General features: G+C 44.6%; 5 protein-coding genes, 2 long non-coding RNA genes and 1 other non-coding gene across 43 annotated transcripts, besides 1 other annotated feature; 4 read left to right on the plus strand and 4 right to left on the minus strand.

Moving 5' to 3' along the window:
* Window positions 1-6375: 6375 nt before the first annotated feature.
* Ccdc77 (coiled-coil domain containing 77) lies at window positions 6376-46423 on the minus strand. 21 transcript variants are annotated; one of them, XM_006506499.4, is made up of 13 exons: window positions 39381-39730; window positions 36055-36108; window positions 33748-33775; window positions 32261-32498; window positions 30442-30584; window positions 24027-24123; window positions 21189-21252; window positions 20123-20214; window positions 16823-16971; window positions 13866-14085; window positions 11388-11513; window positions 11148-11300; window positions 6376-7547 (listed from the first exon to the last, which is right to left on the minus strand). In XM_006506499.4, the coding sequence occupies exons 4-13, from the start codon at window positions 32432-32434 to the stop codon at window positions 7398-7400; spliced, it is 1368 nt and encodes a 455-aa protein (XP_006506562.1). In that variant the 5' UTR covers window positions 32435-32498; window positions 33748-33775; window positions 36055-36108; window positions 39381-39730; the 3' UTR covers window positions 6376-7397. The 21 variants fall into 21 exon arrangements, 19 of the variants coding, with proteins under 19 accessions (XP_006506562.1, XP_011239737.1, XP_006506558.1 ...); XM_011241435.3 differs by having other exon boundaries at window positions 32261-32444; window positions 33712-33775; XM_006506495.2 differs by lacking the exons at window positions 33748-33775; window positions 39381-39730 and adding an exon at window positions 46140-46222 and having other exon boundaries at window positions 32261-32444.
* Kdm5a (lysine (K)-specific demethylase 5A) lies at window positions 46153-126628 on the plus strand. Of its 4 annotated transcripts, NM_145997.2 has the most exons (28): window positions 46153-46832; window positions 48624-48701; window positions 50986-51108; window positions 56871-57041; window positions 63589-63723; window positions 64971-65076; window positions 67676-67767; window positions 70064-70222; window positions 70984-71103; window positions 71607-71765; window positions 72708-72889; window positions 76141-76303; window positions 80992-81111; window positions 84560-84754; window positions 87019-87200; window positions 87914-88038; window positions 88629-88779; window positions 90299-90413; window positions 94209-94564; window positions 97270-97408; window positions 100613-100792; window positions 101454-101615; window positions 108868-109419; window positions 109783-109926; window positions 110272-110431; window positions 112114-112334; window positions 113867-114277; window positions 121041-126628. In NM_145997.2, the coding sequence occupies exons 1-28, from the start codon at window positions 46668-46670 to the stop codon at window positions 121245-121247; spliced, it is 5073 nt and encodes a 1690-aa protein (NP_666109.2). In that variant the 5' UTR covers window positions 46153-46667; the 3' UTR covers window positions 121248-126628. The 4 variants fall into 4 exon arrangements, 2 of the variants coding, with proteins under 2 accessions (NP_666109.2, XP_011239583.1); XR_003956181.1 differs by lacking the exon at window positions 90299-90413 and having other exon boundaries at window positions 46178-46832; window positions 121041-124305; XR_003956180.1 differs by lacking the exons at window positions 97270-97408; window positions 121041-126628 and having other exon boundaries at window positions 46178-46832; window positions 113867-114082.
* Gm24592 lies at window positions 63088-63193 on the minus strand. The gene has a single exon (XR_003956669.1). It is a non-coding gene; the product is annotated as a U6 spliceosomal RNA (small nuclear RNA).
* An 18606-nt stretch (window positions 126629-145234) lies between the features above and the next one.
* Window positions 145235-165785, plus strand: Il17ra (interleukin 17 receptor A). 2 transcript variants are annotated; one of them, XM_006505618.1, is made up of 13 exons: window positions 145235-145520; window positions 154146-154170; window positions 154980-155126; window positions 155808-155920; window positions 156344-156470; window positions 157283-157330; window positions 157510-157673; window positions 158944-159027; window positions 159450-159534; window positions 160218-160229; window positions 160435-160536; window positions 162057-162098; window positions 163037-165785. In XM_006505618.1, the coding sequence occupies exons 1-13, from the start codon at window positions 145383-145385 to the stop codon at window positions 164536-164538; spliced, it is 2589 nt and encodes an 862-aa protein (XP_006505681.1). In that variant the 5' UTR covers window positions 145235-145382; the 3' UTR covers window positions 164539-165785. The 2 variants fall into 2 exon arrangements, with proteins under 2 accessions (XP_006505681.1, NP_032385.1); NM_008359.2 differs by having other exon boundaries at window positions 145251-145520; window positions 160429-160536; window positions 163037-165781.
* A 5207-nt stretch (window positions 165786-170992) lies between these two features.
* Tmem121b (transmembrane protein 121B) lies at window positions 170993-176000 on the minus strand. Its single transcript, NM_033567.2, has one exon. The coding sequence runs from the start codon at window positions 175806-175808 to the stop codon at window positions 174090-174092; it is 1719 nt and encodes a 572-aa protein (NP_291045.1). The 5' UTR covers window positions 175809-176000; the 3' UTR covers window positions 170993-174089.
* A 6395-nt stretch (window positions 176001-182395) lies between these two features.
* On the plus strand, window positions 182396-185593 carry Gm38888. The gene is made up of 2 exons (XR_001785357.1): window positions 182396-183035; window positions 184328-185593. It is a non-coding gene; the product is annotated as a predicted gene, 38888 (long non-coding RNA).
* A 5952-nt stretch (window positions 185594-191545) lies between these two features.
* On the minus strand, window positions 191546-213417 carry Hdhd5 (haloacid dehalogenase like hydrolase domain containing 5). Of its 12 annotated transcripts, none has more exons than XR_868852.3 (9): window positions 213221-213417; window positions 205460-205663; window positions 203248-203360; window positions 200498-200591; window positions 199104-199134; window positions 196452-196626; window positions 194007-194145; window positions 192685-192873; window positions 191548-192516 (listed from the first exon to the last, which is right to left on the minus strand). XR_868852.3 is itself a non-coding variant. In XM_030255306.1 (9 exons), the coding sequence occupies exons 5-9, from the start codon at window positions 200528-200530 to the stop codon at window positions 192189-192191; spliced, it is 756 nt and encodes a 251-aa protein (XP_030111166.1). In that variant the 5' UTR covers window positions 200531-200591; window positions 202610-202711; window positions 202804-203360; window positions 205460-205663; window positions 212912-213372; the 3' UTR covers window positions 191548-192188. The 12 variants fall into 12 exon arrangements, 9 of the variants coding, with proteins under 9 accessions (XP_030111165.1, XP_017176997.1, XP_030111166.1 ...); XR_003956183.1 differs by having other exon boundaries at window positions 199085-199134; XM_030255306.1 differs by lacking the exon at window positions 194007-194145 and adding an exon at window positions 202610-202711 and having other exon boundaries at window positions 202804-203360; window positions 212912-213372.
* A 23432-nt stretch (window positions 213418-236849) lies between these two features.
* 1700072O05Rik (RIKEN cDNA 1700072O05 gene) lies at window positions 236850-256258 on the plus strand. The gene is made up of 4 exons (NR_045733.1): window positions 236850-237014; window positions 244778-244933; window positions 250625-250662; window positions 255950-256258. It is a non-coding gene; the product is annotated as an RIKEN cDNA 1700072O05 gene (long non-coding RNA).
* Window positions 248658-249832: an enhancer, named in NCBI's record as "nonconserved acetylation island sequence M73 enhancer". NCBI's record gives its function as "enhancer in mouse EL4 T cells and human Jurkat T cells" and the evidence as "EXISTENCE:reporter gene assay evidence [ECO:0000049][PMID:17135569]".
* Window positions 256259-286811: the final 30553 nt, after the last annotated feature.

A 286811-nucleotide genomic window follows, 5' to 3' on the forward strand; every position in this document is an offset into this window, starting at 1 on the left:
GTTCTGCTTTACATCTGGTTGGTGTCCTGTGATTGGAAATCATTAGTATTCAGAAGTATTATTGGAAGGTGTATATTGCTTACTATAATTTGGTAGTGTTTGGTGTTTCCCAAATTCATATTTGTTTAGCTATCATTTGTGGAGAGCTGTACCTCGAGCAATCGCTGTGGAGAGCCGTGCGTGCTGCGAGCAATCGCCATTATAAGATGGCGCTGGCCTCCGCTGTGCCTAACTAGTAAACAAGCCTTGTACGCAGGTGCAAGAGTGGACTCAGGCCTCGTCACTGCCCATCTTGGGGCGTAGTAATGGGATGATGGGCGAGCAACGAATCAGGAGCTGTCACGCCACATCAGGTGCTGAAACGTCACACTGCAGGCTATATAAGCAGCGCCATTTTCTGGGTTCGGGGTCTTCCTGAGAAGTAAGCAATAAAGCTTTTGCCACAGAAGATTCCGGTTGTCCTGAGTGTGTTCTTGCCGGCAGGGACAAAAGCTCGGGCAATAATCATTGTATTATCTAAAGCCTCTTAGTTGTGTTAATCATTTACTTCAGGCCAACCCTTTCAGTATCCACTACAGATCTGGTTTAGTGGCCATCAATCCCTTACTCTGCTTTTATTATAGGATGCTCTTTTTCCATCAACTACAACAGCTAGTTTTCCTGGGTAGACTTATTAAGTTTAAACCAGGCCCCTAAGGTGGCAGTGCTGGTGACAATGTCCTAAACAGAAGGACTCTGACCGGGTAAACAGAAGGATCGTATTGGGTAAACAGAAGCCTAAACTCAGCATTCCTCACGAATCTTGCAAGGAAGGTTTCTGTTTGCCAGGAAAACCACTACCTCCTTTATCTAGGCCCAACTACCTTAATTAATCCTAACAGCCTGCGTCAGCTCAAGGACCCACACCCTCTACCATATAAAATCTGCCTGCCTTCCTGCTAAGCTGCTGTCCTCTATTCTTGGAGACAGATTGGCAGTTTGCTCCCCCGATAAACTTTTCTATCTGGGCGTTGCATGGCCCAGTGCAGGGGTTTCGCTGAATCCTCCCTTACAATACTAATATGGGTGGGCAATTATCGTCCTAACAAACCTGAAATGCAGCCAGGCCATGGTGGTACATGCCTTTAATCCCAACACTCAGGAGGCAGAGGCAGGTGGATGTTTCACGATAGCCAGGGACACACAAAGAAGCCCTGTCTTGAAAAACAAAAATATTTAAAAAAAAAAAACCCTAAAATATATATTTTCTGTGTTCTGACTTTTATTTCATGCTGAGAAATGGGCTTTTATTTGGGTAGGGTGGCTTGCAGGAGTCAGTCCTCTCCTTTATTTACCATGTAGCTCCCAAGATAAGTTCCGGCCGTCGTGCTTGGCAGCAGGCACCCGACTGCGTCATCTCACTTGCCCTATTTATCATTGCTGTGTGCGTATGATGGGGACGGGCACATGCCACAAAACACACGTGGAGTCAGAGGACAACCCTCAGGAATGGGCTCTAGAGACTGAACTCAGGTTGTCAGCTTTCCACAGCAAGTCCTTCTACCTGCTGAGCCCCCTGACACTGCTTACTCAGTGTCGATTTCCAGCATTCGTACAGTATGGGTTTTGTTCAGTGTGTCTAGTTCTCTATTTAATCGCATTTGTACATTCCTACATTGATTCATTTTGTTTAGAGGTTTGTATTTTCTAAAATATTTTGGAATTCATTCAAGTTTATTTATACTCTCATTTCTTAGTATATATACATATATATATATATATACACACAAACACATATATATGTATATATATGTGTGTGTGTGTATGTGTGTGTATACATATATATATTCATATATATATTCTCTCTCTCTCTTTCTACACACACACTCTCTCTCTCTCTTTCTACACACACACACACACACACACACACACACACACACACACACAGAGACAAGATTTCTCTGACCCAGAGTTCTGTGGCTCAGGCTGGCCTTGAACCCATAGAAATCAATCCACCTGCCTCTGCCTCCCAAGTGCTGGGACTAAAGGCGTGTGCCACCACTGCTCAGCTTCTTTGAATGTATTTATAATCATTCTTCTGAATTCTTTGTCTGGAATTTCCCTATCAGTCATTCTCACTGGGGGCCATTACTCTGGGGTTGGTAGATTTTAGAGAGGAACATCCTGGATTTTCATGTTACTCGTGTTTCTGTGTAGGGACTTAAACATCAAGAGTTCATTTTTGTCCTTGGTCCTATGAAGGCTCAATAGATGCCTCAGTGTAGGGGAATCAAGGGTGGTGAGGTGGAAGAGGGTAGTGGGTGGAGGAACACCCTTATAGAAGCAGGGGGAGGGAGGATGGAATAGGGGGTTTTGGGGTGAGGGAGAACGGGGAAAGTGAGTAACATTTGAAATGTAAATAAAGAAAATATCCAATAAAAAAGAGTTAATCTTCTGGCTGACTCGAGATCATCTCCTTTCAGAGTTAGTGTTTGTAATGTTCAGGAATGGATATGTTAAAGCAGGGTTGAAGTGCTGTTTTCCCCTGATAGACTGGTTTCCTGACAACAGCTCTGTGGATCCTCAGCCCTCCCCTGCCAATAGAATGAATCACTATTGAGGGTGGAGCTACTATGGAAATAGAGAGTTAGCGCAGCAAGAGTCCTTTAGGCACTAATGCTTGCAAGGAGCAGAGACAGCCATAGCACTGAACACACTAATCAGTTCTCCTGGGGATTCTCAGTTCCTTTCTGCTGCTGCTATGATACAACACTAACAAAAGCAACCTAGCAGACAAAAGATTTATTTTAGGGTACAACTCCAGGTAACACTCCAGGTTCTTCACTGAGGGAAATCAAGGTAGGAACTTGAAGGCAGGCCTACTTGCTATTCCATATTGTATATAGCATTATTTCCAGCCAAGGAATTCATTCAACAGTCAAAGAAGTGTGGCCAGAACCACGCAAGAGATGGCTTGCAGCAGGGCATGGTGGCGCATGCCTTTAATCCCAGCACGAGGGAGGCAGAGGCAGGCAGATTTCTGAGTTCGAGGCCAGCCTGGTCTACAAAGTGAGTTCCAGGACAGCCAGGGCTATACAGAGAAAACCTGTCTCGAAAAACAAAAACAAAAAAAGAGATGGCTTGCAGGTTCATAGGTGGACTAACTTTTTTATATAGTTTAGGACCAACTTAGGATGGTACCACCCACAGTGGGCTGGGTCTGCCCACATCAGCTAACAGTCTACACAACCCCCACCCCTACGCCACCAGCCATGGCCAAAAGTCAATATGACCTAGCCAATTCTTCATTTGTAACTCTCCTCTCAAAAGAATCTAGTCTAGTGGTTCTATACCTGTAGATTGAAACCCCTACACGGGGTCGCATATCGGCTATCCTGCATATCAGGATACATTTACATTACAATTCATAAAAGTACCAAACTTACAGTTATGAAGTAGCAACGGAGTCATTTTATCATTGGGGGTCACCTCAACATGAGGAACTTTATTAAAAGGATGCAGATTGGGAAGGCTGAGAACCACTGCTCTGGGCTGTGACAGGTCAACCGTTAAAGCTAACCAAGACAGGGACTGTAGAGATAAGTCAGCTGTTAAGAACACTTGCTGCTCAACCAGGAGGACCAGAGTTCAGATCCCAGGACCCATGTCACACAGCTCACAAATGCCTGTAACTCCAGTTCCAAGGGATCTGACATCCTCTTCTGGCCTCTACAGTTCCATACATACACACATGCACATAAAACTCACACAACCACAGACACACAAAGAAAGAAATAGGATCTCACTATGTATCCTTGGCTGGCCTAGAACTCATAATGTTGACCAGGCTAGCCTCAAACTCAGCCACCTGTTTCTCTGGAGTGTTGGATTAATGGCATGCACCACTACATCAATCCCTTGAGTAATCTTACAAACAAACAAACAAACTTAACCAGGATAGCGGGTGTGGATGGAAAGAGAAAAGAAACAGAAGAAACAAAGTAAGACTAGTAATCAGAGTTGGGATCTTTGGAAGTAGAAGAGGGAAGTATAAGTAGAAGTGGGGAACTTTAGGGACACAAAAAAAAAAAGCTGGGGGAGGATTGAGGGAATCTTGCTTAAGGTAGCCTGAAGCGGCAGGTAAAGCGTCCCATCACACAGGCGGATGTCTGAGTTCCTGGTCTACAGAGTGAGTTCCAGGACAGCCAGGGCTACACAGAGAAACCCTGTCTCGAAAACAACAACAAAACAAAGCAAAAGTCCAAGCCAGCCTGCTAAAATTGCGTTGGGTAGTAGTCAAAAGAGGGAGAGAGGTGGGTGGAAATACAGAAAGCAAAATACTCGTGGCAGGAAATATGGAGTCAAAGTGAGGCGTGGAGACTGAAGGAAAGGCCATCCAGAGACTGTCCCCCTGGGGATCCATCCCATATACAGGCACCAAACCCAGACACTATTGCTGATGCCAAGAAGTGCCTGATACAGCTGTCTCCTGAGAGCCTCTGCCAGAGCCTGACAAGTACAGAGGTGGATGCTCGAAGCCAACCATTAGACTGAGCAAGGGGACCCCAATGGAGGAGTTAGAGAAAGGACTGAAGGAGCTGAAGTGGTTTGTAACTCCCCAAGAACAACAACAATATTAACCAACCAGACCCGCCAGAGCTTCCAGGGACTAAATCACCAACCAAGGAGTACACATGGAGGGACCCATGGCTCCAGCCACATATGTAGCAGAGGATGGCCTTGTTGGGCATCAATTGGAGGAGAGGCCCTTGATTCTGTGAAGGGGAATGCCAGGGTAGGGAGGTGGGAGTGAGTGAGTGGGTGGTTGGGTGGGTGGGGACCCTCATAGAAGCAGGGGGCGGGGATGGGATAAGAGGTTTCTGGAGGGGAAATTGGGAAAGGGGATAACATTTGAAATGTAAATAAAGAAAAACATCCAATTTTAAAAAGCAAAAAACAAAAAACTGACTGGCTTCTCACGTCTTCCCTGCTGCTGGGTGGCGCTGTCTTCCTTTGGTTACATGGCCCATGCTGTCCAGTCTGTAGACAGTGCTACACAGGAGGGACCACAGATCTGTTCAAGCCTCTGCTAGCCCCTCAGGGCTCTGTCCCACGAAGCTCTGCAAATGCCCTGCACGCTCTTGCGGCCTGGGTGAGAGTTCTGCAGGTTGGCAGCTTCCTGAACGCTGTGCAGACTGGATGGAGGTTTTGGAGTGTGCTATTCCTCAGGGTGCAGCATAAAGCGTTTTTATTTTACATGTCGTTTTCTGTGAGTGTGACTCATAGAGGGTCTCAGGCTGCTCAACTGTCACAGCACACATCTCTGGAATGGTGTCTGGTGTCTGAGGGTTTCCTAGCTCTTCCTGCTGCTGTCGGCTATCGCTGCAGCTATTGTGGAAAGGGTTCAAAGTTCCCTTTCCAATGTTTAGTGTCTGTTGCACTTCTGATGTGAGGTTTTCATCTCTCCTCAGGTTAGTCCTTAGCAGCTTTGGCCCACCATGCCTGAGAGTGTGATATTTTGGTGGCTTATTTTTGTTGTTGTTGTTATTTAAACTTTATTTTTTATTGCTTGTGTATTTGGGGGTTAGGGGTGGGTGATGCCACACTGTGTGTGGTCACTTGTGGAGTTAGTTCTTTCCTTCCATATGGCTTCTGGAGCCGTCTTGCCATTGGTAGCCCTGGCTGGCCTGGAACCTGTTACACAGACTAGAGTGGCCTCTAACTTGTGATCATTCTGTTTTTGCTACTTGAGTGCTGGGGTTACAGATATGAGCTACCATGCTTTGCTTAAATATAATTTTGAAAGAATTAATGGTATTGCTGTAGGAATCTAACTGAAACCAGACCTCAGATCACAGATCATAGGCTAACTGTAAGGGAACATCCACCATACTCCAGGCTGTTGTCTGTATGTGGAATATGTTCTACTAGCTAGGCTGCCTTGTCTGGCCTCAGTAGGAGAGGAAGTGCCTAGCCTCAAAGAGACTTGAAATGCCAGGATGTGTGGGGATACCCGGGAGGATTCCCACCAGTCCAGAGAAGGGGAGCAGGGAAGGATTATGGGACCAGGAGAGGGGCAGTAAGTGAGGTGTAAAGTGAATGAGTTAAAAAAATATATATATCAAAATTAAAATTTTAAAAATGCTGTAAGCCAGGACTGGTGAGCTGGCCTAGTAAGCAGACATTTGCTGCCAAGCCTGACAACTAGAGAGATCCCCAAGCCCACACAGCAGGAAGAGGGCTGAGCCCCCCAAGTTCCCCTCTGGCCTCCACACATGCTGTAGTGCTCACCAACTCCACCCTAGTTTATAAACTCATGTAGGACACTTTTCAAAGAATGTGAACTGAGATAAATGCTATACGAGGAACAAGCACGAGACTTTGTAGAGCCCTGAGATGTTTTAAACCACCCATTTTATTGAAAATGCTTAATTTGAAATTTAAAACTATGGATAAAATGTCAAACTTTTTCACATAAAATATCATTTTGTACAGTTTGGCCCACTGTACATAAAGTAGCACCCTTTTCTTGATGACCAATTTTACTTGAGAGCAAGGGCTATGCTGCCCCCTGGTGGTCAGTAACTCGGAACGCAGCTAAGTCTGTGACTTTCCATGTGTATGTAATTCCTGAGTGAATGACTTCAGTGAATGACTTTGGTCTCCAGGAAACACATTCTCCCACTGACACTTAGCAAGCTCAGCAAAACGGCTCTTCCTAAGTTATTATTTTCTTTTTTGTATGTTTGTTTGTTTCTTGTTTTCATTTTTAGACGTGGTCTTGTGTAGCCCAGGCTGGCCTGGAACTCACCATATAGCCAAGGGTGAATGTGAACTTAGATTCTCCCACATGGGCTCTCTCCAGTGCTGACTACAGGTGAGCCACCAAACCTGGCTTTAGGGGAGCTAGCAGGACCAGGGCTTTCTGTATGCTCGACAGCACTTCACCAGATAAGCTACATCCCCATCACTGACTTTTTAAAGTCAGAAAAGCCTATCAGTATATAAAAGACAAGGCTAGCAGGATGGTGAGACTGCAGTCAGCCAGGGCAGCTGTGCCAGAGCCAGGTTTGCCACTGTTTTCCTTCTTTCCTCTCTGGTTTTGATGTTTTATTTTTGTTTTTGTTTGTTTGTTTGTTTGTAGACAGGGTTTCATTAAATAGCCTTGGATGGCCTAGAAGTCACTATTGTAGATCAGGCTGGCCATGAATCAGAGAGATCCACCTGCCTGTACCATGGGTTTGTGGCAATCCTCCTGCCTCAGATTCCCAAGCCCTGGGATTATAGGTGTGAGCTATCATGCCCTTAACACCATCTTTATTAAAATTGATGCCACTACTCTGGACAACTCCAGGTCCACTTTGTGGGCACAGGTGACCTTGTCTCAGGTCTCCAGAAGCCAACCCTGAAAGGAGTCATCAGCACAGCCTAAGCGCATTCTCCAGCCCAAACACTTTAGACTTGAGGTTCTTCAGTTCCCCCTGTATCTTATGAGCTCTCCTGTTGCTGTCACGGACTTCACACAGCATGGCCAGGTCCTGATCTCCATGGGTGTTGTTCATGGTTGCCTAGAGAGTTGAAAAAAAGAGAGAGAGAATTAGCTAAGGGTGAAGAGGGGCTACCTTTTTTCCATATGATAAATGTAGTACTAAAATTCTTCAGTGATGCATTGTTAAATAAAAATGTTTAATTAGTCAAAGCATTTGGGAGAAGAAGGCAAGAAGATCAAGAGTTCCGGGCTCTCCTTGGCTACCTATGCAGTTTGAGGACAGCCTGGCTGACAAGAAACCATCTCAAATACACACTCAGAACAAAACAGTGGGCAAAATGACCAATACAGCATCAGTGAGGTCACGGTTGCTCAGCAGTTAGTAAAGGCACTTGCCACCCTGCCTGGGGAACTGAGGTAACTGAAAGGGGTACGCTGACCTCCACACACTCACCATGACAAACGTGTCTGCATTAAAAAAACATTTAAAATAAATAAAACCAATAATAGCATTATTGGTAAATTTGCCAAAAGTGACAGAAAGTGTCATATCTTTCCTATTTGTTCAGAACACAGCAACTACTTAGGACTCACAGTGACTTAAATCTCCAGCAAAGCTCTGAAGGCATCCTAGATACCAAAAGGTCTCTGGGAAAGCACTTCATCACTCAGTTATTTTCCCACTTTAAAAGTAGACAAAGCCGGGCGTGGTGGCACACGCCTTTAATCCCAGCACTCGGGAGGCAGAGGCAGGCGGATTTCTGAGTTCGAGGCCAGCCTGGTCTACAGAGTGAGTTCCAGGACAGCCAGGGCTACACAGAGAAACCCTGTCTCGAAAAACCAAAAAAAAATAAATAAATAAAAAATAAAAGTAGACAATTCTTGGGGCTAGAAAGATGGTTTAAGGTTGTTATCATGTAGAAGAATGCGAATCGATCCATACTTATCTCCTTGTACTAAGGTCAAATCTAAGTGGATCAAGGAACTTCACATAAAACCAGAGACACTGAAACTTATAGAGGAGAAAGCGGGGAAAAGCCTTGAAGATATGGGCACAGGGGAAAAATTCCTGAACAGAACAGCAATGGCTTGTGCTGTAAGATCGAGAATTGACAAATGGGTCCTAATGAAACTCCAAAGTTTCTGCAAGGCAAAAGACACCGTCAATAAGACAAAAAGACCACCAACAGATTGGGAAAGGATCTTTACCTATCCTAAATCAGATAGGGGACTAATATCCAACATATATAAAGAACTCAAGAAGGTGGACTTCAGAAAATCAAATAACCCCATTAAAAAATGGGGCTCAGAACTGAACAAAGAATTCTCACCTGAGGAATACCGAATGGCAGAGAAGCACCTGAAAAAATGTTCAACATCCTTAATCATCAGGGAAATGCGAATCAAAACAACCCTGAGATTTCACCTCACACCAGTCAGAATGGCTAAGATCAAAGATTCAGGTGACAGCAGATGCTGGCGTGGATGTGGAGAAAGAGGAATACTCCTCCATTGTTGGTGGGATTGCAGGCTTGTACAACCACTCTGGAAATCAGTCTGGCGGTTCCTCAGAATATTGGACATAGTACTACCGGAGGATCCAGCAATACCTCTCCTGGGCATATATCCAGAAGATGCCCCAACTGGTAAGAAGGACACATGCTCCACTATGTTCATAGCAGTCTTATTTATAATAGCCAGAAGCTGGAAAGAACCCAGATGCCCCTCAACAGAGGAATGAATACAGAAAATGTGGTACATCTACACAATGGAGTACTACTCAGCTATTAAAAAGAATGAATTTATGAAATTCCTAGCCAAATGGATGGACCTGGAGGGCATCATCCTGAGTGAGGTAACACATTCACAAAGGAACTCACACAATATGTACTCACTGATAAGTGGATATTAGCCCAAAACCTAGGATACCCAAGATATAAGATACAATTTCCTAAACACATGAAACTCAAGAAAAATGAAGACTGAAGTGTGGATACTATGCCCCTCCTTAGAAGTGGGAACAAAACACCCTTGGAAGGAGTTACAGAGACAAAGTTTGGAGCTGAGATGAAAGGATGGACCATGTAGAGACTGCCTTATCCAGGGATCCACCCCATAATCAGCATCCAAACGCTGACACCATTGCATACACTAGCAAGATTTTATCGAAAGGACCCATGTAGCTGTCTCTTGTGAGACTATGCCGGGGCCTAGCAAACACAGAAATGGATGCTCACAGTCAGCTAATGGATGGATCACAGGGCTCCCAATGGAGGAGCTAGAGAAAGTACCCAAGGAGCTAAAGGGATCTGCAACCCTATAGGTGGAACAACATTATGAACTAACCAGTACCCTGGAGCTCTTGACTCTAGCTGCATATGTATCAAAAGATGGCCTAGTCGGCCATCACTGGAAAAAGAGGCCCATTGGACACGCAAACTTTATATGCCCCAGTACAGGGGAACGCCAGGGCCAAAAAGGGGGAGTGGGTGGGTAGGAGAGTGGGGGTGGGTGGCTATGGGGGACTTTTGGTATAGCATTGGAAATGTAAATGAGCTAAATACCTAATAAAAAATGGAAAAGAAAAAAATTAAAAAAAAAGAAAAGTATGTAATTCCCTAAATTTATACCTTGAACAAGGTTGAGTTATTTGAGATAATAGATTGGAATTATCATACCATGTAGTAGAAACTTCGTGTACTCACAACACCATTATTTGAAAACACTGGATTTCATAAAGTTTATACATTATGCATAGGAAAATGTATCAAAGAAAGACATTTTGAAATGAGATAAAATGTCTATTTGCAAGTGTACTATGTAATAAAATTGGAGAAACCCTTAAAAAAAAAAAAAAAGAAAGATGGTTTAGTGGTTAAGAGCACTGACTGCTCTTCTAGAGGATCTGGGAGGATCAATTCCCGGCAACCACGCGGTGGCTCACAGTTGTCTGCAACTCCAGTTCCAGGGGATCTCATACCCTCACACAGACATATATGCAAACAAATAAAATAAAAATGAACAAAATCATTACAACAACCCCCCCCACATACAAACACAGAGAGAGAAATGCTTTTTTGAAAAATCTGAGAGAGAGGAAAAAAAAAAGAGAGAGAAACCCCAAATAAGACCCACGCAGTTCTTCTGAGAGTGTGCACTCAGCCATGCGCGTGATGAAGGGCTATACTACGGCCCAGCACATCCCTGGGCTCTCCTGTCTTTCCTCAGCCCTGGGTTGCAGATGTACATCTGTTCTCGGTTTTCATATGTGTCCCGGGGACTCGGGTCATCACGCTTCACAACCAGCAACTTTTACGCACAGAGCCATCTGCCCAGCCCCCACTTCCTGGATACACCTAATTCTTTTCATTTAGTTGAATTGTGAGGGGTGATAATTTGTAAGTTATGTCTGTTTTTGTTTTTCCAACAAAGTGTTCCTGTTGAACTAATGTTCAGAGAGGATTCAAGGATACTTACTAATCTGTTGTTGTTCAAGTAAGGACAAAGCACGGCCTATTGGTTTTTGTAATGCTGGAGATCAAGCCAGTGCTCTGTTACTCTTACACACACCCTACTGAAATCTACATCTCATCTGTGGCCATCCCTCTGAGGTACCACGCTGACCATCTCTCTACAGTCCCAGCCTGGTTCCCCTGTCCTAACTCAGGAGCAACAGTACCTTGTAGAGCATTTGCTCCAGGTCTCGCAGCTTCTGTCGGAGAGACTTAATGTCCGTCTTGAAGCCTTCTACTTCTAGGGCTCGTCGATGCTCCAAGGCCTGATAGCGCTTTGTCATTATCTGTAAGCGCTTGCCCATCTTGTTGGAGCGATCCTAAAAATGAATGATGAAGAGTTTATGAAGAGGAGACTCTCCTCAGCAGCCTGCGTTCTACTCAGCCCAATGTGAAACACCACACACCTTGAAGATCTCTCTCCTCACTCCTTCTTCCTCCCGAATTCGAGCAAGTTCCTCTTCTAGGGAAATGCACTGTTCTTGGTACATGTTGGACAGCTTTTTCTCTTGTATTAGCTTATCCTTAAGAGACTGTAGGCCAAAAGGATGAAAAGTTTTAATGCTCAGCCCTATAGTCAAATTTGTAATTCAAAATAGCACTGTGGTAAAGAAGGGACGAAAAGGTTTTCAGAGCAAATCTGTAAAAACAGATGTGAGGAGAGACCCAGAGTCCTGCTACATCTGTGCTTTCCTGTCTATCCTTCTCTCAAGTGTCCCGAAGTAGAGATCTTTACGATGAGGTAATCCAGGCGTCCTGATCAGGATTACCACTGCTGTGATGAGACATCACACCCATAGCAACCTGGGAAGGAGAGGGTTGGTTTGGCTTACGTGCCCACGACCTCATCTATCAATGGAGGAAGTCAGAACAGGGCACTATGTGTTTTAGCTCTTCAAAAAGAAGAAACATCAACAACATGGATTATAAGTGTTCTATGAAAGAGCCAGAAAAGCAATCCTTTAAAACCTTAAACCAGGAGAGCCACAAGATGGCTCAGCAACTAAGGCACTTGTCCCAAAGCCCAGCATCCCGCCCACATGATGGAAGGAGAAAGTCCTGACTCCTGAATGTTCTCTGACATTTGTGTCATGATATGTTCACGCACCATTCCTCCTGCTTTGCCCCCCATCCCACATAAATAAATGCAATTTTAAAAATAAAAATAAATAAATAAATCCATATACACAAGTGTACGCAGCACCTGTAAGGCAGGCAGAGGATTACTGGAGCCCAGGAGTCTAAGCCCTGCCTAGGAAACAATGAGCCTCCTGCTTCAAAATACTAAGCTGGTGTGGTAGCACATGCTCAGAAGACCAGCACTCAGGAGGCAGAAGCAAGATGCTATCGTCAGCCACACAGTGACTTGGAAGCCAGCTAAACCCAGGCTGAGCTTCCCATCAGATTATGCTACTTTCTTATACAGCCCTTCCCAGACATAATCCCTAGAGCTGTTTATATTCCTCACAGTGCCTGCGGGGCCATCTACAATTGGCTTCTGCCAACTTCCCTGGGGCTCACATGTCAGTTCCTCCTTGTTTTCTTCTCTTGTGGCACCAAGGATTAAACGTAGGGCCTTGTGTTCCTTGAGCTACATTGCCAGCCCCCAATTCCTTGTTATTTTACAGTCATGATAGCATCCTTCCTTTCCCTGAAACATGGAACTTCTTTCCCCCTCTGCCAGGAATGCCCTTCCCCTAATCTATATTACAGGCCTCAGCAAAGCACCAGTCTTATGGGGATGTCCCTAGGTCCTGTTCTGAAGCAGAGTTCCAACAAGTAATACAATCCTTACATAAGTCTCTTATTAACATAAAATCACATGATTTTCCTTCTTCACTAAAATATGAAAACAATGAAAAAAAGACTGTCTAATTTACACAGGGATATACCCAGAGTCTAGTCCATATGTTGAATCAGGAAATGAATGAATGAATGTGATATTTTTGTCTTTTTTTTGTTTGTTTTGTTTTGTTTGTTTTTGAGACAAGGTTTCTCTGTGTAGCCCCAGCTGTCCTGGAACTCACTCTGTAGACCAGGCTGGCCTCAAACTCAGAAATCCACCTGCCTCTGCCTCCCGAGTGCTGGGATTAAAGGTGTGCGCCACCACGCCCGGCTTTGTCTTCTTTTTGAGACAGAGTCTACTTCACAATTTGGTCTTGAATTCTGTCTAGCTTAGTATACTCAATTCTCAGTTACCATCATGATCAGCTACTCTTGGTTATGGATTTCATGACATTATTGCTATTTAGCTTCATGAACTGAATGAATCATATATAATAATTTATAGGCTCTTAGAAATTCTCTGTCACTTGGGAGGCAGAGGCAGGCAGATTTCTGAGTTCAAGTCCACCCTGGTCTACAGAGTGAGTTCCAGGACAGCCAAGACTACACAGAGAATCCCTGTCTTGAACCTCCCCCACACCTGCACCCCACAAAAAGAAAGAAATTCTCTGAGTCTCTGACAGGCTCTCCAACTCAACATGGGGCCAAAGGAGGCCCTTTCGATCACTGTCTCTAATCTCTCAAATGCTAGGATGACAGGCACACCTGGTTTTACGCAGTGCTAGGATGACAGGCACACCTGGTTTTATGCAGTGCTAGGATGATAGGCACACCTGGTTTTATGCAGTGCTAGGATGACAGGCACACCTGGTTTTATGCAGTGCTAGGATGATAGGCACACCTGGTTTTATGCAGTGCTAGGATGACAGGCACACCTGGTTTTACGCAGTGCTAGGATGACAGGCACACCTGGTTTTACGCAGTGCTGAGGATCAAACCCAGGTGCTCAGCAGGCTATGCAAGCATTCTATCAACTGAGCTTCACCTCAACCCCAAGGAATTCTGAGTTTCTCAACTGTTCCAGGAAAGAACGACATTACCTTAATATATTCATTTTGAGTATGATGACTCTCGTGTAAAATGGGAACAACTTTTCCAAGTTTGTCCTCTTTCTTCTTACACTGCGCTCTATACTGCGTAATCTTTGACATCAGGTGATCTTTCTCAAGCATCCATACCTTCTCTTTATTTTGGTTTTCAAATTTTAGTTGTAGAAAGTCCTTGGTGCTCTCGTAGAGCAGTTCTTGGGTATGATGGAGACTACGAAAGAGAGAAGAGCTGTGAGCATGGAGATGCTCGCTGCACGGCTCAATCACAGGGCCATTCCAAAGAGGATGACAAGGTCTTTAAAAGTTGTACTTTTTTTTTTTGGAGACAGGGTTTCTCTATGTAGCCCTGGATGTCCTGGAACTCACTCTGTAGACCAGGCTGAGCTCAAATTCAGAGCTCTGCTTGCCTCCACCTCCCAAGTGCTGGGATTAAAGGTGTGTACCTCCACCACCTGGCAAAACTGTACAATATGAATTTTGAAATATTAGCAGTTTTAAAAACACACACAGTCTGATCACTGACAGTTTTACATGCTTGATTTGGGGAACTGCCTTGCATCTATCATGCTCCTTGGCTTAGATTTGTCTTTATAGAAACGTTCCTGAGTGTACATTTGAGAATTCAGGTTAAAAAGATGGTTATTACATACTGGAAAACTAATATAAAATATAAAAAGTTTGGGCTCGAGAGATGGCTCATCAGTGGCTGACAGTACATACTGCTCTGACCTCTTGTGGAGTCTATGGGCAATTGCATTCATAAATACACAGACTCCTAGATATACATATAGTTAAAAGCTAAAATATTTTTTTTTAATTTTTAAATCACATATTAGGAGCTGAGAGTATAGCTTTGTGGTACAGTGCTTGCTCTGCATGTGTGAAGCCCCATTTAATACCCAATATGCTCCCAAAACTAAATAAACAGCCAGGCTCAGTGGTGTCTTTAATCCCAGCATCTAGGAGGCAGGACAGATCTCTGAGTTCAAGGCCATCCAAATCTAAATAGTGAGACCCTGCCTCAAAAATACCCCAAAACCAAAATTGAATAAATTTAGGGCTGGGAATGTTAACTCAATTGGTGAAGTGTTTGCCCAGCATGTACAAAGTCCTGAGTTCAAGTCTCAGCACTTCATAACTGGGCTATAGAGGAATATTCCTGCAGACCTGGCACTTGGAAGGTAGAGACAGGACTCTAAGTTGTTCAAGGTAATCCTTGGTTACATGGGGATTCTGAGACCAGCCTGCCTAGAGACCCCGTCTCAAAAATAAATAAATTTGGGGCTGGAGAGATAGTTCAATGGTTAAAAACATTTGCTGTTCTTCTAGAGGACCCAGCTTCAATTCCCAGCACCGCAGTTCCATGGAATGCGACATTCTCTTCTGGCTTCCTCAGAGACCAGGCATGGAAAGTGGTGTACAGACAAACATGCAGCCAAAACATGCATACACAAAAAAATAAATCATAAATATTAAAAAAACAAAAAACGCTCAGATGGTGAAGCCTTTGCTGAGTGAGCATGAAGACCTCAACTCTCCTCCAAGTAAGAAACCTAAAATCCTCAACGCAGGGGAGGAAGACGAGCAAACCCCTGGCCTTCCTGACCGTAGCTGAGCTTAGTCACTGTTTTCCATGTCAATGAACACCAGGCCTGGCTGTGTTCCATGTCAAAAAACAAGAAACAGCACCCAAGGGTGACCTGTGGCCTCCATCTAACACACACATCTATCCCTACACACTTAAACACACAGCCACGTGCTAAACAGGAGACCGGCGTGGTGATGGGCAGGCAGGCACCCGTACTTCCAGTACTTGAGAATGCAGAAGCAGGGGGACCCCTGTGTTTTCAAGGCCAACCTCCTCCACTACACAGAGTTTTCTAGGCCAGGCAGAGAAACATAGTGAGAACCTATCTGGAAAGTTAAAATTAAATAAAAATGCATTAAGCATGTTTAATGGAGAAAAGAGATGGTTAGGTACAACATAACAAAAATCATCAAGCTAGGGGATGGCAAATGCCTGTCTCTGATCCCAGCACTCAGGAGGCAGAGGCAGGCGGGTCAATGAGTTCTAGACCATGGTCTACAAAGCAAATTCCAGGACAGTCAAGGCTACAGAGGGAAACTATCTCAAAAAAACAAAAAAACAAACCCCAAACCATATCTTGTGGCTACTCTGCACACAGGGTAGGACTGAGGTCAACAGAAAGAAGCCAGGGAACAAAGATGTAAGAACGCCACATGGTGTGTGCATGTGCATACACGCGTGTGTGTATGAGTGTGTGCGTGTGTATGGAGGGGGGGTCCATCATAAAGCCACACTAGCCATTACGGAGATGTGGATTTGGTCTGAGTAAGTCTTCAGCTCAAGGCTTGCTGTGCCTAGTGATGCCCTTGCTAAAAACAACTGTTCCTAAATTATTAACCTCACCGAAGCACAAACTAAACTAAAGCACCACTGGAGAGGCGGGGGCTGCAGGTGCCAAGACTTGAACTGGGTTCTTGCACAAAAGCAGGGAGTGCGCTTAACAACTGAGCCATCTCTCTATCCCCATAACCATTAATCTTTATTTTTTATTCCTGGTGAACTCAGGGCTCAATACACCCTAGGCTAGGCCACTACTACTGAACTCACTCTGAAGACCAGGTTGGCACTGAACTCAGAGATCCACCAGCCTCTGCCTCCCAAATGCTGGGATTAAAGGTGTGCGCTACCATCACCTGGCTTAGATTTTTTTTAATGTGTACCTGTGTGAGTTCATCTGTGGAGGTCAGAGGTGGCAGATGCCCCAGGAACTGGACTTACAGATGGTGTGAGCCACCTGATGTGCATGCTGGGAACTGAACCTGGGTCCTCTGTAAGAGCAGTGCTCACAACAGCTGAGCCATCTCTTAAGCCATTCAGAAAAACAGGACGCCCGTTAGGACGGTATTTCTTGAGTCCGCACCTCTTGGTTAGCTCCATGATTTTCTCTTGGTTTCTCTGGTGCTGAACTTGGATCTCCTCGACTCGGATCCGTCTGTCCTCCATGAGCCCCTCCACTTGCTCTCTCGAAAGCTTTGTCTGCTCTCCCAGCTGCGCCTGAAGTGCTTCCACCTACATGGGCCGAGAGGACTGAGTTACCATTCCTGCTTCTAGGACTTCAGAGAGCCCTTCCTAGACACAAAGGAAACCCAGGGGGCTGAGGAGGCGCAGAACAACAGGAGGAAGGGGCACCAAAAGACAAATCTCAGTTCTGATCTACTGTGTACGTATGTTGTACATGCCTGTGTTCTGTTCATACCTGTGTGTGTACATGAGAATGAACGTGTCTCTTCCAATCGCCCTCCACCTTATTTCTTAAAGCGTGGTTTCTCTCGGACTGGCCAGTGAGCTAAGGACCTGCCTTTCTTCACTCCCCGGTAACTCCCTGGTCAAAGACATGTGCTGCAGCCCAGATTTTCTTTCTTTCTTTTTATTTAAAATATATAAATAAATGAATGTTTTGCCTACACATACGGTTTGCTTTATGTGTGCCATGGAGGTCAGAAGAGGACATCAGAATTACAGAAAGTTGTCAGTTGTCATGTAGGTGCTGGGAATCGAACCTGGGACCTGTGTTCCTAACTGCTAAGCCACCGCACCAGTCCCCACCTCAGCTTTCTGCTGTGGGTGCTAGGGATGTGGGCTCCGGCCCTCACACTTCCTGACACGCACGTCAGCAGCTCAGGCATCCCACTAACTCCCAGTTGCCTTTTTTATCTAATGCCTTATAAATGGTACTGGGCTGTACAAGCACCAACTATTTGTTCACACCCAGCCGTTCATCTCCATTGCACACAGTAAAAGCTGTAGCCTACTTCTTCCCACCCCGTTACCCTTACTTCATTGTCTCCTTCTGAACTTAGAGGACTGTCTTCCTTTTAAGATGCCCTAGTTAGCTGGGCAGTGGTGGCCCATGCTTCTAATCCAGCACTTGGGAGGCAGAGGCAGGTGGATCTCTGTGAGTTTGAGGTCAGCCTGGTCTATAGAGTGAGTTCCAGGACACCCAGGGCCACACAGAGAAGCCCTGTCTCAAAATAAGACAAGACAAGATGCCCTAGTTACACGAACACACAGTGACAAAATGTGTGTGATGTAATTTCCTTCTTGGGGTCTGGCTTTTTTGACGTTTGAGAATTGGCCAAAGGCAGAAATAATTTTAAGTCAATGGATTGCTCCCCCGAGTAGGGATTGGAAATTTCCTAATGACATACATGACCTAGTAGTAAGATAATGGTTTATTATTTTCCTAGATTTTAGAACACATGCACTAAATAAATGAACATAACCCCAGTGCTGATGTCAAATGTCCTTGTGCTACTCTCTCTATAGTCTCCTCAGGCCGATCACAAAGTAAACCCTAGCCAGGCACGGTGGCCTCAGTGCTCGGGAGGCAGAAGCAGGAGGATCTCTATAAGCTTCAGAGCAGCCTGGTACCTGACCAGCCAGGGCTACGTGATGAGACCTTGTTGCAAAACAAAAGACAAACAAATGGGAATTCTTACTTTGGAATGGTTTTGTTAGATAGAACTTAGCATATGATCTAAAAAGGATGCCAGAAGCACTCTAGAATGTTCAAATAGAAAATACTGATTTTAGGGACTGGAGCGAGCAGGGTCAAGCAAGCAGAGGTCCAGAGTTCAACTCCCAGCAACCACATGATGGCTCACAACTATCTGTACAGCTACAGTGTATATATATAAAATAAATCTCTAAAAGAGAAAGAAAGAAAATAATGATTTTAAAGTGTAAGTGCAAGAGGGTATTTATTCTCTCTGAGAAACTCAAGGCTTGCAGTACTGTTTTCCCCTTGCCTCCTTCCAACTATACAACCATATACAACATACCATACAGTCCATCACGCACGCACGCGCGCACACACACGCACGCACACACACACACACACACACACACACACACACACACACAGTAACAACAACAAAACCCTGCACTAAACAAATTTCATTCCCTGTATAGTTCCAGATTTGTACAGCCATAGGCTGCCTGTGGCAGTGTAATTAATGGACTACTGAACTATAGTTATACAGTATTGTGAAGATATTCCTAAGAATACTTTAAGTGATAAATCCATCTTGGAAACACTGGTCTCTGCTCACTCAGATAACCATAAATTCACCATAAATTCCTAGTAAACTGTCTCTAGACCAGGCATAAGCTCTATACACTGAGTCTGTGACCTAATGGCTATGGGGACTTCCTGACCACTTAATTGCTCTTTCTGCTTCTGTGAACAAGGCCTTCATTTCCACACTGCCTTTCTGTATGCATGCACAGATGCCTTTAAAAACTCTAACAAAGCCGGGCGTGGTGGCGCATGCCTTTAATCCCAGCACTTGGGAGGCAGAGGCAGGAGGATTTCTGAGTTCGAGGCCAGCCTGGTCTACAGAGTGAGTTCCAGGACAGCCAGGGCTATACAGAGAAACCCTGTCTCGAAAAACAAAAACAAACAAACAAAAAAACTCTAACAAACTGGAAGCAGTGAATAAAGCTTCCACATGACTTAGTCAGGCATCTCGGGAGTCTTTCTCTTCACGTACCACATAACAGCAGAACCCTCACTTCCATCTCATATCTCTTAGAGGGGAGAAGATATATAGAAGAAGCATTTTGCTAGGTAGCCATACTTGATCTACTGTTCCCTACATAGAGCCCAGCAGATCTCAAATGTATATTTTCCTGCCACAGGTTCCTAAGTGTGCCACTATGTAGGACTTTCTCTCCTACATTAGTGCTCATATTTAATCTGTATTAAAACTACTTCTAAACCAGGTGTGGTGGCACATGCCTTCAATCCCAGAGGCAGGTGGATCTCAGAGTTGGAGGCTAGCCTGGTCTACACAATGAGATCCAGGTTAACCAGCCAGGGCTGTGTAGAGAGACATTGTCTCAAAACAAAACAAAGCAAAACTCAAAACAAAAACAACAAAATATATTTCTAACTTTGCTAGACAAAAAGAGTGCTTAAATATTAAGAATAATCTCAATATTCTTGGCCCCAGTGATGCCTGAATATAATCCAGGTGCAAAGAGATAGTTCTCATATAATAGCAAGGGTACATTACACACGGCTCATTGTGTGGAGAGAAACGAAATGGTCTGTCAAGGTTATTGTGCCATCTGCAGGGTGAGTGTCTCTATTTCCCTCTGGACGAGTGTGTCACCTGCAGGAGCAGTGTCTCTATGTCCCTCAGGACGAGTGTATCACCTGCAGGAGCAGCATCTCTGTGTCCCTCTGGTGGCGCTCAGAAATGCCCTCCTTGTCCTTTATTCTTACTTGTCTTTTGCTTACTCCAGGATCTAAAATAGAAAACAAAAGTTCATCAAAAACTCTGCTCAGCTCTTCTTTCTACTTCTGCTACTCAAGCACCAGCACTGACCCTGAAGGAGTTTAGTTTCCTTTACCTGCAAGAGAAGGAAAAGAACACACTAGAGACCTACGGTGCTCGATTCCCAGACAGAAGACTTTATGGTAATTCTGCGGCATTTCATCTGGGTAATCACATCCATCTTTTGGCAGAACATTCCTCTGCAGTTGTGAATGTTTCCTCAGTTAAAAACTCAAATTTAAACACTTTGGTTTTGACATGCTACACGATTTTCAAAAGGAAGAGTAACAAGCAACAAAAAATGAATGAGTTTGCTAGAGCCTGGGCAGGGCATGGAGGAGGAGCAGTGGGGAGGATGGGTGATGGTGCAGGGGTGCAGCTAGAGCCTGGGCAGGGCATGGAGGAGGAGCAGTGGGGAGGATGGGTGATGGTGCAGCTAGAGCCTGGGAAGGGCATGGAGAGGAGCAGTGGGGAGGATGGGTGATGGTACAGGGGTGTAGCTAACTAGCTGGAATAATGTCTGATGGTTTCTAGCACAGTAGCATAACTATGGCCGACAACAATTGAATATATGAAAATAACTAAAAGTAGACAAGGCTACACAGTGCTTATAAAAGGTGATGGCTATCTACCAGTTACCCTGTCACTAACACAATGTCTCTGTCTCAACAAGGTGAAACATAGACCTCTGGCACTGACACAAATGCACACCCATACACACATGCTTCCATATGAACACACACACACACACACAAAACAACAAAACCCCTTGCATTAAACAATAGTTCACTCCTTTCATAGTTGTCTAAGTGTATGGTGGTAGACTGCCAGAGACATTGTTACAAATGCCAGCCACTCTGTCTGTCTAGTAGGGACATTTTTTCTAATTGCCTGCAGTGGGATTTTCAAGTCCACATCAGAGAGAACTTCTAGTACGGTGGCTACCTGCTTTGGAAGCAGAAGGCTCACATGCGACTGCAGCCTGCAGAGTCTTCTGGAGAATGCTGACCTAAAGAACAAGAGGAATAGAAGTGGGCTCCGTATGTGTGAGGATGCAGCTTTTAGCCTTTAGCCTTAACTTTACAAATCTAACGTTTATAAGTTAAATAGGTCAAAACTGATAGACAATCACGGAAACTCTTACATGGGCAAAGTAACCTTTTTTTTTTTTTTGCTAAAATCCAATGTTAAATACAAACTAATTAATGATCAGTAACTTCACATCACGACTTAACAAAATATATTTTAAAACATGCTCTTTGAGCAGGCTGTGGTGGTGTATACTTCTAATCCCTGCATATGGGAGTCAGACACAGGCAAATCTCTATGAATTTGAGGCCAGCCTGGTCTATATAACAACTTCTAGGCCAGTCAAGGGTACAAAGGGAGTTCTTGTCTCAAAATGCAGCCCCTCCTCACAAAAGTAAGGTGTTCTTTGACAAGGACATTAAGAAAATAGTTAAAATATGCAAATTAGGAATATCTGATCATGCTACAGAGAAATACTTTACAAGAGTGAGAAGCAGCCAAGCAAGGTGGTATGTCCCTCAGATGACAAGTGCGAGGCCAAACTGGGTTACCTGCTGGGCAGATTTGCTGGGTCTAATTACATATTTAGACCTTGGGGTTTGTGTATGTGTGTGTGTGTGTGTGTGTGTGTGTGTGTAGTTGTGTTTGTTTGTTTGTTTGTTTGTTTTAACACACAAAGTAAAAATTTGACCCACATCTTTATTTTATCTGTGATTTGCCTTCATACATTATGTGTACCATGTTCATGGCTGGTGTCCTCAGATCTTTTGGAATTAGAGTTTCAGATGGCTGTGAGCCAGCATGTGGGTGCTGGAAACTTAACCTAGGTCCTCTTCAAGAGTAAGTACTTTTAACCACTGAGCCCCATGGCCCACATCTTTAATCCCAGTACTTAGGAGGCTGAGGCAGGTGGATGTCTGTGAGTCTGAGGCCAGCCCCGTCTATAAAGAGAGTTCCAGGACAGCCAGGGTTACACAGTGAGACTGTCTCAAAAACTAGAGCCACAAAACTAAACTAAAATTAAAAAAAAGAAAAAGAAATAGAAATAGGGGGTTGAAGAGATGCCCCAGTGGTTAAAAGCATTGATTGCTCTTCCAGAGGCCCTGGGTTCAATTCCCAGCACCCACATGGCAGCTCAAAACTGTCGATAACGCCAAGATCTGACACTCTCATGCAGAAATACATGCAGGTAAACACCAATGCACATAAAATAAACACAAATTATTTTTTAAAATTGGAATATAGGGGCTGAAGAGACGGCTCATTGGTTAAGAGCACTGACTGCTCTTTCAGAGGTCCTGAGTTCAATTCCCAGCAACCACATGGTGGCTCACAACCATCTGTAATGGGATCCGATGCCCTCTTCTGCTGTGTCTGAAAAGCAAAACAACAACAACAACAACACCAGCTACACATTACTTACACATTATAAATAAGTAAATCTTTAAAAAGAATGGACTTCTATGTGGAGTTTTGTTGTTGTTGTTTTGGTTGAGACCAGATCTCGTATAATGCAGGCTAGCCATGAACTCCTGATACTCCTGTATCCACCACCCAAGTGCTGGGATTAAAGTGTGTCTCACTATCTGTGTGTTTTTGATAAAGACCACTATTAATTTGTAATAAGTATAAAAAGATTTGAAAAGAAATTAAGTATTGAAATGTCACCTTCACAAAGACTAGCTTTGCTTTCTTCTCTAATCTCAGCAGAGACATCTGCCTGTCCAAGCATGAGTTTGCTCTCTGTTCTCTCTGGCCTAGTGCTGGGGACAAACAAGAACCTCACGCTGGCTTAGCAGGAACTCTGCCGGTGAGCTATGGCCGAACGCTAGGCTTTAGGTTTCTTTTCTTCCTTATCAAAAAACCCAAAGTACCCTTACTCACCAACAGTGGTATAATTTGGAATTAAAACATACGATGAAAACAAATCAACACTTTTCTCAGTGTCTTCAAACTCCCAGCAAGTTACTCTCAAGAGTTAGGGACTAATCTGTATCTATAGAGAGTCTGAGATTTCAGAATTATGACACTTTAAATTTACTTCTAATAATCTTTACAATCCATTATTTTCAATAGCAAAAAATCATGTTTAAAGAAGAAAATGTACTAAGCTTAGTAGCGTTCACAAAGAACTACACATAAAAGCCTAATTTAAAATTAAGGTCTGCCTCCCAGTAACGGGGCAGCCCCCTCCCCTGCAAATGACACGCAGGACTAACTATTGAAGACTTTCTTCACACTGAAAATGTGTTATACCTTGAGAGAGCATTCAGAGATTTAAAAAATTTTTATGTGTAGGTGTTTCACCTGTGTACATGTCGAAGAGTGTATCTGCTTCCCTGGAACTGGAGTTACAGACGGTTGTGAGCTGCCATGTGGGTGCTTAGAATCAGTATGCGTTAACTGCTAAGCCATTTCTCTAGTTCTTTGTCAGTTTTTAAAAAAAGATTTATTATTATATATGAGTACACTGTAGCTGTCTTCAGACGCACCAGAAGAGGGTGTCAGATCTCATTACGGATGGTTGTTGGGATTTGAACTCAGGACCACTGGAAGAACAGTCAGTGCTCTTACCTGCTGAGCCATCTCTCCAGCCCCCTTGTCAGTTTCTTAATATTGAAAAAATAATCTTCAAAAGGTTTTTGCAGAGAAGAGGTTTAAACCTTCACTAGATGCTGGCTGGCTCAAGTCGAGATGTCCTGATTATGGGCCGTCACCTGTGTCATCATATATGCCATAGCAGAAATTACTTACTCTGTGGGGAGGCTCCTTATGAAAATAGGTCACTTCACCAGCATCTGGGCCCACCAGAGCTAACAGATTCTGAATCTTTTTCTTGTCTTCCAGTTCTCTGCAATTCTCATAAAAAAAAAAAACCATTATATACCCCCACGTAAGTAACCGTTTCTATTTAAAATATTTCCCTTCTGGCCAGCTGTGGTAGAGCACACCTTTAGTGTCAGCACAAAGGAGGCAGAGGCAGTAAGATCTCTGGGAGTTCAATGCCAGCCTAGTCTACACAGTGAGTTCTTTTTTTTTTTTTTCTCGAGACAGGGTTTTCTCTGTGTAGCCTTGGATGTCCTGGAACTCACTTTGTAGACCAGGCTGGCCTTGAACTCAGAAATCCGCCTGCCTCTGCCTCCAAAGTGCTGGGATTAAAGGCGTGTGCCACCACGCCCGGTTTACACAGTGAGTTCTAAACTAGTCAGGACTACATAGTACTCTAAAACAAAACAAAAACAAAAACAACAGAATAGGATTCAAGATTTCTTGATTTTATATTTTCTTGAGACAGCCTCACATACCCCAGGTCACACTTGAGCATGTTGTAGAGCCAAGGATAACCCCGATCCTTGACCCTGCCTATGCCACCACACCCAGTTTATGAAGTGCTAAGGACAAACCAAGAGCTCTGTGCACTCGATGCAGACATTCTACAACTGAGCTGTATCCCCAGCTTCTGGTGTTTTAAAAATGACTATACCCACAAGTTAAAAATTTAAGAGATCTATACCTCAGCTCTAGCTATTAGAAGATTAAGTATTTCAATTCAGGAATTCAAAGAAGGGGCCAGGGAATAATTTCTTAGCTGTTTCTAGGAGATTACAGTAGTTGGTCTTCCTCGTGGCTCACACTCCACTCTCCCTTCAGAACTGCTCAAGAGAAAGGACACTTGCTTTCCTGCTTATGCCTCCCATCCTCAGGGACAGCCTGCCTGCAGTGCCCTCTCAGTGAGGCTGGGATGGGGAATAAACATCCATTCTCTTTGCCTCAGTGCAGATGGCTCAGTGTCAGGGCCCCCATGGTATTGACTGGGACCTGCTATAACCAAATTACAGTCAAGGTTCTCCATCTGCCCAGCCAGACTCCCCTTGTTTCCTCAGAGGCAGACTTTTCCCAGCAAACATCCTGGAAGAAAATCCCATAGTGCAGTTTGTTTCCCAAGGCACCCAACCTAACACAGCTAATGTCAGGAACAATCCAAGGAAGCAAGCTCAACAGGGATTTCTCAGAGCTAAGGACAGATGATTTACAGAGCATCCTGTTCCTAAGAGCAGGACAGGGGAGGAATTAACGGGTCTTTGGTTAAACAATTACAATAATCAAAAAGGAAAAGAGGTGGCCACTCTCCTCTAAAACAAACAAACAAAAACTGTAAAGACGACCCCACAGTCTGTGCCAGCAAGAGGACTCAGTGAATTAATGTGTACACTGAACAAACTTGGGACCAGTTCATTCCCAGAAACCCATGGTAGAAGAAAAAAATTGATTCCTAAAAGTTGTCTTCTGACTTCATAATACACCATGGCACAAATGTCCCTGCTTGCATGTTCTCTTACTCTCTCTCATACACACGCATACACACATGCACACCACAGTAATAAGCAAGATTAAAATTAAAAAAAAAAAAAAATCACACTGGGCATGGTAGTTCATGCTTTTAATCCCAGTCCTTGGGAGGCAGATTTCTCTCTTTGAGTTGGAAGCCTGATCTACATTGGAAGTTTTAGGCCAGTCAGGCCTACATAAAACAAACAAACAAACAAAACAAACTATACCCTCTTTCTAATTTTCCAGGCGATAATCTGAAGAAGAGCCTTATCTCCCAGGACAAGACCCTGTTTTTCCACAAGTATTTCAAGGCCTGCAGGGTACAGGGCCTCAGGAGATGCTGTTACCTAGTAACCTGAAGCAACATCATGGCACCAGGTGTATGGGGACCATCCTAGTAATCAAATTTTGGCCCAGATCTAATTCACAGTGAGTCTACTAGATTTTCAGACTCATTTCCCCAGTTTCCAATGTCTAATTAGGAGGTACACACTTGGTAATTGGCACAACTTCCAAATTAGGAAATTGGGGTTTTTGGTTGGTTGGTTTTGTTTTGTTTTGTTTTTCTTTGGAGGCAAGCCAATGGGAAACGTCTCAAACTAGCTTTCCCTACTTGGTCAAGACAGACAAAGGATAAAAGATCCTGGAGGAAGTGCACACCAATTCTTTCTTTCATTCATTACTCTGACCTAAACAAAAGCAAGTGGATTCTGGACAAGTCCAAAGAAGGCTTCAATGCCAGATGAGTCTTTGCTAGAGCAGATTAACTGGGTCTCAGGTACATGGACTAATGAGGCAAATGCCTTAGTTTCCATCCCCCCAAAGAAGAAAGCAGTTCATGTGCACATGAGTAGACATGAGCAAGCTTCAAAAGTCCTTCCCTAGGTGGTGGCAATTCTGTTTTGTTTTGTTTTGTTTTGTTTTTCGAGACAGGGTTTCTCTGTATAGCCCTGGCTATCCTGGAACTTTGTAGACCAGGCTGGCCTCAAACTCAGAAATCCGCCTGCCTCTGCCTCCCGAGTGCTGGGATTAAAGGTGTGCGCCACCACGCCCGGCGTTGGTGGCAATTCTTTAACTTTTGAGCAGATAGTAAATTTGCTATCCACGATATACTCGATTGTTTCACATGGACAGAACACAGGAAATATTTTAGGGCATGCTAGCACATTCTCTCCAAGGCACAAGACAACCAGACATAATGGCACACTTGTGATCCCAGCACTGGGTAACTGAGAAAAGAAGATGAAGAATTGTAGAGCAGCCTTGGCTAAACCCTGCAAGCAAGCAAGCAAACAAACAAACAAAACAAAACAAAAACCAGCCAGAAAATGCCTCAGTGGGATAAGAAAAGGTGACTTCGGCTGTGCTGAGGAGGTAGCAACGGAAGGACACTGGATAGCTTGTTTAGCAGAACTCGGGTGCTTCAGGCTCAGTGAGAAACCCTGCCTCAAAAGCAAGAGGAGGCTGGAGAAAGGGCTCCGTGGTTACGAGCACTGTTTCTGCATTCACCCCAGGTTTGACTCTTTGCACCCATTCAGCAGCTCACAACCACCTGTGACTCTAGACCCAGGGGATCCAATGCCCTCTTCTGACTTCTGCTGTGTGTGTGTGTGTGTGTGTGTGTGTGTATGTGTGTCCCCGCACACACTCGCACGTGCATATCTGTACATGGAGACAATCAGGCAAAACATTCATTCACATAAAATTAGTATTGTGCTGGGTGTGATTCTTTTTCTGTTTTGTTTTGTTCTGAGACATGGTTTCTATGTGTGGCCCTAGATGTCTTAGAACTCACTTTGTAGTCCAGGCTGGTCTTGAACTACCTTCCAAGAGTTGGAATTAAAGGTGTGTGCCACCATTTTTTTAATTAATTAATTTATTTTGGTTTTAAAATAAATATATAGCTTTAAATATGATGGAGGACACCTGATGTCAGCCACTGACATGCAGACTCATACATGCATGTGTGTGCTGAACACAGTGGAGCATATATTTAGTCCTAGTGACTGGGAGACAAAGGCTGGCAGGACAGTCACAGGCACGTGATTGAAGGGGGAAGAGTCCTCCTGCATCTGCTTCCTGCATGCTGGGATGTATGTTTGTGCACATGGCCACTGAAGCGGCAATAAGGAAACATTTAAAAGCATCAAAAATAAAACAAGGGTCTGGAGAGATGGCTCAGAGGTTAAGAGCATTGACAGTGCTCCCAGAGGTTCTGAGTTCAATTCCCAGCAACCACATGGAAGCTCACAACCATCTGTAATGGGATTTGATGCCTTCTTCTGGTATGTCTGAAGAGAGTGACAGTGTACTCACATATATTAAATAAATAAATAAATAAATAAATAAAAAATAATAATAAAATTAAAAATAAAAAAACAAAAAACAAAACTAAACCAACAGAAGGGCCAGGCATGGTGGCTCACGACTGTAATCCTAGCATTCAGAAGGCTGAGGCACAAGGAGTACAAGGTAGAGGATAGCCTAAACCACACAGTGAGCTCCAGGTTAGCCTGGGTCATAGAACAAGATCTTGCTTCAGTAAGCAAACAAAATGAACAAAACTACACCAAAAGAAAAAAAATAGCAAAGAACTTGAATTTACATTTGCAACATCATATAAACGGGTAAAAAATAGTGGAAAAGGTGCTTAAGCCATGTTGTGGGGCATGGTTTTAATCCCAGCTCCTCAGAGGCAGAGATAGGTGGATCTTTGAGTTCCACGACAGACTGAGTCTACAGAGTGAGTTCCAGAAAACAGGGCATAGGACACAGGACACAGAGAAACACTGTCACAAACAACAACAACAAAAATAATACAAACACAAACAAGCCAAGACCTGAGAGGGAACACAGAAGGTACTGTTTAATGGTCAGCATTTCAGTGTGGGGATAGGAAAACGTTGCAGAGGTTGTACCACAATGTGAATGTATTTACTTCTACCAAGCACTTAGAAATAGTTCAGATGGGCTAGGCTGATGGAGGTAAGCCTATAAACTCTGAAGGATGAGGCAGGAGGCTTCCAAGGTGCAAGTCTGGGCTATACAGAGTTCAAAGATATTCTATACAACTTGGTGAGGCATTGGCCCAAAATTTTAAAAAATGATCTATGGATATAGCTCCTTAGTAGAGAACTTGTCTAGTGTGCACGAGGCCCCAGGCTCAATTCCAAATATTAAAACAAAACACACAACAACCACCAAAGAAAACAAACAAAAAGGCTAAAATAGTGAGGTGTCTCTCGGCTCCAAAAGTACATTTCGCCCAAATATCCATCTGTTCATGACCTTCTCTCCCACTAGCCAATCCCTTCATCAAGAACTACTGGGAGCTGGTGAGGTGTCAGGAGGGAGAAAACCAAGTGCACAGCTGTCCTCTGACCTCCACATGCTGCTGCTGCAAGTGTGCACCCCCACAGACGTCACACACACACACACACACACACACACTGACAAAGAAAATAAGGGTTTTGAAAAAACTCCAAGTTTATGACTTCTTCAGGAGAACAAACTACACCCAACAATTGTTCAATATCAAGACACAAAAGTCAGAATCCTTTGCCTGTAAAAGACCACCCTAAACTGAGTGGAGGTGACACACCTTTAACCCCAGCACCACAGAAGCAGAGGCAGAAGCAGAGGCAGAGGCAGGCAGATCTCTATGAGTTCAAGGCCATCCTGGTCTACAGAGCTACTTCCAGGATAGCCAAGACTACATAGTGAAACCTTGTTTTGAAAAAAGACAAAAAGCAAAAAAACCAAACAAAACACAAAAAGGAATGACCACTCTAATCCTACAGCTTGGTATGGGGCTGGCCTTTAACCATTCTACCATAGTTCTAACATTCTCCGCGGTAATATCTGCCAAAAACATCTGCTCAGAGATGTTTTTTAGTGAGAACCTCCCTAGCAACTGTCTTACAGGTAATCTCTATCCAAGTTTGTTTCCTGAGGACACAACCAAAGAGAATGACTGTATTGGCTAGTTTTGGGTCAACTTGACACAGCTGGAGTTATCACAGAGAAAGGAGCTTCAGTTGAGGAAATGCCTCCATGAGATCCAACTGTAAGGCATTTTCTCAATTAGTGATCAAGGGGGAAAGGCCCCTTGTGGGTGGTGCCATCTCTAGGCTGGTAGTCTTGGGTTCTATAAGAGAGCAGGCTGAGCAAGCCAGGGGAAGCAAGCCAATAAAAAACATCCCTCCATGGCCTCTGCATCAGCTCCTGCTTCTTGACCTGCTTGAGTTCCAGTCCTGACTTCTTTGGTGATGAACAGCAGCATGGAAGTGTAAGCCAAATAAACCCTTTCCTCCCCAACTTGCTTCTTGGTCATGATGTTTGTGCAGGAATAGAAACCCTGACTAAGACAATAACTGTAGTTATATTTCATCATTTAAGTGTGACTCAAGAGTTTTCATACTGGGCCGGAGAGATGGCTCGGTGGTAAGAACACTGACTGCTCTTCTAGAGGTCCTGAGTTCAATTCCTAGCAACCACATGGTGGCTCACAAACATCTGTAATAAGATCTGATGCCCTCTTCTGGTGTGTCTGAAGGCAGTTACAGTGAACTCATATAAATAAATTAAAAAGAAAAAGAAAAGAAAAAGTTTTCATTCTAACATTTCCTGTTTGTTCAGTACCTGCCTCTTTTCTTTTAATATTTTTATAATTCTTGTATACATGTGTGACTCTGTGTGCATATTTACATTGTCCTCAGAAGCTAGAACATGACACTGGATTCCCTGGAGCTGGAGTTGAAGGAGGGTATGAGCTGCGCAACATGGGTGCTGGGAACCGGACCCTTGCAGTACTCACTCTTAACCACTGAGCCAGTACCTGATTCTTAGTCGGTCATTTTCTGAGTAGAGTCGTAAAACATGTTCCCTTTCCTGGAAGAGGCAGACCTGCATATCACTCAGAGCTTTCTGCAATTCTGCAATCTCTTCCTCCCTCTGCTGCAAGTTCCACTCAAGTTTATGCTGGGAAAAAAAAAAAAGAGTAGTTGAAAACATATTAGGTCTCAAAGGAAACCTCTTAGTGGATATGGAGGAGTCAGTTCATGTTGAAGAATATTTGATCATGCTGTGAATCCCAAGATTGTGTTACTGATAACAAAAACAAAAATAAAAACAAAACTGTTCCTAGTTGTGGTGTGGGTCAGCCCTTAGCACACACTTTTATTCCCAAAAAGTGAAGGTAAAGTTAGTTTGTAGAAGGAAGCAGCCAGGGGGCTGGCAAGATGACTCAGCAGGTAAGAGCACTGACTGCTCTTCCAAAAGTCCTGAGTTCAAATCCCAGCAACCACATGGTGGCTCACAACCACCTGTAATGAAATCTGACGCCCTCTTCTGGTGCATCTGAAGTCAGCTACAGTGTATTTATGTATAATAATGAAGAAGAAGGAGGAGAAGGAGAAGAAGGAAGAAGAAGGAAGAAGAAAGAAGAAGAAAGAAGAAAGAAGAAGAAAGAAGAAGAAAGAAGAAGCAGCAGCAGCCGTATAATAATGAAGAAGGAGAAGGAGGAGAAGGAGAAGAAAGAAGAAGAAAGAAGAAGCAGCAGCAGCCGTGTTTGAAAAGTGATATCTGATTGAATGGCAGACAAAGTAACAGATCAGAGATGAATCAGAAAAATATGTGACAGAACAGGATGTGCTGAAATCTCATGAGGAGAAAGGGGGAAGGGAAGCCGTTTAAGGAGCAGTGAAGCACAGGAGAGGAAGCAGCAGTTTTACTGGAGAATTTTACAGAGACAGGCTGCAGAGATAACAAGCTAGACACAGATGAAGACAGAATGAGCCAGAGAATGAGAAGGAGCTAGAAAATTAGAACAGAGTGCCAGAGTTGGTCTGAGGTCAAGCAGAGCAATTAAGGAGAGGCAGAGAGAGAAAAGACAGATTGAATCAGTCAGCTTGGAGCGGAGTTTCAGATAGAACAGCTGAGTTGAATCAGCCAACTGGAGATCAGAAAGAACTAGAAAAGGTGAGCTTATTCAGCAGCAAGTCTCAGAGGCTGGAAACATTCTAGGCCTAGATTAGATTGTACAGAGGCTAGCCACTTCCAGGCCTGGCCTAAGTTAGCAGAAGGAAGCAGTAAGCCTCCAAGACGACAAGTAATACAGGAGACTAAATGATACTTTTACCGGCTCGTGTAGGAACATACCTAACTGATAGTTTCACCAACAGAGAATTCAAGTGACAGTATTAGGTGTGCACACATTTGAGCTAAAAAGCAAAAGGATGAGATGGGGGTGTGGCTCAGCGATAGAGCATCAGGTAAGCAGGCTTCACACTAGGTTCGCTATCTACCACTAAAAGAAAGGAAGAAGGGAGGAAAGGAAGGCAAATGGAAAGACAAGCTACAGGACTCGTGTGATTGGTAATTCTGAACATTAATGACTAAACCCTTAAGTTTCCTTTCACAGTCAACAGCATCAGCATCGAGAATGCCACATGCCGCCCCTGTTCTCTTTCTCTGTGTGTGTGCGTGCCCACAGGTGCATGTGTGACCCAGAAGTTAATTCTGGGTGTCTTCCTCCATTGCTTCTCCAACTTTTTGTTTGAGACGGGTCTCTCCTTAGACTGAGAGCTCAGCATCAGCATCCATTGAGGCCTGGGCAGTGAGCACCAGGACCCATGGGAATTCTCTCTCTCTCTCACCTGCTCTTCGCAAGCTTCTCTGTAGAGCTCTAGCTTCTTCAGCAGATCTTCATTCTCTGACTCACAGTTAGCCATCTTCTTCTGATAATACTCCAGAAGCTCCTGAGAAGGGCAAAGGACAGCCAGACGATCCTCGACTGAAGGCAGGGGTGTTGACTCCATTGAGTCTGCCATTTTCTTCCACCTGTTGGTATCACCAAAGCCAGAGCCAGCACCACGTTTAGAGGCAAACGATATTCTATGTGAAATTAGACAGCATATATTAAATCCTCTGAACACTTGTAAAACATAACTTTTTGAATAAAAGGGGTGTTATGGGTGTTTTGTTTTGATATAGAGTCTTTCTATGTAGCCCTGGCTGGTCTAGACCTGGATGTATAGACCAGGTTGGCTTTGAACTCACAAAGATGGACCTGTCTCTATCTTCCAAATGCTGGGATCACAGCCATCAGTCACCACATCTAGTGGTGTTAAGAGTTCATATGCAGCCGGGCATGGTGGCGCACGCCTTTAATCCCAGCACTCAGGAGGCAGAGGCAGACGGATTTCTGAGTTTGAGGCCAGCCTGGTCTACAAAGTGAGTTCCAGGACAGCCAGGGCTATACAGAGAAACCCTGTCTCGAAAAACAAAAAACAAAACAAAACAAAACAAAAAAGAGTTCATATGCATTGAAAGTTTGAGCCAACTAGTTAGTAAAAATTTTTATGAATTGTTTTCTAAGTATTAATGACAAAACCATATCTAAAGTAAACACCAGAGGTTAAAAATAACATTTAAAAACAATATATATGGATACTACACAGTACTGTTGCAGGATCTTTAATCACACTGTGAACCCTGAGACTATGCTATTTACTGGAAAAACCTGTTTTTAGTTGTGGTATGGCTCAGCCTTATCATACCTTTAATCCAAGAGCCTTTTGCTTCAATATTGTACACAGGATTAAATAAAGTCAACCATAGGGCAAGAGGCAGAGCACGCAACCAGTAGACAGAGACAGATAGTGAATTTAGGATTGTTAAGAAAAATCCAGAGGGCTGGTGAGATAGCTCAGTGGGTAAGAGCACCCGACTGCTCTTCCAAAGGTCCAAAGTTCAAATCCCAGCAACCACATGGTGGCTCACAACCACCCTTAATGAGATCTGACTCCCGTAATGAGATCTGACTCCCTCTTCTGGAGTGTCTGAAGACAGCTACAGTGTACTTATATATAATAAAAATAAATAAATCTTTAAAAAAAAAAAAAGAAAAGAAAAATCCAGAGCCGGGCAGTGGTGGCAAATGTCTTTAATTCCAGCACTTGGGAGGCAGAGGCAGGCAGATTTCTGAGTTCAAGGCCAGCCTGGTCTACAAAGTGAGTTCCAGGACAGCCAGGGCTATACAGAGAAACCCTATCTCGAAAAACCAAAAAAAAAAAAAAAAAAAAAAAAAAAAAAATTATCCCAGTACTCAGGAGGTGAAGGAGAGTAAGAAATCCAAGGTCACCCTTTGCTACACTGAGTTCCAGGCCAACCTAGAACACAAAAGAAAAAGAGGAATGAGTGGAAATGTTTAGTTTCTTTGTTCTTAATAGTCAAGAGACTTGGGGGCTGGAGAGATGGCTCAGTGGTAAGACCTCTGCTCTTCCAGAGGTCCTGAGTTCAATTCCAACCAACCACATGGTGGCTCACAACCATCTATGGTAGGATCTGATGCCTTCTTCTGGCATACAAGTGTCCTCCAATAATACATCATTAAAAAGTAATAAATAATAAGCAAGAGACTTAAGCTAACACAGTAAGAGCTAGAAAACCAACAGTGAGCTGTGGTGGTAGTGCACACCTTTATCTCAAAGGCAGAGGCAGGTATATCTGAGTTCAAGGCTAACCTGGTCTATGTTTAGCAAGTTCTAGGCAAGCCAGGGCTACATATAATCATATAATGTGACTGCCTTTTTTTTTTTTTTTTTTTTCTTTTTGGTTTTCCGAGACAGGATTTCTCTGTGTAGCCCTGGCTGTCCTGGAGCTCACTCTGTAGACCAGGCTGGCCTTGAACTCAGAAACCCCCCTGCCTCCCAAGTGCTAGGATTAAAGGTGTGTGCCACCACTGCCTGGCTTTAATGTGACTGCCTGAAACACCAAGTACCACCCCCCTTAAAAAAGAACCAATCAAATAAAAAATTTTACAAAAAGAAACAGTGCAGAAGTCCTCCTATGAAAACCAATCCATCTTGGCATTCTAGATTTTACAATATATGGGGCTAGAGAAATGGCTCAGCAATTAAGAGCACTGGCTGTTCTTCCAGAGGACCCAGGTTTAATTCCCAGCACCCACATGGCACTTCATAACCAACATCTGTAATTCCAGTTCCAGGGGATCCAATCAATTGTGCGAAAGGTGCACAAACACATATGCAGGCAAAATATCTGTGCACATAAATAAATTATACCATAGCAAAATAGACATTAGAGTGCAGAAACTTTGCACAAGATTGCCAGTTACAGCTAATGAATGTGGATAATATACATGTCCCTCTCTAAGTAAGCCAAGTGCATGCAGTAAGCTACCAGCTGGAGTGTAGCGCATCAGTAGAGCAGAAACCTAACACTTCCTCAGTTACTGACAGCTCTTAGGGACTGGACCTGCAGCTCGAGAGCAGAACACATGCTTGGCACACATAAGGCCAACACCCCAGCACAGCACATCCCTAGCACCGGACACAAAAGCCCATGACAGAAATAAGATCTTATCTTCAAAGAGTGAAAAAGAGGCCAACAAATACGAGAGCAACTTGAACTCAAGAGCTGTCTTGGTGGTTGGGAGCACTGCTGCTCTTCCAGAGGACCTGGGCTCTCTATTCTCATCACTTCATGGCAGCTCACAAGTGTCTATAACTCCAGTTTCAAAGGATCCAATACTCTCAAACACACATACATGCAAGCAAAACATCAAAATAAATAAGTTATTAAAAAATAAGAGTAAGCCGGGCATGGTGGCACGTGCCTTTAATCCCAGCACTCGGGAGGCAGAGGCAGGCGGATTTCTGAGTTCAAGGCCAGCCTGGTCTACAGAGTGAGTTCCAGGACAGCCAGGGCTACACAGAGAAACCCTGTCTCGAAAAACCAAAACCAACCAACCAACCAAACAAAAGAGTAGTTCTTACACTCTGCAAGAGGGGAGCTATGGCTGGGAGGGATGAAGGCTGTGTGGCAAATCCATCTCTTATCTACATATTGGTTACTCCCTATGACCCAAGACCTACCATCACTGGGACTCCTCCATTCACACTGAAAGAGTTCTGGTAGTTCCAAAAAGAGGTTATGTTTGTTTGTTTGTTTTGTTTTGTTTGAGACAGAGTCTCTCTATGTAGCTCTTGCCGTCCTAGAATTCAATACGCTGACCAGACTGGCCTCAAACTTAGAGATCCACCTGCCTCTGCCTCCTGGGATTAAGGATGCTTGCCATCACCATTGGGAAGCTGTTTTAAGATCGAGATTCTGAGCCAGGTGGTGGTGGCAAAAACCTTTAATTCCAGCACTCAGGGGGCAGAGGCAGGTAGATGGATCTCTTGAGGCCATCCTGGTCTATAGAGTGAGTTCCAGAACTGTCAGGGCTGCACAGAGAAAATGTCTTAAAAAAAACAAAACTAAAACACACACCTACCCCACTCTCACAAAAACTAGATTCTGAATAAAAGCAGAGAATTGAGATTTAGAAAAGTATGCTGCCCCCTTCCTTATCTCCTATACCGACTGGATAAAACCTACAGAAGTATTGATTAATTAACAACTCATACGTAAGCAAATATCTTACTTTCTGCAGATGGGTGTCCGTGTCGGAGTGAAGTTCATGCTGTCTTCTCCACACCTATCAGTCAGATACACAAAATCACAATGAGGGCCAGGAAGAGGTGAGATCAGTAAATATAGGCTATAGAGCACAGTTCCCTCTGTTACCATATTTGACTTCTGTGGAGAGTGTGGCATTCAGACCAACACTGGGTGTTTTCACAACTGCTTATCCAACTTGTAGTACAGAAAAAAAAAAAAAAACAATTGGGGGGAATTTATCTTATTTTTATGCATATGAAGCAAATATTTACCACTAAGCTATAGCCCTAAATATGTTTTTTTTGTTTTTTTGTTTTTTTTGGTTTTGTGTTTTTCTGAGACTGGGTTTCTCTATGTAGCCTTGACTGTCCTGGAACTCACTCTGTAAACCAGGCTGGCCTCAGAACCACCACATCCCAGCTGTTTGTTTGTTCGTTTGTTTTTGACAAGGTTTCGTGTAACTTACGGCCTTAAACACCCTATGTATCTAAGAATGACCTGAACCTGTGATCCTTCTGCCTCCAACTCCAGAATGCATTTGCCACCATACATAATATATGTAGTTCTTCGGATCAACTTCAGTGTTTTGTGTATACTGAGCAAAAAATTACGCTATACCCCCACCCATACCTTAACAGGACGTAGTCTACACTGGCACTGAACTTCCCATCTTCTTTCCTCCAACTTCAAGGCACCATGCATAGAGGTACGTACTAGTACCACACCTAGTACACTCAAGCTCACTCAAACTGTTTGTTACAGGATCTTGCTATGTAGTCTGGGCTTGCCTGGAACCGGCCAGTCTCAGCCTGCCTACACCTGAACTCACATCACTTAGGTTGACATTACTATACCCAGCCAGATTCTAATCAGCCAAACAGGGGCTGCAGAGACAGCTTAGCCAACCTGAGTACAATCCCGGGTTGGGGGGGGGGGGAAGAGGTTGGGGTGGGGGAACCTAGCCGGGCGTGGTGGCGCACACCTTTAATCCCAGAATTTGGGAGGCAGAGGCAGGCAGATTTCTGAGTTTGAGGCCAGCCTGGTCTACAAAGTGAGTTCCAGGACAGCCAGGGCTATACAGAGAAACCCTGTCTCGAAAAAACAAAACAAAACAAACAAACAAAACCCCCACAAAGTTGTCCTCCGACCTCTACATACTCACACATAAACACAATAATAAATTTAAAAAAACTTTTAAAAATAAGCAATATAGTCCATGGAAATTAAGGAGACTGTCATGCCAAATTTAGAATGAACAGAGAGCCAAAAGTACTTTGTTTGACTTGCTTTTTCTACTTTTTATCTTTGACAAAGATTACCCAGGATATGTGAGGCCCAGGGTTCTAATCCTCTAGCACCAGGAAAACAAAACAAAAATTAAAAAACAGCAGAAAAAAAATCTGTATGATTATAATTTCCATCTTAACTGACAACAAGTAACTGAGGAGGAAAGATCATCTTGGTTTTTTAAGAGTGTGTGTGTGTATTTGAGTGTGTGTGTGTGTGTATGTGGGCATGTATGTACATCTAAAGAGTCAGCTTTCTCTCCCTACTCCCTGGTATCTCTAGGAGGGTCAGCCTCAAGTTGTCACCTCAACCTGCTGAGTCCTCTTATACCATTTTTATACTGTTGGCTCTAATAATTTTAAAAATATGATTATTTTATGTGTATGGGTGTTTTCCCTGCATGTGTGTCTGTGCACTAGATGCATGTTTACTGTGAGCTGCCATGTGGGTGCTGGGAATCAAACCCAGGTCCCTTGGAAGAGCTGCCTGTGTTCTCAAACACTTGAACCGTCCCTCTAGCCCCTGTCTAATGATTTAAGGGAAAGGTTAGGCCATACTTTTCTAGATTCTCATATCCAGCCTGAGTTCCAGGACAACCAGCATTATATAGTGATAGATACCTTGTTCCAAAAAAAACAAAACAAACAAACAAACAAAACAAAACAAAAAAATCACAAGCTGACAAGTGGCTACTTACAGACACGAACATTAAATAAAGCCTAGAATTCAGAACTTTCTATTTTAGAGCCTAACCTCTCTTCCCTGACTTATTTTTATCTCTTTCCCCAGATATACCCTGTTTTTATAAAATGTTTTTTTTGTTTGTTTTTTTGGACAGGATCTCACTACGGCTGGCTTGGAACTATGTAAACCAGGCTGGTCTAAAACTTACAGAGATTGCCTGCCTCTGGCTCCCGAGCACTGGGATTAAAAGCTTATACACCACGCCAGAGGCACATAATGTTCTTGGTTCTATGCCTTTGCTCATGAGCTTCCTGGCAGTTCAATTATAACTCCTTCCACAACTCTAGTAAATTCACTTAATCAAGTGTATTCTGCATGTAAAATTCATCTTAAATACTATTTCTTCCATCTCTTTCTTGAGTTTTTCCATTCAAGACGATCTAGAAAGCCAATTGTAGTGGCATCTGTCATTAAAAGCTAGCACTGGGAAGATCACCCAACATTGAGGGCAGCCTAGGGTACAGAGTTGAATTCCAGGCAAGCCCGGAACAGAGCAAGGTCTTGTCTCAAATAAACAACAGAAAAACCATAAACTGATTGTGTACTTGTACTCCCAACACTCAGAAGACCGAGACAAGAGTATAATGCCAAGAGTTTGAGACCAGTCTGGTACATATAGTGAACTGCAAGCCCACGTGGGCTGCAGAGTAAGATTCCCGAATCAAAAAACAAAAACGAATAATTAAAAAAATTTAAAAGCTTTTTTTCCCCCCTCACTGATAAATGCCTGTATTTGCAGTTTTACTATGATAACCTATCTTCCAGGCAGACAGAAGCCATCTTAATCCTACCTTGCAAGGCAGGAATGCCTCTATTTATATAAAAGGTGATGGGTTTCTGTTTTGTAGGTGTAAGAGATCGAATTGAGGGCACAGGCGTGCTAAGCAAACACTCTACATATTGGCCACAACCCCGTCCCTAAAAAGTCGTATTTACCCGCATAACCACTTTCTGAAGTATTTTTATTATCCCTTATTTTTCAAACGAGGAAATCGAAGCTTAAGCAAGTGGGAGGAAGACGGAGACGGAACTCCGTCCATCTCAGGACGTCTGGATCCTGTTCTCTGGCAAGTTCATACAGTTCTTGAGCAGATCTTTGCTCAGTCATTCTTAAAGCTCTCCGCGTCCCGGAAACTTCTCTTTTTACAGACAATCTTTCCTTGACTGGCCCTAGGTTTAGTCTCCTGTAGCTCCCTTCCGCACTGATTACTAAGGCTTTTATCCCACCATATTTACTCCCCAAAAAACTTTCACCCTTTCCCTGAAATCCACACTCACCAAGTGCTAACCCCTGGCGTCCAACAACGCAACCGAAAAACAACTCAAATCAGCGAGCATCTACAAAATCCTACCAATCGCTCACGAGCTCAGGCGGCCTTTTAGGTTGCACACCAATAGGACGGTTGTTCACCCAGCAGTACTTCCCATCTTGCCTTGCGCCTCACCGGCAGAGGTTCCTGGGAAGTGTAGTTTCTCTTCTGCACACAGCATTGCGCAAAGACAGAATGCGTGTGGAGGGGGGAGGTAAGTATCCCTTGGCTGTTAGAACTCGTTTTGACAACTCAGTCTAAACTCACTTAACTATTTTCCTTTAATGAAACCTGTTGCATAAATGACATACATAATCACGAGAACTCCTCGGAGAGTTTAGTACACATTATCATTTGTTTCGAGTGAGCCTTTAGTTTGTTTCAAGTGAGCCTAAGAAACGTTCTACAAATCCTACGGAGTTGTAAAAGCCTGTAATCCCAATTCCTGAGAAGGGACATAAAAAGGATCAGGAGTTTGAGGGGAGGGGAGGGGAGGGGAGGGGAGGGGAGGGGAGGGGAGGGGAGGGGAGGGGAGGAGAGGAGAGGAGAGGAGAGGAGGAGACAGAGTTTTCTATGCCTTAGCTTAGATGTAATTAAAGAGGGATGGTTGTGAGCCACCATATGGGTGTGAGGAACCAAACCAGGACTCACTATGTATCCAGTTTAGCTTGGATCTTGCTGTGTAGAAGCCTCAGAGATCCTCCTGCATCTACCCTCAAATTCTGGGACTCAGGCATAAGCCCAGTGTATGGGAGGCAGGGGCAGCCAGCTGGGTCTACACAGCAAGTTCTAGGGCAGAACTACACCCTTAAACAAACAACAAACAAAACAAACACACAGAGAGGTATTATAGCTCATCACCTCTGACTCCAAACACATTTTAATGGCTCTTTGCTTGTTTGCTCAGTCATTGGATTCACCCTGCGACTGAACTAAGGCTTCAGGAATCATGGTCCTGCCGGGCGTGGTGGCACATGCCTTTAATCCCAGCACTCGGGAGGCAGAGGCAGGCCTCAGATTTCTGAGTTCGAGGCCAGCCTGGTCTACAAAGTGAGTTCCAGGATAGCCAGGGCTATACAGAGAAACCCTGTCTCAACAAAACAAAACAAAACAAAACAAAACAAAACAAAACAAAACCAAAAAAGGAATCATGGTTACTTAATGGTAAACAAGTATTCTACCACTGAACTATACTTCTCACCCAAGCCTGACTCCAAGAATTTCCCAGGGACTAACCAAAATAGAATAACAAAGAAGGAAAAACTATAAACTTTCTCTTTATCCTTTCCTATGACATGAATAGGAAAACCAATGATATTTGAAATATCATATTGAAAAAATTGTGTACACTTATCAGTGAGCCACTGAAGTTGACATAGGCATAAAAGCTTCAATTTTCAAGCTTTCCAAATTTTAAAGTAATGCTACTATGCATTGCAGAATTGATCCTTTCTTGTGTAACTTCCTTTTATATATCCTCTTTTGTTGCTGAGACAGGGTTCCCCAACTAGTGTTGGGTTTAGAGGCATGAGCCACCACCCTCAGCTCTTCATATATCCTCCTGATGTTTAAATGAGACTGACTAGACATAACATTTGAATATGTAATCCCTTGACTGGAGACAAGTCCCAGTCTTTTGACCTCCTATTGTGGGCAGTAGGCACATACATACCTGCAGACAAAACACTCATGAAGTAAATCTAAAATTTTAATATTATGGTATAAATTATAGCATAAATACTATTTTTAAAAGCATGGTTCAGCCGGGTGTGGTGGCGCACGCCTTTGATCCCAGCACTCGGGAGGCAGAGGCAGGCGGATTTCTGAGTTCAAGGCCAGCCTGGTCTACAGTGTGAGTTCCAGGACAGCCAGGGCTACACAGAGAAACCCTGTCTCGAAAAAACCAAAAAAAAAAAAAAAAAAAAAAAAAAAAAAGCATGGTTCATTCCTTCCTATATATTTCCAATTTTTAGAGGAATCTATTATATATATATACACACACACACACACATACACACATTGTTGCTGACTTCAGACACACCAGAAGAGTGCATTGGATCCCATTACAGATGGTTGTGAGTCACCATGTGGTTGCTGGGAATTGGACCTCTGGAAGAACAGCCAGTGCTCTTAACCACTGAGCCATCTCTCCAGCCCCACATTTCCAATTTTTAAAAAGAGTGCTGCAGACCCTCTGGGTCCCTTTGTCTGTGTGGAACGAGTCTCTAGTTGCAGATGGACAAGGAGTCGGCAAATGAATGACAGACAGACACAACACCAGAATCTGAATGTCATCTGTCAAATTGAGCATCAAACTTTTTTTTTTATAAATCTTTTATTATTATTTATTTATTATATGTAAGTACACTGTAGTGTGTCTTCAGACACTCCAGAAGAGAGCATCAGATTTCGTTACGGATGGTTGTGAGCCACCATGTGGTTGCTGGGATTTTAACTCAGGACCTTTGGAAGAGCAGTTGGCGCTCTTAACCACTGAGCCAGCTCACCAGCCCGAGCATCAAACTTTTTATACAGAAGAAAATAGGGAAGTTAGGTGACACATCAGCAAGGTACAAATGAGGTTACCGAATGCTTACTGACTCTTACACTAAACAGAGGAATGTAAACACAAAGACTGGCAGGAACTGGGCAATAAAACAACTGAGACAATGTCAGCCCTATCTAAGGTCAGCTATAGTCTTAGGAGCCAGGTGTGAGGTCTTTACACTCCTAGGGCAAGGGCTTTCACACCCAAGCCATGGCTCTAATTTGGGAGTTCTGCTCTAGCTAACCATCTCATGAATAATGCAATACTCTAAAACCACCGCCTGATCTACTTCCTAAACCATTGTAAATTCCTGTATATGGGAGCGACTTACTTGGCTTTTATTCTAAGTGATAGTGTAATACCAGAGGCAATTCTGAATGTCACTGAATAGGCAACATTGAATTCCAAGCCCATGGTCAGCTCAAGGACTTTCTAGGACGTTGGAACACTGGCGAAGGCTTAGCTATGTCAGAATTCAATCTTAAAAGGCACTTATAATAATACTAAAAGAGAGCACATAGATCCATACACCAGACTAACGCGGGAATAGGGTATGAGTATACGGGTTAATGAGAACACCAAAGCTCCAGGAGGTGAGTTTCTGTGAAACTCTTTGCCTTGTGAGCGCTTCCAGGCCTCTCGGCCTGCCAAGAAGACTTCACTGGGGTGTGCGTGGCTGAGGAGGAAGAGGAGGAGGAGGAATCTTAAACTTACTATGTATTCCAGGCTGGATTAAACCCTTGATTCTTATGTCTTGTTGTTCTGCTGGAATTATGGGATATCTGCCATGCTAAGTTTGTTAGCTTTAATTATTATTATATGAAAAATATAAATATACAAATACATAATCTATGTAAGTAAAAGTTTTTTGGCTCTTTCAGTACTTTTAAAATGTATACATGTTATTTTGACTTGAGACAAGATTTCATGTAGCCCAAGCTGATCTTGAACTTAGTAAGTAGCAGAGGATGACCTTGAATGCCAGACTACCAGGTATGGCTAAACTACAGTGAGGTCATACTACCAGCTATAGCTATCCTACAGTGAGATCTTTAAAAATATATACATGAGGGGGGTTAGTGAGATGGCTCAGTGGGTAAGAGCACTGACTGTTCCCTTGAAGATCCTGAGTTCAAATCCCAGCACCCATATGATGGCCCACAACCATCCGTAATGAGATCTGATGCCCTCTTCTGGTGTGTCTAAAGACAGCTAGAGTATACTTACATACAATAATAAATAAACCTTTAAAAATGTATACATGTGTGTATATGCTGCACATGTATGTGCCCTCATAAGTTTAAAGAGAGCATTAGATCTCCTGGAGCTCTGGTTATAGACAGATGCAAACCACTCATCGTGGCTGATGTGATCTGAACTCAGGTCTTCTGCAAGAGCAGCAAATGCTACTGTCTGGTGAGGGGATAGAGCCATTTCTCTATCCCCTATAAGGGTCTTTTTGTTACCATGTTTTCCTATGTAGCCTGCTGTCCTGGAACTCACTCTGTAGACTAGGCTGTCAATGAACTCGGACATCTGCCTGCCTCTGCCAAGTGTTAATATATTAAAGACCTCCACCAGCCAGCCACAATGGGCTGTTGACAAAATGTTTGAGGACTAACCAGGTATAGAAACTAAGGAAGGAGAATTCAGTTCAAAGATAGCACACCAGGCAACTTAGTGAGACCCTGTATCAAAATTCAGTTTAAAACAATGGATAAGGGGCCGCTGAGATGGTTTAGCCAACGAAGGCACTTGCTGACAAGTCTGATGGCTTCGGTCAGCTCCTGGAACCCACACGGTGGAGGTGAGAACTCACCATGTGGGTTCCAGCAGGTTGCCCTGTGATTTCCACATGTGCTCTGGGCCATGTAGACACGATATTTTTAGCTGCTTCGTGGCAGAGGACCTACCTGTGAAGCCCTGGCTTCAATCCTTAGTACTGCAAAATCAAACAACCCCACTACCCCACTACCCCACTACCCCACCGTGGGAATTAAAAGCCATTTCCTTAGAAATTCTGTGGGTTTTCTTTTTTTTTTAACATTTTTCACTCAATGAGATTTGCCCACTCCTGTCACTCTGATGTGAGGCTTTAAACAATAAACTGTATATACTTGCAGTTCCAGATACTGGGGAGGCTGATACAGGAAGATCATTAGCATCCAGTACAATAATAGCCTGGATGAAACAGAGAGACCCTGGCTCAAAAGTAAAATGAAATACATCAGAGGCCGTAATTCACAGTCTTGCCAAATACTTACCAGACTTAGATACTAATTTCATTCTACTCTAACACTGGTAACTTACAGATGAATATGTGGTGCTTGGAATGTATTTTCCTCAGTTTACTTGAGATGAATTCATTTTTCTTTAAAAGTTGCTTCTTTTGTTGCCTTTTTTTTTTTTTTTTTTTTTTTTTTTTTTAAATCCCAGGGCAGCCTTGACACAGACAGCTGAGGATGATCTTGGAGTTGTGATCCTTCAGGCTCCATCCCCAGCCAAATAACAATATATTTTGATTGCGTATGTAATGAAAGAACTTTTGATGAGTTTTAAATTTTCAAGTATACCAGGTACAGTTGTGCACACCTTTGCTCCTCCCAGCACTTGGGAGGTAGAGGCAGGGGTATCTCTGGGAGTCAGAGGCCAGTCTGGTCTACAGAGAGGTCCAGGACAACCAAGGCTCTACAGAGAAACCTTGTCTTGAAAAACAAACACAAAAATTTAAAACAGTCTTTTGAATTTTACTATTTCTCTTTTGATGTGCATAGTTCTTTTTTTTTCAGATTAAATGCTAAATGACCTAAGTCTTGTTATAAAATATTTTAGTAATTGTATATAATTCATCATACCTTCCTATGTCCATTTTTTCTCTGTATATCACTTTTTCCCTTTTTTCTTTAAGCAAGAAATGGAGACTATACTGGAGTTACAGCTCAGGACACATTTACCTAATATGTTCAAGGACTTGGGTTCAATTTCTAGTACAGAAAGTAATTGAACAAACTAGCCTGAGTCCATTTCCTTGCATTCCTGATCCTGACTAGCAGAATAGAACCTTTATTTATGAGTCAGCGTTTTACCTGATAGCCACCCCCCCACTCCAACCCCCCCAGCCTTTGATTACTTAATGTGTGAATTTGTAGATGAATGTATGTGGACCTGGCGTGAAGGTGAGGTCAGCTTTCAGTTCTCTCCTTTAACCATGGGGTTCCAGGAATCAAACTTAGGATTTCAAGCTTGGTGGCAAGTGCCCTTCACAGCTGAGCCACTGTTCTGGCCCTTACCCCGTATTCTTGACCATTCTGGAACTCGATAAGTGTACCATGTGGCCTTATGGTGCTCTTTCTACATCTCCTTCCCCAGAATTGAGTTTATAGTCCTGAGCCACCACACAGGGATTTTCCTTACTTACAAGGTCTCCCGTAGCCTAATCAGGCCTCAAATTCATATGCAGCTCGAACTGCCCCTAAAGCATCTACCTTCATCACCATAAAGGTATATGGATGTGGAGGGCACAGGATAACTTTGGAGCCGGTTCTTGCCTTCAACCTTGTAGAGTCAGGCTTAGACGCATAAAGGAACTGTAGGACCGTATACCAGAAACGTGGCTTTTTTTTTTTTTAAACCAGCCATTGCTGATCGGAACTCTATGCGTGTGCAACTATGCCCGGCCTTCCAAGTAGAGGTTTCTGACAAGGTGACCAGTTTCATACCAAACTGAAATGGGTTGGTTACAAAGCAAGCGTTTTCAGGCCCTGCTTACTACTCAAATACGGTTTCGGGATGGCTGCCAACAGCTAGACTAGCAAGGCCAGGCCCTCTATGGGTAGGTTCCCAGTGTCGTGAGAAAAAGCAAGTCGCAGCTGGTGGTGAAGGCCGGCCCATGTAATGACGGAATTGGGCTGAAACCTATTGGTCACGGAGAAGCGAGAAACCCGTACGAAGGCGACCGAGCGAAACGAGTTGTACAAGACTAGCATTCGAAAGAAGGAAACGGAGACGCGGAAACTCGGCCAAGAGTTCGTCACTTGTCCAAACCTAGACAACGATGTTAAAAACAGGTCTCGGAGAACGAACAAACCCGGCCGACTAGCCACGGAGGGGCCCACCTTGCGTTCGTGTCCCCACCCCCGACACAAAGAGGAACCGGAAGCCCCTTACCGGAAGCAGTACCTCTGCTCTCCGAGGCATTACACATTCCTCCGCGCGCCGGAAGCGCGCGTTCCACCTTGCGGGGTAGCTTTTCCCTCGCCTCTCCTCGAGAGAGGTCGCGGCGCCTTGAGGGGCCGCGCACCCGGGGTGGACGGAGGGCGCAGAACTTTGACAGGCAAGCTGTGAGAAAACAAAAAACCAAAATAAAACAAAAAAGCTCCGCCGGCCGTCATGGAAGGGAGCGAGGAGAGAAGACCCGACTAGACGTGGCGGCGGTGGGATTTTGTTTCCTGCGGTGGCGGACTGATTTAGCAGCACGTTAACTTCCGGGAGCGTCCTGCCCCTGAGAGGAAAAGCCCTGAAGGAAACAATAACAAACGAGCGGAGGGAGAGCGGCTGGCGCTCCTGTGAGGACTCGTTCTCGTCCTAAGAAGATGCGCTGCGGCCCCAGTGCGGGGACGTGAGAGGGCTTTGGTGGCCGTCAGCCAAGCCTTTCCTCGCTTGTGCACCTCAGGCCCCCCTGGCTTTTTATTTTATTTTTTGGTGACCATGGCGTCCGTGGGCCCGGGGGGCTACGCGGCGGAGTTCGTGCCACCGCCCGAGTGCCCGGTCTTTGAGCCCAGTTGGGAGGAGTTCACAGACCCGCTGAGTTTTATCGGGCGCATCCGGCCCTTTGCGGAGAAAACGGGCATCTGCAAAATCCGGCCACCCAAGGTAGCGTCGCCTGAGGGCGGGGACGGGGGGCGTGCTGGGGCGGCGGGACGGTCCTCCTCCTCCCCGTGGCTTTCCTCTTTGGGGGTCTTCCGTGCTCTCCGGGGGCCCCTCCCTCCTCTCTTGGTGTCCCGAGGCCACTTTTGAGGATGTTTTTTGCCCTGGTTTCTGAACGCAGTTTCACGTCCACTTTGACATTTTATTTGATCGCGTGTGAGTGTGTGTGTGTGTGTGTGTGTGTGTGTGTGAGAGAGAGAGAGAGAGAGAGAGAGAGAGAGAGACAGACAGACAGAGAGACAGACAGACAGAGAGAGGGAGAGAGGGGAGGAGAGCGAGAGAGCGCTCGCGGAGGGGTCAGAGGACATTTTGTAGGAGTCGATTCTCTTCCTGCGTTGTGGGGGTTGTGGGTCTCCGGGCTCGAACTCAAGATTGTCAGGCTTTGGCCTGACGACTGGGCCATCGCATCGCTTCTCAGGTCCCCCTTCAAAAGACAGAAAGAGGTGTCTCTGGGACCTTTTCCTTCCCAGAACTTATTGGGCACGGATATTGTAGTGTGGATTGGAGGTAAGGATAACAAAAGGCTTCAGGCCCTTCCTAGGGAAAGGCGTTTGAAGTGTCCTGTCATCAGCTCACGCACCATCTTTCTGTTTGCGTGTTAAAAAAAACCCCACTAATGTCGACCGTTTTTGTGTCCAAGCCTACTGATGTTCAGTTTATCAAACCTTTGCAGGCCACTACTCGGGTTTCTTAAATTTAGTAATCCGAACTCAGGTTGTCTACAGGGTGATGTCACTAGACTAGAACCCCCACGCTAATTATTACTGCAACAAGGAGGCATCCTTGAGAAAGATAAAGAGCATTAATTTTTTGTTTTTGTTTTTGTTTTTTTAATGTAGAGGTTTAGAAAGAATTGGCCAATGAATGGTGATGGAAGAAAACGTTGAAATCTCTATATGTAAGAAATAAGAAAGTAAGGGACAAAGATTCCCAAACTGTACTATAAATAATCAAGTTTGCCTATAAATTGGTTAATTAACCTCACTTTCTAAGGTTAGGAAAGCAAATGATACCCGGTAATGAGTGGAATTAATTCCCTCGGAGGTTAAGTTATATGCTCAAGGTCAAAGGGTGGTTTTGTTTTTTTAAAAAAAAAAAATATTAGGTGTTTTCCAAATAATGTTGTTGGTGTGGGAGAATGCTGCAAGGCCCAGGCTTCCATCCTCACTAACATGGGAGAAAAACCTTGTCCAAATGTTGCTGAAAAATGAGCACCAGCGTCAACTGGATGTTGTTTAGAAGAGATCCCTGTGCCTTATTAAAGTAGAACCAAAGTGTGGCTGCAGATGTCATTTATTTGGTTCTACGGTTCTCTTCCCTAGCAGGCACCCAGATGACTTTTGTCCTTGTTGTTAAGATGGTCAGGCTCTGTAACCTAGGCTGATTTGGAACTTTTAAGCCTCCTGCCTCTACTTCAGAGTACTAGAATTATGGCCATGTGCCATACCCGAGTCAGTGGATTTTTTTCTTTCTTTTTAAGTTTTACTTGGTAAACTTGTGTGTTTATTGGACACTGTTTTTGCATTTGACAAGCTCATTGTATTCTTCCTGAATAACCTTGGAGAGTGTAACTGTATATTGTGGAATGAGAATTGCTTTTCCAAGTAATATTAAAATGTAAATTATAAGAACATTGCTTGCTTTTTTTTTTTTTTTTGTCTCTATAGTGAAGACTTAGATATGCTATGATTTGTGGCAGCTCCATGCTAAATGACCAGAATAATTCTTTCTATTTAGGATTGGCAACCTCCATTTGCCTGTGAAGTAAAAACCTTCCGTTTCACTCCTAGAGTCCAGCGCCTGAATGAACTTGAGGTGAGTATTAGACCAGTATTTCTGCTTTCTCTTTTTTCTTTCCTTAGTGGTGGTGGTGTTTGGGACTCAGGGCTTCACACAGACTAAGCAAAAGCTCTGTCATGACTTTATATAGCTCCATCCTCCTGATGGCTTATCTTAGGATTTTATTTTATTTTTTGCCAAAACTTAATTTACTTTTATTAATTACTTTAGGATTTTAGATAGAGAACTTTGAAAAGCTTGTACCAGGACCCAGAATTTGTGCTAACTGGAATTTAATGAATAATAGTTACTTGAGGGCTGGTGAGATGGCTCTTAACAGCTGAGCCATCTCACCAGCCCTGCTCTTCCAACTGCTCTTCCAAAGGTCCTGAGTTCAAATCCCAGCAACCACATGGTGGTTTATAACCACCCGTAATGAAATCTGATGCTCTCTTTCAGAGTGTCTGAAGACAGCTACAGTGCACTTACATATAATAAATAAATAAATAAATAAATAAATAATCATTTGATACTTAAGAGTGTTTCAAGTAGTTACTACTTTTTTTTCTTTGTTTCTTCACTCAATGGGATAACAGAAAACTTTTTTAAACATATTTTCTTAGTGGAAATTCTAATGCTTAGCTTTAAAAAAGTGGAAATCTCTTGCTCCCTCTCTTTCTTTTTTCCTTCTTTGAGTCTCATGTGGTCCAAGGTGTCAGTTAGCTTTATGTATAATCCATGACTCCCTGGATCTCCTGTGTGTTGGAATCACAGGTGTGCACCATCATGCCCAGTTTATATGATGCTCGGAATAGAATTCTGGGCTTCAAGAAACTAGGCAAGTGCTCCACCAGTTAATTGAGCTACTTCCCCAACCCTCTTTTCAACCCTCCCCCTCCCCCCAGGGTTTCTCTGTATAGCCCTGGCTGTCCTGGAACTCACTCTGTAGACCAAGCTAGCCTTGAACTCAGAAATCCGCCTGCCTCTGCCCCCCAAGTGCTAGGATTAAAGGCATGAATCATTACTGCCCAGCCCCCACCTTCTTGAGTCAGTCTTTCTTTTTTTAAGACCGGGTTTTCTCTTTATAGCTCTGGCTGTCCTGGAACTCACTTTGTAGACCAGGCTGGCCTCGAACTCAGAAATCCGCCTGCCTCCGCCTCCCGAGTGCTGGGATTAAAGGCACGTGCCACCATGCCCGGCTGAGTCAGTCTTTTTTTTGTAGCTAATATGTGGTCTGGTCTGGAGTTAACGTAGCCTAGGCTAGCTTTGAACTCATGGCAGTCCTCCTGTCTCAGCCTCCTGGGTGTGCTGGGGTTAACAAAAGACTCTTGCTATGGTGCCCCAGCTCCAAACTTGGAATTTTTCCCCTAATTAATATGTATGTTAGATAATATACAAACTAACGGATTTCATTATGATATTTTCATATTGTTAGATTAAAAAATGGAGTCAACAGTGGTTGGTTCAGTAGAGAAGCTGACAAATAATTACTCTTTGGAAATGAAGTTTATTAGGAGAAAGGGCCCATAGAATTGTGCCTTCTAGTAGGAGATCATTGGAAAGAAACAGAATTAAATTTAAGATAGTATAACAGTGGCTGGAAAGATTACTCAACAGTTCTTTCAGAGGCCCTGGGTTGGAATCCCAGCATCCACCTGTTTGACCACCCTCTGAAACTCCAGTTCTAGGGGGATCAGGTGCCCTCTTCTGGTATCTGTAGGCATACTACACCTGTACAGATTGAAAATCCACAAACAACCAAGAAGAACATAGCAGACCTTAAATGGAAAGAGAAACTTTTTTTTTCTTTTGAGACAGGGTTTAAACCAGGTTGGACTTGAACCCAGAGATCTACCTGCCTCTGCTTCCAGAGTGCTGGGATTAAAAGTGTGCTCTCACTGCCCAGCTGAGGCTTTCTTTTAACATCTAGCAAAGAACTTTATTAAAAAGCATAACTTCATAGGCAGGGCGATGGGGAAGAAGGTGGAGTTAAGGTAGGGGTAATTTAGGCATAGGTACTTTTCTCTGGGTTGGAAGCAAAGATAGCAAAATGGTTTTGGGCTTTTGTTGGTCAGTAAGGTATTGAAACGTTATGACTTGATATACTCTACCATTATTCACAGTTATGATTGTGCTTACATAGTAGAAACTCATTTCTTTTGCTGTTTTTTGTTTTTAAGCCTGCTAAGACTCAGTTTATTAAATCTTTTCAGACAGCCTAACACTCAGCCAGCAGAGTTCAACACTCAGAACCATCTGTTACCCCCTGCTTTATCTCTAGCCCTATGTTTTTTTGATTTCTGTATTTTAATGATTTTAGGCAATGACTAGAGTAAGATTGGACTTCTTGGATCAACTGGCAAAATTTTGGGAACTTCAAGGATCTACATTGAAGATCCCTGTGGTGGAGAGAAAAATCCTGGATTTGTATGCTTTAAGCAAGGTGAGGCCAAGACTTGTCTTAGAAGTTGAGCAGAGTCTTGAGATATAGCCCAGTGGTAGGTAGTAGTTCTTGGTTTGTACCAGGTCCTCTCATGAAGAAATTGAACAGAGGTTCGTGATTCATGGAATTAAGAATTTTAAATAATCTTTTCTGTGCTGGACTATCCTAGTACTTGCTTTGTAGACCAGACAGGCTGGCCTCGAACTCAAAGATCTGCCAGCCTCTGCCTCTTAGTGCTTGCATCAGAGGCCTGAGCTACCATGCCCAGCAGATATTTCAATATAGTCGAAAAAATATTTTAATTTTTTTGCACTCCTAGGCAAGCCCTTTGCTATTGCGCCATATCCCTGGTTCATATTTTTATTTACTTGATTTTTAAGAAAGATTTATCTTTATTTTATATGCACTGGTGTTTTGTCTACATGTGTGTCTGTATACTATATTGTGCTGTCCATGGAAATCAGAAGAAAGTGTCAGATGCTTTCAGTAACAGATGTAACTAGAGTTACACCATGTGTGTGCTGGCCATTTGAAACTAATAAAACTGAAAATTCAAAAATAATAAAAGTGTCTTAACTCAAAAGTCACAGCAGCCACAGATTTTTACTGTGTTAGAAAACATGTAGCTCAGTGTGCTGTCCATACTTTAGTCCCAGCACACGAGAGGCAGAAGCAGATGGGTTTCTGTGATTCTGGGCCAACTTAGGACTACATAGTGAGACACCCTGTCTCAAACCAGACAAACAAACAGAAAAGTGGGCACCCTCGACAAAAAACCAGTGCATTTAACTGCTAAGGCCTCTCTCTAGCTTATTAACTTTTTTTTTTTTTTAACAATCTTGGTATGTCTATTGATACTTTTTGTTTGTTTGTTTTTTGAGACAGGGTTTCTCTGTGTAGCTCTGGCTGTCCTGGAACTCACTCCCGAGTGCGGGGAATAAAGGTGTGCGCCACCACGCCCGGCTGATACTTTATTTTTTATATGTGTGTGTGGAGGCCAAGGCCTGGGGTTCACTGGTCATCTGTCTCCTTGGGTCTTTTATTATCCACCACCTGGAATTACAAGGACAGGCTTCTGTATCCAGCTTTTTTTTTTTTTTTAAAGATTTATTTATTTATTTATTTATTATATGTAAGTACACTGCAGCCGTCCTCAGACACTCCAGAAGAGGGAGTCAGATCTCATTACGGATGGTTGTGAGCCACCATGTGGTTGCTGGGATTTGAACTCCTGACCTTCGGAAGAGCAGTCGGGTGCTCTTACCCACTGAGCCATCTCACCAGCCCTGTATCCAGCTTTTAAAGTGGGTGCTAGGGATTGAGCACAGGTCTTTATGTTTTTGATAGCCACTTTAACAATGGAACCATCTCCCCAGGGCCCACCATCACCACCATCCCCCTTTTTGTTTGATTTTTGGGTTTTTTGAGACAAGATTTTGCTTTATGTCCCTGGATACCCTGGACCATAATGTGATCCTCCTGCTATTGCTTCCTTGAGTGTTTCAGTTACAGGTGTGTGCCACCATACTAACTCCATTTATCTATTAATCAATCTGTTTATAGATTAATCAACTTTTTAAGGCAGAGTCTTGTTTTATGGCTGGTCTCAGATTCCCTATTTAGATCAAGCTGGCCTTAGACTTAGTGTTTGAACATAACATGAAACGTGTGTATAAGGAGGTCAGAGGACAACCTTGGGTGTTGATCTTCATCTTCCACCTTGAAGGATCTACCTCTTAATGTTCTCTACTGTGTATACCAGGCTAGCCAGTCAAATTTCTTTGTCTTCTCATTATACCATAGGAACATTGAAATTATAGACTCAATACCTTGCTCAGTTTTGCATGAGTTCTGAGGATTTGAATTTAGGTTCTTACACTTGATTTACTTTGGCAAAGCAACTTCAAGGATAGAGGACTTATACTGGCCCATAATTCTAGATTAGAGTGTTGTTATAGTGGGGAAGTCACAATTAAGGAACATGAGGGAAGCTTAATGGAACTGTATCAGCAATCAAGAGAGTGCAATAAATGCTCGTTCCCAATTCCCCTTTTGCATTTTATATAGTGCAGGTTCCCTACCCAGGAAAGGCTTTTCCCATATTAGTTAACTTTAATGAGAGTCCATCATGGGCACAGCCACACCCATCTTCCAAGTGATTCTAGATCGTGTTGACAATGAATACTAATTGTCACATGTGGCAAACCTATTTACCCACTGAACTATGTCCTTAGCCATCAGACTTACATAGGCATTCAAAAGTATGCCTGGCCGCTAAAATTTCTAGTGCGTGCATGTGTGTACCCTTGTACATTTGGAATCCTAAGGTGGGCATTAAGTATCCCTATCTATCACTCTCTGCCTTACTCCAATAGTTTTCAACCTTGTGAGTCTCATCCCCACAGGGATTGCATTTCAGATATTCTATATACCATATTTACATTACAGCTTACATAATAGTAGAAAAATTAGTTATGAGTTAGCAATGAAATAATTTTATGGTTGGGAGTCACACAACATAAGGAACTGTATTAAAGGATTGCAGTATTAAGAAGGTTGAGAACTACTTCTTTGAGGAAGAGTCTTGAAAACTTAAGTTCTTGAACCTGAACTTAGTTTTTTCCCCTAGACTGGAAGCCAGCAAGCCCTAGCAATCCTTCTGTCTGTACTCCCCACAGCATCAGGATTATAGGTACACATGAGAGCCTGCCTAGCTTGTTACTTGGGTTAGGAGCAAACTTAGATCCTTATGGTCGCATGGCAATTGATCATAATCATTGAGCTATCTCTAGCCCTTAAAAATTTTCCCAGGGCTACCCAGAAATCCTGTTTCAAAGGAAGAAAAATAAAAAAGAATTCTCTTTTGGGTGGGTGTGATGGTCCATACTTTAATCCTGCCACTTGGGAGGTAGAGGCAGATCTACCTCAATATGAGGCCAGTTACATAGTGAGACTCTGTCTTTAAAAAGAGAGAGAGAGACAGACAGATAGACAGACAGACATCCCCCCCCAACACATTCACCCATGCACACACAAACTCTTTTAACCAGGTACAGTATTGCACATTTGTAAGCTCAGCACTCAAAAGGCTTAGGTAAGAGTATTGTTACAAATTCAAGGCCAGCCTGAGTTATACTTGGTTTAGGCTATAAAATAGTAACACTATTTCTGAAACAAACCGGCTGCTTAGGCTCAAAGGTTAAAAGTGCTTATTACTCTTGCAGAAGACATGAGTTTGGTTCCCAGCACCTACAACTCTAGCTCCAAGGGATCTGATACCCTCTTCTGGATTCTGTAGGCACCTGCACTTGCATACATATACTCCTACACAGATACACATATACACATGACTAAAAACCCCAAAAATAATTTTTTTATGAACAGCAACAACAACAACACACACACACACAAAACCTAAAACTCCTAAACACTCATCAAAAATGTAAACTTTCTGTGATTTTCTTTTCCCCTAATTAGAAAGCCATTACTAGTTTTAATTTGAGTTTAGATTGCATTTCTGTTTTGGAGGTAAACTAACCAGAATGCCAGGGTCACATTTGCCGGCCATATTGTTTAGCTACATCTTGAGAAATCTAATTCCTTTTGTAGGGAAAAGATTTTTTTTTTTTTTGAAATATTTGGGTTGGCCCTAAATAATGGGCTTTTACAAAATAAATAAGACTTTAAATGAAAATGATTCTTTTTGTCCACATCCATTCCTATTTCTCATTCTAGTCGCTTGCAATGCTTTTGGCTGTTACTGATTTTGAATTTTTATGTTGTTTCCAAACAAAGGATTTATGGTACTTTTCCCTTTTTGGTTTTGTGTTTTTGTTTTTGTTTTGTTTTGTTTTGGTTTGGTTTGGTTTTTTGAGACAGGGTTTGTCTGTGTAGCCCTGGCTGTCCTGGAACTCACTCTGTAGACCAGGCTGGCCTCAAACTTAGAAATCCACCTGTCTGCCTCCCAAGTTCTGGGATTAAAGGCAAGCGCCACCACCGCCTGGCTAGTTTTGTGTATTATATGTGACCTTTTTACTGTGAGTTATAGGTCTTATGCCTAATGAAATGGCTCATTGAGTAAAGTGTGCCACTTCATGACCTGACTTTGATGCCTGGAACCCAAGTAAAGGAAGGAAGGGTAAACTCCACAAAGTTGTTCTCTGACCTTTATGTGAGTGCTGTGGTACACATGCACCCCCTTAGTACAAACACCCAATAAATAAAAAGATCTTTTTGTTTGTTTGGTTGGCTTATGGCTTTCCCAGACAGGGTTTATCTATGTAGCCCTGGCTATCCTGGAATTCCCTCTGTAGACCATGCTGGCCTTAAACTAAGAGATTCATCTGCCTCTGCCTCCTGAGTGCTGCTGGGATTAAAAGCCATATACAACATGAAATGATCTTAAATTTAGAACACCTTATGCCACCCCCCACCCCCCAGCTCTCATTTATCTCCACCTTGATGAGTTAGCCAAGGTGGACCTTGAATTTCTTAATCTTACTATCTCCACTGATACTTGAGCCATCTTTCCAGCCCTTGGTTTTAGGATTTTTGTTTGCTACATAAATATATTTATACCCAAACCAAATCCAATGTGACTCAAAACTACCTATGTATTCACTATATTTCAGAGGTTGGCCTTAACTCTAATCCTCTAACCTGAGTGGTGGGATACACATAACTGGTATCCTCAAGGTTTGCGCATTCTCTATTCTACACTCCACACCTCATGTGTGTCTGTATATAAATCTACATATGTATACACACGTACATGTATATGCATGCAGGTGCCTGTGGAGTCCTAAAGAGGAGGACATTGGATCCCTGGAATACCTGGAATTAACAGGTGTTGTTTCCCAGTATGGGTGTTAGGAACCAAAATCAGGTCCTTTGCTAGAGAAACGAGCTCTCTTAATCACAGAAATGTGTCCAGCCTTGCAGCTTGATTCAAAAAGATCTTTTTTGGTTTTGATTAGAGTTTTGTTTTGTTTTGTTTTTGTGGGGATGGTAAGTTTTTTTGTTTAGTGTACATTTTTTAATACTGCATAATGAACAAAGTTTAAATTTATTAAATACTTTTTAATATCTTGAGTGTGGAACCCAGTAACATTGAACTTTAAAGTTTGATATTTGTAAAAATTGTTTCCGTTCCTTTGTTAAGGTATCAGTTTAATTAAAGGTAATTTACATCTTAAGTCAAAAATAATGTTTATATTTACAGACAACATATAGAGTTAGGATGCTGGAATTTTACTTACCTGGTGAAACTTTTATTTTAAAACATTAATTTTGTGTGTATGCGCATACACGATCTTGGACATAAAGTGTTTGTGGAGGTCAGAGGACAACCTGTAGAAACTGGTTCTCCTATCATGTTGGTTCTACGGATGGAACTCAGATCATCAGACTTGTGAGCAATAGCCTACCTGAGGAACCATCTTCCTGGCCTACTGTTTTTATTTTTAAAGTCAGATCTCATGTATCCCAGTCTGCCCTCCAACTTACTGTGTATTGAAAAATGACCTTGAATGTCAAGTCCTGTCTTTATGCCCCAGCCCCCCACCCTGAGAGCTTAAATTACTGGTGTGCACCACCACACCTAGGTTTTATGGTATAGGGGTCAAAATCAGTGCTTTTGTGCATACTAGGCAAGCACTCTACTGGTTGCTTTGGGGAAAAGCTTTTATCTTTTGGGATTATATAAGTTAGGATGCTTGACATTAATCTCTTTCCCTAATGAATTCCTACTTTTCTTTTTCCAGATTGTTGCCAGCAAAGGAGGTTTTGAAATAGTCACCAAAGAGAAGAAATGGTCTAAAGTGGGTAGCCGCTTGGGATATCTGCCAGGAAAAGGAACTGGGTCTCTTTTGAAGTCACACTATGAAAGAATTCTCTACCCATATGAACTTTTCCAATCTGGTGTCAGCCTTATGGTGAGATGCATCACAGTTCTTTTTTTTTTTTTTTTTGGTTTTTCGAGACAGGGTTTCTCTGTATGGCCTTAGCTGTCCTGGAACTCACTTTGTAGACCAGGCTGGCCTCGAACTCAGAAATCTGCCTGCCTCTGCCTCCCAAGTACTGGGATTAAAGGCGTGTGCTACCACCACCACCCGGCGCATCATAGTTCTTTGAGTGGAAAATTTAATTTGCCATGTACAAACTTCAAGTGATACTCACTATAAGTGATAATGCTTATGCATAGCCAACTGGAATCGCTGTTTCTAGGCACCAAAAGAAGAAACAGTGTGTTAAAGTTTAAAAATTAGAATTATTTCTAGTGGTTTGCAGAGTAAAGGATAATGGAAATGAAGGGTGTTTCCAAATTTAATATAAATCTTCATGATTTCTGGAAAAAGAGCTTTGTTTTGTTCCATTTTGGATTTTTGAGACAGGGTCTCACTGTGTAGTCTGGAATTCACTATGTAGATAAGATTGGCCTCAGTTTATAGATACCTATCTGCTTCTGCCTCCTGAGTGCTATAATTAAAAATGTGAGCTGTCACACCCAGCCCCAACCCCACTTCTTAATGTTGGCTAAACCTTAAAGTGGGCATTTCAGAGGTTTCTGTTTTAAATCAGCCTTAAATAGCCTCTTATTCTCACACTTTAACCAGTTATGAGTCTTGGTATTATCCACCACACACTGTAGAAAGAAGCTTTTCTGGTCAAAGAGGATAACAGCACTATTATATGATCATAAATACTTAAAATCCAGTTTGACAGGCATATCTTGACTATTTAGCAAAATAGCAGTAAATTTCTCACCAGGGACTATCACTTTTCCAGTCACTGACTTTTTGATTATGTGTATAGTATCAAAGATGACTTCCCTTCTGTGAAATAGACCTCAAATCCAAGAAGTGACTGGTTAGCTGCCAGTATATACTAGTGGACCCATTGTGTCTGTCAAGTTAGTAGTGCACCATTCAGGTTAGCTTAAACTTTTTTGTGAATCTTGAATGTTTTTTTTTTCCCCCTCACTGACTGTCTTAGGGTTTACTGCTGTGAGCACACACTATGACCAAGGCAACTCCTATAAGGACAACATATAATTGGGGATGGCTTATAGGTTCAGAGGTTCAGTTCATTATCACCAAGGCAGAAACATGGCAGCATCCAGGCAGGCATGGTACAGGCAGAGCTGAGAGTTCTACATCTTCATCTGAAGGCTGCTAGCAGAATACTTGACTAACATGCAGCTAGGATAAGGGTCTTAAAGCCCACGCTCATGGTGGCACAACTACTCCAACAAGGCCACACCTCCTAATAGTGTTACTTCCTGGGCCAAACATATACAAACCCAACACATTCCACTCCCTGGCCCCCATAGGCTGAGTCTATGGGGGCCATATCTAGCAGTAGCAATATAAAAGGACATTTAGTCCAACTTCAGAAGTCCTCATAGTCTATAGCAGTCTCAACACTGTTAAAAGTTCAAAGTCTTTTCTGAGATCCATCCATTCACTTAGCTATAATCCCCAAATCAAGACAGGAAACCAGCTGGGCAAACTCTAAACTCTGTATCTCCATTTCTGATGTCAAAAGGATCTCCAACTCCTTTGTTGACTGAAACAAATTTATAATCCTGGGCTGGTTCCACTCCCTGTTAGCAGCATTCCTCAGCAGATATCCTATGGCTTTGGCATCTCGAAAATTTTGGAAACACAGCTTCTTTGTGCTCTCAACAAACATTTCCCAGAAGATTTCACCTCAGTGATACTGGTCTCTTCTTAATCCTTGCTAATTTCTTAGCTCTAGCTAACCAGTGTCAATTGTCCCAGTAGTCCCTTTTATTTTTCACTCTAAAGCCAGAGCCACATTGCCAAAGCTGCTGAGTTCCGCTGTTTACAGGAGCTGGACTATGACCCCCTTGTTCTATTATATTATCACTAGCTTCCTGTTTTCCAACTCCTTCACTGCCTAAGCTTGTATCCTGGATCTTGGTCTATAATTGACCTTGAACTCAGAGATCTGTATGCCTGTCTCCAGGGATTAAAGGTGCCTCCCACCGTGCTTGGATCTAAATTTTAGTTGGGTAGGATCTTGTCCTGTAGTCCCATTCCCTTAATTTGTTATCTCCTAGAACACAGGATTCAGCTCCATTTCACTTCCTGGTGCCACATTAATACTCAAACCATATATTTTATATTTTTCCTTTCTAAGCTTGCTACACTTGTTCAAGATGCTCTTCATGAGAACAAAGTCTCTGCTGGGCTATTTTGAGACTTCCTTTGTCAGTGCAATTAATACAAATCTCTTTACTTTAAGGCTGGGTGTGATAGCACACACCTTTGATCCCAGCACTTGGGAGGCAGAGGCAGGTGAATTTCTGAGTTTGAGGCCAGCCTGGTCTACAGAGTGAGTTCCACAGAAACCCTGCCTCCAAAATAAACAAAACACAAAACAAAACAAAAAATCTCTTTACTTTAACCTCATGTAGACTTTTCAGACAAGGGCAGAAAGCAGTCACCAAAATACCACAAAAATAGTCTGTACGCCACATACTGGAATTTTTCTCCACTGAAACCTCTTGGGCTTGGTCTGCACAGTTCACATCACTCTCAGCAACAAAACAAAGTCTTCCATATTCCTACTAGGATAACCCATTGAGCTCCACTTAAACATTATACTGCTGTCTAAATCCAAAGTTCCCAAATCCACATTCTTTTTTTTTTTTTTAAGATTTATTTATTATTATATGTAAGTACACTGTAGCTGTCTTCAGACAATCCAGAAGAGGGAGTCAGATCTTGTTACGGATGGTTGTGAGCCACCATGTGGTTGCTTGGATTTGAACCCTGGACCTTCGGAAGAGCAGTCGGGTGCTCTTACCCACTGAGCCATCTCACCAGCCCCCAAATCCACATTCTTAAGACAAAAGCATGGTCAGGCCTATCACAGCAATACCCTAGTACCAACTTCTTTCTTAGGGTTTTACTGCTGTGAACAGACACCATGACCAAGGCAACTTCTATAAAGACAACACATAATTGGGACTGGCTTACAGGTTCAGAGGTTCAGTTCATTATCAAGGCAGGAACATGGCGCCATCCAGGCAGGCATGATGCAGGAGTAGCTGAGAGTTCTACATCTTCATCTGAAGGCTGCTAGCTGAATGCTTCCAGGCAGCTAATTGTAAGGATCTTAAAGCCCACATCCACAGTAATACACTACTCCAACAAGGCCACACCTCCTAATAGTGCCATTTCCTGGGCCAAGCATATACAAATCATCACACATACCTTCTGGAACTGGAATTACAGAGAGTTGTGGCTGCCATGTAGGTGCTGGGAACTGAATGCATGTCCTCTGTGAAGAGTAGTACGTGCGTCAACCACTGAACTATCTCTAGCTTCCCCCCATTTTTGTGATCTTCCTGAAGTGTCTTCTTATATCTTTTTTTTTTTTTCATTAAAATTGAGCTGTTTGCTTTATACTTCTAAGGGCTTGGTATTTATTCTGAATATGACTTTTTTCAGGTTTCTTTGTTTGTTTGTTTTTTTAAGATTCAGTGATAAATGTTGTTTGACATTTTTATAGTGATGTCTGTTTGAAGATTTACCGTCCTGTTGACTTTTTGTTGTTTTTTTTTTTGTTTTGTTTTTGAGACAGGGTTTCTCTGTGTAGACCTGGCTGTCCTTGAACTCAGAAATCCGCCTGCCTCTGCCTTCCAAGTGCTAGGATTAAGGTGTATGCCACCACTACCCAGCCTATTGACTTCTTTTATAAATTGTTTTTTTTTTTTTTTTTTTTTTTTTTTTTGGTTTTTCGAGACAGGGTTTCTCTGTATAGTCTTGGCTGTCCCGGAACTCGCTTTGTAGACCAGGCTGGCCTCGAACTCAGAAATCCGCCTGTCTCTGCCTCCCAAGTGCTGGGATTAAAGGCGTGCGCCACCACGCCCGGCTTATAAATTGTTTTTGATGTAGATTTATTTTATGAGTCTTGCTCTGGAGCTCAAAGAAACATAGAGTTATTGCAATTAATTTCTTTCTTTCTTTCTTTCTTTCTTTCTTTCTTTCTTTCTTTCTTTCTTTCTTTCTTTCGAGAGACAGGTCTTACTCTGTCTTACTATTTAGCCCTGGCTAGCTTCTAACAATTAACTTGGATATCTTTGTATATTTGTGCTGCCCTGTTCTCCCAAAGTTAGCAGGCCTTTTCTTCTCTCTCTTTCTCTTTTTTTCTACTTTTTTCTTTTTTATTCTGTTTTTTAAAGTTTTTATGTATTATTTATTATAAATAAGTACACTGTCACTGTCTTCGGGCACAACAGAAGAGGGCATGAGATCTCATTATGGGTGGTTGTGAACCACTATGTGGTTTCTGGGATTTGAACTCAGGACCTTTTGAAGAGCCATCTCGCCAGCTCCTTTTTTCTTTTTCTTTTTAGTAAATTAATTTTCTATTGAGACAGTGTTGCTATGTAGTTCCAGCAGGCCAGGACTCCATATGCAGACCAAGCCAGCTTTGAACACCAGTGATCATAGATGTGCCACCATACCTGGTTCTACCCCTTTCAAAAGATAGCTTTTCTGATTGATTTGTTTGTCATCTTTATTGACCAATAGTTGATCTCAAAACTACATGCTTATTTTTGTAGTGTTCCACAGTAGTCTCTTCCTTATATGTGGTTTCATTTTCTCTCATTTCAGTTTACCTAGTTAGCTATGGTATGAACATAACTAATTTCATACCACAAGTCCAGATTAAGTCCAGAAATGTATAATCTATGTTTCACTTTACATTTCATTTTGAATAGTGTGGTTAAATCTTGTCCCTTCTTGCTCTAGCAATGGATTATCTATTTATCTCTGCCTTGTAGGTAGTTAGGAGACATTTTATATATTACATTTTCTGTTGGAATTATGGTACTTGTGTGTAAGCCATTTTTATTTTAGTTGATAATGGTCCAGAAAGGTAAAGTTGGCAGTTTACACCAAAGGAAAACTCCAAATTTACAGATGAATTTAGGTAAAAAGATGAAAGTACAGTAAGGAACTTTCAGTGCTATAGGCCACATTAATATAACTTCATATTACTATAGTTCTGTTTTTATAGTCAGTTTGTTTGTTGGTTGGTTGGTTGGTTGGTTGGTTTTCTTTCTGTGACAGGGTATCTCTGTGTAGCCTGGAACTTCCTCTGTAGACCAGGCTAGCCTTGAACTCAGAGATGCAACAGTCTCTGCCACCACCACCCAGCCATAGTCAGTATCTTACATGGTCTAATTTAAAAGTTGAAGTTTTGGGGTCACAGAGATGGTTCAGCAGCAGAAAGACTTGATGCTTCTGCAAAGAACTCAGCTTCAGTTCTTAGCCACCTACATAGCAGCTTACAGCCATCTGAAACTCCAGTTTCCGGGTATCTGATGTCCTTTCTGACTTCACAGATAGTAGAAACTTAGATGTATGCAGGCAAAACATTCAACACAGAATTAAAAAAATAAAAAATCATTGTAAGTTAAAGTTTATTCTAACTATAAATATACAGAAAGGGTATGTAGGGTTCAGGACTATGCACAATTTCAAATATCTGTATTTATCAGACATTTATATGTATCTATATTTATCAGACTATATTTCTACCCTATTACCAGTACTACACTGTCTTTTTGTTTTAAAGTTCTTTTATGATTATGCATTTGTGATTAGGGTTGTGAACCTACCCTTTAATGGCCAAGCCTTCTCTCCAGTTGTGTATGTTTGTATGTGGCTATGTGCAGATGAGTGTAGGCACCCTCAGAGGTCAGAGGCGTTTTCTCCTCCAGGAGCTGGAGTCATCGGCAGTTGAGAGCTGGCTAATGTGGGTGCTGGGAACCATACTTGAGTCCTCTATAAGAGCAATAGATAGTATTTATCTGCTGAGCCATCTCCAACCCCTACTGCACGATCTTCAGTGTTGTATTATAGTAACTTTTGAACCTCATATGTTCTCTAGTTTGGTTCCTTTTCAGTATTTTCTTTTCTTTTCTTTTCTTTTCTTTTTTTTTTTTTTAAACGCTTCACGAATTTGCATGTCATCCTTGCGCAGGGGCCATGCTAATCTCTGTATCGTTCCAATTTTTTAGTATATGTGCTGCTGAAGCGAGCACCCTTTTCAGTATTTTCAAACTATGCATTTTCACACAAATGTTAGTGCTTTAATTTTCCATGGAAAGAAATCCTGGGCATGCTGAAAAATATAAACAAATCCCATTGGGAGCATGGTTTGGTGGTGCATGCCTCTAATTCTAGAGGATCAGAACTTCAGAACTCTCCATAAGAGTTCCAGGCCAGTTCCAATGTCTTATGGATTTCATAAGATACTCTGAAGAACAGAGTAGAATTTGCTTTGTCAGGGATTGCTTTGAGCTTATAGATGACTGTGAAGTCAGGATTACCACCTGGATGTGGTGTTAGGGACTTATCTGGAAACTTGCTAATTTTTCTACTCATTTTCAAACTTGTTTTATTAGTGAATTTTCTCTCTTTTTGTGTCCTCTTTTAGGGTGTACAAATGCCTGATTTAGATCTTAAAGAAAAAGTTGAGGCTGAGGTTCTCAGCACTGACATCCAGCCTTCCCCAGAGCGGGGAACAAGAATGAATATTCCACCAAAGAGAACAAGACGAGTTAAGTCTCAGGTAGCTGTCAGTGTCCATTTAAAAATTTAGTGTGCATTTATGTCCATATCATAGTGTGTATGTGGAAGTCAGAGGACAATTTTTGGAAGTTCTTTCCTACCATGGGGTCCCAGGACACAACTTTGGCTGTCATGCTTGGTGGGAAGTGCCTTTACTTGGTGAGTCATCTTCAGTGGCCTGTGGGATACCACTCCCTCGACCCCCATAGACAGGGCAGGGTTTCTCTGTCTGTACTGGAGCTCACTCTGTAGACCAGGCTGTTCTTTGCCTCCTGAATGCTTGATCAAAGACATTTGCCACCACCACCTGGCTCCCATGGACTATTTTTAATAGAATTTATCTGGGGTTTGGTTTTTTTTTTTTTTTTTTTAGAGACAGGATCTCATGAACTTAATCATTTGGGGTAGTAGTATCAGTGTGTTTGTTTGTGTAACCCTGGCTGTCCTGAAATTAGCTCTATAGACTGTGGGGCAATGGGCTACGCGCAGACAGCCTGGTTTCCCGGTTAAGGCAAGATCTTGAACCCTGGGACCCAGTATTGATAATTCATGAATTACATGGGACAGGTGTTCTCTCATGTTTCCTGGACCCTGGCTCCTGTCAGAGTTACTGCCCCCCCCCCCCAACAACCCCCACAGGAGAGGCCTGGCTATCAGCCACTTAGGAACAGCACCAAGCCCTCTAACATGCAAATAAGGTTTCCCCCAAACTCTCAGCCCAAGCCAATGAGAGGGGCTTGCTGTCAAACTCTAAATAACTGCCAGAACTGTATATAGGGAGAGCCATGCAGGGAATTAAAGGAATGGGAGAACTATTCCTTTGTCTGATCCTTTTGTTCCAAGAGTTGTAACACTTGGGAAGAGATCTTCTCTCCCGAAGAGCCATGAAGAGCCACGCAATTCCTCACTGGATTGTCTGCTTTTCACCTACCCAGGCTCAGAGTTACCTAGCAACCTGGAAGGCATGGCAGAGGCTTCTACTCCCTGCCTGCACTCACTTCCTTCGCTGGGGCCTTCCCACCAGGCCTGGATAAAGGTCTCCATGGAAAACTTCTGGTACCTAGGCCCACAATAGACCAGACTGGTCTCAAACTAAGAGATCTGCTTTCCTGTGCCTCTCAAGTACTGGGATTACCACTGCTCACTAAGACCCTACCTCTTAATTGTATGATCCCGAGTAATTAATATTATGCTAATATTAATTCTATTTATTTATTTATCTATATCTATTTATTTATTTATTTTTAGTCAGACTCTGGAGAAGTAAATAGAAACACAGAACTGAAGAAACTTCAGATTTTTGGGGCTGGACCCAAAGTTGTGGGCCTGGCAGTAGGAGCAAAAGATAAAGAAGGTAAAATCTGTTATTCTTATAAAATGAAGTGTAATGACAAGGTTGTTACAAGGCTCAAGTGATGTTTGAATTTCACTCTATGCTGGGAATTCTTTGTGGTTTAGCCTAATGAAGAATGTTTTAATCATGTATAGCAAGCTTTCAATCTTTGAAAGTACAAAATTTATGGTTTAAATGATAAAAGGGCACCAAGAAGTAGAATGGAACTGAATTCCATGTTCAAGGAGATAAATAAACAGATTATGAGAGTTGTAACATTGGACAAGATCCATGCTGGGAATTCTCTCTTTTTTTTTTTTTTGAGTTTTTTGAGACAAGGTTTCTCTGTATAGCTCTGGCTGTCCTGTTACTCACTTTGTAGATCAGGCAGGCCTCGAACTCAGAAATCCGCCTGCCTCTGCCTCCCAAGTGCTGGGATTAAAGGCGTGTACCACCACGCCTGGCATTCGGGGAATTCTTAACATTTGTACCTTGCTACCTTGGTTCATAGACAGACTGGCTTTTTTTTTTTTTAATATTTATTTATTTATTATATGTAAGTACACTGTAGCTGTCTTCAGACACACCAGAAGAGGGAGTCAGATCTTGTTAGGGATGGTTGTGAGCCACCATGTGGTTGCTGGGATTTGAACTCTGGACCTTCGGAAGAGCAGTCGGGTGCTCTTACCCACTGAGCCATCTCACCAGCCCCAGACTGACTTTTTAAATGGTAGAAGTATTAAATGTAATGTGTAAGGAAAAAATATTACACTGTATTTTTTGACTTTTAGAAGAATTGTCTGCCCTCCATGTCTAGTATACAGCATGGAACCTTAATTTAATGTCTAAAGGCTAGTTTAGTTTCACTAATGTTTAAGTTATTGGTTGCCATGCAGTCTTCTAAAACTTACTACTTTTAAATTAAAGTGATTCTCGGACTTTTAGTAGGGAAATACACTGAGGAGAGGTTAGAACTTTATACTATGACCACCATTTTAATTTTTTAAATATTTGTCCTCTATATGTTATACCATTGAAATAAATTTTCTTTAAAGTGCCTAGTTTAGCATTTTATTAGAAACTTATGGGAGTAGAGTTCCTGATGCAAAAACTATATTGCACTATTTTTATATAGCATGTTAACTTAATGTGTATTTTAACCAAGAATAAGCTGGAACATTTGAATTAATAATTTAATGAACTATTTCAAGTCATATATTGCTCTGCCTTTATGAGAGGAATAACCAGTATAATGTGGATTATGGGCTGAACTGTAAGGGATCAGATAATATTGTACCACTCTCAAGGCTTTGGGAATGTCCAGGCCTGGTAATGAAGATTTATTGTAAGTCCAGCTACTCAGTAGGCTGAGACAGAATATAGGTTGAGACTTGCCTGGACTACACAGTGAGTTTCTGGCCAATCCAGGCCATTTGGAGAGACAAAATAGCATTAAAGATAGATGAAAGATAAAAGGCTAGAGATGTAGCTCAGTGGTAAAAATATTTACCTACATAAACAAAATCAATCTAGTAACACAAAATACAAAAGAACAGCATCAGTCAGGCGGGAGAGTTAAGAGCACTGACTGTTCTTTCGTAGTTAAATTCCTGGAAACCACACGGTGGCTCAGAACCATCTGTAATGGGGTCCGATGCACTCTACTGGCGTTAAATATTTAAAAAAAAAAAAGAATAGCATCAGTCAGGCTCATAATAATTACCACCACTACTTCAGACATTATAAGACTTAGTTTTTTTGTTTGTTTGTTTTTTTGTTTTAAACCTTCATCTTTTGTTTTTGTGGGTTTCTTTTATTATTTTGAGAATTCTCATGTTTAGCCTCACAAGCCTGGGATTGCAGATATGAACCATCATGCCTGGCTCTGTTCTTTTGTTTGTGGCAGGGTTTCACTGTGTATCTGTAGCTGTCCTAGAATTTGTTTTGCTATGTAGACTAGTCCGGCCTTAAACTTAATAAATCTGCCTGCCTTTGCCTCCTGAGTACTGGGACTAAAGCTGTGCACAACCATTCCTGATGCCGTTCTTTTGTTGTTGTTGTTGTTTTTTGGGGGGTTTTTTGGTTTTGGTTTTGGTTTTGGTTTTTTTTGTTTTTTGTTTTTTTTTTTTGGTTTTTCAAGACAGGGTTTCTCACTTTGTAGACCAGGCTGGCCTTGAACTCAGAAATCCACCTGCCTCTGCCTCCTGAGTGCTGGGATTAAAGGTGTGCGCCACCACACCCGGCACCTGATGCCATTCTTATAATTACTGTGTTGCCTGACAATAATCTTAAAGAAAAAGCCTTGACTAACTTGAGACCCCACTCTAAAGTATACATATACACAGTATGTAATAAATATGGCATGCAGGCAGTCATTGAAGGTTTTAACTCTCTGGATTTGTGTAGATTAGGATCCCAAATCTGCTATACACTGGCTATATGATTTTAAAGAAGTTATCCAATTTTGCTATACCTTAGGTTCTTTATCTTCAGCTGCTAACAGTGACTAAGTCTAGCTCATATTGTTGTAAGACTTTATCTAATTTAAATAATTTTAAATAATGTGTGATTCATAATGAGAGTTCAACATCAGTTTACTTATATAACTTTTCTTTTCAAGATGAAGTCACCCGAAGAAGAAAAGTTACCAACAGGTCAGATGCATTTAACATGCAAATGAGACAACGGAAAGGAACTCTCTCTGTTAACTTTGTAAGTGTTTTGGGATTTGTCAGGAATGAAAGGATTTATTTTTGTCTTGCTGTATATTGATATATAGTGTTCAATTAGCTTATTTGGCAACTGGAGAGATGGCTTAGTGGTTAAGAGCACCAACTGCTCTTCCAAAGGTCCTGAGTTCAATTCCCAGCAACCACACAGTGGCTCACAACCATCTGTAATGAGATCTGATGCCCTCTTCTGGTGTGTCTGAAGAGAGCAATGTGTACTCATATACATAAAAATTAAAAAAATTAGCTTATTGATTAAAAGACATGGTGGAAAATCTCAAATTGCAGCTTTGGTTTGTAATATTAACTTTGCTTTGTCTTATGTACATTACCCTAAATCATATGCCTGTGGGTACTGAGTTAGGGAAGAGAATATAAATCTATGCATAATTAGCCCTCGTGTCTTCAGCTTCTCTCTGCTTTGGTTTAACTAAATATAGATCAAAGACTTTTTAAAACTTGTTCTTGGAGCTGGAGATGTGTTCAGTGGCCATACTCACTAGACACTCTTCCAGAAGACCTGGGTCCGACACCAAGCACATATCTGGCAGCTCACAACTATCTGTAATTCCAGTTGCAGGGAATCTGATGCCGTCTTCTGGCCTCTGGCTTCTGAGAGCACTAGGCATGTACATGGTACACAGCAAAAAACAAAACCAGCAACAACAACAGAAATACCCATACGTATTTTTAAAATTATAACAAATTGCTTTTATACAGAGCAATGCAGAGCTCTTTTCTTTCCTTCTTTTGTCTTTTTTAAGAAAACATGAGACAGGTTCTGGCTACATAGGCCAGGCTGGCTTAGAACTTAGGGTAATGCCTAAGTGGCCTTAGATAGGAGATGATTCTGGCTTAGCCTCTTGTGCTGGGATTACAGGTGTGCATCAGCAAGCCCACCATAAAATAATCCCTTTCCCTTGGCATTATTTACTATATATATATAAAACAGTTTAGTGTGGCAATTTCTAAAGCATTTACATAATGTTAGTATAAATAATCTAGAGATGACTTACTCTGAGGGATGATACGTATAGAATATAGACAAATATTAAGCCATTTTATTTTATGTAAGGAATTTAATCACATGTATGTTTTGATATCTACTGGAATGGGTATGCATGATTGGAGCCTGGGCTAAACTCTGACAAAATTCCAAGGATTGAAAATTTAAATTTATTGATTTTTTTTATTTCATGTACATTGGTGTTTTGCCTGCATGTATGTCTGTATGAGATGTCAGAGCCCCTGGAACTGGAGTTAGAGACAGTTGCGAGCTGTCATGTGGGTGCTGAGAGTTGAAACTGGGGCCTCTGGAAGAGAAGCCAGTGCTTTTTTTTTTTTAAATTAGATATTTTCTTCATTTACATTTCCAATGCTATCCCAAGAGTCCCCCATGCCCCCCCCCCCACACACACACACACACACTTCTTGGCCCTGGTGTTCCCCTGTACCGAGGCATATAAAGTTTGCAAGACCAAGGGGCCTCTTTTTCCACTGATGGCTGACTAGGCCATCTTCTAATACATATGCAGCTATAGACAAGAGCTCTGGGGCTACTGGTTAGTTCATATTGTTGTTCCACCTATAGGGTTGCAGTTCCCTTTAGCTCCTTGGGTACTTTCTCTAGCTCCTCCATTGGGGGCCCTGTGATCCATCCAATAGCTGACTGTGAGCATCCACTTCTGTGGAAGCCAGTGCTTTTAACCACTGGGCCATCACTCTAGTCCTCTCCAAGGATTCTTAAATCACTGAGGTGTGGGATACTCAGTAGCAGTTTTTCAGAATTCATTCTGTAGTATAGTATTTGTATGTTGGAATGAGTGATGGTTTTGAAGTATGAATTTACTTTCCCATTTCCCTAGATTATACTGTTTCTTTATTCTGACACCTTATATCTTTATTAATTTGCCTATAGAAGTTCTGAGGAGAATTGTTTGAAATAGATTTCTTTAGGATTAAGCTATGTTTAAATTTTTGTTGTTTGTTTTTTCTTTTTGGGTTTTTTTTTGTTTTTTGTTTTTTGTTTTTTTTTGAGACTGGGTTTCTCTGTGTAGCTCGGCTGTCTTTGAACTCACTCTGTTCAGGCTGGCCTTGAACTCAGAAATTTGCCTGCCTCTGCCTCCCAAGTGCTGGGATTAAAGGCGTGTGCCACCACTGCCTGGCTTATGTTTTAATTTTTAGTGTACATTGATTTATTTGTTTTATGGAGTAGTTCATGAGAAAAATACAATACTCTATACTATAGAAAATATAATTATTTTTATTTATCTTCATAGGTTGATCTCTATGTTTGCATGTTTTGTGGTCGAGGAAATAATGAGGATAAACTGCTTTTGTGTGATGGGTGCGATGACAGCTATCATACATTTTGTCTACTTCCACCACTACCTGATGTCCCCAAAGGAGACTGGAGGTGTCCTAAATGTGTTGCTGAGGTACAAACTTAACCTTATGGATCCATTTAAAACTAATGACAGGAATCCATGTGTGTAATAGAAAGACATTTCCAATGGATGTGTAACAACTGTATTTCAGCAGTTTGTCTTAACTTTTTTTCTTCTCTATTATTTATAATTTTATTGTTTTAGTTGAATGAGACTTTGTACTTATTTTAACAAAATATCATAATAGATCTCTGAAGAAGAGGGATGTTCGAGATATCTAGATGCTGTCAGAGGCTTTTATGGCCTTTTAATTGCTACTTAAAAGACTTAGAGATATTTGAGTTTCTGAGACTAGTAGTGTGAAGAAACCATTCCCCTAGCCTAACAGTCCAGTGGATGTCCTATAACACGCGCCTTTCTTTCCTTTGCATTTATTTACTTCATGGATGCTAATGTTAATATCCTAGTGTTTGATTCCTAGTTAGTCTTCCTTTTGAGGCTTATTTTGATAGCAGAATATTACCTTAGAAGAGTGAACATTCAGTTGAGATTCTAGTTTCAAGTAACTAATCTGTTGCAAATAACTGATAACTTGTTTTGCTGTGTAAGGGTGATTAGATTGTTTCAGCTAAAGGAATGATCAAGAAATGCTATATTTGATACATTTATTTGCTGTATGTCTGGATATCAGACTTAAGGCTGAGAGCTTTTTCCACTGAGTTACTATCCATATCTCTTAGTATTGGCAGGTTTTAATGCTTTCTTTTTCATTTTTCAGTGAGTTTACCTCAGGCATCTTTTTTCCCCCACAGGAATGTAACAAACCTCGAGAAGCCTTTGGATTTGAGCAAGCTGTAAGAGAATATACACTTCAAAGCTTTGGAGAGATGGCAGATAATTTTAAATCTGATTATTTCAATATGCCAGTCCATGTGAGTAGCTATCAATTTGGTTGGCTTAGAGAGAAACAACGATATTTTTCCTGTCAAGTTTTGTAGAAATCGGGAACAATATGAAAAAGGTTAGAGACTACCAAATCTTAAAATTAGAGACCTAATAATCTGTTTTGTTAGTTTCACTCTTTTTTGTTTTGTTTTTTGTTGTTTATGAAATGAGGTCTCACTATGTATGTAGCATTGGCAGGCAGGCCTGGACCTTAATCTGTAGACCAGGCTGGCCTGGAACTCAGAGAGATCCTCTTTCTCCTGGTGCTGGGATCAAAGGTATGTACCACCACAACTCCTAAGAAAAGCATTTTGATGTTTAAATTTTAATTATCTTTAGCTTTTCCCTCTTCTCAGTGGAGAGATAATAGGAGTTAATTCTGCTCTGAGAAATGGGTAATTTCTTTGTTTTTATCATGTTTTTGTTCAGTTTGTGTATTATGTTTCAGGAGATTATAATGAGTTAATTATCGTCTTTGGTTTTATTATAGATGGTTCCTACAGAGCTAGTAGAAAAAGAATTCTGGCGGCTAGTAAGTAGCATTGAAGAAGATGTTATTGTAGAGTATGGAGCTGATATCTCTTCAAAAGATTTTGGAAGTGGATTTCCTAAAAAGGATGGTCAAAGAAAGATGTTGCCAGAAGAAGAGGTGTGGCTACTGTTCTGTAAACTTCTTACTCTGAAGCTGATGTTGCATTTTCATAGAAAACTTTCTTTCTCTAATCCTAAGGGACCTTGCCGGTATCAAATATGAAATATGTAGAATTTAGACAATATAAATAAAATTTAGTTTTATAAACAGTGATTTTGAACTAACCATAGGTGTGCATGTGTATAGTCCCAATGCTTTGGAATGAGATTTATGAATAGTTCAGCTTGAGCTGCACACGGAAACTGTCATAAACAAAGCATATGCAAATTATCTTTAAGAATTATTTTATCTCTAAATTTTAAAGTTAATTTAGATCAAATTTTAATCCAGTTTAAAAGTTGATTTTTAAAAATTGTATTATGATTGGGAGACAGAGGTGGGCAGATCTTTCTGAGGTCAGCATGTTTACATATGAAGTTCCAGGAAAAACAACCATCTCTTTGTTGTATTAGTGTTGTGTCACGTGCTGGAGTATTGTTTCGGGTAGACAGAGGACAATGTATGAGAGTCACTTATCTCTCTCTATAGAGTGTCTCAAGGATCTGACTGAAGTTATCAGGTTTAGCAGCAGGTGCCTTTAATCACTCAGCCTTCTCACTGGCCCTCATTTATAGTTTTTGCCTAGTTCTTTCTGTTCCACAATCTAAAAGTGGGCTGGAGATATGGCTCAGTGCTTAAGAATCCTTGTTCGAGAGATCCAACATGTTCTCTGGCTTCTGAAGATATATACCTAAAATAAAGGGGAATGTCAGTAGAACCTAGGAAAGTTTAAATATTTAGATATCAAACTTTTATTTAGATTAAGTTGTAGGTACCTAAATTAGTAGATTAGTTGTAGATTAGCTGTGGGTTACAAAATTCTCTTTAAGATTTTTGTTTAGTACTTGTAAACTCTTTTTTTTTGTTGTTGTTGTTGTTTAACTTTTTTTTCTTTTATAGGAATATGCACTTTCTGGTTGGAATTTGAATAACATGCCTGTTCTGGAGCAGTCCGTTCTTGCACATATTAATGTGGACATTTCTGGTATGAAGGTGCCATGGCTCTATGTGGGAATGTGCTTTTCTTCTTTTTGCTGGCATATTGAAGATCACTGGAGTTATTCCATTAACTACTTGCATTGGTATGTTCAATCTTGTTACAGCATATGTACTTAGCGACTTTGGCTTTTTGTAATGGGGAGTTAGGGGTCATGGAGTGGTATTAGGAATTAAATCCAGGGACTCATGTTGAAGTTAGGCATGGTTCTACCTCCCAGGCCTATGCTCCCAGAAATAAGACTCAGACTCAAAGCACATTTACAAATATCTTGGCCATTATAGATAGGGCTCCTCTCTGACTAAATTATATCTCAACCATTTTAACCCACATTCTGCCACATATCTGGTTACCTGTGTGTCCATCTCCTCACATATTTCTGGGTGGATCTTCCTATGCCTGGCTCTATTCCAGAATTCTTTCTTCTTTTGGGTGTCCCACCTTCCGTTTCCTGTCTAAGCCATAGGCCATAGGCTTCTTAATTGACAAAATATTCTCTCTACACATATATGCCAAGTACTTGAACTATCTATGAGCCATACTCTCAGCCCTGACTGTTTTTTTTGGGGGGGGGGTGTTTTATTATTTTTTTTTTTTTTTTTTTGAGACAAACTAACCTCAAACTTGTGTGTAGCTCAACTTGAGCTGCTGTATCTTCTGACTCTTACTACTTCCAGAGTGCTAGGATTATAGGCATATATCACCATATTAGGCCTGGTCTTTTATTTTTAAGATATAATATTAGCTGATGTTTTAGGGAGAACTGACTTCAAAAGTATTTTTTACATAAAAGCAAAATAGTATACTGAGGAGGGGAGGGGAGTTGTCTCAGACTACCTACTCTTTGGAATTAAGTGTAATTACCAGAACCTAGAACAGGTTTTTTTGGTTTGTATTATTTATGTGTGGGGGTGTTCTGACTGCATGTATGTGTATGGACCATGGGTGTGCTGTGCCACAAGGGCCAGAAGAGAGTATCAGATCTTCTGGAATTTGAGTTACAGACAGCTTTGAGGTGGTACACAAATACTCTAAAAGAGCAGCCAGTTTTCTTAACCACTGAATTATCTTTCCAGCCCCCAAGTTTTAAATTAAATGTTTCTTCTGTAGTATATGATTAACGAATTAATGATGACTTATTTTGTATATTAGGGATTAAAAGACCTTGTTCCTGATTTTAGTGTTACCACTAAAGTTCTGAGCTATTATACATAGCCATATTTTTAAATTATTTATATTTTATTTTATGTGTATACATGTGTATGTCTGAGTGTATGTGTGTGTACACATGTGTATATAAGCCTTTGAAGGTCAAGAGAGGGCATCAGATCATCTGGAACTGGAGTTTGGGTGTTTGTGAGCTGCCATGGGGATGCTAAAACTGAACTAGGGTCCTCTGAAAGAGGACCACCTGGCCATCTCCATTCCCCCACTTTTGAAATATCTTGACAGGTAAAATGAGATACTTAAACTTCATAGCTGAAAGATTTGATTTGGTATTTGAAACTTAAAGCGGTTTTTCATTTTTGTAACATTTCCTCTAAAATGCCTAAAATACATACGCAGTAAATTCATTTACTGATTTTTTTTTTGTTGTTTTTCACTTAAAAGACTTTCATTCACGTAGTTCCTTACTTTTTTTTTAAAAGATTTATTTATTTATTATATCTAAGTACACTGTAGCTATCTTCAGTCACACCAGAAGAGGGCATCAGATCTCATTACAGATGGCTGTGAGCCACCATGTAGTTGCTGGGATTTGAACTCAGTACCTTCGGAAGAGCAGTCAGTGCTCTTAACCGCAGAGCCATCTCTCCAGCCCAGTTCCTTACCTTTTATTAGTAACTGGCTGCCTCCCCTCCCCCCCCCGCTGCCTTTTTTATCTTCATTTTAAATACTAGTTAAGAGTAAGTAAAATTGAAAATTTACTACTTCCGTTAAAGTAGTCGCATTTCAAGTGTTTTATGATTATATATGATTAGGAGCTATTTGATTTACTAGCACAAACAAAATAATACTTTTTAAAATATTACTTTATAATTTAATAAAAGATTTATTAAATTTTATGTGTATGTATGTGAAGTGTTTGTGTGTGTGTGTGTGTGTATACACATGAGTACAGGTGCCTCTAAAGACCAGAAGATGGCATTAGATTCCCTGAAACTGGAGTTATAGACAGTTGTAAGATGCCTTATATAGGTGATGGGAACTGAACCTGGGTAATCTTACAGGAGCAGCAAACGCTATTAACTGCTGAGTCATCTATCTAGCCCCAAATATTGCTACAGTAAATCCTATAGGGAATGGAATAGCTTTCATCTGTGGTCTTCTGAATTATGAAAATTAGGAAATGCAAATAGTTTTTAAATAGCTTGACTAATAAATTCATTTCTATTTTAGCCGTTTTATTACTGTGATAAAACACCATAATCAAAAGCAACTTGGGGAGGAAAGGATTTATTTTATCTTAGAGCTTGTATCAGTCATCCAGAGAAGTCAGGGCAGAATTCTCGAGGTAGGAATTGACTCATAGAGGAGTAGAGTACTTATTACTGGGTTACTCCTCATGGCTTGTTCAGCCTGCTTTCTTACAGCACTTAATACCTCCAGCCTAGGATTAGACCACCCATGGTGTGTTGGGCCCTCCTACATTAATCATAAATCAAGAAAATGTACCACAAGCTTGTCCACTCATCAGTCTGGTGGGGACATCTTCCAGTTTCCCTCTTCAAAAATGACTAGCTTGTGCCAGGTTTACATCCAACTACCAGTACTATTTCCTGAGTATTCTAAATGAGCTCTAATAATAATAGATTAATGATGCCTAATTTTTGGTTTTATCTTTTTGAAGATAGCCATATTTAAAGTTAGAGTAGTTTGTAATACTAGGTTATTTCCATGGAGACGAAATTGAACTGAATGGAGTTATTTATATGGACCCTGGAGATCATTGACTCTTTGCTTTAACCATTTGATCAGAATAGAAAAGACTCCTGTTCTGAGGTTCTAGAGAGTTATGTCCATATCCTTTTGAACAATGGTTTCCATGTAATCTATTTTCTGTTCCAAAAATTACTTTTACTGATCCCCTATTTATGTACTTTGGGTTATTTGCCCAGTGGCAATGAGTGTGTATTTTACCTGTCCATATATCCTTGCCTTATTTACCATATTAGTAGTAGCATTGATTGATGGGATGGATGTCAAGTTTCTGGGCATATAACCTATGGCCAGGAATACGGCATGGTTAATTATAATTTAGTGGATTTGAATGAAAGACCCTGGCTTTATTTGGTACCATGTTCTACCTAGCTAAACAGTTATTTCTTTTGCTAGGGGCGAGCCAAAGACATGGTATGGTGTACCATCTCATGCTGCAGAACAACTGGAGGAGGTGATGAGGGAGCTGGCCCCTGAGTTATTTGAATCCCAGCCTGATCTCCTACATCAGTTAGTAACCATCATGAACCCAAATGTGCTCATGGAGCATGGTGTGCCTGTGAGTCTTCTTGTGTCTTCCTTCGGCATTTTTAAAGATTTTCTAGTATAGCCAAATTAGAGTTTATACTTTGAATAGAACTTTAATATTAAGAAGGGATCCTTAAAGTATGAGTCATATTTTATGTCTTAAAGCTACCTATTTGAGTAACCTATTTTTCACTAAAAACTGTTAATTTTATTTTCTTTTTAAACTTTTGTTGTTTGGTTTTTAGTTTGTTTTTCGAGACAGGGTTTCTCTGTGTAGCCCTGGCTGTCCTGGAACTCATTCTGTAGATCAGGCTGGCCTTGAACTCAGAAATCTACCTGCCTCTGCCTCCCAAGTGCTGGTATTAAAGTCCTGCACCACCACTGCCCGGCCTTTTTTTTTTTTTTTTTTTTTTTAAAGTAGAGTATTACTTGGTAACTCTTCTGTGGACCACACACCAAGTGTGGACCAAGCTGACTGGATTTAAATACATAGAGATCTATTTCCTTCTGCTTCCCAAGTGCTGGCATTAAAGTGTATACCGCCATGCCCAACTTGTTTTTGACTTTAAGAATTATTTTTTCAAAATATTTTGTGTGGTCATTTTCACAATTTAAAATATACTTTTGATTTTAATATGTACTTTGATTTTATTAAGACATTCAATTTCACCAGGCAGTGGTGGCAGAAGCCCTTATTATTCTCAGCACTTGAAAAGCAGGGGCAGGGGGCTGACGAGATGGCTCAGCAGGTAAGAGCACTGACTGCTCTTCTAAAGGTCTTGAGTTCAAATCCCAGCAACCACATGGTGGCTCACAACCATCTGTAATGAGATCTGACACCCTCTTCTGGTGCGTCTGAAGACAGCTACAATACACTTATTTACAATAATAAATAAATCTTATTAAAAAAAAAAGAAAAGAAAAGCAGGGGCAGGTGGATTTCTTCACTCAAACTCTGTCTCAAAAAACCAAAATTAAATATGTATTTGATTTCACACGTTACTTAAATGTGTGAAGTATCATTTCCAAATGTTTGGGGTTTTTTTTTTTTTAAGAGTTATTTAATGTGTATGAATGTTTTGCCTGCAAGTATATATGTACATCATGTCCATGCCTGTTACCTGAGGCAGTCAGAAGGGGGCTTTGATTCCTTAGAACTAGAGATGAGGATGGTTATGAACCACCATGTGGGTGGAATCAAACCTGGGTCTTGTGCAGGCAGTAAGTGCTCTTAATGGATGAGCCATTTCTCCAGTTTATTTTATGTGTATGAGTGTTTTGCTTGCATGTATGTGTGTGTGCTATATGTATTCCTGGTTCCTTCAGGGGCGAAAAGGAGACACTGGATCCCTAAAAAAGGCATTATAGCTTGTTGTTAGCTGCCATGTGAGTGATAGAAATTGACCTAGATTCTTTTGTGGTTTTGTTTGTGTGCCCAGCCTTTGCCCTGTTCTGCCATGATGCATGTGTTGTAGTTTGTAGGATTCTTTCCTCTAATTATACCATGTGGATCCTGGAGATTGAATTCAGGTCATCAGGCATGGTAGTGTTATGGTCTGACTCCCCCAGAATAGCGGTAGCCGTTTGGTTCTATGCCTGTCAGCTATTTCATATTGTTGCTGTAACAGGCCTGGCAGTCATTGACACAGAGAAGTGACTTGGCTCAAGGACATACCCTGTTTTGTTCTGTATTTTCTGATTGAGGTTTGCTAATCTTAAGAAATTCCACAAACCTTTACATAGGATCCATCAAGTCAAAGGTCAATATGAACTGTTCTGTCTAAAATGGCTTGAGTCAGAGATGTTCCCCGGGCAGCCCTTTCTGAACCTGTGTATGAGCTCACTGTGGTTTTTCTCGCTGACACTGAAGAATGCTACTAATAAGTCAAAAAGTTATGATTATAATACTCATGCTCTGTTATCTCACTGTTCTGAAATTTCCCTGCTCACCGCCTATCCCCACCCTTAGCTTACTCAGGACCAATCAGCTTAAAGGTTGGCTGATAGACTTTGCCCAATGAGCCAATTGCTCTGCTCCTTGCCCCTTTAAACTCCTGAATCTGTTTTTTCCTATATATAAAAAAGCCTGCCCTATGGCAGACTAGTACCATTAGGTTTTCTGGACCTTTTTGCAGTCCTGGATGTTCAGTTAAGGTGTGTGTTCAGTAAATTATTTTTGCTTAGCTGAGATCAGTGTTAATGTGGTTTGAGTGGCAATTCCTGAACCCCAGCAGTAGCAAGAGCCTGTACCCACTGAACTATCTCAGTGATTCCCAAATCTACTGTTCTATATTCTTCCTACTCAACTAGAATAATCAAGTTCTTAAAATGGTAGCTGTTCTAGTTTTGTTCTGTTGCTGTAATAAAACCACTTAAGGAATGTTTATTTCAGCTTACAGTTCCAGATCATGCATAGTTCATCATTGAGGGAAATCAAGGCAGGAAGTTGAAGAGAAGCCCCCATGACTGTTCCAAACACAGCATTCGTTATCTCTGGCCAAAGAATTCAAAGCTAAAAGATACTGTGGAAACGTTGGAAGATGCCTGTTGCTGGCTAAGACAGGCTGATGCTTAGCTGTCTTTTTAGTATAGTGTATAGTGCAGGGCCATCTTGCCATTCCACATGGTGGAGCTGGGGTGGTCGTAGACTAGCCAGCCTACATTAATCAAGATAGTCCCCTTTCATTGGCAGGCCAGTCTAATCTAGGAAATTTTTCAATTGATGTACTCCTCTCAGGTGAGTTTAGGCTGTGCCAAGTTAACAAAGCTAATGAGAAAAAGATTTTTTCATGGCCAGCCTGGTCTACAAAGTGAGTTCCAGGCCAGCCAGGCCTATACATCGAAACCCTGCCTCAAAAAGCCAAAAGAAAAAAAAATGTACTATGGAATCACCACTTAGCTTAGATATTGGTGGGTGGGTTTTTTTCTTCTTTTGAGAGTGAGTTGTTTTTTGTTTTTTCCTTTTCTATTTCTCAGGTAGCAGCTGGCCTTGAATTTGCTGTATAAGTTTGCAACATACATTTGGCACTCATTAAAACTTTTTGTTTTGTTTTATTTTTGTTTGTTTATTTGAACTGCTGAGGCTGGAAATCAAGGCCTTGTACACTTTATGGTTTTTCGAGACAGGGTTTCTCTGGGTAGCCCTGCATGTCCTGGAACTCACTTTGTAGACCAGGCTGGCCTCGAACTCAGAAATCTGCCTGCCTCTGCCTCCTGACTACTGGGATTAAAGGCGTGGGCCACCACGCCTGGTCCCCTTGTACACTTTATAAATTTACTTTACCACTAAGCTACATTCCCTCAGAGCTTATTTGTCTGGGTTTGGCACTGAATTCGTGATCCTTCTGTTTCTGGCTCCCGGGTTCTGGGTTTATAAGTATGTGCTACTGCATTCCCTTCGTATAATGGTGATTCAAATGTAGATAAATTATGTTACCTTTGTCTTCAAACGGTGGATTTATGCTAGGACCCAGAGGATTAAGGTTAAACCTACTTAAAGCAGTTGTTGCCACTGTCTTGAAATATCTTCCATGTTTACATGCTAATTCTGTTTGATTTAACAACTGACGTGTATCAAGATACACTTTCAGAATATATTTTTGTAGGTTGTAATTAAAACACCTAAAGCATGATGGTGCACATCTTTAATCCCAGCACTCGAGGGCAGAGGCAGATGGATCTCTGATTTTTGAGGTCAGTCTGGTCTACAGAGTTCCAGGACAGACAGGGCTCTTACATACACAGAGAAACTGTTTTGGAAAACCCAAAATGATAAAATAAAAAAATAAATAACTGTTTTTTAAACTAATTTTAAAAAGCATTCATAATATTATCACAAAACAAAGTTATATTTGGTAAAATGGATTGGTGGTATTTCATGACATTAACCGATCAATTTACTTCTAAATATTATCTAATGATTGAAGGAAATCTAATCTTTTATCTTTATTTATAACAAAGGAACAAAACTCAGTTTTCTTACTTTTTAAAGAAAAAGGTTTGTTTGTTTGTTTGTTTGTTTGTTTTTTAAAAAGGAGGGTTCTCATTTAGCTCATGCTTGTAGCAATGACCTTGAGCTCCTGACCCTTCTGCTTCTACTCTTTGAGTGCTAGAATTACAGACATTCATCATTACTTACAGGACTTAACTTAGGAAGTGAGTACAGTTTTCTCTTTGAGAGTTTCTTTTGGCTGTTCATTCTTGTCATATATTTTATCATTTTAAGAAAGCAGAGTTTGGCCGGGCAATGGTAGTGGTGCACGCCTCTAATCCCAGCACTTGGGAGGCAGAGGCAGTGGCAGAGGCAGGTGGATTTCTGAGTTCAAGGCCAGCCTGGTCTATAGAGTGAGTTCCAGGATAGCCAGGGCTACACAGAGGAACCCTGTCTCAAGAAAGCAGAGTTTGCCAGACAGTGATGGCAGAAGCCTTTAATCCCAGCACTCAGAAGCAGAGACAGGTGGAACTCTATTGAGTTTGAGACCAACCTGGTCTACAGAGAGTTCAGGGACAGCCAGGGCTTCACAGAGAATTCCTGTCTTGTGAGGTCAAGGGTGAGGGGTTGGAGGGAGGCATAGTTGTAGCTGTTTCTTAAATCCTAAAATTATTTCTGATATTTATAAGGTAATCTGTTATTTTCAATTTTAGAAAGTATTTTTGAAATGATCTGAGTTGGCTTGTCTTTCCCCCCCATTTTAATCTCTGTTCCTAATTTGCCTTTAGGTGTACAGGACTAATCAGTGTGCTGGAGAGTTTGTGGTGACGTTTCCTCGTGCCTATCACTCTGGATTTAACCAGGGATACAACTTTGCCGAAGCGGTGAACTTCTGTACTGCTGACTGGGTCTGTTCTATAGCACGTGGCTGTTGTACGTCTACTAACACCCCTATAAAATTTTTGCTTAGCTGGGTGTGGGGTAGTGCCCATGAATATTTCAGGGTATACTCGAGTAGCTATTATACTTTAGATTTTTCATTGCGTTCCTTATTCATTATTTTCCCTGGTAAGTTTGCAATTAAATGGGCAGTTACTTGTTTGTCTCTCCTGAGGGAATAGATAGTTTCTTCTAGTCTTCATTCTCTCTGAGCTCTTTTAGATCTTAAAATGTATAAATGATGGGACTAAAGAGATGGCTCAGTGGTTGAGGGGCAGTAGCTGCTCTTCCAGAGGACCCAGGTTCAATTTCTAGCACCCACGTGGCAGCTCACAACTCCAATTCCAGGGGATCTGTCATGATCACATAGACATATATGTAGGCAAGACACCCAATGCACATAAAATAAAAATAAATAAATCTTTTAAAAACATGTATAATTAAAACACAACAATGACTATATCAAACCACAGTTAGTTGTGACTACATCATGTTGAATGAGAAATGACTGGCAAAGTCTGAATGAATGCTTAATACACATTGAATTTATTTTCCACCCCCAGTAACACTTTTGGTGTGGAGAACACTCTAGTTAAACACTGATCTTACGTTTTGTTTTTTTTTTTTTTTGGATAATTTAATTTGTTACATTTCATGACTAGTCCATCATACAAAAAATATATAATAATAAAATAGATAGTATTTTGTATTTGGCATGGAACTTTGCTGTGTTTCCTAGCCTGCCCTTGAACTAGGCTGGGAATGAAGTATGAGCTGTCTTGTTTTGGTTTAGTGTTTTAAAACTTCCATATTTGGCTGTGGAAACACATAATACAGTGTAATTAAAACTCAGTTAAGGATTTTTTTTTTGGGGCCTGATCTCTTTTGAAAAATACCTAACATTAATTAGGATTTACACGATACTGGATAGATATAGGGCAGGATACAGAATGATTCAGGTAAGAGTCGGAGATGATTTTTAATGTCTTTAATATGATCACTAATACGGGTTTTCATCCATCCATCCATTCATTTATTCATCCATCTATCTGTCTGAGGTAAGGTCTTAATTAACTATGTAGCTATAACTTACCTGAAACTCATTATGTAGACTAGGCTGACCTCAAAGTCACAATTCCTCTGTCTCCTGAGTGCTGGCCACCATACCCAGTAAACACTGATATTTAATCTTGAGAATCTCTGAATTTGAGTGGTCTTAAATTTTTTAATTTTGTTGTGTTTTCTACATCTATTTAGTGTGTGTGCTGCAGTATGCATGTGGAAGTCAGAAGAAAACTGGTAGGAGCTGGTTGTTGTTCTACCATGTGGGTCCCAGGGCTTGAATTCAGATTATCAAACTTATTTTAAAGTGCCTTTACCTGCTGAACCATCTCATCAGCCCAAAGGCCTAAGTTTTTTTCACCTTGTGTGTCAAGAGACTAATACCTTGACTTACCCAACCCTAAACAACTTAAATGTTAATAGTTGAGAGCTATTGGGTTTTTTAAGGTGAAGTTTGTGATGTGAATGAAAATTTAACAGCTTTTCTAAGTTGCAATGACTATCAATTCTGACTTCCTCACATGTTATAATAATTAAGGACTGCAAAAAAAAAAAAAAACCAAAAACAGACCAGCTTAGTGGTTCTATTTTTTTTTTTATTGTAGCTATTTAAGAAATGCTTAAAGAGTTAAGTTTAAGAATAAAATGTGAATGAGGCCTGGTGGTTCATCCTATCACTTGGTAGGTTGAGGCACAAGGATTGCTGTGAGTTTGTGGTTAGACTGGACTCCGGTGTATAAGACCCTGTGTCAGAATCCCTGAAAGGGTATAGGGTAAGATACAGAGGAGTTGTGTGCCATTAGTAGACAGTTATAGCCACAAGTTCAAAATATCTTTTCGTGGATTCATTTAATGAATACAGCACTGCTTGGTTCAGATAACTCTCCTACATACACTCTGAGTCTGATTCCTCTCTGATTCCTTTTTTTGTCCCTTTGTGTTACAGGTTTTAAATTTAAATATGAGCTCTAACCACCATAATTTGGTTTACAAACTGGCTATAGAAATTTTCAAACACTGTCTTAAGACTATATTTGGGCTTTTTATTTTTTGGTGATGTGGGTCTAACTCAGAGCCTTGTGCTTGCTAAGGCATGCTGTACCAGTGAACTACATATCCAACAACAGAGTATATCTGTTGATTTTTGAAAAGTAGTCGTTTATAGTCTGTATAGATTTTATTTTTAGAGAAAACAAAGTGTATTATTCAGTGATTTCACAGTTTCTTAAAGATTTATGTATTTTATGTATATGAGTACACTGTAGCTGTACAGATGGTTGTGAGCCTTCATGCGGTTGTTGGGAATTGAATTTTTAGGGCCTCTGTTTACTCCACTTGCTCTGGTCAACCCCGCTTGCTCAGGCCTAAGGATTTATTTATTATTATACATAAGTACACTGTAGCTGTTTTCAGATGCACCAGAAGAGGGTGTCAGATCTCATTCATGATGGTTGGGACCTTTGGAAGAGCAATCAGTGCTCTTTCCCACTGAGCCATCTTGCCAGCCCGATTTCACAGTTTTGAACTCTCTTCAAGGCTGATTGTTACTGAAAGAGTTTCTAGAATCTAAATCATCCATTGCTTTGGTTCTTATTTTTAAAAAAATGACAAGTCAGATTATGTACATTTCTTAAGTAATATCCTTTTTTTTTCTTTTTTCTTTTGTTCCAATTCTGGTAATATTTTTTCTTTTTGTTCTATGGAATCTTAAGTTTTGAATACTTCCACTTAATACTTTAGCCTGAGCTTTAAAATTTTTTGCAATATTTTTTCTTTGTCACTTAAGGATAGTCCTGTGTTAGATTGGTTTCAGAGTTTGCTACCTCATATCACTCCAAGACCCTTCACTTAATTAATTATAGTCTTGTCTACCCTGAGCTGAACTCAAATGAGCAAAGGATGGTCTTGAACTCCTGATCTTCATACTTTGACTTTCCAAATGATAGAATTGTAACTTTGTTCCACCCTGTTCTACTCTTTAGTTCCTTTTTAGTTTGGTTTGTTCCCCTCCACCCCCCAAACAGAATGGTCTCTCTATGTAGGAGAGGCTGGCATCAAACTCAGAGATCTTCCTGCCCTTACCCCCTGAGTGCCGGGATTAAAGACCTGCATTAATAGGCCTGAGTCTCTTTAGTTTCTTCCTGTACACAGTGAGTTAGAAAGGTTTATGGACATTGTCTGGGAAAGAACTGAAATTTTGGCTGGTTTACATAGAATTACAATTAATGTTATATCTTTTGTTCAGATGGAATTTATTTTATCTTCTTTATAATAAAAATGAGTATCTGAAAGTAAATTAAGGTCTGTGTTAGGACATATCATAAATAATTTAATTCTGAAATCTGTTGTTTTCAGTTGCCCATTGGACGTCAGTGTGTAAATCACTATCGACGGCTCAGGCGCCATTGTGTCTTTTCACATGAGGAACTCATTTTCAAGATGGCAGCAGATCCAGAATGCTTAGATGTGGGGCTGGCTGCCATGGTATGCAAAGAGTTGACTCTCATGACTGAAGAAGAAACACGATTGAGAGAATCAGTTGTTCAAATGGTGAGTATGCTGAATAGATTTCTTTTTTCCCCTCTTTTAAATAGCAGTTGCATTTGTTTTGTTTTTCCTTAGGAATTTTATATATGGGAACTGTATTTCCTTTATTACCTGTTTCTCCTTTGTTTTTCATGTCTAGTACTGGGTTTCTTATTAGATATGATGTGGCATTATGGGGAGCATTATCACTCCCAAGTGTCATGTAACTTTATTTAAACTGTGTGTGTGTGTCTGTGTGTGTGTGTGTCTGTGTCTGTGTCTGTGTGTATACACATGTACATTTATGTATATTATAATCACCTTAATGTTGCTTACCCCTCTTCTGCCTAGTACTGCCTCTGCTTTTTCCCCATTTTGCCCTTCATGGCACCTGTACTGCTATTCTCCTTTAGCGTTGTTCCCACATTATCCACCTCCTGTGATCCACTTGTACTTGCCTAGTTCTGTGGTTACTTCAAGTTATATACTTATGTTTGAGGATTCAGAGCCAGGGACCACATATAAGAGAGATCTTGTAGTGTTTGTCTTTCTGGGTCTGCGTTACCTCACTCAATGTAATGCTTTCTAGTTCTTTTCATTTATCTGCGAATTTTATGATTCTATTTTTCTTATAGCTGAATTGTATTCCATTGTATATATGGACATTTTCATTATCCATTCATCAGTTGAAGGATATTTAAATTGTTGCTATTTCCTAGGTATTGTAAATAGAGCAGTGACGAAAATGGGTGAGCAAATTACTACAGAAAAGAATGTTAAGTCCTTGGGCATATGCCAAATAATGGTACAACTGGGTCATAAGGAAGACTTATTTTCAGCTTTTTAAGAATTTTCCAGCTGATTTCCACAATGTCTGAATGAATGAACTGAGCGTTGTCCTCTTCCCATATCCTTGTCAGTGTTTGTGGTTAGTTGTTTTTTGTTTCTGATATGTATGAGTGTTTGCCTGTGTGCATGTATATGCACCACATATGCAATACTCTTGGAGGACAAAAGTCTTTGATCCCTTGGAACCAGAGTTACAAATAGCTGTGACCAATATAGGTGCTGGAAACTGAATCTGGATCCTCTGGAAGAACAGTCAGTGTGCTCTTAACCACTGGGCCATCTCTCCAGCCCCAGTTGGTTTTTTTGTTTTGTTTTGTTTTTTTGTTTTTTTTTAATCTTAGCCATTCTGACTAGGGTAAAATTTGATTTAATTTTGGAAGGGGACAGTGTACATCTCTGTGTGTGTATTTAGCCTGTGCACCACATGCTTGCCTGACAGCCGCAGAGGCCAAAGACATTTGTGAGCCACCATGTGGATGATAGGAATTGAACCTAGGTCCTCTTTGAGAGCAGTAAGTGCTCTTGATCACAGGGCTATGTCTCCATAGACATATTCTTACTCTGTAGCTCAGACTGGCCTAGAACTAATTATGAATCCCAGAGTGGCCTTGAAGTTGTGACAATCCTGGCAATCCTCTTGCCTTGGCCTTTCAAGTTCTCAGATTACAGATGTGAATCACTGGCTCTAATATTAATGAATTTTTACTTATTTTTTTTTTACATGTATGTGAATGTAATCATCTATTTCCATGGTGCATGTTGAAGTCAGAGAACTCTTAGAAGTTGGTCTTCTTGAAATCTGGACATTAAATTCAATGAGTCAAGCCTTCATGCAAGCAACTCTACCTACTGAGCCATCTAGCTGGCCCTCTAATATTAATTATTTTAAATAAGAAAATTAAATCCACTTTCTTTTGTTTTTCATCCAAGTTATGTGATTCTGGACTGTCAGATTGGACTACTCTGTCTTCTCTCTTATTTCTTCAAATGCTAGTTGTTTTTAGGGTATAACTTTTGATCTTTCTTTCTTTCTTTCTTTTTTTTTTTTTTTTCGAGACAGGGTTTCGCTGCGTAGCCCTGGCTGTCCTGGAACTCACTCTGTAGACCAGGCTGGCTTCGAACTCAGAAATCCGCCTGCTTCGGCCTCCCGAGTGCTGGGATTAAAGGCGTGCGCCACCATGCCCGGCACTTTTGACCTTTCTAAATCTTTTGAGTAGTTTCTGTTGATAGAATTGTATATTTTGGGTTGTTTTGTTATGTTTTTAAGACACAGTCTCACTGTGTAATTCTTGTACCCTGAAATTCAGAGAGCTCCACCTGCTTCTCTCTTCTGAGTGCTGAGATTAAGAGTGCTTCACCATGCCTAAATTTGAGTTTTTTTTAAGCTACTGTTTTATTTTCAGTTGAGACCTGATCTGATAATATAAATTATATTCTAGGGTGTCGTGATGTCAGAAGAAGAAGTCTTTGAACTTGTTCCTGATGATGAGCGGCAGTGTTCAGCATGCAGAACTACATGTTTTCTCTCAGCTCTCACATGCTCCTGTAATCCGGAGCGACTTGTATGTCTGTATCATCCAACTGATTTGTGCTCTTGCCCCATGCAGAACAAATGTCTTAGGTATTTAAAAGTTACTGCACCTTTTTTGTTTTGTGTGTGTGTGTGGTTTTTTTTTGTTTTTTTTTTTTTTTTTTTAAGGATAGGATTTCTTTTTGTAATCCTGGCTAGCCTAGAGCTCACTATGTAGATCAGGCTGGCCTTGAACTGACAGAGATCCTCTTGCCTTTGCTTCCCAAGTATTGGTATAAAAGCAGTCTCGAAGTATCTGTCAAGAAAACCACCTTAATTGTTCTTTGCTTTCTTTCCTGTTCCTAAACAGATATCTATCTACTTCTCATATTTGAAATTTCCTATAAAATTAGCCATACCCAATTCATGACCAGTTAATGTCATGAATTTCTTCGAATTCTCTCTCTCTCTCTTGCTCTCCCTTCCTCCCCCTTTCCCCCTCCCCTCCTCCCTCCCCCCTCTCCCCCTCTCCCTCTCCCCCCCTCTCTCCCTTCCCTTTCCCTTTCCCTTTCCCTTTCCCTTTCCCTTTCCCTTTCCCTTTCCCTTTCCCTTTCCCTTTCCCTTTCCCTTTCCCTTTCCCTTTCCCTTTCCCTTTCCCTTTCCCTTTCCCTTTCTCTTTTTCTTTCTCTTTCTCTTTCTCCATTGAAATTGGGAGTTTCTCTGATATTTTTCCCCCCGCTATTTTTCAGGTTGTTGTATTTTGAAGCTTTTACTTCTGTTTTTTAAACTTTTTTTTTACTTTTTTTTTTTTTTTTTTTTGGTAGGTACCGCTATCCACTAGAAGACCTTCCATCTCTGCTTTATGGTGTCAAAGTGAGAGCACAATCCTATGACACTTGGGTCAATCGTGTTACAGAAGCATTGTCAGCTAGCTTCAACCATAAGAAAGGTTATGTTTCCTTCATTTTTTAATTATATGTTTTTTTCTCCATTAACAAATGGAAGTTCTAGCTTATAATGACAGAGTTGAATATACATTTAGTTTTCTCTTGTCCATGTACTTAGCAGACCTGATATAACTCAGCTTCTGAGATCAGATAGCAGGTATGGTCATTTGCTATGGCTGTAGGCTTTTAAGATTATCTACTGTGCTTTGTTGCCTCAGTCTCATGACCTTTCTACCCTTGGTGTCATTGCTATCACACCTATTGAGAATCTGTTTTAAATGAAAAAGCTGGCTTAAAATAGACAAGTTTGTAGTCGACATGTATTTTAGAGAACCAGATTTAGTTTAATGATACTGAAAGACTTTTGATTGTTTTCAAGAGAGACAAATTGGGATACGGGAAAAGGAGACAGGTCAAATATACCTTATTTGAGTGAAGTCATCTGTTGGGAATAAACATCTGATCAGAAGGTTTTATACTAGAGACTTTCAAAGCCACATTGTTTTACTAGTATGTTAGTGACTCTTAAGTGATCTTTATGACCATTGTAGAATGGCTGTTTTGTGTCTATTAATAATATTTGTCTTTACAGATTTGATTGAATTGAGAGTAATGCTGGAAGATGCTGAGGATAGGAAATACCCAGAGAATGATCTCTTTCGAAAGCTCAGGGACGCGGTGAAAGAAGCTGAGACCTGTGGTTCTGTGGCTCAGCTGCTTCTGAGCAAAAAGCAAAAACACAGGTAAACCAAGAACAGAATTCTGTGGATTCCTAGTCTTTCCACTTTAATTGGCCTATGAGGCCCTATTTTATATTTTGCTCCAGTGGCCATGTTTCTTCCATCCCTAGTAACTCCCATTCTTCCTCTCCAATCCTTCCTTCTCCATGATCATAAATTGTCAGAAGTTCTTTAAATTTAAGCTAGTTGTAAACTACACTAAGAAAACAGCAAAAGACCTGCTAGTTTCAATGCTGAAAATAATACTGAAGTTTATGCAGTATCCTTGTGACAAAGACCTAGCTGTATATTCAACTTTATCTGAAGTAACAAAAATCTTAGACACATAGGTTCAAGTTCCCCGAGATCCACTTGCCCGTTGTGGGGAGGTTAAGGGTATGCACCACAACATCCAGAAAATAGAGGTTTCTTAGCAGCATGGCTCAGGATGCTTAATCACAAAAGATTTGAATATGAATAAACTATTTTGAGTTCAGACAATTAGCTTTATTTTCTACCTTTTGTTAGAACTGATTGACTTTTTAGAAGAAGTTACCTTTCTAATTTTACATTTTTCTTTTCTTCAATAAACTTATTCCATTCTGCAACACTCTTTGACTTGCTGTTATTCGTACATACCAAGTATGCTCTTGTTTAGGGTTCCCGATTGTTTTTCATTCAGCTTGGGGTTTTCCTGCCATATCTGAGGCAGCTTGTTCACTTCTTTCTTCTTCTGACTTTCCTTCCTATTTTATAAACAATTTCTGTGGTATTATTTTATAGTTATTCAATATATTTCTTCTATCTGTGTGGCTATTTCTATAGTACTTTACATTCGATTTTAAGTTTTTATTTTTTTAAATCTAATCAGAGAACCTTTGCTAGAGACATTTTCCAGTGGATATTAACTTGCTTTTAGGAAAACTTGACCATATTTTTCTATGTCTCAGTATTATTTCGTATCAGGCAGAGCTCAGACCTGTTTCAAAATAAGTGTACGTGTAAAAGATTTTGGGGGACTGAAGAGTTGGCTCCATGGTTAAGAGCACTGACTGTTCTTGCAGAGGTCCCAGGTTCAGTTCCCAGTACTCACATGGCTTCAGTTCAAGAGATCTATGTATGCCCTTGCTCCTCCTTGAGCACCACACTCATGTGACACACAGACATATGTGCAAGCAAAACATCCATACACAGAAAATAGAAAGAGCTATAGTAAAACAAAACAGAATTTGGGATGTATTTAGGGGGTTCAGTAGTCTAAAGCAGATCAAAACCCTATGTTCCCAGTGTGAGCCTCTTTAAGATACAAGGATTTCATTTTCTCAGTGGTCTTCATGTTCTACCATGGGAATTTATTTAATGGTCAAATGTATAGTAGTTATAGATTAGAAGGACTGTTACTATTTCTTGATAATTATCTGGGGGGAATTATTCAACACTAGAATTCTAGGATTTCTAAGGCTTTAATTCATAGGAGAGTAGGAGCCCCATTTGATATCAGATTGACTGTATTTTTCTATGTCTCAATATTATTTCATATCAGGCAGAGCTCAGATAGTGGGAAGACTCGGACCAAACTGACAGTAGAAGAATTGAAGGCCTTTGTCCAACAACTTGTTAGTCTTCCGTGTGTCATCAGCCAAACTCGACAAGTAAAGGTGAAATATTCTTTTTGTTTTATTTACGAGCTTCTGTTCCAAATTAGAATTGTATGTATAGACTAGTGTTAGGGTCTGTGTATTCCTCCCTATATATGCTATCTTAAGAAATCTTAGATAGTATACATATGAGATACAAAATTTAGAGAGTTGAGATTTAGATAGACTACCTTTAGAAAGACTGGGCAGACTCTTGGCTTTTTTTTTTCAAGTTGTTTTGCCTCCGTGTATATCTGTGCACCATGTGTGTACAGTACTCATGGAGGCTAGGAGAGAGAGCATCAGATCCCCTGGAACTGCAGTTACAGGCCATTTTCTTTACCATGTAGGTACTAGGAATCACACTTGGGTCCTCTGGAGCAGCAGCCAGTGCTAGTGCTGTTAACCACTAAATCATCATTTCTCTGATCCCTTGGCCTTTATTCCATTTAAAAATCCTGAACTATGAGTACTTTAGAATTATTCTTCTCTATGCTAATTTTGAGTCAAAGTTCCATCTAACACAAATGTATTTTAAGTGCAGTGTACATAAAAAGAACAGAGAGTATAGTGATAAATCATTAATAATGCATGACACTTAAAAATCAGGGCTCTGACATTTCTAGGACTATTATTATTTAATGATCATAGAAAAATCTTAAAGGTGGCCAGATAGTGGAAGCACCTGCCTTTATAAGATCTTAGTTTGTAATATCTTAGTATCAGTTACATTCTTGTTTTATTGCATCTTGTTAGCTGTCTATTTTAGGAACAGTTTTCTTCTAAGGCTGCTTATGACACAATTTGTATCTTTTCTTCATTTTCTCCCCTTTTAAAAAAGTTTATTAATTTATTATTGTTCTTAGCTTGACTAATAAGTGTTAGACTATATCAACGAATATAGCCCTTTCTTTAGGTGTGCCCTCTTCTGATACCTTCTTATTTGTCTGGTTTCAATGAGTATCACCTATATCATGTTGATTTTCAAATCTCTAGCTCTAAGATTTTTTCCTTTCCTTTTTTTTTCCTTCCACAGACCCTATGTTCTGATGATACTCTTTATTTCTGTAGGCAGACTAAAAAGAATGGTAAAAGACTTCTGATGAATCGATATACTTGTTTCCTTGTTTCCAGTAAACACCTTATTTCTGTTACTTAAAGTTTGCTGTGTGTGTGGGGGGGGGTATGTGTATGGTGTCTGTTTATTTGTCTGTAGAACACTTGCATGCATAGTGCCCAAGGATTCTAATAAAAGAGGACATCTGATTCTCTGAAACTGAAGTTAGAGATGATTGTAAGTTTCCCTATGTATGTTGGGATACAAATCTTCCTCTGGAAGAACAGCTTGTCAGTGCCCTGAGCAGCTGAACCATCTCTCTGGTCCCTGTAATACCTCTTACTAACTGTTTTTCTCTTTCCCTTTTTACTGTTAATGGCCATCTTATAAATCAAATTAGACTCCTTTCCTATGATTAAAATTTTCTTGTGGATCTCCAGAGTTACAGATGGAATCATTTTTTTGTTTTCTTTTGTTTTATTTTCAAAACAGGGTTTTTCTGTATAGTCCCAGGGGTTCAGGAACTTGCTCTGTAGATCAGGCTGGCCTCTAACTCAGAGATCTGTCTGCTACCTGAGTGCTGGGTTTATTTAAAGGTATGTGTCACCACTGCCTGGCTTCAAATGAAATCTTAACTTGCTGTAGTCTGTAAGAGTTATCTCATCTGTCTTCTGCCTACTTAGTTTTGTTGCTTGTACTTCACTCACTTGTAGCAACATACTGAGCTCAGGCAACTCTAAAAATCATGTGTTTAGTGGCTCTGGGGCTGTGTGTAGTTCATTTAGTAGAATGCGTTTCAGAAACCCTGATCTACAATATCAGATTAATGAAAAACAAAAATCAGTATGGCAATAAACATCTATAATTCCAGTGCTGAAGGAGGACTAGAAGTTCAAGGTCATATTTAGCTACATAGTGAGTTTGAGGTCAGCCTAAAATACATGAAAACCTGCCTCAAAACAAAGAGTGGGGCGGTGATTAATGTTTGTCAGACTTGAACATTTTCTACTACACTCCCATCCCACCTCTCCACCTCTTCATTTAATCTTTACTTTTCCTCTTCTTTTCTCTCTCCCTTCCTTCTTCCCTCCCTCCCTCCATCGCCCTCTCCCTTCCATCTTTCCTTCCTTCCTCCCACATGTATGGTATACATGCACTTACATATGTATGTTCATATGTAAACACATTAATACAGGTGTATGTGTATGTGAAGGCCAGTGGTGTCTTTTTCAACCATTCTCTATTTAATGAGGTGGGGTCTCTTTCAACTTTATTTACTGAGCAAGGGTTCTTGCTGAACCTGGAGCTCACCTATTCAGCTAGTCCAGCCAGCCAGCTTGTTCTGGAACTTCTCTTTCTGTGGCTACAAGTCCTAGGATTACAAGCAGGCCACTATTCCTGCCCCATCTCTGTCTGGATCCTCACATTTATACAGCAAGCATTTTATCTACTGAGCCATCTCCCTAATCTTTTGTTTAGTTCTGGTTCACTCTTGTATATGGTTACTACTACTAACTAATAGACCTTTTTTCACCTTGGGCTATTCTGTTAGGTTGTTCTGGTTTATATTTAGTATGTGTAACACTAATTGACACAGTTTTATTTAGATATTTACTACTATCTATTTAAATTAGAATGTATGGGGGTCTATCAAGATGACTCAGTGGGTAGAGGTGCTCGTCACCAGACCGAATGAGTACCATTCCTGATACCTACATAACTTATGGTGAGAACCACCTCCCACAAGTTGTCTTTTGACTTTGGCCTCTCCCCTCATCTTCAAGAAAGAAAAATGGGAAGAACAAAGGAAATGCTATAGAAATGCCTGTGTCTACATTAGTCAGCATTTAATATTTATTGAATATATCAGTTGTACTTTCCTTGTCATAAGAAGACATGTTTTGTTGACTTAGCCATTTTTTTTTCCTGAAACAGGGTTTTTCTGTATAGCCCTGGCTGTCCTGGAACTCACTCCGTAGACCAGGCTGGCCTTGAACTCAGAAATCCACCTGTCTCTGCCTCCCAAGTGCTGGGATTAAAGGCATGCGCCACCACTGCCCGGCTAACCATATATATATTTTTAATATATGAGTACACTATTACTGTCTTTAGATACACCAGAAGAGGGCATCAGATCTCATTACAGATGGTTGTGAGCCACCATGTGGTTGCTGGGAATTGAACTCAGGTCCTCTGGTAGAGTAGTCAGTGCTCTTAACCGCTGAGCCATCTCTCTAGCCCAATTTAACCATATTTTAATTGAAGAGGTGGAAGCTATAGAGGTGGCTCAACAGTAAAGAGTACTGCTTGCTCTCCCTGAGGACCCAGATATGGCTCCCAGCACCTACATGGTTGCTTATGACCATTCTTAACTCCATCTCCAGGGGGTCTGAAAAACTCTTTTGCCCTCTCAGAACACAAGGCACCCACACATACCTGTGGTACACATATACACGTGTAGATAGAACACTCATGTATGTAAATAATAAATCCTTTTAAAGGGGACTATAGAAAGAAATTAGTTAGCAGGTAACATGCTAAGATTTTCAGATGTCTGAATATCTTGTGCTATTCTGGTGAGACTGTAGGAGAATAGAATTGACACTATACCTGAGCTATTTCTAGCACTTCCTCTTTTAGTTTTTTAGTAGTAACACTGGGGATCAAACCCAAGGCCTTGTACATACTAGGCAAATACTACATTGTCAAACAAAATCTGCTGCTTATTTATGTTTCATTTTTTTTTTTTACATTTTCAGAATCTGCTGGATGATGTAGAAGAATTTCATGAACGTGCCCAGGAGGCCATGATGGATGAAACCCCAGATTCTTCCAAACTCCAAATGTTAATAGACATGGGCTCTAGTCTCTATGTGGAGCTACCTGAATTGCCCCGACTAAAGCAAGAGCTCCAGCAGGCTCGATGGCTGGATGAAGTAAGGCTAACTCTATCAGATCCACAACAAGTCACTTTGGATGTCATGAAGAAATTGATTGACTCTGGCGTAGGCTTGGCACCTCACCATGCTGTAGAAAAAGCAATGGCCGAACTACAGGAACTCCTTACAGTCTCTGAACGATGGGAAGAGAAGGCTAAGGTCTGCCTGCAAGCAAGGTAAACATATTTTTCCCTTTAATAACTTAAGTGAAGGGGTAGGTAGAGAGATGGCTCAATGTTTAGAGCACTGCTAGTTCTTCCAGGTACTAAGGTTCAAGTTTCAGCACAAGTGGCACATAACTATTTGTAACTTCAATCCTAGAGGATCTGATACCCTCTTTTAGCCTCTATCACTCCGGGCACACACATGGTACATAGACAAATATACAAGAGAAAGCACCCATCCTGAGTAAAAGAGTAGATGAGGTGGAGGAACATAAAGCCCATTTCATTAACTTTCATTATTTGTCTTGTGCCTTTTGACCAATGACTAGTAATCAAATGTGGCTACATGTAGAGAGTTTCAGATATGTCCAGACTGTTGTGTAGAGGATGTTGTTAAGTAATTCCCTGAAATGATGGGAAATAGTATTGTTTCAAGTCCATGCTATCAATACAATTGCAAAATCAGAGTTACAAAATGCTCATTAAAGGGGAAGACTGCCAGTTCAGCAGCTAAGAACAATGGCTCCATATCAGAGGATCCCTGGTTTGATTCTTAGCACCCATGTGGTGGCTGACAACTGGCTGTAACTTCAGTTCCAGAGGATCCAAACGTGCACATAGGCAGAACGCCCTTGGAAGCATTTGATAGGGAAAACTTTAGGTGACTTCATACAGTTTTGCTTAGTTAAAAGGGGCCTCTGTGTAGCCTGGATATTTTGCTTTGTAAATGCTGTGTAGAATACATACCAATATTTATTTATAACTTCTGATATCCTAAATACTCAAAGAACTATGTATCATCTCTTTGTGTTCATGGAGATTGGAACATTTTAAATGGGGAAAGGGAAATAACTTTGGAATAAGAAACTAGTAATTTTTGAAGCTTCTCAATTTTTGATTAAGTCACTAAACTCTGTAATGATTTTGACTCAATATGATTTTATCTGTCTTTTAACTATGTTGCCACTAGCTTAACTATAATAATCATTATATATTTCCCTTGAGTGTTGTAGTGCGGTGTTTGCAGAGTATCTGCTCCGTATCACACTATTTCTACATTTCTGTGAGGATAGTAGTAAACAAGACCCAGAAGGTCCCAATTTCTATAGTGCTAAGATTTCAGTGAGGAAAAAATGGTAGATAAATGAATTTTAGATACTTAATATCTTGAAGAAAATAAAATAAAAAGTGCTGGTGTCTGGCCAGGTGATGGTGGCACATGCCTTTAATCCCAGCAATCGAGAGGCAGAGGCAAGCAGATCTCTGTGAATTCTAGGACAGCCTGGTCTACAAAAGAAGTTTCAGGATATCCAGGGCTACACAAACTCTATATCAAAAAGTCAAAAAAAAAAAAGAGGAAAAAAAGGTGGTAGTGTAATTTTCTATTTCTGACTGACTGAGCTTTCAAGCCTTCTGAACCATATCTTAGTACATTTGATCTCTTAGCATTGATTACTGTATCTTCCATTTGCCTTTTCTTTGCTGCTTAAATGATGGCTTTTTTATGGAAATAACAGCCTCTTCTTTTTACTCTATATAAAGTTTCCTTGGAAATTTCATGGCTTTATTTACCATCTTTGTATATATTTATATAGCAAAACTTTTTTTAAGATGTGGGGGGGGGGTCTTGCCATGTAGCTCTGACTGTCCTAGAACTTTTTTTTTTTTAAAGATTTATTTATTTTATGTATGTCCATTACAGATGGTTGTAAGCAACCATGTGGGTGCTGGGAATTGAACTCAGGACCTCTGGAAGAGCAGTCGGTGCTCTTAAATGCTGAGCCATCTCTCTAGCCCGACCTGGAACTTTCTATGTAGACTAGGCCTTGAACTCACAGAGATCCATCAGGTGCTGGCATTAAAGGCATACATCACCACAGTATCCTAACTCATAATATTTTAATCAATAACAAGTTTCTTTGGTAAATGCCTTCTGGTTTTTGTTTGTTTGTTTTGTTTTGTTGTTTTAGCTAATGCCATTGAATTTTCCCATGTCTCCTAACATGGAATTCAATTCATGATGATAAGACTGAAGCTTCCCACTGCTTTACATAGTGGATGTGTGGGGCTCAGAATCCTTTATGTGTCACTGCCCACACTCTCCTAGTTCACACTCACTCACACTCCATCATTCCTGCACCTACCGTAAAGTCTTCAGTCTCAAGATGAAACTGACTGCTTAAAAACAAATTTTGTCCATACTTTTTTTTTTTTCACTTTCTTTCATTAGGTAATGTACTTTTTTAGAGCCTTCGTTAAAGCACTTTTAAGTCTCTAGGCAGAATTACTTACTATTGCCTGTGGCTATGAGCCCAAAATAATTTGTTCCAATACCAGTGTGATTCTTGGATTTTGATGAATGAGAATAAGATCATCATAAATGTGTTGCTAGCCATGCCCACCTCTGATCATTGCATGTATTTTAGAGAGGTAGAGTAGAGGTAGTCTAGGACTAAGTAGTAAGTAGTAAAAGGAACCTGGAGTGAAGACTCATTCTGAGTCAGTACATCAGGTTTGTCAATTAGTTTATGAGAAATAAGATAGTTTTCTTGTCTGTAAAATAGAAATAAAGATGGCAGCTGCTTTGTTTGCCTTGTGGGAGTGTGAAAAGAAGTGAGCTCATGAATATGAGTTTCTTACACACTGGAAAATGCTATTTTAATTCTTTTAGTAATTGGACTTTTACATAGTATCTTACTGTTTTATTGTTCATTTAGACCTCGGCACAGTATGGCAAATTTAGAAAATATTGTGAATGAAGCCAAGAACATTCCAGCCTTTCTACCCAATGTGTTGTCCTTAAAAGAAGCCTTACAAAAGGCTCGTGAATGGACAGCTAAAGTGGAAGCTATTCAGGTAAAGAAACGTTCAGATTAGCCTACCTGTCAGGTATTACGTTCTTATAAATAAATTAATAAGCCTTACTTCATTAGAATATGCATAATAAAGTAATAGTTCATCTATTCTTTCCTATGATCTTAAAATTCAGAATATTTAAAGGTAAATATTTAAAGGTAACTAGTTTTGATTAGGAAAGCTGTAGAGTTAGATAATCAACTTTTCAGAGAAAGGGGCAGGTATAAATTTTATGACTACAAATTATTTCACAGTTTTTACTCTTTTTGGGGGGAGGGGTGTTGTTTTTTTGAGACAGGGTCTCACTGTGTAGCTCTGATTGGTCTGAAACTCAGAATAGAGTTGTACTACATTCAGTTACTTTTTTGAGAAATAAAATAGTTTTCTTGTCTGTAAAATAGAAATAAAGATGGCAGCTGCTTTGTTTGCCTTGTGAGAGTGTGAAAAGAATTAAGTGAGCTCATGAATATGAGTTTCTTACACATTGGAAACTGGCCTGGACTTAACTGCATAGAGCTGCCTGGCCTCCAATTCACAGAGATCTGCCTGCTTCTGCTGTCTCAGGACTGGGCTTAAAGTCATGTACCACTACTTCTAACTTACCTTCTTGATGATTTTTAAGAACTGTCTGTCCGTCCTTCCCTTTGGTAAAATACTGGCTTGAAGGCTCTGAGTGAGTAGATTCTTTTACTAGGACAGCTCTTCAGGTCACATGACTTATAGTTTTACCCAGAAGATAATCCGTGGTCAAAGGACCATAGTTGGACACCAGAAGGAGTAAGAATGAGTATATTATTTCTTGGCCCTTTTTGATATCTGAGCGTTTTTATTTGTTTCTTTAAGCTAACTCTTCTTATCCTGCTACCTTAGTGATTTTTGCCATTAGTGTTTCATAATAACACAATATATTATTATTTAAAAGCATTGTTTAATTGTATTTGTGCCTGAATGTATGTTTATGTACCACATTCATACACAAGCCCAGAAAAACTAACAGAGGGTTTTGGATTTCCTGGAACTGGAGTTCCATGCTGTAGTGAGATGTAATGTGGGTGTTGGGAACTGAGCCTGGGTCTTATACATGAGCAGAAAATTCTTAGCCACCAAGCCATTTCTCTTGTCCCCTGTCTCTATATTATTATTGTAAAGAATTGATAGAGTTAGTTGGCTATTTTTTTTAAAACACTGTTTCATATAGCCTAAAACTGCCTTCAAGCTGTGTAGCTAAAGTGGGCCTTGAACTCTGAGTTTACCTCCTATCTTCTGAGTGCTGGGATTATATGCATACACCAGCAAAAATTCATAGATTTGTCTTTATTTTCCAAGACATGTCAGTGTATCTTTCAAAATGAAATTTCAAGCAACCATATCAGTTACTACATGGGAAATAACATTTTCCTAGAATGTAGTAGAATGGTTCTGAAAACAGAAGTGATTTCACAGCATGGAAATACTGAAGCCACATGTCTTTTGGAGGGAAGTAATCATTCATAGCTTTCATTCTGTAACTGCCCAGGAGTGACTATGCGGTCTAAGGAACTGCTTTTAATCTTATATCCATAGAAATTAAATTTGGGGTTGTAATGGTAAAATAGATTTCTACACTGCAAAAAAGATTCTTCTGTTGTCCTCTGTGATTCTTTATGAAGGCTGAAGCAATGGCTTAGAGGTTAAGAGGACTAACTGCTTTTGTGAAGGACTTGGGTTCAGTTCCCAGCACTCACATGGCGACTCACAATATCTGTAACTCCAGTTCCAGGGAATCTAACACCTCTGACCTCTGTAGGCGCTGTACATGCTACACATACATATTGGCAAGTCAGTCTCATAAAATCTTTAAAAAATATTTACTTGTTTTAGTAGCAAATTCATTCTTTTTTTTTTTTTTTTTTTTTAAATGGTTTTTCGAGACAGGGTTTCTCTGTGTAGCTCTGACTGTCCTGGAACTCATTCTGTAGACCAGGCTGGCCTCGAACTCAGAAATCCGCCTGCCTCTGCCTCCCGAGTGCTGGGTCATTCTTCATTTCTAATTTCATTTTTATATTTCTGTTCTTTAGCTTGTCCTTTGAAGTATTTTTATCTTACTGGTTCTCTTATTTATTATTAAAAGAAAAATTTTGGTAATTTGTTCATTAAAAAATGAATTACTTGGGCTGGAGAGATGACTTAGCAGTTAAGAGCACTGGCTGCTCTTCTGAAGGTCTGGAGTTCAAATCCCAGCAACCACATGGTGGCTCACAACCATCCGTAACAAAATCTGACGCCCTCTTCTGGAGTGTCTGAAGACAGCTACAGTGTACTTACATATAATAAATAAATCTTTTTAAAAAAATGAATTTCTTGCTGGGTAATAGTGGCACACATCCTTAGTCCCAGCACTTCGGAGGCAGAAGCAGGTGAATCCCTGAGTTCAAGGCCAGCATGGTCTACAGAGCTAATTCCAGGACCATCAAGGCTATGCAAAGAAACCATGTCTTTAAAAAGAAAACACGGGACTGGAGAGATGCCTCAGTGGTTAAGAGCACTGACTGCTCTTTTAAAGGTTCTGAGTTACCAGCAACCACATGTTTTTAGCTCACAGCCATCTGAAATGGAATCTGATGCCTACTTCTGGTGTGCAGGCATATATACAGGAAGAACATTGCATACATAATAAATTAATAGATAGATAGATCTTTAAAAAACAAAACAAGCTGGGCATGGTGGCGCACGCCTTTAATCCCAGCACTTGGGAGGCAGAGGCAGGCAGATTTCTGAGTTCAAGGCCAGCCTGGTCTACAAAGTGAGTTCCAGGACAGGCAGCAGGGCTATACAGAGAAACCCTGTCTCGAAAAAACAAAACAAAACAAAAAAGTTAATTCCTTTGGCGGCAGAGGCAAGTGGATATATGTGAGTATGAGGCCAACCTCACCTACACTGTCTCAAAAATAAACTACATTAAATTAATTTTTACTAACCTTTTCTGTAAAAAATTTGAAGTTTAAATTTATTAAAAAGACCTAATTACTTTAAGACAGAAATTAACATGAATACTGAGGGTGTCCCTTGGTGGAACTCCTACCTGCCTAGTCTACAAAGGATAGGTTCCATTCCCTTTTTTGAATTTAAAAAAAAAGAAACAAAAGCATTAACTAAGTTCCTCCAAATATTTTGCCAGACTCCATGAAAGAATTAAAATTGTATGGATCTACTTTTTTTTTCCAGAGTGGCAACAACTATGCTTACTTGGAACAGCTTGAGAGCCTATCTGCTAAAGGACGCCCTATCCCTGTGCGTCTTGATGCCTTGCCTCAAGTGGAGTCACAGGTAGCAGCAGCACGGGCCTGGAGAGAACGTACTGGGCGGACCTTCCTTAAAAAGAATTCCAGCCATACATTGTTACAGGTGAGGAATAATTCATGTGTGTGCTTTGGCACTCTCACAGCAGTTGATAAACCACTCCTGGTAGAGGTATTAGTGAAGTGGTCTTTTCAGTTAACTTAGCCTTCATTATAATTTATTTCTGTTAGCTTGTATCAGATGTGAAATTCAAACTTGGAGTCTTAGGCAAACTCTTATTTCATTAATCTATGCTGTATCCATGAAAAGCAACCAGCATATATTTAAACTTCTGTCAACAGACTCTGCTAAAGAATTTTATCCCTCAGAGACAAATTTAATTCTTTTTTATCTTGAACAGTTGAACATCTTTAACAGTAGTCAAAGAGGATAGATACACTTTGGAATTTCAGTTTTTGTCCTTTGACAAGTTGTCCCTTGTCTGAGTCCATTTTTCTTATCAATAAAATCTGGGAATTCGTAACTGCTGTGTACAGTTGTGAAATTTTAATTAGATAACATACCTGTGATGTGGTGGGTGAGGGAGAAGGAGCACCATAAATTATAGGACAGACAGGGCTACAGAGTAGGATCTTGCCTCTTAAACATTAAAGTTAAGTGAATAGGAACCGTGGACATGGAGAGTGTTCCAGTAATGGTTATTTTTACTCTCAAGGGTTTTAATTTTTGAACTAGTTTATTTTTTAATATTTTTAAAATTTTGCAGGTGCTAAGTCCACGAACTGACATTGGTGTATATGGGAGTGGTAAAAACAGGAGGAAAAAGGTAAAAGAAATAATAGAAAAAGAAAAGGAGAAGGACCTCGACCTTGAGCCTTTGAGTGACTTAGAGGAAGGACTGGAGGAGTCAAGAGATACAGCCATGGTGGTAAGGATCCAAGGGACAGACCTTGAGTTTGCTCTCTGAATGCAAAATTTTATGAAGATGTTAGCAGGTTCTTAACTATTTGTTTACCTATCTTGTGTGTATGTGTGTGCAGACGCACCTGCACACACGTCATAGTGTAAGAAGTTTGCTCTTCTTTTTCCAAAGATTTTCCCCCACTTTTTCCTCCTTCCTTCCTCCCTCTCTCCCTCTCTCTCTCTTCCTCATGTATGGTTGGGTGCTATCGCACTGAGTTATATTCCCAACCTCCACATTTATTCCTTATTGTTCTTATAATGCAAAATATTTCATCAAAGCAGTCCATACTTTTCTGTTTTTGTGCTTTGGATTAAGTGTGGATCTCTGGACTGAGCGCTAGTGTGTTCTGCTGCTGAACTATATCCTCCCTTCAGTTTTAAATATTTTACGTGTTACTAATCTGAAATATTTATCATTTTTTTTGTGGTAAGAATATCCAAAGGTTTTTTTATGTTTTTAGTTTTTTGGGAGGTGATCTTGAAGTAATATCTTATATTATTACTATATTGGTAGAAACTACTCTTAAATGAACTTTTTAAAAAAGATTTATTTATTAATTTTATGTATATGAATACGGTGTAGCTGTCTTGAGACACACCAGAAGAGGGCATTACAGATCCCATTACAGATGGTTGTGAGCCACCATGTAATTGTTCAGAATTGAATTCAGGACCTCTGGAAGAGCAGTCAGTGGTCTTAATCACTGAACCATCTCTCCATCCCTTTAAATGTACTTTTTAAAATTAGACACCCCATCCCCCCCCCCCAAAGAACAGCTTTAATTTCTAGAAAACTGAATGAAAGGCACAGGTATTCTCCATGAATTCTTTGCCCATTTCTTTTTTTGAAACTATTTTTTCTAGTCTTGACTTGTGGGAATAAAATTGCTGAGTTATGAGTAATAGCATTTTTATGTGTTTTTTTTTTGTTTGTTTTTTGGGTTTTTTGTTTTGTTTTTTAGATATTTTCTTCATTAACATTTCAAATGCTATCCCCAAAATCCCCTATGCCCTCCCCCCCCCCCCACCTCCCGATCCCCAACCCACCCACTCCCACTTCCTGGCCCTGGCATTTCCCTGTACTGGGGCATATGATCTTCACAAGACCAAGGGCCTCTCCTCCCATTGATGGCCAACTAGGCCATCCTCTGCTGCATATGCAACTAGAGACACAGCTCTGAGTGTTACTGGTTAGTTCATATTGTTGATCCTCCTATAGGGTTGCAGACCCCTTTAGCTCCTTGGATACTTTCTCTAGCTACTTCATTAGGGACCCTGTGTTCTATCTTATAGATGACTGTGAGCATCCACTTCTGTATTTGCCAGGCACTGGCATAGCCTCAAAAGAGATAGCTATATCAGGGTCCTGTTAGCAAAATTTTGCTGGCATATGCAATAGTGTCTGGGTTTGGTGGTTGTATATGGGATGGATCCCCGGGTGGGGCAGTCTCTGAATAGTTCTTTCTTCTGTCTCAACTCCGAACTTTGTCTCTGTAACTCCTTCTATAGGGTATTTTGTTCCCCATTCTAAGAAGGAAAAAGTATCCATTCATTGGTCTTCCTTCTTCTTGAGTTTCATTTGTTTTGCAAGTTGTATCTTGGTAGTCTTAAGTTTCTGGGCTAATATCCGCTTATCAGTGAGTGCATATCATGTGTGTTCTTTTGTGTTTGGGTTACCTCACTCAGAATGATAACCTCCAGATCCATCCACTTGCCTAAGAATTTCATAAATTCATTGTTTTTAATTGCTGAGTACTAATCCATTGTGTAAAAGTACTACATTTTCTGTATCCATTCCTATGTTGAGGGACATCTGGGTTCTTTCCAGCTTCTGGCAATTATAGATAATGCTGCTATGAACATAGTGGAGCATGTGTCCTTATTACAAGTTGGAACATTTTCTGGCCCAGGACAGGTATTGCTGGATCTTCTTGTCGTACTATGTCCAGTTTTCTGAGGAACCACTAGACTGATTTCCAGAGTGGTTGTACCACCTTGCAATCCCACCAACAATGGAGGAGTGTTCCTCTTTCTCCACATCCTCACCAGCATCTGCTGTCACCTGAATTTTTAATCTTAGCCATTCTGACTGGTGTGAGGTGGAATCTCAGGGTTGTTCTGATTTGCATTTCCCTGATGATTAAGGATGTTGAACATTTTTTCAGGTGCTTCTTTCTCAGCCATTCCGTATTCCTCAGGTGAGAATTCTTTGTTTAGCTCTGTACCCCATTTTTTAATAGGGTTATTTGATTTTCTGGAGTCCATCTTTATATATATTGGATATTTGTCCCCTATCTGATTTAGGATTGCTAAAGAAAGATCCTTTCCCAATCTCTTGGTGGCCTTTTGTCTTATTGACAGTGTCTTTTGCCTTACAGAAACTTTGCAATTTTATGAGGTCCCATTTGTCGATTCTCAATCTTACAGCACAAGCCATTGTTGTTCTGTTCAGGAATTTTCCCCCTGTGCCCATATCTTCAAGGCTTTTCCCCACTTTCTCCTCTATAAGTACTATATTGAATAGGTAGGGAGAAAGTGGGCAGCCTTGTCTAGTCCTGGATTTTAGTGGGATTGTGTCTTAGTCAGGGTTTCTATTCCTGCACAAACAATCATGACCAAGAAGCAAATTGGGGAGGAAAGGGTTTATTTGGCTTACACTTCCATACTGCTGTTCATCACCAAGGAAGTCAGGACTGGAACTCAAGCAGGTCAGGAAGCAGGAGCTGATGCATAGATGGAGGGGTGTTCTTTACTGGCTTGCCTCCCCTGGACCCACAAGGGGCCTTTCCTCCTTGATCACTAATTGAGAAAATGCCTTACAGCTGGATCTCATGGAGGCATTTCCTCAACTGAAGCTACTTTCTCTGTGATAACTCCAGCTGGGTCAAGTTGACACCCAAAACCAGCCAGTACAGATTGCTTCAAGTTTCTCTCCATTTAGTTTGATGTTGGCTACTGGTTTGCTGTATATTGCTTTTATTATGTTTAGGTATGGGCCTTGAATTCCTGATCTTTCCAAGACTTTTATCATGAAGGAGTGTTGGATTTTGTCAAATGCTTTCTCAGCATCTTAAAGAGATGATCATGTGGTTTTTGTCTTTGAGTTTGCTTATATAGTGGATTACGTTGATGGATTTCCATATATTAAACCATCCCTACATCCCTAGAATGAATCCTACTTGAGCATAATGGATGATAGTTTTGATGTGTTCTTAGATTAAGTTAGTGAGAATTTTATTGAGTATTTTTGCATTGATATTCATGAGGGAAATTGGTCTGAAGTTCTCTTTTTTTGTTGGGTCTTTATTTGGTTTTGGTATCAGAGTAATTGTGGCTTCATAGAATGAATTGGGTAGAGTACCTTCTGTTTCTATTTTGTGAAATAGTTTGAGGAGAATTGGAATTACATGTTTTTTGAAGAACTCTACACTAAACCCATCTGGTCCTGGGCTTTTTTTTGTTGGGAGACTATTAATGACTACTTCTATTTCTTTAGGGGATATGGGACTGTTTAGATCATTAATCTGATCCTGATTTAACTTTGGTGCTTGATATCTGTCTAGAAATTTGTCCATTTCATCCAGGTTCTCCAGTTTTGTTGAGTATAGCCTTTTGTAGTAGGATCTGATGATGTTTTGGATTTCCTCGTGTTCTGTTATGTCTCCCTTTTCATTTCTGATTTTGTTAATTAGGATACTCTCCATGTGCCTGATAGTTAGTCTGGCTAAGGGTTTGTCTATCTTGTTGATTTTTCTCAAAGAACCAGCTCCTGGTTTGGTTGTAGAGATCTGTTAAATCCATTTCTTTCATAACTTCTGTTAGTTTCAATGTGTCTCTGTTTAGTTTCTGTTTCCAGGATCTGTCCATTGATGAGAGTGGGTGTTGAAGTCTCCCACTATTGTTGTGTGAGGTGCAATATGTGCTTTGAGCTTTACTAAAGTTTCTTTAATGAATGTGGCTACTCTTGCATTTGGAGTATAGATATTCAGAATTGAGAGTTCATCTTGGAAGATTTTACCTTTGATGAGTATGAAGTGCCCCTCCTTGTCTTTTTTGATAACTTTGGGTTGGAAATCAATTTTATTCGATATTAGAATGGCTACTCCAGCTTGTTTCTTCGGACCATTTGCTTGGAAAATTGTTTTCCAGCCTTTCACTCTCAGGTAGTAGGTCTGTCTTTTTCCCTGAGGTGGGTTTCCTGTAAGCAGCAAAATGTTGGATCCTGTTTGTGTAGCCAGTCTGTTAGTCTATGTCTTTTTATTGGAGAATTGAGTCCATTGATATTAAGAGATTAAAGAAAAGTAATCGTTGTTTCCTGTTATTTTTGTTGTTAGAGTTGGGATTCTGTTCTTGTTGCTGTCTTCTTTTAGGTTTGTTGAAGGATTACTTCCTTGCTTTTTCTAGGGCATAGTTTCTGTCCTTGTATTGGTGTTTTTCCTTTATTATCCTTTATAAAGGGCTGGATTCATGGAAAGATATTGTGTGAATTTGGTTTTGTCAAGAATACTTTGGTTTCTCCATCTATGGTAATAGAGTTTTGCAGGGTATAGTGGCCTGGGCTGGCATTTGTGTTCTCTTAGGGTCTATATAATATCTGTCTAGGATCTTCTGTCTTTCATAGTCTCTGGTGAAAGTCTGGTGTAATTCTGATAGGCCTGCCTTTATATGTTATTTGATATTTTTCCTTTACTTCTTTTAATATTCTATCCTTATTTAGTGCATTTGTTTGTTCTGATTATTATGTGTCGGGAGGAATTTCTTTTCTGGTCCCGTCTATTTGGAGTTCTGTAGGCTTCTTGTATGTTCATGGGCATCTCTTTCTTTAGGTTAGGGAAGTTCTTTTCTATAATTTTGTTGAAGATATTTGCTGGCCCTTTAAGTAGAAAATCTTCATTCTCACCTAGTACTATTATCTGTAGGTTTAGTCTTCTCATTGTGTCCTGGATTTCCTGAATGTTTTGAGTTAGGATCTTTTTGCATTTTGCATTTTCTTTGACTGTTGTGTCGATGTTCTCTATGGAATCTTCTGCACCTGAGATTCTCTCTTCCATCTCTTGTATTCTGTTGCTGATGCTCGCATCTATGGTTCCTTATTTCTTTCCTAGGATTTCTATCTCCAGAGATGTCTCCTTTTGGGGTTTCTTTATTGTTTCTACTTCCATTTTTAGATCTTGGATGGTTTTGTTCTATCACCTGTTTGGTTGTGTTTTCCTGTAATTCTTTAAGGGATTTTTGTGTTTCTTCTTTAAGGACTTCTACCTGTTTAGCAGTGTTTCCTGTAGTTCTTTAAGGGATTTTTGTGCTTCCTCTTTAAGACTTTCTACCTGTTTAGCCGTGTTCTCCTGTAGTTCTTTAAGTGAGTTATTAACGTCCTTCTTAAAATCCTCTACCAGCATCATGAGATATGATTTTTAAATCCAAATCTTGCTTTTTGGGTGTGTCAGGGGTATCCAGGACTCACTGTGGTGGGAGTGCTGGGTTATGATGATGGTGAGTGGCCTTGGTTTCTGTAAGATTCTTACATTTGCCTTTCACCATCTGGTAATCTCTGATGTTAGTTGTTATAGCTGTCTCTGGCTGGAGCTTGTTCCTCCTGTGATTCTGTTACCCTCTGTCAGCACTCCTTGGAGTCCAACTCTCTCCTGAGTCTCAGTGGTCAGAGCACTCTCTGCAGGCAAGCTCTCCTCTTGCAGGGAAGGTGCACAGAGGTCTGGAGCTCAGCTCTGCCCCCTGGCTGAAGATGAAGTTCCGAAAGGGACCCTGTCCCAGAAGCTATGTTGCTTCTGCAGCCTGTGCGCTCTCCTGCCCATTTTATGGTTCTTAATACATTGTCATGGTTTTCAAAGAAACTACCAGCTTATTGATAAGTTATTTTAAAAACTGTCACTGGGTAGTGGTAGCTCATACCTTTCATCCCAATACTCAGGAGGCAGAGGCAGGTGAATGTCTGAATTCAAGTCCAGCCTGGTCTACAGAGTAAGTTCCAGAACGACCAGGGCTACATGGAGAATCCCTGTCTCAAGCCAACAAGGACAAACCTCTCAAAGTTCCCTTCTAGTATCCAGCAGTAGAGTGTGTGCAGGAAAGCACTGGCAGTGACAAGATCTGTGCTTCTTCTGGACTTACAGACTAACAAGAATGGAATTATTAGAAGCCTAAGAAGTAGAGAAAATAAGATTAGTTTATGAAATACATAATTGAAGGGTTTTAGATACACTAAATTACTTGATAAGATTCTTTCTGTCTGGGGCTGAAGAGATGACTCAGAGGTTAAGAGCACTGGCTATTCTTCCTGAGGTCCTGAGTTCAATTTCCAGCAACTACATGGCGGCTCATAACCATCTTTAATGAAATCTGGTGCCCTCTTCCGGTCTTCAGGCATACACGTAGGAGACTGCTGTATACATACATACATACATATTTATACATGTATAAATAAATCCTTTTTTTAAAAAAAATTCTGTCTTATAAATAATCCAAATTTGAGGCCAAAGAAAACGATCTTCCATTAAAAAGCTTGCTTAGTCAGTCTTGTCAGCAAATAGAACTGGAAATTATTTTAAAATTGTTTGCAACCAGTGGCTTAGAAAGAAAATATGCTGATGGTACATATGATCTTTAAATTCTAGTTGTTCTTGTTTTCTGGGTTAAAATGAATTTTACAAGATATTATTGTAGTTGATCATGGGCTTTCTTCTGCTTCTGAATGAAATGGAGACGTCTTCCAGAGGGAAGTGAGAGTGTTTATCTGAACAGAACTTGCCCTTGAGGAATGGGAGACCATTAGTTACTGTTTATGTTGTGCTGGGCACTAGATTAGGCACTTTGGTGTATAATTGTATTTAATCCTTAAAACAATAAAGTGTGGTTGGTGGTGTGCCTGCACTTTTCAGAAAAACTGAAATCTGGAAAATTTGTACCACTGATCAGTGGTCTGTAAGTCCAATAGCCGGGCTTGGTACCTAGGGTACTTGATCTCAAGAAATACACTCTTTATACTGTACCTTATGTAAAGTACTATGGTATAATGTCCATTTCATACGTGAGAAATGTTTGTGTGCTAACACACGTTTTAGGAAATTGCCACTGTACTTTAAAAGGGCAGTATTTGGTTACGGTGATGCTGGAACATGGAGAAACACTCCTCAGCTTAAGCATTTACTATTTTGTGGGTGATTTAGAATGATTTCTTTTAATTAAATGCTTGTTGTGTACAGGTGGCAGTTTTCAAAGAACGAGAGCAAAAGGAGATTGAAGCCATGCATTCCCTCAGAGCAGCCAACCTAGCCAAGATGACAATTGTGGAGCGCATAGAAGAAGTGAAATTTTGTATTTGCCGCAAGACAGCCAGTGGGTTTATGCTACAGTGTGAGCTCTGCAAAGACTGGTTCCATAACAGCTGTGTTCCCCTTCCTAAATCAAGTTCCCAGAAAAAGGGATCCAGCTGGCAGGCTAAAGATGTAAAATTCCTTTGCCCTCTTTGCATGAGATCTCGGAGGCCAAGGCTAGAGACTATTCTGTCACTCCTGGTATCCCTTCAGAAGTTGCCTGTACGGTTGCCGGAAGGAGAAGCACTGCAGTGTTTGACAGAACGTGCCATGAGTTGGCAAGATAAAGCACGCCAAGCTTTAGCCACAGATGAACTGTCCTCTGCCCTGGCCAAGCTCTCTGTGCTAAGCCAGCGTATGGTGGAACAAGCAGCTAGAGAAAAAACTGAAAAGATTATCAGTGCAGAACTCCAAAAAGCAGCTGCCAATCCAGATTTACAGGTCAGCTTCTAATTTACCTTCTTATGTTTCATGTGGTAGCATCTGTTAGTATGTAACTCATAAATTAAATGTATTTAACCTGTTGACTTGGGTAGGAAAGCAACTATCATTTGCCAGCAGTTCTATGGTCCATAGCATCTTTTTCCTTCTGCATACACAGCTTTGCTTTTCTTCTCACTAAAAAGTCAAGTAATTTTAGTGAAATACTACCTGAAAATATTTAGGTAGACTGTAGTATATTTATTTTCTTCTCTGTTGAAGAAGTCTGTTAGCTGCTTTTTAAGTAAAATGCTTACATTTTGTTCATGTTAAGCATACATCAATTGCCTATGTTTTAGTCTGTCTGTTCATCTTATTGTTTAGGGACACTTACCTAGTTTCCAGCAGTCTGCTTTTAACCGGGTGGTGAGCAGTGTATCATCTTCCCCCCACCAAACAATGGACTATGATGATGAAGAAACAGATTCTGATGAAGATATTCGGGAGACATACGGCTATGACATGAAGGTAATTATAGGGACAGGCTAAGGATTTGTATTTGGTAAGTTCTGTTTTTAAAACTGCTGCTATTGATACTTAAGGACTGAGGGTGGAAGAGAAATAGTCATATATTTGTCTCAAGTATGTGGTAATGGCAGTTTTTCAAAACTTAAATTAAAAAAAAAAAACAAAAGTGAAACTTTAAATAATATGTTTGTGGTGAGGTGCCCCTGCCATGGCGATTATGTGTTATATAATATTATAGTCAATTTTAATGTCGTGTTTTTAGTATCTTAGGTCAGAAAAGCTTTCATTTTTAGCTTTTTGTAAATTAACTGGTTACAATTCTGATAACTTCTCTTTGTTCTTTAGGATACAGCCAGCGTGAAGTCCTCTAGTAGTCTGGAACCCAATCTCTTTTGTGATGAAGAGATTCCCATCAAGTCTGAGGAAGTGGTGACTCACATGTGGACGGCACCGTCATTCTGTGCAGAGCATGCATATTCTTCTGCTTCAAAGAGTTGTTCTCAAGGTATTAATTACCTCTTGAAAAGGTACAATCTGGGCAAGGTGGTACATGCTTGTCATCTAAGTAAGCACTTGGAGATGTAGGCCGGAGAGCCTGGGAGTTCCTGACTATCAGATAGCAAGTTGGAGGCCAACCTAGGCTACCTGAGATCCTGTCTTCATGAAAACAGAAGTGGGCTTGGGAGATGGTTCAACACCAGCCATGTAAATCTGACAACCTAAGTTTTATTTCCAGAACCCTTATAAAAACGTTAGATGCAGTGTCATGTGTATGTAGTTCTGGTGCTGGTACAAGAGGTAGGAAGTGGAGACAGATTTGGCTGGGAATTCTCAGACTAGCCTGTGTGCAGTAAGTAGCACAACAGGAGAAACAACAGGTCCCTCAACAAACTCTCGAAACATTGTCATCTGACCTCTACATGCTGTGGCACACATGTGCCTGTACTCACTTGCACGTAACACACACATAACATAAATAAAAAGCAAACAAAACAGAAAACAAGGTTTGGAGATTGAGTTCTGTGGTAATGTTTGCCTAGCAAGTGAAAGGCGTGAGTTTGGTCCTAAATCCTGAGAAAAACAAAATAATATATATTTAGAAAGTAAATTGAAACATATAGAAAAGACATCATATTAACCCAGACTGTCAAGCTCTCTTGAATACATGACCTGGTTGCCACCTAGTGAGAGAACTTGAAAACACTATTGTGGTTGGTAAAAGCCAAAATTTGTTTTCATTTTCTATCATTAGATGATGACCTGAAAAGATAATAGAAGTATAGAGTCCCAACTAGGGCTATTTTGGGGGTCACATGATTGCATGTCATAATTTGTACCAGCTGTCAAGGAACTCACTGATGCTTAATATCCATACGGGACTCGGATATTCTTTTATTTTGTGGAGTTTATTGGTTTGTTTGGGGTTTTGCGCACACGTGCGGGTATGGAGACAGTCTCATTCTGTAGCTTTAGTAGGCCTGATGCTCTTGGTGTAGACTCTGTTGGCTTCACACTTACAACAAGCCTCTTGGATCAGCTTCCTAAGTGCTAGGATTTCAAGTGTGCCACTCTACCTGGTTAGACTTTAACACTTGAGTTTTTTGTTGTTTTTGTCTTGTGATTTGTTTTTTTAGTGCGTATGAGTGTTTGGTATTTTTAACTGTGAGGAACTTCTTTCTTTTGGTGAATTCTTCCTCACTGATGTTTACTTTTCTTCTACCCAGAGAAATAAGTAATAACTTTATTTCACATCCCTAGAAAATGGAGATTATTTTCTCTATCATAAACTTTTAGAAATTTTATGGATCATTATATTATCCATTTAGTACAATTTTAAAAACCTTTTTTGTATTAGAATAATAATTCAGTTATCTAAATTTCCTATAAAGGGGAGAGGTACATTTCTTTCTTTTTTTTTTTTTAAAGATTTATTTATTTATATGTAAGTACACTGTAGCTGTCTTCAGACACACCAGAAGAGGGCGTCAGATCTTGTTAGGGATGGTTGTGAGCCACCATGTGGTTGCTGGGATTTGAACTCTGGACCTTCAGAAGAGCAGTCGGGTGCTCTTACCCACTGAGCCATCTCACCAGCCCCCGGTACATTTCTTTCTAAACATTTACTATCATAATATGTGTACACCACTTTCAGTTCTCTGCTTTGTTTCTTGATGTCTTGGGGGAAAGGTTCTAGCACTCCAAGAAAGCAGCCTCGGAAGAGCCCTTTGGTTCCCAGAAGTTTGGAGCCTCCAGTATTGGAATTGTCTCCTGGAGCAAAAGCCCAGTTGGAAGAACTCATGATGGTTGGAGACCTCCTAGAAGTGTCTCTGGATGAGACACAACACATTTGGCGGATTTTGCAGGCCACACATCCACCCTCAGAGGACAGATTCTTACATATCATGGAGGTATGGACTTCATACTGACTTTATTAGTGATTTTAACCTGTCCATGTTCCTTAGTAGTGCTATGATACTGGCAATGGGATGGCTGAGTGGGTAGTAGTTTGGCAGTCATGTTCTCTCATTTAAGCAAAAATATTTGTTTCCTTATTTCTTCATTGAAATTTTATATAATAATTCTATTTCTGCTAGAGAGAAGGAAGGATTAAAAAACAGTTTAGCCAAGTATCATGCATGGTTCAGGCTTATAATCCTAAAATGGGAAGTGGAGGCAAGAAGATCAGGCATTCAAAACCATCCTTGGCTACTTTGAGGCTAGCCTCCACTACACAAGCTCTTTTCTCAGAAATACATAAACAAACAAAACAAGAAAGCAGCTTAGGGGTTGAGAAATGTTAAGATTATCCATATGCTCTAGGTCAGTTCCCAGCACCCACATTAGGTGGCTCACAACCACCTATAACTTCAGTTTCTGGGGATCTGAAGTCCCCCTCTACTTCAAAAGCCCCTCCACTCACATGCATATACCCACACAGAAACACACACACATATACACACATCATTTAAAATGCCTCCTTTTTTTATAAAAAGAATCAGTTTTATAACAGTTGACTTAAATAACTAGATAAATGTTGAAAAATTTAAAAGGCTGGGCTGGGGAATTGCCTACTGTGCAAATATGAGGACCAGAGTTTGGCACATACATTTTTTTTTTAAAGTAGATGCCCCCCCCTCCAAAAAAAAAAAAAAGGCGTGGTGGCGCATGCCTTTAATCCCAGCACTCGGGAGGCAGAGGCAGGCGAATTTCTGAGTTCAAGGCCAACCTGGTCTACAAAGTGAGTTCCAGGACACCCAGAGTTATACAGAGAAACCCTATCTCAGGGAAAGAAAAAAAAAAGTAGATGCTCTTGGTAGCCTGCCTGTAATCCCAGTGGGTGGAAGACAGAGACAGGGAATCTCTGGAGCAAACTGGCTAGCCACACTAGCCAAAATGGTGAGGTCCATGTCCATTAAGAGACTGTACCTCAATTTCTAGAGTGGAGAGTTGAAGACACCTGACATCAACACATGTATACACACACCACTGGCACTTCCAAACATGCCCACAGATAAAGAAAGGCAAGGAGGTGATAAAGTAGAACTGGATGAATTAGGATACTTTACAGTCATATACCACATTTGCATCAGCAGTGTGCATATCATATTGGTGTTACAGTTCAGTTCTATTATGTACATCATACTGTATGCAAATACCACCACAATACATTTCTAGAACTCATTCACTCTCACTATATAGACCAGGCAACCCTTGAACTTGAAGCCATCCCATTGCAACTGCCTCCCAAGTAAGTACTGGGATTACAGATGTGTACCACCAATGCCTAGCTTCCCGCAACTCTGTAATCATCCCAAACAGGAAATCGCCACCATTAAAAAAATAATTATCTGCTAATTTTCTTGTTTTAAATACCTCACATAGGAGAGTGACACTATTTTTAAGTTTTGCATTAAGACTTGATTAATTTCATATTTTGAAGGATGATAGCATAGAAGAGAAACCATTAAAAATGAAAGGAAAGGACTCTTCAGAGAAGAAACGGAAACGGAAGCTAGAAAAGGTAGAACAGCTTTTTGGAGAAGGAAAACAGAAGACCAAGGAGCTAAAGAAAATAGATAAACCTAAAAAGAAGAAATTAAAATTAAATGTGGACAAATCAAAAGAGCTGAATAAATTGGCCAAGAAGTTAGCTAAAGAAGAAGAGCGAAAGAAAAAGAAAGAAAAGGCTGCTGCCGCCAAAGTGGAGCTTGTGAAAGAGAGCACGGAGAAGAAACGGGAGAGGAAGGTGTTGGATATCCCCTCAAAGTATGACTGGTCGGGGGCAGAGGAGTCTGATGATGAGAATGCTGTGTGTGCAGCCCAAAACTGCCAAAGGCCGTGTAAGGACAAGGTGAGGTGCAAGGGTTCACTGCCTGCTGTGAAGGGCCAGAGCTAGTGGTCGTAGACGTGTGTATGATGTGATAATATTATAGTTGTGATAACAGAATTTGGACTTCAAACTTATTTTTTATACAATTTTTATAAACTACTGTTATTAAGCTCCTTAAGTATGCGTTAACGGAAAAAGTTTTTAAGTCATTTACTAGAAACATACAGAAGCATGGAAAACTTAGCTGGCGCCCCGGCAGGCGCTGTACTTCTCATGCAGTGTGCATGCAGGCCAGTCCTCAACACACTCTCCCAACCTGAATAGCTCATCCTGAGCCTAGCCACACTCAGATAAAAGATACTCTCTTAATGCACACTTAAACAGATACTCTCTTAAATAGAAAGTGATTTTTTAAGCAAATAATTCAGACTCATAATGTTATTGTTAAAATTTTTCAGCCTAAGCTAGTAGATGGCTTAGTTGTTAAAGGTACTTTTCACAGTTTTCACAAGTTTGACAACCTGAGTCCAGTCCCAGGACCACATGATTTAAGTAGAAAGCTAGTTTCCTCAAGTTGTTTTCTGACCCCTACATATGGACTGTTAAGTGACTGCAAATACGTGTAGTAACTTGTTTATTTGGTTGGTTGGTTGGTTGGTTGGTTGGTTGGTTGGTTGGTTGAGCTTTTATGTTTTGTATAGCCCTGACTGTCTTAGAACTCACTCTGTAGATCAGGCTGGCCTCAAATTGAGAACTCCACCTGCCTCTCACTCCTGAGTGTTGGGATTAAAGGCATGCACCACCACCGGCTCATGTAGTAACTTTTTAACCCTAAATTTTAAGAACAGTAATTCAGTGTTGGCTAGTTTCTGGGAGAAATGGACAGACTTTACCTCAATTCTTTAATGATTGAAGACATCTTTTATTCTTCTTGTCAAGAATACTAGAAAGGAGCCATTGTGATACAAAACAATTCAGCTCCTAGGAGGCAGAGAAAATGAGGATTTCAAGTTAGACACCAACTTGACCTACCTAAATTTTAAGACCAATACAGATAATTTTAAAGTGCTAGGGAAACAGCTCAGTTGTTGAAGCTTGCATGTAAGATCCTGAGTATTAGAACCTATGTAACAGCTGGGCATAACAGCACTGAGCTGTAACAGCGTTGAGGTGAAAGAGAGGGAGGACAGGTGTGAGACAGGAGCGGCCCTAACTTGCTGGCCACAGTCCAGCCACTTGAGCTCCAGGTTCAGTGAGAGACCCTCTCGAAAACTAGGGTGCAGGGCATTAGAGGAAGACATCTGATGCCAGTCGACCTCCTGCTGCTACACACAATTTGTGATTTTAAATTTATTTTCATACCATGTGATATTTTAGAATCTTACTAGCTCCTCAGTTTGAAAATAAAGAATAAATAGAACTGCACCACCATTTCTTGAAAGTAGTGCCCCACGTATTTTCTGAATTACAAACTTAACACACTTTTAGAGCCTGAAAGGAACCAAAAAGTCTCTTGTCCCAACTTCTCACATTCACAGATGGTAATGTGAGCAGTTACAGAGCTAACTAGTAGCAGAGCCACAGAACCAAAAGCCAGCCCTGGTGTCCGACTGTTCCAGATTCAGGTTCTCTACTAAGTCCCTGACTCGTGGGTCGTTCTTCATTCATTAATAAACAGGCTGATGGGAAGTTAGCTTTTCCTCTTTGGCTGTGAAGACAGCAGCTCAGTGCTCTTAGATCTTCCTTCTATCTTCTTTCCTCTTTAGCTGATTTTCAGTAATTTCAGTACTAGCAACGTGTCCCTGTCTTCTTCCTTCGGCATGCAAACACTGCAGGCACCACCACCCCACTCACTATACAATTAAATATAAATTAACTCATGAAAAAAAGAAGACACAGTCTGTGAGAACACTTGGTAAAAGGAAAAGTGTAAAGAGGTGATATTTGCTCCTACCGTAATTGATAATTATATGGGTATATTTTGATAGAACATAGATTTAGCTACATCTTTTGGGAAAAATGTTTAAAGGTGAACACTGGTTTTCCCTGACATTAACTTACATAAAATAAAATTAATATTATATTTCTTTGTTTAATTCTATGCAAATTATTTCAGATTATAAGTATTTCATCTCCAGTGCTATTTTGCAGGGTTTTGTTTTGTTTATTTTGTTTTGTTTTGTTTTGTTTCTGGCACTAGTTTACTAAATTAAATTTTTTCATTGGGCTGTGGTGGCACACACCTTTCCAGCATCTGTGAAGCAGAGGCTGTGAATCTGTGAGTTCAAGGCCAGTCTTGTCTACAGAGGAATTTCAAGACAGCCAGAGCTACACAGAGAAACTAACTGTCTTTTTTATTTTTTATTTTTTTTTATTTTTTAAATATTTATTTATTATATGTAAGTACACTGTAGCTGTCTTCAGACACTCCAGAAGAGGGCGTCAGATCTTGTTACAGATGGTTGTGAGCCACCATGTGTTTGCTGGGATTTGAACTCCAGACCTTTGGAAGAGCAGTCGGGTGCTCTTACCCACTGAGCCATCTCATCAGCCCTATTTTATTTTTTTTAAGTTTTTTTCAACTTTCTTAATTTGTAAATTAAGTATCTAACAGACGTCTGATATACAACTTCAGGATAAGGAAAACTTTTTTTTTCTCAGCCTGGAGAATTGGCTCAGTGGTTAAGAGCACTGACTGCTCTTCCAGAGGTCCTGAGTTCAATTCCCAGCAACCACATGGTGGCTCCCAACCATCTGTAATGGGATCTGATGCCCTCTTCTGGTGTGTCTGAGGACAGCTACAGTGTATTCATGTACATGAAATAAAGAAAAAAAAAACACTTTTTTAGGAAAATATCCTGTTCTTTAAAAATCATGCTGAATATCCCTTCATCATTTCTCCTATCAATAATGGATATGATTTCTTTCTAAAAATAGATTGAAACAATTTTTAAAATTGTTTACTTGAATGGACCTAACTTCAGTTTCAAAATAGCTAACAAATAGTAAAGAAAGATAGCATCCGAGGAAGGTGAAGGTTTCTGAAAGTCTATTTCTTCCATTGGCTATGACATTTGAGCTGAAATTACCTTTTAAAACAAGATAGAAGTATGTTTGGAAATGTTTTAATCTAGAAGCTTTTTCTCCCTGAGGTCTGCTCCTGTATCCTGGTAAGCCCCTAAGAAAACTGGAATGGTTAGTCATAATGCTTAGAGTACATAAATTGATTAAAACTAGTAAGCTAAGACTATCACTAAATATTAGTTTTCTTCAGTTCTTCCAACAGTATTACACTGTAAGGCATACAACAAAATACAAGTTGCCAGGAACTTAAGTCTGAGTATGAAATGATAAAACTAAAGAAGGCCAGGCTATTACTGTTTCTGCTCCCCTCTGTTTCCCTCCCATTTCCATTCCTTTTCTTCTCTGTCTTGATTGTGCTGGAGATAAAACCTAGATCCTTTAAGATGCTAGGCAAGCATTCTTAGCACTGAGATTATAGACACCTAACCTCAATATATTAATGTGTTTGTTTGTGGAGGAGGGTGTACATGTCAGCAATAGTTAGTTCTCTCCTTCCACCATGTGTAGTCTATCCTAGGGGTCAGCTCAGGTTGTTAGACTTGGCAGCAGTGTTCTTACCAACAGAAGATATCTGTGGCCCTATTCCTCTTTTGAACAGACATTTCTCTTACACCTGAACACAGTAACCCACTTGTTCTATTTTAGTAGTTTTTTACCAGTTAATCTATCACCTCATAGTTATTGAGACACTTGCCATCATGCTTGCATTTTGGGGAAATTTATTCTTATTCTTGTAATTTCTTAAACAATAAAGTCCTTTTCCCTAATCAATGGTGGGGAGGGGCAGGGCGGGAGGTGACTATTAGAATGTAGTATTCAGTTAGCCAGATTCTATGCTTTTGAACTTTCAGGTTACCATATAGGTCACTGCCTCCCTCTCAGAATTGTCTGTAGATTCAGTTGACATTTTGAATAGTTTGATTTGTGCTCCGATGAGGCTGTTCATACAGAAGTAGAATTCAGGTTGATTGTTAATAAAGAAATTGGTGCATGAATGATATAATTTCCTTACTTGAATTATCAGGGTAAGTTGTCATATAACCAGAAGGCTGAAGTAGAATCTGTACAAATGAATACCCACCTCAAGAAAAATGTAAAAATTTATTTATTTATTTATTTATTTATTTATTTATTTAGAGACAGTGGAAGAGCTAGGTTAGGAAGGTACTTCTAATCAAGATCACAAGAGAAAAGAGAAAAGAAATACTGTCTTTTGGTTTTTTGAGACAGGGTTTCTCTGTGTAGCCCTGGCTCTCCTGGAACTCACTCTGTGGACCAGGCTGGCGTCAAACTCAGAAATCCGCCTGCCTCTGCCTCCCAAGAGCTGGGATTAAATGCGCCACTACTGCCCGGCTAATACCGCCTTTCTTATTTGAAAGAAAATAATAGTTTTAGTTTTTAGAAACTTGAAACCAGTGTATACATTGAAAAAAATAGATTTAAAAACCATAGAATTTTCTTTTTGGTAGGTAGCAGATACATCTGACTTAGTAACTTTTTTTTTTAAGATTTATTTATTATATGTAAGTACACTGTAGCTGTCTTCAGACACACCAGAAGAGGGCATCAGATCTCATTACAGATGGTTGTGAGCTACCATGTGGTTGCTGGGATTCGAACTAAGAACCTTCAGAAGAGTAGTCAGTGCTCTTAACCGCTGTCATTCTCCTGGTAACATTTTTTTTACTATTGACTAGTATAAATGAAGACTTGATTCATTTAATAGGCTGTCATTATAAAACAGCATAGGATTTCAAATCCCATACAAAGCTGGTCATTTTTCTAATTCGCTTACAGACTCCAAATACCCAAAACACTCCTCTTCAGCTCCCTTGCAATAGTTGGCATTTATAAGTGCTGACTTTCCTTTATTCTACAGCCTGTTACATCCTAGTTTTTCTCTGGTTACAGCAGGATCTTTTCTTTATTTCTTTGAGCGGGATGGGGGATGTTCTATTTTGTTTGAGACAGGGTTTTCCTATATAGCCCTGGGTGTCCTGGAACTCACCCTGTAGACCAGGCTGGCCTTGAACTCAGAGATCTGCCTGCCTCTGCCTCCTGAGTGCTGAGACTAAAGGTGAGCACTACTAACTACTGCCTGGCTGTTATCAGTTTCATAACTATACTTTTGCTTTCTTCTGAGGCAAAACATGGAATTGAGTTTAGTTGGGAATAATTAAGTTGCTCTGAATTTACAGGAAGCAATATCACAGACAGCAGTGGTCTGAAATACATAGGAATCATCTAGAATGTCTTAAAGTCCACACTTAGTTCTTGGAATATGTACTTTCCTTTGCTTAATAAACTTAAAATTTTGCCACAGTGATCCCAACACTCTGGAGGCTGAGACAAGAGGATCTCAAGTCTGAGCCTGGCAGAGTGCTGTACTGAAAGATGAAGATGAGGCTAACCTAGGCTACATAGTAAGACTGTATGCTTAGGAGGGAACACCTAAAGAATTTAATTACAGGAGGGGAAATGAACAGATATTTAAGAACAATACAAATATTTAAGAATGCTTAGAACAGAAATGATAAAAGATAATAAAAGCCAAATCGCAATATTTTATAATTTTTCCATCCTTTATTATAAACCCAAAACTTACTGACATGACTTGTTTTACAAGCTATGGAAGCATTTTAAAACCACTCACTTTCCCTAAATAAAACGTATTTACCTAGCCAAGGCCTCCTTTGTCCTCTGGCTGTGTTAAGGGACTTCTTTGATCCCTTCATAATTCTTTGCTCCAAGGTCTAATAAAACTTATGATTTTAAGTGCCTTCCTGTATTGCCACCACAGTAACCAGCCTTTGTATTGTGAAGGGGGATGCCCGTAGCCCTATTGTAATGATAGATCTTGTCTGATAGGACATTAAGTATAAGGTTGCCTTCTGAACAGAAAAGCCTGAAGTTGCACTACTTTCCTACTTTACTATTAGCGCCAAGGTTTTAAGTCACCAAACTAAAGCCCTTTTGTGCCCCTCCTAGTCACTGTAGGGTCTGAAGGATCAGTGTTTGCCTGGCATCTGCCGCTGACACCTGTCACTTTCTCAGACTAATTTTAAACCCCAGAGTTAATCTATTGACCTGTGTCTTTGACTGTTGTAATTGGTTAACTTGTAAGATTTGACCTCTGATATTTGCTAACTTTTTATAGGGAGTTGTATTTGTAACGGAAGAAGAGAAGAATAAAAAATAGTAGTTTTAAAAGTGGCCTATGTGACTGCTTTTCTAAAAAGGTATTTAATGCTCTTAGTACTTTGGCTTATCTCTTTGAAATAAAGCTAATCCACAGGATTGCCTCACATTGTTGTCCTCTTCCTTTCTTGATTGTTAATTGCATTATTTTAGAGCCTAGAAATTGTTAATATTAGCTAAAACTACTTGGCTGCTCTATTAGAAATTTCTTTTTTGTTAAGTATTCCCCAATCATGTTTCTGCCTCACAAGGAACCCCAGGTATTCATGAGGGAATGGAGTACCTAAGAGGCCTAATTTTGTGGACACACTATGGTAAAATATAATTTGGGGGTATTAACTTCTCAGCTTCTTTCTTTGAAAAATAACCCCATAAGAAGTCATATCTATCTCTGGATATCCCAGTTGTTTGCTCTTCTAATTCCAAGAAAGTTCTCTGGTTTGCTTTTATTCTGGCCTTACTGTTATGATGCTAAACATCTCCCAATCTTTATCTCCTACAGGTAGACTGGGTACAGTGTGATGGTGGCTGTGATGAGTGGTTTCATCAAGTTTGTGTTGGTGTATCCGCAGAAATGGCTGAAAATGAAGATTACATCTGTATAAACTGTGCAAAGAAGCAGGGGCCAGATAGCCCAGGCCAAGCACCACCTCCTCCCTTCCTAATGAGCTACAAACTACCAATGGAGGATCTTAAAGAGACCAGTTAGCAGATGTCTGGTTAGCTTGCAACATGGGGGGAAGTGGACCACATTGAGACCTTACTCATCAAGCAGAGTGGTTCCGACCACTCAGAATGTTGTTTCCAAAGATGAATGGACTTCAGAAAAAGTCCTCTTAGTGCTGGCTTCCTCTCTGCATGGATTGTGTGGGCTCCATTCTCTTATCATCTGTGCAGAGGATGTCTTCTTTGGTGCAGCAGCCAAGTATTTCAACTCTTGATTCGTTGAGTGTGGTTTGCTGAATTAAGGTCAGGTTCTAATGGAACTCTCAGGAGGCTGTTTGGCATTAATACATTGATGTGCTTAGTGGGGCATATAAGAAGTGGCTTTCGACCAACTGATACTTGTTGTAGACGGTTACAACCTACAGGTGGTGCCATTGGAAGGCCCTGACCGTTTAAATATCCTTAGTTAGGATAATTGGACAGGAGTCAGAGCACAACTTTGTAATTACTGACATTTATGCCCTACTGATCCAGTTAAGAGAAGCAGGCCAAAGTTATCCCTTCTAGAAGTCTTGGAGTGGCAGTGCAGTCTATGACCTCAGCTGCTTGTGTTTATTTAGACCAATAAGAAAATCCTCCAAAAGATCCCCTCACTTTCCTCAGGAGGATGTCAAGCAGGTTAGAATATCTGATTAGACTGGATTCTGGGAAGAAGGGGTTTTTTTTTTGTTTGTTTGTTTGGTTTGGTTTGGTTTTTTCTTACTTCAAGGCAAGTAGGCCATTGGTTTGAGAAGTCCATCTGGGTCTGTGTTTTAGAAAAGAAAGGTAGGTACACAGATCCAGGTTTCTGGAGGGAGTAGGGATGACTAATGAGAATGTTTTACTGAGCCTCGGTGATGCATGCTTATCTGGGAAACCCTCATTCACAAGTATTCCAGACTCCACCATGCTTCACGCATGGCCATGAGCAAGACTGGCAGATAACAGCTTTTGCCTTGCAGCCCTAACCCCAATGCCTGTAGTTTCCAACATGGCCTCAGCAGATATTTGTGAATAACACCATGGCTTCATCAGAGGATGTGGGGCTGTAGGTCCTCTGGGTGTGAAGCTGTTCTAGTAAACCCATTTTTAAAAAGAAAGACTTGTTTTTACTTTTTTCTAAATGTCTCTGACTACTGACTGTTCTATAGATTATTTTTCCTTTTTTGATATACATATATGAATATAGATATATATATATATATTTACTGTTACCAGCAGCGTATGATAGAGTTTGAGCATCAGAAATCCATTTGGAAGCTTGCATTTTCTTTCTGCTTTTTGATAAAGAAATCCCATTCCTTCCTTGTAGTACAAGGAGTTAGCACTTCCTTCTTCATTCTCACCTAAACATATCTTCCACTTTTCTTCTATTCAAATAGATAATATATTTCCTCCATGTTGGGACTTGTCCCTGTCTGTTGGGCAGCTTGGTCTTATTCTAGTCAGTGCTGAATGTTTTGTATGTCTGAAACTATGGTGCTGTGCCCCCCCCCCCTGCCCCTATTGGGTTCTGTGTTCTTACAAAGGTCTTAGGTGGACTCTGTAAACTCCTGCTAGAAGGAGAATAATATATTTTAAAGGACAAAAAGGTTTTCTAAAAATGGTGTTTATCTTCACTATCCTTTGTTCTTTATTTTGGTTTAAGAATCTGCAATTTAACTTAAACTCATCACTTGTCCTGTTAAAGGGGCATTGAGCAAACCTAGGAAGTTTGTAGCCTCTGTTCCCCTTTACTCCAGTCTCTTAAATAAATGTCTTCTAGTAACTAGAAGTGAGATGTACTGTCCAGTTACAGACTGTGTGGGTATGAGGGCTACCTCAAAAGGCATCTTAGGAAAAGAAAAGGTTTTCTTACAAAACCCTTTATCCCAAGTGCTAACCAGGCTTGGCCCTGCTTAGCTTCCAAGGTCAGAGGAGACATACACGTGCAGGTGGTACGGCTATAGGTACAACATCCAATTTCTGAAAATACTTTCTCTGGTTTATACTACCTACTTTTTGGTCTCTTCACTTAATGTTAAGTAACATATCTTGACCAGTTATGTTGTTTGAATGTGTTGCTGTGCTTGTATCTTGAATTTCCATCTCAATGTGAGTGTGAGCTAAGATTTCAGTAATGGTTACAAGGTTAATTAAGTAAATAGTTAATTTCACACATTTTCATTTTGCCAAACATGAAGATTATCACGTAAGAATTTTATTTGGTTATTGTTATAATGAAAAAAAGCACAATATTTCTTAACTTTTAGTCTTTGTAAAAGACTTGAGATACTTGTGGTTTAAAATTGAGTGTACACCAACCCTTCAGAAATTTACAATGTAAGTGATAGAATCCCAGAATACATTTTACAATTTTGATTTTCCTTCCAGTTAACTACTTTTCATTAACTGTGTTATCAATAGTAAGGAGTCATGAGGATACTGAAAGGTGACTGTTTTGAGTAATTTGTGTTCTTTGTACAGTGTTTGTCTGTTGGAGACCTCAGACATAGGCAGTCTGTACCTGTGAATAGCTGCCTGTCATCTTCTGATGTTTTGAAACTTTTAAATATATAATTTAATTGATTCATTCGGCTCTTCTGTACTTATTTGAAGACTTTGATATCTTAACCATAGATTTAGACAAAAACTCAAAAGACCATAAGGGAGGGGGTGGAAAGATGACTCAACGGTTAAGAATCCTGGCTGCTCTTCCAGAGGACCCAGGTTCAGTTCTCAGCACTACATGGTGGCTCACAGCCATCTGTAATGTCCTCTTCTGGACGTTACTGCACTGTACACATGTGGCATACAGACATCTATTCTGGAAAATACTCAAAACACAAATACAAGTAATTAAAATCTTTTTTTAAAAAATTAAGGATATAAGAGAAACTAGCACTCTACCCACAAATTAAAAACCCTATAGTTTGTGAGTTAATGAAATAAAGAGTCATCTATTTAAGGAAAAGTAGATGTTCTAATGTAAAGCTTTGTTTCACAAGAATTGCAAGTAACTCCATTCTTCTGTACTGTTTGTTTACATTTTGTATTAAAACTTGATTTATGTTTCTTTCTGACTCCTCAAAGTTGCACTTCTTCGTTATTAAGTGTTTAATATTTTTTAAGCTATTTCTCACTGCCTTCATTATACTTTAACAAAGGTAACGGAATGAAAAAAGTTGGAAGTCTGCCTGGTGTTTTGGCACACACACTAAGTCCTAGCACTTGGGAGTCAGAGGCAGAAGATTTAAGTCCAGTGAGTTCTACACTAGCCAGGGCTACATAATAAGAAAGAAAAGAAAAGGTAGTAGGTCATTTAGAACTCTACAGAAATACAAGGTAGCAGTCGTTACAGGTCCCTAGTTGTTGGAGAAGAGGCAGATGTTTGTTTCACCTCCTGTTATTGCTGCAGAAACCATGAGCAGTGGCTGCTGTGAACCAGCTCTGCCTGGCTGACTCTGACTTGAGCCGCAGTGAGATTATGAATTACAGTGTGGCATACTTAGAAGAACTGGGAGGCAAACATTCAATCTGTGATTGCCCATGACCTGAGGAACATGGCAGACACTGCCAGATCTGAGAGATGGATGTGATTTCACAAGTCCTTCCCTTCCTTTCCAGCTCCGCCTTTGGTCCTCAACAGGGTCCAAGAAATGTCAATTTGTTTTTCTTAGTTTGCTGGACACAGTTCAGTGAATATAAAGAAACTGCTTGTCAGCTGGGCATGGTAGTATATACTTAATCCTGGCACTCGGGAGACATAGGCAGATTGGTCTATATAGTGTGTTCTAAGACAGCCAGAGCTGCATAATAGAACTTGTCACCAAAAAAAAAAAAAAAAAAGGAAAAGAAACTGCCTGTCAGCCATTAAAATAGAAATAATGGAAAAATAAAGCCTGCCTTTTGCCAAGCAGTTATGAAGCACACCTTTATTTCCAGCACTCAGGAGCCAGAGGCAGGAGGATCTTTCTTGAGTTCGAGGCCTGTCTGGTATACAGAACTTGTTCAAGAGCAGCCAAAGCTACAGAGAGACCCTGCCTTTCAAAAGGTTACATCAGAATACTTTTGGGAGAAAGTAACAATTTGGAGTGGGTTTTGAAAATTGCAAGGTGTAAAGATTTTAAGTTGTTTAAGTCCCAAATAACCCTAAACCAAGTCCAATGAAGTTTCATTTATGAAGTTTCAAATGTGAATTCGCTTTATGTGTGTAGAATGTTGCTTTTAGCGTAGGTCCTTGAGCACAGTACCTTTCAGACATCCTGTCCCTTTAAATCAAACCACACCGTTACTTTGAATATGGATTTACTACGTGGTATTTATAGCACAAGAGGGAAAGAATGGACTTTGATGTCTGAGACTGGAGTATTCTCTTGGCCGGGATCCACTCACCGCTGTGCGGCATAGGATGTGCACCGGGAAGGGACACAACATCTTATACAATGATATGTCTGTCTAAACAGGAATATATTTTAAGAACTTGAACCTCCCCCGGTTGATGATTCCCTTACATGTTCATTAAATTTTACCAGGGTTTTTGGTTGTGTGTAAGAGTAACTTTTAGTCGTCTGGCTTAATTGTTCTCAGGCTTACTGCCTCCCTCTGCTAACCTAAGCTTAGAATATATTCACCTCCGAGACTTTGTGCTTGCCCTTTCTAGCTCTTTGTGAACTCTGGCTTTACTCTCTGCTCTGCTTGAATTGCTCTGCTAACTCTAGCAATCTGTTCCAAACTTCTGGCTCCTTTTCATTCTCTGGCTCATTCTGTCTTCACCTGTCTCTGTAAAATTAACTCTCCCAGTAAACTGCCTCTGAATTCCACGAACTCAGCTCCACTGCCTGCCTTTGAACTGACTCAACCGAAATGACTAAAGAGAACTAACTAGCACTGAGAAATCTGCATGCCTCTCTCTCCTGAGGGCTGGGATTAAGAGTGTGTACCCCCACGTCTGGACTTGAGCTTCTTGTTACCTGAAGTTTGCTGTGTACCAGGCTGGCCTTGAATCCAGAGATCTGTTTGTCTATGTCTCTGGGATTAAAGGCATGTCTGTATTCCAGCCAGATCACAGAGACCTAGAAGGTCTTTGGATGTGATCTCTTGGCAGAGCAGCCATGTTCTGAATTAAAATTACTCCACAGTTGTGCCTTACAGAAATTGTAACTTGATTTCATGATGTTTGAGCATCTGGTTTTTTGTTTTTTGTTTTTGTCTGAACTGTAGCTAATTTTACTACATTGTTTGCCATTATGTCTGTGCTCAAGATTCCCCACCCAACTCTCAGCCAATCCCATTATTTGTATTGGTGGTGATTTCAAATGGTTACCAAGTAAATGTAAATTCTAGAATGAGTACTGAAAATCCTGAGGAAAAATAGCCAATAAACAGGAGCCACTTTTAACCAGGGCCAAAGCTGTTTTTTTACTTGCTGTCTATAAAATGAAGAGCTAGGCTGAAAGAATGATTTGATTATTGGTGTGGTTATCCTGTTAGCACTGCTTAGAAAGGGTATGTGTGTGTGTTGTAAATAGAGAGAAGTAACTCTCTTCTTTTTTTTCCAAGACAGGGTTTCTCTGTGTAGCCCTGGCTGTCCTGGAACTCTGTGAACCAGGCTGGTCTCAAACTCAGAAATCCGCCTGCCTCTGCTTCCCAAGTGCTGGGATTAAAAGCGTGCGCCATCACCGCCTGGCTGAACATCTATTTTCAAGCTTATATGCTTAAAGATGCTATTTAACTCCTTGTGGGTCATTTACTTTTGAGCTACAATAACTAAAAATAATTTTCCACACAAAAGGACCACTAGCAAGATTTAATGTTTTTATTGTAATTGTTTTGTTACAATACAAACAATTGGTAGATTGGTTGATCATTGGTTTTGGTTTTTCGAGACAGGGTTTCTCAGTGTTAGCTCCAGCTGTCCTGGAACTTACGCTGTAGACCAGGCTGGCCTCGAACTCCTGAGCACTGGTATTAAAAGCTTGTGCCACCACTGCCTGGCTTAACTATTTTGAGGCCACTCATTATATTTATCTAAGCAAATATGTACATCTTTATTAAGGAATCTCACTCACTGTACTGCCTTGTACCTTGCCTTTTAGTTTATTGAGAACATTGGTATGTAACCATAAATACTGATTTTATCGCTTTTTAAAGGCTGTATCATTTGCATTATGTGAATTCTTGATTATTTATTTATTTTGGATTTTTAAGACAAGGTTTCTCTGTGTAGCCCTGGCTGTCCTGGAACTCACTCTGTAGACCAGGTTGGCCTCGAACTCAGAAATCCGCCTGCCTCTGCCTCCCAAGTGCTGGGATTAAAGGTGTGTGCCACCACTGCCTGCCTGAATTCTTGATTTTTAAGAGCTATGCATGTTGTAAGCATTCTTTATTTTGTGTTTCAAATTTTGAGCCCCTTTTTATTAGTCTTTCAACCTTATTTATAATGTCTGCTTTAACTTTTATGATAACCAACTTTTTAAATTTTATGGATCCTGAGTTTTGTTTTGATTTATTTTTTTGACATGCTTACAATGAGCTTTGGCATTACATGATATAAAAGGACTTCCCCAATGGCTTAATACTTTGATAGCTTTATTCTTTATATTACATCTCTGTTCGGTCCTGAGTTAACCACTGTGAGATATGGCAGCTTTCTCTAGATTATTCCCCTCTTGACTACATTTCTTAAGTACATATGGTGTGTTGTTTACTCTCTGACTATTGGCCTGTGCTTGCAACTCCCTGCATCTCTACATACAGTCATTTCAAAACTTGTAGTGCAAACACAACCTCTCAAGTGTGTGTGTTCAGTATGCTTGCCGTATTGCCTATCAGTTATGTGTAACAGTATCAACATAGAGTTGTATGTTATATTATACTATACTATACTATACTATATTATATTATATTATAACGTGTGCACTTATGATGCCAGTACTCAAGAGGGAATGGCAGGAAAAACAAGCATTTAAGACCGCAACCCCCCCCTCCCCAGCTACATATTTAAGGCAAAGCCTTATCCCAAGAAAACATGCAGTGGAGCCAAATAGATGGACCAGTGGCTAAAAGGCCACAAAAGTCTGAAGAGCTTCCTTTGAGCCCTGGAACCTACAGGAGAGAACCAATTCTAAAGAGTTATTCTGTGACTTCTCCATGTACATTTTCTCTCTCTCCCTCCCCACTTTCTTCTCTCTCCCTATCTCTCACTCTTCCTACTCTATATCACTCTCTTCCCTACTCTTTAAAAAGATTTACTAAGTTTATGTATATGAGTTTACTGTAGTTGCTGGGAATTGAACTCATGACCTTGACCTCTTGGAAGAGCAGTCAGTGCTCTTAACTACTGAGCCATCTCTTCAGCTTAACATTTCTTAAACTGCAATTCTTTTTAGTTTGTTTTAAAGATTTATTTATTTATTAAATGTATATGAATTGTCTTCAGACACATCTGAAGAGGGCTTTGGATCACATTACACATGAGTATAAACCAGCAACCACATGGTTGCTGGAAATTGAACTCGTGACCTTTGGAAGAGCAGTCAGTGCTCTTAACTGAGGAGCCATCTGTCCAGCCCTTATGTTTAGATTCATAAGTATTTAAGATTTTATTATATTATTAGCGGAGCTTTCCTTTTCCTTTCTTCTGATTATTGTCTTGGAAATAAGAGTTATATTTCATTTTTTTAAATGTCTAGATCTTATTATTATGTATGTGTAAGTGACAGGAGACAGAGAGGAAGGAAGAAGAGGGGGAGAGAGAAAGAAAAGGGAGAATAGTATAAAGAGTAGGTAAGAGGGGGCTGGTGAGATGGCTCAGCGGGTATGAGCACCCGACTGCTCTTCTGAAGGTCCTGAGTTCAAGTCCCAGCAACCACATGGTGGCTCACAACCATCCTTAAGGAGATCTGACTGGTGTGTCTGAAGACAGCTGCAGTGTACTTACATATAATAAATAAATATTTAAAAAAAAAAAAAAGAGTAGGTAAGAGATGGCTCAGTGGTTAAGAGCACTGACTGCTCTTCCAGAGGTCCTGAGTTCAATTCCCAGCAACCACATGGTGGCTCACAACCATCTATAACGGGATCAGATGCCCTCTTCTGGTGTGTCTGAAGACAGTGACAGTGTGCTTAGTACTCACATACATACAATAAATAAATAAATCATAGAAAGAAAGGAAGAAAGGGAGGGAGAGAGAAGAGAAAAGAAAAAAAACAGCCAAAAAAAAAAAAAGTTAAAGCCTTATGGGAAAAACTAAACTCAAAGATTCAGATATACACCTTTAATCCCACTACTCAGAAGGTAGAAGAAGGGGGATCTCTGAGTTTGAGGCCAGCCTGGTTTATAGACTTTATAGAGGCCACGAAAACTAAAAATGCACTATTGAGGCTGAAGAGATGGCTCAGTGGCTAAGAGCACTGGCTGCTCTTTCAGAGGATCCAAGTCAGTTCCCAGCCAGCATCCAGGTTAGGTGGCTCACAGCTAACTGAAACTCCAGTTCTAGGAGATTTGAAACCTTTTGGGCTCTGTAGGCACCTACACATGTACACATATAGCATACATATACATTGATACACACAATACACATAAATAAAAAAAAATGAACCTTACACAAAGGCACAGAGTTAAGAAGTATAGACCCGGAGGCTGGAGAGACAGCTCAGCAGTTAAGAGCGCTGACTGCTGTTCCAAAGGTCTTGAGTTCAAATCCCAGCAACCAAGTGGGTGGCTCACAACCATCCGTAACTAGATCTGATGCCCTATTCTGGTGTGTCTGAAGACAGCTACAGTGTACTCACATATAATAAAACTTAAAAAAAAAAAAAAAGGAAGAAGGAAGTATAGACCCAATTCCTCCAGTGATTACATACAATATAAAAACCAAGAAAGCAATGCAGGTATGTGTGTGCGCCTTTGACACACGCCATTACACATGTGTTTTTGTGTAACCACTGCACCAATCAAGACAAGAAACTCAATTACCATAAAGATATCTCTTCTTTCATCCATAAATAGTCACACCAGCACCTGTGGCTAACTGGATGTACTGGCTGGTTTTGTGTGTCAACGACATGAGTAAGAATCATCGGAGGAAAGAGACTTAGTTGAGAAAAATGTCTCCATGAAATCCAGCTCTAAGGCATTTTAGTGATCAATGGTTGAGGGCTAGCTCACTGTGGGTGGTGCCAACCCTGAGGAAAACAGTCCAGGATTCTATAAGAAAGCAGGCTGAGCAAGCCATGTGGAACAAGCCAGTAAGCAGCATCCCTTCATGGCCTCCACCATCAGTGCCTCTGTCCAATTCCTGCTTGTTTGGGTTTTTATCCTGACTTCCTTCGATGAAGAGCAGCAATATGGAAGTATAAATCAGATAGATCTTCTCCATCCCAAGTTGCTCCTGTCATGCTGTTTCACCAGAGAACTAGTGACCCCCACTAAGACAGACCAAGGACACGGCAGGGTGGTCCCTCTCTGCATGGAAGACCCAGAAAGACTACTGTGGGACTCTGTGAAAGAGAAGCTTGAATTGTGTTGGAGATTCCAAGATGTTAGAGATGAAGAGCCGGAATACCTGTCAAGGAGAGCTGCTTGTAGGAAATGGAAGTAGTCCAAAAAAGAGTATGTTGAGAGACCTCTAAGCTCTTAGACTTCAGACAGGGAGTGACAGGGTTTGAAGTCTTCCCTACTGGTTTTTAGTCTTTCTTTGGTGTCATGTATTCTTTCTATTGGAATAGTAATCAATATGTGTGCCAGTATTAGTTGGAAGTATGTAATTTGCTTTTGTTTTTTTTTGTTTTTTTGTTTTTCGAGACAGGGTTTTTCTGTATAGCCCTGGCTGTCCTGGAACTCACTTTGTAGACCAGGTTGGCCTCGAACTCAGAAATCTGCCTGCCTCTGCCTCCCAAGTGCTGGGACTAAAGGCGTGTGCCACCATGCCCGGATGTAATTTGCTTTTTGATTTTACAAGGGGTCACAAGAGAGATTAATTAAGAGATATTGCTTTGAGTCTTAAAAGAGATTTTGAACTTTGAGCTTGCTTTATTTTGAGACAGGGTTTTTTTTTTAACTTTTTTTTTAAATTTTTTTACATTTCAAATGCTATCCCGAAAGTTCCCTATACCCTCCTCCCACCCTGCTCCCCTACCCACCCACTCCCACTTCTTGGCCCTGGTGTTCCTCTGTACTGGGGCATATAAAGTTTACAAGACCTAGGGGCCTCTCCTCCCAATGATGGCCAACTAGGCCATCTTCTGCTACACATGCAGCTAGAGACACAAGCTCTGGGGGTACTGGTTGGTTCATATTGTTGTTCCACCCATAGGGTTGCAGACCTCTTCAGCTCCTTGGGTACTTTCTCTAGATCCTCCGCTGGGGGTGAGACAGGGTTTTTCTATGTAGCCCTGGCTGTCCTGGATCTCACTCTGTAGACCAGGCTGGCCTCAGACTCAGAGATCCTCCTGCCTCTGCTTCCTGAGTGCTGGGATAAACCATAGATTATTAAACCCAAATAAAGGACACTAGAGAACAAAGCTGAACACTATTTCTAGAATTTCTCTTTGTCCTTTAAATAACTATCCCTCTTTTGGCCTCTATGGCACTAGGTCTGCATGTGGTGCACAGATACACATGTAGGCAAAATGCCCATACACAGAAAATGAAATATCTTAGTTAGATTCTTTCTAGTAAGAGTTTCCATACAACACACCGAAAGTTAAGTAGCTAAATAGAGCCTGGGGGGCTGGTCCCTAATGGGCATCTTGGTGCTCCACCTTCCAAGCAAAGCATTATAGTTGCTCCCTTAAGATTTAAATTACCAGCCGGGCGTGGTGGCACACACCTTTAATCCCAGCACTCGGGAGGCAGAGGCAGGCGGATTTCTGAGTTTGAGGCCAGCCTGGTCTACAAAGTGAGTTCCAGGACAGCCAGGGCTACACAGAGAAACCCTGTCTTGAAAAAACAAAAAACAAAACAAAACAAAAAAAGATTTAAATTACCATATACAGGGTAGAAATTTCAAGGATTTGCTGAGGCCCATCAAGTAAAAGCTTCCTTCTAGTTAAAATAATGAATTCTGGGTTCTACCCCTGGCCCTGGATAGAGACGGGACCTTCTGATATGCGCAGAATTCATATACTATTGTTTCTTCACTTAAGAGTTAATCCAGATAGGCCTGTCAGTCAGCTACTCAGGAAGAAGCCATGCTAAGGAGATGGGAGGAGTAATTCTCCCCTTTGTGAGATAATGGATTTATCTTCTCCACAGTCTCTCCTCATGCAATGCTTACAGAATTTCTCCCATACCCCACTGCTAAGCTTGCTCGCCTTTCTGAGTTTTTCTGGCTATATACTGACTGTCAGTAAATATGCAGGGCTGGTGAGCTAGCTCAGCCAATAAGAGCACTGGCTGCTCTTCCAGAAGACACAGATTCAATTCCCAGAACCCACATGGTGGTTCACAACTGTACCTCCAGTTCTGAGGGATGTGATACCCTCTTCTGGCTTCTGGGCACTAGGCACAAACACACACATTTTAGTATATTAATTTAAAAGTTAAAAAAGATTATCTATACAGCCATGCAGTGATCGGTAACTCTGAAGATGTGGAGAACTTTCTGCCATGAACTTTGTGTTATCTTGTACCAGCCATAAAGTTAGGTGTGCACTTCAATGACCTGTCATCAAGTGGAGAGGTTATTTACACTCTGAGCTCAAAAAAACATAGAGCAGGAAAGTTATGAGCCAATCTCCTTTGACACTGAGACTTCCATATTAACTCCTTCAGTCTAGGCCGCATCACGAGTTACATCAGATCAGTTGCCTGAAGGAGAAAGGACTAGAGGCTGGCTTATAGAGGGTTCTTCATGATACATGGACCACACAGAAGTAGGGACTGTAGCATAAGGGCTCGGTAAGTGTGTGCCTGGAAATGAGGGCTCTCGAATTCAGACGCCCAGATCCATGTAAAGTCTGTGCACCGTATCATGAGTCTGTAGCTATTAGCACCAGGGCAATGAAAACAGGTCGCTTGCTGAAGCCCACTGGCCAGCCAGACAAATCACTGAGCTCATGCTCAGTGGGAGATTCTATCTGGAGCCATTGGCAGAGATGGATGGTTCAGTCGTTAAGTGTTTTCTCTGCAATCTTGAGGACGAGCGTTTAGATCCCAGACTCACAAAATAAGCCTTGTGTTCCATAAAAACCTATAACTCAGCTCTGAGTGATTCAACACCTTCTTCTGGTCTCTGTACAGTCACAGGTATGCACACATGCACACACATACTCATACAGTCACACAGATGCTGTGTTTGTTCCATACACTACCTTTGTTCATTTTCTATCACTGTAATAAACACCAGGACCAAACCCAACTTAAGGAAGAAAAGTTCATTTGGCTTCAGCTTACAGTCAATCATCAAGGATGGCAAGGCAGGAACCCAAGGCAGGAGTGTGGAGGCAGGAACTAAAGCAGCAACCAAGGGGGAAATCCAGCTTGCTGGCTTGCTCAGAATGCATTCTTACATAACCCAGGTCCACGTGTCCAGCAGTGGTACCTCTCACAATAGGCTGGGTAGTGAGAATGTTGGTTTCCTTAAAACCCCACTTAGGCTACATAAACATGCCTTTATTTTAATCCAAGGTTTGGAATATGGGGTTGCTTCAGATTGTCCATAGCAGCAGACTATGTGCCTCGTGCATGCTCTGGCAGGGGCCTGATTCTGCCAGCTGCAGAGAGTTTATTTCTGGAATCTGGAGAGGGTATAAATGCCAAAACCCTGAGAGGGGTGCACTCAAGGGGGTGGGAGTGGGAAGAAGAAGAGAAAGAAGAAGGAGGAGGAGAAAAGAACAAGAAGAACAAGAACAAGAAGAACAAGAACAAGAAGAACAAAAGAACAAGAAGAAGAAGAACAAGAACAAGAAGAACAAGAACAAGAAGAACAAAAGAAGAAGAAGAAGAAGAAGAAGAAGAAGAAGAAGAAGAAGAAGAAGAAGAAGAAGAAGAAGAAGAAGGTGGTGGTACAGCTGTTCCTCCTGCTGGTTACTGCTGCTTCTGCTGTTGCTGTTGCTGGTGGTCTAGAGAAAAGAGACTAGAAGAAGAAGTTGCAGATATCCTGACTATGAATATTGGGCTTGCCCAAGGAACTCAATGCCCCTATTCATCAGCAGGAAGTAGTTTAAAGAAACCTACACCCTTTCCCCCCTCTAACCTTCTTTCTCTCCTACCTGGCGATGGGTTGTTGGAAGGAATGACTCTGGGGCAAGAGGGGAATAGAGAATTCAAGTGTCCTGGTTGACAACTGGTCGTCCACTTCGATAGACTGACAGATGCAGAAAGATAACCACAAACCGTGAGTGGTTAGCCATCAGACAGTGTGGTCAGGGTAGTCAGGGACCTAAGAGGAACAGAAAAGTGGAAGCACCTCCCAGAATAGCCACAGGGAGGTGTCTCCCCCCCCATGCTTGGTAATAAAGTGGACAAAATAATACACTCTGACAGCCAGGCTAGGTGGCGCACACCTTTAAACCCAACACTCGGGAAGCAGAGGCAGGCAGATTTCTGAGTTCGAATCCAGCTTGGTCTACAAAGTGAGTTCCAGGATAACAAGGGCTACACAGAGGATACTCTGTCATGAAAAACCAACCAATCAATCAACCAATCAAACACTGTCAGGTTCTTTACCCCAGCTGCCACATTGATTTATCAATGGATTCGTGAGCAAAAGTGACCTTGGTGGCAGAGATGGAAGGTACTCAAGAACAGATAGAGGCCTCCCCACTGAAGTGAAAGCTGCTTTAGAGGAGTCTTCACCAACAGCGAGGCCCGGGTGGAGTGGTTTCCCTAGGGCACCAGCCAGACATTAATAGCAAGCTGGTGACCTCTCCCACTGTAAGAGGAGGGAGTCGTCCTCCCTAGAGTAGATATATTTTTCCAGACATGAACTTTCTTTCCTGCACAGTGCTTCTGCTAACATGCCCATCTGCAGACCGGTGGGCTGTCTCATTCAACTGTCCTGCCCACAGATCACATCTGATCAGAGAACCAATCTCACAGCAAGGGAAGACGAGCAATAGGCTTGTGCCTGAGCACTCTCGCCACAATCACCCAGAAGCCAGTGGGTGACTTCCTAGACACTTAGTCACCGTGTCAACTGTGAGATGACACCCTAAAGATATGGCACATGTCTCAAGGGTAGCAGTGGGTGGTGTGAGGCAGAGACCTTGTGCTGGGAACCACAGGGAGACAGTGAGACAAGTTCCTCTCATCATTACTCATTATTACGACCACATCGAGAAGCCTCAATCTTTCCTGGATTGGAGGCCTCTGTGGGAATTAAAGGATACAACACTGGCTTCCCCTTTATAGAGATGTCTACTGCTCAGACAGTGGGGCTCCACTAATGAGCTGGCACAGCAGATCCCAAATACCAGTGGGAAAGTGAGCTGCTGTCCCACAGGAGGGAATGAGGAACCCACCTTAGGCTCCTCAGCCAACAGTAAAGGCCAATAAAAAACTGGAGCAAAAAACAGAAGGGGAAAAAAAAAAATCAAGATTCTCAGTGATGCTTTGGGTCATCTCACCCACATGCACACCCCCATCGAGGTATGGTTTTAGTTGAGGACAGAAAAAATGTGTTCTGTTTTTCTTTTCTTTCTTTCTTTTTTTTTTTTTTTTTTTTTTTTTTTTTTGAGACAGGCAGGTTTTTTCTGTGTAGCCCTGGCTGTCCTGGAACTCAATTTGTAAACCAGGCTGGCCTCGAACTCAGAAATCTGCCTGCCTCTGCCTCCCAAGCGCTGGGATTAAAGCTACCACCAAAGAGGGGACACACATTTTAAAGAGAGCAGAGAACGATGTAGAGACTATGAACTTGTAGTTAATCACAAGGACCGTAATGAAAGTTTGGTTACTGGGTAAGAGGACTGTCAAGGGGCTTCCACTAAGTGCAGACTTCAAGCACCCAGGATAATGGATGTGATGACTGTGGGGGCAATTCGCTCCTTTAGGAGGGGAGAATGAGGACATCTTCCCTTGTGGGAAGGGCAGTTACAGCTTGTGGGGCAGAAACGGAAGGCTGTTTCCTTGTGTGGATGTTCAGATGTAGGACACGTTGTGGACGCTGAGTGACCAACCGCGTTGTTGTCGGGTCTGGCCTCTCGGCTCCTCCCTCCCTTTCTCCCCAGGCGTTCATACTAGAGATGCACACGGTGCACCTTCTGCCTTGCCAGATGCCTTAATGGTGGGATTGTGGAGAGGGCATCTGGGAGAGACGCTGGAGGAGATAAGGAAGGAAGGGAGTTTGTTGCACGGTGCTTGTTTCTGGATGGTTCTGGGCTGGCTTGAACTCGGCACCATTCACCATGTAGCCTGTTTGGGCTGGCTCTCATAGCACCCGCTGATGGCCCTGTGGACAAGCTGTGACTTTGTCCTTCACCGTCACCTATTTGTGGCAGCTACCTTCCCTCCCTTACTTCAGTCCCAACCTCGGGAGCTGCTGCTTTCTGCGCTCTTGCTCCTGGAACCCTTAGTCAGCGCTTCCTTGCTCACGAGCCTTTGCGTTCAGATTACCACGTGTTTGCCTAGAGTCTCAGAGGAGACTTTGGACTTTTGGACAGGGTTGAGACTGTGAAACATCATGGGGACTTTCGAAATCAGACTAAATCTGTTTTGCATTATGACATAGCCACGAGCCTAGGGTCAAACAGGGGGGTTTGAATGAGAAATGTCCATCACAAACACGTAGTTTCCCACTGGAGGGAAAGCTGTTCAGGGAAGTTATGAAACCGTTACGAGATCCTTGCCAGGGGCCCCTACTTCTGGCTCTCTCTCTCTCTCTCTCTCTCTCTCTCTCTCTCTCTCTCTCTCTCTCAACTTCCTGTGTGTGGTTGAGATGTTGATTGCTCAGCTCCTGCTCCTGCCTCCCCTGCCATCAGCCTTTGGTCCCCAGACTGAAAAGGATAGGCTGGAAGTTTGAGTGGAGGATTTTGGGCAAGAAGGCTAAAAGAGAATGATGCAGAGGAGGCTCCCAGCACGTAATTTCTGAGAAGCCAATTTTTACTTTCTATGGTGGGAAGCTCTGTGGATCACTAAGACACATAAGGCCATACATATAACTGTGGGAGCAGGCGCACACCACTTCCTAGAGCTATTTTAATTCTAGGCAAACCTAAGGGAGACTCTTTTAAGTATACATTTTAAAACCATTTCCCTATGTGTTACCAGATTTAAGAGACTCTACCACGAGGTATGATCTCAGTTAATGTCTGTTGCCTTCATGGGGTCTTTTAAAATAGAGACAGCAAGATGGCTTCTATTGTTTGAGTCTCTATTTTTCACAAAGCCAAATCTTTTTTTTTTTTAAATTTTTGTTTTTGTTTTGTTTTTTTGTTTAAAGATTTATTTATTATTATATGTAAGTAGCTGACTTCAGACACATCAGAAGAGGGCATCAGGTCTCATTAAGGGTGGTTGTGAGCCACCATGTGGTTGCTAGAATTTGAACTTAGGACCTTCAGAAGAGCTGTCAGTGCTCTTACCCACTGAGCCCATCTCACCAGCCCCCAACAAGGCCAAACCTTATTCTAAAATAATCTTAACCACATTATCAACTGCAGCAATTGGGAGGGAGAAGGCCTCTATCCACCTATAGAGGCAGTCCATTCATTGTCCTCAGTCAGTGTTTTCTTATTTCTACCTTGGGCATGTCTGTGACTCCAGCTGCTAACTCTGAAGGGGTCTGGACTCAGGAGGCCTCCCTCCCCACACATACACGGGTTCTGTTTTCTCATCCTTTGCTTGTCTTCTGCAACTTCTACATCCCTCACACACCTGTTGAGCTATGGTATAGAGAAAGCTTCATGCAATTATAACTTTTATACTGGATCCCGCAGAGCTGGAGGCCCCAGGACTCGTAGAAGGTGTGTACTGGTGAGAGCCCAGTCTCGGCGGATTTGTGACTTCCTCTAGGGTCCTGACTGGATGACTTTGCTCCTCTGTCCCCACTGCTGCAGGCTTCCAAGCTTTGAGGAACACAGAGCAGCTCCACCAATCTTGTCCCTTTAATGTCTATGTAACATTTAGGTAAAGTTTAGACAAAATAATCCAAATTTTTAAATCTTGGATTTGCTATGACTCAATTTCCCCAGGTGGTTAAAGTCTAAAAACGTGAGCAAAGGCACGGGTAGTTAGCGTAATTAGACATATGTTAGTGTTCTTTGACCAGCTCCTATAAATGTTGCCACAAGTAGATCAGTGTAGCCTTAGGAATTCTCATAAACTTTAACCATCATCCACAAACCTTATATAATTTACTCAAAACTTTGGTGCTTGGTTTTAAGTTTCTCCCTTCATTCTTAGAACAAAAATCTTATTTTACCATATAACATTTGCCCTCATCTAAAATATCCTCTCTTCTTTTTTTAAAGATGTATTTATTTATGTATATGAGTATGCTATAACTGGACAAATGGCTATGAGCCATCATGTGGTTGCTGGGAATGAAGGTCGCTCGCTCCAGGCAGCTCTGCCCTGCTCGCTCCAGACAACCCTGCAGGTCAGCCCCACTCACTCTGGTCAGCCCTGCTCACTCTGGCCTAAAGATTGTTTTTTATCATTATACTAAATACACTGTAGCTGTCACCAGAAGAAGGCATCAGATCTCATTACAGATGGTGGTGAGCCACCATGTAGTTGCTGGGATTTGAACTCAGGACCTTCAGAAGAGCAGTCAGTGCTCTTAACCGCTGAGCCATCTCACCAGCCCTTCTCTTTTCTTTTGAACTCCTTAACTTCACACTTCCATCCTTCTCAACAATTCTTTCTCATAATTGTTTATCATTTTCCTTGCTAAGTATAAATTAAATCTAAATTACATACATGGCATATCAGAAAATTAAGAATACATCTATTTTTAATTATCATACTGTTTCTCATTATTGCAAGAAAAACCTCCTCTCCACTTGGACCTTCACCACCACTCTCTCTTCACCCTGTGGCCTGAGACTTAGAAAAAAATGACACTCTCGGGGCTTGAGAGATGGCTGTTCTCTTAAGAAAAGGGTCTTCCTCTTGACGAGGGCCCCACTTGCTCACAGCCATCTGAAACTCTAATTCCAGGGGATCTGATGCCCTCTTCTGGCCTCCTGCAGAATTACACTCACAGGCACATGAATCAATAATAAAATACTTTTTTTTTTTTTTTTTTAATGTAAGTACACTGTAGCTGTCCTCAGATACTCCAGAAGAGGGCATCAGATTTCGTTACAGACGGGGTTGCTGGGATTTGAACTCGGGACCTTCGGGAGAGCAGTTGGCGCTCTTAACCACTGAACCATCTCGCCAGCCCAATGAAATATTTTTTAAAAGTCACTCTATCAAGATAATTATTGGGCTGGAGAGATGGCTCAGCAGTTAAGAGCACTGATTCCTCTTCCAGAACACCTGAGTTCAATTCCCAGCAACCACATGGTGGCTCCCAACCATCTGTAATGAAATGAAATCCAACGCCCTCTTCTGGTGTGTCTGAAGACAGCAACAGTGTACTTATATACATTAAATAAATAAAAATCTTTTAAAAAGAAAAAAAAGCAAAACCTTTAATGGGCTGGCTCATTAAGAGCATTGACTGCCTTTCCAAAGGTCCTGAGTTCAAATCCCAACAACCATATGGTGGTTCACAACCATCTGTAAGGAGATCTGACGCCCTCTTCTGGAGTGTCTGAAGACAGCTACAAGGTACTTACATATAATAATAAATAAATCTTTGGGCCGTAGTGAGCAGGGGTGGAGCAACCACATGATGACTCACAACCATCTGTCCAGCTACAGTGTACTCATATACCTAAAATTAATAAATAAATCTTTTTTAAAAAAGATAATGGGAGAGATGGCTCAGCAGTTAAGAGCACTGACTGCTCTTCAGGAGGTCCTAAGTTCAAATCCCAGCAAACCACATGGTGGCTCACACCGGAGCAAGTGGGGGCGCAGCGAGTGGGAAGGGGGGAAAAAAGGAAAGAAAAAAAGATAATTATTATCTGAAGAATCAAATGAGAAAATAGAATAGACACAGAAGAGTTTCTGGGATAAGGGATGCTAAAAAATAGGATATCAGATAAAATAAGAATTTTGTCCTAAGAGGATGAAACCATGGTTCACAGTTGTGACCTTAGAGGGGATGTTGTTGTTGTTGTTGTTAACGAGAAAAGACAAAAAAAAAAAATACACAGGAAGCCAAAAATCTTTACATATTGGTCCTATAGTTGCAATTTTAGATGATATTAACTACTACTATCTTTTAATCTTCATCCAAAGTCGGGAATAGTGTTGTTTGCTGTTCTTTCTAAAACAGGGCACGCCCTCTGTGGGCACACCCTCTGTGAGTTTCCTTTCCCCTACATTCTCAGCACCTCCCACCCTCTCTGGAGGTTTCTTTCAGTCCATCTAAACTTCAATCTTCTACCTTTTTCAGTGTCAGTGCAGCTGTTAGATATAAAGTGTAACTTCAGCATCCTTTGACAAGGGGCTCCTCTGTGTCTAACCTGAGTACTTTCTCACCCGATTGTCAGCCTTCCTAGGAACCCACAGCCTTTTCATGTTTCCAGACTCACATACTGAGGTTCCCACTTAGGACCAACCTCTGAAGACCCTGGCCAGTCACCTCCTTGGACTCATTATTATTATCCTGTGTGGGGTGTTGGGTGTGTGTGTATGTGTGTGTGTGTTTTCTCAATTTGTTGTCATTAGTGGTGACAGAGATGGCTCAATAGTTAAGAGCATTGGCTGCTCTTCCAAAAGACTAGGGTTCCAATTCCCAGCATCCACGTGGCAGCTCACAACTGACTGCAACTCCAGTCCTAGAGGCTCCTACACCCTCATACGTGCATACAGGCAAAACACCAATGCACATAAAAAAAAATACAATTTACCAAAAAAAAAAAAAATGTTATCATTATACAGTGTTGGGTTGATGTTTCCTTCTAAGCAGCACCAGAGGAGAGAACATTGAATATTGACACCAACTTCGGCAAGATATGGAGTTGAGGCCTAAGGAACTGATCCAGCCGATCAGCCAGACCACATGGATCCTCTGCCAGGGGCAGCAGTCTTCAGAACTGAAAAGGTGGACAGAGTTCATCCCCACAGCAGGGGAATGTCCTAAAACAGAACATGGATGGGTGGGTTGTGATGGGCGGGTTTGTGGTGTTTAGAAGGGAACATTTTGGATCATCCTTCTGGACATCCTTAAGTTTTTCTTTCCTTCTTTCTTAAACTGAAGAGTGAGGTATAAAAATAAGGAGGAAGGCCTGGGGAAGGGGAGAGTTAGGAGGGGGAAGGGCTGGGTAGAAGAGAGGACGGAGGAGGGAGAGCGCAGCCTGGGAAGAGGGGAGCATGGGGCTGGAGCCTGCATTGCCAGTTCAGACATTGAGGGTCCCAGCTCAAGAGCCAAAAGCTGAAGGTGGCTAAGGGGATCCCACCCAAAAGGCAGGCTTCCCTTCTGTTTGCTTTGTTGCTGCTGTGTTTCAAAGAAAAGAGGGTCACAGATCCCTTTGCTAATCTGTTTCTTTCCCTTGCTAACATAGTCTGTAAGAGTTTACATACAAATCTTCCCCTGCTGGTTTTGTTGACTTTTGTATGAGGTTTATCTCCTCAATTACAGAACTACATGTCCCAGATGAAACATATAATATATAATTGTAATATATATTATACATTGTTTCATTATACATTATATTTGTTATATATAATATATTTATAATATATAATATAGCATTCTGTATATATTATGCAATATAATATATAATATAGTATATAGTATATTGTATAATATATATTACATAATTATAATGTATAGTATATGGCATATAGTATTTAGTATATGATCTATGATAAATGACATATGACTTGATATAATGAATTATATACAATATATAATACTTATTATATTGTACATTAAGTAATATAGTGTCTATAACATATGTTATATTATACATTATGTTATAAATATTATAAGGGAATTTTTTGTTTTTTGTTTTGGTTTTTCGAGACAGGGTTTCTCTGTATAGCCCTGGCTGTCCTGGAACTCACTCTGTAGACCAGGCTGGCCTCGAACTCAGAAATCCGCTTGCCTCTGCCTCCCAAGTGCTGGGATTAAAGGAGTGCACCACCACGCCGGCTGGGAAACATTTTTTTAAGTTTAGTTTATGTGTATATATGTCTTCCCTGTATGAATGTCTGTGCACCACTTGTGTGCCTGGTGCACTAGAAGGTCAGAAAAGGTTGTTGGGCCGGGCAGTGGTGGTGCACGCCTTCAATCCCAGCACTTGGGAGGCAGAGGCAGGTGGATTTCTGAGTTCGAGGCCAGCCTGGTCTACAGAGTGAGTTCCAGGACAGCCAGGGCTACACAGAGAAACCCTGTCTCGAAAATACAAAAGAAAGAAAGAAAGAGAGAGAGAGAGAGAGAGAGAGAGAGAGAGAGAGAGAGAAAGGAAGAAAGGAAGGAAGAAAGAAAAGAAGAGGATGTTGGATCCCCTGGAACTGAAGTTATATATGGTCGTGGGCCACTATATTGGTGCTTTATTGAATCCAGGTCCTGAAGAAGAGTGGTCAATGCCCTTTACCGCTGAACCATCTCTCCAGCCCTGAGAATTGTATTCTTACTGGTCTCAGATATTTTATTCTTCTCCTTTCCACAAAATGAAACCTGGCAAATATCATATGGCTACTAAACCATACGCCATTATTAGCTCGAAACCCAGGATATTTCCAGGTGATACAATTCTGGAGACCGGAGAAGTAATTCCACCAATGAGAGGTTTTCCTGATCAGCATCATTGAAGAGTACATAAAAACTTAACAGACTTGTGTAACAGCACAAGTATGTTCCTAAAGTGCTGTATTTACTGAATCTGTTTCCTGGAAAAGTAGTTAATAAAGCTTATTCTCAGAGTGTTTAAAAAAAAAAAAAAAAAAAAGAAACCTGCCTTTCCATCCCTAGCTTGCCGCTGTGATGTCCGGATCAGAGGCTTCATCCTCCCCTTTCCTTTGTGAAAATCCCAGAGAGCGTCACCGAGGTCCTTCGTGGCTGCTGGTGGGGGTCCGTGTAAAATTCCTGCCGAGGTCACTCCCGAAGTGAGTCTGTGCTGACCACCTTATGCCACATGAAGGGATCCTCCAGAGCGGGCTCCTTAGGGCTACATGGAGGTTTCCTGCGCCTGCCCAAATCACTCCCCCTGTCTCTGGTCCCTCTTGGGAGACAGGAACCTCAGATGAGAGTCTGCACATGCTTCCAGCCTGTCTCACACAACCTCAGGGATGTCGCAGCCACCAAAGCAGGCAGTGTTCTATAGTGCGGTTCTCCTGCCGGGCTTCGCGTGGTGCTTCATGCCGTGGTGCTAACTTGAGCTTTGCGGTCCTGGTTTACTTCTGGTTTGGGGTTTCTGTCAGTCTAGAAATTAGAGTGTGGGTCCTCATCCAAGCCCACAAGACAACAGGGTGTACCTCCCTGTGCCCTCCCTCCACAGCCTTGGGCGGGCTGAATTAGACCTTGTTTTGCTGCAGTAGGCTAGCCCACCTAGGGTGGAGTCTTCTGACCTAGGTAAAGTCTATTGTCCTGCCACTTCTGCAGCTTCCCACGAGATCCTGGCATAGTGGGGGATGGGGCCCCCCCTTTAAATTTCAAGGATTAAACATTGGGCCTTGATCAGAATCTTTGTCTTGGTCTCATTCTTCTCTAGTCATCATTCCTATCCAACCCCAGCTTTCCTTTCGGGAACCCAGTTCTCCGTGGCCGCTGGCGACTACACCTCCCGAGATGGGAATCAGCTCCCAAGAACCTTGGTAATAAAGAGAGAGCCCCTTGTTGGGTCTGAGAAAATAGCCAAAGGGTTTCAGTAAGACAAAAGTTTCCTTCTGCAAAACGGTGTACAGCCGTGTCTTACTGAGCGCATAAGCGCATCCAGTGAGAGTCGCGCTTGGTTTTATTCCCAACGTTAAGGGGTCCTGTGCCTTACTCCAGGTGGTCAGATCGTGGCCTCACATTCTTAGATGTTGCGGTTGATACCCAGAATGCAGTTTTTAGCAGCGGTGCAACCATGAGCACATATTTTCATTACAAGAAGTGTTAGTCTTGGAGAAATTTGAATTCCTAGTGGCTTCTTTGAATTTTTTTTTTCTCTCCAGGGGGTTCTAGAGGGCATCCCCAGGCCTTGTCAGAGACTCTGTCCGTTGTACTGCTCAGTCCCCCATCCTTCCACGCCTCTGCCCTCAGCCTGGCCTCAAACCTTCCTATGCTGTGTACCTTACCCAGCCAAACTGCACTCGGCGAGGCCACAGTGAGGCTCCTTGAAAGAGCTGGCTGTCTACACAGGCTGTCTCCGTTTCCCTCCTCTGATCCACTTTTAACCCTTCATACTTAGCAATGCTACCCCCCCCCCCCCACACACACACATCTCTGTTACAGAATGCCGTGTTTGCTTTAGTCCAGCCATGAGGTGACTAATTCACTGTCCAGGGTTTTGTTTTGTTTTGTTGGGTTTTTGTTTTGTTTTGTTTTGTTTTGTTTTTGAGTGTGCAAATGTATGATTCAACGCTGAAAGGGAAAAAATATAGTTTCATGGACTTGCTATATGAGACTTAAGCTACATGATCTGGCCATCAAAAACTAGAACTTTGTAGAAAAAACAAAAAAAACAAAAACGAGAAATAAGCATTACGACGATGCGATGGGCTTGTTTCTCCATAAAAACTGAAAGGGAGATTGAGCAAACAAACTCCTTGGAGTCCCGAGTCGGAAATTAGACTAAAATGATGAAACAGATCAGTGTAAACCGGGAGGGTACGATGGCGAGGACAGTCATAGCTCCACAGCAAGTTGACAGCGGGGCTCGGCTCCTTAAAACGGGTTCCTGGGCTCCTATCTTACTTAGCTGAGCAACATCCAAGGAGAGCCAAAGAGGCCAGGAGCACACCTGGGCCAAGGCGGAGGCGGGGCCAGAGGAAGGACAGCCCCCACCCAAGCCCCGCCCCGAGCGGCCCGCCCTCGGGGGAGCCGGAAGCGGGACAGAGGAGGCCGTGTGAAGCCGACGAGCGCCAGTCCTCGGCCGGGAAAGCCATCGCGGGCCCTCGCTGTCGCGCGGAGCCAGCTGCGAGCGCTCCGCGACCGGGCCGAGGGCTATGGCGATTCGGCGCTGCTGGCCACGGGTCGTCCCCGGGCCCGCGCTGGGATGGCTGCTTCTGCTGCTGAACGTTCTGGCCCCGGGCCGCGCCTCCCCGCGCCTCCTCGACTTCCCGGCTCCGGTCTGCGCGCAGGAGGTGAGAGAAGCCGGGCGGAGCGGGGATGCCCGGGCCGTCGGGGGTGGTGGAGAGGACGGCGGAGGGTGGTGAAGAGGTGTCAGAGGGGCGGGCGTCGGGAGGGCCGTCGGGAGTGCGGAGGGCTGTCAAAGGTGCTGAGAGCCGTCGCGAGTGCGAAGGGGCGGACGGCCCAGGCTCTGGCGGGCCCGGGGAGGCTGAAAGTCCGCCCTAGGGGCTCGGAGGACGGTCCCGGGCATGGGCGCAGCGTGGAGGCGCGCTGGCAGCGACTCCGGGAGTGGAGTCGCGGTGAGGGGGAGTTCTAGGGAAACTACGCGGGCGGCGGAGTCACTGGTAGCGCGAGGCGGGGTGACAATTCCGTCTGGGCCTCGGAATTGGAAGATGGAGGCACCAGAGGCTGGCAGCTCGGGATGGACATGGACCTAACCTTGGCAGGAGCTGAAATAATCTGGACTGGCCCCTAACTCCTTGCTTCCTGAGCAGTCAATCCTCCAGCTCTCCCATGCTCAGGTGCCCCAGCCTGGCCTCGGGGGTCCCCACAGGTTGGGTAGTGCGGGCGAGCCCAGTGCCCAGGGGAATCAAACAGGATGTGGGTTGAAAGATGCCGTCCATCCCATCTTTTTTTCACCACCACGTGTGTCCCAGAACCGAGCCTGCCAAAATTGAGTTAACATGTGTGGAAGTCTGCCAGTTTGTTACTGCCAGGGAGGACCACCCCACCCCCACGCCCCGCTGCGCTCTTAGGAAACTGACACACCCCTGGCGGTTGAACCTTACTTACTGTCAAAACAAAGCATAACAAAAAAACAGCGAACCTGTGCAAAACCTAGTGTCTGTTCCACGCATAAACTTTCCTCCCTGTCTCCCTTCAAGCCTTCTCTTCCTCCACTGGTTTTTCCAGCCCCTTCCCCTCCACTTCCACAGCTGACCCCAGGAACTGTGTCCAGTCGCTGAGTCGGAGGATATGAAACAAAAGGATAGTTCTTATCTAATTTTGTAGATTTACCAAAAGAGGGTGGGGAGAGGGTGACTATTTTTACTGGAAAAACTGTGTTTTTTAAAAAAGTCTGAGGGCTGCTGGGAAATGTCATAGTGCTCCCCGTACTGGGAAAGTCAGAGTGACATCTTCAGACAGGGCCAAAGTGTCAAAACATAGAGGATTGCTGTTTGTGTCTGGCTAGTCCTTTGCCAAGGGCCTCACGATACAAGTAAACTGAAAGTAGAGAAAGATGATTCCTGGGACTGCAGTGTCCAGGATGAAGTTGTCTTGGATGTAGGAACGTCTTGCAAGAGTGCTTTGCACAATCGGTGTGTGCAGAATCCAGGGAGGAGAAAATGACCCCCAGCTGGGCTGTTTCTCACTGAAAAGACATTTGAGCAGTTCTGTTCCAAACCAGGAGCCTCAGAAACATTTCGCTTAAAGCGTTCAAAAATCTCACTGGTGGAACGGTACCTGAAACAAGCAGGGTCAAGTGGAAGATGGGGGCATCTGTGGAACAGCAGAGAGAGATGGGTGGGAGCTGAGCCAAAATTTTAGGCTGTGAGGTCTGTGGAAGTTCACCCAGACCCTCAGCTACAGTCCCTGCCATAAATCTTGGGGGTCTTAGTTTTTTTAGTTTTTATTTATTTATTTTGAGTTGAGTTTTAGTTTAGTTTTAGTTTTTATTTATTTATTTTGAGTTTTTGTTTGTTTGTTTTTGTTTTGTTTTCCAGACAGGGTTTCTCTGTGTGGCCCTGGCTGTCCTGGATCTCACTCTAGACTAGGCTGGCCTCAAACTCCACCTGCCTCTGCCTCCCAAGTACCATGACCCAGTCACAGTTTTTATTTTTAACTTAGATTTTGGTTTTTGGTTTTTTGGGCTTTTTTGCTTGTTTGTTTGTTTTATGTGTGTTTTGCCTTCATATATGTAAGTGCGCCACATGTATGCCTGGTGTTCATGGAATTAAGAGGACATGGATCTTCTGGAACTAGAATTACAGGAGGTTGTGAGCCACCATATGGGTGCTGGGTCTCTCTGTAGGACAAGTGCTCTTCACTGCTGAGCCTTTCATCTTTCCAGCCTCCTTTACTTGGGAAGCTGCTGGCGGCTACATTTCTCTGCAGCCTCCCTTCTGTCTTCTCCTCTATTGCCTCACAGACAACTGGGCTCCACAGGCCGACGGCTTCCATTTCTGTTGGCTTTGAAGTCCTTTTTAAAAGACGCTAGAGCTGTGGGTGTGGCTCAGTGGTCTCTGAGTTCCATTCCCAGAACTGCACAGAGGAGAAACACTGCCCCCCCACCCCCACATACACACATACACCATCTATACTCACACACACACATACACACACGTACACACACACACACACACACACACACGCACAGATATCACATACACCATACACACTCACTCTCACACACACACACACACCACATACACCATACACACCATTTACACCATATGTACCACATATACCATACACACCACATACACCATACACACTCACACATACATACATACATACACACTCATATACCATATATATATATATATATATATATATATATACACAAACACACTCATACACACATATACACACCACACATATACCATACACATACACACATATACACTCACATACAAAAACACACTCACACCATATACATATACACACAAACACACATCATTCATACATATAGACACACATCACACACTCACACACAAATATACACACCATACACACATACTCATACACACCATATATATACACAAACACATAACACATATTAACACACTAAACACACACACATGCGCACACACACCGTTTTAGTGGACAAAGTATGCTTTATTTCCATCATGAGAGGACTGGATGAGACAGCTCAAAGGGAACGGGCCACTTTCACTTGAAAACTGACTTAGAAGTCAGTGACTCCCTCCTGTGACTGGAAGGAAGGAGGCTTCAGCTTACCTGCTGTGTTCCTTGGTCCCTGCTGCAAGCACTCGGGACTTGGTGAGTGTGTGTGGCATAAAGTACAAAAACTAGAAGAAGATGGAAGGGCCCTCTGTTTTCCAAGCAGTGGTAAACTGAGGACATTGCACATGTTTGGGTTGGCTGGAATTCGCACCTCAAAACCTGGATGACTGTAATGTCCCCACAGAAACCAACCCTGAAGACACCAGAAGTGATTGTAGTTCCCGGAATGTTTTTTTGTTGGCCTGCCTAGGTAGGCCTCTTAGTTCCCCATTTACTGCCATTCTTGAGGAAGAAGCCCTGTAAGCAGCACCCGGGAGTTCACCAGCGTGAATGCTCACACTGCTCACAGACAGGATATCTGTTACCATTGCCAGTTCGTTTTCCTGAGTGCTTGTGGTTTTGACTTGTGGTAGAATGACTGTTTGGCATCGCCCCTGTGTCTTGTGGTCGCCGGAAGCTGTGCTCAGCCCTTCTACTCTTCCCTAAGTTAAAAAGTTGTGTTCTGCGGGTGCTCCCCTGGTGGACTTTAGCATCAATTACCAACGAGCAAACCAAAGCCTGGTGTTCAGTCAGAGAAGACCTGGACCTAGGCAAGCCTCCCCATCCCCTGTTCCTAAGTCCTGTGTCCTCACCTTGAAGGGTGTAGGGAGGGGCCTCCTCATGGCTCTGTCTGTGAAGGCCTCAGGCTGCGTACACTGGGTGCTCTGCCAGCCTGTATCAGGCAGTTGGCAATGCATGCTCAATGCCCAGAGCTAAACACTTCTTCTTTTAATCATCCTGCTCTGAGTACAGAGGAGAAGTCTGTGTGTTGTAAACATCCCTTTACTGGAGGCAGGGTAGCAGTGCTGGCCATGGTTCTGGAGCAAAGCAGGCTCACTGTAGCTCTTCAACCTGGAGCCACCTGGCTACTCTCCGTAACAGGGAGACATGTTCTGAGATGTGTCTTGGTAGGTGATCTAATCCTGGTGTGAACTTCACAGAGTACACATACGTGCATAGACCTGGAGGGTACCATCAGCGCAGCCTCTTGATGTAGCCAAAGACGTGGTAAGCAGATTATGTAAGACTGCTGCCAGCATTACAGTTTACAGTGAACTTTTAAAGTATATGCTTAAAATAATGATAAAAAGCGCAGTTCAGTATTAGCTGCTGTCATAATCTCTTCATCATTCTGAATATTCTGTGATTTCTCCAAGATGGCTAACAATGCCATTCAATGGTATTCGTCTTGTTTGATTGCTTGGTTGGTAGGTTGGTTGGTTTGGTTTTGTTTTTTAAGAGGGTTTCTCTCTTGTAGACCAGGCTGGCCTTGAACAGAGGGCCACTAGAGAGACACTGAGGTTTTTGTTTTAAAGAGCATATTTTGTACTCACCTTCAACCCCAGGACTCAGTCCCTGAGTTTGAGGCCAGCGTGGTCTACAGAGCGAGTGTACAGCAGGGCTGTATAAAGAATGAGTATCCTTCATAGAGTATGAGTGTCCTTCTGTTTGGGGGAAGGAGTGGTTGGTTGGTGTTGGTGCCTGGGGCCGTACAGGGCGAGCATGCGTGCATTTATGCTGTTGGGATTGAACCTAGGTCGTACATGTCCTTAAACATTTCCTAGTGACTTACCCCTTAGTCCCAGGAATAGGGCTTCTGAAAGGATTAAGGAGACAGCTGGGGAGCAAATCACGGGCAGAACAAGATCTATATTAGTAGTGTCCAACGATGATACCAAATGCATTTTATATTAAGAAGATTTACAGGGGCTGTTGGTGGTTCACTGGGTAAAGGTGCTGGCCACCATACCTCACAACCTGAGTTCAATCCCTGGGACCAACAAAGTGAAAGGAAAGAACCAACTCCTGAAAGTTATCTCCCGGCCTCTCTGTATGTGTGCCTGTGTGCATCACACACACAATAAATAAAAATGAAAAAAAAAAGTTGTAGGGACTGAGAGACTTAGTGGGTAAGCTCTTGCTAAGCAAGCATGAAAGCCTGTGTTCAGATTTCTACCGACCACAAGCCAGGTGTAGCAGCTGTGCCTATAACCCCAGTGTCAGAGGACAGAAACAAGTGGATCCTGAGGGCTCACTGGCCATCTTAGAACACTGAGTTCCAAATTCACTGAGAGGCCTTGTCTCAAAAGAATAAGGTAGAGAAAGACCCTGTCTCAGAACAAGACAAGGTAGAGAAACTACAGGGGAGGCGCCTTGACCTCAACCTCCGGCTCCCACACACCTGCACACAAGTACATGTGCATACCTCAACATCAGTGCAAATTCTATATTGAAATTAAATTATAAATAAAAATAAATAGAGGTGGAATAGATGGCTCAGTGGTTAAGGATACTGTCTGGTCTTCCAGAGGACCAGCGTTCAATTCCCAGCCACCATATCGTGGCTCACAACTACTTATAATTCCAACTTCAAGGGATCCTGCTTCCATTTCTAACTTCTTCTGGCATGCAAATGGTACACAGATACACATGCAGGCAAAACACCAGGCACATAGAATATATATTTTTTAATTTTAAAGAAGCATATGTCTCTTCCCCAAATAATATTCTCATTTGCTCACCTCTTTTTTTTTTTTTTTTTTTTTGGTTTTTCGAGACAGGGTTTCTCTGTGTAGCCCTGGCTGTCCTGGTACTCACTTTGTAGACCAGGCTGGCCTCAAACTCAGAAATCCGCCTGCCTCTGCCTCCCTAGTGCTGGGATTAAAGGCGTGCGCCACCAAGCTCGGCGCTTATCTCATTTTTAAATCTTTTGTTTAGATTAATATCATAAACTTTCATCTTTAAATTCATTTTTAAATTTTATTTATTTACATCCTAAATGTTGCCCCTCAAAGATTTTTTTAAATATTTATTTACTTAATGTATATGGGTGCACTGTCGCTGTCTTCAGACACACCAGGAGAGGGCATTGAATCCCATTACAGATGGTTTTCAGCCACCATGTGGTTGCTGCCCCTCAAAGATTTATTAATTAATTTTACATATATGAGTGCTCTACCTGCTTGTACGCCTGCAAACCAGAAGAGGGCATCACATCCCAATATAGATGGTTGTGAGCCAACATGTGGTAGCTGGGAGTTGAACTCAGGACCTCTGGTAGAGCAGACAGTGCTCTTAACTGCTGAGCCATCTCTCCAGCTCTTTAAATTCGTTTTTATTAAGTAATGTAGGGATTCCTTTTTTAAAATTGTACTGGGATATTTAAAACAGCTCCCTAAGTCACACTCAAGCCTGCTCCCCAAAGGCAGGCACTTATAATGGACTTGTTTGTTTCTTTTGACACCTATGTTTTCGCAGTGTGCCTTTTTACTCACCCCGGGTAATAGAGGAAACATCACTTGCTCCAGATCTCTGCTTTCCCATTACATTTGTATCATGGTTTGATTTTCAGCTTCCTGTTGTTACAGCAAGGCAGCTGTTGTCTCTAGTGAGGCAAGAGATGCACTTTGATAAACATTTTTCTGGTAGTTACTCCCCTCTCCCCTTCACAGATGATCACACATCCAACTATTAACAAGCAAGACTGAAACTGTAGGGCTTGAAGTATCAAGCTATTTCTGTCAGTTGTAGCAAGCTAGTCAGCCAAGTGTTTCCAAACCCCTCCCACTTCCTCCTCTTGTCAGGATAGGTAGCATCTTGCCCTGGATTTTAAGTAGCTTCTGATGGGTAAGAAAGAGGGAGTCCCCCAAATGCAGTATAGCTGCTGTTGTTTCTGTAAGAGTCCCAGTCCCAGGAGCAGTTTCTGTCCTGTGTCCCAGTTCACAGGAGTGCTGGATGGGAAGAGAGGAGCAGGCTTGTAGGACTTAATCTCAGAACATGGTATGCTGTGTGTCTGTGGGAACGAGCAGAGACATCGAGATAGGTCTTGTTTTACACCTGCAAGGACCATTTGGCAGGCTGTGATGTTAGCCCAGGGCAGTGAAGGACAGTTAGTCACAAAGAACTGGGAGACGTACGTGAAGTCTGGACCCCAAGAGCATGTGAACTGGTGCCCCAAACAGGTAGGAAGGACACAGATGAAATAGTAGGCTCAGAATGGATCCTGGCATGATATCATCCTGTGGCCTATTTTATGAATGAACCCTGAGGCATCACATCGCCGAGTCCTGCACTCTGCTCCCTCTGGAGAGACAGCTGTCAATCAGTGTCCATCCTAGACACAGTGCGGTACTGTGCACCCGTCATCCAGGCCTTGCCTCTGCTGCACATCAGCTTCATGGGATGGTGTGGGCCAATCTGGGTAGTTCAGGCCTGGAAGTCACAGAACTTGAATTCCAGAGCTTCCTTGCTATCTTGCCAGCAGTGACAGTCACTCCTTAGAGTCCCAGATTCCAGCTCTAGAGGATGTCCCCTATCACTTGTGACAGAGATTGGCAGTGTTGCCAGTGAACTATGCATAATGAGTCAGGGTTTCATGACTAAGTCAGAGTTCTGTGGCATTTCCTAAACTGATGGCCAGTCTGAGAACACCAGCCCAGTGTTTACAGTGTTTGTGAAGCAGAAGTGAGAAGTGAAGGTCTGTTTCATCATCTCCCATATCCACTTCCTGCCCTGCGTCTTTACTCCTGTGGTTAGTTTAATTTCCAGCAATAGTGTGAAGTTGGTGTTAGAGTATTCTGATTTTTTAAAAAAGATTTATTTATTTTATGTATGTATGAGTACACTGTTAGCTGTACTGATGGTTGTGAGCTATCATGTGGTTGCTGGGAATTTGAATTCAGGACCTCTGCTCGCTCTGGTTGACCCCACTTGCTCTGGTCGGCTCTGCTCTCTCCGGCCTAAAGATTTATTTATTTTTATATCTATATCACTGTCTTCAGACACACCAGAAGAGGGTGTCAAATCTCATTACAGATGGTTGTGGGCCTCTATGTGGTTGCTGGGATTTGAGCTCAGGACCTTCAGAAGAGCAGTCAGTGCTCTTAACCACTGGGCCATCTTTCTAGCCCAACTACTCTGATTTTATGTTGAAGAAATTGAGGCTTTGAGTAAGGTGGTGATTCAACCAGGGCTCTGTGTGTGTGTGTGTGTGTGTGTGTGTGTGTGTGTGTGTGGCGCATATGTGTGGTGTTGTGGTGTGTGTGTGGTATATGGTGTGTGTGTGGGGGGGCAGAACAGTTATTTAAACTTTTCCTAACAAGTTTATAAATTTGATGCTTCACCTCTGAGGAAAATTAGAAACCTTGGAATTTTAAGACCTTCTTTTCCAGACACCCTCTCTGTTTTGTAGTTTGTTTTTGTTTTTATTATTATTTCTTTTTATTGTTTCAATTCCCAGCCCATAACAGTTATTCAGAAAGCCTCCAAGTCTAGCTTTGCTTGGCAGCTCATGCCTTTAGTTCCGGCAATCAGGGTAGTGGAGACAAGCTGTTCTCTGTGAATTCAAGGTCAGCCAAGTCTAGGATATTCTGTCCCCCAAAGATGCGCCCTCTCCCAAAGATAAAACGCCTCCAGTTCTGTTTGCTGTCTGCCCACCACTCACCTCCTCTGCTGGACAAAGAGGAACAAAAGTGCAGAAGACTTTTGACTACTTGGCAGCAGAGCAGCTCCCAAAAGTGAGCTGGGAGGGAGACAGGGACTGTGTGAACCGCTCTCAGGGGCCTGCCAGGCAGCGGGGCCACTGGGAGCCTGGCCCTTCTCATCGGTAATCAACACTTCCTTTCTTCCCACAGGGGCTGAGCTGCAGAGTCAAGAATAGTAAGTCCTCTTTTTTGTTTCACTTATTGCCTCAGTTAATACAGTGAGGGCCTCCCACTGACTTCACAGGGCAGCCTCCTGTGGGCTGAGCTCTGGATGGGGGTTGCCACCGTCAGCTGGGCCATCTTCGTTATAGGCATCTGTGCTCCATGAGGAAAACCTTCATTCATTATGCAAAATGCAGTCATTCCCCCTCTGCCATCTGGGTTTTGGATGTTGCCAGGGGTGGTACCCTAGTGCATCTAACTATGCCTGTCCCTTTCAGCTTGTCACAGCATCAGTGGTGCTGGCTTGGCTTGGGGTTTTTGTTGTTGTTGGTGGTGGTTTATTTGTTTGTTTGCCTGTTTGGCTTTTGTCTCTGGGAAGATTTTCCCTATGCTGGATATAGAACCCATTCTCTCAGTCTGAGCAGACAAGCTCTCACCTCTGAGCCACAATCCCAGCCCCTGCCTTTGTTTTAAGGCTGAGGCACATACTTCAAATGTCAGTGCTAATTAGGAGCCGTGACAAATAAAAAGGCGGAAGCTCTCACTGCGCCCCTCCCTCCTGTGCCCCCATTTCCAATGGCTGCCTCTTTTCAAAACCCTTCTCCCCAAACATTCCTTGGTTCTTTGTCCGCAGAGCTCTGGGAGCATCCCAGACCAGCATTAGAAAAGAGCAGGCTGGCTGAGAGATTGCCACGGCCACAGCTGGAAGGTTGAGAACAGCTGCAGCCCTTGAACCAAGTTGAAACTCATAGCAGGTCTCTGGACCCTCTAAGCAGATCTTAGGGTCTTGACTGCAGGTCTGATAGTTGTTCTCCTCAACAGGTACTTGTCTGGATGACAGCTGGATCCACCCCAAAAACCTGACCCCGTCTTCCCCAAAAAACATCTATATCAATCTTAGTGTTTCCTCTACCCAGCACGGAGAATTAGTCCCTGTGTTGCATGTTGAGTGGACCCTGCAGACAGATGGTGAGTGGCCACATCTGCCAGCGCCTGGGTTTGCCCTTGGGAGGAGACCACTGCTGCTTCTGTTTGGTACTGGAAGGCTCCATTGTTTATCCAAGGAGAACTTTTCCAGTGTTAGATGTGTGCCCACAGAGTGTCTTCTGTTCACACTGTCTTTATGAAAGGCCTTCCCTTGCATCAACTTTTTATTACACAGGAAGAAAAAGGCAAGTGGTTAATTTTACAAATAATTCCAAATATTTGGTAGAAAAAATGATAGCGGTTTTCTCTCTGATTTTCTCTTAGCTTAGGAGCCAGAACTTTTCAAAACACATTCCGGACCTCCTTAGGGGTGATTAGCTGCAGAATTTCTGAACACAGCCAGCCCCAGATCTGTGAAGGGGCAACAGCAGGTGCTCTCTGTGGGTCCCTAGCTGGTGCTCTCGATGACTCCAGCAGCCTCCCACTGGGAGGGTGAGCGTAGCTGCTGTTAGCACTTTGCCCTGTGGCCAGGGCTCTGACCACATGGTTGCAGAATCTTTGCTGCTTCCTGCTATAGACTGTCTCTTGTCCCACTAGGAGGTACTTTCTGCAAGGCCTAGGAGGGGGGAAGTGGGGAGTTAGGTAACAGGGCAGATGGGGAAGAGACACACCCTGGCAGGGGGTTGGTCTGCATCTGTGTCCCCTTTCCTTCCTGGCCTGCAGCCAGCATCCTGTACCTCGAGGGTGCAGAGCTGTCCGTCCTGCAGCTGAACACCAATGAGCGGCTGTGTGTCAAGTTCCAGTTTCTGTCCATGCTGCAGCATCACCGTAAGCGGGTAAGATGACAGCCTCACTGCACTGTGTTCCTAAGTGACACCAGTACAGGCTTCTTGTCCCAAAGGCACACCTAACTGAAAGGGTGAGTTCAAGATGTGAGCCATAGTGAGGGGCAGAGCCCGGCACACCTGCTTCCTATTATTCCTCCCACTTGACCAAAGCTCTCAATGAGGCTGGTTCATTCTCGAGAGTGTGTGCGTACGTGCGTGTGTGCGTGCGTGCACGCATATGTGAATGGCATGGCCATCTACTGGTAGAATTTTTAAACAGACAGAAAGGACAAAGATAGTGTGCCTCTAATGTAGGACTCTGTGGTTGTCCTTTTGTTTGTCTGCTTGTTGGCTGATAGAGGTGTGACATTGGGACTTGGTACACAGTGGCGGAGGGCGTTGTATGACCATCCCATTGCCTCTCTTCCTCAGTGGCGGTTTTCCTTCAGCCACTTTGTGGTAGATCCTGGCCAGGAGTATGAAGTGACTGTTCACCACCTGCCGAAGCCCATCCCTGATGGGGACCCAAACCACAAATCCAAGATCATCTTTGTGCCTGGTAAGTGCCCTTCCAAGCAGCCACTTGGTACTGGGCTCTGGGTGAAGCAGCAGGGGCTCAAACAGCAGAGGCTAACTCTGCTTCACAGTGGCTGCAGACCCAGGGGCTGCTGTGCCTCCAGCCGAGGCCTTTATGTCTCGAAGGCTATTTGTCCTCTGTTGTATGGAGAGACCCCAGAGTGTGTTGGCAAGAAGATTCTCTCCATCTGTGCAGAAAAGTAGCTTCCATCTCAAGTGCTCAGTGGCAAGGTGCTTGTCTGGGTTTGATCCACAGTTTTACAGAAAAAAGGAAAAGAAAACAAGAATAAAAGAAAATATATATATGGGAGAAAACTGGAGTAAACCAGGAATCTCTGGTTACATGAAGCAAGCTCTGAACTCAGGAGGAATATGCTTGAGTCAGGAGGGACTCCTAAAAGAAGAGGCTGTCACTGCCAGCCAGGTTGCCCCAATTTGATGGGATCTCTGGCCAGGGGCAGGTAGCTAGCCCTGGAACAGGCTGTGAAGGTGTGTCTTGGAACAGCCTCCCCAGATGCATAACAGTCTTGCTCTGCCCCCCTCCCCTACTGTGTAAAAAGTCTGTAAGAACAGGCTGGGTGTGATGGCTCACACCTTTAATCCCAGCGTTTAGGAGGCAGAAGCAGGTGAATCCTTGTGAGTTTGAGGACAGCCTGGTCTATAGTGAGCTCCAGGACAGCCAGGGCTATGTAGAGTGACCCTGTCTCAAAAACCAAAACAAAAGCACCAAAATCTGTACGAACAAATTTCCTAAAGGCAGAGACTTACCAATTTCTCTCTTATTGGGGTCGGCAGACTGTGAGGACAGCAAGATGAAGATGACTACCTCATGCGTGAGCTCAGGTAACTGGCTGACCTAGGAGACCTTGACCTGGGCACTACTGTAACTCGCACTCAGTAACTTTAACTTGCACTTAGTAAAGTTGGGTATGTGTACAATTGTGTACTGGCCCATACACACATGCCCACGTAGGCACACGTACCTCCCCTCACTTCCAACCTGCACTGTGCGCCCTTGGCAGGCAGCCTTTGGGATCCCAACATCACTGTGGAGACCTTGGACACACAGCATCTGCGAGTGGACTTCACCCTGTGGAATGAATCCACCCCCTACCAGGTCCTGCTGGAAAGTTTCTCCGACTCAGAGAACCACAGCTGCTTTGATGTCGTTAAACAAATATTTGCGGTACTTGTATTTCATACCCTTTCAGACATAGATTAAAATACCTCTCAAATCCTTCACCTTCCTCCATACTGGTCCTAGCTAATCCTGTTGCTAGAGCCCAGCCTGGACTCAGGCACACTTGGTAGCTCTCTTTCCTCTCAGGAGGTAGAGCGCGCTGGTGAGAAGAGTAGTTTATGAACATAGGTAACATGGCTGAGGAATCGTCAGACTATAAATCTAAATACAGAAGTCTAAATCTCGAAGTGAAGCTCATATTGAACTGCAGAACGGAAGAGGCAGAATCAAAGTCTCTGCAGAGCCAGGAGGGAGAAGCAGATTTAAGCTGGTCGTAAGATACGTAGTTGTTAACTAAAATTTTATTTTATCCCATCAATTTAGTGGGAACTTGGTTTAATAAACTCAGTTGATTTGCATTCAGTAGATGCAAGGTAAAGTTTTGCAGTCCTTAAATAACATAAATTAAACTTAAAGTCTGCTTATACCTTTGAAGGCCTTGGGCAAATTGCATCGTAAACTTGAGGTTAAGGGAACTAAATACTGGAGTAGTGGGAGGGTTAAGTGGCAAGAATCCTTCAGTGGCAAGCTCAGGTACTTTGTTTTTGGAGGCAGAGTTTCTCTGTGTAGTCCTGGCTCTCATAGAACTCCCTCTGTAAAACAGGCTGGCCTCTAACTCAAAGGGATCCATCTGCCTCTGCCTCCTGAGAGCTGTGTGCGCGCCCCACCAGAGCGCAGCTATGTTTTGTTACTTTCTATGTTTTCTTGATAGTTCTCTGTTTTGAGGTCATCTCATCTATTACTGACTCCTCAGTTAGTATTCCCCCTTCACTGTCCCACCCACATTCTCCTCACCCCATTCAGTCCATGGTCTCTACATCTCCACAGTCTTGCCTGGTCTCTCTTTATTTGGCTGTGTTTATTGAATTTTATTTTGAATTTTAAAAATAAGTGAAGGCATTTATTTAAGGAATAGATGAGGCCAGGTGAGAGCAGAGAGAGTGCTGTGCACCCTATATCCCTGCTGTATATACATAGGTTGGAGCCCTAGGCCCCAGCAGCCAGAGCAAAGAGAGGACTGCCCATTACTAAATATGCATATAAGTTCACGTCAGGCTAGTCACTCTGCTGAAATATTAACTTTTCTGGACTAGACATCAGGAAACCATTTCTCCCTCTGGCAGTTATAAGGGAGGCACTGGTCCACAGAGGGCCACTTTCCCAGCAGACACCACCAGGGTCTTACTCAGCTAGCTTCTTCCACCCCTCTCTCCAGCCCAGGCAAGAAGAATTCCATCAGCGAGCTAATGTCACATTCACTCTAAGCAAGTTTCACTGGTGCTGCCATCACCACGTGCAGGTGAGTCGGGAGAGCGGTGGGAGAGCATGGGCAGGTGGCCTTCCTTCCTTCAGAGGGAACAGAAACAAGGCAGGCATTGGGGAGCTCCAGCCACTCCTGCTAGGAGCCTCTGCTCGCAGCACCATTCTGCCTTTCTCCTGCTGGTCCTCCCAGCCTGGTAGGGGCTTTACCCTTTGGTATGGGTAGGAGACCTTATTGAAAACTAAGTAGGGAAGACGGGTTGAGTCTTACTGTATTTCTCAGGCTGGCCTGAGGAGGCTACCTTGGCTTGCCAGCAGCTGGATGTAGGTGCACACCCCCATATGCTGTTCAACAGTGGTGTGGAGATCTGAGCCTGGCCAAGCAGGGTCTCTCGCTCACAGATTGCTTCTTTTGCCATGAGGGTATGGGTTGGCATCTTCTTCACCTTTCTGCTCCCCCAGGTCCAGCCCTTCTTCAGCAGCTGCCTAAATGACTGTTTGAGACACGCTGTGACTGTGCCCTGCCCAGTAATCTCAAATACCACAGGTAGGAGAGAAAGAGTGGTTCTTGGTGTGTGTGGGGTAAGGCACTGTCCACTGGAGAGGAGTTCTGACTGTGGGGAGAGGGGGGTTAGCTTAGAGCTGCTGGTACCTATGGTGGAGTGCAGATGACAACCCCGGGTTCCCTCCTCAGTGCCTTTCACTAGCTCTGCACCCGAAGGCAGAGGACTTAACCTTTCTTATCAACTGTTTCCTTGGCCAAAAAATTAGATAGCTATTCTCGGAGAGTTAGGACTATGTACCATGGAAGCACTTTAACATGCCAAGTTCTAATATGAGAAAAATTGAGGTGCAGATATTAATTTGCCCATATTCACATACCAAAGCCATAACCCCAGGTTCTTACTTGAGCTTATAGGGATTTGTAGAGGTTGGCAGCCACATGTCCCTGGCTCTCTGCTTCTGCCACATGCAGATCAGACAGGGGCCAGTGTGACACTGTGGTGGACGGAGCCCTGGCCCCTTGGGAAGAGGCTCCATGGAGAAGGCTACACCAAGTGTAGCTATGCCTGTCTGCAGAGTTAAGGTTGTCATCCCTATCTAATGGGTGGAGGTCATCAGTGGGCATCTCTGATAGGTTAAGGCCATTGCTGGGCATTTGTGACTGGCTTAGATGATTGCTCATCATTAAGACTAACCCTGTCCCTGTTTCCTTTTGTTCTATTACAGTTCCCAAGCCAGGTAAGTCCTTTCTTCAGTCAAGGTCATTCCCAAGGGACCACATGAGGTCCCAGCTGATCCCTGGGCCATCCCAGAAGGCATACTGCATCCACAGCTAGCCAGAGGGTGACATCATCAGTGTAGCCTGGTACAAGCCATAGCTGACAGGGCCTGGGCTGGGGGTGTGGGGCCCCTGCCCAGACTCACTGTGCTCTGTTAGTTGCAGACTACATTCCCCTGTGGGTGTATGGCCTCATCACACTCATCGCCATTCTGCTGGTGGGATCTGTCATCGTGCTGATCATCTGTATGACCTGGAGGCTTTCTGGTAAGGACTACGCCGTTGCTTCCCCGTTCCCTCAGGCTTCTCTCTGGCAAAGTGGCAGTCATCATGATACAGGCACCATAAGGCTGTGGTGAGGATTGAAGGGGGTGATGAATGAGGGGTCTTTCCTCAGAGCCAGGCGCATGGCATTTGCTCAAGGCTGTCCACTACAGTGAAATTTTGTAAAAGTTAGTATTTCTAAAGTCAGCAGGTTGGAAGGACCTAGTGTGGAATTTCCCTGCATCAGCCATGATCAGTCAAACAGCAGCCTACACAACTTCATCCCCAAGTCCCCAGCCTTTGCCTCTGAGGTCAGAGAGGAATCTGAGGGACAGCAGGGTGTGGCTGAAAGGAGCAGACCCTGAACTCACAAGGGAAGACCCTCACTCTCCACCAGCTTTGTAGTCACAGGAGACCTAATCTTAGATTCCATTTCCTCTTCTGTAAAAGAGGACACTCGGACCTCCACGAGTCTAGAGTAACCCTGCTCATTCCCTGTCTACTCCTGCCCTGGCTGAGTTTTAACAGGGAGAAGGTGTGTTGCCTAGGCTGACCCTGTCCTGTGCTAGAATGGATCTTTGGTCCTCTGGGAAACCTGCCTCCACACTTGCTGATGTTCATCCATATCATGGTTTATCTTGAATTGTGGGGTCCACAGATTCTGGGAAGGGTCACATGACATTCCGTGTGATGTCGAAGTGTGTCCAGCTGCTATTACATTTTCTACGGCTTCCTCGAGTGTCCCCACCACAGGGAAGAGAAAAGGAGAAAACTCACTCACTAGTCATTGGAGTATCTTTGACAATCCTGAGCAAAGGCCCAAAGAACAGGGACTGAAATTAAGAGTCTAAATCACTTCTTTAGGAACTGAGATGTAACTCAGGGGTAGAGCCCTTGCCCAATATGCCCAAGGCCCTGGTTTCCCTCCCGGTCACTGTCATCCAAGGAGAGCAATTACTTAAGAGTCTAGTTCCCTTTCTTTACTTCAAGGACACCAGGAGGAGGAAATGTCGAAAGGACCATGGGGGCTGCTGCTGTCAGGAAGTGTTGTAAGATGTCTGCTTCCTGCATGGACTGCCCTTCCCTCCAGTGGAGTCTGCTCATAGAGGCTTGAGTGGCAGGACTGCAGAAAGGGGCCAGGGAGTCCACCCCAGCTCAGGTCTGTGGCTCCCAGCCTGGAGAAGCCACAGAAGAATCCAGACCCTAGCTGACTGAAGGGCCCAGCACTTCGCACATAACCTTGAGAATGTCCCTCCATAGCCCCACTCCTCAGAAACAATGGGGTGTCAGAGGCATCAGTCCCTGTTCACCTAGCTTACTGGAGCAGCTGACCCAGGGCTCACACCTACACAGCCACAAGACCTGTTCTCTGCAGAGGCCCAGAAATGTCTAGTGGTCACTGGCTGGTGTTGCTCCCCTTGTCCACCTGTATCATTAAGCAGCCGTCCATCAGACATCTGTGAGCCCTTCAGTTGTTGTTTCTCTTTGGAATAAGCCGCTCCATAGATTTCTTTTCCTTGCAGGCGCCGATCAAGAGAAACATGGTGATGACTCCAAAATCAATGGTCAGTAGCGCATGCTCTGTGGGGTCTGCCTGCTTTCTGAAGCCTGCTGGGTTCCTGGGGTAGATAGATCTGTTGTGTCTCTGGTCAAACTCCTGAGTCCTTTCAGAAGGCCCTATCCTTACGTAGGACACAAGTCTCCACCTCATACAGAGAGGGCTTTGGGATGCTCCAAACATCCTTCTTAATTTAATTGCTTAGACAAAGAAGAGAAGGTGAACATTTTTCAGGGAAAACCCTTCCTGAATGGGCGTTTCTCTTCCATGGGCATTGTACCTTTAATTCTTCTGATTTATTTTGATTTATGAGGTCCCACTATGCAGCCTTGGCTGGCCTGCAACTTTCTATGTAGATCAGGCATAGAGAACTCCTGCCTCTGCCTCCCGAGTGCTGGGATTAAAGGGGTGCACCACTATGTCTGGCTTTCTACCCCTTTTTCATTTAAAATGATGAAAATATCAGCCAAAGACCAGCTGGCGCTATGTGGAGGAGACTGGAGGCAGCGAGGAGGGAGGGAGACTGGTTCCTGCTCACACAGGGCCCACACTGCTTCCTCATATATCACAAGGCAACATAGCAGCATCTGGTCTACCAGAAGGCTGTTTGCCGAAGGTAGAAAGTCAGACTCTGCCTTCAGTGCAGGTAGTTCACAGGCTGACTCTGGAGCCGTGGTCCTCAACCTTCCTAATGCTGTGACCCTTTAATACAGTTCCTCATATTGTGGTGACCCCAACCATAAAATTATGTTTGTTGTTACTTCATAATTATAACTCTGCTACTGTAATTCATGACATAAATATCTGATATGCAGGCTATCTGATATACAATCCTGTGAAAGGGCCGTTCAACCCCCGAAGGGTTAAGAACCGCTACTCTAGAGAGCAATGCCCAGGTCCAGTCCTTGGCATGAGGATCAGCACACGTTTCTTTGTCTCTTCCAGGCATCTTGCCCGTAGCAGACCTGACTCCCCCACCCCTGAGGCCCAGGAAGGTCTGGATCGTCTACTCGGCCGACCACCCCCTCTATGTGGAGGTGGTCCTAAAGTTCGCCCAGTTCCTGATCACTGCCTGTGGCACTGAAGTAGCCCTTGACCTCCTGGAAGAGCAGGTTATCTCTGAGGTGGGGGTCATGACCTGGGTGAGCCGACAGAAGCAGGAGATGGTGGAGAGCAACTCCAAAATCATCATCCTGTGTTCCCGAGGCACCCAAGCAAAGTGGAAAGCTATCTTGGGTTGGGCTGAGCCTGCTGTCCAGCTACGGTGTGACCACTGGAAGCCTGCTGGGGACCTTTTCACTGCAGCCATGAACATGATCCTGCCAGACTTCAAGAGGCCAGCCTGCTTCGGCACCTACGTTGTTTGCTACTTCAGTGGCATCTGTAGTGAGAGGGATGTCCCCGACCTCTTCAACATCACCTCCAGGTACCCACTCATGGACAGATTTGAGGAGGTTTACTTCCGGATCCAGGACCTGGAGATGTTTGAACCCGGCCGGATGCACCATGTCAGAGAGCTCACAGGGGACAATTACCTGCAGAGCCCTAGTGGCCGGCAGCTCAAGGAGGCTGTGCTTAGGTTCCAGGAGTGGCAAACCCAGTGCCCCGACTGGTTCGAGCGTGAGAACCTCTGCTTAGCTGATGGCCAAGATCTTCCCTCCCTGGATGAAGAAGTGTTTGAAGACCCACTGCTGCCACCAGGGGGAGGAATTGTCAAACAGCAGCCCCTGGTGCGGGAACTCCCATCTGACGGCTGCCTTGTGGTAGATGTCTGTGTCAGTGAGGAAGAAAGTAGAATGGCAAAGCTGGACCCTCAGCTATGGCCACAGAGAGAGCTAGTGGCTCACACCCTCCAAAGCATGGTGCTGCCAGCAGAGCAGGTCCCTGCAGCTCATGTGGTGGAGCCTCTCCATCTCCCAGACGGCAGTGGAGCAGCTGCCCAGCTGCCCATGACAGAGGACAGCGAGGCTTGCCCGCTGCTGGGGGTCCAGAGGAACAGCATCCTTTGCCTCCCCGTGGACTCAGATGACTTGCCACTCTGTAGCACCCCAATGATGTCACCTGACCACCTCCAAGGCGATGCAAGAGAGCAGCTAGAAAGCCTAATGCTCTCGGTGCTGCAGCAGAGCCTGAGTGGACAGCCCCTGGAGAGCTGGCCGAGGCCAGAGGTGGTCCTCGAGGGCTGCACACCCTCTGAGGAGGAGCAGCGGCAGTCGGTGCAGTCGGACCAGGGCTACATCTCCAGGAGCTCCCCGCAGCCCCCCGAGTGGCTCACGGAGGAGGAAGAGCTAGAACTGGGTGAGCCCGTTGAGTCTCTCTCTCCTGAGGAACTACGGAGCCTGAGGAAGCTCCAGAGGCAGCTTTTCTTCTGGGAGCTCGAGAAGAACCCTGGCTGGAACAGCTTGGAGCCACGGAGACCCACCCCAGAAGAGCAGAATCCCTCCTAGGCCTCCTGAGCCTGCTACTTAAGAGGGTGTATATTGTACTCTGTGTGTGCGTGCGTGTGTGTGTGTGTGTGTGTGTGTGTGTGCGTGTGTGTGTGTGTGTGTGTGTGTGTGTGTGTGTAGTGCCCGGCTTAGAAATGTGAACATCTGAATCTGACATAGTGTTGTATACCTGAAGTCCCAGCACTTGGGAACTGAGACTTGATGATCTCCTGAAGCCAGGTGTTCAGGGCCAGTGTGAAAACATAGCAAGACCTCAGAGAAATCAATGCAGACATCTTGGTACTGATCCCTAAACACACCCCTTTCCCTGATAACCCGACATGAGCATCTGGTCATCATTGCACAAGAATCCACAGCCCGTTCCCAGAGCTCATAGCCAAGTGTGTTGCTCATTCCTTGAATATTTATTCTGTACCTACTATTCATCAGACATTTGGAATTCAAAAACAAGTTACATGACACAGCCTTAGCCACTAAGAAGCTTAAAATTCGGTAAGGATGTAAAATTAGCCAGGATGAATAGAGGGCTGCTGCCCTGGCTGCAGAAGAACCCGAGAGAGCCTGCGGGTGGCGTCTGGGCAAGAGGGGAGTGGCCTGTGGATTGAGTATTAGGAAGGAGCCAGAGCTCAGGGTGGAGAGAGCTCTGTGGGGCTAGGGTGGGAGCAGCTGGGGACTCCTCTCATGAGTGGATCTGTTGCCCTACGGGGGAGGAAACTTCATGCCAAATATACCCAGAAGTCTTCTCAGATCAGTTCTTTAGAAAGAGCTGGTATAGAAATGGGTGATGTAAAACTTGAGAAGCAGGAAGAGGCGTGTGAAATCCTGTGCTCTCTCAAGTGCTGGCTGCCAGTCCGTGGGAGGGCTGCGGCATGTGATTCTTCATGGGCTGCAGCCACCAGATCCCTGGAGAGCTCTACCTCGGGGTACAGTGAGGGAGTTGAGAAAGATGTGAGGGTAGTGGGCATGGGGGCGTGGCATAACAGGAGAACTCGGGAGGCCCTCAAGGTCAGAGGAAAGTATGTCACTGTATAACTACAGTAAGAGAGGTTGTTTAAAGTAGCTCCAGGGCGCCCTCATGGGGCAGACAGCAGCCTTGTGGCGTAGGTTCTAGAGAATGCACAGGTCTTCCTAGACTTAGGTGAGAAAAGGACCATGAAATGCTGTGGGAAGCACGAATTCAGTGATTGTGTGTGTGCATATGTGTGTGCAGTAATGAAGACTTAATAAAGTTGCTGTATTGGTAAGAACTCATAGTTGTTATTGAATCACCTCTTACCATAGGTCAGACACGTCTTGCCTAGCATTAGCAAGCCCTGAGGTTCCAAGTCTCACTGTGTGGCCTGTATTCAACCCTGCAGCAGCCAAGTGAGAAAGAGAAAGCCCCTCCCACCCATCAGCCTTTCCCAGCTCTATTTCTTCAGAAATTCAGGCAGCAAGGGCCCTTGGATCTAGACACCAGTCAAGCCTATGGCATCTGCCACCCTAGTTTCAGATACGAACTTAAACGTAAGTTCTCCCAGCAGCAAATCAGCCCCACATCAGCCCAGAACTGCTCTCTACCATGTCTGACTCCACGTAGGGCTCCCAGCCCTCAGCTTCTAGCTGCTGTCATTAGATCATATCAGTACATTAGTTCTTCTGCTCGATTTCTTTCTCCTGAGATCTTATAGAGACATCCATACATCATACAGTTCACAACTGTCCCTTTGCAGCTGAGTGGCTTGGCATATTCAGAGTTCAGTGACAAACAGTGTAATCAGCTTTAGAACACTCGTATACCCCAGAAAGAAGCCTGGTGTGCCTCCCCCCGCACCCCCACCTCCTCAGCCCCAGGTAGCACCAGGTCTGCTTTCTTTCATTTTCTAGACATGTCTGTTCTAGATTTTCCATATACTAGGATCAGAATTCTCAGGGGCTTCTTGGCTCATGTTCTTCATACCACTTCCTCCTTAGAGGTCTTTGCTCATCATGAATGTTAGAAATTCTAGAAACTGGTGCCTGCTGTCAGACAAACACCAAGATCACCAAGAACATCAAAACCATTCCTTTATGCTTGTATTATTCTGAACCGTGCCTAATGAAACTGTTTTGGCCTGGCATGGTGCCACATTTGAGTCTCAACAGGAGTTCCACGCCAACCTTGGTAATAGTAAGACCCTCTCTCAAGACAGGAAACAAGGTGGCTCCACAGGTAAAGGGGCTTGCACCCCCACCCCCACCCCCACCCCCCACCACAGCTTTGATGTCCTAAGTTCAATCCCCAGGGCCTGCCTGGAAGGAGAGAGTCTGATCTCAACACAGATTTCATGGCTGGCACACACACATGACACTGAGTATGTAGGCACACATGCCAGTAACTAGGAATGAGAGGACCCCTGTTTGGGAGACTAGGTGTGGCTCAGCAATAGAGTACTTGTCTAGCACACATGTGCCTCAGGAAAAAACAGAAAAAGATGGCGGAAGAGCACTTGCTGCTTTCTCAGAGGACCCAGGCTCAGTATTCAGCACCCACATGGCAGCTCACAACCGCCTCTAACTCCAATTCCAGGGGATCCAGTGTGCTCTTTTGGCCTCTTCAGGCACCAGGCATACCCATGCACACAGTGCACATACATACATGAAGGCAAACCACTCACACACACAAGTCGTTTAAGATCTTATTTACACACACACACCCCCCACCACCACCACCAGAAGCCAGCCGCTGCCACCATGTGCTGCTTTCTTGGCTCTTTGCCTATCTCCTAGAAAGTTGCAGGGTGAGGCTTAGTAGAACACATCAGTCAGCACGTGACCAGGGGGCATGGGACCTGTACTCCTGACAGGCATTTCCCTGCATCTCTAGGCAAACTCCTGAGTGCACTCTCCTGTCTTGAGCCTAATTGAGAAATGAGGTGTGTGTGTGTGTGTGTGTGTGTGTGTGTGTGGTGGTGGGGATGAACAAGGAAAGAGTAAGGGACAATTAGAGGTGACCTGGGTGTCACTTGATAGAGTGTTTCAGTCCAGATCTAGTTTCTTGGCACTGCTTCGGAAGGCTCACACGCAAGTCCCTTAGCCAGGCTTCCAGCTGCATTGGAGCTGACATCTGTGATGGGAGAGGAAGGTGGGTTTGGTTAGTTTTTATTTACCTGTGAAAATGAAACAGGTAAGGTCTGCGGCTCAGTGACAGATGGCTCGCTCAGCCTGAGACCCTGGGTTGCATCCCCAGTCCCGGAAGTAAGACAAGAAAACTTGAAAATAAAGTAGGGACTCAGGAGGAGGGTGGTATCCTGGAGACGCAATGGGCAGTTAGATTCCCATTCTAAATAAGTGAAAGAGCAGGCTTTGCCCTACCCTGGCGCCTCCAGAGGAGACCTGCTCACCAAGGGCCACCAGGCGATACTGTAGGCTCCAGCCTGTGTAAGAGAGCAACATCCCAAGAGCTCTTTGGCACAGTCAGTGCAAGGCTGGCACTGAAATTCAGGACTTGCGTCTCACAAGTCAGACGTGTTAGACAGAAAGTTCCTTACAAAGAGCATCCCGGCCCTGTTCAGAAGCTGAGCAGCTTTAGATCAACAACTTTCCCAGGCTCCAGGTTGCTCTCTCTAAAAAGGGCACCACATTAGTTCCTACCTCATAGCTGTCTGTAAGGGACGGGTGAAGTTCACATGAGAGGAGCTGACTTCTCCACACCCAGGAAGTGCTGGAACATTTTAACCACAACCGGGTCCCTCTGTGGCTCCTCCATCACACTGCTGCCTCTCCCCACAGGCCCAGCGGCTTCCTCCCTCAGTCGGAGCCTCTGACCTGGTTCTGGGCTTGAGCAGCTTGTGTGTCCTCAGGCACTGCTCAGCCTCTTCTTCTGCTGCTTCCTGCCCTCTCCCTCTAGTGTTTGCTTTCTGAGATTATCAAAGCTATCTCTGCGCAGGATTGGCTCACACCAAGTGAATATATCATTGTGGGAACGTAGCCACAGGGCAGCACACTAGAGCGTGTTACGGAAGATTCTATTCTGGAGGCTAACACAAGGAGCTGGCAGGGTAGCATGCTCCTGGCTGTCACATCACCCCATCCCCAAGTGGCTCCCAGGGCCATCTACTTGGTCCTGCTCTTCCTCCAGCTCTCTCAATTGTGGCCTCTGCTGGCACCAGGTCCCCATGCCAGCCCTGTCCATTTTGAACAGTGAAGGTGGGTGGTCACTGCATGGAGAGAGCCTTTGTCTGTTACTGGAACTTGGCATCCTCTGTTTCTTTGCTTACGGATGAGTTAAGGTCTTGTCGAGCCTGCCCTGTCCACTCCTCACCTGGATACTTTTCCTATAGGATCACCCTTGGGTTATGGGCACCTTAGTAGGAGGTGGATCCTTCATCTCAGACTGGAGAAAGTGATGTAACCGTGGTCTGAGAAGGGCGTGACCACACCTTGGCAAGATGCTTCCATTGGTTAACCTTTTCTTCCACGAAACCAGCTTAGAAAGTGAAAGTCAGTTTTGCTTTCAGCTACAATTGAGCTTAAACACAGGGAATGTTGACCCCACTGAGCAGCTGACATCTGAAGGCTCCTGTGAAGTGAAGCTCTAAGAGGTGACAGAAGGTGGCTTAGAGTGGCTGCAGGTGGCTTCAGTAGCTTCTTATCCCCCAGTGCTTCAGGAAAAGGAGCTGCAGCCACCGACAGGTGACTGTTGAGGAATGAGCCAGCGGCTCTGCACCTTGGTCTGGTGCCCCAGGGTGTGATTTTGTCCTCTTCCTTGTCAGCAGTACTGCACCACCACCATTTACCCCGGGGCAGCCTCCCTGTCCCTACACTAAACCAGTCCTCCAGAGATCTCCTCCAGTTTTCTCGGGTGTCTCTGAGGAACTCCAGCTGACCAGAGCCAACAGGCACTGCTGGCTTACCTGGAAGATGTGTCTAAATATGTATAACAGGCCTGGACAGACTTAGGAAGAAATGAAAGCGTGCTGCTACATTGTCCTGGAGTTGTTTTCTGTATATATACATTTTGGCTTGTGAGATTTATCACACGGGCTTGAGAAAAAACAAACCAAAACATTTTGGTATATACACCTCATTTAATTAAAAAAGTGTTCTTACCTTTATTTATTTGTGTATTTATTTTATGTGTGGTGTGAGGAAGGGCACGTGCACGCACCAGGGTGGTCGTAAACATCCATGGGACACAGCTCCTTCCATCCCGAGGGGGCCCAGCTCAGTGGCAAGCGCCTTTACTCTCAGAACCATCTTGTTTGCCCACTGCATTCCATTCTTTGTTTTGGTTTTTGAAACAGGGTTTCTCTGTGTAACTCTGACTGTCCTGGAACTTGATCTGTAGACCAAGCTAGCCTTGAACTCAGAGAAATCCACCTGCCTCTTTGCTCCTGAGTGCTGGGATCAAAGGTGTGCACCCCTCCTTTATCTTCCCCTTCTTTTCATTCTCTTTTCTGTGTGCGTGCATTGCTCTCTCTCTCTCTCAAAACATTTATTTATTTATTTATTTATTTATTTATTTAATGTATGTAAGTACGCTGTTGCTTTTTTCAGAGACACCAGAAGAAGGAGTCAGATCTCATTACGGATGGTTGTGAGTCACCATGTGGTTGCTGGGAATTGAACTCATGACCTCTGGAAGAACAGTCAGTGTTCTTAACCTCTGAGCCATCTCTCCAGCCCCCCCCCCCCCTTTTCATTTTTAACATGTCCCTTCAAGCTACCATGGTACCTGATTTTTGTTTTGTTTTGTGTGTACGTGTTTAAATGTATTTATTTGTTTGATCTATATATCTGTACACCATCTATGTCCGGTGATTAGCGAAGCCAGAAGAGAGCATCAGATCCCCTGGGACTGGAGTTGTCCCTTGAGACTGGTGGTTGCTGGGAGTTGAACCTGCATCTTTTGGAAGAGCAGCCAGTGCTCTTGACTTTTGAGCCACCTCTCCAGACCCTACAACTTTGGTTCTACTGGTTTGCCTGAAACTCTCTCGTCTCCTTCCTGTGTTTCTGTTTGTTGGTGTTTTGTGCTGTTTTGAAGCAATGGCCTTATTTATACCCTACACTTCTACTTGAGTGCAGAGCCACACAGTAAGAGCAGATGGTTTCTTGCTAGGCATGTTGCTGTAGTCCCAGCCAACTGTGCAGACTGAGGCAGGAGGATTCCTTGAACCTAGGTGTTTGAAACCTGTCTGAGCAGTATAGTGAGAACCTGTCTCATACAAGCAGATTATCTCTCCTGCTTTCCATCCTGGTAAGCTACTCATGGAGTAAAAGGAAAACGGAAACAACTGGGAAATTCCTCTGTAAACAACAGAAGGTCTGAGATGGCCCAGGCCCCAGTCTCTGCCTCCCCGAATCACATGCCAAATGCTTCTCTAAGGTGCCACAACACCAACACCAACCTACAAAAATAATGACAAATGTCACAGTGACATTTAAGAATTCAGTGAGGAAATCAGGACAGGAATGGTCTTAAACCACACAGGAAGCTTGTCACAAGTCTCAAGTTTTTATTTTCAGAACAGAGTCTGGTTTTATTTTTAAAAGGGGGGGGGGAATGTGATGAATGCTAGCGAGGTGCCACTTCTCTGCCTCTTCCGGGCTTGCTGTCCCAGCTCTGGGCCCCCACATCGGCCGGCTTCCCAGAGCATGGTTAACAGGCACAGTCTTGGTTGGATGACACAGGGCACTCCTGTTTCCTTGAGAGGCTAAAGAGGGTCTCCTAAACCCCCAAATTCTAAGCCAGCCCTGGGAACACAGTGAGACACCCACTAAAAGAAATGTTTAAAAGATGGGATGCAAGTCTTTAGAGAGAGCACAGACTGAATAAGACTTGGTGTTGGGGATGTTGAGCGGCAGGCTGACAAGCATTCGTCAAGCGTGCCTGAGGCCCTAGGTTTAAACCTCAGTACTACAAAGTAATTAACTTGTTTTTAAAACTCAGGTACCAGGCCCTCAGCCTCTATGCTCAGAGGCTAGGAGCCCACGAGGCTAAATTCTGAGCCTAGCCTTCCTTCCATAGTCCATTCTTCGGGACTCAGGACAGTGTACTATTCTGGTCATGACACTTTGGGGACATCTCAAGTCTGATCCCTGTCTACAGATACCCTAGAAAGCAAGAGATGAAACAAAGAGGCCTTCCTAGTAGGTCATGTGTGAATGGAACAGGGGAATGACTGAAAAGAGCCAAAATAAATAGCCCAGAGGAAGGAACCAGCCCTGAGTCAGACACTCACAGAAGACTTGTAGATGATGTACAGGACCTGTGCTGGGCCCTCACTAGGCCCTCAGCAACCCTGGCCTCACTCACACGTGGCCATGTGACCATGTCTCTTGATGTACCAAGGAAATGTCAGCCTTCCTGTCCTAAATCCAGTGGCAGTCTCTCAGCAGCAGACAGCATTTCCACAGCAGAGGGACAGCTATCCAAACAGTAGAAAGAGGGTGGGTTGGGGGCCAGCCAGAGCCGGCCATGGCTCAGAGATCATTTCTTTTCACAGTCATTGAAATTAGGTAGCAAGAAACACAGCGAAGCTGGGGGACACAGTCAGAGCACTGGGAGCAGCTGCAGCCCCCGCCCGGGCCTTAGGCCCAGGACCATGAGTCCAGTCAGAAGGACAGTCAGCCAGGTTGAGGAGAAAAGGCAGGCTTACTGTGAAAAGCAGCTAGTCGGCCGAAGTCGAGAGAGCAGGAGTATAGAGCGCAGACTGTAAACACCCTCCACACGGCCCACATTAGCTGGGCAGGCCCACGAGTGTTCCAGCTCAGCCGTCCACACTTCTGTCCACATAGATACCCTCAGCCCATAGCCCTGGGCAGCTGAATAAGAGGGGCCCCATACAGCCCTTGGTTCTCAGAAGGTCCTAACAGAGGCAAAGGGAATGAGGGACATGGGCCTGGCTGCTAAGTTACTAGTCAGTGACTTGGCACTCTGGGCCTTCCCCTGTGCTTGGCTTTAGAGGACCCTGCGATGCCTGTCCCCCACCCTAGCTGGCAAACCTCCCTCAGTTCTCCCAGCCTAAGGCCAGACATGGTACAGAAGCAGAGCCCTCCTCAAGTCCACCTGGACAGTTCCTCTCTGACTACCTTTACGGCAGCGTTATGACCAGACTCTTCAAGCCCCAACTCAAAGAACACTACCCCAGAGGCCTAAACAGTAAAATGGTACGGTGTTCAAACCTAGCAGGTAACAGACAGAACTACAGATCATTTTTTTCTGGTCTCTTGTCTAGGTTCATTACGCCACATAAAACTCCCAAAATAGAAGGAGAGGAACCCTCCCGCCCCCAACCCCATTGTCGGGGAGAGTATACCCCAGCCTGGCTCCTTGTTGGGGTGAGTATACCCCAGCCTGGCTCCTTGTTGGGGTGAGTATACCCCAGCCTGGCTCCTTGTTGGGGTGAGTATACCCCAGCCTGGCTCCTTGTGCCTTCTGAACCTTGATTGCCCTCAGAATACATATCCTGCCTTAAAGACCCCAAGGATGACATCCCTCATGAAGCCTGCAGGAGCCAACCCTGACTTCCCTTGAAGGACAATCCTAAGGACAGCCTCTCCAGGGAACCCTGCTGGGGAAGGCTAGGCAGGAGGGCTCTGCAGTGTGCCTTCTCCCTGAAGAGATCTGAAGCAGAGGAGAGGTGAAAGGTCACACACCCTCTCTGCTCTGTGCCAAGTTTTCTAAAGGCACCGGTGCTACTGCCCGGGTCCCTAAGAGGCCTGACCTCACATACATTTGAACACGCTAAAGCAGTTGCTCTGAACCCAATTCCAACCCGGCTGGCACCAACACAGGAAGGATAATTATTCTGGTGCAGAGGGAGGAACAAAGGGAGAGCAAGCCAATGGCTGGTACTCCACAGACCCTGTAATATCTGGCACCGAATCCCAAGGGGATCCAGTGGCCCTGTTGAATGCAACTTCTGAGTGTTTGATTTTTTTTTTCAAGCAGCATCAGTGTGTGATGCACTGGAAATCGAAGCACAGAGGTAGAGTGCGTGCTCACCCAAGAAAGGGTGGGTGTTTGGTCCTTCCATAGAGACCTGCTCCTCCCCAGGCTGAGCAGAGAGGGGCAGGAGGGAGGAAGACCCTGGGCGAGCTTCTCCCTTGGAGTACAGCAACCGAGCAACAACTCCATCGAGGGGACGGTGGTCATCAGTCCAGGTAGGAAAGCATGGTGGTAGGTGTGTTGTGAAGCAAGGCCTCTCTAGATCTCCTTCCCACTGCAAGGGGCATGGGACTGACACCCAGAAAATACACTACACACACACACACACCCCAATGCTCACTATCCCTGCCTGAACCCCTTTCCTCCATTCTCCCCTACAGGAATAGGAATCAGGATGAAGGCGAGAAAAGCCGGTGGCACGTGTATCCAATCCCTTGTATGTCAGGACAGGGAAGAAGACCGCGGTGAACATGGGCCCTTCTTCCTCACGGTATATTGCTGGTCTCCCTCCAAGCAGTCTCTACCCACGGGGTGCAGAAGAATCCACTGGCCTTCTGCCTTATCAACACTTACCTCCAAACACAGCCAAGGGGGGGCGGAAACCCTAAAGCCAAGAACAGGGCCCCTGCCCTTCACTGCTTCAATTCTGAGAGGCAACAGCTAGAGTGTTGACATAGCCATGAGGGCCCCCTTCATTTTCCAAGTGGCCCCGCTGGGAGCCTCCCTGAGGTGGTGGTGGTGGAGGTGGGGGAGGGGCAGAGGGAGGAGCACCATAGCTGCTTCTGGCCCGACTTGGGGATACCCAACTCCCCCGGTCCCAGCAGCCCTCCAAGGCCTCCAGGCCACGGCAGCCAAGGAAAAAGAGATTCTTGAGCATAAAGATGGACAGCGGCTGTTGGTAGCTCACGACCAGGAGGCTGCGCAGCGCCAGCAAGGGCACGTCCACCAGGCAGCCGCCCAGCAAACGTAAAAGGCGGCTGCAGCTTCCGGGCCCGGAGGTCTGACCCCAGGACGGAGCTGCTGTGGCAGTGTTCAGCTCGTACAGCCAGAGCACTGGGGAGGCAAGAGTGAGGAAGTAGACGGCGATGAGCAGGTAGCGCAGGTGCGCCGGAAGCGGCACGCGGCCGTCCAGCATCAGCTCCACCAGTGTAAAGCTGTCCAGCAGGTCCAGACACGTGCCCAGGAAGCAGCCCGCGGCGCGATGCTGCTGTGGCTGCAGGAGCAGGGGACCCGCCGAGCCCGGGGGCGCGCCCGCCTCGCTAATGGCACGCACTAGGCTGTAGAGCAGCGGCACGGACAGCGCCATGGTAAGGCGAAAGCCCGTGGTGCCAAAGGGCGCGCGCAGCTCGATGAGGTCCAGGATGGATGTGCCCAGGATGAGCACCACCTTAGGGGTGAAAGCGATGGAGTAGATGAGCCAGGCCAGGTACGCAAAAGCGAACTCGCCCGCTGCCCCAGTCGTCCCCGGCCCGGCTCCGGAGCCTCCAGAACCTCCTCGGCCCCCGCGAGCCTTGGCCCCGGCCCCCGCCGACGCCGCTGCGGATAGGTGCAGAGGCGGAGCCGAGTGGTGGTGGAGCTGGTGGTGGTTGTGCATGCTGTTCGCTGGGCCGCCCCGACGGCCCCGGCTGTTCTTGGCGAAGAAGATGGCCCAGCCCACCACCACCACGAGGTCGGTGGCGATCCAAGAGCACCAGTACAGGTCAGTGACTGCAATGAGGTACAGGTCCAGCAGACCGCCCTGCGCCAGCAGCAGCACCACAGACAGCGCCTGGTAGCCCCAGCGGCAGCCGGGGCTTGGCGAGCAGCCCCGGCGCCGACCCCTACGGCCGGAGCGAGTGGGGCGGCCGCAGCAGCAACAGCAGCACGAGCAGCAGGAGGCGGCGCCGCCGGTCCCGGTGCCGCCTGCGCCCACCGCCGAGCGGCTCCCGGGGCCCCCGACGGTGCCGGCCGCGGCGCCCGCGCCGAAGTCCGCGGCGGTCATGCTGCAGGAAGAGGTGGGCGTGGAAGTGGAGGAGGCGGCGGCGGGCGCGGTGGCGGAGACTGGGACGCCCCCCTGAGCTGGGGGCCCGGGGAGCGCGGCGGCGGCGGGCACCAGTGGCTTGCTGATGCTAATGCTCTCGTCGTCGTCCTCTCGCTCCGCGCCTGTGCTGCTGCTCGGGGAGCCGCCGCCTCCGCCGCGTCTGCCGCCGCACCCCCCGCGGCTGGTGCTGGTGCTGGTGCTGCTGTCGCCCGAGCCTCTCCGGCCGCGGGAGGAGCCCCCCCGGAGGAAGAGGGGCTGTAGCCGGGCTGCGGCGGGGGGCGGCGGAAAGGAGGCGGGCGCGGACGAGAGCGCGCGAGGGTGGCCCAGCGCCGGGTGCATTGTCCTCGGAGGGGCTCCAGGGGCTGCCCGGCCGCTCTCTCCCCGTCAACCTCGGGCTGACGAGGCGGCAGAGGGGAACCCGGGCCAGCCGCTGCCGCCTCCTCGCCAGCTGCTGGAACTCGCACCCGGGTCGGGAGGCAGAGAGATCCGGACTGGAGCGGCCGGACTGGGCGAGTGAAGCCGCGGGTGGCTGAGCTGGGGGAGCGCGGGGGAGCCGAGCAGACCGCCGGGACCGGAGAGGCGGGGGCGGAGGAGGGGAGCGAGCCCAGCAGGCAGCAGAAGGAGCTGGCAGCGGGGAAACCAGGACTGGATTCGAGGGAGAGAGGAGGCGAGAATAGAGGAGGAGAAAGCCTGGCTGGCTGGATCAGCAGGAAGGAAAGGAGGGAGAACTGAGGTGCCGGAGTAGAGTTGAAAGCGTATCAGGCCAGGCGGGATAGGAACATGAAGTCTCTAGCTCCACAGCCCTAAGGGCTGAACCTGAACTGCTGGGTGGCCTTGGTCTCAGTGTAGACCACAACTTCGTGCTTCCAAGCACCACTGTCCTTTCTTGCCTATCAGGAGGAAGCGCAAGCCAACTTCTCCTCTGTGCGCCAACGACCATTCTGCCATCTCCTTCCGTAAAGGCCCTGAGAACTCAATGGAAGTGATTAAAAAGTTAAATAAAAAAAGAACCAGAAAGAGCTCGGGGATGGTGTATCTCAATTGGTAGAATGACCCGCCTTGTATGCATCCAGTCCTGGGTTCCAACCCACCACCAGAAACCAAACCAAACAAACACCACCCCCAATTCTATTATTCAGAAGGAGCACTCCCAACCAAGTACTGCATTTTCACACATCCAAAGCTGTCCTCCCCTCGGAGATCTTCAGTTTCCAGTTAATGAAAAGGCTCCCTGAATATAATTGCTGAGAAGAGGGCTTAGGAAGAGGGTGGGGTGCAAATACCACTGTCTAGTCCTGGGGTAGGGGAGGCCAGGGCCAGGGCAGGAAGCCACTCTGGAGACCTGGGGTGGGGCAGTTGCTTGCTTAGCCAGGCTCATCTTTGGTATTCTGAAAGGTTTGTACCTAGCTTGCATGCAGCGCGGAGGGGTTCCTCCCCATCACCCCACATCTGATTCCAGGTCTGAGGAGGTCGAGCAGAAGGCTCAGAAATCCAAAGTCACCATTGACTACATAGCAAGTTTGAGGCCAGCTTTGGGTTATGTGAGACCCTGTCATCAAAAAAAAAAAAAAAAAGCTAAAGCAGGAGATGAAATAACAGGAAAATATGTCTGACCAAGAAAGGGGGTGGGGGGATCTTTAGAGGTATGGAAGCATGCAAAAGAATAAACTCCAGCAGAGCCTGGTGTCACAAGCCAGCTCCTCTGTAACCCCAGGTACTCAGGAACCTGAAACAGGAGCTTTGAAGGTTCAAGGCCAGCCTTGCCCATTCCGGTCCATGGGCTGAGTCTGCCTAGGGGCTGCCCTCCCCCTTCCAACCCCACTGGTAGGAGTCCTGAAGGGCAGGAGGTAAAGTCCTGCTTTTAGAGGTAGAGGAGAAGAAAACTACAATAGCATTTGGGGCTCGAGAAGGTTCTGGGGCTTCTGTGTAATTCACTCCCAGTCCATAGGAACAAGTTAGGAGCTTGCCCTCGTCTTCCTCCTCCTCCTGCAGACTCTCTGTCCCCTGCCTTGATTTCACTGCCTCAAAGCTGCTGCCACAGTTGCCTGCCACGGTGGGATCACCATGCTGCTGCCCAAAGCCTTAGCCTTATCTGCGTGTTTTGTTGTTGTTGGGTTAGTTGGTTTTCACTTTTTTTTAAAAAATACACTTCTTTTTTCTTTTTAAGATTTATTTATTTATTTATTATATGTAAGTACACTGTAGCTGTTCTCAGACACTCCAGAAGAGGGAGTCAGATCTCCTTACGGATGGTTGGATGGTTGTGAGCCACCATGTGGTTGCTGGGACTTGAACTCCTGACCTTCAGAAGAGCAGTCGGGTGCTCTTACCCACTGAGCCATCTCACCAGCCCTGGTTTTCACTTTTTGAGACAGGATTTCTCTGTGTAGCCCTGTGTGTCTTGGAAGTCAATCTCTCTCTCTCTCTCTCTCTCTCTCTCTCTCTCTCTCTCTCTCTCTTCTCTCTCTGTCTCTCTCTCTGTCTCTCTCTCTGTCACACACACACACACACACACACACACACACACACACACACACACACTCACACTAGACCTGTCTTCAAACTCACAGAGATCCTCCTGCCTCTGCCTTCTGAGTGCTGGGATTAAAGGCATGGACCACCACATCCAGCAAAGAGAAAATTTTCAACCAAACTTGTTGTTTTTTAGCTGCCTGGGGATATATCTGGACAAATCCGTGGCACACATAACATGTAGAATTTATGACTTGTATAATCTTCCTATCCCCTGTCCTGGTACAGACCGCCTTTGAAAGGTCCTATGACCAATTGTCCAGAAGGCAGAGCAGGTGTAAGGATGGGAACCCATGGCCCCAGGTCCACCACACAGCCTGCGGGAGCTGAGGCCAGTTAGTTCACCTCTCTGAGCTTCACACTGATCTGTACAAAGGGACCAGCATCTCCTTTAAGGAAATACTGTGTTGAGAGACCATGTGTGTAAGCAGCTTAGCCCAGGGCTGGCACAGTGTAGACTCAGTTACAGAAGCTGGTGTTCAACGACTCAACCTCCCAGGGGGCCACTTATTCACAGCATCTGAGCCAGGTTCCCTGTCAAGCCTGCAGTCAGAGGTCTCCTCTAAAGCTTTATACTGCAGCTAGTACCGGGGAGCAAAAGTGTTACTTAAAATCTGATCTTGCCAGGCCTCACGGTATGAGAGCTTCAGCCATGCCAGCTGGTGCCAAGTCCACCCTCTTAAGACAGGGTGGAAATGACAGCTTTGAAGATGTAGCCTCTGCTTGTGCATACCCCACTAAGTCCAGCAGATGTCTGGGTTGAGCCAGTCCAGGTAGAAACCGGGCTTGGGGAGCTGCCAGCTTCTAATGTGAGTGATTATAGACCAGCTTCCTAGTCTCCCCCCAGGGAAAATGCCAGCCAGAAGTGAACACGGAAGCTGGCCTGAGATTCCTTGTTAAGTCAATGAAGTGGATGAAGAGGCAAAGGCAGCTGGAAAAGGCTTAAGTCAATGAAAAAGCATCCAGACTCCTGAGAACATGGAAGAACCAGTGTCCCCGCCCCCGGTGCCCATGCCTCAGACCCACCCATCCGGCTGAACCCTCTCATTCACCAGGACCAGAGAGATGATTTTACTTTAAGTGTCCGTTGAAATGTGCTATCAGCCAGTGGGCTTACCTTTCTTTTTACTTCATTATTATTAACTTACTTTATGTATGTGGGTGTTTTGTTTGCATGAATCTCTGTTTACCATATACGTGCTTGGAACCTGCAAAGCTCAAAAGAAAGTATTGGAGCCTGTGGGGCTGGAGTTACAGATGGGTGTGAGCCATCACTTGGATGCTGGGAGTCAAATCTGAGTCCCCTGGGGGGAAGGAGCTATTAACCAATGAGCTATATCATCTCTCCAGCCCCTACAGAGCTGATTTTCTGTAAGAGGTTCCTTAGCTGAATTTCCTGTAGATAGAGCCCAGGCTCTGAGTAACAAGCACACCAATAATCAGGATAAGTCAGGGCAACCATGGAACAAGTTGGTGACCAGAGCACTGGTACCAGGGGGGGCATCTCTCCTCTCTTTAGATTGGATACTTTTCAGGCGTCTTCTTCTTCTTCTTCTTCTTTTTTTTTAAAGATTTATTTATTTATTTTATGTAGATGAGTACACTGTAGCTGTACAGATGGTTGTGAGCCATCATGTGGTTGTTGGGAATTGAATTTAGGACCTCTGCTCGCTCTGGTCAGCCCTGCTTGCTCAGGCCCAAAGATTTATTATTATAAATAAGTACACTGTAGCTGTCTTCAGAGGCACCAGAAGAGGGCATCAGATCTCATTAGGGGTGGTTGTGAGCCACCATGTAGCTGGTGGGATTTGAACTCAGGACCTTCGGAAGAACAGTCAGTGCTCTTACCTTCTAAGCCATCTTGCCAGCCCAATTTTAGGGCTTCTTTACACACACACACACACACACACACACACACACACACACACACACACACACGGGGTGAGGGGTGTGGATTTAACTGTAAATCCAGGATCTAGAAAAGGAAAGAAAATCGTCACAGTGCCCCTTATAAGCACTCAGGGGTCTATGCTGGATGCCTTCCATACAAGACTTGGAGAAAATGACCCCAACCTATCCAGGCCACATTACCAGTGAAGAAGAGAGCAGATTACCTAGACCTCTGCTTGTCAGCCTGGCTGCCAGCTCGCCTCACAAACCCAGCTGTGAGAAGCTCATAGAAGCTGGAGGAAGGGGTCAGTCAGAGCCGGTTCCCCAAGCACTCCTCGCGTCCTAGACGCTGGATAAAATTCCTCTGGTGACATGACACCGTGTGCTTCTGACCTACAAAGCCAATGGCTCATGGCCTTCCCTAAGAACCAGAGACAAACCAGGAGGAAGAAGCTGACTTGCCCAGCTCAGTGGCGGGGGGGAAGGTTCAGTGGGGCAGGGTAGCCTTTCCTTGCACTGACCACGACCCTGTTCCCTGATTCTTTCTCTGCTTGGAATCACTGCCTCTCACCCTTAGAGCAAGAATAAAGGCTGGGTTCAAAGGGAGCAGGCGAGGAGCCCGCAGAGGCCTCTCGTGTGAACCTGAGAACTGACAAGTCACCGGTTCTCAGTCACAATCAGCATGCACAGCACTCAAAGAGCAAACCTGGCAGGAGATAGAGACCAAAGCAGGAGACTCAGCTCACTGAGGACTTGACACTGCTCGGCACTCTCAGAGAACAGGTGCTGCATCTCCGCAGATACAGAGAGCTCTTATAGAGCCCAGGGTGTGCCCTGAGCTGCCCAGTGAGTCTCATGGTGATGCTGCCATCGACGGTGCTTTCAGCCTGAGCTAGGTGCTGGGGCTCCATGGATTTTCTCTGAAAGGGGGAGCAAGTTCCTTTCAGGATTCGGGAAGCCAGCAAGCACTGAGTGGTGTGGATAGTAGACTAAGTTCCGTGTCTCCATCACCTAAGCCTGAGTCAGGAGCCAGGCAGTAAGGCCTACCTAAGATGAGAGCCATTCTGAAGGAAAGGATGTTGGCAGGAAGCTGGGCTTGGGATGGGGTAGAGTATCCCAGAAGCAGGATGGAGAGCCAGGTCTCTGAGGATGGGTGCTGGCTGGGGAACTACATATTAGGGAAATGTCCACCTTACCAAAGAGCTAAGCAAAACATAGCAACCTTGTAGTGTATAGTTCAACTAAAGAGAATGCAAGGGACAATTTTGGTTTTGAGACAGGGCCTCACTTGTAGCCCTGGCTGTCCTGGAACTCATCATGCAGACCCTTTACCTCACAGAGATCCGCCTGCCTCTGTGTCCCAGGTGCTGGGGTTAAAGGTGTGTGCCAGCATACCTGGCTCCTCCTGTTGTGGCTCTGTGGTGCAGGAGACAGAGCCCCTGGAGCCTCACACACGTAAGCACTCCACCACTGAGTATCTCCAGCATGTCTGTGTACTGTGCACATGGGTGTACCTCCACAGGCCAGAGGGCATCTGATCCCCGGGACAGGAGTTACAGCCACTGAGCGGCTGTGTGCAGAGGAGCCCCGTATTCTGCACTGGCTCCTTCTCACTGCTGTGATACTATAATTTATTCTTGTTTGTTGTTGTTGTTGTTTTTATAATGCATATGAGTACACTGTTGCTTTCTTCAGACACACCAGAAGTGGGCATTGGATCTCATTACAGATGGTTGTGAGCCATCCTGTGGTTGCTGGGAATTGAACTCAGGACCTCTGGAAGGGCAGTCAGTGCTCTTAACCACTGAGATCTCTCCAGCCCCTTGTTTTTTCTTTTTGTTTTTGTTTGAGACAAGACTTCTCTATGTGTAGCCCTGCCTGTCCTGGAACTCATTCTGTAGACCAGGCTGGCCTTGAATTTACAGTGACAGTGAGAAGTAACTGTCACACCAGGACAAAAGAAATCAGCAATAACAACAAACGTGGGCAGGGAAAACCTAAATTTCAGCATTTCTGTATTATATGTAAAAGGTGTGCTTTTTCGGGAGACATGCAATCTCATGGTGTCAACCTTGACTCAAACTTCTGATCCTCCTGTCTCTACCTTCCTAGTGCTGGGATTACAGGCAGGTGCTGGAGATTGATGCTTTCTGTATCCAAGGCAACCATTATGCCAACTGAGCCCCATACATAGACCTGGAGTGTCTAATTTTCCTTCCCTTCTTCCCTTCCCTTCCCTTCCCTTCCCTTCCCTTCCCTTCCCTTCCCTTCCCTTCCCTTCCCTTCCCTTCCCTTCCCTTCCCTTCCCTTCCCTTCCCTTCCCTTCCCTTCCCTTCCCTCCCCTTCCCCTCCCCTCCCCTCCCCTCCCCTCCCCTCCCCTCCCCTCCCCTCCCCTTCTTTTACTTATTTATTTATTTTGGTTTTCTTTGTGTAGCTCTGGCTATCCTGGAACTTACTCTGAGGACCAGACTGGCCTCAAACTCACACAGATCCACCTGCCTCTGCCTCCCCAGTAATGGATTAAAGGTGTGCTCCACCACTGCCCGACTTTGAAATGTCTAGTTTTCAACAAAGAGTATGAAATTAAAGGAAAGCATGCGAACAAATTTTCCACCAGTGGAACTGTTTGGGAAGAACTGGAAGGCGTGGCCTTGTTGGAGGAGGTGTGTCATGGGGTGGGCTTTGAGGTTTTGTGACTTGAGCCATTCCCAGTGCACCTCCCACTCTGCTTCCTGCTTGTGGGTCAGGCCATGAGCTCTCCTGTTGCCATTCCTTTGCTATGCCATGGACTCTGACCCTCTGAAACAATAAGCCCCATTAAACACTTTCTCTAATAAGGTGCCTTTGGTCATGCATGGTGTGTCCTCACAGCCAAGGAAAAGTAACTAAGACACCTACCCACTTTGGGTGGCGCCATTCCCTGGGCTGTATAACAATGGGTGGCGCCATTCCCTGGCGCTGTACAACAATGAGAATGTAGGCTGAGCATAAGCTTCTTTCCTCTCTTTCCTAACTGCAGATGCAGTGTGAGCAGATGCCTTAAGCTCCTGATGCAAGCTGCATCCCCACCACGATGGACTGTAGCTGCAAACTGTGAGGCACAATAAATCTCCTCTAAGCTGCTTTTGTTGGGGTATTTTAGTGGTGAGTATATTCTAAAGGCAGATTATCTAGGTTCAAATCCTGCCAGAGAGAAGCTTGTTGTAGAATTTATTTAATCTCAATCTGGAATTTCTACCCTACCTTGATCATTTAGTTCCCAGATAAAGGACATACGACTTTATTATTTATATTAGTAAGCCTTAAGCAGCACAAGAGCTGGGAAGACACCTACCCTCTATGCTATTAGAATCTACTTTCCTACCGATAACCCTGAGTTATTACTTACTATGTTTTTTTAAGATTTATTTATTTATTACATATGAGTGCACTGTAACTGTCTTCAGACACATTAGAAGAGGGCATCAGATCTCATTACAGATGGTTGTGAGCCACCATGTGGTTGCTGGGATTTGAACTCAGGACCTCTGGAAGAGCAGTCAGTGCGCTTAACCACTGAGCCATCTCTTCAGCCCTACTTACTATGTTTCATCTGTGCTGCTCTTAACGCCAATTGACCAGCACCCAGGGCAGGGTAGAAACCCTGGTTTAGGATTAAATAAATTCAACAACAGAAGCTGATTAGCTACAGTTCTCTGGAGACCAGAATCAATAGAATGAATACATATCAAAAGGAGACTAATTAGACTGGCTTGCATTGTACAGTCTGGATGTCCAACAGTGACCGTCTTCAAACCGAGAAGCTGAGAACTTCTGTCTGCTCAGTCCAGGGGGATGGAAGCCTCAGCACTCGGTCTGGAATTGATGACTGAGGGGTTCCTGGAGAGCCACTTGGTCTTCAGTTCACGCAGGATGGCAGCAGGAAAGGCTTGGGTCTGTTATTGGTAAAATGTGGTGGCGGCAGCAGGCCTGGTGAGACTCACCACCAGACACGAAGATAAGCAGGCAAAAAGCAAATGTTCACCTTGGACTGCCCACTTTGACTGGCAGGTGCCACTTACATTCAGGGTGAGTTTTCCAACTGTAAATAATCTAATCCAGAAAATCCCTCCCAGACAAGCCAAGAGGGCTCCGTGTCTTGTCAAGCTGACAATATTAGCCACTACAGAAGCCAAGTGTGACTGATGGTCTTAGCTGTCAACTTCACTGAAATTAGAGCTATTTAGAATCTCTAGATATGGCTGTGGTGGCACCTCCAGGCAGTACTGACATGTTGGACAGTGGCTGGGGAGGGACAGGGGAGGCTGCCTCTGATGTGAATTACACCATCCAATAGGCTGGGGTTGTGGATGCAAAAGTTGTCAGAGAAAGCCAGCAGGTGCATGGGAGCTGTACTTCCTGTGCAAGTGTGTCTAATGCTGCCCCATGGCCCACAGCGTCAATGAGAGCCTCTGGGTTTCACAGCACGAACTAATTCCACTGACTCTCCAGCGGCTTCCAGAACCCGCCTTTCCTTTGCTCTAAGAAAGTGAGTCCACTTTTATTTGTTCATTTCTTGCATCTGAAGTATCCTCCAATGACATTGTTGGCCTGAGATTCTCACCATAGTCATTAACCACTGCACAACTATAACCAGCCACTTTACAGGGCTGGCTATACATTCTCCACCAACTTAGCAGAGCTTATTCACTACCCCTGTTTCCTGCCATCTGTTAGGTTGATTTGGGGCTCAGCACATAGGGTCTCCACTAACTTGACAAGCATAGTGTGTTAGTCAGGGTTCTCTAGAGGAACAGAACTGATTAAATAAACGTGTGTGTGTGTGTGTGTGTGTGTGTGTGTGTGTGTGTGTGCATGTGTGTGGGTGCATTTGTGTGTGCGCGCACATGCATGTGCATGTGGGGGTGTGTGATGGGACTGCTAGATCGGCTTATAGGCTCTGGTCCAGGTAGTCCACCAATGGCTAAGACCTTTCCGACAGAAAGTCCAACAATCAATAGCTGCTGGGCATCTCAGCTAGTCTTCGGTATATACCAGAATCCCAAAGAAGCAGGCCAAGAGCAAAAGCTTCCTTCTTCCCTGTCCTTTATAGGCTGCCGCTCGGTGTGGGCCAGGTTAAAGGTAAGTCTTACCCCCTCAAAAGATCCAGATCAAAGATGGGTCTTCCCTCTTTAATGATTTTTTGTTTTTTGTTTTTCAAGACAGGGTTTCTTTGGCTGTCTGGGAACTCACCTCTGTAAACCAGGCTAGCCTCAAATTCAGAGATCCACCTGCTTCTGCCTTCCAAAAGCTGGGATTAAAGGCGTGCGCCGCGTCTGCCTCCACCACCACCACCAGCAGGCATCCACTTCAATGATTTAACTAAGAAAAATTCCCCACAGCTTGTGGTGGTTTGAGTAGGTACAGCTTCTATAGACTCAAGCTTGGCCCATAAGGAGTGGCACTATAAGGAGATGTGGCCCCATTGGAGTAGGTGTGGCTTTGTCGGAGGAAGTGTTACTGGGGGTGGGCTTTGAGGTCCCCTGTACTCAAGCTAGGCCCAGTGTGGCACTTTCTCTTCCTGTTGCCTGCCAATCCAGATGTAGAACTCTCAGCACCTTCTCCAGCATATCTGTGTGCACGCGTGTTTCATACCATGATGATAATGGACTGGGCCTCTGTAACTGTAAGCCAGCCCCATTTAAATGTTTCCCTTTACATGAGTCGCTGTGGTCATGGTGTCTATGCACAGCAATAGAATACTAAGACACAAGTGTACCCAGCTGATTGGATTTTAGTTAATTGCAGATACAGTCAAGTTCACAACCAAGAATAGCCACCACACATAGGCTCATCACAACCGAATGCAAGGACATAAGGATGGGCTTGGCGCAACGTTCATCTAAAACCAGATGCTTCACAACAAATATAGACCAAATAGAGACTTATGATCCAGTTTAACATAAAGCTTGATTTGCTAGCTGGCTACAGAGCCTCCGTCTATCTGCCACACAACCTGCTCGTGGGTGCCCTGCAGCATTTGCTGGGTGAATAGAAGAAGAAGAAAAGAAGAAAAGAAGAAAAGAAGAAAAGAAGAAAAGAAGGAAGAAGGAAGAAGGAAGAAGAAGGAGAAGAAGAAGGAGAAGAAGAAGAAGAAGAAGAAGAAGAAGAAAGAAGGAGAAGAAGGAGCAAAGAAAGAAACAGACCAAGAGAAGAAAGAATGTGCCTTGCCCTCCAAAGAGAGTGCCCAAGGAACACCATGGCAATGCAAGAAATGTTGGGAGTCAGAGAGGGGGCGGTGGAAGAGTGTCTATTCTCCAAAGAGAAAATGGCACAGGCTTTGCAAGCAAGAGTTGGAGGAACCTGGAAGCAAATGCTTGCCAAAGTTCTGTCAACTTCCTAGCAAGTCACACTCTGAGACATCTTCCCACCTCCAGGTCCCAGAAGCTGCCAAGAGCCCCAGGCAGAGAAAGAGGCACCTTAGCATGACCCACCTCAGCCTAACAGGAAGTGCTGTCAAATGGCAGAATGTCTGAAACACACACACACACACACACACACACACACACAAAATTATTTTAGTCGAGGTATTTTAAAATTCCTCCCTCAAGGCAGCCTCCGGTTGCCACAGCAACCCCAGCTCTGTAGGGTGTCCTGATTACCAACATGCTCCCTGCACCAGTCCGGAGGTGTTCCTCAACAACCCTGGAGTCTGCCATCAGTGGACCACTCAAAGTGCCTCAGTGACTATATCTGTTCACTGCCATGCCTCACAGATGCTTGGTCCCAGATTGATAACTTTAAGCCTGTAGTCCTAGCACTGGGGAGGTAGAGACTTGAGTCCAAGTGTTCAAGACCAGCCTAGACAACATAGTGAAACCTATCTCCTCAAAATGAAATCAAGCAAACTACGGGTTCATTGCCTACCATATATCATTCCCTGAGTCTGATCCCAAGAAAGGATTAAATTGAAGTGGGAAAGGGTGGTGGAGGCCAGGCGTGGTGGTATATACTTGTCGTCTCTGCACTTGCAAGTCAAGGGCAGCCCAGAAATTCAAGGTCACCCTGCCTTATAAAGCAAGTTTGAAGCCAGTCTGGGCTATAAGACCCTGTCTTAACACAAAACGGAAGTGCTGGAATCTTGCCTACGATGCTTTACCAGCTGAGTCCCACTACTAGTATGTAAAAATGGGGTTTTTTTGGATGATTTTCTTTTTCAAGAAAGGGTTTCTCTGTGTAGCCCTGGCTGTTCTAGAACTCTCTCTGTGGACCAGGCTGGCTTCGAACTCAGAAATCCGACTGCCCCTGCTTCTCAAGTGCTAGGATTAAAGGTGTGAGCCACCACACCAAAAATAGTTTTTTAAGGGCTTACATATTATTCAAATTGATATCCGGCCTTCTACTTGTGGATTTTTTGATTGTTTTTTAAAGATTTAATTAATTAATTTATTTAATATCTGCAGCTGTCTTCAGACACAGTAGAAGAAGGCATCAGATCCCATTACAGATGGTTGTGAGCCACCATGTGTGTTAGTGAGAACTGAACTCATACCTCTGGAAGAGCAGTTGGGGTTCTTAACTGCTGAGCCATCTCTCCAGCCCCTATTTGTTTGGCTTTGGGACAGTTATTCTATACAGCCCAGTTGTAGACCAGGCTGGCCTTGAACTCACAAAGATACACCTGCTTCTGACTCCAGAGTGCTGGGATTAAAGGCGTGTGCCAATGTTGCCCAGCTCAGCTGTTTTTGTTTGTCTGAAGCAGGGTCTATACAGCCCTGGCCGTCCTGGCAGCCTTTGTTGCTCCATCAAAACTTGTATAGGTCACCTTTTCACTCTGTTTGTAATTGAGCAAATGAAGGCAGTTGGTTATGCGTTGTTTCCACTTCTCATTTAGCTCAATTAGCCCCTTAGGGACAGGACTAGACCTGCTGGCGGGGAGCCAGGAATCCTGCATGATGTCTTTAAGAACACAAGCAAGAGAATGACCAGTGCTACAGCAGTCCCTAGGACCTTGCCAAAGGACCCATGCTACAGTCCTGGTGCCCTCACATAGCCACACTTGGCTTTGCCCTCCTGTTCTCTTGAATACACAGCTGCACTCCATATAAGCTGAACATGTTGGACCCAAGGAGATGCTCCCGGACTGTGGTTCCACTGGGCAGTGCTTGGAGAAAGACAGAAGAAGCCCACAGCCTGGGGAGGTCTCGGGAGCACACAAGACCCAGCTAGAAGACTGACTACAGGCCTAGTCCCTCTTAAAAACAAATTCTCTTTGTCTGCATCTCAGTTTCTGCACCAAGTTTGTGCTGTGCCTGCAGAGGCCAGGGAAAGGGGATTGAATTCCCTGAGACTGTAGTTGCAGGTGGTTTTGAGTCACCAAGTGCTCCTGGAAATAGAACCCAGGTCCTGTGGACGAGCAGCCCCCGCCCCAGCCCACCCCCACTTCTCGTTTGATTTCGGTTGGTTTCCACTCAAGAATGGTATTGCTGCCAATGTTCGGTCATTACCATGATGCTGAGTGCTACCGGCCAAACAACATGCCTTTATGTTTCTGACAGGAGTAACTGAATGACTTCTGCCTTTGGACCTTACTTGTAAGAAATGGAATAGGTTAACTGCCTCTGAGTAGTGGGGCTTGTGAGGCTCCAAACTCTATTAACTCCTGATACTCATTTAAAACCTCTAGGCTGTGGAGATGGCTCAGCGGGTAAATTAAACTTGCTTCCCACACAAGCCTGGCCACCTGATCTCAACTTCCAGAATCCACACAAAGGTGAGAGAACCACGCTGACAAAGTTGGCTCCTGACCTGCATCCACTTGCCACGGCACACGCACACCACATACACACAGTAAATAAAGCTTTACAAAATTTGGAGCCAGATGTGGTGGCTTCTTCAGATTATAGCAGTAGTGGGAAGGTGGAGACGGGAGGACTACAGGGCTCACGGGCCAGCCAGACTAGCCAAATCCGTGAGCTCCAGGTTCAGGAAGAGACCTTGTATTACAAAGTATGGTGGCTCAGAGGTTACAAGCACTCACTGCTCTTCCAGGTGATCCACAAGAAGATTAACATCTGTGATTCCAGTTGCAGGGGATCTGATATCCTCTTCTGAGCTCCACGGGCACCGATCACAAATATGGTACGTGGTACACTGATATGCACGCGGGCAAAACAACCATACACATAAATAAAAATGTAGACATTAAACAAAAATAAAATTAGGTGGAGAGTAATTGCGGAAGACCCTAGCACTGACCTCTGACCTCCAAACGAACATAGGTATGCATGTATACTCAACCCCCTCCCACGCATGCGCATGCACGCGCACACAGGGGTATAGTTGATAGAGCCTTGCCTGGAATGCACAAAGGCCTGTGCAATGCTCAGAACTGAGTGAACCACATGTGTAGCACAGGAGGTGGCGGGAGGAGGGTCAGAGTCACCCAGACGTCCCGGCAAGCTTGGAACTAGCCTAGGGTACATGAAACCATGTTTTTAAAAAAGTAAAGTAAAAGCTAGGCAGTGGTGGTGCATATCTTTAATCCCAATTCATGGGAGGCAGAAGCAGGTGGATCTCTGAGTTCGAGGCTAGCCTGGTCTACACAGTGAGTTCCAGGACTGCCAGGGCTACACAGTGAAACCCTGTCTCGAAAACAAACAAAAAGTAAATTAAAAAACTAAAACAAACCAAGCAGCACAGCAAGGGGCACTGTTCAGTGGAGGAGCACATCCTTGCCTAGCACACTCAGAGCCCTGAGCTCCATCCCCCGGCAAGATGAACAACAGTAACAACAGTTCGGTGCCTCTTGGTCCAGGCTGAGGTTGCATTCCTTGGTTCTGGTCCAGCACGCACCCAAATATCAATCCTGTTATGTACAGCCTAACTCATTTTACATTTGAAAAATTACTGCAACTATTTTCTTCCAGGAGGAGGGGCACATGTCCCACAGTGTCCACGGGGAAGGCAGGATAGCGCGCAGGAGTCAGCTCTCTCCTTCCATCATGTGGCTCCCAGGCAGGGATAGAATCCAACTTGTCAGGCTTTGCAGCAAGTACCTTTACCCACTGAGCCTCTCTCTGGCGCCAGAACCTGAATTTTGTTAAGTATCACTGTACCCTGTCCCTGTCCCTTGAAGTTAGTGGTGCCTGGGAGACCACACTGTAGTCAAACAAACTGATCTAGAAGTCCTGGAAATGTTCTGGAACATTCCAGGCAAGGCTCTATCAACTATACCCATGTGTGCGCGTGCATGCGTGGGAGGGGGTTGAGTATACATGCATACCTATGTTCGTTTGGAGGTCAGAGGTCAGTGCTAGGGTCTTCCGCAATTACTCTCCACCTAATTTTATTTTTGTTTAATGTCTACATTTTTATTTATGTGTATGGTTCTTCAAAGGGAAGGGAACTAACTCTTTGCCCCTTTCTCCCCTCATGGAATGCACAGAACCAAGGATGGTGGGGACAAATTCCCAAATCCTCAAGGGCAGCCCTGAGACTTTTTTTGTAGTCAGAAAATGCTAAGCCTGGACTTCCTACTGCCCAGGAAAGTGGTTCTCCAGGAGAACTTCTGTACTTCAAAAAACTTATGGGGCTCGAAAGATGGTTCAGCCGTTAAGACCACTGACTGGTGGTCCAGAGGTCCTGAGTTCAATTCCTGGCAACCACAAGGTGGCTCACAACCATCTGTAATGGGATCTGACAATGAGAAGGGAGCCCCTGGGAGACAGGAGAAACTGAGGTATTTGTGAGGTGCTAGACAGAAGTGGGTGTGCTTGGCTCTGGGCGTGGCTGAGCTGTGGTCCTCAGGGAGGGCCTGGAGCAATTTCCTCACTAAGCTTCTCCTATTTCATGAGCTGCCCCCTCAGTCTCCTTTGCTCCTCACCTCTAAACAACCAAGCATCCAGAGGTGTTAGTCAGAGGTAGCCAACCAACAGTATTTCAAGAAAAAAAAGGAAAGCTGGGCGTGGTGGTGTACTCTATAATCTCAGCACCTGGGAGGTGAACGCAGGAAGATGACGTGTTCAAGGCAGACAGATGAGAAGGGAAGGGGAGGGGAGGGGAAAGGAAGGAAGGGAGGCAGAGGGTGTCTAGTTCATGTCCTATCAAGTGATTGCCAAAGTAAGACAAGGGCAGGAACCCTGAGTCTGTTAGCCAGGGTTTAATTTTTTTTTAATTTTTTAATTTAATTTCTTGAGACAGTATTCTGCTGTGTCGTGGGTAGGCCTCAAACTCAAAATCCTTCTGTCTCAGCCTCCAGAATGCTGAGATTAGGGCCATGTGCCAAGTCTAAATCTTGGGCCCTACCTAGTAAAAGGTCCTCCAACATTGGGGGCGGGGGTGGAGTGGGTGGGCGAGCGTTTAACACATGGGCCTCTGAAAGGCAGTCAACATCTAAACTATAGCAGCAGGAAATTTGACAAATGCCAAGGCTGGGGAAGAGCCAAGGGGAAGCTGGAGTAGGACTCCTCTTTAGGGACGCAATGTAAATAGTGCTGACAGAGCCCCACCTGGGAATGGGAGGACGGACAGCAGGAGGAGGTGATGCCCGCCATATTTAGGGAATGAAATGCCACAAACCCTTCAACTCACGAAGAGTACCCTATGTACCACTCTCCCAAACCTCCCCTCACAGGGCTTCTAGCACATTCCACACAAATCCTCACAAGACACAATGTAACAAATATTAGGATAGTTTTTAATTAAAAAAAAAAAAAAAAGCCCCCAAGTCTCTGGGCAGCACTCTAAAATACAGTAAACACTATGGAGAGTGCCAGCCACACCCCTCCCTGGCATGGCACAGCGCTTCCTTCAGTGTGACCAAAGGCTCTCCCTCCACAAGTTTCCACATAACGTTGCACTGTGCGGTTTTTAAAGTCCTGACTGAGGCAGGTGTGATGGCACCCACCTTTGATGCCAGCACTGGGGAGGCAGAGGCAGGCAGATCTGAGTTTCAGGACAACCTGGGCTACATAGTGAGTTCCAGGACAGCGGGAACTACAATAGTGAGACGCTGTCTGGAAAAAGAAGGTCCTCACTGAGAGGACCTGACACTGAGGCACAGAGGTAAAGGGACCAGCATGAGGTCAGACTGCAAGAGACGCACAGGAAGGGCCCAGAAATCCATCCCTTCTCCTGAGATGCTGCCCCAAGGGCTTTCTGTAGCTACTGAAGCTACAGTCTTCTCTGTCCCAGGAAGTAATGGCAAGAAGCCAGGCTTGGACTTGATGCCTGTGACCCAGACCACAGCCGGGCACACAGGATTCCCTGAGCGCATGCTCCAACAGCCCCCTCTGCCTCTGCTACATCTCCGTCCCCTCAAGCCCAACCCTCCTGGTGGAAAACCAGCTGCACAGCTTCGTTTACATCATGAACAATGTGGGAGGCTTCTAGGAGCCCTGGACTGAAGCTGAAGTCTCGGTGTCCGTGGAATGGAAGCTCTCTCCTTCCAGGAGGAGGCACTTGGGAGCCTGGGTCCTGAGAACTGTATATGCCAGTGCATACCAGGATGGAAGCACAACTCTGGGTTGCTGAAGGCCGCTGCTTCTGTTGCCCACCAGTCTGCTGTTCCTCCTCTCCACGATTGGCCATTTGCAGGTACTGATGGAATAGGTTGGCACCGTAGACATCAGACATAGGGTTATCACTGGCAGGGCAGCAATACCAGAGGGCAAAGAAGAAAAAAACCTTAGTTTAGTGTTTCGAAGCTATCAGAACAGCCTGGAGGTGGTGTGACTCAGCTTCGGGGAAGCCTGGGTGGTGTGGGCAGAGGGAAAGAAAAGCAGCTATGATAATGGAGAGGCAATGGACTTACCCTATAGCATACAGCTTCCTGATGGGGGCGGCCCAGCCCCGCCTCTCAGCCTGCTGCCTGATCACGTCCTCTGCATACTGGTAAGTAAGGATGCTGGGTTTGCCCATCAGACCCTCGTATTTCAGCTCATTGCCTGTTATTTTCCGGTAGATGGTTTCCAGGCAAAGCAGAAAGGTGCCATGACCAAACCTGCCCAAGAAGAGATCTCAGCAACTTAGCCTTGAGGCCATCTGCCACTCTCTAAGCTGTCTCCAAGCAACCGACCTGTATCCCTCCCCTAGAGTCATTCACATGAAGAAACTGAGGCAAGAGCAGGCAGTTTCCCCAGGGTAGCAAAACTAGGGTGAAAACCCTGAAAGGCTCACTCCCAAAACATTGTATTTTGGGTTTTAAAAAATTAATTTTATGTACCCACATGTGCCACAGTGAGCATATGGTGGTCAGAGGACAACTTTCTGGAGTCAGTCTCTCATTCCAACTTTATATGGGTCCCAAGGCTCAAACTCAGGTGGTCAGCTTGATAGCAGGCATTTACCCACGATGCCATCGTACCTGGCCCCCAAACCCTAACACTGGTGCTCCACAACTGTTGGCTGCCAGAGTGTGCTCACTGCCTCCCCTGCAGCTAGGTGTGGCCACCTAGTACACGCGTGAGCCCCACTGAACAGTCGCAGAAGCAGAGGTGCTGGCCTGGCTGTGACAAGAGGTCACAAGGAGGCACGCTCTTCCTGACCTTACACAGCCCCACAGCTCAAGGCGTGGTCCCAGCTGAGGATCCCTTGGCTGGCGCTAGAGTCTTCAGCCAGCTGAAACTGGAAACACATCCCTGGAGGCTCCCTCCTGTCTACCTCACTGCCTCCTAGCTATCAAAAGGGAACAGTTTTGCTCCACAACTTGCTTCCTATCACAATATTAGGGTCACCACAAGCACCAAATCAATAGAGCAGAAATTAACCTTCCTCCTTTTAGGTTGTTTATTCAAGTATTTGGTCAGTGTTGCAAGCTAACAGCCCACTCGACTGCTTCCTGCCCTCTGAAATGCTAATGTGATGGCTAACACTCAGGCAGCCATTTAGAATTATACAGGCATAGCCTAAGGAGTGTGCTGCAGAAAGGAGTAAGTGTCCTGAATAAAGACTGCCCGTAGCCTGATTGCTACCTTCTTTAATAAGAAAGCCAGTATGCCACCTTGTGTAAAGTGTGTCTGTGTTCTGTCCTCAGCGCTGACCCAATCCTAACAGACACTGCGCTTGGCATGTAATATTCAATGTCCCCCGTTTACATACAAATTTCATTTCCTGGCTGGGGGTGGTGATGCACACCTTTGAACTCAGCACTTGGGAGGTCAAGAAGCAAACAGGTCTCTTCAAGTTCAAGTTCAGCCGTCTTATATAGGGGATTCTAGGCCAACTGTCAGAACTCAGTCAAAAGACTGACCATGGTGAACAATATCTTGGGGAACTGTGAGAGAGGCGACAGGAAAAAAAGAGGTACGTTTTGTTGCTGGATGTGAGTTTTGTGCCTCCGATGCAAACATTTGCATTCAACTTATAAGGCATGCTTATTCTTTTTTTTTTTTTTTTTTAAAGTTTTTTTCGAGACAGGGTTTCTCTGTGTAGCCCTGGCTGTCCTGGAACTCACTTTGTAGACCAGGCTGGCCTCGAACTCAGAAATTCTCCTGCCTCTGCCTCCCGAGTGCTGGGATTAAAGGCATGTGCCACCACGCCTGGCGGCATGCTTATTCTTGTTGGATGTCAGAACACAGCTATAGAACCCACTCTGGTCAGTGTGCCCTGCATCTGGACATGGCCTCCTGCCTCGCTTTCATGCTTTCCCAGATATCATCTATAGTACGCACCAGGCAATTGTGTTTAAGTTGGTCTGTCCTGAGGAAGCTCTGAGAAAGGGCTGTGCTGTTAGGTTAATATTTAGTATGCACTCACTGGTGTTCATTTCCATGTTCATCTGAACCACACGACCTTCCCTGGGTCACTGCTTTCTTTGTCACAGTTGTGTATAAAAGTGAGTGCACTGAAGCTGAAGTAAGGCTGTCCACGGCATTAGACTACAGTCCGCCCTGTTCTTTCAAGTCCTCATGAGGATCCCAGGTCTCCAGAGAATCAGATTTCCTCATTGGCCAAAGTCAACACCAATCAGGTGGGCTAAACAGGGAGACCCCATCTCAAACAACACAGCATTACAACAACAACAAAAGAATTTCATTTCCTTTTTGTTTCTTTGTTTTTATTTTGTGAAGCAGGATTTTGCTGTATCCCAGGCTGGCCTAGAACTACACATGAAGTCCACATAGTGTCACACATGTGGTTCTCCTGCCTCTGTCTTCTCTTGTGTACCACAACAACCAGCTAACTTCGGGATCACGGAGTAAACAGAGGCAGACATGGTGACACACGCCTGCAATCCCAGCACTCAGGAGGCTGGTGGAGGAAATTATGATTTAAGGCTAGCCTGTACTCCACTGTGAGTCACAGACAAATCAAAGCTAACGAGTGAGACTCTGTCTCAAAACGATACAAAAATAATTGTGTGGGGGAAAAAAATCTCAAATATGGCTTCTTTGAATAAAAACAAAAGTTACCTCAAATCTGGCCCATGCCCTGTTCTCCTTGTGCTTCTCACCTGGCAGCTACAGGCCCTGAATCGCATGTCACAACTGTGGTGGCTTGAGCAGGTAGTGTGTGAATGCTTGGCCCACGGGGACTGGCACTATTAGGAGGTGTGGCCTTGTTGGAAGAACACTGTCACTGTGAAGTCCTATGTTCCAGCTCCACCCAGTCCCTTCCTGCTGCCTGCCAGTCAGGATCAGACCTCTCAGCGCCTCCAGCACCATGTCTTCTGCACACTGCCATGTTTCCCACCATGATGATAACTAAACTTCTGAAACTGTAAGCCAGCCCCAATGACATGTTGTCCTATATAAGAATTCCCTTAGTCATGATGTCTCTTCATAGAAATAAAACCCAAACCAAGGCACTAACTCAGAGACAGTATCTAACCTCAGGCTACAGAATACACTTAAATGTGACACAAACTACAGGGGAATTGAGGCAGGAAGGTAATGAGCTGAAGTCAAGTTGGGCTGTATGGTACAGTATCACCCTAGCTCACAGAAAGAGAAAGAAAAGGAGGGAGAGAGGGAGAGTCACAGGGAGGAAGTCCTGCCTCTTTGAGGCCAAGTCTTGGGTCTAAACCACCCTCTGCTGACTATACACAGCCTCTGGAAGTCCATGACAGAGTGAGAAGATACTATATGCTGTCATCAGCTGGCTTCAGTCAGGATCCCTGAGGGCCACAAAAGAGGTCCTGACACTGATGTCGCACAGCTGAGCTCAGCTCTCGCCTCGGCAGCACAGGCACAATCCTGGTTTACCGTCCCAGCTTCCCATCTCTAGCATGCATATGAAAGCAAACGAGGAAGAAGCTTGACTGCGTACCCACTGGCTGACCGCGTACCCACTGGCTGACCGCGTACCCACTGGCTGACCGCGTACCCACTGGCTGACCGCGTACCCACTGGCTGCATACCCACTGGTATCCCTTACAGTCGCCCATTTGGTGGTGTGTTGAGGTCATCAGGGATGGGCACATACTAAAAACCACTCAACACATCTCCATGCTCAGCAGTCTGCAGTTTTAGTTTAATAATTGATATGAAGAAACTTTTGAAAGCTTTTACTCTCAGAGGCCAGGTTATGGTGGCACCTCCAAGGCTCACAAGGTAAAGATCAGGGACACCGTGTTCTCACCTGGGCATCTTGGCTTCAGCCATCCACAGGAGGTCCATGTTGCTAGCCAGAACAGGCAGGTGGGGATACGGAGCTGTTGCCAGGCCAGTTCCGGGGTGGCCGTTACTAAGAAGGACATCCATAATCAGCTGCAGGTTTGTCTCCCAGCGGACTGGCTCCCCAAGAAGGAGGACCCCTAAAAATCAGAGGCACAGGGATGAGGGAGCAGGGTGCTTGCCCTGCCCTTTGTGGTGGGTAGGTTGAAGCTCCTTCAGAGACTACAGAGGCCAGTGAGCAATACCTACCCAGAGCCAGAGGTCTTTACTAAGGTCACATCTGAGCAGCTGTGGCCAAGCCATGTCCCAGTGTACCCTGGGTGAACGGAGCCCAGGGTCTAGCAAGGAACACCCTAAGGGTGTCCTTTGTGTCCCCTGCCTTCTCACAGAAGCAGCAGATCTCATGCTCTATGAGATGCTCTACCCACCATACCTCACCCACAAGCACCACTGCACTCTACAGGGGCCGGCCTCCCTCAGTCACACCTCTGAGCCATGCATGAGAACTTGGAACAAAGGAGCCCTGAGCTCTGATCCTAACAGCCAAGACTCCTGTGGAACTGGGGTAGTTACTCACTCACTGCTAAACTTCAGCTACCTCAACTATATCTGAAATAAAAAGAAACAGGGGCCCTGGAAGTATGTCTCAGTAATCAAGTGCTAGCCTAGCATGAATAAGGCCTTAAATCCCAACCCTAGCAATACAAAATAAACAAATAAAAACTAAGGCCTGGCACGATAGCATGCACCTACGTGATAGCATGACCACTTGAGAGGTGAGACGGGATGCTAGATAGCTCAGAGTCACCTCGGCTACTGATCTAGCCACAAATCAGAAGTCAGTGATTACTACATGAGATCTTTTTCCCAAAAAAGATCAAGGCTAGTCCAGGCTACAGAGTGAGGCCTCTGCCTCAAAATAAAGCAAAGTAAGGGGGTACAGAGAGAACTCAGTGGTTGAAAACATTTGCTGTTCCTGCAAAGGACTCGAGTTCAACGCCCAGCACCCACGCCAGTCACAAACACCTGCAACTCCAGCTCCAAAGGATCCAATGCCCTCTTTTGGCCTCAGCAGGTCCCTGAATACATGTGGCATGTACACAGACATATATACATACCTAAATAAAAGTAAAAAGTAAAAAATAAAGTGTGAGCCGGGCCCAGCCCTTTACTCCCAGCACTCGGGAGACAGAAGGAGTTGGCTCTCTGTGAGTCATAGGCCAGCCTGGTCTACACAGTGAGTCTAGGACAGCCAGGGCTATATAGAGGCCCTGTATCAAAAACAAATATTTAAAAAATAAAGTTAAAATTAAAAGAGGGAGGACCTATTTTGATTGTCATGACTGAACACTCAGCAGAGAACTCTACAAAGGCAAAAACTGTCCTACCCTAGTGGTACCTGAGGTCCCACCCCAATACTTACACAGAACTGTCGGAGCACTCCATCTTATAGCTAACCACCAAGTACTCTAATTGCTTATTTATTTATTTTATGTGTATGAGTGTTTTGCCAGCATGTATGCATGTGCATACCTGATACAAGCTTGTGGATGCCTAAAGAAGGCACTTGATTTATCAGGAATTGAATTTACAGATGGGTGTGAGCTACCATGTGGATGCTGGGACTCAAACCTAGGTCTGTAAGAGTATCAGCTGTTCTTAACTGCGAAGCCATCTCTCCAGCCATCCAAAGTATTTTGTACAGTTTTAACAATCTTAAGTGATCATACAATCAACCAAGAAACTACTAACATTTCTTAAAAATTTACCACAAATTAGCTGGGCAGTGGTGGCACACAACTTTAATCTAGCACTCGGGAGGCAGAGGCAAGCAGATCTGTGAGTTCAAGGCCAGCCTAGTTTACAGAGCAAGTTCTAGGATAGCCAGGGCTACACGGAGAAATCCTGTCTCCAAAACCAAACAAACAAAACCAAAAAAATGACCAAGAATAGTTCTCCACTTTAGAAATCCCTTCACCAGTGGCGATTCTGTCCACGTACCTGTATTAGAGCTATAAACAGCCTTGTCTGCTGCTGGGACATTCCTGGTCACTTTGTTCAGAACAATCATTTTACTTCTCAGATAATTATAATAGTAATGTCTCGCCAAGACATTTTCCTTCACTCCCTGGTCCAGTGAGGGCGCAATACTGTACTGCTTTGTTTGGTTTTGAGATAAGAGTCACTGTGAAGCCCAGATAGCCTTGAACTCAAATTTTTTCACCTCAGCCCTACAAGTGGGAAGCTACAGATATGCACCACTACAACTGGCCACTGACTACTTTCTGATATGAGTTATGGGAAAGTTATTTTACTTCAGGATGGCAACAAGAAGTTACAATGTCTTTATTGTCCACGGGAGAGCTAAGTGACACTGTACTAGACTGTCCATACCTATGCTCTCTTGAGAGTCACTGTGCTTACAATTCAAGTAAGCTAAGCACTGTTGAGAAGGAGCAACCCTCACCACACGTCTCAGAGGACCGAGTGGACAGCCAGGGTGATACCTCAGGTGACCCAGGCCCTGATGTGCACTGCTAGGCACCATCTGCTTAAGAGTCTGAAAGGAGAGAGGGAAGACAAAGACCCCACACCTACCCAGGCACAGGGCCTTTACCTTCAATGGCAGGGAAGTCACTCCTCAGGCGCTGCCAAAAGACAAACAAGAGGCCTATCAATGCTAAGCACGCTCCACTCCGGAGCATCGAGTCTCCAGAGCTGAGTAGCAGGAAAGGCAGGTCCCCCACAGGTCAGAGACCACCCCCAAGGACCAGCTCAAGCCAAGAAGGCAGAACTTAGGAAGAAGATGCACAAGGGAAAGAAAGCCAAGGCCCAGACTGGACTCAATACAGGCTGAGAGATGCCATGTGGAAAGTTGGCCAAGAGGGGCGGTGGTCAGCTGTGCTTCTCCAGCCAGGACAAAAACCAAGGCCCTGGCTGAGCAAGGGGCTCTCGAGTCAGGGAGCTAGGGAGGGGGTAGTCTGTAAGAGAGGCTCTCTCTGTGCACGAGCACTCTTGTCCTTACGCCAGCTCTAGAGGTTTTCTCTTTACCGGCCTTGGGCTCACTCTTCCCTGAACCACTGCAGTCTTGGCTGATGTGAGTCACCTCTCCTGGGCCAGGCTCAGCCTTGGAGCTATTCTGAGATGTGTTCCCACTCCATATTCTGGTTCATCTCAGAATTTTAGAGACTCAAGAGAAAGCTCTCAAAGGACAGGATCAGCTCTACAGCTAGAAAGTCCTGGTAGGAGAACTTATAACCTATTTTCTATTAAATTAACGCCTGTCTACAAATGTATTTCATCAAATCCTAAATTGTTAACATAAGCTATTATATGTATAGAAAATCTTATGCAGAATGGGCCAAATGGGCCAAGACGTGCCTTAGGAGACAGGCAGTTATATTCCAAAGGACCAGAGGGCCTGGAACTGATGGTCCCAAGAAATAAGAAATCACGGGCGGAGGTGGAGCTCAGATGGCAGAGACTTCCCAACCTGTACAACTCTGGGTTTGGCCACCAGAACTGTAAAAAGACATGAAGCCTCTTTCTTCAACAGTCACTCTCTTCAACTATGGGCCAGACAGCGGGCAGGGGAGGACAGAGTCCTCGGTATTTCTCTCCTCACAGGCAGCCCGGCTCTGCTTCAGGATAAAGGAGCAGCGCTGAGTGACTTACAGAGGAAAACCCGAGGAAGCCACTGAAGTGCACTGTGGACTGAAGCAAATGCCAAGACTCTGAACGGAGTCGCTAGGTAATTCCAACAAAGCAGAAGGCTAGTGTGTGGAGCCCACTGCGTCTCTCAGCCATCCCTATCTATCCAGGGAACACAGTCCCCGGCCAGATGCACCTCTGCAAGAAGAACAGTGTAGAGCTCCATAAAAACAATATGCAGCTCCTTGCAGGAGCGTGGCGAGATCTACACAGGACCCAACACTGAGAAGAAACACAAAGACGACCACAAGAGCCCAGGAGTACCATGAAGGGTGAAGTAACCCACCCTGTCCGTATTACCATGGTCTTCGGCCGCCGCTGAAGGTCCACCATGTCCAGCTCTGGGAAGGCTAACCGCAGCTCATCTATTGTCACCACATTCTGGAAGCCTAGTCTGCAGCAAGATCAGGGAAGCAAAGCTACACAGTTCTGGGATGATGCTTTTATAGAGATATCAGGTGACAAGAGGGCAGAACCAAGCCCAGTCCAGACCATGGCAGGCAGGCACCAAGTGCAGGCTGGGACTGCATAGACAGGGCAGACGCAAGCAACACCAGTGCGACCCCCTGGTACCAACTCTATCTACACCAGCAAGACCCAGAGAAGAAGAGGCCAACCCCCCCACTGTGTACTCAGGGAGCTTATGCCATGCACAGGGCCGTTCAAACTGGTGCTCGTGAGTAACATGACCTCAGTACTGGGCTGCAAGGAGCTAGGCAAAATCAAGTAACTGGTGAATAGCTATTTCCTCTGGATTGAAACATTCCCTCCTGGAGGGAGGTGGGGACCCTGAAAGTTACCAGAGCCACAACCTCCCTCCTGTGCTGCTTAAAGTCCCCTCCCCCTATATGGTTATACAAGGTTCTGGGGGAAGAGACACTCCCATGGCCAAGCTGCCTGCAAGCTGTGCGGGGGCTCCCCAGTCACCATTCAGCCTCCATGGCACTTTCTGAAGTGTGCCTTTCACCCTAGCTAACTGCCTGGCTCATTAAGCCAATGGGTCGGTCCTTCTTTCCCTATCTGGGTTACATAATGGTTGTTCGCATCTCCCCAGGACAAGTCACACAACAGTCACAAATACTCAGAGGAAACTACAACACTGACAGTCAAACCCCACTCAGCAAGGAAGGGGCCGTCACACAGAAGACCATGACGACTCCAGCCTGCTCTCCTCTAAGAGCTGCCTCCATCTTCCTGTCCCTAACTCCGTCCCATCTTAACCAGTCTCAGATGATACTCAAAACCAGTATCCCCCAAATCTAACAGATTTGCCCGGCAGTCGTAAGGCCTGCACCAGCTCTCCACTGCTCTGAGTTTAGGACGAGACTGTCCACGCCCAGCCTGCCTTTCTGTCCTCTAATGCCCAATTCCGCTCCTTCTGACTGACACCTTGTCTTCCCACCTCCCAGGGGACCACCCAACCCTCTAAAGCTAAAGGCTGCTGCAGCAGCTGCTGCTCCAGGTGTCCCCTCTACACTCCAATGCTCAAACCTGGAGCCAATCTCAATCCCCCAGCCCATCTTTTCACCTTCTAAGATGCATTTATTTAGCTGGGGAAGGGGCACAGTGGCTGAAAGGGCGCAACTTCGGAATCCATTCTCTCCCCCCACTGTGTGGAACCTGGGGATCTAACTCAGGTGGCTAAGCTTAGAAGCCAGTGCTCTACCTGCAGAACCTGCCCTGGCCCCGTGCCATCTTCTCTTCTTCCTGGCACTTGAGATGCAAACCAGGGCCTCAAGCACGACACACAACTCTCCACCTGAGGCTCATTCCCAGCCCCTGTGCTGGGACAGCTCATCTTTTGTTTGTTTGTTTTTAATTACATTTATTTGTGGGGATTATGGACGTCAAAGAACAACCTGTGGGAGTCAGTTCTCTCCTTTCACCTCACACACAGGTGGTCAGACCCAGTCACACACAGGTGGTCAGACCTGGTCACACACAGGTGGTCAGACCCGGTCACAGTGCCCTCACAGATGAGCTTGCTTCCCCCCACCCTGTGATGACTGTCATCTTGACTGGACCCACATTCACCTAAGAAACATGAATCAGAGAGGGTTAACTGAGGGGGAAGGCTCTCCCCACTTTCTGAAGATATAAGAAATCTGAGGGATTCCAACAAGTACTGAAGCTCTCTCCAGGAACGCGTGGGCTTTCAGGGCCAGGCTGGGATGCTGAGGCTCAGTGTGGACTGAGCAGCTACAGAGTTTCTAGGCGCTCTACCAGCAGACGGTCACTGTTCAACTACCCGGCTCCAACTGTGTACGGAAAGTGACTAAATCTCATTGATGATGTATGTTTATCCTATCAGTTCCATTCCTCTATAACACCTGCTCTCTTACACACTCCTTTGCTGTTTGTGGGTGTTTCCCTCCCAAGTACGACTCTCCTGAGTAAGTCACATGTTCTTACCTGGGTCCCAGCCTGCCTTGGAGCACAGTCTACATGGGGTCCAGGATGCATCGAGGGCACATGAACAAGCTGTCTGAAGACAGGGACCATGTCCTTTGCTTTCTGTGTACACATGACCAACAATGCGCTATTCCAAGCAGGGGCTGACAAGCAAGGATAGAGGCTAGAGGGAGGCTCCCACACTTAGGGCATACCTGCTCAGAGCAGTGGCTCTCAGTTTCCTATCGCTGTGACCCTTTAATACAGGTTCCACATGTCCTGGTGACCCCCAAACATAAAATTATTGTTGTTGCTATTTCATGACTGTAATTTTGCTACTGTTATAAATCATAGTGTAAAATCTAATGTTATCTGATATGTAGCCCCTGTGAAATGGTCATTCGGCCTCCAGAGGGGTCATTGGCCTGGAGATTCTAGAGTTTTTACTGGAGACACAGAGATCAAGATTGCTCAAGGTTAAGACAGGGGTCTCTGTACATTAATCTGGGCACACGGTTCTGATGTGGGCTGTTACCACTAGTCTCAAGGACCGACCATACAAAGCATTCATTTATCCCTGTTTCCCAACATCCCGCCCCAACTGTGGCACGCCAAGCCTTCACCCTCCTCTCCACCGGAACAGCAAACTGAAAGGATACGCTCTGGCGTTCTCCACCAGGGGCCCCTGCCCCGACACTAGCATCTGTTTGCTGTGGTACTGCAGGAAGAGCTTCATGGGGCTGTGAGAGAGAATGACTTGGTCTGGATCCACCTGCGGAGACAACCAAGGAACAGGAAAGCAGGGGAAGGTAGGGGTGAGAGAACATGATAGGGTGACAGCCACTGGGGTATGTCACGGGGGGGGGGGGCAGGAGGGGTCTAAAAATAAAACATTGTAAACAATCTGGCACTTGCTAAGACTTAGCCACATAGCAACAAGAACTTACCTAAGGCTGGGAATGTAGCTCAGTGACTAACTAGCCCAGCATGTAAGACACCATGACTGCCACATTCAGTTCTCAACATACAAAATAAGAGAAGCATTACCAGACTTAAGATCCTGCTGCGCTTAGCTCAAAGACCCCTCTGAGATTGCCTCATAACTCTGTTGGAAACCACAGACTTTACAAGCATGGCTGGGGCTGGAGAGATGGCTCAGCGGTTAAGAGCACTGACTGCTCTTCCAAAGGTCCTGAGTGCAATTCCCAGGAACCACATGGTGGCTCACAACCATCCGTAATGAGATGGGATGCCCTCTGTGGGGCATCTGAAGACAGTGACGTGTACTTACTGCCATTATCCATCCGTCTCGGACCTCAGCATTGTGTTTTCACTTCTACGTAAAAACTGAACTTCCCTCACCTCTGCAGTGCTGGGCACTGAACCATGGCCTTGCAATCGAGAAGGACTGGCTCACGCCCCAGCCCAAGATCTAGTTTGTGTTGTACGCATGTGTGTGCACATGTATGTGAGAAGATACACGTGTGGAGAACCTGATGTCAACACTGGTATCTTTCTCAGTTTCTCTCCACCTTATTTTTCAAGCTTCCCACTCAACCTGGCGCTCCCTGCTTTGCCAGACTGGCTGACAGGCTATGTTGGTTGGCCAGCGAGCCTCAGGGATACAACTGTCTCCAACCCTGGGATTACAGATGTGCCGCCGAGCCTGGTTCTTCAGCTGGGTGCTGGACTCAAGCACTTTACCATCTCCCCAGCTCCCAAGATTTAGCTTTTCAACATCTACACTAACTTCAAGAGTGTAGTCTTTATTGTTATTATGAGATGAAGGTCTCACTACACAGCTCTGGCTGGCCCCAAACTTGTGTTATCCTCTTTCCTGGTCTCCTCTGTGTAAACAGAAACACCAGGTTCCTCTGAATGCTTTTAGGGCCCTTTATGGAAAGGGTTTCGATGTACTGGATTCAGCCTCCACCATCAGCCTTTATCGACTTTCTTGGTTACAAAGAACCCCTTCTCAAAACTGAGTTCACCCTTACCGAGCAGGTGCCCATCTTGGATACAGTGAGGAGCTAACTTCAAAGGGGAGATGCTAGGCTTTCAGAGGACAGCACCCACGGAGAGGCACATCTGCAGGCCGTGTGCATGGTTTAGGAATTTTGTTATTTTCTTGACCCAAAGTCTCACTATGCCACCTATAAGTCATAATCCTGCTGCTTCAGCCTCTCACTCAGGTACCTGCCACTCTTTCTATTATATTGTTAATGAGCTATTATTGCACAGGCCCGTCTGCACTGTGGAATGCTGAACACAAGTGACCTCTGCAGCTCGCTGGCAGAGTGCTTGCCTAGTACACACCAAGGCCTGAGTTTAATCCCCAGCACATAAAGCAGGTGTGGTAGTGCACAGCTGCGATCCCAGAATTAGTGAAGTGAGGCCGGACATCCAGAGTCATTGCCACCTACTACAGATACATGAGTCCTTGTCTCAAAAACAAACACTAAAATACAAGGACAGAATCCTGTCACCTTCCCACCTCCCCCCAAGTAGGGTGTCCTATAGCCCAGCCTAGTTTTGAACAAGGCCCATGATGAGTGTGCCCCACTATAGCTAGTAATTACTGCCATGCTGAGATCAGCTCACGACTTCACACGTGCCAGGCACAAATTCTATCAACTGAACGACATCCTCAGCCCCACAAGTCAGATTTCTGTGCTCCCTCAACCATGTGTGTACACATGTATGAAGTATCATGTATGTGTATGAAGACTCACTCTGTTGATGTCATCACAAGTCTAGACCCTAAGGACACTGCCCCAACTGTACCTCAAGCTAACGGAGAGGGATGTAGGGCTGCAGTGGAGGCTTCCATAGGAATGGTTTTGGGTTTCTGTGCCTCTGGTTGCCTCTTACCTTGCACCTCAGCAGGTCTGACAGTTCCTGGGCTTTGTTATGCTGCAAGATGTTCCCAGCATTTGTGACAAAAACCACAGGTACCCTCAGCTGCCCCTGGGAGTTTACCAGCTTGCTGAATGCTTCCAGAGCAGCTGGGATCACTCTGTGGCCTCGAACCAGCACTCCATCAATGTCGAACAGTAAGCCAAAGGTGGGAGAACGCTACGAGGGGAAGGAGAGAGAACCGCACTGCATCAATCAAGAGACAGAAGAAACTCGGGAAAAGAAACAACCTCATAGAAGAAGGTTCCTCTTCAGCCACTGTTGGAACATGACATCAGAAAGAACAAAAGCACAGCCTGCTTTCTTTCCTGTCCTCTTTTGGCAGAGCTAGAGACCAAACTTTGTACATGATAGGCAAGAACTCTACCACTGAACTATATCAAGGCATGGGACTTCTGACTAGCCAAACCCACCTGTAGCAGAATAAGTTTACCAAGTTTATCAAACACAGAACCACCTCACTGAAATTGACTGCACAAGGCACAGTGGCACACACCTATATTCCCAGCGCTCAGCAAGCAGAGGCAGCCACGTCCAGCTTGGGCTACACAGTGAATCTGAAGCAAGCACTGGCTACATAGCAAGGCCCAGTCTTGGAAAAGCAAAAGAAATATAAGCAATTTAAAATTGGAAATAGGACTGGAGAGATGGCTCATTGGTTAAGAGCACTGATTGCTCTTCCAGAGGTCCTGAGTTCAATTCCCAGAAATCACATAGTGGCTCACAACCATCTGTAATGGGATCTGATGCCCTCATCTTCTAGCATGTCTGAAGATCAGCAACAGTGTATTCACATATGTAAAATAAATAAATCTTTAAAATTGGAAAGAGAGGAATCCAAAGAAAACATGAGCCCAGCACTTTAATACAACCAGTTTATATTTTCTCTTTTACTCCTTTCTACCCCATAGCTATGACTATTAAAACATAATTCTGTGCCTGGTTCTCTTTGGAAGACAAACAATTTAACCAAAACCAATGGCTTTCATAGCCATCTTGTAAAAACTTTTTATGCATATGAGTGTTTTGCCTGGCTGTACACACTGCGCACCATGTGTGTGTCTGACACCTGAAGAGGTCAGAGAGGGTGTTGGATCCCTTGGAACTGGAGTTATGCGTTGTTGTGAGCCACCACGTGGATGTTGGTAATGGCACCCAGTGCTCGTAACTGCTGAGCCACCTATCTGGCCCCACCTTTTCTTTTTCCTTTCCCTCCCTGCTCCCCACCACCTCCTACCTCTCTCGGGGGGTTTTAGATAGAGCCTCATTTTGTGGTCCTGGCAAGCCTGGAACTCACTATTCAGACTAGGCTAGCTTGGAGTCTCTGAGATCCACCGGCTGCAGACTTCCAGTTGCTGGAATTGTATGTCACTATGTTGTGTGTCACTATGTTGTGTGTCACTATGTTGCGTGTCACCATGCCCAGCCATACACCTTTTAGTTCTAGTGTTCACTTTACCAGCACACACACTACAATTGAAACAGACAGAGATTAGCACGGCCCCCACACAAGGACAGCACACAAATTCCTAATCGTTCCCAATTTTTGCTGGCATCAGCATTCCTGTCAGGACATTGGTCCTAGCCATGATATATTCGGGAGAACTTCAATTTGAGAAGAGAGCATGCTCAGCTCAGACGGAAGGTGGTGGCCACAGCTTCCACTTGTATGATGAGCCACTTTTCTGAAGATGGATCCAGTATATACTTTGAATTTTTTTTAACTAAAGTTTGGGGGCAGGGGAAGGATCTTGTTTTAGAGGGTGGAACTATACCTTAGTGGGAAGTGTACCTCCCTTGTATGCTTGAGGACATATGTTCAATTTCTAGCATCATTTTTCAAAAGAAAAAAATCATTTTATAATCATGTTCAGTGGCGTACCCATAATCCTAGCACCTAAGAGGCCAACCTCAGTTGCATAGTACATTCAGGCAGCCTGGGCTACATAATCGTGTCTTAAAAAAAAAAAGCATTCATTTTATTCTAACAACATATACCAAGTTTTAAACAAATGAAGCACCTCAATTGCTACCAACAGCATTAAATATTTTAAGAGATTCTCAACTCTCCCAGGTGTCTTACTCTCTTTTGTATGTATTCTGGAAATGTGGGCACCTACTACATACACTTTAACTATCTCCTGCCTACATGCACACATATGCAAATGCAATCATGTTATTCTTTATTTCCATCTTACTATTTTTGCTTGTTTTGGTTTTTCAAGACAGGCTTTCTCTGTGTGGCCCTGGCTGTCCTGGAACTCACTCTGTAGACTGAGCTGACCCCAAACTCAGAGATCCACCTGCATCTGCCTCCCAAGTACTGGGACTAAGACATGGCACACCATGCCCAGCAGCCCATCTGACACATTTTAGTTGGTGTCTATTTGGTGACTTGCCAATCTGTAGACATAGTCTACTCCCTAAACATCATTTCTAGGTCCATAACATTCCGAGCGAATAAACCAATAACACTCTTTCATCTAACGTTTAAATCAGGCCACTAGCCATTCCTGAGGAGGAGGAGGAGGAGGAGGAAAGCATCTCTGTGACTTCAGGGCTGGCCTCATCTACACAGCAAGCTCCAGACCAGCCAGGGCTGTACAGTGAGTCCCTAACTCAACCAAAACAAGTTGGTTTGTCCAGTGAAGTGGGCTCGGCAGGTACAGGCACTTGCCACCACACCTGACACCGTGAGCTTCATCCCCAAACCACACATGCTAGAAGGAGAGAATTAACTCCCACAGTTTGTCCTTTTGAAAAGCACATGTCAGCCTACAGGGCCACTGGCACTGTATCATCCTTGCAATATACATAATTATTTTTTTAAAAAAATATTCAAGGCTGAAGACATAGCTCAGTGGTAGTGTTTTTACCTATCATGTGTGAGGCCTAAGGTTCTGCCTCCTTAACAAAAATCTCAATTTCCAGCCCCCCCCCCCTTTTTTTTTTTTTTTTTGAGACAGCGTCTCTTTGTGTAGCCCTTGCTGTCCTGGGACTCAGAGGTCTGCCTGCCTCAGCCTCCCAAGTGCTGGGATTAGAGGTGTGTACCACCACTTCTAGGTTCTATTTCCCAACTTCTAAACATCCCATTTCTTAGTTTATAAACTGCCTGTTAATATAAAAGCTATTTCTCAATTATCAAAACAAATGAACTAGCCCAACTTGTCTGCCATTTCTCTTTTGTTGGTGCCAACTAGGTCAAGCCATTCTTAGAAAACATATAGTCTATGCACAGAGCTCTATCTGTGGTGAGCAAGCCAAACCACGGGTAAGAAAGGGCATGGTGTGTCACAGGCCTTTAGTCCTAGCACTCGGAGGTTGGGGCCAGCCAGAGCTTTACAATGAGAACCTGTCTTAATAAACAAAAACCAACACAGGGCTCCAGTCCCTCGTTTCTTAGTAAACAGGACAGAAGGAGCAGCTAGCCTAGAAGACAAATGGCTCAACAGCAGCATTTTCACAAATAGGAATCCATTTCAAGTTTTCAACTTCTCAGAATAAAGAGAGAGCGAGCCTTGGACCTTATACATGCTGGGCAAGAGTTGTATCCCTAACTCTGCTGTAAGTCTGACAATTGCATGTATTGTAAACAGGCTGAGTTTCTTGGAAGAGAATTTTGAGCTATCAATGAAAGCATTAAATATTAAATTCGCCTATCAAAACTCTGTTAAACTAAGTATGATGGTGCATGCCTGCAGTCCCAGCGCTTGGAAGACTTAGAGGATTCTGGATTCAAAGCCAGCCTAGGTTACTTAGGGAAACAGCATTTCAAAAACACCAGGCCATCAGGTGGCCCAGTGGGTAGTGCACTTGCCCAAGAAGCCAGACAAGTCCAGTTAAATCCACAGAATCCTTGAGGTAGCTGAGGACCTGTTCCTTCAAGCTGCCTCTGATAATAAATAAATGCAAATCAAAACAAAACATCACCTCTGCCAAGAGCCCAGCCAGTAGAGAAGGAGAGGAACAGCCCCTGACTACAGATGAGGATAAGACACTTGGAAACACAGCTCCAAGAGAGCCTGTGCTGGGCCCTACCCCGAGAGCAGAGGCACACGGGCAGTGAGGAAGGCCTGGACTGGTGCGCCTCACCTACGGGATGGAGCACTAACCACAAGGCTCCTATGTCTTGAAATCTAAAACAGGAGAATGGCATCCTCAGGCCTGACTACAGAGGAATTTTGTCTTCCACAGACGGAAGAACAGATTGACTGAAGGGAATCCAGGTGAGAGAAGAGGGGACCTTCTGCAACCAAGATGGCAGTGCTGATTTTATTTCAGGTAACAGCAACAAGAATGGGGAAGCCAGAAAATGGATGAACTGATCTTCCTGTCCATACATAAACCAGGCACAGGGAGAGGAGCATCCCAGCTTTCCCTCATATATGCAACTTTTAAAAAGATGAGACAGGCAAGCAGGAGGACTACGGAGAGGTTTCCATTGTATCTACCCGTAATCTACATCCCAACTGCATTACCTGTAATGCATGCCTTTAATCCCAGCACTTGGGAGGCAGAGGCAGGTGGATTTCTGAGTTCGAGGCCAGCCTGGTCTACAGAGTGAGTTCCAGGACAGCCAGGACTACACAGAGAAACCCTGTCTCGAAAAACCAAACAAACAAAAAAAAGAAACATGACATACCGAAACTCACTGTTTTATATAATTCACATACACAAACAAAATACAAAAATGAAACATTACCCAACCACAGAGAAAAGGGCACATTATTACTAGGAAAGAAGAATCACTAGAATTGGAACTACTTAGGTGCAGGGGTAGAGAAAAGAGCAGCAGGAATCACCGTGAGTTTTATTTTGGGGACTGGGGACCATGAAAGAAAGACTGATGCAGATGTGCATCAGTGAACAAAGGGGAGCAGCGGGTGGGCAGTCGGGAAGGAGCTGTGGGGCAGCTGTGGAGGGGCCAGCACTACAGATGCAAGTGTCACGCTGAAGCCGCTGAAGTCCTGCTCAGCTCAGAGGTTAGGAGCACTTGCCGCTCTGCCAGAGGACCCAAGCTTGGTTCCCAGCACCTACATCAGGCAGCTCACAGCTGGCCACAACTTCAGCTCTAGGGGATGCGATGCCTTCGGCCGCCAAAGGTATGTGCACTTGGGTGTAGACACACACACCCACATGCAGACACACATACATGCAGACACACATACCTACATGCAGACACACATAACTGCATGCAGACACACAGCTGCACATGACTGTTTGCTGTTGTTGAAAAGGGTTTCTCTATGTAGCTGTGGCTACATAGAGAAACAAGTCTCTGTTCTCAGGGAAATTGGAAGAACAGCACCACTGAAGGGTGGAACACATGAGAACCTCAGAGAGACAGCAGTCCAGATAAGATGAGAAACCACCAAGGAAATGAAGTTATAACTCTGTGTCAGTAAGCTAAGAAGGAGACTGACTAAGTAAAGGCTCCATTTTCCTTCCACTAAGCAGGTAAGAGCTGCAGGGGAGTGGCCTCTTCCCACTCCCCTTATACACAGTCTCCCAGGCTTAGCCCATGGGCCAAGTTGAAGGTGGGCAGGAAAACTGGAAAAAAGGAGATACCAACTCAAATCAGTATGGCTGTCACTTCTAGCTGGGCGGCGGTGGTGCACACCTTTAGTCCCAGCACTTGGGAGGCAGAGGCAGGCGGATTTCTGAGTTTAAGGCCAGCCTGGTCTACAAAGTGAGTTCCAAGACAGCCAGGGCCATACAGAGAAACCCTGTCTTGAAAACAAAACAAAACAAAAAAAAAAAAAAAAAAAAAAAAACCACCTGTCGCTTCTAACCACCAGGAAATAGCAGCCAGCGACACTTAGCAAGTCTCTCACGCTTACAGGAAATACAGAGTCAAAAGTCTCCAAGGCTGATCCCACTGCACCTCAGCTCAGGAGAGTACACTGGGCTCCAGGCCAAGCGCAGAACAAATGTATCTTTCTTTATTCTACCAAACTTTGAGGAGGGATCTCTCTCCAAATGTCCTGTTATCTAGCAAAACTGTATCCCTCCCCACCAAAAAAATCAGCTACAAAGAAGTGACCAGTTATTTACCTAACTTGTATGATGCCTGGGTTCTTTTCTCAGCTCCTTCCCCCCATCAAAGAACCAACTCCTGAGAGAGTAATGAGTCAAAGGCTTCTTTCTCTGCTGCTTTTACAAGCGCTGGGTCCAGAATTCCAATTCAAACTGAGCTAGCAGCCAAGCTGGGGCCCTTTTCATCACTCCTTGGGCTGTTCTGGAATTAAGTGAGGATTCTGGGAGGGGCTGAGGTCTCCATCTGGCCACACCGCTCACATCCCCTGCTTCAGCTTCTGGCGAGTTCAGGTCCACCCCTTGTAATCAGTCTATTTCCTCTAATCGGCATATCTCATTCATACTCAGTGCTCTCTCAGGATTCCTGCAGCCCTTCCCTCAAAAACTCAAAAAATTCCTAGGACTCATGGGTAAATTTCAGAGGGCCCATAGAAGCCCTTACTTTTTTTTTCAGAGTTTTGGTCTGATTTTCTCATCTTACTCTTCCCACAGAGAATCAGCATACAGGTCTGAAAAGCTAAGAGGGTAGGATTTCTCTATAAACACCATGCTTAGACCCCTCTAGGGGTTCAGTAATGGCTGTTGTGTGACCCCAAGGATAGCTGGGACGCACTTCCCTTGAGATAGCAGTTCAATTTCATTTCTGTCCCATTGTGAATCCAAGCAACACTGCTCTGGATCCCTGAAAGCGGGCCTAGTGGCACATGCCTGAAAACCAGCACCTAGGAAGCAGAGGCAGGTGGATGGGTCAGCAAGGACTTTTGGCTAGCCTGGTCTACAGGTCAGTTAGGGAACGTATTGTGGCTTCTCACACAAACACACAACAAATCTATTCACTTATAATTTCAAAATAAGTCGAGAGAAGTGTGTTAGGCATGGTAATAGCACTGTGGTTCAGTGTAAAACGCCTCTTTTAAAGCTTCCCACACAGTTTAGGGTTTAAATAATAAAAACTCCAGGATTTAAAGTATTACAGCCATAAAGCGGGAGAGAGAAGCAGGTGCGCCAAAACGAAGTGATTAGTTGTTTGAAAAATAAAAATATGGAATTCATACTCTCTCATAATTTTTGGAAACTCACATTAAAAAAAAAAAAAATCAAAGCCCAGCAAGAAGGCTAAGCTGTTAAAAGTTTGTTGAACAAGGCTGAAGATGAGTTCCACATAACACACACTGGAAGGTGAGAACCCCAAAGTTGTTCTCTAACCTGCCTACTACTCCTTTCTCTCTCCCTCTCCCTCTGTCTCACATACACACAACACATGATGATGATGATGATGATGATGATGATGATGATGATGATAACAGTTCCTTTGCCTTGATGGCTGCACACCTGAGCCGTACAGTTTACTGGCCATATTCAAACAGTTACCTTTTTAGAAATAAGAATCCGCGAACCCTTACTTCGAGCAGAAGTGGAAACGAATTAACTGCTGAGGCACATTCCTGACGCGCGGGAAGGAGCTGCGAACCCACCCGAGGCTGACCTGGGGTTGGTTTTTCTCCGGACAAGGACTCTTCCAGCGGGTGGAAGGTGCGCACCCGGACACCGCTTCGGGAAGGACGAAGGGTTCCGCGGCTCCACGGTCTCCGGGAGGGCGGCCCCAGGCCAGGATGCTCAGTGGCCCGCACGGCCCTCCCGCCCGCAGGCCCTGCGAGTGCAGACCCCATGCGTCCTCACCTCAGCGCTGCCCGCGATGTAGCCCCTCCGGGGCCCGCAGCCCTGGAGCCCCGCAGACAGGCGCACAGGCAGTTTCCACAGATGGCGCCCGGCGCCGAGAACCCCTAACCCGGCGAGCGCAGCCATCGCGCCCGTCGCGCGCACGCGCAGACTGTGTGTCTCTCCCACTCTCGAGCCCGGTGCCCCCTTCCCACGCACAGCCGAGCAACCAATCAGCGGCCGCCCGCGCAGGGCCTCTCGGGGGTTGTAGTCCGACCGTGGAGCTCGGGCTCGGGTTGCGAGTTCGGAGCGGAGAGCGCGTTCCTGACACTGAATGGCGAGGCTCTGGGTCCCTCGCTTCCCCGAGAGGAGACTTGGGGTCAGCGAGTATCGACTCGCGGCCACCCGTGCTGGGAGGACAGACACCTGACCAATCAGTGCACCTGCTGACTTCCGGGAGCGTGTTCCTCGGCACTTTTTGGAGCTGGGGTGACCGTGTGGAACAAGGCAGCCTAACCTTGAATTGGGGAAGAAGACCATTGTTTTGAGACCTAAATCCTCTGAGCCTCATCCAAAGAATGTTGAATGGCGTGCTGCTTCTTACTCTTTAAAATCTTTTACTCAGTAAACATGCGCGGCAGTCCTACTTCCTGCGGGCTCTGACCCAAAATCCGGGAAGGAAAGATCTCCTTGATTCACACTTGGTAGGGAGGCTGGGATCAGTGTACGAAACAAGGTAAAAAAAAAAAAAAAGAGCACTGTCCCGAGAAGTCAGATAATGGATTCAACAAACATGTAATGTGTACAGCTAAGCACTCTGAGGAGAGAATACGCTTAGGTCAGTGAGCAAGGACAGTGGAAGTCAGTCTGGTCATCCTGACATAGGAGCCTGCTGCAGAAAGAACTCTCTCTTCGCTTTGTTTGAAAGGTGTGAGATGCTCTCTTCCTTAGTCTTTGACCTGTTCCTGGATATAATCATGCCAAAAAAAGTAGTGAGTCGAAGAGAATGGGTTGGAGGGTCAGGAATGCACAAGGACTCCGCGCTAACTCACTTCCGTTGTGTCCATTGCTTCTCAGCTTTGAGGACTAAGATCATAAATCAGAGTAACTGCTGTTGATGAAAAATTGGAAGATGTATTGCCGTTAGTCAAACCCACCATAGCACACAGCACCTAAGCCCAGTCAGGGGATACCCTGTCCAGGTTTGGTTTTTGTTTTGTTTTGTTTTGTTTTGTTTTAACCTCTTCCCGCTTTTCAAATAAGAAACTAATTTAGGAATAGGTGAGGTGGTGGCTCATACCTATTATCCTAGCGCTCCAGAGGCTTGCAGAAGGATCACCCCAAGACATTATCTAGATGATGATGATGATGATGATATAAAGAAACCAATTTAGCAGCCTGAGGGTTTTAAATGTACCCACACTTGTTCTAGTGACAGCCTCCCCTGTGAAAACACATATTTTACCCCTCACCAGATCTTCAGAGCTCAGTCTTCACTCCATCCTGCACTAAGTCTGGATACAACTGGTAATAGGGAGGGTCCCTCTGAAAGCAACAGGATACGTGCATAAAAACATATCTGAGAGAGACAGTGTAAAACACCACAGCTTCTGTCCTGAATGGAAGTTCATTGAATTGTGTAGTCTGGCTCTGTGACTTTTTTTTCCCCAATGCTTTTTTTTTTTTTTTTTTTTTTTTTTTTGTAAAGACTTATTTCTTATATGTAAGTACACTGCAGACACTTCTGTCTTCAGACACTCCAGAAGAGGGAGTCAGATCTTGTTATGGATGGTTATGAGCCACCATGTGGTTGCTGGAATTTGAACTCAGGACCTTCAGAAGAGCAGTCGGTGCTCTTAACTGCTGAGCCATCTCTCCACCCCTTCCCAATGCTTTTCATAAGAAAGTTTTTAAAACAAACAAACAAATAAACAGACAGAAAAACAAACCGGGGACCTTGGGGCAGTGGTGGCACTTGCCTTTAATCCCAGCACTCTCAAGGCAGAGGCAGGTGAATCTCTGAGTTGGAGGTCAATCTGCTTTCCAGAGGGAGTTCCAGAAGAGCCAGGGCCACACAGAGAAACCCTGGCTCACTCTCCTCCTTCCTCTGCCCCCCCTCCCCCGCCAAAAAAATCAATGACTAAAATACTAATGATCCTTTAAATCCTAAAAAAATGATCACTTCAAAACTTACTTAACCAGACCAAAACCTTGCAAAAGTATCTTATGACTTACAGATAAATCATAACGCCCTAATTTCTTTTTTAAAAGATTTTATTTACTTTATGTATATGAGTACACTGTAGCTGTACAGATGGTTGTAAGCCTTCATGTGGTTTGTTGGGAATTGAATTTTTAGGACCTTTGCTTGCTCCAGTCAACCCTGCTCACTCCGGTCAGCCCCGCTCGTTCAGTCCCTGCTTGCTCCAGCTCAAAGATTTATTTATTATTATACATACACTGTAGCTGTGTTCAGACACAACAGAAAAGAGCGTCAGATCTCATTATGGATGGTTGTGAGCCACCATGTGGTTGTGGGATTTGAACTCAGGACCTTCAAAAGAGCAGTCAGTGCCTTTACTCACTGAGCCATCTGGCCAGCCCCCCTAATTTCTTTTTTTAGATTTATTTTACTTTGTGTATATGAAGGGTTGCCTGTATGAATGTTTGAGAACAATGTGTATGTTTCTCTAAGGTGGGATTTGGATAGTTTTAAGTCATCATGTAGATGATGGGAATCATACCTGGTTCCTCTGCAAGGCAACAAATGCTCTTAGCCTTAACCAGTGAGCCCCCTATCCAACCCTCATCCTTTCTTTTAAAAATCGATTTTCATGTGTAATTGCTATTCTTTTCTTTGTTCCAAGGCAAGGATTCTCTATACAGCACTAGCTGTACTGAAACTAGCTCTGTGCTAGGATTAAAAGCATATGTCACCACCACTGCCTGGCCTTTGTTTTTCTCTTAAGACAAGTTTTCAACATGTGATTCTCAGTCTGGAACTCACTAGGTAATGAAGGTTAGCCAGGAATTCACAGAGATCCACCTGCCTCTGTCTGTCAAGTGCGGGGTAATCCACTATGGCCAGCATCCCTAAGTTCCTGTAGCTTGTGTCAAGATTCAGTTAAAAACACATCCCTTGCTGCGTTAGATTGTCTTATAAGCTCAAAGAAAAAGATCTTTTTAAACAAAGTCCATGTAGGGGCTGCTCTTTCAGAAGACCTGGCTTAATTCCCAGGACCCACATGTCAGCTCACACCTGTCTGTTACTCTAGTTCCAGGGCTCCTGACATCTGACACAGACATCCATGCAGTCAAAACACCAGTGAACATAAAATAAAAAAATAAAATAAAACAAACACAGTTTCTAAGTGCCTGTCAGAACAAGGCTTTAAACTTTAATGAATAGTTTGGTAATCGTTTCATGAAATTTGTAGGTAAGGAAATGTCTGCAGACTTGTAACATGTTTTAGCTGTATTTATGCCTGTTAGATAGTTAAGGTATACTCTGCACGCTATGAAGACGCATGGCATCACTGGACATCACAGAAGCAAGCCCCTGGTCCAGTCTGTGTCACTGAATTCTCTTTCTTTGTTCCTCCAGAAATAAAAGGAACCATTCATTACCTCTTCTTCCTCCTCCTTTTCCTCCTCCTCTTCTTCCTCTTCCTTCTCCTCTTCTTTTTCTTCTTCCTCAGGGAGAAGCAAATACCTTTTGTATCCAAAACTTCAGTGATAGGGTTGACATGTGAGATTTTTGGCTCTCTGATAACCTGAGTCTCACCTCTGGGACTAACGTGGTAGAAGGAAGAAACTGACTCCTGCAAGTTGTCCTCTGACCTCCACACATGTGTCATAACATGCACACACACACACACACACACACACACACACACACACCATTTTTTAATTTAAAACCTTGGAGGTGGTGAGCTAGAGAGTTGGCTCAGGGGTTAAGAACAGTTGTTGTTTCAAAGGACCCAGGTTCCGTTCCCAGCACCCACATGGAGGCTCACCACTACCTCAAGCATCAGCACATATGGTGCACAGACATACATGAAAGCAAAACACTTGTACATATGACATAATAAAAACAAATCTTAAAAAAAAAAAAAGTTGCCAGGTGTGGTGGTGCAAACCTTAAATCCCAGCACTCGGGAGGTAGAGGCAGGCAGATTTCTGAGTTAAGGCCAGCCTGATCTACAGAGTGAGTTCCAGGACAGCCAGGGATACACAGAGAATCCCCGTCACTCTTCCAGAAGACCTGAGTTCTAGTACCAGCATCAGTTTACAACTGCCTGCAACTCCAGTTCCAGATGACCCAGTGCCCTTTTCTGGGGCTAGGGGTCCCCGGATCTGCAAAGAGGTCAGGGCTGTGAGGTCCTCAGATTCTTGGACATCCAGGTGCTGGGAGAAGAGCCAAGAACAGAGCTGGGGAGAGAGGGTGCGGGCTAGGGACAGGCTAGCCTGGGGCATGGGGAAGGGGAGCTCCGGCGTGTCCCAGCAGTGATTGTCCTTAGCTTGGCAGAGGCAGGCAGAAAGCACACAGAGGCCGTTTACAGGAGAATTAAGCTGCGGCTCTGTAGGTGAGTGTCTTCTCCATGGCTCCCAGTGGTGGATCTTGATGAAAGAGACAGTTCCTGATTCTAAACTGTTTATTGACTGTTAATGGCAGAAAATGGATGCATACCTATACCCTATACCATACCCACTTCTCGGGGTGGACCTGAGATTAAACACCTTCTGTAGATGAAATACGTTCTGGAGAATGTCTGGGAAGTAAAGCTTATTGGCTAAGCTAAGCCCTCCAGGCCTCTAGGTAACTCATTAGCACGGAGAACTCTGATCTAGGACTACATTACCACAGGTCTCGTTTCCTTATGTGAGGAGTATGACATAAGGTTCCAGGCCAGGAATCTGACAGGAGTGGGGAATAGCCTAAGTCTCGGGTGTGTGCCCACTGAGTCTCAACCTGTTCTATCTTACCAAGCTTCCTGGTGGGGTATTACTGTCCAACAAACAAAAATAAATCTTACAAAATAAATCCCAAGTGGTAATAAAGTTTGCCTAAACCTTATGGCAGACAAAACTTTTGTAGTCTAACGGTATGTAGGTAGCTAGTCTTAACTTGTTGAATTGTATCATGTATGTATTTAAATTCTCTTTTAACATGGTTTTTAAAAGATTTATTTATTTTATTTTATGTATATGAGTACATTGTAGCTGTAGATGGTTGTGAGCCACCATGTGGCTTCTGGGACTTGAACTCAGGACCGTCAGAAGAGCAGTCAATGTTCCTTTGGTGATTTTTGTTTTTTGTTTTTGTTTTTAATTGAATGTATGAGAGTTCTGCTGCATATACACCAGCCTGCCTGAAGAGGGCATCAGTTTCCCCTATAGGTGGTTGTGAGCCACCATGTGGTTGCTGGGAATTGAACTCAGGACCGTCAGAAGAGCAGCCAGTGCTCTTAACTGCTGAGCCATCTCTCCAGCCTTTCTTTCAATATGTTAGTAGCTTTGTTTTTGTTTTTGTTTTTGTGTTTCAAGAAAGGGTTTTTCTGTATAGTCTTGTCTGTCCTGGAACTCACTGTAGACCAGGCTAGCCTCAAACTCAGAAATCCACCTGCTTCTGCCTCCCAAATGCTGGGATTAAAGGCATGTGCCACCACTTAGTAGTATTTTTTTTAAAGATTTATTTAGTTATTATATGTAAGTACGCTGTAGCTGTCTTCAGACACCCCAGAAGAGGGCATCAGATCTCATTACGGATGGTTGTGAGCCACCATGTGGTTGCTGGGATTTGAACTTAGGACCTTCAGAAGAGCAGTCAGTGCTCTTAACCGCTGAGCCATCTCTCCAGCCCAGTAGTATTTTTTTTTTTATCATGCTTAAGTTTATTGTGTTTGTAGGAGTGGGAAGCTGGGATTGTGTTTGGATGTGAGTTCATGTCTGAGGACATCAGAGAACTTGCAGGCTGTCTCCTTTCTTCTGACTCAGCAGCAAGGACCCTTACCTGTTGAGTTGTTTCTGGAGCTCCTAGGCTGACTCTTTTTACCCTGGGTTTGGTGGTGCATGCCGATAGATCTCTGAGTTCAAGGCCAGCCTGGTCTGCATAGTGAATTCCAGGACAGTCAGCATTGTTTCAACCCCGTGCCTCTTCCCCTGAAAGTCATCTCCAATGGTGGGCAGCATTCACAGTGACTTCATCAAAATCGAGAGTCGACAGAGACCATGCTGTAAATATAGATTCTGGATTAGGAACCTTAGACCAAGATGAATTACTACAAACGAGGAAAGACTTTAAAAAGGATTCACTGTTGCCTGGCTAGACATGGCTGCCAGGATTGTATAGTGTCACACTGTCAGAGAGAGAGAGAGAGAGAGAGAGAGAGAGAGAGAGAGAGAGAGAGAGAGAGAGAGAGAGAGAGAGAGAATATACTATTTCCTGTGTCCAGAAGTGGGGAAAGGATGGGAAACTTTTAAAGAAAATGATATATTACAAAAATGGACTTAAGACTAGACAACTATAAACTGAGCGTGGTGGCGCACGCCTTTAATCCCAGCACTTGGGAGGTAGAGGCAGGCAGATTTCTGAGTTCGAGGCCAGCATGGACTACAAAATGAGCTCCAGGACAGCCAGGGCTATACAGAGAAACCCTGTCTTGAAAACCGCACTCCCCCCCCCAAAAAAAAGACTAGACAACTATACAGAGCTACCCTAAACTTAGAAATGGGACAGAGCCCAAACAGAATTATTGAAAGCTAATGCATGTGGGGTCTGAAATAGCTATGAAACAGAAGCCAGCCGGCCATGGTGGCACATGTCTTTAATCCCAGCACTTGGGAGGCAGAGTCAGGCAGATTTCTGAGTTTGAGGCCAGCCTGGTCTACAGAGTGAGTTCCAGGACAGCCAGGGCTACACAGAGAAACCCTGTCTTGAAAAACCTAGAGAGAGAGAGAGAGAGAGAGAGAGAGAGAGAGAGAGAGAGAGAGACTGTCTCCAACAAAAACAAAAATACATCTCCGGAGATGGATGGGGGTTGCACTGAATCCATGGTGGTTTTTAGAAGACCCTCACGGTATTAATTCTTCCAATCCAGAGGTATGACAGGTCTTTCCATCCTCTGACTTCTTCAACTTCTCTCTCTCTCTCTCTTTAATTTTTATTTTACATACATTGGAGTTTTGCATGCATGCATGTCTGTGCGAGGGTGTCAGAAGTTCAGGAACTGGAATTATAGACAGCTGTGAGCTGCCACGTAGGTGCTGGGAATTGAACTTGGATCCTCGGGAAGAAGAGCCAGTACTTTTAACCTTTGAGCCATCTCTCAAGCCCTCTCAGTTTCTCTCATTTTAAAGTTTCCATCATAGAAGACATTCAGTTCCTTAGGTTTACTCAAAGGTGTATTAAAGTTTTAGACAGTTTCAAAGTTTTTTTAAAAAAGAGGTATATATATAATATACAATAATATTATATATATGAGTACACTGCAGCTGTCTTCAGACACACCCAAAGAGGGCGTCGGATCCTGTTACAGATGGTTGTAAGCCACCATGTGGTTGCTGGGAATTGAATTCAGGATCTCTGGAAGAGCAGCCAGTGATGTTAACCGCTGAGCCATTTCTCCACCCCTCCCCTGTTTTAAAGTTTTGCATCTATCTATCTATCCGTCATTTGTGTGTGTGTGTGGGGGGGGGGTGTGTAAAAGGGCACATGCCTGTGGCAGTGTATGTGTATAGGCCAGAGAACAGCTTGCCTGAATTGGTTCTGGTCGTCCACTATCTTGGTTTGGAGGAATGAATTCAGATCTTCAGGCTTAGTTTACAAGAGCAAGAGGGATTGATTTTCCTGGTTTCTTCCTCGCCATGTTTGTTATTGATATACAGGAAGCCTAAAGACATGTATACATGAATTTTATGTCCTGCTATTTTGTTAGGAGTGTTTATCTTCATCAGTTCTCAGACAGTTCTGGTGGAGTCTTTAAGGTCTCATGTATAGAATCCTATCATCTGAAAATAAGGATACTTTGCTTTCTCTTATTGGCAGCAGTCCTGTGGTTCTGCTCTCGACCACAAGAGGGCAGCAACAGCCCGCAGCCCGCCAGCTACAGGTGACCTGAGCAGCTTGCCTCAGCCAGGGTCCCTCCTGCGGTGCTCAGATCTCACTAGTCGCCATTTGCTGTCCACATGCTGCCGTCTCGGGCCATTTCCGCAGAGGGCCACAGCTGTCTGCAAGCCGGGGTCGGTGGGAGGGGGCTGGGCTGCGGGAGGTTACTGGGGCTGAACTCTGCAGGGGACCCTGGACAAAGGGAAGACTCTTGCGCAGAGGGCCTGGGCTTCAAGGGCCTTTCCTCCTTGGTGAGGGAGGGAACAGGAAATCGAGGATGCTTCCGGGGTTGGACATGGCCAAAGGAGAGCCAGAGGTCAGAGTAAGGGTCAGCTGTCCCTGGAGAAAAATAGCCGCTCCTATCAGAACTGAGGCATTTTGGCTTCACAAGCAAGGGAGGCGTGTGTGGCCTTGCCCTAGGGCAGAAAGGGCACCAGCAATGTAAGCAAGAGAGTGATCTTGCCCTCCTCCAACTGTCCCCCTCCCCTTTATGTAGAAACTAGTCTGGGAGAACCCCAGAAGAGCACCTCAACCCAGAAGAAAAACAGCAATAAAACCCAGCTTCAGCAAGCCTTCTGACACCCACTGTGCAGCCGCGGGAGCCATCAAAACACAAAGAGGTTAGCTAGCCTGGAGGATCTTTCTCTCCTCTGACAGCTCCAGCTCTGAGATCTGGAAATGCTCCCAGGACCTCTTTCCTGCTTAACTCTCAGGGAAGTCAACTGAACAAGGACAGGGACAGGCCACTCCCTAAAGAGGTCTCCAGACAATGACACATATAGGTCATTTGGAAGGCTGGCTGAGGACTCTGCTCAGGCTGGAGGAGGAAGCGATTGGGCAAGATAGAAAGCGGGCCAGCGTTGGGCTAGCCTGGCCTCGGCGAGCCAGTGTTTCTGAAAGCAAAGCAACCTCATTGCCCTTTCACCCTATTCCCAACGCCCCAGAACCGTTCAGCTGCCAAACGTCTTATTTACACCCTTCCCACACAGAGGAAGGACAGAGGAGGGCAGGGTATTTTTAGGATGGCTACTATTTTAAGCAAGCAATACCTGTAAAAATACTATTTATGGGCTGGGATGTGGCTCAGCGGTGCAGCACCGGTCTCGGAGGTGGGAAGTCCCGCATTCAAAACCTGGGAAATGGAATTTGTACTGAATGGTTTTATGTCAACTTGACACAAGCTAAAATCATTTGAGAGGAGGGATTAAGAAAATGCCTCTTTATCCATCCAGCTGTCGAGGATTTTTCTTTCTCTCCTTTCTTCTTTCCTTTTCTTTTCTTTTCTCTTCTCTTCTCTTCTCTTCTCTTCTCTTCTCTTCTCTTCTCTTCTTTTCTTTTCTTTTCTTTTCTGGGTTGTGTGTATGTGTGTCTCAAAACAGGGTTTCTTCATGTACTCCTGGCTGTCCTGGAAATCACGCTATAGTTTGAGAATGGCCTCAAAATCAGAGATTGGCCTGCCTCTTGTGTGCATACCACCACCACCACCACCACCTGGCTATAGGGCATTTTCTTAGTTAGTGATTGATGGGGGAAGGTCCAGCCTAATGTTGCCATCCCTGGTGGTCCTGGATTCTATAAGAAACAGGCTGAGCAAGCCATGGGGAACAAGCCAGTAAGCAGCATCCCTCCATGACCTCTGCATCAGCTCCTGCCTCCGAGTTCCTACTGTTTGACTTCCTCCAATGATGGACAACACTGTGGAAACCAAGTAAGGCCTCTCCTCCCCAGCTTGCTTGTGGTTATGGTGTTTCAGCCCAGCAATGGTAACACTAAGACATAATTCATTTGGAATCTAAACCGTGTTACTGGGCACATGAGCCAATAAACCCGCCACCTCAGTGTCTCTCCATTCCAAAGAAGGTTCAGACAAATCAGCAAAGAAAAAGAATCTTATTCAGAATTTGGATAAAAGCTGGGGGGTGGGAGGGGCTATAATTTCCTCTCATATAACCCACGAATCAAAGACTAGAACAAAAAGTAAAGTTAACTGACACAGGTTAACTGATTTCTTTCCTGGAACAGAAGTGACCTGAGCCCCGAATAAATCGATGAAGTGACAGCCCCAAGGCTTGTCTAAGGGAAGGTCTTTATTGTAGGTATGAGGGCAGCTATAGCCAGAGGCATCTGGAAGAGCCCAGAGGAGAGAGAGAGCAGAAGGCTGAACATGGCCCCCAGACTGCACTTGGACCTGGGGGAGGGTGAGAAAGCAAGAGAAAGTGGTGACCAAGAGGAACACACAGGGGAACAGTGGGGTTGACAGGGACAGAGAAGCTGGGGGTGGGGAAGAGAGCAGAGCAGAGCCAGGATGCCAGCCAGCATGGCCTCTGTAATGAGTACTTGAGAGGCTAAGGGAGCCTCGAGGTCAGAGTGCACACTGGTGTGCTAGTAACTTCACAGCCATTTGTCCTGACTTTCTTGACATGTTTGGCTTTCATTGTCTCTGTTCTCTGTTTCAGACACAGGGCGTTTTGTAGTATTTGTTTGTTTTTGTCTTGTTTTTGCTTGTTTGTGTGTTTGTTTTTGAAACAGGGTCTCACTGTGTAATCCTGGCCAGCCTGGAACTCATTATTATTGTAGACCAGGTTAGCCTCAGACTCACAGAGAGCTGCCTGTCTTCTCCTCACAAGAACGGAGATTAAGTCATGTAGTTGTTTTTTTGTTTTTTGTTTGTTTGTTTGTTTGTTTTTGTTTTTGTTTTTCTCTAAAGACAAGGTATCATTTATCCTACTCTGGCCTTGAACTCAATATACAGCCTCATAAAACCTTGAATTTATGATCCATCCTCCTGTCTCCACCCCCTAGCTTTGGGATTACAGTCAGGTAACACTTTACCTGGTTTACACATGTTTTTCATTTCAGTTTAGGCCAGGGAAATGGATGAGGTTGAAAGCTTCCCCATTTGGGTAGCTGAAGTGATGGCTCAGTGCTGAAGAGCCCTTCCAGCTCTTCAAGAGAACCTGGATTCACTTTCCAGAACTATAGGCTGTGGCCTATAGTTCTGGCTAACAGGTCCAGCGCCCTCTTCTGGCTCCTATGAATACTGCACTGATGTGTACAAACCAACACATAGTCTCACACACTAAAAATAAAATAAAATCTTGGAGTGGTTTGTGTGTGTGTGTGTGTGTGTGTGTGTGTGTGTGTGTGTGTGTGTGTTGAGATATAGTCTCACTGTGTAGACCTGGCTGTCCTGGAACTCACTATGTAGATCAGGCTGGCCTCTAACTACCTATATCCTCCCACCCCTGCCTCCAGAGTGCTGGGACTAAAGACATGCACAACCACATTTGACTAAATAAAACTTTAACAACAACAACAACAACAACAACAAAATTCCCATATTTGGAAGAGAAGAGGGGCATTTTGAAATGTAAGCTCCCAACCCATTCTGCACCTGACTGAGTTCTTAGTTCCTAGGAGGCAGAAACTTTCCGTATTCCGCATGCTGGTTTAGTGACTAACGTCACAGCTGATGGAAGGGTTACTCTGATTGCTAGTAATGACACAAGGGTCTCCTCTCCTCCCATAGCTTCTGCATGAACTTGTGATTGCAAGTGGTTGAGGCAGGTGACAAACTCTTGTGATCTTGCACTTTATAAGTTAAACGGGGGTGGGGGTGGTGGGGAGGTATAGTAGTGTACACCTTTCTTGCCAGCACTCAGTAGGCAGAGGCAGGTAGATCTCTCAGTGAGTTCAAGGCCAGCTAGGTCCAACATAGTGAGTTCTAAGACAGTACTATACAGAGAGACCTGGTATCAAAAAAAAAAAAAAATTAAACAGGTACGGATGTATAAGGGTAAAAGGGATGACAGGTGTGGTGGACCATAATCCTAGTACTTAGGAGAGAGAGGCAGGAAAGTTTCATATTCAAGGCCAACTTACAATGCATAATGAGATCTGTGTGGAACAGAGCAAGCCCTGAAAGAGTGGCGTCCCGACTGGATGCGTTTTGTTGGAATGGGTGTGAACATGCCAAGGAATCTAATGTCTCAGCCCCACTAGAAATTGCCAAAGCCTTAAGACCCAGAGGGATGGCAACGCCTTCCCCAGGAGTACCAGAGTTACAAAACCCAGTGACTGCAGCTTCCTGCTCCCATAGAGAACTGCTACCAAGACTAGGTAAAATAGTAAAGGCTGGCTTTCTATATTGTGAAAACTTTGGAGTTTTGGTCTCTTCAAAAAAAAGTCACAGACATATTTTAAGAATGTGTTTTCATTTTAATCCCAGGTGTGGACTATGGGGCTGCCTCAGACTGTCCACAGCAGCTGACTGTGATTTGCCTCATGCTCTAGCAGGGGTGAGATTTTGCCAGTGGCAGATAGGTTCTGCGATTGTGTGGCATTTGAAATTCTGGGGATTTTTTCAGAGGGTATATAAGTGCTAGGGCCCCTGAGAGGCACTGTGGGTTGGTGGTTGTTTGTTTGTTTGTTTGGTTGGTTGGTTGGTTGTTGGGGTGAGTTGTTGAATGGTGGTTGGTTGCTGTTGGTTGAGGTTTGTTAAGCAGTCGTGCACAAAAAGGAAACAAGAAGAAATTAGACATCCTGATGATGAAGAGATCAAACCACCCCCAAGGAACTCGACGCCCCTAGTCAGCAGGAAGACGTCTAAGGATAACATCACCCCTTTTCCTCTCTATCCTTCTTTCTCTCCTGTGTTAGAGGGGTTGAAAGGGTAGAAAAGGGGTGAATAATAGAAGCAAAAAGCATCCCACAAAGTAGCAAATGCCAGCTACAGTTCTGGGGTAGAGGTAGAAGATGCCATTCCATCAGACTACACACTCCCTATCTGAGCCCAGCTTCACCATACATCTGTCTGTGTGTCTATCCTTTCTTCATTCCCTCACCAGCCATAGCCAGGGTTCTGGAACTCAAGCTGTGGGGTACACGACACTCTCATTCATATATATATATATATATATATGGGGGGGTGTGAAACAGGGCTTCTCTGTGTAGCCCTGGCTGTTCTGGAACTCACTCTGTAGACCAGGCTGGTCTTGAACTCAGAAGTCTGCCTGCCTCTGCCTCCCAAGTGCTGGGATTAAAGGCATGCTCCACCACGCCCGGCTTGTTCTAATATTTTTAAATTAAAATATTATCACCATTTGTGTGTGCATAAGGTGGGGGGGCATGGGCCCACTTATGGAAGTCAGAGGACAACTTTGTGGAGTTAGTCTCCTGTTTCCACCATACACGGCTCCAGGTGTAGAACTCAGGTCACCAGATGAGTGTGGCAAGCACCTTCACCTGCTGAGCCAGCTTGCCTGCTCTTACTCCAATCTTAGTCACTAATATTAACTCTGTTATACATTACACAGAAATCACTTGACTGTCTGTCTGTCTGTCTCTCTCTCTCTCTCTCATCCATCCATGTTACTGAATGGCTGTAACAACTGAAAGAGGCACCAAGAATTCATGGAGTTTCAAAGAGGCCTGAGAAGTTGAAACTTGGGGTCTGAGACAGATGCAAAGGGTTTCTGCAGTAAGAAAATGAACCCAGGCTGGAGTTCTTCCGGGGTGGCGGCTGCAGCTGCTCCTGCAGGCAGGGAGTCAGGCTGCAAGTCAGAACTGAGCTGAGGAAGCAAGGTGTTTGGTGGAAGCTGTGGAGGCAAAGGGTAGACCAGGAACAGAGTGGATGGATGGACAGCAGGTTCAGGTGAATAGATGGACAATCAGACAGGGTTGGCTGTTCAAGTAAGTGTTGTCTTCAGCAATAGAGCCTTACCATAAGGCTGTGAAGAGCAACTAATAGCATTGGCAATAGCCTGTAATGTTGGGGGGCAGTTTAATGGAACCCCTTTGGCCACCAACTCGACAGGATGAATCTCATTCTTTTTTTTTTTTTTAAATATTTATTTATTTATTATATGTAAGTACACTGCAGCTGTCTTCAGACATACCAGTCAGATCTCCTTAAGGATGGTTGTGAGCCACCATGTGGTTGCTGGGACTTGAACTCAGGACCTTCAGAAGAGCAGTCGGGTGCTCTTACCCGCTGAGCCATCTCACCAGCCCATGAATCTCATTCTTAGCATTGGAGGTTTTACTTGGTGACATAAGATTAGCTGGGACATTGTCTCCCCTATTACATGGTATTGAAAGACCCACAATGTGAGGACTCCCCCACGTTCTGACTCAGGAGAGGCGACACCCCAAAATCACCAACGAGAAACGGTCTTGCTGCAAATTGCAAGAGGATTTTTATTCAAGAGCGCTCTCGGGCCCACGGTCATACACCACGCAGGGGTAGAGGACTGTGGCGCCCCGAGTAACTGGATTAGGGGGTATTTAAAGGAAGAAACCACAACTTAAGGAGGTGGGAAGGGCATTGTTGGAAAATACCAAAAATACCAGTTAAGAGTCACAAGGAAGTACAAAGTCACAAGTGTCAGGTTATCTCTCAAGACAGTTTCTAAGAGCCCCTAACAATCTAAGAGCCCCTAGCAATAGCACCTTTGCATAGTGGGTTCCAGCAATGGTCAGGGTGGGTCAGGGTGACTTTCTTTGAATTAACACTCTTTGAACCCAGGAAGCGGGTGGGTGGAGGAATGTCGCTATCTGTTTTATGATTAGCATACCTTGGAGCACTGAGTTTACTACTCTTTCAGTATCTCCATTTAAGTTCCTTTTATACATGTATATATTTTAGGAAGCTACTCCAGTAGTGGGCTTCCATATAGTGTTAGTTGTAGATCCTCGTATTCTCTCCTCCAGTTTTCTCCTCCACCCTGCCCTCCCAGTCCCCAGTCTATTTTTGCTACCCCACCTTAAGCTCTGGGTGGATCAGACCACACTACCAAAGAATATTTGATCTGCAGATGAAAAACACGGACACACACGTGCTGCTTAATTTCAACCTGCCCTATTGGCTCAATTTCTGGGCTCGTTAAGCCTTCCTCGACTAGCGTACCCTTCCCAATACACTTAGCTCAGCACCCTAAATCTGCCCTCAGCTTCAGTTGCTCAGTTACCGTTAGTTCCAGCTCAACATCCTAACCTTCTGCCTGGAGAGGCAGCCTACAGCCACTCCACCAGAGATCTCACATGGCTGGTCACCTTTTGTCCCTCCAAAGGATGGTAAGAACCCTTTTCTTCTCTGTGTCTTCTCCCCTCCCCTCCAGGGACCTGGAAGTCCCGCCTTGTTCCTTCCACCCAGCAATTGGCCCCTGGCATCTTTACTGACAGATCAAGAACCAATTGGGGAGCAGGACCTCAGCATCAGCACCACTCTCTCTACCAACCCATCTATTCCTCCTGTTCTAGTGTTTCCCTTTATCTCTCCAGAACACTATGTTTTATTTCCCCTTCTTTGAGAGACCTTGTTCTCTGCTCTGGTCCCTTAGTAGGTACCGAGCTACTGTGGTTATTCATATTGTCGCACACTTATCTTTTTTTTTTTAAAGATTTATTTATTTATTATATGTAAGTACACTGTAGCTGTCTTCAGACACTCCAGAAGAGGGAGTCAGATCTCATTACGGATGGTTGTGAGCCACCATGTGGTTGCTGGGGTTTGAACTCCAGACCTTTGGAAGAGCAGTCGGGTGCTCTTACCCACTGAGCCATCTCACCAGCCCCGCACACTTATCTTAAAGGCTAACATCTACATATATAAGAAGGCATGCAATATTTGTCTTCAGGGGTCTCAGTTACCTCCCTCAGGATTTTTTTTTGTCCTTACTTCCTCCTTATAACTGAAATACCATCATTTTATTTCCTTAGCAGCCAAATATTCCATTGTGTAAATGCATACCATGCGCACTGATGACACACTGATATTTGTGTTAATGGCACTGCACGAACATGGTACACTGACATATGTGCAGGCAAACATCCTGCCATATTGACTTCCTGCCAAGTTGGATTGTAGCCTTGAGTTGCTTTTGTCTGGGTACTTCCTCATAGAAGCAGAAAAGAAGCTGATACGGGCACAGGAAACATTTTCACAGTGAGAGGGGCTCAGGAGAGGTTCCCACACACACACAGTGTAGACTCTAGTCTGTGGTGAGAGACTACAGATGGCCCTTCACTGTTGTCTTACGCTGTGTGTTCCAGGCTGGGTGGCCCATGTGCTCCTGGGACCACTCCCCTGTCTCTGACTCTTGCTTCTCTATACAGTGCTGGGATTATAGATACCCACTGCCATGTCTGGCTTTTATGTGTGGTTTCTGGGGATTTGAACTTAGGGCTTCACACTTTCATGGCAAGCACTTTACCCACTGAGCCATCTCCTCAGCTCCTGTCTTTCCTTTAGTCTTAATGGTGACCAACTGTTAGTTCTCATGTGCTTATATCCACTTGCTGTGAGCCTGTCACTGGAAGCAGCCTCATGAGGGGGGTCAATAATTAATGCTTCTTAAAATTAAACTCCATAGTCCAGGAGATGGTGGAGCATGATTTTAGTCCCAGTACTCAGGAAGCAGTGGCAGGCAGATCTCTGTAAGTTCCAGGCCAGCCTGGTCTACATAGTGAATTCCAGGACAGCCAGGACTGAAAGAAACACTGTCTCAAAAAACAAACAAAACAGAATTCCATAGATTGTACCCCATACACCCTGACCCAATTATCCTCTATGTCCTTAGACCCATTCTCCTCTTGATCATGTCCTGCCCCTAAATCTAAAGAGAAGGTTAAAAGAAAAACATCTGTCTCCTTTGTGGGGAGGAGACACCAATGAGATGCACCTCCTAACCTGCCTAGAAAAAGCCTTCCCACAGAATCCCTCTGGGAGTGCTGCAGAGTGGTTAAGCCATTCCACAGGACAGTTTGGGGCTAAGAAAAAGAAGAGAACAGAGCACATCCCTGCGAGCCTTCAGATCAGGCCGAGGCTAACTGCTTTAACTGGGCTAGTGTTTTCACTTGGAAGGGATCTGTGGGAGGTGGGGGAGGCAGAGAGAGAAAGGGGAGGGGGAAGAAGGAAGAAGAAGAAGGAGAAAAGAAAGAAAATGGAGCAGAATGACAGGGAAGACAGGAGAGAGGAAGGAAGAGGCAGGAGAGAGTTTGTTTTATTGTTCTAAAGACCTCTCATTCCCGGCAACCTCTCAGCTCACAAGTTCCCATAGTAAAAATAACACAAGTGTTACAGCTCAGGCTGGTGAGCGGCTCAGTGGCTAAAACCACCTGCTGAGCAAACCTGATGCATCTGGATCAATCCCGGGTCCCACAGTGAAAGGAGAGGACAGACTTCTCATAGTTGTCCTCTGACTTCCATACATTCCGTATGACACACGCTTACACACACACACACACACACACACACACACACCCGCACCGGCACGCGTATGCGCACGCACGCAGACACACCAATAATAATCTCACAGCCTGTCTTTCCTGGGTTCTTGTCTCCCACTCATGAAGAATAATGAACACGGACAGCAAAGAGCGAGGGAAGTGACAATTTACTAAGTGAAAACTTTGGGTCCCTGAGAAGGAATGGTTGAGCTGTGACCTAAGCAGGTTGCTGAGTTCAGGAGTTATTGTAGACTTAGGTGGGCCCTAATTGGCTGGAATGTGTATGCAAAGCAGGTGAAAAATAAGGACCAATCAATCAGGAGATGGGCTGTCTAACCCAGGAGTCCCACCTAGGAGAGAGCCTGCCAAGTTTGGGTAGGGCTCTCTGTTAGAACTACAACTCTGTCCCCTACCCCACCCCCACCCCCATGCTGCATCAGAAGTGGGACCTGGAACAGGAAAGGCGGGCAGGGCAAAGCCCAATGAGTTTTGCTGGGCAGGGTGGCGATCTCTCCATACCAGCTATCTTCCTGCCTCAGCCTCCTGAGTGCCAGGACTGTGGGCTTGCACCACATCCAGCTTTCTGTTTGTTTGTCCACCTTCTCAGGTTCAGTACACAGCTTGGGCAAGTGTGTTTAAAGAACCTCAACGGTGATCTACCACTTATTGGATTTTACAGGAAAGTAAACACAATTAGTGGCGTATTCAGAGTAGTTAAAAATAGCTAAGCAGGCAGAACAGTGTTGGTACACACCTTTAATCCCAGCACTCAGGAGGCAGGGGCATCTCTGCGAGTTTGAGGTCAGCTCTGGTCTACAGAGCTAAATCTAGGACCAAACCAAAGCACCAAACAAGAATAGCTAAGTAGGGCTGGAGAGATGGCTCAGTAGTTAAAAGCACGTTCTGCTCTTCCTAAGGATCTGAGTTCAATTCTCAGACCAGACGTGGTGGCTCACAACCACCTGTAACTCCAGTTCCAGGGTATCCACTGTCTTAGTCTCTGAGGGCACCAGGCACATGGTACAGACAGGCATGCAGGCAAAACACCCATACATAAAACCACAACAGTGATAATAGCTTTTGTTTGGTTTTTGCTCTTTGAGATGGAGTCTCCCAGTATAGCATACCCCAGGTTGGTCTTAAACTGCCCGGGTAGGAAAGGCTTAAACTCATGATCCTCTTGACTTAGCTTCCAGAATTCTGGGATTATAGACGTGTACCATCACACCACGCCCAGCCCCCAGGTAAGTTGATGACTATACTTGCCCCCCAGCCCTAACAACCCAAAACATCACTCAAGGCTGGAAAAAAAAAAAAAAAAAAAAAAAAAAGCTAGGTGGGACTCTTTGCAACGAAAGACTGGTAAGAATCCAGGAGAAGCAGGGGGTGGGTGGGGTGGGGTGTTTGGTTAGGTGGAAGGTAAGGGTGGGATGGGGGTAGGGTTGACAGCCAGGCATCGTGGCACATCCCTGTAAACCTAGCATTGAGGCATGAGGAGCATTACAAGTTTGAGACCAGCCTGATCTACGTAGCAAGTTCCAGGCTAGCCGGGCCTACATTTTGAGACCCTCTCTCAAAATTAATACCCCCCCTTCAAAACAAAACAAACCAAAACAAAACAAGAAAGTGTTGGCATCCAAGAAAATATCTAGCAGTGATCACCATGGCGCCACATCGCACCTCTCTCACAAGACCTCCTGTCAGAAGGGCCAGCAGGTCCACTGCCTGTTGGAAATCCTCCAGGGTCTTAATTATAAGAACTCTATAGGATCCAATCTGTGGCTCAGATTCTGCCAGTGGGGGCAGGGCTGGAGCCCAGGAGATAAGACCTTCCTAGCAACAGTTGCTAGAGGCCTTTGCGATGGAATAGTAAGAACACAATAGGAGGCCCAACAGCCAGGACCGTCCATCAACACCATCCCCAGGCCCTGGAGTTGCCCAGGACCAAGCAAGGGGGAGGTGTTGGGGCTAGGGGGAAAAAAAATTCCAGTGCAGACAGTTGTAGCTGTTAATGTGTTGAAGGCCTCTCTCAGGCTAATAGGGGGCATAAAAGCCTGGGCTCTTATTGCAAGAGGCCTTTGTTTGGGGGTCAGGTCAGAGTAAAGGGCTGAATCCCAAACCCTCTGGCTTCGAGTGACGCTTGAATATCATTGAGCCTCCACCTTCAGGAGAGGCTGCTGGGAGCTTCTGAGGTGGAGAGAGGGAAGAGAAAGGACAGGAGCTCTAGACACACAGACAGGAGCTAGACGCACACCCAGGAACCAGCCTGGAGCTCAGGATGGAGGAAATGTCCTCTGTAGGGGAAGTGGGACAGGAAACCTGGCTGCCTGCTTTTCCTCCACTCCACTTTTCCCATAACTTCTCTGCCATGCTCAGAATGAAAGCCACAGCTCTCCACCCACCCTTTGATGTCATGTCCTCCCTCCCTCTGCCTCCCTCAGGCTAGGCAAGAGCTGAAGGATCTCCTTCTAAGTCAGGACACCGAAAGAGCTGTGGGACATCTTTGATGCTTGCGACTACTGCATTAGGGAGGTTAAGACAGAAAGATCTGAGTCTAAGGCCTAATGATAAAAATAAAAACAAAACAAAACAAAACAAAAAGGTGAGCCCTATGCTGTGATGCATGTCTTTAATCTGAGCACTCAGGAGGCAGAGGCAGAGGTGTAGAGGTGCAGAGGCAGAGAGGCAGAGAGGCAGAGAGGCAGAGAGGCAGGAGGCAGAGAGGCAGAGAGGCAGAGAGGCAGAGAGGCAGAGAGGCAGAGAGGCAGAGAGGCAGAGAGGCAGAGAGGCAGAGAGGCAGAGAGGCAGAGAGGCAGAGAGGCAGAGAGGCAGAGAGGCAGAGAGGCAGAGGCAGAGGCAGCAGAGGCAGCAGCAGAGGCAGCTGCAGAGGCAGAGAGGCAGAGAGAGAGGGGCAGAGAGAGAGAGAGAGAGGGGCAGAGAGAGAGGGACAGAGAGAGAGAGGGGGGCAGAGAGAGAGGGGCAGAGGCAGAGAGGCAGAGAGGCAGAGAGGGGCAGAGAGAGAGGGGCAGAGGCAGAGGAGGCAGAGGCAGGTAGACAGGTGAAGGCCAGCCTCTGCTACAAGTTCTAAGATAGCCAAGGGCTACAGAGTCCCTGTCTCAGAAATCCAAAGAACAAAGGGAGGGCAGGAGAGAGGCTGTTGGGAGCTGTCCAGAGGAGCCTCTCCCTTGCCAGGGGCCACCTCCATTTGCAGTGAGCCCACCTCATCCAAGGATGGTCGATTCCTCTTCCGAAGTACGACACAGAAGAGGGAAGCCAGCTCTACTGGAGGGAAGTGTGAGATTTGGAAGGCCAGCCTCTAACATGGACACCCGTGACACCATGCCTTAGATCAAAGTTCTTTTACTTCTGTGAGGAACGTATTTTTCTATTAACGATAATCAGCCCCATCAGGCTTTGCCTTCTTCCTTGCAATGATTAGCCCATCACTTCACATTCTTCCATCTGTGACGTTGAGCTCCCATCATTGGGAGGAGATTCAGTGACCACCTCTGTCTGAGATAAAGACAGCTGCCATTTTGATGACAATGTTTGCTAGCCCTGCTAGGGTTCTCCTGCACCCTTTTTGCAAGACTGTGCCTTACAGAGTTAGTTTAGCTTTGTTTATATGTTCCTTTGTGGGATAACAAGACTATTCACTTCAAACAATTTGGGAGTTCTCTGGAATTTCATCCAGGCAAGTATTGAGATCTCCTTGGTGGAAGGACATTTCTTTGGATCCGAAGACAGCAAGCTTTTGTCAAACACAGGGAGATCCCAAAACAGTACCATGGCAACTCTGTACACAAGACCAAGGTAGGACATACAAAGACTTCTTGGTTGGTTGGCACATCTGGAAGCTTCATAGAGGGATGAATGAGACATATTGCTGACATGAAGCAGATGTGGGATTCTGATCAATAGCTCCATAATGTCCTTGGTGACTTCTCTTTGCTAAAAAAAAAAAAAAAACAAAAAACACCCAACATGGGACATTGCCACATGTGGGAACGGGCTGGAGATGTACAGAGCACACCTGTCATTGTCATGCCAGCGCTGGGAAGGCAGGGTCTCACTGGACAGGGAAGTCAAGCCTTATGAACAAACTTCAGGCATGAGAGATCCTGTCTCAAGGGAGTTGGATGCTGTTCACATTCCTTTAATACTCTACTCAGGAGACAAAGGCAGGTAGATCTCTGTGAGTCTGTGAGTCTGGAACCAGCCTGGCCAACAAAGCAAGTTCTAGGTAGGACAGCCAGGGCTATATAGAGAGACTTTCTTAAATGGAGACTCCAAGATAGACAGACAGATAGATAGATAGATAAATAGATAGACAGACAGATAGATAGATAGATAGATAGATAGATAGACAGATAGACAGATAGATAGATAGATAGATAGACAGACAGATAGATAGATAGACAGATAGACAGATAGATAGATAGATATGGGTATTTGTTTATATTTTTAAAATATATACTCAAATATATATCTTAAAATACATAGTGAATAAAAAGTGTTCTGACTTTCTGTTTATTAATGAATTCTTTTCTGGGCTACTTTGGAGCTAGTTTTAGCACATGAACTGTGATGCCATCATAAATGCTGAACTCAAGAAAATCTCTTCCAAGAGTCAGTCAACAGGCGTGCATCCTTCTTCCGGCCCTCAGTGCTGGGTTACATCCACGCACTGTCACACCTGGCTTATGCCCTGCTGGGGATCCCACTCAGGGCTGCGTGTGGCCCAGGCAGGCAGTCTTCTCACTGAGCTACATCCCCAGCTCTGCTCTCACGGGACTTTAAAAGTTATTTGTAACGTTTATTGTGACAAATGCAATGTTATTTGTCAGTTAATGCACACAGAAGATCCCTGAAGGAAATTACTTCCAATTTGCAAGAGACTGTTGCCCTGCTTCTGAGGTCAGAGTCTTGTAAGGGTCTGTGATTCACAAAAGTAAACACAAAGAGCATTTTATTCTGCAGAGGTCCAGCATGCTGGGGTGTCCCATTACCAAGATAGAAAGAGAGACACAAGTGAGCTCACAGGTCTGATTTAAAGCACACTATGGAATTCCAGGGTAGGCTAGGCTACAGCTATAAGTCGGGTCCATCTCTACAGACATTCTATTCTTGGGTGTCGGGGGCTGGAAACTTGCTGGGGGCTGGGGAGGGGGGATGTCTGGAAACTGCTGCTGAGGACATAGCTGAGGAAGTCTGGATTTCTGTGACTGTGGATTTGAACTCAGGTCCTCAGTTTATGTGGTGAATGTCTTGCACACTGAGCCACCTCCTCAGCCCTGAGAGAAGGGCGGTAAGCCATCGTTGAGTAGAAATTTCCTCCCCGAAGGATTGCATCCTGGACGGATGTGCATTAAAAACTCAGAAAGTAAATTAAGTAGGAAGTACAGAGCTCAGAAGTGAATATTATATAATTCACAATGGCCTTCTGCAAGGTTATCTAAGCAGTGATAGCTGCCGAGAAGAATCTCCAACCCCAGAACTCAGGTCTGTGATTCATGAGTTGTTGGCCACACTATGTGCTCCATGGAACACACTCAGACCACCAGGCTTGCACAGTGTGTTCTTTAACCACTGGTCCAGATCACCAGCGTGCTGGATTTTTGTTGGTTTTATTTATTTGCTTATTTATTTATAAACAAGATCTCGTTCTGCAGGCCAGGTTGGCCTGAAATTCACTGTGGTACAAGCTGGCCTTCAACTGACAGGCAGTCCTCCTGCCTCAGCCTCCTGGAGGCTCGGATTACCCACTGTCAGGCATGATTTTTAAATTGTTTCTTAAGTTCTGTCTGAACTCTTACTTGATTACTTATTTTTAGGTGTGTAGACATAGGTTCATGTGTATACATGTAGGTGTGCTGAGCCTGGCATTCGTGTGGAGGTCAGAAGACAACCTAGGGTGTTGCCTTTGCCTTCTCATCTTGCCTTGCCCTTTGCCCTGCAACAGAAGGTGGTCATCCCTGTATTTGTCCCTCCACCCCCTGGAACAAGAGTAAAAGAAGCAATGAAGAGAAGCGAAGGAGCAGAGCTGAGGCGTCTGAGCTCGGCTGGGCATACGACAGAGGATCCATAACAGACCTCTCCTGGGAGCTGCAACATTTCCCTCTGCTGAGGAGGCTGTGTGTGCCTGGGTTGCCATGTCTCAGGATGCTCCTTCCACTGAGACACCGTGCTCCCTGCTGCCATGTTGGTGACAGCAAGAGCTTTATGTTTGTGCTGTCACGCACGCTACTCACATCCCTCCCCTTTGTGACTCACTCACCTGATTCTCCCAGTCTCTAAGCCTAGAATCCAGAGCGCAGGCAGGGGACCTCCTGGAAAGGGTGAGAAAACTGACTTCCACCTGCTGCAGTTTTGGGTCTGTGCGTCACCATAACCCTCAAGCTAAAACACCGGACCCGGCCAGCTGGGGAAAAAGCATCTAGCATGGCTCTGATCCTCATACTCAGAGCACATGATGCTGAGGTGAACACAACCAATCCCCTTTTGCCCTTGGTGCTGGGCCTGTGGGATCTAGTTTTGCTCTCCGGAGTCTGTGCTTTGCCAGGGCCACGGTCTTGGAGTGACAGGCAAGCGACAGGATTACTCGAAATTACTCTCTGCATTACTCGAAAGCTCCTGGACTACAGTTGCTCCGGAGCATAGGCTGGCAGAGGTCTCCCCTGTCCTCCTGCTGCTCTGAAGTGTACTACCCTTCTCTCAAGAAAAGCGTCTGGAGCCAGGCAAGGGTGGGGCACACCCTCATTCCCAGTACTAGAGGCTGAGGCAGGTAATGCTCTGTGAGTTTAGGGCTATCCTGATCTACAGAATGAGTTGCAGGATGGCCAGGGCTACACAGTGAAACCATCTGGTTGAAATTCCCCTTTCTGGCTTTTTTTTTTTTTTTTTTTTTCAGGAAAAAAAAAGTTGCTTTTTTGGGTCATAGTTTTTTATCACAGTAACATAAAGAAACTAGTGCACATCCTGACCCATGTCTGCTTTGTCACCTCCCTCAGGAGACAGATAAGTTTCCCTCAATGTCCTGCTCTGATCAAGAGCAATGGAGGGGGGAGGAGGGAGACATTGCATGGTGACAATAGGTCATTTTATTCTATGCTTTCCCCCAAGAATAGAAGCCCAACAGGCTGTTCCATGATATACATACTCAGCCCAGTCTTTAGGCATGGCTCAATGGAGTCACTGTACAGAAACATACAGCTTAAACTACTTAATAAAAAAAAATAACTGCAGGCATCTTGATTATAGAGACAATAGGAAGTATGGGCCAACGTAGACAGAACAATCAGATAGGGTGCATGGTATAGAAAACACAGAATTACCTTTACCTACTACTCCAGGACTTGGGCATGGAGTCTCAGGAGTAGGAACGCTAGTCTAAAGGAGACTGGAAAAAGTGGGTCCTTTGTAAGACAAAGATTTAAGTATCAAACATAAGTGCAACAGCGGAGTCAATCGAAGCTTTACTGTTTGGGACTGAGAGGGAACACTGAGGCAGAATGTCCTTTTGGATAAGAGACATGTGGGATTATTAATGCTGTGGGTAAAGAGACAACGGCATAACAAAGTCTTTGAAGACAGTTCAGGCTCACATGGCCAAGCAGAAAGGGCTGTCTCACAGGTTTTCAAAGATCGGGGGAGGTCCCATGCCAGGAGGTAGACAAGTTGTCCAGACTACAAGCTTGTAATCAGGTTGTCTCTCTGACTCTAAGGCAGCACTGGGACTGGGATGTGGTGTGGTGGGGGGAGGGACAGTTCTTGAACTCCTGAGAGGAATGTGAAGAACACCAACTGGGAAGACTCATTTAATTAACTTAACGGACGGACCGGACGTTATGTGGGATGTGTTCTGATAACCTCTAACAGTATGGAGTTATCAGCCTGGGGCCTGTATGCAGAATCAACTGTGAGGGTGCAGAGAGATGCAGCTGCAGATGGGTGTGACCTGCCTGCCTGGTCTGAATTCTAACCCTTGTGAGGAATGAAGAGAACAGGGTGTGGGGGGGGGTGGGGGCAGTTAGTAAGAATGGGGAGAGGCCACAGAGGTGAGAACAGGCATTTCTTTAAGGGATCCATCCTTCCTGATGGCTCAGTAGGGCTAGAGAAGAGGAAAGCATGAGGGAAGGTTGTCACTGAAGTTGGCTGCTATGGAAAGGTGGTGGTTGTGTGAAGGAAATAAACTGAACGGGAACGAGTAAGGTGTTGCAGTAAATCCCCACCCCAATAACCCCATGAAAAGAACACACGATTCAGTTGTAATATTTATAAGCTTCACGCCTAGATTGGGCAGATCTACCACTGCAGTACCGTATTCCCCAGCTACGAGATCCCTTGTTACATGACGCTTCTCCAGGCCACGTGATTCTGCACCATCTTCCTTCCACTCCTCTTCCTCTGCCTTCCTCTGTCTCCTCCATCTCCTCATCTCCCTCTCTAAAACCTCCACCCCCACCTTTCCTTTCCACTGCCCAATCACAAGCTCTAGCCTTTATTTGACCAGTTAAAATGGGGAGAAGGTTCACATGAAGTCACCAGATAGATAGATAGATAGATAGATAGATAGATAGATAGATAGATGTACGTATGTATATAGTCACAGAGAACCCCGAACTCAGAGGAAAAAGATAAATGATCTATAAACACTGATTCTTTCTTTCTTCAGATGGCCAACAACCCACCTTCTGCATCCCCTCCTCTCAAGTATTTTCCAGGATACTGGGGCTTCTTTGGTCTTCAGATCTTTTTTTTTTTTTTTTTTTTTTAAAGATTTATTTATTTATTATATGTAAGTACACTGTAGTTGTCTTCAGATACACCAGAAGAGGGCACCAGATCTCATTACGGGTGGTTGTGAGCCACCATGTGGTTGCTGGGATTTGAACTTCAGACCTTCGGAAGAGCAGTCGGGTGCCCTTACCCACTGAGCCATCTCACCAGCCCCTGGTCTTCAGATCTTGAAGGGAATATGCTTAGTATTTTTCTATACCAGCTTGGCATGGCTACAAGCTGAAAAGAGAGACCTGTTCCCAAAGGAAGTATTCTAAGACTACCCAGGGTAGATCTGTTCTGTCAGAGGCCCAAAGCAGCTAAGGACAGGCCTTTTCCCTTATGGGATGACCCTAAACTTTCTCAGAGTAAAAAGTTGACACAGCTCTACCAACTGTAGTGGTCAACAAAAGTAAGCCCCAGCTATGGAGAACCAGACTTCTATAGATAAAGGGGCAGAGGCCCTTCTGCCACCCTCCCCTGTAAAACCCCATTCACTTTATCCAATTGTTTCCTAGTTGCTTATTCCTTTACTTGTCCCCAGATCAACTGCACTCCCTCTGCAGGAGATGGAGTGGAGAATCTTGCTCCATCTAAACACTGGTTCCTTTTTCCCTAACAAGATCTAATGCAGCTAAGGGAAGAACTAAGATGTTTTCACAGGACTCTGAGTGGGATTGAGGCATTTCATCGCTTAACCAAGGTATTGATTTAACCCAGAAAGATATAATGCTGATTCTTTTTTTTTTTTAAATCAGACTTTTCCTGGGTCAAAGAGGCAGGCAGACTTATAGGAGACTGGCATCTTTGGGGATGAACATATTATATTATGTAGCTTGTCACATGAGCTGAATGGATTCCAACGGGGAAGCTTTCCCACTGGGTCTGAGGCCAGCAAGCATAGGGAATATCTTAGCAACCTGAGGCTATCCTTGGCTTGAGCTCTGCACATACCAACTCCTAACAGTGCACTTAGCAACCAACCAGGGTCCCCATCTACATCAGGCTGAAGGGTGTACCTGCTTTAAACAATGGAAATACGTTACTCTTCTTAGTAACCCTAGATAATGTCCTGTTTCTATTCAAACACATCCTGGAACACATCTAGGAACAATGGACCATGGGCATAGATACAGCTTGAACCATTTGGGATATGTGCACAATAAGACAACGTATATCCTCTGAACTGACTTTTAGGAGAAATGCCCTATTTACCATCTTATGATTGTGCATAACTGGACATGCATATGATTAGAATAAAATACATCTTGGGAAGGGATAATGTCAGCAGTGAAAAGATTGTATGACTTCAAAACTGTCAATCAAAGTAGAAAACCACACACATTACAGTGCTAGTAACCAAGCCCCTCCCCATCACACTCCCTACAGTGAGAAGCCAGCACCATAGAGAGAGGCCCTTGAGGCTCGCTCACTCTTGGGACCCATTGTTAACTCTTGACAGCACATTTCAGTTTTTTTGTTTTGTTTCTAGTTTTTTGAAACAGAATTTCTTTGTGTAGACCTAGCTGTCCTGGAATTTCATCTGTAGTTCAGGCTGGCTTCAATTTAGAGATCTACCTGCCTCTGCATCCCAACTGCAGGGATTAAAGGTGTGTGCCACCACTGCCTTGCTCAACAGCACATTTCTAGTTTGTACTATCACTCACTTTTGAATAAAATTTCCTTGCCATTTTTCAACTCTGTGGCCTTTATTTCAGTTCTTTAATGAGACCAAGAACCTGGAACCACCTGGCTAGGGCTATGACCACCAGTAACAGGGTGATAGACGGTACTCCCTAAGGATCATAGTTAACCCTTTGGAGACGAGCATAGGACACTTCCATTCTCATGTGCTGATAGGACTGAGAAGAAGTAGGCTGAAACCCTAAATTGCTCTAAGTTACTAATAAGAAACCAAAGCTTTGAGGAGAACCCCTCTGCGTCCTAGCATGACTAAGGAGGGGTCTAATTAAACACACCTGGCTCCTGATCCAGAGAAGGGACAGTTCATTTTTAAAGGCCAATGCTATGAACATGTAGCATCATGCTTAGCATGCTCAAGGCCTTGGATTTAATCTTCCACAGGAAAAAAATGATAAAATAAAAAACAAGATGAAAACTTGAGAAGGTAAAGATAACACTTGGGGAAAAGAAGAGGCCATGCCAGCACCCGAGGAGTGAGAATGTCCTTGAGAAGAGCCTCCAAGCCTGAGGGAAGCATGCAGGCATGGATGGGGATGTTGGGGGGACTGGAGAGACTTGCCCTCTGCTTCTATAATGGGCAAGATGGACACATCTTCTAGGCTTGAGGGGGCAGGAAGCAGAGAGTAGTGGATGTCTGAGGGAACTTCCTAGGACGTGAGACAGGCAGCACATAGATCATGTGAGCCCCCAAAAGTGCCAAGGAGTAGCCTGGGTTGTAGACAGGGTCCTGTGGTCATCCCAACTGTAGAATGGCTGCCTGTGGCCCAGGTCAGCAAGACCAGCAAAGTGGAATAGTGGAGTCCTGGCTGGCTGTGCTGAGGGAAAGTGGGAGGGTGCATAGAGCACCCCTTGACCTCCGGGTAGGAAGCAGGTCATCAGGAGGGCCCAAGGACAGTGGGAAGTAGGGTGGACTGGAATGGACCCTTCCAAGTAATCACAGGAAAGTCCATCTGGAAGGTAGGGGAGAAGACAGCAAGCATGCGCTTGCCAGATCAGAGGGGGCATGTTTCTCTACATGGAGTCCTGACAAATGCAGCTCAGCTACACAATGTAAGGTAGATGTGTGTCCTTAGCCAAGAATCTTTCATCAAAAATCCTTTCATGTGATTGCTTTAACAGAACATCCTCTCTCCTGTATCTGCTTCAGTTAAAAGATCCTTCACGTGTTTGCCCTAGCCAAACACCATCCACTTTCCAAAGAACCTTTACGTTTCTACTTCAGTGGGCAGCCCTGTTTCTTGGGCTGAGCCTCCAGTTTTTATTTTAACTTCATTATAACATTTAAAAAGGGGCTTGGTGGTGGTAGCACACCCCTTTCATCTCAGTACTTGGGAGGCAGAGGCTAGTAGATCTCTGTGAGTTCAAGGCCAGCCTGATTTAGAGAGTGAGGTCTAGGACATCCAGGGATCTAGGGCTATACACAGAGAAACCTGTCTTGAAAACCAAGAAATTAAAAAAAAAAAAAAAAAAAGGAGAGGATAGGAGAGGATATAGAGGATGTATTGGGCAAGGCAGCACATGCTTTTAATCACAGTACCAGGGGGCACAAGTAGGCAGATCTCTATGAATTCAAGGTCTACATAGTAACTTCCAAGCTAGCCAAAGGCTACATGGTGAGACCCTGTCTGAAAAGAAAGACACAGAGACAGAGACAGAGACAGAGACAGAGACAGAGACAGAGACAGAGACAGAGACAAATAAAGACACTTGCTGCCAAGGCTGACACCTTAATTCAATCACTGAAACTCACATGGTCAAAGGTAAGAGCTGACTCCCCCAAACTGCCCTCTGACAGACAGACAGACAGACAGACAGACCCTCACAACCCTTGTAAGTTGCAGGCACTTATTTTGAAGTTGGATTAATTTATTTACATGGAGTATTGGGAATAGCACCCAAGTACTAGCCTAAGCTACACCCCCAGCCCAGCACATGGCCATTTAGCTACACAGGATTATAATTATGTGACTCTCATGGAGACGGCTGTTCTGTTTCTGGGCACTCCATTGTATGTGTTGGAAATGAATAATCTTGGTGTCACACGAGGCACACAGACAAAAGTGATTCCATGGGGCAAGTTCGTTCTTAGCATAAAGAGTGAGCCAGAACCCAAGCCTGGCTAGCAACACGGTCACCAATGGTGAAGACATCTTTTATCTCTGAAGTAGTTGGTAGCCGAGTCTTATCCCATTGGTGGGAGCGCCATTTCCCAGTCTGATGAGATTGGCTAAAGAGGACAAAGGGCCCTTGTCTGTCTAATTAACTCTGATAGCAGCAGATGCACATGCTAGTGGTCTACTGGGTCGAGGCCCAGAGAAAGGGTCATGAGGCAGTTAGAAAGGGATAATCAAGTTTGCAGGTCCTTGGTCACAGTGTTTCAGGGCTCAATGCTTTTGTTGTTGTTTTGCTGAGACAGGATCTCATGCAGTCTACACTTGCCTCAAACTCACTATGTAGCTAAGTACAACCCCTAAATCCTGACTGCGGCGTGTGTGTGTGTGTGTGTGTGTGTGTGTGTGTGTGTGTGTGATGTCTGGATTTCAATGTTTTGTCCCCATTTGTCAGTAAATTTCCCAGTCTTCTCATGGCTGTGACAGAATACCTGACACAAATAAATTAAAAGGTCCAACAGGGCCAGGCAGTGGGGGCACACACCTTTAATCCCAGCACTGGGAAGCAGAGGCAGGCAGATTTCTGAGTTCGAGGCCAGCCTGGTCTACAGAGTGAGTTCCAGGACAGCCAGGGCTACACAGAGAAACCCTGTCTCAAAAAACCAAAAAGAAAACCCAAGACAATTAAATGAACCAACCAACAAACAACAGAGAGACTGTCTCAGGTAAACCAGTAGATAAGTAAAGGTAAAGGAAGGATTAGAGGTCCAGCTGTAGTAGCACACGCCTTTAGTCCCAGCACTTATGATGTAGACACTGGTGATTCTCTGAGTTCAAGGTCAGCCTGGTCTACAGAGCAAGTTCCAGGACAGCCAGGGCTACACAGAGTAAAAAACAAAAAACAAATAATAATAATATTGTCTTAATTAGGATACTGTTGCTGTGATGAACCTCCATGACCTAAAGCAATTTGGAGAGGCAAGGGTTTACTTCACTAACACTCAGGTGGCTGAGGCAGGAAGATCACCACAAGTCTGAGGCCAGCATGGCTGCCATAGTCCCACTCTAGCCAGAGCTACCTAGCTAGGCCCTGAAATGCTTGGCCTGAAGGAAGGGGACCTGGGTGGGGGACTAATGAGTCTCCCTGGCAACAGTGATCTTAGTGTTTTTAATGAGCACAACGGTCCTATTGGCCTTTTGTAGGACTGCGGGTCACCAGCAGCACTGACCCACACCACAGATACTTCCCACCCACTGTGAGATGATGTCGTGCTTCATCTATACGTATGCTGGAGCTGATGGAGGGTTATACAGCCCAGCAGTGAGAACAAAGCTGGCTGACAGGGTGGATGGACCTATCACCCACTACCGTGCAGATGCCTGGGAGAGAAGCTGCTCCCATGGGGATGCAATGGGCTGAAACGGAAAGGGAGTACATTAGAGTCCACAGAGCTAAAGGCTCGATGGATGAGCACAAGGCTTCCACCCTCAGCAGAGCTATGATTATCGTCGAAGGCTGACTTGGCAGATCTTCGATCTTCTGGGCGACAAGCCTGCAGATACCCTTGTGAGCTACTGCCTTGGTTGGATTCACTGACGTGGGCTCCAGCCTCAGACTGTGAACCTAAACAAACCCTTCTTTCCCTTCAGGTTACATCTGTCAGAATATTTCATGACAGGAGCAGGAAAAGTAACGAAAGCCAAGTGAGTCCTGATTTTCTTTCCCTGACTATTCTCAGAGGACCACTTGGCATGCTAAGGAAGGGTTCTTCTCTGAGACTCTGGAGAAAAGACCTCCAAGTTAAGGTATGTACATAGGTGTCTCCCACATAAAGGCTATGCTTTGGCCTCTTCACAGTGCACCTCCTTTTCAGTATAAGGATTTGAACTCATGCCTTGGAAAGCTGTATGCACACTCAACTTCTGAGCCCAAGCTCCTTCCCATTTTGGTTAAAAATCTTAAGTAATATCTTTGGCAATTGTATCTTACTTATTTATTTGAATGTTACCATATGTGGCATCATCTTTTTGTTGTTGTAGTTGTTTTTTTTTGGTGTTGTTGTTGTTGTTTGAGACAAGGTTTCTCTGTGTAGCCCTGGCTGTCCTGGAACTCACTTTGTAGACCAGGCTGGCCTTGAACTCAGAAATCTGCCTGTCTCTGCCTCCCAAGTGCTGGGATTAAAAGCATGCACCATCACTGCCCAGCCATCTTTTTTTCTTTTAAGATCTATTTATTTATTTTTTATATATGAGTACACTGTAGTTATCTACAGACACACCAGAAGAGGGCATCAAATCCCATTACAGATGGCTGAGAGCCACCCTGTAGTTGCTGGGACTTGAACTCAGGATCTCTGAAAGAGCAGTCAGTGCTCTGAACTGCTGAACCATCTCTTGAACCCTCATTTATTTAACATGTATGCTTTCTCTGCATGTATGTATGTGCACCATGCTCATGCAGTACCCTCAGAGGCCGGCAGAGAGCATGGGATCCCCTGGAACGGGAATAACAGATGGTTATGAGCTATCATATTGGTACTAAGACTCCAACCCAAGAGCCCTTAGAAGCAGACCCAGTGCTCTTAACCACTGAGCCATCTCCCCAGCCGATTTTGAGACAAATTCTCCATTAAATTGCCCAGGCTGTGCTGCACTTTCACACCTACTGAATTGGCCTCCTCAGTGGCTAAGATTACAAGTCCAAGCCATTAGGCCAGCTATAGTGGTTTATACATGCTTGGCACTGTTAGCAGGTTAGGCCTTATTGGAAGAGGTGTGGCCTGTTACAGAAAGTGTGTCACTGTGGAGACAGGGTTTGAGGTCTCATAGATAGATAGATAGATAGATAGATAGATAGATAGATAGATAGATAGATAGATAGATGCATGTGTGTGTGTGTGTGTGTGTGTGTGTGTGTGTGTGTGAGCTCAAGTCTGGCCAGTGTGATCTAGACCTTCCTCCTGGCTGCCTGCGGGAGAGTCTCCTTCTGACTGCCTTCAGATCTCGATGTAGAACTCTCAGCTGTTGTAGTAGCGTGTCTGCCTGGACATGCTTCCCTCCATGTTGAGAGTGTGCATATAATGAAAGAAATTAAAGAAAATTCCAGAAGAAGTATAGTCAGCATCCTCAGAAAAATAAGTGAAGAAAACAAGTCTAGCAAAAAGAAACAGGAAGTCATCAAAAAGGAAGAGAAGAGGCTGTAGAGCATTTGCCTTGCGTGCCTCAGGTCCTGGGAAAAATGACCAGCCACACACACACACAAAATACACGTACACACACATGCATACAATACAATATACGTATATACACATGCATACAAACATACAATACACATACACACATGCACATATACATGTACACATACATGCATGCACACACGTACATGTGCACAAACATGCACATACACATGTACACATACACACATGCTCACACACATACAATACACATACACACATGCACACACACATACATGTGCACAAACATGCACATACACATGTACACATACACACACATACACACATGCACACACACACAATACACATATACACACATGCACATACACATGTACACATACACAAACATGCACACATCACTCCCCCAAGAATGAGGAGGAGCTTTCAAAAACTAAAAATATGAACTGGACATGGTGACTCACACCTTCAGTCCTAGCACTCAGGGATGCAGGCACGTGTCTACATATGGAGATCCCAGACAGCCAGGGCTATGTCTATGCAGAGTCCTGAGTTTTATGGAGAACTCCATCTCCACAAAACAAAACATCAAAACAAGACAAAACCAAAGCAAAACAAAACAATAAAAAATAAATTTAAAAAATTCAACCCTGTAGGCTACAAATTATTGGGCCTAATTTTCTAAACTATTGTATTTTTTCTTTATTTTATTTTATTTTATTAGATATTTTCTTTATTTACATTTCAAATGCTATCCCAAAAGTTCCCTATACCCTCCCCCCACCCTGCTCCCCTACCCACCCACTCCCACTTCTTGGCCCTGGCATTATTCCCCTGTACTGGGGCATATAAAGTTTGCATTACCAAGGGGCCTCTCTTCCCAATGATGGCCGACTAGGCCATCTTCTGCTATGTATGCAGCTAGAGACACGAGCTCTGGGGGTACTGGTTAGTTCATATTGTTGTTCCACCTATAGGGTTTCAGATCCCTTGTTTGTCTGATTTCTATATTGAATAAAACCTGATGTCAGTTGTTTCTAAGTGTCCTCTAAGGCCAGGATTGTGCTTCAGAGCTGAGCTTTTGCCTGGCATGCTCTCCCGTGCAGAGGGTGACTCGATAGCATTTCATCTGCCACATATGGTGTATTTCCATCAGGACACTCCATATGATTTTAGGCAGTTCACAGATGAATGTGAATCGTTTTAACATATAAGTAATTGAGTTTCATTTGAGATTTTCACAGTGCTGGAGATAGACTCCAGAGCTTACTGTATGGGGTCTGCCACTGACATACAATTCCAGGTCAGAGTCACAGTTTCAAAATGTGAGCCTGACCTAGCGGCACAGGCCTAGAATTGCAGCTACGGGGAGGCTGGGTGGCTTAGGAAGTACAAACCTAGGTAGGATAATACAGCAAGACTCCTCTGTTACACTCTAAAACAACAACACAATCAAAATCTAAAATAAAAAAAATCACATATTCATACAGCACATGTTTGTACTCAGTATAGAAATTAAAGACAGGGTTTCACTGAAATTAAAGGCATGTTCTGCCCCTGAACTACATTGTTTTTTGTTGTTGTTTTTTTTTTTTTTTTTTTTTTTTTCGAGACAGGGTTTCTCTGTATAGCCTTGGCTGTCCTGGAACTCACTCTGTAGACCAGGCTGGCCTCGAACTCAGAAATCCGCCTGCCTCTGTCTCCCAAGTGCTGGGATTAAAGGTGTGTGCCACCATTGCTCGGCCCTGAACTACATCTTTTTTTTTTTTTTTTTTTTTTTTTTAAGATTTATTTATTTATTTGTTATATGTAAGTACATTGTAGCTGTCTTCAGACACTCAGAAGAGGGGGTCAGATCTTGTTACGGATGGTTGTGAGCCACCATGTGGTTGCTGGGATTTGAACTCTGGACCTTCAGAAGAGCAGTCGGGTGCTCTAACCCACTGAGCCATCTCACCAGCCCCTGAACTACATCTTAACCCAGAGTGAGTTTGGTTTGGTTTGTTTTCGAGACAGGGCCTCTCTCTCTATTCCTGACTATCCTGGGTCTCTCTGTGTTGACCATGCTGGCCTTAACTCACAGACATCCTCTGCTTCCCAGGTGCTGTGATTAAAGATGGTACCACTGTTCCCAGTGAGAGGTTGGTTTAAAATGTGTTTTAGCCATGGCTTCTTTGGTTTTGCTGAATTTTAAACAAAAAGTTAATTCAAACCTTGTTGAGATAAGTCTTAGGTAAACAAGGTTGAGGAATAGAACTGGAACAAAAGTAGAAAGCTGTGTAACCATTAGCCTACAGGGCCTCCAAGATCCTTTCCACCTCTGGTATTTAATTATTCTGTTACAGTAGAGGGCAAGAGGAAATTTGAAGAAGAACTTAGTGTTATAGTTATTGCAGGGCTATAGTCCATCAATCTTTTATTTACTTATCCATTCATTAATTCATTCCCTTGTGGTGCTAGGCATAAACTCAGAGGCGCATGCTAGACAAATGTTCGATCCGAGCCAAACCCCAACCCAGGAGTTGAGTTGATTTTATTATGTTTGTTTCTTTGAGACTGAGTCTCATTGCATGGTTAGGTTAACCTGGAACCCAGGGCATAGCACAGTTTGGCCTCAAACTTACAGTGACAGTGAACCCCTGCCTCAGCCTTGACTTAGTGAGGGGATTACCGCAGTTGAAAGCCACCATGCTCCACGAAAAGCCAAGCCTTTTAAAGAACGCTTTCTACTTCATTACACCCCTACATCTCTCAACAGACTACGATTAGCCTGCAAACTGAACTCTGAAGGGCAAGAGGGCAGTGACCTCATGTTCCCATCCTACCTGCCCACTCACTGGTCCAAGCCCCTGTCCCTTTCTCACTAGCAATGCAGATCATGGGCCACCAAGCTTAAGAAATCAACAAGAGTCACACATTTGTGCCCTAGCACCTGGGGACTTTTCTGAGGTTGACAGACAAAAAAAAAAAATTTTTTTTTATCAAAACCAGACTGTCAGCTGTGACGCATAATCCTTTGGATGCTTCTTATTGTAGCCCTCCGTGCTTCCTACTGTAGTCCTCCACGCTTCTTATTGTAGTCCTCCATGCTTCTTATTGTAGTCCTCCATTTCTGGCCGTGATTTCTTCCTCTTTGAATGAGGGCACATGGGGCTCTTTGAATGTAGACATTGCGTTACAGACCAAGGAGAAAAGTGGAGCCCGGCACATCTTTGTTATGAGGGATTCCTGTGGGCCTCTTTCTCCCACTGGGCCTCCCACCTGCCCCCTGGGCAGAAACTCAAGGAAATCAGGCCCAAGCACAGCTGGGCTCCACTCAAACAGGACCGTTAGACAGGGCAGCCTCAGCAACGACAGCTGTTTGCTTAGTGTCCCAACAGCTATGTCAGATGTACCAGAAAAGCCCGTGAGTTGTTTCACTTCCTGTCAGTGAGGTTTCACTTCTTTGTTAGCCACTCACCCAGGTCTCTGGGGACAAGCAAGCCAAGAGGCTGCCGACAGTGCAGGCAGCCAGGAGGGGCTGCGGGAGGTTCTCTTGCTGTGTGTCTGCACAGGTTTTTCTTTGTGCAGGGTGGTTGTGTCCACGTGTCCAGTGTGTACCTGGGCATGTCAACATGGGCTGCTGCGTGTGCGTGCATCTAAGTGGCAAGAGTTAGATTTGCTTGTGAGTTTTGCATGTGGGTTTATGTGTTTGGAGAGAGGAGCGTGTGTGTTGGTGTACACGTATGTTTGTGAGTTTTGTATATCCTGTTTCTTCCTATGGTTCAAAGCAGTTTCAGACAAGCAATATGGAAAGGCATGCTAAAATGTCTTCATGGCTCTGGGAGCTGCCTTAAAAACACAGCTGTAGGGTTGTGGCAAAGGCTCACTGGTTAGAGCGCTCACTGTCTGCTCTTCCAGAGGTTCCAGGCTCAGTTCCCAGCACCCGCATGGTGGCTCACAACCTTCTGCAGCCCCAGTTCCAGGGGATTCAATGCTCACACATTCAGGCAAAGCACCCCTGCACAGAAAAAATTTAAGTACACTGTAGCTGTCTTAAGACACCCCAGAAGAGGGAATCCAACCTCATTACAGATGGCTGTGGTTGCTGGGATTTGAACTCAGGACCTTCAGAAGAGCAGTCAGTGCTCTTAACCACTGAGCCATCTCTCCAGCCCTTTTTTTTTTTAATTTTTATTTGTGTAGTACTTGCCTTGAGCTCCAAGCTAGCCATGTCTAGTGAGTTCTCTCAAACAATACAAAACAAAACAAAAACTCACTTTGTAGCTGAGGATGCCCTTGAACTTCTGAATCCTCCTGTTTTCAGACACCTCTGCCTTGGACCCAGGACTTCACGAATGCTAGGTAAGACTGTGTGAACTGTCACATCCCTCCTGACTCCTTTAATGCTTGCCTCACGGCAGGACAAAGGCTGTTCGAGGACATTCTGAACGGTTGCTTACTACTGTGCCCTCTGGGCCCACCAAAGGCTTATCTGACAGTAGACACCCAGAAATACCTGCTGCAGGGGGACAGACATGAGTGTCAGGAGGAAAGAGAATTCTGTGGGTTTGTTACACGCAGAGCAGCTAGCCTATAAAGTCAGCACTGTGAATGGTGCCTCCTACCGCCCCTCAGTCCTCGCCTGTATTATCACCCACAGCAGCCTTGGAGGCACAGTTATAGGCCCGGTCTCTTTGTTTCTTGTCCACCTCAGTGAAATACTGAGACAGCCTGGTGCTCGTGCCTTGAGCCAACTGCCTCCCATCTCTCTGATCCTAGTCAACACCTTCTGCTGGGCGGTGGTGACGCACACCTTTAATCCCAGCACTCGGGAGGCAGAGGCAGGCGGATTTCTGAGTTCAAGGCCAGCCTGGTCTACAAAGTGAGTTCCAGGACAGCTAGGGCTACACAGAGAAACCCTGTCTCGGAAACAAAACAAAACACAAAACAAAACAAAACAAAACCCACACACCTGCTTTATAGGCATCAACACAAACTTTTACATCCTCGATAGTTTTCTAGGTTTTATTCTTCCCAACTCCTGGTATTTTTTGAGGCAGGGTCTCACTTTGTAGTTCCAGCCGAGCTGGAACTTGCTATGTAGACCAGGATGGCCCTGAACTTGTGACAGTACTTCAATACTTTTACCTCTGACTCCCAAGTATTGGATGACAGGTCTGTACTCTCACACTATATTCCACACTATATTCCATCATTCCTCTCTCTCTCTCTTTCTCTCTCTCTCTATCTCCTTATTTATTTGGCTGAAGCTGTTTTACCTTGTGACCTATAGACTGTGACTTTCCTCTATAGGAGCTGAGCCTTCAGCATCACCATGCCAACACCTTGGCTTCGCAGACACTGAAGATAGTGTGCACATTATGGCCCATATTTTATCCAACTCAGAAGTGGGGGTCTGTGACCATTAGAAGTGAAGGACTTATATCACTGTATGTTGACAGGGCACAAGTCAAACTGCCACACTCTGCCCCTCAGGCTGGCCTTGAACTCACTATGCAGGCAAAGCTACCCTTGATTCCTGCTCCTCTCTCCTTCCCTCCAAATTCTGGGACCACAAGAATGCTCCATCATGCCCAGCACTGGTGGTGGTGGTAGTTGTTGTTGTTGTTGTGGTTGTTGTTGTTTGCTGGGGGAGGGGGATGAAGGAGGTGAAACCCAGGATCTGGAACCTGCTCCTGCTGTGCCAAATGCTACTCTGTAACCAAGTACAACAGCTTCACATTTGGGTAAGTACAGAGAATGAGAACGAACATGCGGACATGCGGAGAAATGGTGGAAAAAGGGGGACGGGCAGTGGTAGCGCACGCCTTTTGATCTAAGCACTTAGGAAGTAGAGGCAGGAGGATCTCTGTGAGTCTGAGGCCAGCCTGGTCTACAGAGTAAGTTCCAGTACAGACAGACAAAGCTACATAGTGAGACCCTGTCTTAGGAAATAAAAGAGTAGAGACAGATACATATTACCTACAGCAGCAGGCAAGGCAAGTTAGTTCACATGCAAGGAAGGCCCTCTGGGAACAAACACATGGGAATATCACTCAGAGAGCCTCAATAATCAGAGTCGCCAGGGCAGGCACTTTCCTGAGCATGCTCCATTTAAGGTGATCACTCCAGGAAAGGAGGATGTTTTTGATTGATTGATTGATTGATTGATTGATTGTATGGCTGCACTCCTCGATACATGAGGAATGGAACCCAGGTCCTCTGGAAGAGCAGCAAGGACACTTAAGTGGTGAGCCATGTCTCCAGCCCCCAGTGGTGCATAGGAATGGAAGCAGTTATCTTTAAAACGTTTTAGCTGAAACAAAATGGAGGGGCACTTTGAATGTGTGTTAATATTGCCGTTTGTAACCGAAGGTGCATGTTCCCTCAGAGGCCACCAACATCCCACTCTACGCTGTTGTTCTGTTTGAGCTTATTTGTTGAGGGGGTGTGGGGGGACAGGAAAGAGGAGAGCAGAGACATGGTCTCACTGTGTAGCAAAGGCTGGTCTAGAATCTTCAGTGAGCCTCCTGTGGCAGCCTCCTCTGGAATTCTGGGATTACAGGGGTGCATCACCAAACCAAGCTCCTTTTGGTTGCTGTTGTTACTGACCTTGCATTTACAGAGATCTGCCTAATTCTATCTGCCTCTGTCCCCAAGTGCTGGGATTAAAGGTGTGCACTACCACCACACTTCCTTCCTTCCTTCCTTCCTTCCTTCCTTCCTTCCTTCCTTCCTTCCTTCCTTCCTTCTTCCCTCCCTCCCTCCCTCCCTCCCTCCCTCCCTCCCTTCCTTCCTTCCTTTTTAAGGAAAGGAATAATAGTGAAGAGAAAGATTCACACACACATTAGGCACATTTGTTGTGGGCACATTAGAAAGACAGGAGGAAATGTCCCAGTAACACCCAAGATGACCTTGAGGTGACCAACGTGAAGTGTAGGTTTAAGGAGAAGGGAAAGGTAGGCAGAACTAAGCAATCCCAGCCAAGGTGTCCCGCCAAGCCATTGCTGTCTCTGCTGTAGTCTGTCTTGCAAGGTGGTCTGACAACTTAGGAGAATGATGTGAAGTCTCTTCCTGGGTGAGAGCTGGTTTGACCGGCACTAGGCTCCAGTCTTTTCCTTCTCTTAGCATGAGACTCCCCAGGGGAAACTCTAGTTCCTTGGGGATCATTGTCCCAGCAGCCTGATATCCAGGAGGCACTAGTGTCTGTTTAGAATGTCTACATTCCTCAAGGATGGTTACAGACCTTGAGTTTAAGGCTACATGTAAGAGATTCCATTTGAGTCCAGAGTGGAGGCACACACACACACACACACACACACACACACACACACACGGTCATCTCACACTTGGGAAGGGGAGGAAGTGACATCAGTAGTGTAAGGTCAGATTCACCGATGTGGCGGTTTAAGATGTAGCCTAGGCTATGTGAGACTGTCTGTCAAAGAAACAAAAAACAACAAAACAAAACAAAACAAAACAAAACAAAACAAAACAAAACCCCACAAGGACTGGTGTTAGGAGAATGGAAGCACCCAGAGAAGCCTGTGGTCACAACCTCACAATGCTTTCTAGAACATGAGAGGCAGGCTGAGGATGAAGCCCTGGAAATGTTAAACACACACACACACACACACACACACACACACACACACCAATTGTCCCTTCAAGAGAAGGAATGCATACATGGTTATGTACCCAGAAGGCTGGGGTTAGGAGTGGTGACCTTTGCTCTATATGTGTGGCTAGAACCTTTTCCAGCTCCGGGGTCTCCCCCAGACCCTTATCCTAAGCCTGTTTCTCTCCATCAGTCTACAGAACCCACCTTTATGGACTTTACAAAGAGTTTCGATGCAGTCACATCTGATCTGCATTTAGCTTACTCTATTCCTCAAAGGAGATTTGTGTGTGTCTTATTGTGAGCTCAGAATTGAGTTAATGATTACCAAAATAAGTTTTCACCAAATCGTGTTGTGCTAGCCGGAGGGACCTGGCTTCTACCTGTAGCATCCATTGGCCCAGCCACACAGATTTGTCTTATTCAGAAGAATAAAAGTTTACACGGGACCTATGGACATGATGACCCAGTGTATGTATCTGTGGCAAAGAGGGCTAAGAATACCCTTAGGAGTCACTTCAGCATGACACAGCATGAGCCTAGAGCCCTCTGCAGTGTACCCAGCCACAAGACACACTCCACAGAACACTGGTGGGTACAGCATGAGAGAGCAATTGCACATCTGTACCTTACATGTCAGTGCCTAGAACCATGAGAGATGTTTGTAGTTTCAACCTCCCCCTCTGAGATGTTTTGTCCCAATGTCCACCGAAGACTAAGAAGTGGAGAAAAGGAGAGTCCCCTGGAGAGGAAGTGTCTCCTGTCATCTAGGCTTCCTGGAAACCCCCAGGGTCAAGTGTATGCATGTAAGTAGGTCACAGGACAGTTTAGGAATCCATTTCTTTCTTCCCTCTTTGTGGATTCAGAGAATTGAATTCAGGTTGTCAGATTTGGTGGCAAGTCTTCTCATCCACTGAGCCATCCATCTAACCAGACTCTTGGCTGGCATTTAAAAGGAGGCCGTTTTGAGCTGCAGATAGGCTTAGCAGTTAAGAGCACTGGATGCTTTTCCAGAGGACCAGAATCCAGATGGCTCATAACTGCCTGTAATTCCAGTTCCAAGGGATCCAAAACACCCACCTCTAGCCTCTGTGGGTTCCTACAGAGACTCGTACAGATACATACACCTGTACTTAATAAAAATGAAAAAGAGACAATTTTATATAACACTTAAAAATTTAAGTTCAAGCCGGGCGTGGTGGCGTACACCTTTAATCCCAGCACTCGGGAGGCAGAAGCAGGCAGATTTCTGAGTTCGAGGCCAGCTTGATCTACAAAGTGAGTTCCAGGACAGCCAGGGCTATACAGAGAAACCCTGTCTCCAAAAACAAAAACAAAAAATTTAAGTTCCACCAGGTTGTGGTGGCGCATGCCTTTTATCCCAGCACTTGGGAAGCAGACGCAGGTGAATTTCTGAGTTTGAGGCCAACCTAGTCTACGGAGTGAGTTCCAGGACAGCCAGGACTACACAGAGAAACCCTGTCTCGATAGACAAGACAAAACAAAACCTTTAAATTCATCTGGAAACTCTGAACGCCAAAGCCACATGTAGAGTGGCACACACCGGTGATCCTAGCCCTGAGTCCATTCTGGCTACATAGCAACACATTGTCTTAAAGGGGAAAAAGAGTCATGTGACAGCACATGACTGTGATACTACTGCTTGCAGTTGGATGTGAGGGTCAGATGTAAATACATGATGCTATATAAAGCTGCCAGAGAAAGCAACAACACTTAAGTAAAAAGCCAAAACTGACATTCAGGCATAAGATTGTAATTCTAGCACTTGGAGTGTGGCAAGAAAGCCAGGACGTCCAGGTTGTCCTTGGATACAGAGCAAATTCAAGGCAGCCTAGGTACAATTGACCAACATCAGAGACTTGGTCCTCCTCTCTCTTGTAAGTGGACAGATGCTTTAGGGTCATCTACTAAGCTCAAAGGTTTCCCCCACCAGATTCATCTTTCTCATCTCAAGCCCTTTCTTTATACCATCATCCCAAGATGCAAGCTACATCCCTTTTTACCTTTCAGCCTCAACAAGACCTTGGTCTCTTAGGTTTCAGAAGATACCAAGGTTGACCAGCCTGCCTCCAGTCTCAGAAGAACGAGGCCTTCTATATGTGCCGAGCCCCGAGTCCGACTCTACCTCTTCTCCTTCTACTTCACCTTGCTTGCACCCATCGGAGGGAATTTTATCAATGGAGATTTGAGATCCAGGAAGCCTATACCCAGCAGTTTAATGAGACCATTCATGGGGTGAGGTCAGAAGACTGCCTACCAGCAGGTTGCCAAAAGGAGATACTTATTTCCTATAACACCCGAATGAATTGCTACAACACCGGTCCCCTTGCTTTCTCTATGATCAAACTAGTGATTGGCGTTGATGTTGGCCAGACATGTATGGCAGATGTCCTTATTGGACCTGTAGAAGATATGATGCATATTTAGGAAGGCATCTTGCCTTTTATGCAGAATGGGGGATCTTCTATATTCTAATTAGTGACCCATGGCACCTAAGGTGGGAAATGGGAGTCACTGGTCAACTTTATTATAGCATTCAACACAGCCGCCCATCAGACACAATCAAGACACAGAGGGTACACACCCCACTCTCTCAGCCCCTAGGTACAGACATGGTACAATGGGTCCAAAGTTCCTCACCTTCCTAATATCACCCCTTTTAATGATACTGGTCCCACCTTTTTGCCATACCATCTCTTGTTTCAGACCTTAACATCTGCATAGCCAGCTGTTAAATAATGTTCTACCTGACCCATTTGGAGTATGTTGGCTGTGTTCCCCCTGGGTCAAATTTGACCAGTGTCTTACTAGACTCTCTCTCTTTGTAACTCATCAATTGCTCTAAGCCAAATATCATGACCCCCTTTTATCTCCCCCACATCCCTTTCTTCCATATCACAGATTGTTTTCACTCAGGAGCATGCTCTGTGGGCACAGTGGACTCCACAAACTGCAATGATACCATAATCCCTAGTACCACTGCCCAGCCCCTATCCCAAACATTCACAATGCCTTGAGTCTCTCTACAGCCCTCAAGTTTGTCACTGCCTACCTGCTGGGTGGTGTGGCCTTATGCCCTGGTGTTCCTTTTTCCAAAAGAGTGAAGAGCTCTTGCCAGTTCCCATCACTGGGTTTATAGGGGCATGGCAGGATAAACAGTGATTGGGGTCCTACCCTTTCTGCAGTTCTGGGCATAACCTCTGGTGTCACCACTTGAGGAGGGGGGACTGACTACTTCCCTAGATATTTACCATTCATTTTCCTCTTGGTTCCTCCAGGATCCCCAGTGGGTGGTTCAGACCATCCTCATGCTCTAGGGCCAAATATACTCAGTGGCCACTGTCTCACTACGAAAGTGACAAGAATTAGATTTACTAACAGCAGAGAGAGATGGTCTTTGTCTCTTCCTTGGGGAGGAATGCTGCTTCTATGTTAACCAATTGCAAAATAAGTAATAGTAAAAGACAAGACCTAACACCTCCAGACAGATCTCTGAAAATGCTAAGCAGCAGCTTGGTGACAGTCCAATATGAAATTGGACACTACCTGTCTTAGGGTTTCTACTGAAGCAATGAAACCCCATGACCAAACGTCAAATTGGGGAGAAAGGGTTTATCTGGCTTAGACTTCCATATTGCTCTTCATTATTGAAGGAAATCAGGACAGGAATTTACACAGGGCAGGGTCCTGGAGTCAGGAGCTGATACAGAGACCATGGAGGGGTGCTGCTTACTGGCTTGCTTCCCCTGGCTTGCTCAGTCCACTTTCTTATAGAACCTGGGACCATCAGCCCAGGGATGGCACCACTCACCATGGACTTGGCCCTCCCCATGATTAAGAAAATTCCCTACAGCTGGACCTCATGGAGGCATTTCCTCAAATGAAGCTCCTTCCCTTCTGGTGACTCTAGGTTGTTTCAAATTAATATACACAAATCCACCCAGTCCTTTACCCTTCTATCTCTTTATTTGTTTATTTTATTTATGTGAGTACACTGTAGACACACCAGACACACCAGAAGAGGGCATCAGATCCCATTACAAATGGTTGTGAGCCACCATGTGGGTGCTAGGAATTGAGCTCAGGATTTCTGGAAGAGCAGTCAGTGAGCCATCTCTCCAGCTCCCTAGTTATTTATTTTTAAGACAGAATTTTTCTGTGTAGCCCTGGCTGTCCTGGAACTTCCTCTGTATACAAGGCTGCTTTTGAATTTAAAAAGTTCTGCCTGCCTCTGTCTCCTGAATGCTGGGATTAAGGGCGTCATCCACCACCACCACCCGGCCTTTTTTTTTTTTTTTAAGAGATAGGTTATCTCTGTGTAGCCCTGGCTGTCCTGAAACTCCCTCTGTAGACCAGGCTGGTCTTGAACTCAGTGATCCACTTGCCTCAGCCTTCCAAGTGCTGGGATTAAAGATGTGTACTGACCAGTGCCATGCTATCCTCCTTCCTAACCCCCACCCCTCCTCTTTTTCTTGATCTTACTATTCTTGCCTCAGAAACTTCCTATCTAGATTTTTTTCAACAACAGAGTCAAAAGATTTCTAAGAAGACTTTTAATCCGTTGCTAGTACAGGATTACCAACCCCCAGCTATGGAACCAGAGGCCTGTGACACCTATATACCCTGGTGGCAAAGATCAAGCTTGTCCCAAAAGGACTTTGATGCTCCCATTAGGCAAGAACCAGTCTAAAGATAATGTTGCCTCCTTCCCTGGTCACTGACTGTTTTAGTAAACAAAAAAGGGAGGAATGTTGGATATTCACATCAACCCAGTTGGCAGAAGGGCTTTCCCTGAGGCTCCTACAGATCCCTTGTAAACCTGCTCCCAGAGACCTCCAGGTCCTGACTACTTTGACTCACTGAGGTACACCAAGCTTCCACCAGCAAGGCCCTGTTCCCTTGGGAACTCCAAAGGCCAGGCCCCACCTACCAGACCTAATGGCCATAATGGCAGTTCCTACCCCAAGGTTGCACACAATCATAAACACACTACTTTACTGTTTACATTGTCTTCATCTTTTCTAAGAACAACACTTTGTAGTCTAGGCCATGACTTCAGGGGGAACAGACTCAGTTGCTTAGGCTCCTCATTCGTCCCCACAAAGAAGTGTGTTTCTTGGGCTGGAGAGATGACTCAGTGGTTCAGAGCACTGGCTGCTCTTCCAGAGGTCCTGAGTTCAATTCCCAGCACCCAGAAGCTCTGATGCTCTCTTCTGACATGACATGCAGGTTTACATGCAGCAGAGCATTCATATGTATAACTTACATAAAAGAAGGAGAAGGAGAAGAAGAAGAAGAGGAGGAGGAGGAGGAGGAGAAAAAGGAGAAGGAGAAGAAGGAGAAAAAGGAGGAGGAAGGAGAAGGAAGAAGAAGAAGGAGAAGGAGAAGGAGAAGGAGAAGGAGAAGGAGAAGGAGAAGGAGAAGGAGAAGAAGAAGAAGAAGAAGAAGAAGAAGAAGAAGAAGAAGAAGAAGAAGAAGAAGAAGAAGACTGTTTCTCTTAGTGGGGCAGCTCCAGCTGACTCCTGTGCCCTTCTCTTTGGCATTGGGTGTGGTCGGATCGTTTCTCTTGGCACACTTCAGGATGTTGTTTTAGAGTGGTCCATATGCTCAATCTGCACACTAATTCTCTCGGCAAGCATCTTGCCCTTCACTTGCTTGCATGCAAGGATGCCCACAGCATGCTGGGTGATGTCATAGTAACATTTACAAGACATTCCTTTTTGAACAGTGCCTGCTACCTTGATGCTTACAGAAAAAGTGACTTCCTGTAGATTCACAGACACCTGGCCAAAGGAACAACTCCACTTCCTAACTTTCCTGGAGATCTTGGGGGGTGGGGGTGGGGGGATATGTTTCTCTTCTTTTTCCTTTGTAGTATGTGTGTGTGTGTGTGTGAGAGAGAGAGAGAGAGAGAGAGAGAGAGAGAGAGAGAGAGAATGAGAGAGAGAGAGAGAGAGAGAGAATTTTGATAACTTGCTTGAAGATGGCTGCCATTGGTGATGACAGTGGTAGGTGGTGATGATGGTATTGATGATGGTTGGGTGGTAGTGGAGGTGGCAGTGGTTGTAGTGAGATCGGGACTGGAGAGATGGCTTAGCAGTTAAGAACACTGATTGCTTTTCCAGAGGTTTGGAGTTTAATTCCCAGCACCTACAAGGGTGGGTAACAGCCATCCTTAACACCAGGATAAAGTGCCCTCTCCTGGCTTCTAAGGGCACTTCACACACACACACACACACACACACACACACACACATGGCACACAGACATACATTACATACAGGCAAAAAGGATATAAATATAAAGTAAAATAAGCATTTTAAAAATAAAAATTATTTAGGAGCGAACAGTAACAGTATTGTGAAGATGAAAGATAAAATCCCACTTTCAGAGACAGATTTGAATGAGGAAAAAGCCTCCTGTTGGTAGTTTATTCAGAGCCTGGTATAGTGGCACACTAGGCTTGAATCTGAGTCCTTGGGTTCTACCAAAACTACTTGACAATTACCCATATCTAAGAATGAAGTTTTTTTGGGTTGTTTGTTTGTTTTTAGGGGCAGGCTGGGGTGGTGTGTGACTGCGATCCCACCTTTTGGTAGGATGAGTCAGACTGCCCACAAATTTGGGACCAGCCTGGTCTACATATCAAATCTAGTGCCAGCCTGTGGTACTTGAGACCTTGTCTCAACAAACAAAATGACAAGGGCTGGGGATAGCTCAAGAGTAGAGCATTTATCTGGCATGAGCCAGGCTGTGGGTTCCATCCCCAGCACTGCAAACCAAGCTGGCCGGTCAATTGACTGGGTGCCAGCTGAAGCTCTGATCTCTCATAAGTGAAGACTAGAGAATTTGCTTGGTGTAGAAGGAAGGTGGAGGTGCTGTCACTGACCAGACGACAATAGGGTGGCCGAAAGCTGCGGGGGTTGAAGAACAGACAGTTAAACAGGCTAGCTGTGGGACCTGCTGCCACGAAGAGAGAACTTTCATTGGATTGCCTTGTGTCTGGAAAAGGAAATGGGCTAGAGACAAGGAAACTGGCATTCTAAAAGCCAGCGTATCTGTAAAGTGGGAAAGGGTGGGCTTAGAGGCACAATCCTGTTTCTTTACACGGGAGGATCCAGCCCTGGGAACATGGCTCCAAAACACCAAAGTTGTAAGAGCAGCGTTAGCCTCTGGGAGCTGCAAACTGCCCCTGTATCCCTGAGCTTCCACAGTCAGCCTATCCCAAAACCAAGGCCGTGGCTGTGCACATCCATAGGCTGAACAGGCTGAGCAAGCTTCCCTCCTGCCCTGCCCCCTCCGGACACAGGTGAGAGAGGTCAGAGGAGCAGTGCTCAGCAGCCCTTGGTACATGGGTGGCTTGTGGGGTGGTTTGTGTGTGTGTGTGTGTGTGTGAGCGCGCGCGAGCATGAGCTTGTATGTGTCTTTAAACTGGCAGCTTAAAAGAGCCCCACAGGCATCTGCATTTTCTACCCCATCCTAACCCCTAGGCCCAGTGCCAGGGGAGCAGACCCTTTGTCAGCGGAGCCATCCTGGCTTTGTGCTCCATGAGGAAGGCAGAAAGAGACCTTTGGCAATCCTCATGGGGAGGGGAGGGACTCGGGCACCAAAGTCTCCAAAAACGTTCTCATTTGAACAAACAAACAAGAACAAAGCTGGAGGAAGGGCCGCGGAGACAGCGAGTGAACTCTCAAACTACCGTAATTAAGGTGGACTCCCTCCCAAACGCTCCTGCGCTAAAGCCGCTGTGTTTATTAACCTGGTCAAAAGGCGGCAGGGCAAACTAAGCTGGAGCTTTGCCTCTGAACAATTTAGCATGCAAATGAGACAGAGGCACTGGGGTGTGAAGGGGACCCGTTAGTAACTCCGTTGGTCTTGGACTATATATGTACAGGAGAGGGGAAGTCCCTGCCTATGGACGGAGATGCTGGGACAAACCGGGCAGAAATTGGGGTGGTGACCTGTTTGCACCCAGATGGCATCCACTGGAACAGGCTGGGTTGCTACCGAGGCTAGGAGCTGGCAGACTTGCCCGCCCCACCCCCAGGGCCATGCCAATTAACGTATAAGACTGTGCCAGTGAGACCCAGGGATATTTACATTGCATTTGTGCCAGTGTCAGCCCAGGGGGTGACTACCCAGTGAAAACCTTTGCACTGTGCAAGAGGGCATTGCCAGGGTGTCTGCACGGCAGAAGTGAGCATATGGGCCGCAAGCAACCCTACAGACAGAGGAGGGAGTACAGCACCCACGTGGATCTCCCTCCGGCGGCTCTGCTTTGGTTTCGAGACCTGTAACTAAGGCAAAAGACCACTAGGGCTCCTAGTTGCACCGCTTTCCCTCCTCCCAGCTGCTCTGGTCTCAGTCTCTGGCGCTCAGGCTCAGAGATACAAAACAGCTGAGCAGATAAACAAGCCACCACCTGCTCTCTCCTCCCCAGTGACACCGCCCTCGTCCCCAAGTCCCACCCCTTCTTCCGTGCACTCTCTCCCTCCATTCCCCCCAGAAGCCTCACTCCCTGGTGGCATGGTGGCGGCAGCAGCTGCTGCAGTCTGCCTCTCTCCTGCTGGCACTTACTCCGCAACACGCCCCCCCCCCCAGCCCCTCCGCCGCCCCTGTGCCCCACCAATGGCAAATGAGGAACACGTGTCTGGAGCCCTGTGCGCTCTCTCTCTCTCTCTCTCTCTCTCTCTCTCTCTCTCTCTCTCTCTCTCTCTCTCTCTCTCTCTCTCTCTCCTCCCGAGGCCATTTCAAACAAAACGTTTGTGCTTCTGAAAGTCAGGCATGGATCTCTGGAGTCCCCAAGGAAAACAGGTTTATGGCATCCGCCAGCCCTGGAGCCAGTGTCTGGCCATTTGGCCCAGAGCCCTTTTGCTAGGGACAGGAAGAGTGAAAGGAAAGGGTTAATCTGTACAGAGGAGCCCTCAGGGGTCCAGTTCCATTCCAGACTGCAGGGGAAGTAGGCTCTGGGATAGAGGGCTCTGGAAAACACCCGGGAGAAAGTCAAGTCACCTCTTGTAATACTTGATAGTGCAGAAGAGAGGCATATATATGATGTGCTCTGACACATGTTACATATATCACATATATTATTGTGCTTGGTGTGTCCCTGTGACAACACACTTTGGGTTTGGTAGTCAGAAGCCCTAAGTTAGCTTAGGGCTTAATAGGTCCCCAGCGCCAATGGCAGGCATTAACAGAAGGTCCCATTAGTTGGGGACACAGGAGAGGAACTCCAGAGTGCCTCTTCCCAGGGAGCAAGTGTGTGCCCTAAGCTGCCTGGTGAGATACCCTAGAGGCTCTGAGCGCAATTCACAGCTTGAACCCTGCACTGCCAGCCACCTCAACTGTGAGAAGCTTAAGATGATAAAACTTGGTGCCCCCCACCCTGTTTTTCTGTCCTTACACCCTCACCCCCCTGGCACCCCCACTCCACCCTCCCACCTCCCAGGCCCCCAACACTCCCCGCGCTGTGCCTCTAGTTCCTCATAAATTTGTCTTTACAGTTTATGCAGAAGGGCTTGTGTTTGAAGGACCCAAGCCTGCCTTTCATTTGTTCGAACCTCCCATCCCTTTGTGCTGGAGGGCAAAGCTGGGCCTTGCACTGCATATGCGGAGCAAAGGCCCCGCCACTGAGCTTCACCCAGACTGTCATCAGGTATTTGAACGCACAATGCTGTTTGGTGTGGTAAGCAGCCAAGAGACCAACTTAGCACAGGGCTGGGCAGGACGACAGTCAAGGCTTTCTGGCCTTGAAGGAGAGACTTCAACTTCCTCAGACCCCCAGATTTAGTTTTCTCACTGGTAAACTGCAAAAGGGGGCCCTGACGAGAGCTCAGAGGTTAAAGGTGCTGGCCACCGTGCACACACACACACACACACACACACACAATTCATTGACTAGTTAACTAATTAATAGAAATTTTTTAAATAAAAAAGGACCTGCCTCATAATTTAGCTAGTCATTTATTTATTTATTTATTTTAAATTTTATTTATTTAATGTATGAGTGCTCTGCTGCACATACATCTGCCTGCCTGAAGAGGGCATCAGATCCCCCTATAGATGGTTGTCAAACACCATGTGGTTGCTGGACTTGAACTCCAGACCTCTGAAAGAGCAGTCAGAGCTCTCAACCACTGCTAAGCCATCTCACCAGCACTTATTTATTTTTAGACAGGGTTTTTCACTAGGCTGGCCTGGAACTCTCCTGCTAGTCCGTGCTAGCCTTGAACCCACAGAGATCCCCCGCTTTTGCCTCTGAGTGCTGGGATTGAAGATGTGAGCCCTGCTGTTTATTTTAACGTGTTGTGTAAGTGTTTTGCCTGCATGTAGGTCTGTGCTACACGCCTGTCTGGTGCCCGCTGAGGTCAGAGGAAGGAAGTAGCTCCTCTAGAACTGGAGTTACAATGGATGGTTGTGAGCCACCCTGTTGTATTAGGAACCAAACCTGGGTTCGCTGTAAGAACAGTATCCTTAACTGCTGAGCCATCTCTCCCCAGCCCCATAGATATACCTCATTTATAGATTACTGGTGGAATGCATGCTGGTGCTCATGACACTGTGGGTTCTGTCCCCACCACTGCAAAAACACAGTCACAAAGGTGCACAAAGGTATGTGAAAGCCAAAGCCAAAGCATCTTTTTACTGGACTTCCTCAATGTCCTACTTTCTTTCTTTTTTTTTTTATTCTGAGGACTAGGGGGGGGGGGTGTGGAGGGGGTGTGCAGGCGAGGGGCAGGGCTGGCGAGATTGGCTGCTCTTAAAGAGAACCTGAGTTCAATTAACAGACCTCACACAGCAGCTCACAACTGTCTGTAATTCCAGTTCCTGGGGATCCTATGCCCACCAGGTACACAAGGGGTGTACAGACAGACACACATACAGGCAAAACACCCAAACTCATGAAATGGGATATAAAAAAAAAAGTTAAAAAATTAAAAAGCAAAACTAGTACAATCCTTTTGGATATAAAATGTAAGCCCAGAAACAACTGAACCTAGGGGCTCACTATTTCTAAACACTCTAAACTCAACCACTGAGCTGTGGTCATCAGTCCTTTTTTTAAAAATCCTTTTTCATTTTTAAGGTAGGGTCTCACTCACCTGGGCTCGAGCCAGCCGTCCCAGGTTTCCTTACTAGCTGGAATTACAGGCCTGCCTTCTCCGGCAAGCTGAAGAACTTCTGCCCTTTTCAGGGGAGTGGGAACTGAGACTCTGCGGGGTGTCGCTGCAGAGGGGGAGGGTTGACACCCTCTAACACTTTTCTTCTAAACAAGGGGCAACACTTAATCCCAACACTTGGGAGGCAGAGGCAGGCAGATCTCTGAGTCCGATGCCAACTTGTTCTATAGAGTGAGCTCCAGGACAGCCAGGGCTACACAGAGAAACCCTGTTCCGAAAATTAAAAAAAAAAAAAAAAAAGATTCTTGAACTTCACACATGTTTAGCATAATGAGGCTCTGGGTTCCATGGGTACCATTGCCACATATAAATGCATAAGTAAATAAACATGTAAACAAACAAACATACACATAAGTAAAATGGATGGGGGCCAGGAGAGCCTTAGGTTTCTACAACTGTGAGAAAACATCATGACCAAAAGCAACTTGGGTTTAATCTCAGCTTATAACGTAGAGTGTATCATGAAGGGAAATCAAGGCAGGAACCTGGAGGCAGGAACCAATGCAGAGGCCATAAAAGAGTATTGCTTACTGGCTTGGTCCCCATGGCTTGCTCAGCCTGCTTTTGTGTATCACCCAGGACCACCCTACCCAGGGTGGCACGACATGGGTAGATCCATGGTACTAAGGGGCTGGATCCCACCACATCAGTCAAAAAAAAAACCAAACAACAACAAAAAAGCCAATAGACGTGGCTATAGGCCAGTCTTATGGAGGCATAGTCTCAACAGAGACTCTGTCTTCCAGAACGACTCTAGTTTAGGTCAAGTTGATAACAACAACAAATCAATCAGACACGAGGCCCATTGTTGAGCAGGTTGGCAGGACCCTAGAGGCTGGCATCAATCAACATATCCCTGCCACTAGAGGTTGCTGTCTTGGTGGAAGAGCTTCAGTTCTAGACTTTTCTGTCTCTTTGTAGAGGTGGAGTTTTTTGGGGGGGTTGTGGGTTTTTTGGGGGTTTTTTTTTGTTTTTTGGTTTTTTGGTTTTTTCGAGACAGGGTTTCTCTGTGTAGCCCTGGCTGTCCTGGAATTCACTTTGTAGACCAGGCTGGCCTCGAACTCAGAAATCTGCCTACCCCCAAGTGCTGGGATTAAAGGCGTGCACCACCACTGCCCAGCCTGGCCACACTTTTATTGGATAAAGCACCTACCATGTATAAAGACCTGGAGTCCAAATGCCCAGAAACCATGTAAAATCTAGTCGGTTGTGATGGCCTGCCTGCAATTCCAGTGCTAGGGAGGCAGAGTCAGGTCCGTGAGGCCTTTTAGCTGGGTAAACTAAGCAGATCAGCAATTTCCATGTTCAGCAAGAGACCAACCTTGGTAAGTGGAGTGGAAAGCAATTGAAGCAGACACCTAAAGGGCTCCGCATACATGCACACCACACACATGCACATAAAAGAAAGGCCTTTCTCTCTTCCCTTCAAGGGCTCACAGCCTAGTAAAGTGAAAAAGGAGATGTCTGCTCATCCTCCATGACTTCAAAGGCTGGCAGGGCTGGCGCTGAACACCAGCTTCTCCTCAAGGAGCCCTTGCGTCTTTCCAGTCAGTTCAGCCCAGCTCCTCTATCTTCAAAATAGTCTTGGACAGCAACTAAGAACCCGGTAACTGGAAGAATGAAGTGAGAGCCGGGAGGTGGTGGCACACACCTTTAATCCTAGCACTTGGGAGGCAGAGGCAGGCAGATTTCTGAGTTCGAGGCCAGCCTGGTCTACAGAGTAAGTTCCAGGACAGCCAGGGCTACACAGAGAAACCCTGTCTCAGAAAAAAAAAAAAAAAAAAAAAAAAAAAAAAAAAAGAAAAGAAAAGAAAGAAAGGAAACTGGGGCTGGTGAGATGGCTCAGTGGGTAAGAGCACCCGACTGCTCTTCCGAAGGTCCAGAGTTCAAATCCCAGCAACCACATGGTGGCTCACAACCATCTGTAACAAGATCTGACTCCCTCTTCTGGTGTGTCTGAAGACAGCTACAGTGTACTTACATATAATAATAAATAAATCTTTAAAAAAAAAAAAAAAAAAAAGAAAGAAAGGAAACTAAAAAGAAAACAAACAAAAACACACACACAGTAAAAAAGGAGGAAAAAAATTCAAAAACCCATTGCTAAAAAGATGGGCAGAATAATTAGTCCTTTAATAAGACACCGCACTTTCCCTCCCAGAGTCCCTTCTCCTAGCACAGTGGCTTACCAGCTATGGGTCACCACACAGCTTCATAAACCTGCCTGCTTCTCAGAATTATTCAGGGGACTATTACTTCTCCTTTCTTTCTTCCTCTCTCTTCCTAAGCATGTTTTGTTCAACACTTTTGGTCTCCCCAACATTAGGGCTTTGTTACTCTTTTTCCTAGTGCTCTCCAGCCTCGTGTGGCTGTTTGCCACGTGTCTGACCTCATGCCAGCTTAAATGGCACAGCCGTTTTCCCCTCCATGCTCCCCTGGGCAGTGGCTGAGATTTATAGGTTGCCTGCCCTGGGGTTTTCTTTTCCACTGTAATCACATTGTCCTTGAGCTTCTGTTTCAGTTTATTCTATATCCTCCTCACTGTGGTCTGTGTTTATTCTTAAGTTCTTTTATTAAGAAGACTAAGAACCAAGACGGGGACCCAGTTCCCTTCTGTAACTAGAGACGGAACCTGGGCCTTAGGGCATGCTAGGCAAACACACTGCTAACAGGATTGCATCCCCAGCGCCTTGTGCAGACTCTTGAAATGGGGTCAGTGGTGTACACTCAGCTGAGGAGGCAGAGCATTCGGATGGGGGGAGGGGGGGACACACCCAAGGGAGCCTAGCACTCTGCTTGCACAGAACTGAACACGCTTGAGCAAAGCTGTGTGTGACAGAGGCCTTGGTGAGAAGCAAGCCAGAATGCTGCTCCTAGAAGATTACACAGGAAACTCTTCCTTTTTGCCAGACACATTCTTTCCCATTTTAAGGGAGCCACCAAGCAACCCAGAGCCCTTTTTGAGGCTCCAGGACTGCAGTGCTTGCCTGAGTCCTGGCTTTCTGCCCCGGCCAACTTCAAACCCAGCCTTTAATATGGATTCAGGGCTTATAGGACTTGGATCATTAATTATAAACCGTTTTGGATTGTGTTTTTATAAATGTTGAGCAAATAAATAAACTGTAAAATTTAATAAGTATGTAATTAGAATGGAGATACACCCAGAGGGACAGTGACACAAGGATAGAAGAAAGTCTCTTGTCCTCCTGGCCCTGGCACACAAAAACAGCTCAATAAACTGACCTGAAGAAGAATGTTGGAGAACATCTGACTGGAAAGAAGCCTTCTCCCCAGATCACCCCAGAACCTATTGTTAGGTTAACAATTGCATGGAGCACACTGACCACCTATGGACTCACTCATCAGATTGTGGCAGATGTGGATCGGTGGTAGCTGGATTCAGAGCCTGGCTGAAGCCCTGGGTTCCACAGCAGAGACACCTTTAATGCCAGCACTTGGGAGGCAGAGGCAGACAGATTTCTGAGTTCAAGACCAGCCTAGTCTACAGAGTGGGTTTCAGGACAGCCCCAGGACTACACAGAGAAACACTGTCTCAAAAGAGAGAGAGAGAGAGAGAGAGATGAGCTGTTCCTAATTCTCTCCACTTCCCACTTACAGTTTAAGATATGAGCTCTCAGCTTACTGCTCCAGCAAGCCACAAATCCCTGTTTTGATGGTTGTGATCTCTTTCTTCTTTTCTTTTCTTTTCTTTTCTTTTCTTTTCTTTTCTTTTCTTTTTCTTTTTCTTTTTGATACAGGGTCTCACTGTATGTCCTAGAACTTGTATTCATGAGCTTTTCCATTGGCCTCTGTTCCCTGAAATAATGACTCTTAGACTTCTTCTATAGGAATAAATGCCTAGGCCATAACTTTGACTTGTTTCTGCTAGCTCTTACCTCTATTATCCCGTTTATTCTATTCTAAGTCCTACCATATGACTAGCTACCTTTCTTCAGGTCCGTACATCTGTCTCCATCAGCATTGGGGTGAACCTTTCATGCCTGACTATTTCTTAGAATCTTCCCTCCTCTCTGCTGGATGTCCCACCTTCTAATCCTGCCTCAGCTCATTGGCCATGGGCTTTTTATCTACAGCTGATGCTTCCACACAATACATATTCTCTTTACAGGACCTATGTAGACAAGGCTGGTGATCCCATTAAGACCCATCTTCCTCTGCTTCCCAAATGCTAGGAATTAAAGGTATGTGCCACCATGCCTGATAGATCATGGACTCTTTTTTTTTTTTTTAAGATTTGCTTATTTTATGTTATGTATATGAGTACACTGTAGCTGTACAAATGGTTGTGAGCCTTCATGCAGTTGTTGGGAATTGAATTTTTAGGACCTTGCTTGCTCTGGTCGGCCCTGCTTGCTCAGTCCCTGCTCTCTCTGGCCCAAAGATTTATTTATTATTATACATAAGTGCACTATAGCTGTCTTCAGACACACCAAAAGAGCGTGTCAGATCTCATTACAGGTGGTTGTAAGCCACCATGTGGTTGCTGGGATTTGAACTCAGGACCTTCAGAAGAGCAGTCAGTGTTCTTATCCACTGAGCCATCTTGCCAGCCCAATCATGGACTCTTAAACCCAAATAAACTCTTCCTATTATAAGTCACCTTGGCCATTGTGTTAACAGCTATAGGAAATAACTAAGATAGATGATAGATAATAGATAATAAAGAGATAGACTGACCACATAGCCAATGAAGTATTTCACATGTTTGAATTATTTTTTTTAAGATTTATTAATTTATTTTATGTATATGAGTACACTGTAGCTGTACAGATGGTTGTGAGGCATCATGTGGTTGCTGGGAATTGAACTTCAGGTCTTTGCTTGCTCCAGCCCCACTTACTCTGGCCCCACATGTTTGAATTCTTGTCTGTATGTTTTATTTGTATTGTTTTGTTTTAGATTGTTTATTTTAGTTATTTATTTATGGGTGGTGGTGGTGCATACCTTAAATTCCAGCACTAAAAAGCAGAGGCAGATAGATCTCTGCGAGTTTGAGGCCAACTTGGTCTATAGAGTGAGTTCCAGGACAGCCAGGGTTACACAGAGAAATCTTGTCTCATAAGACCAAAAGAAGAAAAAAGAAAAGAAAAAGAGTTGATCTGGGCAGTGGTGGCGCATGCCTTTAATCCTAGAACTTGGGAAGCAGAGGCAGGCCGATTTCTGAGTTTTAAGCCAGCCTGGCCTATAGAGTAAGTTCCAGGACAGCCAGGGCTACACAGAGAAACCCTGTCTTGAAAAAAACAAAACAAAACAAAAAGAAAGAAAAAGAAAAAGAAAGCCAGGCAGTGGTGGCATACGCCTTTAATCCCAATGCTTGGGAGGCAGAGGCAGGCAGATTTCTGAGTTCAAGGCCAGCCTGGTCTACAGAGTGAATTCCAGGACAGCAGGGCTACACAGAGAAACCCTGTCTCGAAAAAATCAAAAAGAAAAAAAGAAAAAGAAAAAGAGTTTATTCTCCCCCCCCCCCCCCCAGGTCCTCAGGCCCTAGGCTTAGCAGTCTCCTTTACTGGCTTCTTGGTTTTTTGAGATAGAATCTCACTCTGTAGCACTGGGCTGGCCTCAAATTTGCAGCAATTCTCCTGCCTCAGGCTTCTGAGTGCTGGGATTACAGGAATGAGCCAACAGGCTCTATAAATCTGTTCTTGTTTGAGATGAAGTTTCTGTGTAGCTCAGACTCAGACGGGCCTTAAACTTAAGGTCCTGCCTTTCGACTCCCAGATGCTGAAATTGCATGAGTCACTTACTGGATTTTTTGGGAACATGTTCACTAGCTATTTTGGCTTCAAGCCTTATCTCCATAGCCAGATGGAAACTGTACCTCAAGGACAGACTCTCTGCTGTCTTTGACTAAGCTGGTCACCAAGCAGCCTCCCCAAACTGCTGTGACATTAGCCTTGGTCAATTCCTTTTAACTGAACAATGAGAACTGGTTCTGATCTGTCAAAATCTGGACGATTCTCCTATGGGATTCTTTTCCTTTCTGACCATTCATTTGACATTATACCATGGCATAGCTGTCAGTCACTCGGTGAATATTTGCTGACAGGCAGAGAGAGCTGTTTTCAGTCAAGTGTGTTAAAGATAATCATGCATTTCTCCCTCCCCCACTTTTTGGCTTTGTGAGACAGGGTTTCTCTGTGTAGCCTTGGATGTCCACTAGTTCTGTAGACCAGGCTAGCCTTGAACTCATATAGATCTGCCTTCCCCTGCCTTCCGGAATTAAAGGCACGTCCAATCACTGCCCAGCTTCTCATGCATATTTTACATTTTATTGTTGTAACCGGCTGTGGCCAAAAAAAAAAAAAAAAGTAAATATATTGCGTCTATTGGGGACAGGGAATGCCATGCTGCCTGAGTAAAGGTCAGAATACAACTCTGGAGGTTGGTGACCTCCTCCCACCTGTGTGTCCCAGGGATCAGACTCATGGTGTCCGGCTTATTTTCTCTTGGGATAGAGCCCAAGTTGGCCTCAAACTTGCAGTGGTCCTCCTGAGTATACATGTGCAGTCGGGCCGTGGTGGTGCACACCTTTAATTCCAGAACTCAGAAGGCAGATCTCTAAATTCAAGGTCAGCCTGGTTCACAGAGTGAGTTCCAGGACAGCCAGGGCCACACAGGGAAACCCTGTCTCCGGAAAATAAAATAGAACAAAACAAGCAAACAATCAGATGTGTAACACCACACCTGGTATAAGAACAAATAAAGATCGTCTTCTAAGAGTTGTCACTGCCCACTAGAGCAGGATCAGGGAACTGAACTAGGGTTGGCTACAAGAGCAGCATCTAAGCTGGGCGTGGTGGCACACGCCTTTAATCCCAGCACTCGGGAGGCAGAGGCAGGCGGATTTCTGAGTTCGAAGCCAGCCTGGTCGTCTACAGAGTGAGTTCCAGGACACCCAGAGCTAAAAGAGAAACCCTGTCTCGAAAAACCAAAAAAAAAAAAAAAAAAAAAAAAAAAAGAGCAGCATCTATATCTCCAGTGCTCCTCTGCCTGCCCCTTCCTCCTCCTCTTCTCTTCCTCCTCCTCTTCTCTTCTTCCTCCTCTTCTTCCTCCTCCTCCTCCTCTTCCTCCCCTCCTCCCTGCTTCTCCTATGGAAGGTCTCCCTTCCTTTGACAAGGGTTTCCCCCTTTAGTTGCCCTCATCCCTGCCTGGGAACCTCCAAGCTCCCTGGCCTTTCTCCTTTTAGCAGAATTACCCTCTCAGAGTGCCTTGGCTCCCTTGCTGCCCAGCTGCTGCACACTGGAGGGTGCCAGGGCCCTGAGCTGGGCAGCCCAACTGGAAGGCATCCAGGGTCAGAGTTGAAGCTTCCAGGCTGGCTCTTGTTTTTTTCGTTATAGTATTCTCTAGTCCACACCAGGGGCTCTCCCCAAGGACTCTGAGAGCAGCAGGTGCCCTGGCTGTCCTTTGCAAGCTGGGCCACCCAAGTGAACCTTCCCTGGCCAGGCATCTGACCAACAAAGACTCCTCCTGCTCTGCAGATAACTGCGGCCTGAGGAAGAATTCAAAACACTGTTATTAATAAATGAGAAAAACAGAGGGCAAGGGTCCTCAATTCCTTGCCTGTGGTTCCAGCCACCAAGAAGTCAGTTGGGTGCCAGGCCTGGTAACACAGAAGAAGCAAGGGGCTTTCTCTGAGTTTGAGTCTAGCCTGGTCTAGGTAACGAGTCCCATGCTAGCCAGGGTTACACAGTGAGACAATTTTTCAGAGAGGGAAAGAGAGAAAAAGATTCAAAAAGTCAAACTACTCATTACAGGGTCATGAGAAGTTGGGTCCTGCCAATAGCTGCAATGAAACAGGCACAACTCCACCCTGCAGGGTAACTAAAATAAAATGCTACTCCGTTAGGGGCAGGCCGTACAATGAGGACCTTAATTTGAAAGGCCTGAGAAATGTGTGTCCTAATTTTGCTTCTTTTTTTCTTTTTCTTTTTTTTCCCCCCACTGGTTTTTCGAGACAGGGTTTCTCTGTATAGTCCTGGCTGTCCTGGAACTCACTCTGTAGACCAGGCTGGCCTTGAACTCAGAAATCCATCTGCCTCTGCCTCTCAAATGCTGGGATTAAAGGCGTGCACCACCATGCCCGGCCCTAATTTTGCTTCTTATCAGAGGCAGTGGACCCCGAGCCCCTCCTCTGGCATGTGGGTAACTAATGACTGGGGTCTCTAATCTCCAGCTCCAGTCAGAGACTGGGTGGTGTACTGGGCCCAACCTTTGCTTCACCCTGAACCATGACCAACTACTCCTGCAAAGACATGAGTGTGAAGCCAAGCAATTTCTTTTTACTTTACTGTTTGGTTGGTTTTGTTTAATCTTTATTATTATTATTGTTGTTGTTACTTATTTTATGGACATGAGTAGTTTTGCCTGCATGTATGTCGTGTGCATGTCTGATGCCTACAGAGGCCAAGAGTGGGCATTGGGTCCTCTGGGATTGGAGTTCCAGATGGTTGTGAGCCACCATGTAGGTTCTGGGAATGGAATCTGGGTTCTCTAGAAGAGTAGCCAGTCCTGTGGTAGTCAGTTAGCATCCAAGTGGTTTGTTTGTTTGTTTGAGATAGAGTCTTATATAGTCCAGGGTGGCCTTCGATTTGCTATATAAACAAGGCTCGCCTTGAACTCAAAGTCCTGGGATTACAAGAATGTGCCACCACACCTGGCACAAAATAAGTTCTTAAAATAAAGAGCAAATAGCAAGACAAGACACAGGTGTAGAAGGGGATCTGGGGTAGAGTGGGAGTGTGTGGGACTTACATTCTCCAGTATACTGAGGGTTATCATAGCCCACCTCAGGCTCCCAGAACTCTTAAGAAGAGAGCCCTGGAATCCAGAGCTTCTGCAGTCAGGCCTCCATCTCTTGGGGTGGGGTTGTCTACAAAACTCTCTCTTCCCTAACTCCAAGCTGCTGGAGTGCCTGACATTTTCCAGGACACAACTTTTAAGGTCTTTAAAGGAGGACAGAGGGGAGGAGGGACAGAGCTCAGATTTCCTCACTCTCAGCTGGACGAGGGCTTAGGAAATGGCCTCTGAGTACAGTCCTATCATTCAAATGAAAACCAACACCCCCGGGAGGCACCCGTGGTCACCAAGGACAGCCCAGCCGTGGGCTAAGCTAAGGTCATTAGCCCCAGGTGACTTGTGCAGCACTAGGGTTTGACTTGGTTCCTCCCCCAGGCCCAGAGCATGAACCTCGCCTTCCAAGCAGGTCCCCTCAGGACAGCATAATCCCTCGGCTTCACTCTGGGGCTCACTGTGCTGAGGAAATAGCGTGCAACTTCCCAGGCTGAGGAGAAATAACTCTGAGACGGTCACCAGCTGCAGACACCCCCGTCATAAACTGTCCCCGCTCTAAGCCGCCTAGGGCTTTCATCCCCTTTTCTTAGCTACTCATTACCCAGCTTAATTAGGCCAGGAAATGCTCTCTCACCGAGGGCACTCGCGGCAGGAGGGGAGGCGAGAGGATACTCTTGGTGGCCCCACTTCCTGAGGCTGGAGCTGGGGGGTGGGGAGGCCGTTGGGCCAGCCTGCTGGAGGTGGCAGGGCCTTCCTAGCAGCTGCTGAAAAGGAGGCAGAGATGCACCCATTTGCTCCCGAGGCCCTCTGGGGAGCTGAGGGTTGCGCTTGTTTACCGGAACATCACCAACACCGGATCTAAAAGCTTGGAAGTCCCTGGCCACCCTCCCATCTCAATTAAGCAGCTTCACCAACCCACCCCCACCCGTTCCTGGGAAAGAGGTTGCCACCCTCTGTAACCACTTAGAATATTTGAGCCCCATCGCTGATATAATTGAAGCTGCACAGTTAGATGTGTGTACCTTGGGATCCAGATGGCTGGCCTCCTGTTCCTGGTTAGGCTCCAACCCGCGCTCTAAGTTGGCCTCATCTCCTATAGGACAAGTGGGGCCTCCTTCAAGATGGCACCAAGAGTGACTCCTGGGGTAGGATTAAGCAATTGTGTGTGTTTGCTTCCTACAAAGCTGGGTATGCCTGACCCATTTGGGAGGCCTCAGCTACAGCTGTGGAACGGGATTCTAGGTATCTAGGTGTTAATTGAACGGGATTTGTAGAAAGACAAGAGTCTAAACCCCAGCTCTTCCAATGCTCAATCAACTCCATGACCCTGGCTGCCCTACTTTATTTTTGTTTTGAGATAGGGTCTCGAATTGCCCAGGTTGACCTTGAACTTGATACACACGCACACGCACAATCACACGCACACACACATATACCAAAGGCTTGAACTCATTTTCCTGCCTGGATTACATGCACACATCAGCATGCTTGACTCTGCTCTTATTCTGCCTCTATGTCCTTAGTTGTAAAAATAGGGACAGTAATATTGATCTCTTGGCAGGTTGAGCTGACTTGCATTGTTTATTATCTATTTCTTATTTCTTTGCTTTGCTGTGGATGGATCCAGATCTTCTCCCATGACGGGCAAGTTCTCTGCCACACTGAGTTGCACCCCTGTCCCCAGCAGTCCATTTATATACCAGAAACAGAAAAACATTTAGGAAGAAATCACCAGTCCGGCCAGGCCTGATGGCACACACCTGTCATCGTAGCTCTTGGGTGTCAGAGTTGGCGCAATTGCTGTGGGAACAAGGCTAGCTTTGGTGACATTGTGAATCCCAGGCCAGTGTGAACTACAAAATAAGACATCTTAATTTTAAAAGGAGTTGCCAGGCATGGCAGCCATAGCTGGTAACACCAGCACTATTTAGGAAGTAAAGGTAGGGGGCTGGAGAGATGGCTCAGTGGTTACGAGCACTGACTGCTCTTCTGAAGGTCCTGAGTTCAAATCCCAGCAACCACATGGTGGCTCACAACCATCTGTAATGAGATCTGACACCCTCTTCTGGAGTGTCTGAAGACAGCTACAGTGTACTTACATATAATAATAAATAAATCTTAAAAAAAAAAAGGGAGTAAAGGTAAGCGCGTCAGAAGTTCAAGGTCATAGTCTAGGTCTAAGGAGAACTTATCTCAAAAGTCAATGTCAGGAGTCAGTAAAGTGCTTGCACCTAGACACCCCTGTAGTCCTTCCACTGAGGAGGCAGACAGGTACACTTCTGGAACTTACTAGAAGGTCAGTCCAGGCAAATCATTAAGCTCCTAGGTCAGTAAGAAACCTTGTTTCAGGGCTGGAGAGCTGGCTCAGCGGTTAAGAGCACTGACTGCTCTTCCAGAGGTCCTGAGTTCAAACCCCAGCAACCACATGGTGGCTCACAACCATCCATAATGAGATCTGACACCCTCTTCTGGTGTGTCTGAAGACAGTTACAGTGTACTTAGATATAATAATAAATAAATCTTTTTAAAAAAAAAAAGAAAAAAGAAACCTTGTTTCAAAAACTAAAGCCCACAAGGACTGAGGAAGATCTGGTCTACACACACATTCACGTGTATCCTGCACGTATGCTCAAATAGGAATGTGCCGTACACATACATGTACAGAAGCTATAACAATATTATTCTTGTTATTTAAAAATAAATTATGATAAGGCTTTGCCATGTTGCTCAGAGCCTCAAACTCCTGGGCTCAAGTGATCCTCCTGCCTCAGCGTGGACCAGTGGTGCTACAAGTGCATGCCGCAGTGCTCCCACCAATCTCAGGCAGGTCAGGGCACTGGTTAGGCGCTGCCTCTGAGCCTGCAGGAAGCCTGCCCATACCACAACCCTTCATTCATCGCTTTCCTTCTTTCTTCTCTTTAAAGATTTTTTTTTATTTTAGGCGAGATGCCTCAGCAGTTAAGAACACTTGCTCTTCCAGAAGACCCAGGTGTGATTCCCAGGACCCAGAGAATGGCTTACAATCTGTGACTCCATGGATGTGACACCCTCCTCTGGCCTGCATGGGCACCAATCACAAGTGGAACAGAAATGTACATGGAGACAAAACACTCACATATATAATTTTAAAAACCACCTTAATAACAAAACTAAAGATTTTTATTTTGCTTTCAGTGTGTGTGTGTGTGTGTGTGTGTGTGTGTGTGTGCATGTGAGTCGTGTGCCCTCAGAGGCTCCTGATACAGGAATGGAAACCAAACTCAGACCCTCATGCTGAAAGACCGATACCCACTGTCTTAGTCAGGGTTTCTATTCCTGCACAAACGTCATGACCAAGAAGCAGTTGGGGAGGAAAGGGTTTATTCAGCTTACACTTCCACACTGCTGTTCATCACCAAGGAAGTCAGGACTGGAACTCAAGCAGGTCAGGAAGCAGGAGCTGATACAGAGGCCATGGAGGGATGTTTCTTACTGGCTTGCTTCCCCTGGCTTGCTCAGCCTGCTCTCATATAGAACCAAGACCACCAGCCCAGAGATGGTCCCACCCACAAGGGGTCTTTCCCTCTTCATCACTAATTGAGAAAATGCCTTACAGTTGCATCTCATGGAGGCATTTCCTCAACTGAAGCTCCTTTCTCTGTGATAACTCCAGCTGTGTCAAGTGGACACAAAACTAGCCAGTACATCTATCTATCTATCTATCTATCTATCTATCTATCTATCTATCTATCTACCTACCTACCTACCTACCTACCTATCTATCTATCTATCTATCTATCTATCTATCTATCTATCTATCTATCTATCTATCTATCGTGAGCACACTGTCGCTGTCTTCAAACACACCAGAAGAGGGCATCAGATCTCATTACAGATGGTTGTGAGCCACCATGTGGTTGCTTGGGAATTGAACTCAGGACCTCTGGAAGAGCAGTCAGTGCTCTCAACCACTGAGCCACCTCTCCACACACACACCCCATACCCACTCTTAACCACTGAACTATCTCGGCCCCCCATGCTCCCTTTTCTTGAGGGGAAATTTTAGGTAAGTAGAAATTACATTATTTCATTTCCTTACTAAATTACCTATTACAGACAGGTCTGGAGGCACTTGCCTGTAATCCCAACAGCAGGGAAGGCAGAAGCAGGAATCTGTACAAAAATTTGAGGCCAACCTGGGGCTACAGAGTGAAACCTTGCCCCAAACCACAACAACGATTTTTTTTCCTAATTAAATTACCTGCTGTAGCCTCAGGGCATAAAGGAAAAACCTGAGGTTTGAAAGGATTCAGCATCTATAGCCAAGTGGACCATGCAACCACACGGTAGCATATGCCCTGGCTGGTTGCTTTGTTAATGTCCAGACACTACCAGCCTTGCCACCTGGGAGTAAGGAGGGTAACCTGATGTCAGTGGTGAGCCAGCGGAGGGAAGGACACAGGCCAAAGAGGATTGTGAGAGTTTCGAGTCAGAATGTCATCCCAGAAAGCCTGGGAGTGGCTGCCTCCCTCCTTGTGTGGCCATGTTCTCTGACCTCCAGGACCTCTGACCCAAAGTCTGGGTGACTGTGCTTCCCTGCTGTGTGGTTGACATTTTGCTTTTCCAGTTGTCATGGTTTTCTGAGAAAAATGAACATTTCTTTAACGATGACCTCATTTCCTTCCTTCTCTTGGTTCCTTCTCTTGGGTCTCACCTATCCAATGGTCCTGGGATTTGATGCTTTGTTTGTTTAGCGCTGGGTATGAAACCTTGCCCGTCATTGACTTGTACTCCCTGAGTCACAAATGTTGTGATTTGAAGATGTTTAGACTGGTTGGTAGTATTTGGTTTTGAGACAGGGTTTCATATGTCCTGGGCTGGTCTCCTAAGTAGCTGGGTATTATGGCTGGTTGGAATATCAACCTGCCACAAATTCCAATGGCCCATAGAACTGTGCTGACTGCCTTGGCTGACTTCCGTGGACCCTCCTGGATGTGGGCTTCACCTTCAAGCAGATAAGAAGAGTGTGGCAGAGGGAAGATCACTCCTTTGGCAAGCTTGGCCTCCCATCTTGCTGCTGGGCTGATCTGCCCCAATGCTGCTGCTGAGCCCTCACTGATAGCAGAACCAGTCTCCAAGCTTTCTTTTTGGACTAGGGACCAATGGCTTGCTGGGAAACTTCTCGGCTTTTTATACCAGATTGGGATTACTGGGGGAGTGGGGTTCAGCCTGTGGACTGACCAACAACCGATTGCCTCTTCTACTTTTCAATTCCCCTCACCCCCACCCATCCCTGTGACAAACAGTCATGGTGGGACCGACCACTCTAACTGCTAAGGCAGCCTCAAGAATCTAGGAACTGGCCGGGCGTGGTGGCGCACGCCTTTAATCCCAGCACTTGGGAGGCAGAGGCAGGTGGATTTCTGAGTTCGAGGCCAGCCTGGTCTACAGAGTGAGTTCCAGGACAGCCAGGGCTACGCAGAGAAACCCTGTCTCGAAAAATCAAAAAAAAAAAAAAAAAGAATCTAGGAACTACCACATTCCCAGCTCCCTGGTATGATTCTGCTATTGTTAAGTATGTACGTATGTATGTAGTATGTATGTAGCCCATTAGTTCGGTTCCTCTTGAAAACCCTGACTAATAAACTTAGGATTTCTTTGAACTCCTCATCTTCCTGCCTGCAACTTCTGTTATATGTATTTTAAAACTGCGGCAGTGGCGATGGTGATGCGGTGCACCTTGGGGGCCCTGGCCAAGGTATCCCCCTGAGGAAATAGATGTAATATAAAGGTTTATTGGTGAGAAGGAAAGGGTGGGTACAGAGAAAAGGGAGGAAGAGAGGGAGGGAGGGGGGCAGGAAAGGAGGGAGGGAGGGAGAAAGGAAGGGAGGGAAGAAAAGGAAAGATGGAGAGAGCAGCAGTAACTAGCAGGTGCCTACCTGGTGGCTGTTGCTAGGTAACTGTTGGGCGGAGCCTAGAGGAAATGTTAACATCTACAGAGTGTTGGGATTGAAGGTGTGCACCACCACACTTGATTTACACTGGGCTAACAACCAAACACAGGGCTGTGTCCCATGCTAGACGAGACTCTGAAGATGAGCTACATCCACAGCCCTAGTCTGAAGTTTTATAAATGCAAAGTGCTCTTGCATTCTACCTAGGGAAAAAACACCAAATGCCTGCCCACCAGGCAGGGTAGGGAAAAGGGGAATACAGGGGTACCAACTCCATCCAGAGGAGGGCAGCACCCCATTTACCCAGAGCTGGGATTCCAAATTCCCAGAGAGAGAAATTTAATCTCTGCACTTTCTGAGACACTCGTTCAAGCTCTGTCCCTTTCTTCCTTCTGGGGCAGCCATCCCTTCTTTCCGTGGCAGAGCCCTCCACCCTGTGAGGCATCATACACAGGCCATGGTGGGAGATGCCACCTGTATCCTGGAGGCTTGGGGGCAGACATCTGCCACTTGCATTGTTCCCCAGATCTAGGGCTGGAAGACATCTGACACTGGGCATCAGCCAATCACACACCTTAGCAGTTTGGCGAGGTAACCTTTTCCTCTTTTCCTAGGTAACCTTCAGCAGGGACAGGCATTTCAGGTGTATTTCCAAGGAGAATGGGAGGAGGCAGAGAGGAGTAGTCGTTCTCCCTGGAATATCCCTTACTCTGCCATCCCTGGCCTCACAAGTCACCTGCCCCTCCCTCTGCTCTGGATCAGCAAAGGCCCTAAGGTCTGTTGTTTGCATCACCCTCCTACTGAAAGCCAAGCAGAGATGAATCACAGGGAGTCTCCAGTAGCATTCACCTGGTGAGGCTTTGTTCCAGAACATTCCTGACAGCCCCACCCAGGAACACCAAGTACCAAACAGTCAAGGTTGGGATAGAGGGGATCCCAGGGCAGAATGAATCCATGACCATGAAGCCAGCTGGCATAAACACATCCACCCCTGCTCAGGGGGTGCTTATGGTATGGTAGGAGTGGACAGCGCTAAACATGGAAGCACAGTCACAGAGAGAAAGGATGGCACACAAAGAAAAAAGCTAGAATGCAAGAAAATGGGCACAGAAGGGGAGAGGAAGGTGCAGTTAAATGGGGTCAGGAAGACCTCGTGCCCATAATCCCAGAATATGGGAGACTGAGGCAGGAGGGTTACTGTGAGTTTAGGTCAGCCTGGAGCCAGTTTCAACCTCTGACCCCTGACTACTCTAAGAAGTTGGTGTTAAGAGAATTAGCCAGAACCAGAATGCATCCAACACCGAATCACCGGTCAAGTTCCTGCACTCAAAAGACATCCTAACTCAGACACCTTAACAAAAACACCAAGGCTGGTGTAGGAGGATCAGAAACTGGAAGGCCAGCCTTGCTACATTATGAGACCCCCTTCTATCTCAAAGCACAACAGAACAAAAAACTTAGGGACACCTGGAGAAGCCTAGCGCGTTGTCCCCATCAGTGGCACATTGTTTGCAATTTCTCCACAGAAAAACAGACGTCTGGTTCCTTGGCAAGCTCAAGGAAGGCCTTCCATCCCTCCTTGTGGATAATCTTAGGGGTTTGAATTTGGCCTTTTCCTGTTCTCTCTTTGCCCCAGGCCAGCCCATCACTGAGACAGTAGCCTAAAGTGTACTCCTCAAACAGTCCTGCGCTCTGCAGAGGCCATGCTCTTCACAACTTCAATTCTAGGGCTAGAGAGATGGCTCGGTCATTAAGAGCTCTTGCAGAGGCTGGGCAGTGGTGGCACACGACTTTAATCTCAGCACTTGGGAGGCAGATTTCTGAGTTTGAGTCCCACCTGGTCTACAGAGTGAGTTCTAGGATAGCCAGGTCTACACAGAGAAACCCTGTCTAGGGAAAAAAAAAAAAAAAAAGCTCTTGCAGAGGACCAGGGTTAGGTTTCCCATAACCATATGGTAGTTCACAAACAGGGTATACGATACGCTTTTCTAGCCTCCATGGGTACCAGGAACACATATAATACATTCATGCATGGAGGTAAAGCGCTAATACACATTTAAAAAAAAATCTAAGGACAATAACAGAGAGAATTCCACCACTGCTCTCGTGTACTTTGTGTGTGTGTGTGTGTGTGTGTGTGTGTGTGTGTGTGTGTGTGTGTGTGTGTGTGTTCCTAGGGGTTGGACTTAGGTCCTTGCATTCGAGGCAAGTCCTCTGCCTCAGCTGCATCTCCAGGCCTCTCTTGAGTTGTTGAAACGGGCTCATGGGTTTTCTGGTAGCCCACAGTAACCTTAAACTCATGGTTCTCCTGCCTGTGCCTCCTACAGGTTGGGACTATAAGTGTGTGTCAGTGTTTTAGGCCTATGACTTCTCTTGTTTTTCTGCTTTCTTTTTTTGAGATAGAATCTCATATTTCCTAGGCAGGGCTCAAACTCAATAAGGAGCTGGGGCTAGCCTTGACCTTCTGCCCCCTTGTCTGGGATTATAGGCACTCAACATCATGCCCAGCTATGGTATCTTTTTTTGTAGTAATTTGTCTCTCAATACATGAGCTTGTCTATTTGTAAGTACACACACACACACACATGTATATACACATATACACATATATATGTGCATATATGTGTATATATATACACACACATGCACATATATGTATATATTTGGAGTCCTTGGATCATTTGTAAATTATATTTCATTCATTTATTTGTTATCCGGGGGAGGGGCACATACCACAGTGCAGGTGTGGAAGTCAGATAACAATTTGGGGAGACTCAGTTCTCTCCTTCCACCATGTGGGTCCCAGGGATCGAAATCAGGTCCTCTGGTTTGACAGCAAGAGCCTTTAACTACTGAGCTCTCTCTCTGGACCCTTTTTTGGGGTTTTGTGGTGGTTTTTGACACATTGCATGACTTTTATTTGTCAGGTTTATTTTCTTATTGTTATTGTGAATTTCATTTGTTTTCAATAGTTCAGACTCTCTTCCAACATAACTCTTTTTTTAAAAAAATATTTATTTATTTTGTATATGAGTACACTCTAGTTGTGAGCCTTCATGTGGTTGTTGGGAATGGAATTTAGGACCTTGCTCTCTCCAGGTTGGCCCTGCTTGCTCCGGCCCAAAGATTTATTTATTATTATAAGTAAGTACACTGTAACTGTCTTCAGATGCACCAGAAGAAGGTGTCAGATCTCATTATGGGTGGTTATGAGCCACCATGTGGTTGCTGGGATTTGAACCCAGGACCTTCAGAAGAGCAGTCAGTGCTCTTACCCACTGAGCCATCTCACCAGCCCCCAACATAACTCTTATGCAAGGAATACAAGCTTGACCTCCCGACTCTCCCCTTTTCCCCACCTTTCATGTGCTAGAACCATCCACAGACACCACTGTGCCAACTTGTCTGGTTTTTAAGGTTTTTGTTTCTGTTCTGTTTTGTTTTGTTTTGTAGTGCTGGAATGGAACCCAGAACCTTGTCCATGTTATAATATGGGGGACCTCTTTTGTTTTTGTACAGGTTTTGTTTTGTACCCTAAGGCTGGCTTAAGGTCTGATAAGTAGCTGAGGATGACTTTAAACTTTTGATACTTCTGTTTCTATCTCTTGAGTGCCAGAATTACAGGCCTGTGCTACTATGCCCAGGTTTATTTAGTGCCAAGGATCAAATCCAGGATTCTGTGCATACCAAGTGTAGTGATTTGAATAAGGATGCCCCTCCTCCCATGAGCTCCTGTATTTGCCTGCTTAGTCATCAGGGAGTGGCACTATTTGAGAAGGATTAGGAGATGTGGCCTTTTGGAGAAAGTGTGCCCCTGGGAATGGGATTTAAGGTTTCAAAAGCCTATGCAAGGTCCAGTTGCTGCTCATTTTCTGTCTGTCTCTCCTTTTCTCTCTGCCTGTGGACCAAGATATAAAGGTCTCAGACACTTAGTGCAATGGTGTATGCCTTTAATTCTAACACTCAGGAGACAGAGGCAGTCAGATCTCTGTGAGCTCCAGGACAGCTAAGGCTACACAGTGAGATCCTATCTTGAAACTACTGCTCCAATACTTGTCTGTGTTGCTACCATGCTCCCCTGCTGTGATGAAAATGGTCTAAGCCTCTGAAACTTGTAAACAAGCCCCCAATTAAATGCTTCCTTTTATAAGACTTACTGGTGTCTCTTCACAGCAATAGAACAGTGACTGAGACACTAAGATAGCATCCTACTAACTGAGCCTCATCCCTAGCTAGAGTGACCTCTTTTTTTTTCTTTTCTTTCTTTTTTTTTTCTTTCCTTCCTTTTCTTTTTTTTTTTCTTTTTTTTTTTTCTTTTTTTGGTTTTTTTTAGACAGGGTTTCTCTGTGCAGCCCTGGCTGTCCTGGAACTCACTCTGTAGACCAGGCTGTCCTCGAACTCAGAAATCTGCCTGCTTCTGCCTCCCAAGTGCTAGGATTAAAGGCGTGCGCCATCACTACCCGTTGAGTGACCTCTTTTTTAGTAGATGAAATTAAGAGGGGTTGGATTTCAGAAATGCTTTTTTTCTTTTCTTTTCTTTTCTTTTCTTTTCTTTTCTTTTCTTTTCTTTTCTTTTCTTTCTTTTCTTTTCTTTTCTGTTCTTTCTCTCTCTCTCTTTCTGTCTTTCTGTCTTTCTTTCTTTCTTTCTTTCTTTCTTTCTTTCTTTCTTTCTTTCTTTCTTTCTTTCTGGGTGTGTGTACTAAGACAGAGTTTCTCTGTGTAGCCTTCGTTGTCACGGAGCTCACTCTGTCACTCTGTAGACCAAGCTGGACTCAAACTCAGAAATCCACCTGCCTCTGCCTCCCAACTGCTAGGACTAAAGGTGTGTACCACTGACTACTTGGCTGAAATGTGAAATGTTCTTTTTTTTTTTTTTCCTTTAAAAGTTGAGGTGTTGGGCCGGGTGTGGTGGCGCATGCTTTTAATCCCAGCACTTGGGAGGCAGAGGCAGGCAGATTTCTGAGTTTGAGGCCAGCCTGGTCTACAGAGTGAGTCCCAAGACAGTCAGGGCTACACAGAGAAACCCTGTCTCGAAAAAACCCCCCCAAAAAAGTTGGGGTGTTCATTCATTCGTTTTTCTACACTTATTTTGTGTATGCATATGCACACTCCATGTGTGTGAAGGTCAAGAGGACCACTTTTGGAAGTTGGTTCTTGCTACCATATGGGTTCCAGAGCTCAAACCCAGGTCATCAGGTTTGGCAGCAAACATCACTATGCACTGAGCAGTCTTGCCATTTCCAGAAATGATTTTTTTTGTTGGTTTGGTTTGGTTTGGTTTTGGTTTTGGTTTTTGAGATAGAGTTTCTCTGTGTAGCCCTGGCTTTCCTGGAACTCACTCTGTAGACCAAGCTGGCCTCGAACTTAGAAATCCACCTGCCTCTGCCTCCCAAGTGCTGGGATTAAAGGCATGTGCACCACTGCCCAGCCAGAAATGATCTTTTTCAAATAAAACTTTATTTGGGGGCTGGAAAAATGACTCAGGGATTAAGATCACTTGATCCTCTTCCAGAGAATCTGGGTTTTATTCCCAGCACCCATAGGGCAGTTGTCAGTCATCTGTTAACTCCATTTCCAGGGGATTGCATGACTTCTTGTCTCTGAAGGCAGCAGGCAGACATGTTGCACAGACATGCATGCATGCAGATAACATACACACATAACATTAAATTAAATTTAAAAATTTAAAAACTTTATTCAACAGACAAATATGAGGGATCAGCCACTAGGAATGCTCTTTGCTTTGTTTTAATTATTATTTTATTTTATGCACATGGGTGTTTTGCCTACATGTATGTCTGTGTACTTTGTATGCCTGCTGCCCTTGGAGTCCAGAAGGGGGCGCTGGATCCCCTGCTGGGAATCAGACCCAGCTCCTCTGCAAGAGTAGCCAGTGCTCTCAACCACTGAGCCATCCCTCCAGCACCAGGCTTGTATTTTTCTTTAGTTAATTCATTAATTTTTTTTCCAAGATAGGGTTTCTCTGTGTAGCCCTGGATGTTCTGGAACTCACTCTGTAGACCAGGCTGGCTTCGAACACATTGAGATCCGCCTGCATCTGCTGGGATTAAAGGCAGTGATGGCCACTGCTGGGCTTTTTCTTTAGCTTCTGTTTGGCTATTTCTTAGTTTCAGGGCTGAGGTGGAGTCCAGGGTCTCTGGCTTCGGGAGCCAGCCCTAAATCCTTTTGGCATTCACAACCTCTGTTCCCAGTGTGATCTTAGCCTCTCTCCCTTGCCCTGCTGTGAGCTAGTGTTCAGTCTCCTCCCACCGAGGTCACTACTTCCTGGAGAACTCTCCCTTCTGGGCCAGCTCAACACTAGGACTAGAATGTTCCCGCCACGCCACTCTCTCACATAGTGGGAATTAGTTCACTCCAAATCCTTGCCTGTTTTTCTAATTTCTTGGCTGTACAACTTGAGTCATCTTGTGTCAGGCACCAGTCACTTCCCTAGTAGGCAGCTCTTCCTGAACAACTGCTTCTATGGCTTCTGAATTCTCTTTCCTCCCTCCCACTCCCTGCTCAGATAAGGCTGTCCTGTAGCCCAGGCTGGCCTTGATCTCCTTGTAAAGCTGAGGCCTATCTTGAACACCCAATGTTCCTGCCACCACACCCAGTTTATTCTGAGATACAAAATGGAGCTTTGTAAATTGTGGGTGAGCATTCTACCAGCTGAGCTGTTCCCAGCTCAGGGCCTTGACTCCTGAGGGAGTTTCCAACATTGCATCCAGCCCAGGTCCTTCCTGTGTCCTCCAAAGTGCCCAGTGCCTTTTTCTTCCCCAGCTCCAGGCTCTTTGTCTCCTCATCTGGCCCCCTGGCTGGCTGTGGTAGCTTGTGTCTGCAGCCCCATGGGCTCTCACCTCCCTAATCTCTTTCCCACAGGCTGTCTTCCACAGCCAGTCTGTACAGCAGGAGCTGAAAGACAGGCTGACAATTATCTAATGA

The sequence above is a fragment of the Mus musculus genome, chromosome 6, assembly GCF_000001635.26.
Source record: "Mus musculus strain C57BL/6J chromosome 6, GRCm38.p6 C57BL/6J".
In the NCBI taxonomy this organism is placed as follows: Eukaryota; Metazoa; Chordata; class Mammalia; order Rodentia; family Muridae; genus Mus; species Mus musculus.

Coding starts and splice junctions, on each gene's coding strand:
- Ccdc77 (NM_026028.5), bottom strand. CDS start 36,092: ATGAACTTCACTCCGACACGGACACCCATCTGCAGAAA. Junction 14,086..16,822: donor ATCATGGAGCTAACCAAGAG/GTGCGGACTCAA, acceptor TCTCTTTCGTAG/TCTCCATCATACCCAAGAAC. Junction 11,514..13,865: donor CTCAAAATGAATATATTAAG/GTAATGTCGTTC, acceptor TTTGGCCTACAG/TCTCTTAAGGATAAGCTAAT.
- Il17ra (NM_008359.2), top strand. CDS start 145,383: ATGGCGATTCGGCGCTGCTGGCCACGGGTCGTCCCCGGGCCCGCGCTG. Junction 145,521..154,145: donor CTCCGGTCTGCGCGCAGGAG/GTGAGAGAAGCC, acceptor TTCTTCCCACAG/GGGCTGAGCTGCAGAGTCAA. Junction 157,674..158,943: donor TCGTTAAACAAATATTTGCG/GTACTTGTATTT, acceptor CCCTCTCTCCAG/CCCAGGCAAGAAGAATTCCA.
- Kdm5a (NM_145997.2), top strand. CDS start 46,668: ATGGCGTCCGTGGGCCCGGGGGGCTACGCGGCGGAGTTCGTGCCACCG. Junction 48,702..50,985: donor AGCGCCTGAATGAACTTGAG/GTGAGTATTAGA, acceptor TAATGATTTTAG/GCAATGACTAGAGTAAGATT. Junction 72,890..76,140: donor TCCATTAACTACTTGCATTG/GTATGTTCAATC, acceptor TTCTTTTGCTAG/GGGCGAGCCAAAGACATGGT.
- Hdhd5 (NM_144815.2), bottom strand. CDS start 213,346: ATGGCTGCGCTCGCCGGGTTAGGGGTTCTCGGCGCCGGGCGCCATCTG. Junction 200,592..203,247: donor CTGGTGGAGAACGCCAGAGC/GTATCCTTTCAG, acceptor ATCTTGCTGCAG/ACTAGGCTTCCAGAATGTGG. Junction 199,135..200,497: donor AGCGGCGGCCGAAGACCATG/GTAATACGGACA, acceptor GTCTTTTGGCAG/CGCCTGAGGAGTGACTTCCC.
- Tmem121b (NM_033567.2), bottom strand. CDS start 175,808: ATGCACCCGGCGCTGGGCCACCCTCGCGCGCTCTCGTCCGCGCCCGCC.